This window comes from Lipophrys pholis (assembly GCF_963383615.2).
Source record: "Lipophrys pholis genome assembly, chromosome: 5".
Lineage (NCBI taxonomy): Eukaryota > Metazoa > Chordata > Actinopteri > Blenniiformes > Blenniidae > Lipophrys > Lipophrys pholis.
Window position 1 is genome coordinate 16,709,787 of NC_137628.1, and position 271,942 is coordinate 16,981,728.

The 271,942-nt window shown below is 40.7% G+C and overlaps 7 protein-coding genes across 14 annotated transcripts; 6 read left to right on the plus strand and 1 right to left on the minus strand.

Annotated features, from left to right (window-relative positions):
* Positions 1–27,374: 27,374 nt before the first annotated feature.
* Positions 27,375–30,546, minus strand: mchr1a (melanin-concentrating hormone receptor 1a; the record flags this gene model as incomplete). The annotated part of the gene is made up of 2 exons (XM_080464235.1): positions 27,375–28,396; positions 30,492–30,546. 2 exons carry the CDS (start codon positions 30,544–30,546, stop codon positions 27,375–27,377), a joined length of 1,077 nt encoding a protein of 358 aa, XP_080320361.1.
* An 18,831-nt stretch (positions 30,547–49,377) lies between these two features.
* On the plus strand, positions 49,378–63,688 carry gga3a (golgi associated, gamma adaptin ear containing, ARF binding protein 3a; the record flags this gene model as incomplete). 2 transcript variants are annotated; one of them, XM_080463469.1, is made up of 17 exons in its annotated part: positions 49,378–49,414; positions 51,775–51,859; positions 52,010–52,085; positions 52,187–52,285; positions 52,370–52,493; positions 53,063–53,166; positions 54,667–54,747; positions 55,004–55,141; positions 56,162–56,243; positions 56,350–56,475; positions 58,505–58,717; positions 58,823–58,896; positions 58,977–59,368; positions 60,278–60,477; positions 61,897–62,066; positions 62,259–62,369; positions 62,578–63,688. In XM_080463469.1, 17 exons carry the CDS (start codon positions 49,378–49,380, stop codon positions 62,686–62,688), a joined length of 2,223 nt encoding a protein of 740 aa, XP_080319595.1. In that variant the 3' UTR covers positions 62,689–63,688. The 2 variants fall into 2 exon arrangements, with proteins under 2 accessions (XP_080319595.1, XP_080319596.1); XM_080463470.1 differs by having other exon boundaries at positions 53,084–53,166.
* A 2,372-nt stretch (positions 63,689–66,060) lies between these two features.
* sumo2a (small ubiquitin like modifier 2a) lies at positions 66,061–69,502 on the plus strand. The gene is made up of 4 exons (XM_080462667.1): positions 66,061–66,282; positions 67,235–67,366; positions 68,117–68,188; positions 68,952–69,502. The coding sequence occupies exons 1-4, from the start codon at positions 66,262–66,264 to the stop codon at positions 69,015–69,017; spliced, it is 291 nt and encodes a 96-aa protein (XP_080318793.1). The 5' UTR covers positions 66,061–66,261; the 3' UTR covers positions 69,018–69,502.
* A 1,251-nt stretch (positions 69,503–70,753) lies between these two features.
* jpt1a (Jupiter microtubule associated homolog 1a) lies at positions 70,754–81,078 on the plus strand. The gene is made up of 5 exons (XM_080464638.1): positions 70,754–70,938; positions 74,461–74,603; positions 77,773–77,870; positions 78,809–78,836; positions 79,310–81,078. Exons 1-5 carry the CDS (start codon positions 70,883–70,885, stop codon positions 79,441–79,443), a joined length of 459 nt encoding a protein of 152 aa, XP_080320764.1. The 5' UTR covers positions 70,754–70,882; the 3' UTR covers positions 79,444–81,078.
* Positions 81,079–83,681: 2,603 nt separating this feature from the next.
* LOC308109624 (CD276 antigen homolog) lies at positions 83,682–98,362 on the plus strand. The gene is made up of 8 exons (XM_080463319.1): positions 83,682–83,847; positions 91,522–91,617; positions 91,711–92,046; positions 93,137–93,442; positions 94,506–94,625; positions 95,850–95,895; positions 96,318–96,364; positions 96,494–98,362. Exons 2-6 carry the CDS (start codon positions 91,548–91,550, stop codon positions 95,888–95,890), a joined length of 873 nt encoding a protein of 290 aa, XP_080319445.1. The 5' UTR covers positions 83,682–83,847; positions 91,522–91,547; the 3' UTR covers positions 95,891–95,895; positions 96,318–96,364; positions 96,494–98,362.
* Positions 98,363–99,799: 1,437 nt separating this feature from the next.
* On the plus strand, positions 99,800–102,925 carry LOC308109919 (uncharacterized protein). 2 transcript variants are annotated; one of them, XM_080463777.1, is made up of 4 exons: positions 99,800–100,390; positions 100,518–100,844; positions 101,538–101,668; positions 102,056–102,925. In XM_080463777.1, the coding sequence occupies exons 1-4, from the start codon at positions 100,240–100,242 to the stop codon at positions 102,155–102,157; spliced, it is 711 nt and encodes a 236-aa protein (XP_080319903.1). In that variant the 5' UTR covers positions 99,800–100,239; the 3' UTR covers positions 102,158–102,925. The 2 variants fall into 2 exon arrangements, with proteins under 2 accessions (XP_080319903.1, XP_080319904.1); XM_080463778.1 differs by having other exon boundaries at positions 100,295–100,390; positions 100,518–100,805.
* A 14,508-nt stretch (positions 102,926–117,433) lies between these two features.
* Positions 117,434–174,898, plus strand: septin9b (septin 9b). Of its 6 annotated transcripts, none has more exons than XM_080463780.1 (11): positions 117,434–117,542; positions 131,879–132,556; positions 155,957–156,142; positions 159,946–160,074; positions 160,217–160,298; positions 160,517–160,654; positions 164,511–164,628; positions 168,278–168,373; positions 168,677–168,773; positions 172,017–172,068; positions 172,513–174,898. In XM_080463780.1, the coding sequence occupies exons 1-11, from the start codon at positions 117,521–117,523 to the stop codon at positions 172,727–172,729; spliced, it is 1,815 nt and encodes a 604-aa protein (XP_080319906.1). In that variant the 5' UTR covers positions 117,434–117,520; the 3' UTR covers positions 172,730–174,898. The 6 variants fall into 6 exon arrangements, with proteins under 6 accessions (XP_080319906.1, XP_080319907.1, XP_080319905.1 ...); XM_080463781.1 differs by lacking the exon at positions 117,434–117,542 and adding an exon at positions 117,841–117,879; XM_080463779.1 differs by lacking the exon at positions 117,434–117,542 and adding an exon at positions 123,127–123,386.
* The last annotated feature ends 97,044 nt before the right edge of the window (positions 174,899–271,942 follow it).

Here is a 271,942-nt window from a genome sequence, read left to right on the forward strand (position 1 = left end):
AGGTGATGTAATATATATATATATATATATATTAAATAATAGAAGGAGTCCACCTCTGTTTTTTATGATGTAAAACAAGTGCCTGAGCAACTAATATGCAGTTTAGACCAATGACTTTATGGTAGCACTGGAAGTACGCAAATACATACGCACAAATCCAAACACACTACATTGTGTCTTAATGATGTAGTGTGAAGGTTTAATTCATAACACTGTATTGAGTTCAACAAACACACTGATTGTGCTCATTTATAAGAATGTATTGGGCCCAAGTTGATAACTGGAGGTACTTTAAGACTGCAGCTTCTACGAAACTTAATATTAGACTACTTATGTTTTGATCATTCAAGAGAAAAATGACTTCACAGAAAGGACATGGTGTCCCTATGTAGGTCAATAAGCAGTCGTTTCACTTTATAGCGGATCCTAACCGACTTTAAGAAAATTCAAACTGTGTTATCTGTGTCATGGAACAGTTCTGAAACGTACACCATTGAATTGTAATGTTTTATTTTCTTCCTCTCAGCTACTATTTTTTCTTGATTAGGACTTTCTTGTTTAGTGTTTTTTTCCCCCCAACTTTATCAGCGGTTTTATTGGGGCTGTGGGCTACGTGAAGGCTGTGACCACAATTAGCAAAGCAAACTCGTGCTGTTTTATTGAAGCTGCTGTTTACAGTTAGATTCACTCGATTGTAGCTACAGTTGGGTGAGTCTGTCCCCAAATTGCTTGTCGCTCTGTGACTGTCTGTGATTTTTTCCAAATCAATATATCCAGCTGTTTTTAAATTTCTTGTAATCAAGCCTCATTGTAGCACCAACGACAATAACCAATACTGATTACATTGGTTATTTGTGCCTCAAAACGGCCCAAATACATGTATTATTCATTTAGGATATTCTGAAGGTTATCAGGGAAGGTTATTCCAAGACATATCATGACATTTTTTTATGCTGGTATTTTCTTTTCTTTTTTCGCGATACCACACTACTTTTCATTCACTAATTATTGTGTGAATGTGCAGGAAAAGCCGACTCTAATCAAAAATAGATGTGAAGAGATTTGCTGTTAAAACTATTCTTGTCCACTGGCCCACAGGAAACGTTTTCTACATTAATTGGCAGTAATGGTGACCTCCTCGTTTGTTATTTTGGCATTGATGGCCTCAATTTCTCAACTAAATCTCCAGGAGTTTGCCGCTGTCTGCTGGACAACAATGAAACGGAATCCTCCTTGCATGCTAATTACAAAATTAATCAAGCATTTTTACATTAATGCTTCTGTTATTTAGTGTCAGATTGATGCATACATAAGAAGAAACAGAATGTTTTTAGACGGTTTGGCTGTTTGAGAATCCGGCATAATGAAGGTTTTTAATTGCATTTTTCACAGCTTAGTAAATTATGCATACATTGTTATATTTTTCATGCTCGTTCTGCTGTATTTTGCAATGGTATTTCCAACATGTATGGCCATACATTAGACTTTGCACTGTGTGAAAGTTTAATCCCCACTATATTCAAGGGGAAATTATCCGAAATGACTAACACTACTGCTAATATAGAATATATTTTTCAGTATATCTTTGCTGTTTATTTGCACTTGTACAAAGTTAGATCAATAATCAATAAGTAACAAAGTTAAGCAGCCAGAAATTCGATGATTGAGAATTTGATCTCACATGACTCATTTTCAGTGTTGCTTCTCTATTTTGTTTTTGCTTTCATCTGCTGTCTGATCAATCAAAATACTTTCTTTTTTTTTTTTTTTACTTTGAAGTCTTAATTTCAGCTTTAGAGCTCCTATACTGTTATTTTTTCTAAATGTGGAACCTGAATTTAACATGCTTCTTTTTTTTTCTCTCTGAATCCAAAGGTTTGCAACCCTCTTCTACATGTTTGATAGTAAATGCTCTTGTACATCATGTTTTGTTTTTTAATGTTTGCTGTTTTCTTACTTTGGAGAATTATTTGCTGCCATCATCATTTACAAAAATGCCAATGAATAACTCAATCGTTTCCTGTTTGTGGCTGTAAGGAAGGTCAGAGGAACAGGCTGACGCGCATACTGAACTCTCTTTGAAAGCTTACAGTCATTATTCACCTCATAGTGAGCGCGCCACCCATTGGCATGGCATTATATGCACATCGTACCGCCTCCATTTGTTGTTTCGTTTGAAGCCTACCACGATGCCTCTGTTCGAATAATGTCTTATTTAGTACCAAGCAATATCAATAGATCCATTTTCTTGAGCATTTGTGATTAGGAAAAAATAATAATATTACTTAAAAAAAAAAAGTGGACTGCGGTCAAAACATTTAGGGAAACTTTTCCAGAAGCCAAGGTTTTTATTCATATCACTAATACGCAGCTCGTTGCTTTTACTTGTGTGTCACAGAAACAATGTTGTACCAAGGATTGAAGCTGCTGTTACTTCACAATATCACAAGAGAGCTCCATATTGTCAAACACTAGTACAGAGTTGAACATTTGGTTGTATTATGAAGTGTAATGCAGACCTGCAAGGTACAGCTAACTAAATAGATTTTTTCCTATAATGTAATGAAAGAAAATCTATTATATATCATATTTTACAATTTTCTATGATTTTTTTTTTCTCATAATCCATGATGAATAGAAATACAGTGTCTGAAAACATTAGAATATTTATTGGATGAGATGGAGGTAGCAAAGTGCTGCAGTGGTTCGCACTCTGGTCTCACAGCGACAAGTTTGCATCGTTTCCCAACATGTTTGAGACTGACTGGTGTGAATGTGAGTGTGTGTGACTGTCTCTCTGTCTTTGTCCTGTTATGAAGCAGCGATCTGTCCCGGATAAACCCTCCATCACACACACTCGGCTCGGTTCGGCTCCAGCAACACGCAATCACATCAGTAGTTTTTTTCTATTTTCCCTGAGAGAGGCCATAACTATCACAATTACAATTTCATAACTGTTTGAGACTTTTCGGTTAATTTCCTTTTTTGTGTAGAAATAATATGATGAAACATAACAATCCCAATAATTTCGCTTCAGATGAATGTATTTGTCTCTAATTTCAGAGTTTGGATGTAACACACAAAGAGTGATACCAATCAGATGTGAGTTTTGTTAAATGTTGTTTGAATTGCTCCTCATAACAACCGACTTTCCTCACACTGTGATGAGTTTCCCGAAAAATAAGAAAATCTTTAGTGATTAAACCTTTTTAGGCTCTTTGCAGGTGCTACCAATTATATCTCATGTGATCGTCACCTTTATGTATACGAAGTTGGCTCTACAGACTTGTCTTCACATAGTCACATAATAATAAACAGTTGTCACGTATTTGACAATTAACGCTTTGTTATTGTTAGGTGATGTGACTTTCTGTTTCTGTGACAAAAGAGAAAAAAACAATTTCCACTTCATAAACAGCTCAAGCGTAATTTAAGGAAAAACAGAGCACAAGGCTCTTGAGCGAGCTCTCCTCAAAATGCCAAGGGTTTGCTGGTTCTTTGACAGCAGCTACTATTTGTCGGTGCTTGAAGTTGACTTGCAAAGTGGCTTAAAAGGCCACAGTCACAATAATGACAAAGCTGATGAAATAACAAGGGAGCAGCAGACCTAACAACCCCGCAGTGAAGCCAGAGTTTTTAATGACTTGTCAGAAAAAATGGTTACTCCATAGTGTTACAAATGAATGAATGACTCCACAACGTGTGAGAGAAAGGATGGACTTTTCCAACAGGTTCTGAAATTCATCTTGAGAAATCAGTGTCTGTTTTGAACTTTCCAATGTTTTTACCCCCAGTAGAAATCAAGCTTTTTAATCTGAGAGCCACGAGTTCAAACTCCGACGTCGATACTACATTTAACCAGCAGGCAATATTTACTCGCACAAATTAAATAAGTTGACTTTGCTAAGAGCAGAGCAGTACATAACAATTGATCTGAGGGGATCAGTGTTGGCGTCATTTATGGAAAAACTGTTCGGTCTGTTTTCCTCTGTTTATCTTTCCACGGCTTCGATCCACATTCAGCGTTTACGCTGCCACACTGAGCACTTCCTGTGTTAACGCCGTCTGGGTGCCATTGAAGATGTTTTTATATGCAAATGTTTTTTTTTTTTTACATTTTCTAATAAGAAAATCTGTGTATATAATTGTGAGTGCTCGCGGACAGAGATGTGTGGGTGTGTGATCAACCTTTCAGGTGAAATGACCCTGAATTAACATATTGGACGTGGCGAGACAAATTGACATGCAATGTACTCCACTGTCTTGCGTAAGGATGTAATGAGTACGGTTTTGAAGCTGCAGTTTCTGTCTGTCTTCTGTACATGATGGTATATCATTTATATTTGATATATTATATTTTCTGACACAAATAAAAAACTTTTTTTTAATTTATGATTGTGACTTTTACTCAAATGTTTGACAGGAGTGATTTAAGAAGTAAACAAATAAGGTCAGTGAATTTTTAAGTTGTCAACTGTAAGAACAGTGGATTGGTGTGATCACAAAAGCCCACATTGAGTACAATTCTTATTGCTCACTTTTGTTTAAAAAAAAAAAGAGTCTTTGTAATGAATTTGCATAAGTGTGTACCCAGACCTCCATACCATAAATTAAAAAAGGTAGCACCAGTGAATTGTAAAATAATATGGTAATTTCTTATCTAACAGATTCTTAGCTTTGGCCGGGACTCAGATGCTTCATGATTTCTTTTGGACATGCTTTATGTGAGGTTTTCAGCAAATGTTGTTGATTATTACTCCAGGGAATTTGTTTTGATTCATCCTTTCTATATCGACCCAATCTGTACCTTAACCTGATTATTTATTTTATATTTTCCAAAAATGTTTTCCACAGATTTAATAATCGCTTATTTTTTTTATCAAATCGTAATTCTATTTTCTTTAACTCTGAGGTTATTCAATCCAAAGGTTCCTGCAAATCTTCACCAGACTACCCGCGATGCACTGCTCTTAAAGGGCCAGGCACGGCCTGTAACGCTCACAAAAGGAACCATCTTTTAAACCAAACAAATCTCAAATAAGTAACTACTTACAATACAGCAATGAGTTGCTACTTAAATGACTTAACCAGGGAATTCTGAGGAATGACCGGGAATCATAAGATTTAAAATTCTTATTTTTACTTGAGAGTGCTTTTAATTTGTTATATGATTTAAATTTGTTTAATTTTGCTTGTCTGTTCCAAGGACATTGTGTGCCAATTTATTTAATCCAAATGCTCCTCTGGGCTTTGAACCTATCATAGTAAATCTTGACATGAGTGCTCCATCTGCAATGGGGTCCGATGTCCCTCAGGCAGCTTAAGGGTGAAGACCTTTCTTCTGTATTTGGACGTCAGTGCAAGTAAGTCATGACATTATATTCTTATTTGAGTAATTTTAGATTTATGGGGTCAGATACGCTTGCTTTTTTCCCAGCTCTAGGCTATCTTATTATCTTTTTTTTATTTATCTCTAAAGCTCATCATTGTGCTGACCACATGAGCTGAAGAGGTGCAGGTTATCCTATGCCTGCTGGCACACTTTAAATGGCAGTTGCATATATACAAGCAGGTGTGCTGTTCTTCCTGACAATGCTGAAAAATCTTCTTTCTGATATATTCAGAGCATTGGTGGTGTTTAACAAACGTATACTCCCTGTACAGTGTTGTCAGACAGCAGTTCTCTGTACGTCGCAGTACCGGAGTGTAAGAAAATGTCAAAACAGTGTCGTATTAAACAAAAAGAAAACGAGCATGGTTTAGCTAAACGAGGCAGCAAGGAGGTTAGGAGTAATTGAAAAGTTAACTCACACACTTGACCACACAACCACATCAACTCAAGCATTTGCATATTAACCACCACGGAACAGTGTCTGATGCAAGATGAAAAGTGACCCAAGAGAACAGAAATCAGTGTTTTGACTCACAGGCAGTTTTTAATTTTGTTTTTGAAGGCCTTGAAGTGCTTTTAATTTGATAATTCAATGACATTGGACATTTGGGACATGATATTCATCACTGATTATTTTACTCTGGTGCAGCGTGAATCAGGAGCCAATCAGATGCATTCTTGATGGTGCTGCATAGCTGAATAGACCAGTAATATTTGTTGGTCAGTTTGTACATCTTTTGAGTCGATGGCTGTGTGGGTCACTAGTCCAATTCTTAGCACCACATACTCCCTCCCCAAACCTAACAAGGATTTTATCCGTGAACTCTCCACCCTTTCCCACGCATATATGCTCACTTACCCCAATGTAATCCCGCTTGTGGATTTGAACATTCATGTGGGCAGACATCTCCCACTCACTATGGATTTCACACAGTGGCGTATTTTGCTATGGGTGAAGTGGGCAGGTGTCCAGGTCGCAACCTCAACTGGGGCGCACCGTGCACTGGCTAAGATACGGTCTTTTGACGCCACCCCCTGTCTGCACAGACAGCTGTCAGCTCCTGCAGTTAAAACCAGACCAACATTGTGGCTTCGACACAAACTTTCCTCTCTATCCACAGCCAAAACACTATTCAGAAAAGAAATCTGTGCTGAGAATGAGAATACTCAGGCCTTGTCCTCATTAGTCACTAGCACCCTGTGACCAGCAGACTCAGATTTTTTACTAAAAAAAACAAATAACAAATCCACCAGCAATTGACCCCTCTCGCCTCCTGGAGTCCTCTTTTCACTGTGGTTCTCCCCCCCTCAATAACCTTCATCCCATTTCCAATGTGCCATTTCGTTCAAAGACTCTGGAACCAAAAAACGAGTATCCTCTACTCACTCTCACCTCTCCAACAATGATCTCTAGGAATGTTTCAGTCTGGTGTCCGTCCTCCCGACCGCAGCTTATTCATCTCCCACTTAATTCTTCTCGAAAGATTTGCATCTATTGGACTGTTCAACACATTGTAACGCTCTGGTTGCACTCGCTCCCAGGGGCGACTGGTCATTAGGGGCAGGTGGGGCTGAGATCCACCTGGCGGCATCAGAAAGGACTGCATGCAAAGTATGTATTAATTCTTTAAGATTATCTACAATATTTTCTTGTCTGTGAATAAAACTTCCTCTTATATAGCACATAATTACTGTGTGAGGGCAGTACTCCCTGGTTATTAGTCTCCTCTTTCTGTTTCAGGTTGTTTTCTCCTGATCCATTAGTGGGGCTCGGCCCTCTCTCCCCATGCAGTGTGTATCAGTGTTGCCAACTCCTCAGTAAGGAAAGTAGCTATTGGCTGTCCTCAAAGTCGCAAGAAGTCGCTAAATGACGTCCTCACCCAATTTGCATAATTGGACATTAGTGTGCAATTGAAAGGCAAGCTGTCGGAAAGAAGAATAATGTCGTGGAAGAGACAAAGTAAGTTTAAAAAATAAAAAGAAAACACCCAATGTCAGACCATTAGAGTGAACGGCAAACTAGAGTATAATCCATATGAACTCATCTATACAAGCAGGAAGAACAGAAGTGGAGGATGTATGTGTGTACAGTATATGTGGGGAAGTCATATTGACAAGGCACAAGAAGCATTTTAAGTACATTCCTATCACTGTATGACAACAACTGTCCCAATTAAACAGTTTAGTAGAAATCACAAATACACTGATCGACCATGGACATCAAAGGGGCATAAAAATGCCTCCAAAAGGAAACTGCAATCTATAGAGAATCCACAACACTAAAGAAGCACAAATTAAATATAAAAATACAAAAACAAGATAATCTAAGTTATAAAAGTCGTCGTGAAGGAATCCTAAACTGACATATTAAATAATAAATGCATAAAATCATGAGTTAAAAAAAACAAACTATTGTCATTTAAACCTCACCAGACCAAATATGGCAGAAGAAATAATTGTCAATAATCGATCATACAACAGTCATAGAATAGCCTTTATTATCCTTATGCAATGTACAACAGATTTGGAATCTCAGGATTGGAATGATAATATAAAGCTCATTGTTTCACAGCTATGGAAGACAAAAAAACTGATTTTTTTCTTTCTTTTTTTATACTCTTTATTTATTCTTTTTGCTTAAGTGTTACAATAACATATAAAGCAGAACACCACACCAAAAAACAAACAAAGAAACAAAAAACACAGACAAACAAACAAACAACAGAAAGCACTCCAAACAAAGAAATGGGGGGGTAAATAATTATTTCTCAGTCTATTTGGACAGATCCCTTCTCTGCTGTAATTCAGTCCATCCTTTGACATGTATGTAGCCCATTTAGACCAGAGTTTTTGATGGATCCCAGCTTTAGTCCGTAGAGAATGAGTCGATTTTTCCATGGAGTGGATCTCTTGTACAATGGCCTGCCATTGATCTGGATTCAGGGGAGCACTTTAAACAGTTCCTGGGAATTGCCTGTTTGCACGCAAGTGTCATAATTTTGAATAGATATTTTGTCTTTTGTTTGAATACTGTTACCAGGTACCAAGCCCAGAAGCACAATCTTGGGGTCCTTGGGGATCGTATATCCGAATACTTCCTCGCAGAGGAATGATTATGAGAGTGATTGGCATTAACGATTCCACATTGTCTCCGACACTGCTGATGTGTTCCTGATTGTTTGTTCTTTATGTGAGGTGTGATAAGAAAAATCGAATTAAGTTCTTCCTGCCAATTTCCCTCCATTTTTTAGAGCAAGTGGAAGACTGTGTGTTTTTACAAATGGAATAATGATTCTCCAAATAAAATTTTCTCTGAAGCTGGTCAAATGTTTTGAAGGTTTTCCTCTCTATGAGGGTACAAATAGCCGTCATTCCTTTATCTCTCCATCTTGCCAATGTACCATCTGACTGTCTGGGTTTAAACCTGGGTGTTTGAGTGGGCCACATCCAAAGTTGACTGTCTCTTTCCAACCTATATTTTTTTTAACAATCTCATTCCAGATTTTTAGGATGTCCTCAATTATGCTATTTGTCCCTCCCTGAACTGTAAAGTCTCTCCCACTAAGCCTAGTCTGGGGAGGGGAACGGTCCATACTCATTTCAGTGTCTGTCCATCTGGCCTGATATTCAGGACAACACCAACATACAATGCATCTCATTTGGGAGGAATAGTAATATTCTCTGAGATTTGGCAGTGCCAGACCACCGTGGTTCATGTCAATTTGGAGTGTCTTAAATTTTATCCTTGGCTGTGCTCCTACCCAGATAAACCTGGATATCATCTTGTCCCATGCTGTAAACTGAGTATCCGGGATCTTGCCCGGTAATGATAAAAAAAAAAGATACAGCCATGGCGATATATTCATCTTAATTATTTCAATTCTAGAGCTGAAATCTATTATTAATACTGACCACTTTGTTCTATCCTTCTGGATCCTACTATTTATTTCATTAGAATTAATTTCATATAATTTTTTCATATCTTTGGTAATAATTATTCTCAGATATTTTATTGATTTAGTTGCCCAGTTGCCCAGACTGAAATCCTTGCTTCTCTCCATGATGGTGGTATCGCAGCTTTGCGGAGTGTCCAGTTAAAGGACTCAAGCAGTGCTGGAACAAGATCATTCTTAAAGATTTTGTACCACTCATTCGGAAAGGCGTCACTCCCAGGGCACTGATTAGATTCCAATTTACTGATTGCTGCATCTCGCGCTCTCTTTGTGATGGGGGCAGTCAAGTCATTATTTTGTATTGTTCCTATGGAGGGAAGATCCGGTGATGACAAGAATGGTTTTATGACTTCATCATCGAAAGCCATCGGCTGTGAATATAGAGTTTCATAATAATCTGTGAAGATTTTATGAATTTCCTCTGTCTCATATGCCAATGTGTTAGTTGAAGGATCTCTAGTCTTGTTTATTGAGTTTTTTTTATTTATTGGGACTTAAAATTGTTGTTGCTTTTGGGCCTGCTTCATAAAAGGTTTATTTTGTGAATCTCAGTTTCTTTTCTAATTCTACATTCAGAATATTCTCTATGTGTCTGAGTTGTGATTGTCTTCACCTGGTGGCTGCACTAGAAATGAGGCTTCAGAGTCACGTGACGCGGTTGGCAAGATGGCTGCCTAGGTAAAACGCTCCGTCAAGCAGTGTTTAATTTATCCTGAAAATGTTGTCCACGACCACGAACCAACGGATGTAGCGTGCCAGAAGACTGCATAACTGCACGAGGATGTCGAAATCAAAGAAGAGCGCGACCAGTGGCGATATTAAAAAGCATTTGCAGGCTCAAACAACATCCCAAGATGGCGACGATGTCGGGGCCACGTGTCCCGAACCGCAGCAATTTGCTCAAGACATCGCAAATATTTTCACTGCGCTGCAGAAGATTTCAACTGACCTGGCCAGCCTGGATGATATCCGGCGCACCACGATGTCGGTGGAAGGGAAGTTGTCTTCACTTATTACACGAGTGAACGAACGTGGAGAAGAGGGTGGAGTGGCTGGAGGACGTGGACAAGATGATGAAAGCATCCTTGGAAGCTAACCCAGTGGCTACCAGGGCTGAGTTGGACGATCTTCGCGACAAACTCGAGGATTCAGAAAACCACAGCAGGCGTAATAATCTCCGGTTTGTGGGAATACCAGAAGGCAGCGAATCTGGAGACCTGACGGAGTTTGTTGGCAGGCTTTTACAATCGGTTCTCGGCTGGGAAAACACCGTGAAGCTACCGGAGATTGAACGGGCCCATCGAGCCCCTGCACCGCGGCCAAGCCCCGGGGAGAGACCGCGCACAATCCTGGGCAGAGTCTGGCTCCATGCTGGCAGCCTGAGTGATGCGGTTGGAGTGAGAAGGTCAACAAACAGCTTTTCAACCCACATTTACTTTAGCAAGTTTTCTTGTGGTAATAAACCAACACATGGGACAAAGATAGAAAGAGCAACATAAACATTCGAGCTGATCTTACGTGCATTGCTCCTAACAAAACTATAAAACTATTCCTACTCTCATTAATACTGATATAACTACAGCTACCATTTCATTCTTATTAGTGCAGGCTGATATGTTCTACATAGACAAGAAAGCAATTGTTTACCTTGACAGAAGACAATCCTTTACTCCGTTGAGCTTCGAGTACACGTGTGAAGAATCCAAAGACGAAAAAACAAATGTGCGCCAATTTAATTTACGTCGAGTGGGTCCCGCCACGTCACTTCCGGCATTTGCCTGTCGTGTACGTAACTTCCTGCATGTTTGGTCCGCACGTCACTTCCTGTGGGTCGGCTTTCGTGTACGTATCTTCCTTCACGTTCGGTCCATTTCGTCACATCCTGTGGGTCGGCTTCTACATACGTCACTTCCGGCGCGTCATTTTGCGTCATTTACGTCCATGCTTCCGCATAGCACCATTTCAAGATGGCGGCGACCGAGAAATAAATATGGCGGCGCCCGCAACACCGCCATCTTGGTTTTCCCCACTGGCATCTCTTGGAAACGGGAGCAATTTAGGGAGTGCAAGAAGATCCTTCATACTCGAAATGTAAAGTTTGCGTTGCTGTTCACTGCCACCCTGCGGATCGAGTGCAGCGGGGGCCACAAGAGCTTTAAAGACCCGAAACGAGCGATGGGCTTCATTGAAAAAATGGAAGCTCAGTGACATTTGAACTTCACGTGAGTCTAACTGTGCAGAAATTACTTGGTTAATAGCGCTGGCCGTTACAGCCAGAGTTTCACATGATAATAATTGCTAAATTTGGTTGGTTGTGGACTGTTCCAAAGTATATGCTGGTGGAGGTGATGGGTGAGTCACTCAATCGACGGATCACGGTCCGACAGGTGTGCTGTGTTGTTCGTATTAGGCGCAGAGTTCAGGTTAATGCGCCTTGTTTTTTTAGTTGGGGGGAGGGGGTTAGAGGGGGAGACCAATGTTACAGTTTTGAAATAGGATAGGAAATATGGCTTTGTGTATGTGTACCTGGTTCTTTTCTTTTGGAATCTGTCTATATGTCATCTAGAATAAATAACGTGCATTTCACCTCCTGGAATGTGAAGGGACTCGGGCATTTAAATAAGCGGAAGAAAATTATGTCGGTACTGAAGTCCAAACAGTATGATATAGTATTTATGCAGGAAACACATTTATCCGGGACAGAGTCAGATAAATTATGCAGAGATTGGGTTGGTCATGTGTATAGTAGTGGGGGCTCGGGTCAGAGTAGGGGAGTTATAGTTCTAATTAATAAAAAACTGCAGTTTAAATGTATTAAGGTATTTAAGGATACAGAAGGTAGGGTAATTATAATTTTGGCGGAAATACAGTCTCAACTGGTTACATTAGTTAATATTTATGCTCCAAATGGGGAGGAGCCAGATTTCTTTGGAGAGTTGGAGGCTAAAATTCAACAAATGGGAAATTATCATCAAATTGTAATTGGAGGAGATTTTAACTTAGTGATGGATCCAATTCTGGACCGAAGTAGCTTAGTGAGGTGTAGGAGCAAGAAAGCTGCACAGACAGTCAAAAGTATGTGTGAGAATTTGGGATTAATTGATGTGTGGAGAACTTTAAACCCAACCAACAGAGATTACACATTCTTCCCTGCTCCTCATAAGACCTTCTCTCGTATAGATTTCTATCTGATTTCCAAATCTCTTTTGAAGTCGGTCATTACATGCTCAGTTGGGAGTATCTTGATATCAGATCATGCCCCAGTGGTGCTCGAGTTGCTTCCTGTTATTGAGAAGATTCGAATGCCAAGATGGAGGTTCAATTCTTCTTTACTGCAAGAAGTTGAATTCAAGGAGGCGTTGAGGAGTCATATTATCTATTACATTGCCGAAAATGTTACCACTGCGCCCTCCGCTGGAGTAGCTTGGGAGGCTCTCAAGGCAGTGGTAAGAGGGTTTGTCATACAATATGCGTCACATAAGAAAAAGAAAAATATTATAAAGCAGACGGAACTTGAGAGCAAAATTAAGAAATTGGAAACTGATTTGAAAAGGTGCTTCAATACTAATGGTCTCAGAGAATTAACTAAACTAAAATATGAATATAACTGTATCCTGTCTCAGAAAGTAGAGTTTTCTCTTTTTAGGATGAGACAAAAATACTTTGAATCTGGGGACAAAATGGGGAAATTGTTAGCTCACGGCTTAAAACAGAGGGAACTATCTTCACTGATCCCTGCAATCCAAGACCCAGGAGGAAACCTCCTCACTTAATCTATTGATATCAATAATACGTTTAAAGATTTCTATAGGGAGCTGTATACGTCGGACTGTACTAATGAGTATGAGAATATGAAAGAATTTTTTGAGAAATTAGACCTACCAAAATTATCCGAAGAACAAAAGAATGATCTTGATTCAGCAATAACTCAGGAGGAAATTGTGAGGGTTATTAAAGGCTTACCAAATGATAAAGCTCCAGGCTCTGATGGGTATACGGCAGAATTTTTTAAATGTTATGTGACCGAGTTGACTCCTCTATTATATGATATGTACATGGAATCATTTGAGAGAGGGGAACTACCTCAAACGCTATCTCAAGCTCTGATTACACTTAGTGTGAAAAAAGACAAAGACCCAAATGAGTGCAAAAATTATCGGCCTATTTCTCTGATATCTCTGGACGCCAAGATATTGTCAAAAATTTTAGCCAATCGATGAGACAAAGTTATCACCTCTCTAATACATAGAGACCAAGTGGGGTTCATTAATAAACAAAGGTTTATTGATGTTATGTGGGCAGTTTCAGACTTGGACTCTCCAATGGCTGCTATTTCGCTTGATGCTGAAAAAGCTTTTGATCGGGTCGAGTGGGGGTATGTGTTTAAATTACTGGAAATTTGGGGATTTGACAGGATATTTATCAGGTGGATACAATTATTATACTATCAACCAGAGGCCGCAGTTCAAACAAATGGATATATTTCTCCTTACTTTAGACTAAGCAGGGGAACCCGCCAAGGCTCACCACTCAGTCCGGGTTTGTTTTGCTTAGTATTAGAACCACTAGCAGCAGCGATCCGACAACTTTTGCGGAATTGACATCGAGGGATCTATTCATAAATTGATGTTATACGCGGACGATATTTTGCTGTTTGTATCGGATCCTCGGGTATCTATTCCTTCAGTGCTTAATATAATTAACTCATTCTCCAAATTTTCAGGGAATAAAGTTAACTGGGCAAAGTCAGAGGCCCTGCCACTGACAAAGTTTTGTCCCACAGCATTGTTTCAGGAGGGTAATTTCTCCCGGCCTAGGCGGGGTTTACAATATCTTGGCATTCTGTTTCCTCCTCATCTGGATGATCTTTTTAAAGTGAACTTTGACCCACTGATGCAAAAAATCTCTGTCGATGTGAAACGTTGGTCATCATTGTCCTTGTCTCTCTGGGGTAAGGTTAATGCACTTAAAATTAATTCAATTCCAAACCTCAACTATCTGCTACATTCTCTCCCCCTACAGATCCCTCTAAGTTATTTCAAAAAATTTGATATTATTTGTAAAGATTTTCTCTGGAATGGTAAGCGCCCACGAATGCATCTTGGGAAACTTCAACAGCCTGTAGAAAGAGGGGGCCTGGGACTTCCAAGACTACTCTTTTATTACTATGCATACATCTTGAGACACCTTGCACATTGGGCATTGCCTCCAGAAAGGGCCCCACCATGGCACTCCATAGAGCAATCTGCAGCAGCACCTTTACCACTAATAAACTGTCTGTCAAGCAAAATTAGGAAGGGTGACAAATTCCACCCTATTATATCACATCTTCAGGAGATGTGGAAAAAACTTCTAAAGATTGTAGATGTTGACCCTTATTTAAATTGCACATCGAGTATTTGGCTGAATCCAAAAGTTTGTATTAATAAAGTTTCCTTCTTATGGACCGAATGGTTGGATAAAGGGATTGGCACTATGGGGGACCTGTACAGTGGGAATATAATTAAATCATTCGAGGATCTATCACAACAATATGGGCTGGGCAGGAACCACATGTCGAAGTACTTTCAGATTCGTCATGCTTTGAAAGGAGTGTTTCGTTCACACTATCAGGCCCCACAGACTGCAGATCCAGTAAAGGCAATTTTTAAGATATTTGGTGGGGGGCGGGAGGCTTCAAAATATTACAAGTTGTTGTTCAGCCTCGGTGAGAATAAAAACATGGCCTCTCTGAAATGGGTATGGGAAAAAGATTTAGGGATTTCTTTTGATGACCAGGAGTGGGCAAAACTATGTGCCAATGGTCGTACTTTATCCAGAGACCCAAGAGTGAGACTAATGCAGTTTAAAAAAATTACACCGCTTTTATTGGACACCAAGTAGATTATTTAGAATGGGGTTGCTAGATTCAACATTATGTTGGAAATTTAAACACTGTGATGGTACTTTAATACATGTGCCGTGGTCTTGTCCACAAATTCAACTGTTCTGGATGAGAATACAAAATTTTATACAAAATGTATCAGGTGTACACTTGGATTTCTGTTCATCATTGTATGTTCTTGGACACTCAAAGGTTTTGCTGAACTTGCCTAATGCACTGAAGGACTGGACACAGACTGTGATCATGATTGGAAAACAAATTCTGCTCAGACACTGGAAATCCCCAGGAACTCCCCCATTTGATGAATGGACTGCTGAACTGTCAAAGGTTGCTGCATATGAAAACATGTCTTACAGGATCACAAATAAGGTGCACAAATATAAACAGAAATGGGGCAGATACATTGCAATGATGACTGCATGAGGAAGGGACGAAGGTATGTCCACAACTATAAAACATAACCTCAGTTTCTTCTTTTTTTTTTTTTTTTTCTCCAGTTTTGTTTTGTTTTTTGTTTAGTTTTTCTTTTAGTACCAAAGCCATACAGAATGAGTCAATGGTCTCCCTCTGTTTGTTCTGTTGGGTGGGGTGGGGTTGTGTTTGAAGAGTTTTATACAAGCATTGATATGTATATATAATTGTGTTTTGTTTGTGGAAAAATAATTAAAAAAAAGAAATGGGGGCTTCAGTTCTTTGTTTTTAAAGCACTCAATGGCCTTGCCCCTCCTTATTTAGTGGAACTCTTGACTGTCCGACGAACTGAAAGTGTGCTGTGGTCCACAAATCAGCTTCTATTGGAAGTCCCTAGAGCCAGGTAGAAACACTGGGGAGACCGGGCTTTCTCAGTTGCTGCCCCAAGACTCTGGAATAAACTGCCCCCTGAAATCTGCACCTTTGGCCACTTCAAATCCAGGCTCAAAACTTATTTCTTCAGACTGGCTTTTAATACACAGTAATATGGTGGCATTTTATCTTATTTTATTTTGATTTGATTAGATTTTGATCTTGTTAATATAGTGTATGTTTTTACGCTTGTTCTTTTTTAATTCTTTTCTTTTTCATTTTTACTGTTTTTACTTCGAAGCACTTTGGCGTGTTTGTAAAGGGCTGTATATACATTGATTGATTGATTTGTCATGAGGCTGGTTCATCTGTGACCGGCTCCCCCCTTCCTTACCATCCTGTTTCTTGGATTTCCTTTGGTCTCTGTGTTCCCTGTGTTTCATTGTTCTTTAATCAATTTGTCTCTACACCTGCACTGTCCAGCTTTTTTCAGTTCTTCCTCCACTAGTGAGAAGATGTCCCTTTATAAATTAGAGGCTTGTTTCTTTATGACCACAATTCTAAAAAAAGAGAAAAGAAAATCTACTAGGAACTTTCAGTAGCAGATTAGGTAGATTCGTAGATAGGCATATTTTCATTATGGATTTAAATCAAACATCACCGGAATTTAATGGAATCAACTGAGGAAATTATAAATATAGATCTGAAGCTGTATATCAATGGGACATTTAAGGTTAAAAAATAAATATAAATTACAATCAATTACCAAGCGTGAAAGATATGGAATCAGAGAAACAGTTTTGCACTGAATGAACGTTATTAAGAGGCAGTTTGTGAAGTTGGAAAACTTTACTGCCTCATGATTGCACGTTGCTTGTGATTTCCTCCAGAGGTCAGTATTGGGACCAAACCTCTTTTTCGGTTTGTAACATTTTAAAACTTGTTTTATTTGCAAACAACACAAGTATTTATCCTTCTCTGTCACTGACTGCAGGAAAAAAAGTGGTTTGACGGAAAGAAATCATCACTGAATCGAAACGATGTAATTGTAAAAGGAATATTGGCTCAGGTGGAGGAGTGGGTTGTCCTTCAATCCCATGGTTTGTGGTCAAATGTGTCTGAATGGAGCTGCAAAGCACTGAACCTCAGAACAGCTCTCATGGCAGCTGTCATCACTGGCGTGTGAATGTGAGTAAGACTTCTGAAATTTAGCTTACAACGTGATACTTAGGAAACTGTGCAACTCACAAGTAATTGTTTAGTCTTGCATGACAAATATTTTTCTACCTTAACTGATGTGTTAAATATCACCAACCCACTCCTAATGCAATTTAATCTTCCCGAGTGTATTGCAATTAAATGCATCCAAATCAACATATACTTCCACATCAAATGCTCCAACACTGACAGAAAGTCTTTATTTCCTCATGCTTGAAATGAATCAGAAATAGTGTTGCGCTATTACAGACAACTTGTGTGGAGCAATTAAATCTTGCTAATATTGTGAAGAAACTGTGCCAATGCCCGACAACCAATTAACCAATCTTCTCCTTTGCTCTCATTGACTCAAACCTCTTCCTTCTACAAAGAGCCGCAACTTAAAAGATAGGAAGAAAAGTTTGTAGTTGTATTTTATGTAATCTTATCAGAATAAGTTATTTGTGAAAAAAGAAATTGGCAGTTTAACATGCATTTTATAATTAGATTGTCAAATTTATTGTAATAATACAATAAATAGTGCAGCATTTCATGGTAATAAAGTATCTTTTTGCAGTCTGCTTATCAGAAACAGGCAACGTTGGGAGCATAGTCGTCATTTTAATTAATTGTGGAAACGTAGTCTTTTTCTGATGAGAAGAAGAAGACCCATCCTTAATTAATCCCCTTGGGGAAATTTCTTCACCAAATTGACCCCGAGGCAGCCACATAGCATAGCGCTCGGGGGAAGCGGTGGGGGCCGGTGGGGGTCGAAGGTCTTGCTCGGGGTGAATGTTTATTGGACTGTGGTGGAAACCGGTGTACCTGGAGGAAACCCACGCACACACTATGTAGTACTGTATTTGACCCCACGGCCTTCTCGCCACAAGGTGAGAGCGCTATCCCCTGACCCATCGTGCGGCTATTTCACTATTAACAAGTAAAGTTATTGGCTTCATCACAACCAAAACGGCAAAAAATCCTTATGTTGTTTGCAGTTATTGTACTGTTGGACATTATTAGATCACTGTCTGCCAGGAGGCATAGAATAATATTGATATTTAAAACAATATGGGTCAAGTCACAGAATTATGAAAACAAGTGAACTGAGCATAGCAGTTGGTTCCACTGTGTCACCTGCATATCGAGTACAAGAATGGGCATCAGATGTTGCTTTGTTGCTCTGAAAGTTAAACCTTTCCTGCTCTGTTTCAGTGGCCGTGCACTCGGATTGGCAGACTTCTGATCATAAATACCAAGAGATTGAAACTAGGATCACTAATTGAATTGTTTACATTTTGAAAAGTCTGCTGTTTCAAGAAAAGTCTTTGTAAAATGTTTGCACTTTTCTTCACTGGATGCTTTATTTCTGTGTTAAATGCATTATTATTTTTTGACGCTTGACTAAGTTATTTTGATTGATCTCCACTTGAATGTATGTTGTTATTTAATCGTTCATTTCAAAAATAAGTATTTTTATAATTGTCTCACTCTGCTATATGAAATGTCACAATGTTTAGAAAGACCAGATATTTTCCCATATTATTCTTCTAAGTTTGCGGCACATTTACAGAGGAAAATTGGGATTATGTATTTCCTGACAAAATCCTAAAGTTACAGTTTATATTTAGCCCCATATTTTCAAGGCAGTAATGCTTCTGCAAAGCAAAGCAGACAAAATTGCAACCCTAAACCAGGTACCCAGTGATGAGGATGATGGCTGACAGGATGAACATTGGTGTTATCACTCTGTTTACATATGAAAACAGCATCTGCATAATTTAGGCAGATAAAACATGATTGACGGCGTGAAACATTAAATCTGGATAAGTGTATTATTATTGTATAAGCAGGTCCTTATAGCAGGTTAATGAAGACAGCGAACTCACTGCGGATCTCCATGGGGAAGGGGATACGCATGCTTCTAGTGGATTTGCAGGCAGAACCCCCCTTGAACTTGACAGGAATGAATGCAGACAAAAAACGTACGTTCACTTCATTTATTTTCAGCTCTCCTCTCAACTCAAGAATGCCCATCTTGCATGTGATATAATATTCACTTCACTACATCTCACTTCAGGCTCAGGGTCATGAGATCAAAACTGGGGCTGCGACATTAAAATTGCAAACGAATGACAGTGTGACTGCAATGGCAGACACATATTAGTAACATTTTGAATGTTTCACCTTTGTAAAATTGCTATTTTTTTACATTTATGTTGTAAATGTGAAAAAAATAATATCCATCCAAACCCTCCCAGACAATATCATTTAACATGGATGACCAGATTGTTGCCATGGTGACAGATGTGGCAAATAACTAAGACTGCATAGCTCGAGGCTGACGTCTGTCCAACAGATGAAACTGTGAACGTGACACTCGATAAGGAAGAAACAAATCCAATCTAGGTTTAGTACCCATCCATTATAATATGCACACAATAACACGGCAGAATCGGTGAGAAACAACGTCAGAAGTTTAGAGCCATGAGACTAAAAAATTGGATAATAGTAATAAGTAGGTGGCTACGGTAGATGCATTTTGAAATCATTCAATACTTATACACTTTGCTTAAATATTAGATTTTTGTCAGAGGTTGTACATAATAGATATTATGTTTTTAATAGTTTTTGTGGTTGTTTAATGCTGCTTATTCTTTCCAGTTTATCGCTTTGTATCTATCAAATTCGATGAAATTCGCAATGGAGATGTAACGTTCTCCGCATTATATACCCATTGCATCATTTTGTATCCTCACAGAGAAATAGGTGACTGACACTGATGTTGACGATTTCAAAGAGTTTACATTTTCCAACTCATCTATCGTGACTGCTGAGGCATAAGATTACACGTTTTACTGGGCAAAGCTGATTTGTCTCAAATCATACGTGTGGTTTTCTTATTTGGAGAAACTCTTGATAATGTGTTTGTTGTGGAGGAAGCTTTCACAATGCGAATATCAGGTTTCATCGGTCTATGGAGCTCAGGAAGCATCAATTTGCTTCAGTTTCAGAAGTCAATCTCTTGGTGTTAAAAGAGGAAAAGTGGCAGGTGTCTTTCTTAACTTTTGCAGAGGGCGATAATGTAGGTAATCTACCTACATGTCAAAGGCCTCCCTGTCTTGATCGATCTGCAATACAAAACCCCTTTGTTGAAAATCTGGATTTATGAGTCACAGCGCCTGATTGAATTACTTAGTTTTTCATTGCTGCAAATACCGGTAATTAAAAAAAATAAAATAAAAAATGTCACCGCATATAACAGTAGCAATATTGATTTCTTTCTTGTTCAGGGATTATTTTAGTGAAACAAGAAAAGTTAGATTTTATAACTGTGTGGTTACTTGACTCTGTAATCCAGAATAGTTTTGTGTCTCTATGTTATAGTTTCAGTTCAGTTCAGTAACTTCATTCCTCAGCTGTACGTAACAGCTTGTACTAAAGTACTGAACAGCATCAAACGGATACAATTTGCAGATTAAATTGTCAACTGTAGCGCGTACATTGTATATCAAGTAAAACCAGGAGGAGATGTACACGTCTTTAATTTCTCTTTGACTTCCAGAACCTCGGACAGCCTTTCTCCCAATTTTCTGTTGATTTCCAGTCTCTCCAAAAAACACAAACAAGAGACTGAACATTCAGGCAGTGTGCTGGAAACAATTAAAAAAAATTTAAAAAAGTGCTCCACAGACTTCATTTTAGCAAACATAAACTCTCCAGAATGTTTCCGGATACAGTTGATGAAACTTGTGGTAGATGCTCCCTTGCAACCTGACTCACATGTTTTGGTCCAGACAATCTGTCTTTATTTTTGTCAGGCAATTATTTAGTATTCCTGCAGCCACATTGATTCATTGCATCTGCAATACAATGCTGTCAAATACAACAGTTTATAGGTTTGGCATAATTATATATATTTCCAATAGTCTTTCTCTCTAAAGTCTTTTATAGTCCGTCATTCTGACTTTAATAACCCTCCTCCCCCATCATCACCCCGCCATCCAGCTCAGCCAGAGACCGTCTCCTTCAGTCATCATCTGCTTTGTTCCACCATCACCACCAGCATCCAGTCTGCAGGGTCCTGTCTGCCCCGACTTCATATCCAATATTCAATCTTTTTTGTTATGTTCAGGCGCTTTTCACTTTTTTTGGGAGGGGTGGGAGATCTTTTCCCGTTAAAATACAAGTATTCAGGCATTACAAAGACATCTTGTACACATCCTGCTTGGCTTTTTCCTTCTGCTGTGGAACTGCAGAGACTTGCAGCAGATCCTCATTAACATGTGCATTTTTCTCTCTTATTAGTAATTAGTATGGAAATTATAAGGAAATGAAAATCCTTTGAACATATTAACAAGTTAAATCAGCCAGAGATTTATTTGAGTTTATGTTTAACCTGTTCTATGTCTGCCTCTTTGGAAAATACACAAAATTCAAATGTCATACAGGCAAAATCACAGTGAAGCCAAGGGTCTGCAACCCGTGGCTGTGGAGCCACATGTGGCCCCTCTGTAATGACTCCACAAAGCTTTCACAACATTAAATAATCATTTGACTTATTTTTATTATATTTACGCACCAGAGACATTTTGGCTAAAAAATGTATTTATAAAAAGGTACATGAAAAATGGGCAAAAACCACAAGAAATGTGAAGACAAATTATAAAATAGCTTTTGAAAAAAGCTTAAATGACTATAATCTAGAACATCTCCCTTCTTAACTTTACCCAAACAACAAAAACATTTAAATATAGCTAAAATGTCCAGAATTGTCAACAACAAAATGCAGAAAAAGAGTGAAATCGCTAAAATCAGGTACAAAAATAGCTCAAATGTAATGAATTGTTCACCATCCCGAATTGTAATTGAAACTTCATAAATGCAACATTGAACAGGTTTTTTTTTTTTACGTAAACTAAAAACTACATATGAAACTTTATAAGCTGACTTTTAAAGGTTAAATATGATTTTCTCAGTTAAACTTGATTTGGTGGAAAGTCACAAACAATCACTCTTTTGGTTCTAAAGGCTGCAGACCCCTGATTTAAGCCAAATTATCGGTATTCTCCATATACAAGAAGTCTTAATGCTATTTCCACAAGCAAATATTAAGATGGGGCTGGCACTAGTAGGCGTGTGAACATGCTTTACAGTCACAGGCTGAAGCTGAAGCAGCTGAAAGTGGACAGACTGTCCTGCAATCACAGGGTGAACAAAGAGACACTCATTTTCACTTTATGTTCATTCAGTGTGGCCCGCTGTTTGTGGTCGTTTCAGACAAACTACCTGTTGCAGCCCACAGGCTGTAATGGCCTCGCATCCCCCTCTGTGCGTGTGCTGTTTGACAGGAGGTACCCTCACCGACTTCTTCCTCCTCCTGTCCTGATGTGGAGCATGTGGATTGGAGGATGACGGCTGATTGGCTCAGCTCCGCCCATCAGCTGAGGCTATTTAACAGCTCCAGCGGGCTGCTGAGGTGGGAGGGGTCTGCTTCGAGGAACTTTGGTGTGTGGTTAAACTAGTTTGTGATCTTTTGAACTCGGCTCCGCTCCAATCGTTGAATATTTGAATCGTAGTTAAACATTGTCCAGCAGTTTGGTGAAGGTACCAGCTGTTTTGTTTTGAGTTAGGCATTTTGGTTTCGATTTGTGTTAGTTGAAACTTCAGTTAATGGCTTTCTGGAGGAGAAGCTGCCTTTTTGTTGTATTGAATCATCACCGTATAGTTAGCCATCAGGTTTGGTCTTCATCGACTTCGAGTTTGCATGATCTCCAATGATCGAAAGAAATGCTGAACTAATTATGTGGTCAACCTTTCTTAGTTGTATTAAAGAAGGGAAAGAAGAACACTCTGGAAAGATGTTCAATGCAATTTTATTTATATAGCACCAAATACAATACAGTCATTTCAAGGTACTTTTAACAGAGAGAAACCCAACAAATCCACATGAACAAGCGTAAGCAACGGTGGAAAGGAGAAGCTCCCTCTGACAGGAATAAACCTTCACAGAACCAGCCTCAGTGGTGGCGTCTTTCTGCTATTCCTGCTGGGGTGAGAGGATAGAGGAGAGGACAGGACAGATTGGGGGGGAAGGATACAGACCCTGGTCCGGTAGGGGGTAAGGTACGTTTGGTTTGTTTTTTTGGTTCTTTTTTGGTTCTTTTTTGTTTTTTTTTGAAAAGTAATCTAAAATTCTTTCTGTCTGAAATAATTTTTCTATGTATAGTATGACTGTCTTAAAAATGACACACCGGTCTCCGTGAAATAACCCGAGTTAACGAAGGTCAAATGAAAATACAACGGTTGCACAGCATTCAGTCACAATCACCAAACGTTCGAATCGTATTCAGCGAATGTTATGCAATGATATATTTGAACTCCAGCAAAATGCGACCCCCCTTTTCACCAGCAATTTCAAATTGTTGCTGAATCACATTTTCTGATTCCACAGCTAATTTGTCTCATGACCAGTGAAATAGGACGTTTAGATTATTTAGAAATGACGATAAAACACAATTTCATATTCCTGAGTAAACTACTTGTTTGTGGAAAACATTGTGTCTTCTTGAGTAACAATTAGCAACAATAAGCTCTAAATACAAATAAAGTTTATAAACATCAAACTGAATTTTTGAGTGAAATCATTGGGAATTAAAAAACAACCACCATACAGTGGTTTACTTTGGTTCATACAAATGGAATGATTTTCTTTTTCAATATGCATATTCAGTATGATGCCAGTGTTTACATCAATAGAGCAGCACACAGCTTGATACTGAGCAGAATTTAAAATGTTGTTTTTTTATATATATATACTGTATCTATATGTGGGGTTTTTCTTTGCATAATGTCCCTGGTCTTTGGACCCAACATGAGGTATCACTCATTCTGTTTCTACCTCTTATCCACTCATGTGTGAAGTCTCTCTGAAATCTTTACCTGCTGGTCTGCTTTTCGGGCAGGTTCCGAATCACCGGGACCAGGGAGGTGCACAAAATCGAGCTTCCCTTTCGGCAAATCACCATGCAGACCTCGCATTCAACTGCTCTGCTAGTCATTCTTCAGCCACCCGGAACCTTTTTATGTCTAATAGAACCTTTCAGCTTGATGCTGTTCTCAGCCTGACTCATGCCTCTATCCCTCGAGACGTATTTTGACTCCACTTAGGTCCATCGAATCACTTAATACCTCTGACAGATTTCTCCTGACTGCTTTAACAGCTTGTTCAAAAATACAAGTGTCTGTTTCTCCCTCATCTGCCAGCTCAACGTCCTCTGAATATTCCTAATCCCTCTTTTGGTCCCCCCAAAAATACTTAGCCGTTTGTATTTATGGAAAAATGTACCGGTAATTACTTATTTCTTATGATCCAAATCTTTGTATGGTGGGCTTGTGAGAGGAGGAGTTAACATACGTGAGAAATTGATTTATGCCAGATCACATAGTTCTTTACTACTCCTCACCGTTTTGAGTGCATGAGGGCATTGCAGTGCACAGCAAGTTTACACTGATGGTTTATTCATATCGGTCAGAAAATGGAGTGAGCTCAAACTCAGCAGGAAGCGAGGGAGCTGCATGACTCGAAAATAGAGGAAAGATCCTCCAAACTGCAATGTGACATTTAAACACGAAGACCAACAACCTATAGGAAACAGTGGGCGATGAAGCCACCTGGATATAAAACGCCTTCCAACACATTGAATCCACGTCAACCACTTGACCTGATTCACTTGCTTTGAGATTCTTCCTGACTGGACAAATGGGAGTTTGCATATAGACATGTAACAAGAATCAAACTTGAGCAAGAAAGGAAACAGATGAGGGTTACGTTGAAATAATGCCATCGGTAATTTGATTTCTGTTAATGAAATATGCAAATGAAACAAGAGCTTTTGATAAGTGGATCAAAGACCAGAACTGTTTGCCTTTCACACTGAGTGATTGTGTGTGTGAGAGATGGTTTTTCATCTGTATACAAGGCTTCACTTTCCAGGTCAATATTGTCAATGCAGCTACGTGCTCTGACATAACATTATTCCCATTTGCCTCCTCAGGAAGCAACTTTTTGACCACTGCATCCACTCATGTTTTCTCTTTCATGGACTTTTATGCACTTGGAAACTGGACTGTCTTTCCAACCACACACTTTTGGTGACCATTTAAATTATAATGAATGCAGAAATAGAATTCTATAGATTACATTATATCAATAAATGTCAAGAAATCCCATCAAAAGCAACAGTTTTCCCTTGACCGAAGAGCCTGCACTGCTGGATTTCAACCAACGTATAAACAAAATTTAAGTACATAAATTTACTACTGAATCGTCAGTGATATCACCCTTTCCTAAAAGCACAATTAAAAGTTCTTGCAGAAAAGTCCAAAACCAAGTCCTAGGAGCATAATACAAAACAAATCAATGTAATCAGAGCAGCCTGCTTGACACTTTACTGACTTTATTTTTTCAATCAGAAGATAATTTTGTACAGTGTAAGAAATATTTGCCTCACCTACAAGGTACCACTCTTATTAGATTTATTAGTTTATTCTCAGTCAACACATTCGTTCAAGTCCTTCTCGAAACATAACAGCCCAACAGTCTCATACACTTTTTATCTCCGTTGCACAACCGAAATCTCAAATATAGATATAAAAAGCAGCTTCTGGGCACTGTGCATGTATCTATACAGTTATTTTTGACAGTTTGTGAGTTGCACAGTGTTCAGAAAGATCAATATTTGTTTTTCTTTGATTACATTTAGATTTCTTTAGGACCGAACATATAAATAATTGAAGAACAGTGGGTACATCTGCTGTGACCTGTTGATATATACATCTAGTTATGGTTTGAAACCTTTCCACTTGATGATGAGCCACTCTGAAAGAACATGCTCCATGTTCAAAAGGTTAAATGGGTTTGGGGCACTGCTCGTAACCACAGGCTCATTATTTACCCTAATGGATATATGAAACGTATATAAAGCCATTTTCAGTGAGACACTGCAAATACAGCAGTCGCCATAAAAGATAAAGGTTTGGTTCGGGTTGAATATTTTATAGTGGCAACGCAACCATCCGTGTTAAAAGGTTGTCCTTTGGTCATAAATGTGTTACTGCCTAGGATTTATGACTTGTCTTTATAAATGTGTTCTGTCCCCATGAGAGAGGTGGTGGAGGACCATAAATTCAGTGTGGTAGGTTCCAGCATTCGCTATTTTCACCCAGCCGTTAGGTAATATTTGTAGCAGGTACAACATCTCTTGTAAAAGCAACATGAGTTTTGTTTATGTTTTGTTTTTGGCATATTTTAGTTTTTTTTGCATTTGTTTTTCCCGTATGCATAATGAAAGAAATCAACACTGCTCAGTCTGCTTCTGCTTCTAAGAGGACATAAACACTCTACAGGTGTGCAGACTGCACGTCTCTTAACACTTTCCACCTGAACGGTCACAGCGAATGGGCGACAATGAGCATACGCTTCTCATTGTAAATACACAATTAAAGAATGACTAGCTGTGTGTCAGCCCATCAAGAAGCTACATTACATTTGACATAAATAAATAAATAACCAAATAAATAAATAAAGCAACATATACATACAAGGAAACAAACACTTTCATCTTTATAAACAGATCGACTGGAATCTATTCGGATGCTACTGTTGACAAAATGTGACAAATATTTCAGTCCATGACAAATATACATTCTCAATGCTTAAACCCAACAGTGGTTGGATGTGATGCTTTGTTGTTCTGGGTCATTTCACTTGCTCAACTGGGGTCCACTTGTCCACCAAGATGGAATTGTCAACGTGGACCAATAGTAATGTTTTCGTAATGATCATCCTCGTCCAATGATGATATCCTTTTGTGAGTCATTTCAAAGTTAACAGTGTGTGCACCAGTTGGACAGGAGGGTTCGATAAACATTTATGACTTTCAAGGTAGGATGTTGAATTGGATGAAGATATAGAAATGTTGTTTTTTTTGGCCAATCTTTTTTTTTTAATTCAATTCTAAGGAGTATTGAAACTGTTCTGTTGGAACTTGATAGTGTGTTTTGTGTTTCATTATAGTATATTAACCAGTTGCAGCTATTCAAAGTCATGAAATAGTGATGGTCTTTTTTTTTTTTTTTTATCTGTCACTTGTGAGTCAATGATTCATTGCAGGACACCATTGGATGGTATCATCTCCTCAGGTGCTGGCTCCTGATGTGCCCCTTCAGGTATCATCCGGACGCTCACACTGCCGCCATCCGTAGTGCTGGGGTTCACACGGAACTTCCTGTTGATTGGACGTACAGCCCTCAGAAACTGCCTCTTAAAGGTCTCACTGAGGATAATGTAGAGAAATGGATTGATGCAGCTGTTGGCATACCCCATGCTGATGGCAATGTTGTAGGCATAAGAGAAGGCTCGGCTCGGCTTCTGTACTCCGAGATGGATGAGCTGCAGGATGTAGTAAGGTGCCCAGCACATGAAGAAAGCCAGGCAGATGGCCACCGCCATCCGAGTCACCTTCTTAGTGCGTACTCTCAGACTCCGCGGAGGAAGTGGCGCCACACTGGCGGACATGTGCTGGAGGATCTTGAAGAACACCAGGCAGATAATGGCTAATGGTATGGCAAAGGCCAAGAAAAACTGATAAAGCGTAAACCAGTATGTACTGGTAACTGGGTCAGGCAGAAGGAGCGCACAGGCCACCAGCCCGTCTGGAAGCGGCATCAAGCCTGCATACATCCACACAGGAATGATGGTGAGCAACGACAGGAGCCACACCAGTCCGATGACCAGCGTAGCCACGCAGGGTGTGCGAACATAGTTGAAACGAATAGGGTGGACCGTAGCCAAGTAACGGTCAAGAGTCATTGCAGTCAGGATGTATGTACTTACAATCTGGCTATTGGAGTCGAGTGCAGTGATAACAGTACACATGACCGCACCAAAACGCCAGGTGCCGTTACCCACCAACTGATGGATGAGGAATGGCATCCCAAGGAGAAAAAGGAGATCAACGATGGAGAGATTTAGGATGAAAATGTCTGGGACAGTTTGCTTGGCACGGCACTTTGTTTTCTCTATGATGGTGTACATGACAATACAGTTCCCTATGATACCCAGGAAACAGATGATGCCGTAGATGACAGGGAGGATGGCACTGCAATGAAGGGCCCCAGCTCCAGCTATAGAAAGAAAAAAAAAAATAGATATACACAGTGAATTATAAATATTTAATAAATGCCATGATTTGGTTTTAAAAAGTTTATTTATTTATTTATTTATGCATCACTGAAATCATCATCATTAAGTCACAATGTGTCATCAAAAGCTGCATTTTAATAATATCGATGAACCTCTTCTACCTGCTGGTTTTGGCGTAGTGCTCTCCAGTCGGAAATGCGATTGATTTGTGTGCGTGCATGCGCGCGGCGCACGTGTGTGTTCTATTTAGTGCTTTAAATGGGGGGGAAAAATAACTGCCGGTACTCCTCTTGGTGACATACTGTCAGTCTCTCATACAAATATGGGACAAAAACATCATATTCAGTGACGTGCGCAGACATTTTGTACGGCAGGTGGTCAGTGTAAAATAAAGGCACCTTGTGCAGCGTGTGGATCCACGGGCTGCTTTATTATAATAGTGTGAGACTCAAAACGCATTCATTATACAAGCCTACTTGTCTTCCCCACTGAGCCAAAACTGGTGTCCAATTGTGCCACAATTGGACACAAAAAAGCCACAATTACATTGCAGGGATGTCTTGTCTGGAAGTCATATAAACATCAATGAAAAAAGAAAAAAAAGCGACTCCACCAGGAATCAAATCCACATTAACATGCATTAAAAAAAAACTCTGGAATACGTTAACACGCATCAACAAACCAATTATTGACACCAAACACGCATGACCATCAGAATTAGAATAAAAAGGTCCAGACTACCAGAGATCCAGTCCGCAGCATCAACATATACAACAAAGTGCTGAATATTAATAATACCGTTTAACACCTTCAGACAGAAGCCTCCACAGACCTGGATCAGCTTCTTGATGCTGCTCGTCAGAGTCCCTCAGTTTATTTTTCTTAATAGGAAACCCGAAATGTACGAGGTTTCCCTGTTTGAAATTGAGCGGCTGTCTGATTTAAAGTGACGTTTAAGACTCGCGCCCCCACACTTCAATGGTGAAGACAAGAACTGCATGCAGGCCGGCAACTTTATTAAAGTGAAAGAGTGACGATTCATCCTCATGCGCAAATAAAGATAAAAAAAGAATAGCCTAATTTTACTTATAACCATGACAAAACTGAAAACAAACAAAAAAACAAAAAGGATATGCATAGGAAAAAACAGTATTTTACCAATATTTTAGAGATCCCCGCAAACAATTTCACAAATTACGTTTTAAGGGGGACTCCTGTCTCATTGCGTTTTTTTTGGGTTTTTTTAAATAAAAAAACGACTTTCAAACACTGCTTCTGTGGTGGGGCGACGGACTGGACTAGAGAGAGAGAGAGAGAGAGAGAGAGAGGGCAAGACATTGAGGGTAGAGGTACGTGATGCACCTAAACGCATCACCCATTTATTGTCGGCATGAAGCTCGTTTACCAGTAAAAAGGTCCGTGTGTAGGTCCGTGTACCTTCCGGCCATTCGATTTTCGTTTTGGCCGGAAGGTACACGGACCTAAAAATCCACAAATTAGTGTCATTATTTAAGTCGCTGGGTTCAGATTGTGTGGAAAAAAAGTAGTGCATGACAGTCCGGACATTGCGAAAAGTCCCGGTATGCTTGAGGGGTAAAATTTAAAAGTGCCACCGGTCCATACAGGCCCACTTAAAGCACTGGTTCTATTGATGCACCAACACCTCGGAAAGATGCAGAATTCGAACAGTTTATTGAAATGGGAATCCATACTATGACATGTAAGTTTTATACACATAAACCAAGACACCAGTCCCAGAGTCACAGACCAAGTTTTTCCACTTATTAAAAAAAAAAAAAACTCCTAAGGTTTTTCAATCCATGCCAATCATTTAATAATGTTTTAATGTAGTTGTCTGTAATAATGGGAAAGTAATGTGAAGCTGATGTGGGAACTCACTATCTTGAGCTTTGGTATGTATAGAAGCCTGAATCTGTTAAAAATTGAAATACAATCACTTTAAATAAATCTAATTAAAATGAGCGTACATGTATTTTCTCTGCTGAATTGATGTCGAGATTAACTGTAACGCTGATGTGTTAAACAGTTCTCAGCAGTTATTAGGGTCCAGCCTACCTGTTGTCTTATTTGAGTGTCCGAGGGAAAAATTAGAGTAGTTGTAGAAATCCATAACATCCACAATATATCCAAACGAGATGTAGTTGGATTAGTGTGCGTATTCCAAGTGCATGTGAAGCTTCTTTAAACCAAATGGTGTGTTTCTCAGTAAAAGTGAATCCAGTTATCGTTCGAAATAGTCAGGTTCGTGAAAACACGGGGTTTCGGAGCAGAGCCGTGCGCTGTGGTAACAACGCTGCTTTTATGTGAGCGGCTGAGGTGCTTCACTGGTGTAAAGCCAGCCGAGGTTTAAACTCGAATGCATGTTTACGTTGCGTATTACGGTAAAGCTGTCAGAAGCCGACTGGGGCTTCATGGTGCTTTCAAGTACACCCCGATTGCAAACAAAAATCACAACAGTACTGTACAGGCGTATTGTACCAAACATTCATCGAAAATCAAATTGTTTTAAGCAAACTGCACCACATTCTTGTTCTACACGCCCACAGGTACCTCTGTTTCTCATTGTCATCCTTTCCTTTTGCAGAATTTGGTTCCTCTTAACCATTTTTGCTTGTCCTCCATTCATAGGAGTCCTACTAAGCTGGTCATCTCCATCCTCTCTGCATCTCATTAGTCAATCATCTGTTTACCAGTCAGTGTGACGATCTGTGAGTCTGTACCTGTTTCTCATGCTTGTCTGCTCTTGGTTGTTGTCGTCATCATCTTTAAATCAGATTCTTTATTTTAACCTTTGGCTGGTTTTGGGGCAACCAAGTCTTCATCTGAACTGTCTACTGTATTTTGATGTTTGGGCTATTACATACTTCTTGAGTTCTTGTCATGCCTCTGTTAACAACAGAATTTATGGATGTACAGTAACGCATATTGTTGTGAATTCATTGTGTAATTGTGAGAAAATTCAAAAGTAATTTTAGCGGAAAATTGGTACAGAGGTACCTGGGGCTCTGTAGAATAAGAATGTGGTGACGGTTGCTGAAAACAATTCGATTCTTTTTATAGAATTTTTTTGACAATAAAACTTTACAGTACTTTATCTATAGGGTGCATTTTATTTCTGTAATCGTGATAATATGCTACAGTAATTGTAGTTGTAGTAATTTCTATGACAATAAACATATACAGTATTGTATCTGCCAAGTGTGTTTTATTTTTGTAATTGTGAGAAAATGCTACAGTGAGTCCAGTTGAAAATTGGCACAGAGGTACCGGGGGCCCTTTAGAACATGAATCTGGTGGAGTTTGCTGAAAACAATTAGATTTTCTATCAATCTTTTGACAATAAACATGTACTGTATTGTTTTACTGGGTGTGTTTTGTGTAATTGTGAGAGAATGCTACAGTGAATCAATTTGGAAATTGGCACAGAGGTACCTGGGAGCCTGTAGAATTAGAATCTGGTGAAGTTTACTGAAAACAATTAGATTTTCGATGAATTTTGTTAGAATACGCCTGTACAGTACTGTTGTTGTGATTTATGCTTGCAACTGGGGTGTTCTTGAACGCACCATGAAGCTCCTGTCGGTTTCCGACTGCTTTACCGTAATACGCAATGTAAACAGGCATTCGAGTTTAAACCGTGTATGGCATTACTCCAATGTGAGCTTCTGAGCGCATCTTCACCCGGAGTCCGCGGGTCTTCTATGGAGTCGCGACTATGCTTGCCATACCGCGACTGCACTGCAGGCTTTTCGTCTAGCTGTTAGAAATTCACATTAAGCGTTTGATAGGCTGAAGTCGACTCAGCTCCCCGTGATACCCACGATATCACGGGGGAAACTGAGGGCGCACGCACGAAGGTTGGCGCGCACTTATTATTTTTATTTATTTATTCATTTCTTTCTCATCAGCGTGACCGCTGCGCGTAAAAGTGTATCAGTGGAGATGTTTGGTCGTTGATTGTAATAGTGGTAAAGCAGGGCTGGACGTCGGTGCTCGTTATATGACGGAGTCAGCCTATGCGTTAATCAGACCAGCCCCCAGAGACACCGGCCCACCGGGACAGTGCACGGTGTGCCAGATGGCCATTCCACCCCTGTTGTCGAAGCAATGATTAATGGAAATGTGTCCTAAGACGGAATCCTTTCATCAAATAGATAAATAAGAAAAAAATATACAGTGCAATTCCTTTAACTATCATCCAGGACAGAATAACAAACAAAGTAGGATAACCCTGTCAGGGCCCTCATAATCGTCTTTCTGTAAGAGTCCGGCAACTACAGTAGATGGCAAACGGTCGTTCTCCACTATTGCAAAACTTGCACGTTTTAACCATGTGCACCACTGGATGGCGTAGTTGCGCCTCATTTAAAGTCCTCGCACGTATTCCTCCAGAGAATTGGTGACGATGAAACCGTTTTTTGGTTTTGGGAGGAGGCCTGAGGCATTTATGCATTCAGTGGTTTGGTTCGGACACTCAGTGCAACTGATGGAGTAACAAATAGTCTGTGTGTGTGTGTGTGTGTGTGTGTGTGTGTGTGTGTGTGTGTGTGTGTGTGTGTGTGTGTGTGTGTGTGTGTGTGTGTGTGTGTGTGTGTGTGTGTGTGTGTGTGTGTGTGTGTGTGTGTGTGTTCTGTATATACGTAGTATGTATGTCTGTTTTTTGTGCGAACATGTGTGAGTGTGTGGGGGGGTCGGTGTGCCCTAACAGCTGGCTTCCAGCTGGGCTCGTACCGGGCCCTGCGGGTCTTAAACTCTGCTGTCCGGCCGTTGGGTGGGGTGGGGACTTCCTGCCCCAGGTCCTCTTGCGGTGCCTTGTCGGGGTGGGTGTGGGTCCCTGTGTTTTAGGCACGGGGGGTGGGGTGGGGCAGCGCAGGGGGTACATTTGGGCCATGCCTGTGGCTGGTCCTGGGGACGGGGGGGACCTCCTTTCCTCTCAAAGCCAGCTGCATGAATTCATATCCAGCTCTGCGACTCAAACTTCGGCGTCACACACAAAAAAGCACCGACGTGCTTGATCACCTGATGAATGTTAACACGATAAAGCTTGTGACGTATTAAATCTTTCCTTGGAGAAATTCTCTGACCTTTGGGGTGCGGTGCCTGCAGATGTGATGGGGGCTGGAGGCTCAGACCACAGACTTTCAGTTCAACTGTCAGAGATTCTGCAGGAAGAGAGAGAGAGAGACAGAGGGCGGTGGTGGGGGTCGTTAGCGACATGTAATCGTCAAACGTCACTTCCGGTAAGCCAGGTAATATAGTACCAACAGCTCTTTGAGATATGATGGAGCCTGACTGCTCAGAGCTGTACAGGTTAAAAGAAGGGATTTTTACTTCTATTCAAGATTTGACATGAAGCCAATGAAGAGAAGTAAATACTGGAGTGATGTGATCTCTCCTACTAGTTCTTGTCGGTGCTCTGGCTGCAGCATTTCAACTCAACTGGAGACTTTTTAAATAGTTCTTCATACACCTTAATAATAGAGATGATTTACAGAAATAAGCATCCCATTATTTTCTAAGAAAGTCTGAGGAGTAATGTGCACACATGCTGTGTCCAATAGAAACATTTGAAGCTCTCCGGATAGGATGTGATTACAACAATAATGAGCCAGTTGCGTGTAATTGCACAGCAGAACAGCCTTCTGTTTCACTGGAAACCTGTATGATTAAGCCCCTGGAGCTACATGAGTGAGCTCTGAGAAACACGGAGGACGGAGAAAATCCTTCCAGAATATTCTGACACTGCTCTGTTAACAGATTCTTTTTTTTTATTTTAACCCTTTCACCTATGAATGAATAAATGTGCTCGACAGCCCATTGTCTGACATTTTAGACACTGGTGGAACAGCACAGTTGGAGACGTTCAGGTTTTATCAGTCAAGTGAATGACTTTTTTCGCCATCACAGCTGGAAAGTGGTCATTCATTCTATGTAGGAGAACTTATTTCTGCACAATTTAAATTACGGCTGCTTTTGTTAAACAAGAAATACTGTATATTTTAACTTTCCCTGCGATCTTGGACTCACAAGAGTACTTCAGCGAGTATTGTTACTTTCCATGAAGTTGCCAACTGTGGCCATCATATGTAATTTTCTCAGCATAAAGTGGCTGGTTCTGATTTTGACTGCATTTTTGGGTGTTTTCTCCAGTCGATCACGCAAGATGATATACAGGAGTCGAGGAAAGCAACCCAGGGCTGACAAAGTCAAGGTTACACTAATAAACACCAAGTACAAGACCACATACACATGCAAATGTAACAGGTGCAAAGGCTACAAATTCAGACTTAAAAGAGGTTTCACTTCCAATTAGTTCAAAAAAATCTCATTAGGGTCATTCAACAAATGTCATGTATTGTCTATGGAACCATTCTCAATTTCAGCATTTTCTTTTTTCCTTGCACAAGCAGTAGAATGTCGACTTTCAAATATATAATGTATGTATCCAATGCATTAGTCATATTTGGGCTCCTTTCTGGCAAATGTCACATTGTAGGATACTTGGACTTGTGTGTTAACAAATGTAGAGTAATTCCATAAGAAATCGTATGTAGAAAGAGTATGTATACACATCAGATCTGATGATTACAATGATCTGATTTCTCTGGGTTATCACATCTTTCTGGCCAAGAAAAGATTTGAGATGTTGGGAAGTGAAGTCTTTAGAAAGTATTGATGTTACAAACAGTTTTATCTGTGTTGGTGTGTTTGAGTGATCACGTTAATGTCTGTCATTCATCTGCAGACTTCTGTCGTTTGGCTGGAGAATGATTTCACCTATAATCACCGGAGTTGTGTTACGCCACACAGTACTGTAGATGAAGCACTTTTTGGGATGTTGTGTGTAAAATATTGAAAAATATGAAATCATATCTCTCTTTATGTTCCGTTTACAGAACCAAATCTCAGTCTGCCTTCGGGTGATATGCTACTGTCGTTTACATTTGCAATAGAACATCTTGGAGTTTGTTCAGTGTCCAGACTAAAACCACAGACACTCAGATAAGGAGGCATCAGCTGGCTAAAGGTTTGTGTGATGGCATCACTTTGTCTTAGAAACACACTCAAGTCCCGGTAGCGGTTCACACATCAGGAGGCAGCTGCTGGAAAACAGTTTTTTGACAAAAGCGCTGTTGAGTTTTTACAGTTTGGTCCGTTCATGATTCATTCGAGGACAGAGATAAACCACCTGCTGTCTTTAGTAACTTTATTTTTCCTCTGAAAAAGCAGGCGTCTCACAGTAATACTTATTTTGTTTTCTTGTTCTCCTGTTTTCCACTTTTCTTAAGAAATGTTTTTTTTTTTTTCTCTATTGTTTTTTTTTTACACTTCTCTCTGGAATTACATCAAGAATGGGAAGTTTAGTTTCTGTGTATGTAAAGCACGGAAGTGAAAGAGTGCTTAAAACTACTGTAACAAGTAACATTACTGCCGTTACAAATACTCAAAAACTTTGGCCGGCCTGTGTAAAACATCTCATTTAAACACAATTCTAATGAAGTATAGAATTACAATATGGGAATTTGTAGATACAAAGCTAGAATTTTCTCACTTTTAGAATAAAATAAATGTGGGCATACAGGGTTTTTCCTGAAAATTATTTCTAAAATACAATTTAATTCCAGTAATATGAGTCCTTGTAATTCAGTTGTTCCATCCCAGCTAAATTACATTAATATCTGAGACCAACCATGATTGATAAAAACCTTTACAGTTCCAGCAATGAATTATGACAGGGTTTATTTCAGTCAGCCGCTCACTGACAGCAACTCTGGAAAGAAAAAAAGGGTTTGGATGATATTCTGACATCCATGACAGTGGTGTTGATGAGATATTATATCACAATCTTGTGTAAGTCCAAGTTGGTGTTGAAGGTGAGTTGCTTTTTCTTCTCTACAGTCCGATGAGTTTAATTATTTACACGTTTTATTCTTTTTGTGATATTTTTGACAGCTGCACCAAAAAAACCCAGTTTGAAACAGTATGAAACCGACAAACTAAACCCTTAATTCCTGAAAAAAAAAAATGAAAAGGGATAAATGTAAGGAAAATCTATTTAGGCAGATCTTTTCAGTGTGATTCAGCCCTGACATTTAGTTTTTATCTGCAAAGCTTGATATTGCAGCTCAGTGATTCAAGATAGCTCAAGATTGTCAAAATGTCAAATCAAACCAGAATAAGACAATTAATCTGGAGCAGACCTAGAAAATTCCTGGTTTTTCATACATGTAATGGTTAGAATGTGTGTGTCTGCCAGCTTCACTGTAATGTTGTAGGAAATCAGAGATTGAATCCATCGCCTCTCTCAGAGATCTACTGGATTTCCAAACACACGATTGGACCTCAAGAGCACTTAAGCTGAATGTAGACTTCAAATGTGTGGTTGGTGGAAAAATAACAGTGTTTTCTCTTCTATAATCAAGTACAGTGAAAGTACAGTAGAGCAGTGGTACAGCGACAGTATGAAGGTTGAACACAGTTATTAGCTGAACTGCATGGATGAAGAAACCTATGTTTTCTTTTTAATTGCGTATGAAACGTGTGAAGCAAGTAAGGACACAAGAAAGGTTTGATTTTATTGATCCACTATAATGTCCATGACTTTCCCAATCACCGGGTGATCTTATGAGACAATGTCAAGAAAATATACAGCACTGTAAAATAGTTTTACAATAAATGTCTGCAATCAATGTGATTCAGTGATTCAGTGATACAAAGTTTCCCAATATTTGGCACATCAGAATACATTTTTATTTGTTCATGAGATTTAATGGGCAAAAGTGCAGCACACAGACACCGTATTTGTACTATTTGTGTGTGTGTGTGTGTGGGTGCGTGTGCGTGTGTCTGTGTCTGTGTCTGTGTCTGTGTCTGTGTCTGTGTCTGTGTCTGTGCGTGTGTGTGTCTGTGTGTGTGTGTGTGTGTGCGTGTCTGTGTGTGTGCGTGTTTGCATTCTTCTTTTTTCACTTTGCACATTTCTTGTCTGTCTTCTCTGTTTGCTGTCCTCCACTTTAGTCCAAACACTCTGTTCCCGTACTCTATGTGAAGCCAGCATCTGTTATCTAACTCCCTACTTATTGAAGTGATGTGCTCTGTGTCTGCTGTCATATCATCAGGTGTTTTCATCCTTCTTTCACCTCAGTTTTTGTTTTGTTTTTTGTTTGCCTGAACTTGCCCCTCGCCTGTCAGACCACATTAATCATTGATGTGTATTCATAAACTGCGCCTTGCATCCTGGCCAGTTTAGATTCGTCAGCGACAGTCCTGTCGAAAGCAGCTGAGTGTAACCTGACTGCATAATTATAACCCTGCCAGTCATCGCTGAACGCATGGCATACATTACCTTCTGGTCATCAGATTAAAAGTCTGTCAAGCCATGTTATGATGTTATCGTCACTTCGCATGACTAAAAATAAAGAGGCTGCAGGTTCAGAAAGTCACTTGTGCTCCCGAGAATAGTACATTTATTGGACAAATAATGGTGGAAATATTGCTGCCAGACAGGCGGAGAAGATGAAGACTCGTGGATGTAGTGAAAGAGAAAGCAGCAGATGAAGGATGAGATGGAGGCAGATGATCTGTTTGTTTGGTTGACCCCTGAAGAAGAGCCTGAAGACGAAGACAATATCAGACACTGTTTAGAGCTCGTTTCAGATCCAACATATTTGGTTGCTTTCTGTTGTGCAAGTAAATAAACAACAACAAACAAACACAGGTACACCTGAAAAGATGAAAAATTAAGAAAAAAATAAGAAAATCAACATAAAACAGAATGTTGCAATCAAACATTAATACATTAATACACACATAAATATACAAATATAATTGAAAATAAATATTTCATATATATATATATATATATATATATATATATATATATATATATATATATATATATATATATATATATATATATATACTGTATATTTTTGTTTGTTTGTTTGTTCTGTGTTTTTTTATGCTGCTGATTCTGACAGGAGGTCTTTGGAAACATTCTAGTCCAAACAGAAACATGGACTTGATGGAGTATTCAATATCACTGAGAACGCGCTGAAGAATTACTCCACTGGGAAGCATCAACAACAGCACAGCATGCCCTCTTAAATGTTTATTTGGATTATTTCTTAATATGGCAAAATTCTAATCTTATTTGTGTTCATTTCAATTTGAATTTCCGTGTAAGACACAATCATTTCCTTTTGAGTGTTGCAAGAGTTCATTATAGTGAATTCTGTCACTATGTATGCAGTGTGAGTCAGTTGTCTTGATTGAAAATAAAGAAACATTTGACTAAACTTACAAACACAATTAGTAAAGCAAACGCAATCAGAGATTTTTTAGGTCCACAAAGGTCAATCTGGACTCTGAAAAAAAGAAAAAGAAAAAGTTTGCTCACTTTGACACGAATCAAGAAATGGCAGGCATATATAATTTGCAATGTTATCTAAACTTAATAACGTCAATGGACTCTTCCATGGTCGGCTGTGCTTCATCGTTGCCTATCTATTGTCTACTTTTAAATATGCCGTAACATCCATCTGCGTTCGATACAGCTTCATGCAGCTCGAGGTCTCTGAACCAGCTTGTTATAGGCAAAAGCAGAAAACACCCTGGAGAGGTTGATTATACCATCTCGGAGCAAAATGAAAGATTTGCATTTTCACACGCAACAACAATTTGGCGTCGCTGATCAGTTTAGTTTGGACTCAAACTGTTGAGGCGACATCACAATGATTGACCCACCGTGGGGCCGACACCGGAGCATTCAACATGCAAGTCAACATTTTCAACATCTTACCAGCTTAACCTAACAGCTGGAAGTCCAGTGAGTGTTGTATATTGTTTGTGGAAAATTGTGGGACTCGAAAGAAATAGGCCACATGGGATAAATGATATTGTCAGAATTGCTGCAATCCGGTTTATTTCGTCTCACTCAGAAAGCGGTTCTGAGGTAATGATGTCCTTTATAAAGTTCAACGTGACTATTTTGAGTGATCCCGGAAAGAAGCTGACTTTTTTTCAGTGAAGCGTGAAAGTTGTGAATTAGATGCAAATGCACTTATTTGAAACTGTGGAAAGAAGAAAGCAAAATTACACTTGACTGATCACAAATTGTGTGAAGAAAAACAAGAGGTTTCCTTGCACTGAATGACTGTAATCTTATGGTGATGATGGACACATATTGATTTGGATCGTTTGTTTGTTTGTTTTGGGTGTTCAATACTATTTGCTGATACATTGTAGGACCATTTCTGTGTACTATTAATAAGCTGAATTCATTTCACACACATCTGAGTTATTTGATTCAGCTGTCAAGTCTAAAAGCTAACCGTTCCTCCTGGCTGGCTGGCTGCCAAGTGCACAGAAACAAGACCTTCCTGCCTAAGTGGCATCACTGGAAGTCAGGAATAAATGTTTGGCAGTGAAGAAATATATGCAGTCAAACAGAAATGTCAAGTTTCATTTCACTCCAGCGGAGGCGACACACTTGACAGTTTGACACAAACGTGGTGAGGTGGTTTGCACCGTTGCTTTGTAATAAGTGACTTTTTTTTTTCTTCTTTTTTTAACCAAGGGTTGGTTTTTTTGTTCCTACACTTTCTACTACAGTCAAAGGAATGTATGCCAAATTGTGCGATAGAAGTCAGTCCATGTGACTCTTCATCTGCATCACCTTTTACTAAGTTGGTGCAGATGATGAATGGATGGACAGATATAGATTTTCTGGTATCTCCCAAAACACCAGTTTCACGGCACAGTTGAAAAAGCCACACGTCACCCGTGACAAAGAATATAAACACGACCGAGGAGTCTGCACTTTGAGAGAAAAATTGACAAGACAGAATGTGTTACCCGCAGTGTTACCCGTTTACTGAAGTTGTCGCGCGCTTTGTGGCGTCAAGCCAGTGAGTTTATTCTGTCACCGCAGACCTTCCCTGTCTCAGGCGAAGACTCATCCACATTTCATGCAAACACATTTTAATCTGGCAGCTAAATATTGTTGAGCCGTCTCTCTTCAGTGTGTGCAATGAGACTGTTGAAATGATATCTTCATCTTTGCCTTTGCTGGGATTTCCTTTGACATGATGCCGATGCTCTGAATTAGAACTACCAATAAGAATAAAGGTTGACATTGAGAGCTATAGTTGGAGTGAACATTTATAAATTACACATTTAACATATTATTACATACATACCCAACATCCAAGAAATGATTGTCAAAATGTGTATTTTAGATTTTGACTTTGATTTTGCAGTCAACAATTAAGTTATTTCTCAATCATGAATCAACAAAGGATTTTGTTTTCCTATCACAGCTGCAATCACTGTGTCATTCTATTTTCTTGATTCCGTTATTTTCAGTTATTGTTGTGAGAATCCTTTGACTTCCCATGTGCTGCTTTGAATTCTCCAAGAAACCACCAAGCAATTTGTTTTTCAGATATTTTTTTTAAATATTTGTTTTACTTTTTCACATTCATTATTGACGTACCTGCTCTTTTTTCCCCCCAATAAAAATTCAGTGGTTTCAGAGAAATTATGTTCTTATACAGGTCACATGTGGCACAATAATGTGTCACCATTTTTAAGTTGCTCTCTAAGAGGGAAATAGATTAACAAAAGAGCTTTACCACAACAGCCACGTCTCTGCTGCGCTGGATCATTCAGTTATCACAGACAGTTTTCAGCAATAAAATCATCTCAGCTATGAGAAAAAAACAAAAGTTTCAATATATAAAAGTATAGTTTCATGGGTAACTACATAGTCACAGTAATGTTAAGCTAAAATGAATTAAATTCTCTGCAAAACCAAGAGATGGAGCTTATAATGATGTTGCTTTTGCAACTTTTGCAACCAGGGTCAAGAAGAAAACAACTGCCACTGGTAAAGGTTCTGACTTTAAACTCATCCAAGTGCCTACAAATGTGAATTATCTTCACAGAAGTTGTTCCTTAAAAAGATCTTATGAAAAATGTTTACATATTTCTCTTTAGAAAGAAAATGTTTCCTGCTGTACGTGACTGCAGAGAATTTACTTTGATATGAGTATCACACCAGCACAATGTGAAAACAAATGAGAGAAACAACTCCAGTGGCTCCTTTTCATCTTTATATATTTATTTTTTACAAACAGTCAGATGGAGGCTCTGTTTCATTTTGAGGACCGGTGGTATGCTTTGCTTTAAAGGAGGTCAGTCTGATCTATGACACATAACAGTTGTGCTTGTGGACTAAAAAGGATGTGCCAACAAATGGGCTCTTTTTTGACATTTGGCAATAAAAACCAAGTGTGGAAAGTTATGAACAACAAAAAGCAAACTATATGGTGTATGAAACATATCTGTATCTTTTGGCTTGATGGATGTTACGTTTCATAAAACGCAGGCAGGAAGTTTGGATAAAGACAAGGCTGTGTGGAAAATATGTCACAAAATATCTTTGTACCACAGAATTTACATTTCGTCTAAATATGTAGCCACGGGCAAAGACACCCGAGCAAACAATTAGGCTTTAGTTCAAACAAGACACGGCTATTGACATTAGAACATGAACTGAAAAAAGTAATAATAAATACACATGATTTGGATATATAAACATATGGAAGTCCATATCTGTTATTCAACCTAAATCAATTTAAAAGTAATAAAAGAATATTATATCTTGAGATGCCATCAAAATGCAAAAATCTAAAATGATCAATGAATAGATTTCGTTTCAATGGAGTTCCACCACTTACTTCAATCAATAAATCCTTAGATAAAACCCAATGTGCAGCAGGCTGCCTTCCTGCACACAGACAGCTCCACACATTAGTTTGTTTCACCCCACAACAACTTATGGGCTGACATGGCCTCGAGCAGGGGTGGCCTAGAGCAGGGGTGGCCAACCCCGCGGCTCACGAGCCCTTTTCCCAAGAGCTGCACACTCTTTGCCCATCAGTGTGCAGCTCTTTGATCCATTAACTGATATGATCGGAGTGGAGTTCTTCCAAGAATATATATAGTTCTCATGAGAAACTCGGAGTTCGGATTATATTAGGTCAAATTCAAATGCATCACTCAGAGCACAGCACCATGGCAACAACATCCCTCTCACTCACGTTGTCACACAGTTTAACACAAAGCCTGCCTGAACCAGATAATAATGATGGGGGAACAATAAAGGTATAACTCCGCCAAACATAGAAATAAAGTCTGGGAAGAAATGTCCATAATCATCTGTGCTGTCCCCCTCTGACCATGTTGACAAACTCCATGGCCGGTGCTATGCTATATATGGCAGGTCGGGCTCGTTAGAGCGTAATAGCAAGTAAACAAAGGCTCGGGTGCAGGGACACGTCAGATACTCCAGCACGGCCCGGAATGTGAAGAAGTTTGAGTTCATCGGTGGATTAGACGCAGATAAACACACCTGTTGAAAGCAGTTCAGAAAAGTTTCGGCATCAATAACTCAACAAAATGTCGTCCAAACACAAATGATGTCTCTTTTCCATCGGTCTGAGGGAGACAATATGCTACAAGCCCTTTTTTGTCAAAAGTCGTTCTCTTTGGAGCAGCAGAAAAACCATCGTTCTCCATGAGCAGCCAGCTGTGTGACCAGAGTGCAGGGACCGTCTGCGAATTACAAATGAAAAAGCAAAGACAGACTTGTATTCAGTGCAGTGTCACCAAAATCACTGCGTCCTTCACATGATCCTACAATAACACTTGGTCTGAAACTGCAATTTGCAGACAGTCCCTGTGCATTTGTGTGGGCTGAGGGAGTAAAATTATTTCTGTTGATGTTATAAGTCTATGCCTTGCTGGCTGTTGTCCAACTTTTGTAATTCCATATGGAGATGTATCATACATTATGTATGTATCTTCACTTTGTCATTTTGTGTCTGTGTGTGACCTGGAGAGACGACAGAAGTGGAGGATTGCAAGTTTGCATTGATCTGCAAACAGGTTACCACTGGGGGTCCCAGAGGCAGACCCCTAACCTTCAACAGCTTCTAGTATGTGTAGTTAAGGGTATAACTATGAATTGGAATGGGTAAAAATGCAGAGAAGTAATTTCCCAAAGGGGTTTTTATAAAGTATGCTTTCTTTAAAAAAAAACAAATAACTGGCTGAGCTGAGTGCGGCAACAGTCACGCTGTCATCTCAACAGTAGCGGTCAAGCATTTCAGACCCCGGCCTTCAGTAGTGCTCTGTCTGAATCAATCCACCCCTCAATAACGTTTTATGGCCATAAAAACCACGTCATGATGCAGAAATGCAGTAGAAAGAGTCATTGCATCACGGATAGATACTTTGAAATGAATCTGAAGTGTACAACTCTCCTACTGAAGCTCAGCTGCATTAAAAAAAAAAAATCAATAATAACCTCAAAAAATTGTAATATTAAGAAAATTACATCATTTTACTCAGAAATCCTGATTTCTTTGAACACAAAATCCATCCTTTCTTTTCTCAATCAGTGTTCAATTGCTCTGTTGTACAGATTTGATGTGTGTTTCAATTGTGAGGTCCAGTTTTGTGCAGGGAGCGCTATTTAGTCATGAACAAAATATAATTAACATTCGTCCGTGATTCTGATATTTTTCTTTAGCCTGCAGAGAAGGCCCTGCAGTCACTGACGTCCCACTACTGCATCTCAAACACACTAAATGGACGTGCCAAACATGTTTCAGATTATCAAACTTGATGTCCAAGCTTGCACAGCATCCTTCCAAATCTGGATCACTGCACCTGCTGCCAATCAGAAAAAAAACCCAGAAACTCTGAAAGACGCCAAATGTATAAAATGGGAAAACTCAAATTTGACATAGTGCTCCTTTAAGGAGAGGACAGATCACATTATGAAAATAAAACTAACACAATTAGGGCATATTTCCAGAAGATTTTCATAAAGTCCCCATTGTTTTCTTCACCACCACTAAAAGGTTGGCTGGCAGTGTCTGCAACTGAAAATAGATGAGCGTTCATGAGCAAGTCTGCTGAATGGAGTTGCTGAAGTAAACAGTATGTGAAAATTTGGATATCTTCTGCTGATAAAATCAGGCCCGTCTTCCACTGAAGTATGACTGCTTTGGGCCAAATTCCTCATATCAGCATGGACACCTGAGCGACATACACCCATCTCGGAAAAACAGAGTATCAGCCCAGAAACAACTCTACAGTTTTGTCTAAGTTTAAATGAAAAACTCTATGAGTACATCTTGAAAGAGTTAATCATAAAGAACCTATGAAGTGTAATTTGGTATTTTACCTGTCACAAGGTTTCACTTGAGGTCTAACAAAAGCAAAAAGCCTGTCAAGGTGTTTTAGTGTTGCATCAGTGTTTGCTCAGCCGCGAGCATTGATGCCATCTGCTATTCGGTTCTGAGTGCCCATTTCATTACCATAGAAAATCTGATAACTGGGAGTAATCACATAGATGGGCTATTCGGATCTGACATGTTTATATACACTTCAGAAATGCCCGAATGAAGAGCCCTGGTTTCCATTGAATTTCTGTTGAAGCACTTTGAATGCAGTCAGAGAAGGCTCAAACGTCCCATAATTTTCAACTTCTGACTTGTCTCGTTGGATAAAGGTTGCATGTTTGACACTCCCGGTAAAAGATTAAAGAATTCCTTTCGCTCTTTACTTTCTCCCCTGACTCAACTTGGTGTGTGTGCACATTTCGTGAGCAACAGCTTTCGGCATCAAAACCGCTTGTGCACTGGTAACACATAGTTAGACGCAATGTGATCAGGTACACTTCTGTTCCAAGTTGAGAAAGCTTTGATGTTGTGCATATAATCGTACTGATAACTGCTTTAGTCGTCTTAAGCCAGCATGTTCTGCACCAAAATCCAATTTTGTAAGGAATGCAAAGATTGCATAATTGAGTGCTCTTGTTTGTTTTACACTTTCCTCTTATCTTGTCTCATAACAAGTGACACTTTATATTTGTTTTATTTAATTACATTCTGTGTTTGTGTACATCATGGATAAAGATATGATTCCTTCTTTATTCGTATAGTCATTTTTACAGTAAAAAAAAAAAAGCTGCATGGGTAAGAGTTCACTTTGTGTTTTTTTGTATCTTAGATTCATTTCCAATAAAAGTGTATCTTTCTTATTTCCCCATAATAACTTGTAGCATTTGCCGGTGAAACAGACCACAGAGAAGAGATCTGTGAAACAAGGAAAGGAGCAGTGGATGGAAAAAACAGAGTAAATTCTACATTTAAAAACATTTTGACTGAAAACTGCATGCGATGAGATGCTAAAGTCTCGTCACAACAACAATATTTCTTTGCGAATGAACAATTAATGCTTTTATTGATGGCCCTGAGCTTCTAACAGCTATGTGGACTGACTACCAACAAACATCTGAACTCACAACTGAAAAAAGAGAAAAATTTGATGTACTGATTTATCAACAACAACAATAAATATCGTACAGAGAAAGAAGAAGCACAAGATTAACTACTTAAACTAATAAGCTACTGAACGAAACTGTGTTTATAGTTTATTTATTTGACTTTTATTTTCACATCAAATGTGGTCTGTCCGTCTGTCCCCATTCCTCAAATGATATTTGAAATAGAGTTTGTTATCCCTCCGTCCATCTTCTGTGTTGCTTTATCTAACTCATAATCATGAACACTGGAGCTAATCCTATGTGACTATGGGTGAAGGCGGGGTACACCCCAAGGAAGATGACCATTTCAGCTCAAGAGAAGCAATTTTAATCTGCTTTGCTACAGTTTTCATTTTGTGAGTGCTGTATGAATTTGCCAGTGTGAAGATATGAAAAGATCCCTCACAATTAAACGCTGCTCAGAGTCTGGGTTAGGGCAGTGGTGGCTCCCTGAGATCCCCAGGGGGCTTAATAAGGGACACTTTCTATTTCTAATGTGTAAACAAATGTTAAATCTGTTGATCTATGAGATGTTGGCTCCACCACATAGGCAAGCTGTGATGTAGAAATTTGAAATGAGAACAACACCTGTCAACATCAACAAGAGGATTTGCAGGGAGGAGTGAGATAGGGGTGGCAGCAGGCTTCACTAATCAGGCCAAACGTTTTTTTCCCCCTGTCATGTTTCCTTTTATCTTGGAGGATTCAAAGGTTTTTGCCGGCAATGCGGTGAATGCATTTGCTGCAGCCGGTTCTGTTTCATCAAAGGTCTCCTACCAACTGGAGGTTTATCAAATCTGTTTCAACTGATGAGAAGACTGGCCTTCATTCAACTTGGAAATGGCAGCTCAGCAACGACAGTCATGATCCTCAGCACTGTTTGTCCCAAACACTGGGCATCCCCTCAGCCATAAATATATATAACTCAAGAGACAAATTCATGATAAGTTCTAAAACATGTAGAAGGGCACACTCTAAATGTAGTTCGATAAACAGTATTTCACTTCTAGCAAGGACTCAAGGAAAATGTGACGATAAGTGATTTCTTTTGTAATAGTCATCAAATCCTGCAGAATTCTTCACTTCACAGACCCAGAGGCTTTTAAAACTATTATAGATATTGGTAAAAAATGTGGCACCCTACCCTAATACTGATGCAACCCCAAAGATGAGATTTCACCTAATTCACAAAAGCAGGCTCTTTTATCAAACCCCTGCAGTACCTGTCAGTACCTTTCGCAGAAACTCACAGAATTGACACAACAGCAGCTGTATCGATGTTGGAAACCTTGACTTGGGTTGTGTACCCTGTCATATGTGTACCAGGAGTATATGTAACTGTGCAACCTGTCTGTAACAGAATGTCTCTAAATTTTAAATTTTTTGTTGTGCCATCCAGACATCAGAACAACCCTGTTCATCCTGTCATTCTGTTTCTTTTATACCAGTGCTAGACGAGAGCTGTGAAATAACAAGAGTGTATTGTGATGACGTGGGGGCAGAATCTATTGGAAACCTCCAAGTGATCATACTTATTGCCTTAAAGGTACACAAGGTGAGATGACGTTCTAACAGGTTCCTCAGACTATTCCTTCAAGTGAAGCACTGTGAATCAGCTATGATCTCGCTTATTTGACATGTGCAGGCACTTGCTACGGTGTAGCATTGTCATATACAGGTACATCTGTACGCTCAGATGTCTTTTTTTTTAAACATATGATTATAAACAAAACAAAAAAACAGCTGTACAGAACAATATAGTCAACCGATCTAAAGTTTAAAAGGCTTCATTAAAAGCCAAATCAAGCCTATCACAAAAGCCTCCAGCAGGAATTCTCTATTCTTTTTCACTTTATGATAGCCATTAACAGCCATAGCATATTAGTGAGGAAGCAGGAAGTCCGGCATTCTGCAAATAATTAACTCAACTTGAGGCAAAGTATGCCGCTTGTGACCATGTCATATCTTTCATGTATTTTCATGTTCACAAAACTGAAATAAACCAAAGTATCAAACCAATTTGCAACAATTTGGTGATAAATCAACCTGTTATGGTGGATTTTTATGATGGCTGGACCTCCTTCTGCTATATGTTTACGTCTATTGTTTTCTTATTCATCACTGTTGACATTGGTATGTTCTTTTCCGTTCAATGCTACCTGGTACATGCCTGATCCTAAATAGAAAAAAAAAATGTGAAGGAGGGCAGGCAACAAAACCTGTGGCTAAAACAGCAACCAGCACTGCTCCCACTAGTCTCACACACACGCGGCAAGGCAAGTTTATTTGTATTGCGCCATTAAGACACAATTCAAACTATAATGCTTTACAGAGAAAGAACTGAAATACATTAAAAGAAAGCAAATAGGACATGCTTAAAAGGAGAATAAATCAATTTAAGTCTTTATTTGAATATAGGTAATAAAATAAGAATAATCTATTGTTTATGGAAAGCCTCAGCATGTTGTAATGGTTTAAGGCCCCAAAGGACTGCTTCACACATAGACACACTGAACTAAGGAAACAAACAAACACTGTAGAACTCTGCGTATTCATGATCTTATTCTTGGCTTATTTTGTGTTTATATTGTCTTGTATCTGTTGTATATATGATCATAGCTTTGGTACAGTATATGTATATCCATTACTGTGAATATATTATTGAACTTTATGTTGTTCATATATTGTCTCATTCTGTGTTTATACCTTATGGTTTGCTATTGTATATGTTTTAATAGCACATGTTATCTGATACTGTGTACTGTTTTTTATTCGTTATGTCTAATATAGAATAATGGGGCTGCATAATAGGGCAGCAAAAATGTCATTGGTTTCAAATACTGGCTGGGTTTTTCTGTTTCAAGTTTTCATGTTCTCACCGTGTGTGCGGGTTTCCTCCGGGTATTCTGACAGTCTGGAAACATGCATGTGAAAATAATTGGTGACCCTAAAGCAGGCTTAGGTGTGCATGTGAGAGTGTGCTGTTGTCTGTCTCTCTGTATTTGCCCTGATAGACTGTCAACCTGTCCAGAGTGTATCCTGTATCCTTGTGACCCTGCACAGGATAGAGCAGTATCGAGGATGGATGGATGGATGAATGAATGGGGGTTGTTCATATTACATCTCATACTGTATTTATACCTTGTGTATACATCATGTTTTTTATTTGCACATTTATTGTTTTTATATTTTAGACATATTATCTTATCATGTGTACTGTTTTGTATTTATAGCATCTAATATAGAATAATACATCTAGTAAAGACTATTGTATATTGTGTACCTTATATTACTTGACATTGTGGATGGTTTGTCTTATATTATGCGCACTTTTTATTTATTTCTACAAAGGTAATTTCGCCATATCTGTAATTTTCTCACTATAATCTACTGTCGTTTTCAGTTACTTTATTATACATAATAAAGAAAATGTAAAGTTTCGCGCAAACACACAGAGGACGACAGCAGGTCTCTGAATTCCCATTTGTCCGGAGGCACGTGAATGCAGCAGGAGTCACGCGCTGTTTGCCTTAGAATACAAACATGGCGGATGATGGAGAGTCGCTGGAGTCTTGGCTCAGTAAGTACTCGAATAAACTCTGTTCACGCACAGTTTTCTCATCTCGAGGCCGTGTGAGCATGTGCTGCGCTACCGTCAATGTCCAAAACAATGTCGAGACACGTGTGACAAAACTGTCCGTGCAAAATGACAGTTCTTTAGTCTGTGTGATGACAGGAAGAGGCTAACGAGAGTCAAGCTGCTGCAAGTCGGTCAAATAACTCTCCCCACAGGGTTTATGGCTTCAAGTCTGTAAATCCAAAAAGGAGGAAGAGATTATTTTAATCTAGTGTAGAACCTACATGATCGGCGTTTTCAAGTTGAAAAACACCATCAGGCGTTTTCAAAGTTCAAACAGCTCCTGAAACGACAACAACAAAGTGGACGAGCGAGCAGCTTGCAGGATTTTAAACAGGGAATGTATTGAACGAGACTGAAATGTTGGATAAAAGAGCAGTGGATTGTTTGTTCGTAGATGACCTCGGGTAGATGCAGGCACTTATTCATCAACAATCTTAAGTCCTCTTTAAGTATTATCAGAAAATTGCCATAACGTAGAAAGAAAAAGTCCTGATTGACATATTGCTTTTGCTTCAAAAAACGATGTTTCTCTCAACTTTAGTCGTATTTCTGTATCTCCCATTACAACAGTGTTGATATAAGGCTATTAACATTATAACTTCATTGCAAAACAATCAAAGAAATCCTCCAAAAACATGCATAAGTGACAATGGAGTGATTCTGAAACAAGTTGCAGACACCCTCTCCCTGTAGAGATTGCCAAAGCATTACAGTGAAGCCTAACACTTACCTACTCCGACCAAAATGGACATTGACAGCTTCTCTGAACTGCTCCAGGTGCTTGTTTCCTTGTGCAACTCTAGTTTTGAATACAGGGTTGTCAAACTGCAGTCCTCGATGACCAGTGTCCTGTTTCAGATGTCTCTACATCAGCACGTCTAAATCCACTGATCATATCGATCATCACGCTTGTAAAAATTCCCAATAAGGAGACCCTCATTGCAATCAAGTGTGTTGCAACTGGAAGAGTTCTAAAACCTGCAGGACACCGGTCCTCCAGGCCTTTTGGAACCCTCAAGAGGTTTCCTGACCCCAGGTTGGATATCATTAGGTTAAGAGTTTGAGACAGCACAGCTCAGAACAACTAAAAGCAAATCCAAGAATTAATAAATAGCATAGTGATGTGAGACCATGTGACCATAGATCACAGAGCCGAAACGTTAAGATTCACATACAACAGAAATACATGGGAGAGTGAAAAGGGGTAAATATCTCAGTGCAATGAATTAGCGCCCCTGAGTGTCATCTGCCTTCTTAAAACTGAGCGCTTTTCTAAAGGTACTGGGGGATTTTAAATGCTTCTTGTTACAAACTTCCTTTTAAATGTGTTCTTACTGAGCACTTTTTTTTTTTTTTTTTTTTTAAATGTGCCCTGCAAGGTTTCTGGGGTACTCTGTTAACTCCCCTGGGTCTAAGCCAAGATGGCTGATTTTAGTTTTGCGATGAATAAGAATTGCAGCTGCTATTTTAATGTAAATTACTGATAAGCTTTAAATTGACCTTATTGATTTAAAATGCATGCCTTTGTTCGCTTCCAGCTTAAAAAAAAAACTTTTACAATAAGCAACAATTGAAACTGTATAATTGGTTACATGTGATTCATTTTATTCCCTACATTACAATTTTTGGAAATTATCTTGCTTACCACAAAGAAGGCAGGTGGGGCAGCGTGTGGCTCGGAGTCCAACAGTTTCCCCATCTGTGGTCTAAATGTTTTAGAAGCATAACTCAGAAAATGGCTCACATTGACCCAAGCTTGCCCACACTCCAAGTATTGTCAAATAAGAAGCTTTAAAAATAGAGACAGTTTGAGACTACTGTAATAAAATTGGTTGTTACTATTTATTTTTTAGGTTTAGTCTTGAAACAAAACTCACCTTGTTTTTGAGAGAACAAGGTACCTCACTACTTTGAGATTTCAAAATGCACGATAGAATGCTGAGTGTCGTTTGCTAGTCTCTGTTCACATCCAGTAAGTACGGAGGCGGAGGAGAAAAAACACAATCCAGGAGTCCAGAGATGGGTAGAACGAACAGAAACCTGGTGGTACCAGATAAGTTGTCTACAGTGTTGGCAATTTCCTGGCGTATTACTTTGATTTTGCTTAGCAAATTGGTGTTAATGTCCATTTATCCACTTTCAAGCATTGATTATTGGTATCTTCCTGTCCTTTCTCACACATAGAAGGTCAAGCACTGGGTGCAAAGGCATAAAGTACCAAGGAGACACGGAAAGGCAGTTATTTTGTCAGCAAATGCGGAGGTGATTGCGACACTTGGTATTCCACTCTTCTTTTTCAGACAAAGCCACCAACCCCTCCAACAGGCATGAGGACTGGGAGTACATCATGGGATTCTGTGATCAAGTCAACAAGGAGCTAGAAGGGTATGGCCACATTCATTCGGTGAAGATTGTGTTTCCCATACCGTCGAATCACACACATCTAATTACGTCATTCATGCCCTCGTGGTAAACACACAGAGATGGGAATTGCTTGTGTCATAGCGTTGTTTAATCCTGTGTTATGTTCTATAGCCCACAAATATCCGTCAGATTATTGGCATACAAGATTCAGTCTCCTCAGGAGTGGGAGGCGATGCAAGCATTAACGGTTTGTAGTGTAATCATTGTTTATCAATCTTTGTGTACTTCAGCATAACCTCGCACAGCTCAAAGTTGTATATTTCCTGTGGTTTTGCTTTTTTTTTTTAGGTCCTGGAGGCGTGCATGAAAAACTGTGGGCAAAGGTTTCACAATGAAGTTGGAAAGTTTAAATTTTTAAACGAGTTAATTAAAGTGGTTTCACCCAAAGTAAGTTAGTTCCGAAAACCCTGTTTCGTTGCTCGCGGAGATGTTTAGTGTGATTTTAAGTTGTGTGTGTGTTTTATCTTTTAGTACTTAGGAGACAAAATATCAGAAAAGGTAAAGAGAAAAGTGATCGAGATGCTCTTCTGCTGGACAGTGTCGCTACCTGATGAAACAAAAATCTGCGACGCTTATCAGATGCTGAAGACACAAGGTGAGACACACGAGATTTAATAACGTTCTTCACTGGGAGGACGAGTTGCTCTGCAGAGCTCACCCCCAACTCTCACACTCTTGTGCTTTTACATTCAGCTCATTTTATCATTTCCATTTGTCTTTATGACTTTACAATGAATTCAGATATGAACATGTGAATTTAAACAAGACAAATTATCATTTTTATCCTTGACTGTTTTATACAGCAAAAAGTGACTCGTTAACCAACATCCCCAAGTCAATTTTAACCACATTTGAACCTCACTTCATGTTAAAAACACTGTAATTCCCCAACTAAATTGCTGATTAAATTTGAGCTTTCAAAATGTTTAATGGGCCTAATCAAGATGTATCAGTGTCTGCGCTGCTCAATCACTATTCGGATGTTCAGTCTGTGAGGAGCAAAACATTTCTGTGGCTCTCACAATGTTCAAAGTCGCCCCCTTCTGTCATGCAGCTTACAGACAATGTGATGTTGTTCTTTTTTAAAGAAACGTTGTCACTTTGAATTCTCAAAGCTGTCATTACCAAAGCACTCCGGCAACCTGCTGTCGTTTGTGTTTTAAGGTGTTGTTTCCGTTGACCCAGAAATATCTCTGGATGTCACGTTTCTACCATCTCCTTCTGTAAGACCAAAGAATCCTGTGTTTGATGACGAGAGTAAAAGCAAGGTAAGAGAAGCTATTTTGGGGATGTGAATTTGTGAACAGTGCAGCTTACCCACTGCACTTAATGCCTTTCCCCCTTGTCTTTGTTAGAGAGACGTGGTTTCAAGTTTTGTTTTGAGTCGTCGTGTGTGTCAGTGTAGAACTCGGTTGGGTGAGAGGAGATCTACCTGAATGTCTCTGTGAGGCGACACTTTACTCAGAGGACCTCCAAATAGACGGGCGCGTTTCAGATTTGATTGACAAGTTTGCATAAATCAAGCCGTCAGTGTCGAGGAGACACACGTCAAAGAGGCTTGTACATTTCTGTCAATCCATCTCCTGTTGCACTTTATCCAATTCAGGGGTCACAGGTGTGGGCTAAGGCTGAGTACACCCAGGACTGGTCACTAATCCACCACAGGGCATTCACACATATTCACATTCACAATTTAGTCGTGTATTAGCATGTTTTATTGACTGTTGACCCACGAGCTCTTAGTGGGTATGGTGTCTTAACTTTTTCCTCACCAGAAATTGCATTCTTTCTTTTTTTTATGACATTTTACAGAACGTTTTAAAAAGTTTTCTTTCATTTCAATTGTTTATGTATATTGCTAGAATTGTTCGACATTAACATTTATATCAAATGTTCCTAAAGGTAAATATGTAAAAAAAAATAAAATACAAAGGCTTTTGTAGGGTATCCTAATTTTTTGGCATGACTGTAACAGATGTAACAAAAAAAAAAAAAAAAAGTGTCCCTCGACGGAAAAGACGAGGAAGAGGGTGAATGAATCACAAAAAATAAAAATCTGCATTCACAGTTTTTCACGGGAAGAAGCAGAAGCCACATGAGTGAACCAGATCCCGCCAATCGATGTGTTGCTGCAAATTCAGAGCAGTAGAGCAGTGTTAACTTTGAATTCCATGAAGAAGCTGTGTAATGACTTACTTGTGTCTGTCATTCTGGCAGCATCATAACCGATAGTACATCACACAGTATAGATTGGCTGATAGCAATGTTGAGGAGAGTTTTGTTGATTCGTAATTCTCGTTCTAATAACTGTTTATTCCCTCTTGCTTTAAACATAGAATGAATGTGGTCATTATAAATGTCTTCATCAATGGGTGAACTCTGTCATAGTCTTTAATAGCAGTGTGGTTTGATCGTTTCTTTCCTGAATGGGGAAGTTTGATAACAAGATTTTCTCTCAATACACTGAAAGCTTAAGAGTTTTTAAAAGATTAAAAGATGAGGATCTGTCCTCTTCGTCTTTTTCCCACCACCTTTTCTCACCAGACTTTGCTTTATAGAATCCCACATTTTAAGGCCTAATTTCTGACACGGGGTTTACATGCTTTATTAACTACTCCACTCAAGAACAAGCCATTACTGTTTACTTTGTGTTTGCTGCAGATGATTGATAGATGTTTATTCAAAGGTCTAGGAGCTGGAGTGGCGGCTGCTCTCTAATGTGCTCTGTGGGAAACATTCTCTCTAATGCTTCTCTCATATTACTGCAGAAATTAGCAGAGCTGCTCAAAAGCAAAAAGCCGGAAGATCTGCAGGAGGCTAATCGACTCATCAAGAGCATGGTCAAGGAGGTGGGTTACTTTGAAATTATTGGCTAGATGGATCCATAATTAACTTATTGAGACCTCGGGTAACATTTAAATGTTTTGGAAATGTTTTTGTTTGTTTTTTTTTACAAAATGGCTTCACCTCATAGAGCTGGATGTGACACGATTTCCCCTTCATCTGCAGGTTTTCTTGCAGATCAGCCATTTTCAGCAATGCAAAGAAACAGCATATTCCTCTGTCGGTTTAAATTCATTTATTGACTGATTTGTTTTGTGCCAGGATGAGGCCAGAGCACAGAAAGCAACCAAACAAAGGTCCACACTGGAGGCAGCCAACAACAGTGTCAAACTCCTTAATGAGATGCTCACTCACTTCAGCCTCGATGATTCCACCGACGGAGACAAGGAGCTCATTAGGGTTTGTTCTCTGACCTTTTACCCAAAAAAATTCTTCATTTTCCAATATTAGCCCTTACTGGAAGGCTCTTTCACAAGGCTACCAATACGACCCCAGAGTTGTAACCGAATTGTGTTTCTTCCCACCTTGCAGGATGCAATTAAAAGAAACTCGATGCAAGACAACCCTGACCTTTATTAATTATCAGTTGCCTATCAAAAGAACGTATTTCCAGGATGAGATGATAATTATGTGTAAACGGCCTAAAGTCATTTATGAGACAAAAGGAAATGGCTTGAATCAAATTCAGTTGTTCATTTTACGAAAGTTCCATTCATAAGCTTGTTATTTTTAGAATTTAAAACGATAAATCAACAAGCGTACTGTGGAGAAGAAGAAAAACTAAACCAATAACAGATTCAGGTATGGCGTCTTGTACTGCATTTGTTGAAATTAATGGTTAGAAAGAGAGAAAATGACAACAAACAGAGAGCAACAAGCAAACTTGAAGCTCTTCAGTCAAAGGCCTTGTAGGAAGATATAGAGAGAAAGACGGACAAAGTTGATAGTTGAATGTACAGTTTTATATCTGCATTAAGTCTTGATTTGTTTATCCTTGCGGCAGCTTCCTCTTTTAACTGCGTGAGGTTCGACTACAGATTCAGTCATTACGTTTATTAAGAAGTCAGGAGTATAAAAGCCTTGGCCGTATGCAGAACATCGCTACTGGGCCATTAGGTTACACTAGTGAGCTTGGTTGGGTGTCCAGCTTTGTGTCCCTGTTCTTAATGCATCCGATGGGAGTGTTTTGTTATTTGCAATTTATTTTTGTAGTTTTAATTGATTAAAAAAAAAAAACCCTGGTCATTAATTTTATAGTTTGTCTTTTATTTTTTTAATTGATGTTTTCCATATGTAAATCATCCCTTATAAACCTCGTGTGTCTCTAAGGAATATGTAACCATAACTCCGTCCGATTTGTCATACGGGAAATCCAAGTCATGACTTTTCAATGATCTTTGAATACATTTCTCTTTCCAGGAGTTGTATGGTGACTGTGACAAACTTAGACAAACCATTTATCAGCTCGCCACAGAAACCGAGGATGACGACAGCAGCTTAGGTGAAACACCACAACACCAGCAGCATACTGGATCCATGTGAACGTTAACATTTGACTCAGGGTTCCTCACTTTTCCTCATCTAAATTTCTAATATGGCCCTTTCAGGGGACATCTTGCAGGCTAGTGATGACCTCTCGCATGTCATTAATTCCTATAAGAAGATTGTCGAAGGCGTCAAAATCAATTGCGAGACTGAGGAAGCACAACAACGACCATCAGCAGTCAAACAAGGTATATGCTTGGATAGTAGTGCCTCTCGGTTGTTTAATTGCAGAATTCACTCAACTATGATTGTGTCATTTAGCAGAGAAGTTTCTAAAGGTTTCCTACTGTGACACAAAATATACATTGTTACACCGCAGGCTGTTGGAACGCAATAAACGCTGAAAGGTTGATAAACCTGTCAACTGTGTTTTGATATATTTAAAGGGGACATATCATGCTAAATCCACTTTTTTAGCCCTTAAATGCATTTTGTTGTATATTTAGAGTGTTTAGAAGTACAGAAAAGTTCAAAGTAGTCTCTTCAGGTGCTCCGTTGATATCTTTATATTCTGTTTTGGTCATATTTTGCGATCGGTTTCGATTTTTCTATTCTCTATTACGTTTTTTGAACAATGACGTCACAGTATTCTCAGCGGAACTGCCAAATTAGGACATCGACACTTCGAGCAATCCGCCATTTTTGTTTCTCGCTGCGATTTTGTAGTCCAACCGAAGTTACGAGAGGATAAGTCAAAATGTTCGGTTGTTGGATGTAGTAACCCACAAGCTTCGTTACACCGTCTCCCAGCATCAGAACCTTTTCCAAGTGCCTGGTTGAGTTTTATTTTTCACAGAAATGTACCCACATCTGTGGGTAAGGTCATTTTTGTGTGCGCGAAGCACTTTAAGGACGACTGCTTCAGCAACCTCCGCCAGTATAAAGAAGGATTTGCCGAAAGACTTGGTCTGATTGAGCGGTCAGTTCCTTCTATCTATGGAGACGACGAACAGAGCACTTCGGTAAGCTGTATATAACGCTAAAAAGTGTGATGATAAGACGTCCCTGTCATTGTTTTGTTAGCATTAGCAGTTGCACCGTCTTCATATGTTAGCGCTGTGTGCTCGTTTTAGATTAGAATGTAACTTCTGTGTTAAATAGTCGTTGTAATACAGGCAGTATTGTAGTAGTGGGCATGGATGGAGAAGTTAGTGTAAATATAGTAACACACCATTGCGTTACATCCATATGAAGACGTTGTTCTTCAGGTGCATCATCGTCATTTTCATCTCGCTCCGCCGGGTCCGACTCTGGCTCCAACATGTATGGCTGGATGGACAAATCTTCCGTTGTTGACATTTTGTAAATAATGTGTGAATATAAAGTTTCTGCGCCGCTAGATAATTGTATCTGTTCTATCAAACTACAAAGATGGCCGAACAGGGTGAAGTTGAACCGAGTGTCACCTCTGCAACCTGGAGAGGAGGCGGGGTGTGAAGTGTGTCATTTGCATTTGAAGAGACCGCCCCAAAACGAGTTGCTCTCAGAAGCACATCAGAAAAGGGGTAGAAAAGGGGCCTGTGGAGCTCTAATAATGAGGAATTCAGACCCAAGCATTGCAGTTTCGCGTTGTATAGACCACAACTGTATGATTTATATGTAAAAAGGAAGGATTTAAAAGCATGATATGTCTCCTTTAAGAATGTAAATTATCGTCTCAATCAAATCAAGTGAATATTTGCAGCCATACTTTTGTACAATAGTACAATGAAGTTTGTTTCTCATCCACACTGGCGCTAAAAGAAAACGGTCGAAGATGAGCGTGTACACATAAGTCAAATAAGCAAATGTCAAAAATAAATGTGATGTACGATTATAAATTTGATCTTTCTATCTAGTAGGCTGTGCTGGTACTAGCCAGATGTAAAGCTCTGCTTGGTAGATGTATAAAAACCAATAGTAGTATTGTCTATGCATGTACATGTCAATACATACAAGCACATCTGACTCTAAATGTGAATATCAGTGAAAGAATTTGTGGTTTGGGTTATTTTCAAACTCATAATATTCAAAGTATTTTTTGTCCTGACATATATAGCTTCCTGTTCAAAGAAGAAACAGGAAGTTAATTTGATCCTGCATTTTCTGACTTTTGAGCTGAAATTATAAAGAACAAACAGGCTTGACATATTTCAGTGAATGTGTACTAAATATGCTTCTGGAAGTTAGAAGTCTGTATCTCTAATGCGGATATTTGCTCCATCTAAAACTTGACAGGCTCTGGGCACTCAAACGATTCGGAGATTCTGATTGACCTGGTGGGTCTGGACATGCAGAGCCCCTCTCCACCTGAGCGGCCACTCCCAGCGCCCGCCCTGTCTTTCTCCGACGAGCTGCTGGGCGGCCCCGCCGTCACTGACGCTCGGTCGCAGGGTGTCGGCACACCCTCTGCTGCACTCTCGCTGCTGGATGAAGAGCTGCTCTGTTTCGGTAACATTCACTCCCCGTCTATTCATAAGCTCTCGTTTCAGGTTCATTCTTCCAATTACCATTTAGATTTGACGCGTTTTGACAAGTTGTGTGCGTTTTTTACAGGCCTCAGTGACCCTGCCCCTGTTCTGAGTGACTCGACACTTAAAAATCAGAGTAATCATTTGTCCTCTCTACAGGTATTTAATCTAATATCTTCAGATTAGATTTTTTCCAACTGTTATTTTTAATAACTGTGTGTTCTTCCAATGCCTCACAGGATTCCACTCGTGATTTGGATGTGTTTGGCCCCACGTTGCCTGCAGTCCCTGTCCTTTCTTCATCCTTCCTCGACTCCCTCTCTACAATGGGAGCCTCAGTTAACCCTGCCAAAACTTCTACAACTGCCTCCGCCTTAAACCTCTCTGGCCTTGTCTTCCCAACGCCCTCAACTTCAGTCATATTGCCTCAAGGCGTCAGTTCAGTTATGACCACCGCCGTGGCCCCAGCTGCTCTTCCTCAGTCTTCGAAGATGACTCTGCCTCCTCCCTCCGTCACCTCTGCTGCGACACAGCAGGTTCCTTCCTCATCTGGACTTTTCCACCCATCATCAGCTTCTCTCACTCACAACCTGCAAGACCTCACCTTGCTGGATCTGGACAGTATGAATACGTGAGTAACGTGCAGTGAGGCGTAATTCATTGTTGCATTTAGTCTTACAACTTTTTTTGACGCAAGTTCATTAAAATGTCATTGTTCATCTCAGAATTTTAAACCCATTAAGGTCAGACGCAATATTTGGAATATCCATTCCCATTTGCACCATTCCTTTTGTTCCCTTGTGGAGGTGGAGGTGCTGCGATTTCACTTTTCTCTTTCAATCATAAAGGATGTCAAAGGTCACAGATCATGACGATAATGGCATCAGCTAAACATTGTCTTAAGAAAAGCTGACATTGAAAGGAGAAATACATACTAGAGTGTATGCTTGAATGTTTTCTTTTTTTATTATGCACCACATATTACCTTAAAGTTAAAGTATGAGACGTTCGCTTTTCTGCAAACACTGCTGGAGCATATTGACGTAGTGGTCAAGTGTTTAGCTTCAACCTTTAAAGTCTGATGGTGGTTGTAGTTTTTTTTTATAATGTTAGGACAAGTGCTTTCACATCATACATTGAATTAATGCAATATTTGTTTGAAATTCCAAGGAGGAGTAGCTTTTCTTTCCAGCCATTTTTATCCACCCACCCATCTGTCTTGTACACTGGGTTGCAGAGTTCCTGAGTCCTACCAGTTGACAGTTACACACTCCCACAGCAATTTAGCTTCAAATGCATGTTTTGGGACTGTGGGAGAAGTACCCAAAAAAGTCACAGAGGAAGAAGAAGCAATTTCCATAAGCCTGGACATTCTGAATAGGAGGCAAGAGTCCTAGGCACTACACCACCATGCTGGCTATAGTTTAGGCAGTATTCACTTTCCACTCCTCACTCAGACACTTTATCCATAATGTTGTTTCATTAAGTTAAGAAGCTTGCTACTTGAGAATTCATATCTTTTCTGCTATTCTGCCCTCAGTCCAGAGGCTGGAGTCACTTCACTGGCTGCAGGGGGAACACAGGGATGGTCCACTGCTCCGCTGACCACAAGCCAGGCAGATGACTGCCCCATATTGTGCTCCCTGTCCCCCGTCCTCCCACTGAACCAGGCCGATGCAGCCAAGGAGCAGGAGTTCTCATTAGCGAATGTGTTTGTCCCACTGGAGGCCATCAATCCAAGTGAGTTCCATGTAGTGCGCATAACGATTTTCATTTTTCTTATAAGTCATATTCTGCATGTTTTATTGTGTTATGATATAAAGAAGGCAATCGCACTGCTGTTCAGCGTCACATGAACAGAGGCATCATCTTGAATTTGCTTCCATTGTGTTTGGAGTTTTTGTTTATATAAAGATGTCTTGAAAATGTTGTGGTAAAATACTACAGATTTATAAATAGTCCATCTCTTTAATGCTTAAAATATGGGATTTCTCCATTAGATTTCTTTGACCTCGGGTACAAGTTCTGCTTTACTTGTTGACATACTTAAATGCCTCTTCTACAGCTTGGCTCTTATCTATGTGCTTAATAGCTTCAATAACTTAGAGATACAGTTACACGAGTGACATTTAGTAAGTCTGGTGGCCCCTTTGAGTCTGAGACGTGGCCTATTGGAGAGGATGTTTGTTAGGTAAGGTCATTGAGGTCCAGCTTGCATCAGTGAAAAAGCCGTTTAAACTTTCACCATATCTGAGGAAAGACGTGGGAACATTGAAAGACTTTTGAAAAGCAATAATGTCACCAGTAAAAGTTTTCCTAAGTTTTAAAACTTGGTTCTACTATTTCAGAAAATCCGAATGCCATGAATTGGTGTGGTTCGTGATATTAGCTTTGTATTTTGTTCAGTGGTGGCCTTGAAATGTGGGAAGCAAGCTTGTAATGAGATGTTTACCCATTTTGAATCCCACTGCCACTTTATTTTAAGTGCTGAAATGGCATTCTAAATCGCATCAACTAAAGAAATAACACCAAATGTGACATGCAGCTCACGTCATCTGCTGAGGCAGCCCCAGAACAGAGCAGACAACACAAAATCTCTCAGTAATCAGTGTACTTAGTTCAAGTAACCATGTGGTTTTTAATGCGCACTATGTTATGCATGGGCAATATGCATTAGAATAGATTCCTTTCAAATCAAAAATGTTGTATACTAATTGTTGTTTCTATTTATACAATCAAGATATAATCTGAAGTAAATCCAATATGTTTGGTTATAACATTTTAAAGGAGCTTTTATTAAATGCTTTCAGTGACTTCAGTGAAGTCCCTAGTTATTTCATGTGAACGTAAGACATTGCTGCCACTTTGTGGCGTCGGTGGCAAAGTTAATGTAAGTGCGTAAGGAACTTGTCACTGTTACACCAGCTACGATAGACAGCCTGCTATTTTATCGATCTCGGTATGAACAACAGTAGATGTGCAGAAGGATTGCTTCATGCCAAAATAATTAATATTGTAAACAATATGCCTTTTATTTGGGAAGACTTTGGTTTACAAGTCTGTGTGGCTGTGTGTGGTGAAAGTCTGCCTCTGTAGTGATAAACCTTGACTATTATTTTTTGTTGTTGTTTCTTTTTTTCTGAATGCGCTGCGTTTTAGGTAAAGTGTGTCCTGTGACGGCCTATGACAAAAGTGGTGTTCGTGTTCTGCTGCATTTTGCGACCGACTGCCCCCCAGGCAGACCAGATGTTCTGGTGATGGTGGTATCTATGCTGAACACTTCTCCGCAGCCTGTCAAGAACGTTGTTCTCCAGGCCGCTGTGCCAAAGGTAAAAAAAAACCGATGTGCATTACGCAAATCACTGTTGTTCCCCGAGAAGCTACACAGTTTTACATATTTAGATGATAATTTAGAGGGATGCTCGGTTCATAAAAATAAACCGTGGTGTATGAAATGCATTTTTAGCCAGTTTGCAGCTGCTGTTGAATTTACACGGATGTCTCCTCTACTCCATCTCCAGATGATGAAAGTGAGACTTCAGCCTCCCTCGGGAACCGAGCTGGCTCCTTTTAACCCGATACTTCCCCCCGCTGCCATCACTCAGGTCATGCTGCTTGCCAATCCTCTCAAGGTAGTGTTCGGCTTGGAGCTTCTTTTTTTGACATATGCGAATTTGTATGTGCACATATAGACACTGAACTGCATTACCACTTCTTACAGTCTCACATGCTTTGAAGATGTGATGATGAACCATGTCCTCAGTGCAAAAGATCTCTTATATTTCTTGGAGCTGATAAATGCTCCGAAGCTGAAAGTGTTTGTGTGTTTATGCTTTGCAGGAAAAGGTTCGGATGAGATACAAACTGACATTCACACTTGGAGAGCTGCCACTCACAGAGGTGGGGGAGGTGAACGAGTTTCCGCCTCCTGATAAATGGGGCTCTCTATAGCCCCGCCGTCCTATTTGCAATGGCCGCAAGTCTTATGAAACTACTTAGACTGTCAGAGGCTCACAAAGGTCAGAAGAAGAGGCAGAAAGGATGGCTTTTATAGGAATGTGGAATTAATTATAAACTGTAATTGGCCTTGAGGAGTTTGCAATGCCCGACTGAGGTAGCCAAAGTCCAGTAGCACACGTGTAACGTCATTACAGCCAGTGCTAGAAGTACTCAGAGGGATGTAAGACCTGATCTGAACTGGTTTATTATGGGTTTTTCTGGTGAAGTTTGATACTGCTGGGTTATTAAGTTTATGATATTGTACCATTTCGCTGTCATTTTAGCAGTCACAGTTGCTCCTGTCACCTCTAAAGCATATCTGAATGGGTTGGAGTTTATGTTACTGTCTGCCTGACGCTCTTAAATAGAGCAAAACGTAAGTTGAAAGGTGTCACGAAAACCTACAAATGTGTGACTCAGATTTCCTGCTGCTTGTGTTTAATAGCAGTGTTGAAGCAGATGAGATCCACTCTGTGACTAAGCTGAAGAATCTCTTTTTGTTTACACTTAAGTCATAGCTCAGACTCTTACACTTAGCACTGTATTATTTTATCTTTCAGTGTTTATTGTTGTGATTGTATTATTTATTCTGGTTTTGGGATGAAGGTGTCTAATCCGATAACTTATTCTCTTGCAATTGAAGACTGTCTTCTTTTTGCAGGGTATTTTTTTTGTTTATAAAGAACACATTCAGTATTGCAACGAAAGACAGACGGAGCATTAATGCTATGAATGTTCGCCAATATTCAAACGTGTCACCGTAAGTTACGTATTTCTTTTAACGATAGATGGATTTAAATGAGTTTCATGTCTTGTTACAACAGCCGTGTGTCATAGACAAAGACAAGCTTTTTTATTTTTTCCTCAGCACTTCCAGTATGAGCAAATAAGGGCAAAGGTCGTCTGTATGCATTTAGTGGATATGCTCGACAAAGAGTAGACCCCTCGGGGGGGAAAAAATTACAATATGTGAGGTTAGTCAAATACCACAGATACATTCTACCTGTAACAATGTAGAAAGCACACTGAAGGGTAGATCATTCTCTATGAGTACATGTTTTCCTTGTGTGTGAGTTTTCTGTGGTAAACTAAAAAAACATTTGCTTTGTTTCAGCCTTGATGATAACATAATGTTAAAAACCTAGTGGTTGTTTCAAAGTGATTATCATGTTTTTATCCCAAAATGTAACTTCTTGGGTTTTTTATTTTTTTTGTCTTTCTGGGGATTGTTAGTGCTGTAAAGATTATATACATATTTCTAATAAAATAATTTATTTGTCTTAGATTGTTGAGTTTTCTTTGCATATTTTCAAAGATAAATACAGCAGTGCATCAGACAAAATATATCTATTTGTGTTACATCTTCTGCCATTTTTTTTTTTGTTTGTTTGTTTTTTGTTGACCACCCGTCCATCATAGATACCGTTTTAATCCAATTCAGGGTTGTAGGGCACCGGAGCTGATCCAAGCTAACAATGAGTGAAGGCAGGATACACCGTCGACGGGTCACCAGTCCATCATAGGACAATCAGAGACCGTAACAACTCACCATGCACTCACATTGGCAATGTTGGATCAGGATTTTAATGTTTCGGGACTGTGGGAAGAAACATACACACTCCACAGAAAAAGGCACCAAATCTCAAACCAGAGACATTTTGCCATGAGACGAGAAACGAAAGTGATGACAATCAGATGTGTGATTGGCTCCTCTCAGTGCAGAGACGTATCAAGATGAAACTCTGCATCCGGCCGCAGGCAATCCCAAATCTCTGCTGTCTGGGATCAAACTGTCCTCCCAAGATTACAACGCTGGCCTCCACAGAGCGGGGTTTACCAGAGGCCACCTCCAGAATTTGAGATCAGAGTGGATGGAATAGCCAGCAATCCCGACTTCAGCTCCATTGAACGCCAGTTGGATCAGCTCGGCAGAGCTGCTCATGTCCGAGTCACCAACACAAGCACTTACTGGTTGAGGAAATGAAATGCCATGGCACAGCAGTGTGGGAGCACGGTGAAGTTAGAGCTGGTTCTTCTACACACCACAGGTGCTCCTGTTTGCTAAAAGAGAATACATTTTTTAATTGCTAATATGTCTTGTTTCTTCATATTTGAATTTCACGATCCATCTAATGAGCGTCAATAGCAATCAATGAAGATCGAGCCACTTTTTCATGGGTGTAACCTACAAATACAGCTCTGCTGCTTCGCCCGCAGATGCAGGTTAACTACAAATGTGGCACAGTCAGTTAGCTGCGCTTACATTTCTGAAGTTATCTGCATTGAAGCTGCATATCATTGCTGCTGCAGTATTCTGCAGGCACTGGAATAATCAAAGGTGTTCCAATGAAAATAAATGGGCCTTGTTTTAAATTACGGTAGGTTTCTACTACCATATCTCAAAATCCTTCAACTCTTGTTAACAGTGAGGTTAATATTACTTCAAGCACACATTGACATTCGTGACAGAACTGCAGCCACTGTATCAATTATTCATCTTTAACTGTAAATTACCCACGGCTTGAAAGACAGGTTTGGCCACGTCTTCCAATTCACGACAGCCTCCTGAGAACCAAGTGAAACAGATTTAACATTGCACTGTAACTCATGGCATATAGAAGAGCAAGGAAAAGTATGTGAAATGTTTTCTGCATTAAATTGCAATAAAATGTCACCCAATCTAGATCTAAGTGACAGGTATAGTCCAATACACTGTGCTTAAACTAATAACGCAGACTAGCTCATATGTATCAGGAACAACCTGGAGCACAATCAAAGAAATGTTCCTGGTTCAAACCCTTTGATCATTAGAGGGTTCAGTGTGGAGTCTGCATGTTCTCCCCAAAGCAAATGTGGGGTTTCTCCCACAATCCAGGCATGATTTTATTTATTTTTTTAATAGATCATTCCAGTATAACACATGTGTCCACTAGCAAAAAAATAAGTGTGTGAAGATTCAGAAACTTCTGCATTTTCTGCATCAGTTGGAAATGAAATGTGATCCGATCTACATTTTAGTCACAAGTACAAACAAACACTAAGTACTTCACCAAATTCACCATAGTGCACAAACAAACACTAAGTACTTCACCAAATTCACCATAGTGCAGCGTTATGTAACTCATGTGAACATAAAAGATAGATTTTCAGACAATGAACAGGAAGAACATGCAAACTCCAAACAGAGAGAACCCACATGCAAAGGCTGGCAAGTTTAAGTCACAGATGAGTCTCTAATGCCTGTTTTATGACAACTTAGTCATCTTTAAATTGATTCAGGGGCTTCTTTACATTAACACATCGACAATTCACAATTCGTCCAGCGAGTTTTTTGATGAGGGCTAACATCGAGGAAAAGCATGCACGTTAAAAGAGGAACTTGTGTGAGACAGCGGGGGTCGTCTATGTGCGCGCGCACTGCAGTGCAGCGGGCGCAAAGTGGCGCACCGCACCGCACCGCACGCGCACAGCGCAGCCGCAGCAGAAAAGGCGCAGACACACAGCGGCACCGCAGCAGCAGCAGCCATGGCCGACGAAAAGCCCAAGGTGAGGAGCGACGTTTCTGCTCTTGTTTTCTACACGGTGTGGATTTACAGCCAGCCTGCTGATAGTCGATGCAACGACGCGTAAAGCGGTTTAATTAGTGGCCGTGTTGCTTTCTCCATTAACGTCAACCAGCGTTGCCGCGTTAGCTCGTGAGCTAACATGCTGGCGGTGGAAGTAGCATAATAAGCTATTGCGGCCGGAGTGACAAAAACATAACTCTTCTTTCTGGTCTTTTTGTATAAGTGTAACCGACACCATCGGAGTGTTCTCATATGTATCGCTGCCTGGGGAGTTATGTGACAGCATAATGGGTTAACGGAATTAATGGCTGAAGTGAAAGGAAGCGTTAACTGCTAACTGTGTGCAACAGGACCGGCCCGGACGCAATGTACCGATCAAGATAAAATCGGAAGATTAACGCAATCACACTTTGGCTGTTTGGATTGTATCCGTCACTACACCAAACTAAGCGTTTCTGACTAGGATGTATTGTTGATGTTGTAGTCGTAGCAGCATTTTCTCTGTGGCTAGGCCTCTGGCCATCCGTGCAGGCCATTGTCCATTGGCATGCTTTATGCTAAAGCTAACATCTGAAGTTATTTCGTCTGTTTGGTCCACAAAACCTCTTATATCCAGTGAGGCATGTCCATCAGGAGTATCAGACTTATTTTAACTCCTCATATGAATCAGATTTTTAAAATAGGTTATTTATAGATACACTGCACTCTTTCTGTGTGTGTGTGTGTGTGTGTGTGTGTGTGTGTGTGTGTGTGTGTGTGTGTGTGTGTGTGTGTGTGTGTGTGTGTGTGTGTGTGTGTGTGTGTGTGTGACCCTTGATGGATGATAATATTTACTTGGAGGCAGAGTTTCCCGTGATTACTCTTTAGGAAATTTCCAGATTTTTTTTTTTTTCATTTTTATTTTTATTAAGAGAACTTGTTTGTCTTTTCAGGAGGGAGTCAAGACTGAGAACAATGAGCACATCAACCTGAAGGTGGCAGGACAGGATGGCTCAGTGGTCCAGTTCAAGATCAAAAGGCACACTCCTCTCAGCAAACTGATGAAAGCGTATTGTGAACGGCAGGTAAGAGTGAAACAATTTGGCCGTCCGTACATCTTCTACACCACTTCATCCACCATCACGATCCCGGCTGGTATGGGCGAGGGTCAACCTTGGACTACTTACCAGTCCATCACTGGGAAAACACAGAGACTATATAGGCTATTTAAAATGTCCAAATCAGCTTCTAATTCATTCAAACGCATGTTTTTGGACTGTGGTAGGAAACCGCAGTACCTGGAGAAAATACATTCCAGTATTTTGTGTGGACCTAGGGCATTCTTCTTAACATCAGGAGCAGATAAGGGGTTATTACACTGTGACACAATCCTATTCACACGTTGTGGCATATAGTTGTGTTTATTTTAGTTGAATCCAGGGAAATATTAAAATCTGTACATGAGCTCCCCCTAGTGGTATATCACAGTTATGCTTCTCCCCGAGTGTTGGGTCCTTGGTTGAAATCCCAGCTGCGGTGGAGAGAACACCTGTCCACAGAGTTGTAGTGACTTAGAGCCAGATAGACACTCTATTATGTAGTAAACAATGTTGAAAGAGTCTACAGAATCACATGAAATATTGTATGATTACATCTTGATGATCTTGATCTTGATTTAGGCAGCCAAAGAGCAAAAGGCAGGTTGTCAGATACAAATGTTTATTTTGGAAAAGCTGATTTTCTAATGAAAATTCTCATGAGCAGATCATGTTGTCGGTCACCTGCAAACGTTTGATTTCTACTTGTATTAAACTTCATACGTTTTGTTTGTTTAGGGGTTGTCGATGAGACAAATACGGTTTCGCTTTGACGGTCAGCCCATCAATGAAACAGACACACCCTCACAGGTAATCCAACACCTTCTGGATATATTTTCACCACAATAAAAGCATGTTCAACTTCACTGTTCAGGTTTTGTTTAGGATTAATGCTCCTAATGCATTTAGTTAGACAGTTGTAGGTTGTTCTGAAACATTGACAATATGTTCATAAAATGTATTTAATCAGTAAGACATTTCTCATTACCCTTACATGAATATTGATGTTATTGCAGGTTGTAATTGGCAATAAAAAAGGCAATAATTTGCCCATAATTTCTACTTTGGCACAAGCAGTTAAATGCTGACTTGTTTTTTTGCCCTTTATATTTATTTGCAAAAGACTCACAGTATGGGAGGTTTGTGTTAATAATCCTGGTTTGATGCTTTGTCTGAATTTATGAATTATTATTGTAAATGTGTGGTCTTTGCCACTATCATAGTTATGGAAAGCCAAATAGTGACTGTACTTAAACTTGGCACTTCACACCAGCTATTTAAATGTGTGTAATTCAAATTTACACTGTTTGCTTTGTACATGGCAAAACTATTGAACAATTATAAACCTATTCAAACTTATGGTTAATCTTGTGTTTACAGAAGAAGTCGGTGCATTAAGATTCCTTATTAAAGTTCATTTTGACAGACAAATCTCACCCTGAGCAATATGAGGGAGGATGTGCTAATAAGGTCGTGTTGACAGTGGAGGATCAGGTGTTCATCGGTTGGAAGAAACTGAAATAAAGTCTTTTCAAATGCTGTACTGTAACAAACTTTCATCTTTTTCTTACAGCTAGAAATGGAGGATGAAGACACAATCGATGTGTTCCAACAGCAAACCGGAGGCTCTCCTCTTTAAAGACTGTTTCCTAAGAATGCCCCTACCTCCCCTATGATCCCCTCCCTACCCCCACACCATCTTTGTTATACCCAGTCTTCAAATGATCATGAGACCAGTGTTGATACCATTCAGTGCAAAACTTTTACAAAATGCCCAAATGCAACAGCACAGTCGTATAGTTTTATCACACTCTAGTTCATATTTTCACACAATTCAACAACGCTGTATAGACGACTTCTAAGCTGCAGTGAGTCTAGTGTGCTGTTGGAATGAAAAGCTTGACTTTTATTTAGATTTTTGTTTTTTGGGGGGTCTCCCCTGCACATGATTTGGTAAAAATAAATTTGTGGTCCTTTTTTTTTTTTTTTTCATTTTTTCCATACCTCTGTCATTGGGGTTTGATTCCAATCGAATTATGTCATTGTTGAGTAAGCCTATGTTTTAAATTCACTGACATCTGTTGTTATTAAAATGTATTATTGGAATAAATTGATTTTTTTTTTAATTTGTCTCCAATTGTTTTGTTTCACCCTTAACTCAATTTTAGTCTGCAGGGTACAGAGGCTGTTACTAGACTAGTGTTTTGTTAATCCTTTGCAGTAACATATTTTTAAATGCATTTAAACACCAGATCAACTGCTCTTAGCTTTTGTTATATGAAGGATCAATAGATACACATTTGCACCTCTGCAGACTATTTAAAGCTTTTGGACTGTGGGAAGGATATAGCCATAGCTTCATAACATGTTGGATTGAACTGTCTTTCAAATTCAGACATGTCTTCCAATTAATATGGTTAGACATCAATCGTTAATCTAGGAAACACTTTTGTACTTATGCAATACTGACACTATTTGCAGTACACATGAAACCAGGATGAGTACTGACAACAAAAAATTTGAGGCTCAAAATTTCAGAATTGGATCTCAGTCGATATGAGATTTTGGTAAAGACACTCGTCATGTACATTTTTGATATTCTCATGTGTCTTGTGTACTGCCTCATCCTACTTTGAGCAGATCCCAGTTGAATACAGGTGAAGGAACACCAATAAACCTTTCATTTTTTTAGAGGGTGGATTAGGAAGACAAATCCACCTTCGTTTTGATGCAATTATCAGCCATGATATCAGTGTGCAGCAAAATCTTGAATGAACACGATCATACAGTGTTGAAAGTCACGTGTGGTTGCAGTTGACTATATAATATACCTATCACAGTCAAATAATTTGTGCAGAGGAAATGTCATTGGAGCCGTCCATAGAATAATTAGCTGAAAACAATATTCTATAAAGGATCCATTAATTATAAAAAGAAAAAAGTTTGCTGATCACTGCTGAAATATAGACCTATGTACCTGTCGTCTGAACGATCTGACCAATCATGGACGTCCGTAATGTATCAGGATCCAATCAGAGGATGAGCTGTCTACTTGTGGGCGCAGCTTAGACTGCAGCCGCATCCTTCGCTTCTGCGTCAAGTTACAAATATAAATGTAAGAAGAAAGCTGTTTGATACGTAGACTTGGCCTTCACATTAAAAATAAAGCGTGGAACCCCCGTTGATATACGGCAAATAATGAATTATAAACTTAAACTTAGCCGGTGGACTCGTATACAATAACGATATACGGTTACATTTGACAATTTTTTTTACCTAAACAACGGCCTAACTCGGGTTTGTGAGATGCATTTGATTTATTTTGAAACCCCCCCCGGATGTGAAGCCCTTTAGTGAAAGCGGCTTGACTCTGGCCCTCTCAGACTGGAGCCAGGCTGGACAGACAATGATGAGGTGCTGAAGTGCTGCTTATTTAAGAAAAGTGTAATACCAGTGCATTCTTGACAGATTAACACAAAACATACGACATCTTGTGCATAGAAAATGACGACTACCACGACGTTTCAAGGAATGGAGCCGGGTGCTAAAAACAGTTCCAGGTAAAAGGCGTCGCTCAGAGCGTTTTGTTTCAAACCCGTTAGCCTCTGTAAAACACAACAAGTCCGGGCATCCTTCCTGACTTCCACTCCGACGCTGGGCACGTTGGGCTCTAATATAAGGACAGCTTTAATGTGACCCCCCGCAGCATGTAGCCGCGACTGCTGCTTGGCTCGGAAATGGCGTTGAGGCCACCATGAGGCGGCGGCGGTGGTGGGATGGAGCCGGGGTCGGTACCACACCTTCGTGCCATGTCCGTCAGGACGGACCGTTAGCTGTAGCACGCTACATAGCGCGCAGGCTCCCTCCCCCTTTGTGGAGGAGCTGCTCGGCTAGCAGGTGCAGACCAGGCGGCGGCAGGCCTCCTGCATCTCTGCTTCTGCTGCTCTCACCCTCATCAGAGTAAAGGGGAAGAAAAAAAAAAGAAAAACCCAACCATTTCTTGTCTGTTAGCCATGAGATGTTGGATCTGTGGTTTTTGGGTGGGATGCTGAGATTTGAGATGATTTACCCGGAGGATCAGTGAGACATCCCTCAGTCTGGCATGCATATGGCCTGATGGAGACGAGGGCCATGCTACAGTTGGCCACACCTGACATCAACCCATGCTTCGAGGGGAACAGTACTGCAACGCTTTGGATTATTTTTCTCTCGAGCATTTGCAGCTTGATGTGCATGCGTGCTTTATTTCATCGCTCAACTTATACCAGAATAGCACATCTGTCTTTTATTAAATGCATGTTCAAAACTATTCAATGATTAAAACATCTACCAACGAAAATGATCCCAACGATCCATTATCGCCACAAAAAACCCAGTAGGTGCTATGAATGTGTGATTATAGGATAAATGAAATCTTAGCCTTGTCCCCAATAAAGAGGTATATAACTGTTTATATTCATTCTAGTTCAGGATCTGCTTACAGCACAGTTAGTTATTGAGTCTGCTGAGTCAGTAATGTGTGCTTAGTAACACTGAAATGTACATTTATGAATAATTCCAGATTTTCCTGTTTTATGGTATAATATATTTTTACACGACTGAGTCGGTGCTATGTCAATGTATAGTTCTTTTTTTAATTTAATTTTCTTTATTTAGAGTCACTTAACAAATAGAAAACTTTCATCTTAAAGTCGACATTAGTAGTGATCCTGCTTTTCTTTTTTAAATAAAGTAGAATGAATAACAAATGCAGAACATGCACAATAGAACATGGGGTGTTTTACACTGTATGAAAAAAGGAAAATAGGGGTTGTAAAATGCGTACTTTACAAATAAAGCAATTACAAAAATGAGCAATCGAAGTGGAATATATTACAAAAAAACCAGACAAATAAATAAATCAAACGAAAGACGGTCGTTTTGGGGAAATGGACTTTTTCCACTCTTTCCAGATTCTGTCAAATTTAGCTTTCTGTAACCTTATTGAGAAAGTGAATCTCTCCGTTACAAAGATCACATAGGTGATATCATGCCATTCACTAACAGATGGGCCATCTGGTTTAAGTCATTTTCTTGTTATTTCCTTTCTGGCTGCTAGAGTCAGTATTCCAAATAAGCATTTGCATTTGTGGATGTGGATTGTAGCAAGCCGAAAAAGAGTTCTTTCCAGTTAAATTCAATTTGTTTTTCAATTATAGCAACTATTTCTTTGTGGATCATGTGCCAGAAAGTAACTTGCTTTTGGGCAGGCCCAAAATAAGTGAAGGTGGTTGGCTTCCTGGGCTCCACAGTTCCTCCAACAACTAGAAGAGGCGGTGTGGTGAGAACTTTGGGCAGGAGTGATAAAGAATCTGCTCAAACTTTTCCAGCCAAATGCCCTCCGTGATTTTGAGCATGATATCCGCCACTGAATTTCACAGCACTTTTCCCAATCTTCCGCTGTAATACAGCTATTGGGTTTCCCTTTCCCATTTTTGTTTTATGTAAATGGTGCTTGTTGTTTTAACCTCCTGAAGTGCCTTATAAAATCTTGAAATTATTTTGAGCCCTGAATCTTCCCTGTAAGCACTTACAAGAACTTTCAGTATTTGATTTTCAAACACTTTTTGTCCGTTAGAAATAAAGGTCTTTAGGTGATGTCGGACTTGGAGGACTCTATAGAGTTCACTGTTGTCTAATCCATACTCTTTCCTCAGTTTATCAAAGTACCTTTGTGAAAGAAGTTGCAGTATGACGAGAGGCCCCCTTTTTAGCCCATTTCTTCTATCGTCATTTTTAATATAGCTAACTGAGGCAAAATACAATGACTTGTTCTCAAACCTTTCCCACTAATGACGGCATGTTGTGTCCTTCAACATGCATGTTGTACAAATGACTCCTCACAGTATAGTGTTAGGGTTAGTTCAGGGGTTTCAAACATAAGGCTCATCAGCCAAAACCATGGCCCGAATCCGGTCCGCAACATCACAACGCAAATTATAAAGATTTCAAAGAAAATGTCATTTTTCTTAAAGGCACATTTCTTAAAAGTAGTCAAACTGAGATACTGGTGATTTTTGCCATGAAAACTAGCAACCTTGTTGCTCAGAGCCATGCAGCCATGAGTTTGTAAAATCATGCATAATGCAACAGCTATAGGAGAAGTTCTTTGAAGGTTTCACTCTATTTTGCGTCACAAGGTATCAATAACATTGGCTTTATGTTGAGGTTGTAGTCATTTTCAGTTGCAATTGTTTGTTTTTGTGATCTTGTATACTCTGCACCACAACGAAGAAAAGTTTACATTTAAAGGTCATTATGGCGCTGTTTTACCGGTCTGACCCACTCAAGATGATATTGGACTGTATGTGGCTCCGGAGCTACAATGTGTTTGACACCCCTGGCTTAGATGCCACAGCTACTTCACAGCAGCCACAGATCACTCTACTCGGGTCTTAGTGTTGTGCTTTATCTGCTACTCTCACAAAAAGAGCATTCTACAGTGAGTCGATCAGAAATAACAGTTACTTAGATTAAAGCTGATAGTTAATGTTTTCCTTGCAGTTTTTTAACTTTACAAAGTCATGATTGGCCCATTTTGGCCTACGGGTTGTTTGTTTGACACCCTAGTATTGAGCAACATCTACACAATAGTATTTTGATCTGCAAACTCTTCAGTTGTTGGCAACTGCATTACAAGAAGATTAGGTAAACATCCTGTGACTCCAGATGGTTTTAATTGGTTCAGACTTCCTGCCTACAAGGACTTTGATAAATATGATTCATCTGCATTCCTCCATTAGAGGGAGCCATCAAACTCTAATCTGGTTACATGAATGTGCTTTTCTATATTCATTTATGGTAATTTGATTAAATAGGCTGCCTCAAAATAAAAAAAAGGGCTGCCTCAGGTTTCTCTCATCATAGTTGTATCTGAATGTTGATTATAAATTTTATATTTTTCTTACTTTTGATGTAGCATGTTTTTAGTAACAGTAATATAATGATCCATTTCCAATATTGTACTCCGTTTAATATTTATTATAATTGATTCGTCAAGCTCTCTCATCATACTCCTGTTAACCGATTTGTGCCTTTTCCAGGGTTTTGCGTCCTCCTGGTGGCGGGTCCAACATCTCATTTGGTGCCGATGAGGAGAAGCCTCCTGTCCGGAAAGACAAGATGGCCTCTAGTGTTTTTGCTGAGCCGGAGGACCCCTACGCTAACCGAAGGAACAACCCACCAGGTACAGTCTGCCCCTTCTCTAAACGTGTGCTCTTTTATGGTTAAAGGTAATGAAGCAGCTTGTCACATAATCCACGTGTGTTTTGGCAGTTTATCCTGAAAAACTGATCTTGAGCAGAAAGCATGTGAGCGAAGGACAAGGCTGACCTTCATCTTGTTTTGGGAAGATTTTCACCGCACGCCGTGGTCTACTTCTAAAACAAAGCTTCACATGCTACCGAGAATAGTTTTAAGTCAGCATAGCAAGTTGAACCTTAGTACTTATGTGGTGGGGGGAAAAAATCTCCAAATTTGTCCTCAAGCTTGTGGACATTGAACAGGTCAGGTCATCAGTCCAACGCAGGTGTGAACGCAAAGACGCCTTTCACATTCACATAGTTCGGGACTTGGTTCACTCTGGAGGAGGTGACGCCTCAGGCGGCTTCACACCTTCATTTGGTTCGGTGGCGTTCACATTCACTTTTGAGATCGGATCAAACCGCCTGGAAAATGGCACGCAATTGTTGCCCGAAACAAACAGTGACCAGAGGAACTAAAGAAGTAACACGGCTCATTGTTTGGTCTGGACTGAAAGCGGAAAGTACCGCTTCTTTCGCCTGTGGTGGCTAGGCTAACTAGCTCATCGATAATGGGTCGCCACAAAGGCAAGGCACATTTATTTATAGAGCACCATTCAAACACAATTGACAGTGCTTTACAAAGAAAGAAAATAAATATGTTAATAAGATAAATGCATCAAATCGTTAAAAGAAATGAGCGAAAAACATTAAAACATGTAATGAAGACTCTTAATCTCCAGATCTTTAAGTATTTTTTACTGTTTCCCACAACCACCCACCATACGGTCCACAAAGATCCTTCAAGTTCATGTTTTCAGACCAGATATCAATGAGCGCCTTTCTCTCTACTTAAGTTAGCTTTGTTTGTTTACTGCCCAGAATGCATTGCGCACTACGTCACGCCATCCCTCCCATCAGGTCACCCCGCCCGCTAGAAAGATCGTTGGCGGACTAACGGAGAGCGAGCATTTCAAGGGAACCAGAAGTCGCTTGTTAGACCCAGTCGGTTCAGAGTTCGTGGGAGATGTCAAATCGCCCAAACAAAATGGGTTTTCCCCCAAAGAGAACTCTGCAGGAGGCACAGGCATAGTCAGCGGGTAACTTTCTCTGGATTTTGTGTCAAATCTCTCAGTGCAAGAGATGCAACAGGAGCCAGAAATAAACATCACAACATAACAGATTGAATCATTCTCGGTGAGCATTTCAGACAAAGCATTTATCTCATCTCAAACATTTCTTGACAAAGTTTAGCGTGTAATGGTTTCAGTACATTTGTTTGGAAAAAAAAAAAAAAAGAAGCTGTGAGAATTTTCTTTAAAGTCCCCTTTTTTTGTTGTGGAACACAGTAATCGGATAAATTTCATATTGATGCGTTTACATAGTTCCATCTGACATTGTCAATCTTTTTTCACTCGTTGATCGAAGTGAAGCTTTGGCCTCGGCAATCATTTTCGTGATTTCATACAGACCGGCTACAAGTTCCTCCTTCGGCCTCTCTTGTTTGTTGAGATGAATGCTCACCTCATCCTGACAGATTTGGATCCCTGAATAAATGGGGAGCAAATCTGTGTAGTAGGATTCGAAGGATTATATTCTTCAGGGGTCACTGTGTAGTTATCGGTCTTGACTTTGCTGCCATGGCCTCCAACAGCTGTTACAGTGAGACGCCGCTCTGTCGCACTCTGTCATGTAGAAACAGATATAGTTTACTCTGAACATAGAAAGTATTTATCTCTACTTTTAAAGTTTCAGCACCATTCCCCCCATGCAAATAGCTGACTTTTCTCAGGAGGCTGCTCTGGTCGGTGGTAAAGAACATATGATTAAACTGAACATGACTTTTATCATTAGGGTTCCTTCTTTTCTCCCAGTTGTGACTGAACCACCTGTCCCATTGTTAAATGTTTGGAAGCTGACTGAGAATGACATCAGAGGTCAGTCATGCCTGGACTGTAATGAAATGAAACTGTAATGACGTTCCATCCGTGACAAATCTTTTGACAATGTCACTGTTAAAAGAAGCAAGTCGTTCCAGCATAATCCATCTCCCTAGAATAAATGTACAAGATGATCAATATAGTATTATTTTTTCCGAAGGACCTCAGCTCCCCTTCAGAGTGCGCTCTGCTCAAAAAAACATTAACATTATTTTCATGTTAAATTAAAAATACTTAAAAAAAATATGTTTATTAACTTTCTGTTGGAGAAGTTTTTGAGCATCAAGCAATCTTTATTTAAAAAAAAAGATATATAAAAAAATCCAGAATCTTCAACATCTAAACTTCTTAAAAATGTAATCAATATACATATCCTAGTCAGATGCTGAAATATTTTGAAATGATTGATAGTACCACTCACATTCTGACTGAAAGTACTTCTGAGAAACAATTTATTCTCAAATGAAGTCACGTCCTGCTGTGTGTGGCGTGCCCATACACAGCAGGACGTGACTGCAACTTTTCCTGAATAGTTTGCATCTGTGGGATTAAAGTTATTGTCCGAAATAGTTTCAGTATGAACGTCTCAAAATTCCCAACAGCACATTGGAACACTGTTCAACTTGGGATAAAGAAACTTGCTTACAGAGAAAAGTCAGAAAGGCCATAACGTCAAGTCAGTCCAACTATAGACTCCGCTTGAGAGGGGGTTGTCCCTTTTGTAAAGCAAATTAGCTCGCAAAAGAAAAGGAAACACAAGAGCCTTAGTTTTTGTCTCAAAAAGTCCGAGGACAACTCGCCCACACACACTGAACTTTGTGGTTTCAATTAAAACAGGACATTGTGCTCCTTGAATGAGCGAGATATTCTATGATGATCGTACATAACCATGTGGAAAAATATACAACTGGTTGCTTCTCTGCTGAAATGGGGACCAGTTCAGGGTGTAGCGAGCGGGCCTTCTGTGCCTGACGTGGAGAAAGCAGGACAGGAGGTGGATGGATGTTGAGTCTTCGCGTTTGCTTCAGGCACGCCTTGAAACCAACTAATCTCTTTGCATCAAACAACACAACTCTGCCCGACACGTTGGTCCACTCTGAAACGGCTCTGCACATCACGTTTATTTACTCGAGCTTGTCTTGTTTTCGATGTGACTTTGTGCTTAATCTTCCAGGTGGGAAGCCCACAGGTGTGCTGTGTGGCGAGTCTTCAGCCCCTCTGAGGAGAGGAGCCAATCCCTCCGCCAATCACTCTGGAGAAAACCTCGCCACAGTAAGAGCCTGCCTCCAATCATGAGCTGTGGACAGAAATGAAGTGAAACCCAGGGCCACATGAAGTGCTTGTGTGTGTGCTTCATGTTTTGATGTCGGGCTATATGTAGGGTCAGGTTAAAGTGACAGTGACCAAATAGTAGTTAAGGTAAGACAATAGGGAATGGGTGGAGTGGAGTCAACTTCACGTCTCAGAAGGGATGAAAACACAATTTGTGTGTTGATCTGTGTGTGAATAGATTGTTGGATGAGCAGACGGACCACTGTTCTTGAAATACCTCAGAAAACTCCCTTCTGCATCACTGACAATACAAATGACATCAATTGATACCGGGCAAGCATCAATAACACATTTTTACAACGTAAAAGGACTTGAATATGAGTACTTGGCCAACAAGTTTCCACGACTGTTACTTTTAGGCACATTCACTGCATTTCTATGTTTTTGTGTCTTTGACCTGTCGCCCCCATTGTATGACGTAGTATTTAAAGAATGATTTACTTTGTTTTTGGAGCCACAAGGGAAGTATCCCATCGAGTTCAATCTCCTCTAAACAATTTGGCGGGGAAGCCATCAAAAACAGATGCTTCCTGCAGTGTGAGCATACAGAGGCATCCAGCTGCTTTTAGTGGAAATACTAACATTTTCACAGGGTGATTGCACCCAGTGACGGTTTAAAATTAAGTGCCATTTCACTTTCATTATCAACCTGTTGACATTACTCGTCCCTCAATCAGTCGCTCAAGAGTCAGCTAGAGTCCAGTTTGGTTATCACGTGTGATTATCTCAGTATTTTTATAAGAAGGCTTTACGTAGTTGGCAGTCATGATTCATCGCATACATTTTCTTTATCAGGACTGACGGTGTAGCATTTGTTTTTCCTGTATCAGTTAAAATGCTGACTATTGGCTTAACTATTTGTTTTGATTTGTTTTCAGGATGGAGAAAATTCTGTACGTGACAATGGTAAGCAGCTGTTTTTGTCAATACGTGATGCAGTTTTACTGTCCATAAACACTGTTCTCCACCAGTTGGCAGATATTTGCACATGATTTCCATACTATTTTCATACCTACCGGACAAAAAAAAAAAAACACAAGAGTGGAAGACGTCAACACTTCAATATCCTTAACAGTGTAATACATTTTTAGACGTGTCCATGACTGTAGGTTGCTGAAGTGGAACCTAATTATTGTTGAGAAACAGGAAAGTAAATCTTAAATAGCTTCTGGTAGGAGGAATACTGGAATGATTAGCATCAGTGATACTGGCAAGGTGGTGGGAAAAACCAAAGTAACAAACATGCCTGTGTCGCATGTTTTATTGTTCACGTGGTGTTTGTCTTGTGGTTTGGTTTGGTTGAACTTGTCAGACTTGACCAGCCTAGATTTCACAATGCGAAATGGCAGCCTGCAAGTGGTTTGTTTGTCTTCTTCCAGGAAACAATGCTCCTGAGCCGGAACCAGTGGTAGAGCACCAGGAGGAGGCGCCTCAGGCTGAAGAACCCGCTGCAGGAGTACCATCCGGCCGCCGAAATCCTCCAGGGGGCAAGTCCAGCCTCATCCTCGGCTGAATGCTCCTCAGCCCCCTACCCCCCCCCCCACCCCCTTATCTCCACTCGTCTTTGAACTCATCCATTGTTTTTATTTCCAAACAAGAAGCCCCAGCTCATTTGTCTGTACCACAGGAACCCTCTGAAGTCCAGCAGGCACCGGTCTCCTCCACATCCCCAAGTGCATTGTTTTGATACCTCTCTTTTGAAAACTGTTTTGTACTGTTTTTATTGTTTGTTTATTTTGACAGAAGCACTTTATGTATTTCTATGTATATGGTTCAAGGTCTGCCTTTGCCCCCGAAATGCGTTCGACCTGCCAGGAAGGGTACAAGGCTCATAGTTCTCATATCAACCAGTGGTACTTGTCCCCTGACTTCATTGCAACAGCAACAAGCTGCAGGTGATTAAACAAGCAGTTATAAGAACACAAGCGAAAACAAAAACCAGCCTTTTGCACTGTGTTCATTTTCAGCCCATCCTGCATGCATGTCCAGTCTGTAACGTATGAATGTGAGAAGAAACATAGCTGTGAAGATTGTTTTTTTTTTTTTTTTGTTTTGTTTTTGTTTTTTTTTTACTTCTTTTTTTCTTTTTCTTTCTTTTTTTTTTTTTTTTTTTTACTTTTTGGTTCTTTTGTGGACTAATTGTTGTACTGTTGTTGCATGAAGTTGGAATCTTTCTACTGATTATAGTATTACTATCCACACAGTAGCCAAAATAAATTTACTGTAATTTTGATCTGGAAGATGCAGACATCAGTCTTCAGATGAGAACCGTGGGTCCCTTGTCAGGTATCAAAATCCGAACAAGCCTTTTTTTATATTGTAGTCACTAACTTTAGATTGATGTAAGGCCAGTGCAGATTTTGAGTGCCCCGTGTTTTTATAGGTAAAAACATTTTACACGAAAGTGCGCCTGTTTATGTTAGGCTACAACATCAAACGAGGTTGGGTTTTCCTTATTGCATCCTACCAGTGTCATTAAGGCCAATTTAGTTTTACTCGTCTAATGGATTGTTGTTGGTCCTGACTCTCCAGTGTTTCTGGTGAAACCCATCCTAGATTTGACAAGTGACCTTATGACAGCCCAGCCTTCTTTTCAATGGTTTATCCATTTATCCATTTGATCCTGCTCACTGAAAGTCTTTATTTGTACATTGTGTGTCACATTAGTCAAACCAAAACTGCTTCTGATCTTTTGAGTTGCACATGGCCGCAGCGTCCACCTGCCGTCATGGAAGAAAGTCTACATTTTACACACATGGTCTTTCCTGTGGTGTTTTTTCTTTCTTTCTTTCTTTCTTCCTCGTACCCGTGCTAAGATGCGAGACGTGTGTTGGCATCTTATACCGATTCCTGTCGCTGGATATGAGTCACTGCAGAAATTTGAATTCCAGAAATGGCACAAGTCGAAATTAACATTAAAATCAATTTTGACCATGGGGTGTATTTGCTGTTGTTGTGATCTACATATAGGGCGTTATCAGTCAGGATCCATGTCAAAGGATGTTTTGTTTCAAAAGCTCACTCCTGCTTCACACTTTGTTCCATTTCAGATCAATCATTATAAAACGATATCTGAAAGATCATCGTATCAGCTGGTGTGTGAACTTTTAGATGGATTTTTCTTCATATTAAACTAGTTTGTGAATGTATTTGCTGAATTGGAGTTTAAAAATATATATCAGTATAGAAGGGTGGCGTCTGATTGGCTTGAAATTGATCTACAACGGAATAACCCCACTGGAAATGCACTATATTGCCAAAAGTATTTGCTCAGCTATCTAAATGATTGAATTCAGGCGTTCCCATCACTTCCACGGCCACAGGTGTATATAATCCAGCACCTTGGCATGCAGGCTATTTCTACAAACATTTGTGAAGAAAACGGGTCACTCTCAGGAGCTCAGTGAATTCCGGTACAGTGATCGGATGCCACCAATGAAAGAAGAAATTTCTATTAGTCACTGTTAGTGGAACTACAACAAAGTGGAAGTGATTCGGAACAACAGCAAGTCAGCCACAAAAATTACAGAGGGATCAGCATTGGTGAGGTGCAAAATGCACAGAGGTCAGCAACTTTCTGCAGAGTCAACTGCAACAGACTTTCACACCTCGTGATGAGATTAGGGCCAGAACAATGCGTAGAACGCTTCATGGAGGGTTTGCATTGCACTGATCACCAAGTGCCATGCAAGGTGTTGGATGCAATGGGGTAAATCACACCACCACTGGACTTTAGAACAGCGGAGACATGCTCTCTGGAGTGCAAATCAATCTTCTCCATCCAGCAATCTGATGGACAAAGGTCAACTTGACTGTTATATGTAGATTTGTTCTGCAGCAGCAGGAGAGAGGGTCTGACTCTTCAGACATTTAAAACAGGACAGTAAAAACAGCACAAAGCGCCGATATTGACGAGGTACTGGCAAAATAATTATAAGAACCACTAACAGGATAACGTAAAAACCTGTCACAAAGGGACATTAAGTTAAACCAGGTCGGGCTTCCTTTAAATAGAAATAAATAATGAGAGAGACCTAAAAGTGAAGTATATAAAAAGAGAAACAGCAGCAGGAACAAAGCTGTTCCAATAGTGTGTGGTCCTCGGTCCTAGGACTAGTCAGGGTTTGGCAGTTGGCAGGAGAATGAGCCTTGCCTGACTGTATTGTACCAGGTGTAAAGTTTGGAGATGGTCCCTTCCTGTTCCAACACCAGGGCACAAAGCAAAGGTCCACGAAGACATGAATGCTGAAGGACTTGACTGGCCTGCAGAGTCCTGACCTCAACCTGATCGAACACCTTTGGGATGAATCAGAACAGAGACTGAGAGCCAGGCTTTCTCTTCTCACATCATTGTCTGAATTCACGAATGCCCTTATGGAAAAATGGTCAGAAATTCCCATAAACACACTTTTAATCCTTGTGGAAAGCCTTCCTAGAAGAGTTGAACCTGTTATAACTGCAGAGGGTGATTGATCTCATATTAAATCCTATGGTTTAAGAATGTGAAGGCATGTGAGTGAATACTTTCGGCAATATAGTATGTTTGTTTTTGTTCTTACGCATGTGTTGAGATGTCTGATATGAAACACGATCAGTACCTAATGTGCCAGTCGATCACTGGCAAATGTAACCTTTTCTAATGGGACCTCTGAAGTATAGTCAATTCCTCACGTTGCATGAGCCTCTCTGCATGGCACTGGCCTGAGCTCACATTCTATTTGACAGTGAAAAATGAAGAAGTGACATGCATCCTCTTTACAAGAGGAAATGAAGTCGTCCAACGAAAACAAGATGAAGCAATACCCAGACTGAATTGTACAAAAGTTCAGTTTTTGTCTAAATATTAGAGAGAGGCTGCAGTAGACGCCTTTACTTAGAACAAACCTGGTTCAAATCTGGGGGGAAAAAACTCTGTAAAGCTTTGATGCTGCATTTTCTTTTTTTTTATTAATTCTAGTTTTATGTGCCTCTTTTCTTATAGCAATAGTCTTGACTCTTTGTGGGGTTGTTGCTAAAATATTTAAAAATCGAAAGTAAAAAATCTGCTTTCTTTTTCTGTGTCCATGTGAGCTCTGAGCGTTCTGACATCTTTAGACATTGATGCAACTAAGTATGGGCCAATTTTGTTTATTGTGAACTCAGACTTCCATTTGTGCTTACAGTACATTTTGAGGTTTTCTTTAGTTCAGGGCAGAGTAGAAATAGATGTCCAATATTATTAGAATATCTACTACTATTTGTGAGTGTAGCAGCTTCATGAGAAATATATCCCATACAACAGAATCACTTAGTTGCAAAGCAGATTTAGATGATTTATCGTATCTCAAAACACTGAAAAAAACTGGGTAACCACAACATATAAATGGCATGTCTGGAGAAAAGAGGATGTATGAATGTGTGGCTGAACTAATAAAGCCACAAGTTGTCCAGCTTTGTCACATCACGTGCAATAAAAAGAAAAACTTTTACATACGGATCCACAACGTATCCACTCAATAGTAGCCTATCTCAATAATTAAAAAAAAAAAAAAAGTGTATTCACGCTGCCACCTTCTCATTATACATGTTGGATCCGCACCTGTATTCATGCATTTCCCTGATTGATAAAAAAAAAAAAAAAGAGAATAATAATAACAATGAACTACATTGTATTTGTGCAGGTTTTTGAAGGTTATTGTGCTCAGATAATGAAACCTTCCCAGTTCATTGTGTTTGCGCAGTGTGTTGCTATCAGCCATTACCTGCTCCACTGCGCCTTTAAGGCTGGCGTTGTTTGCGTTAACAGAGGCGCCAGTCATACCGAAAGTGAAAGTAACGCAATATTAAATACTCCGGTAAGGGTCCGCCCTGATGTCCAGCCACTCACTCTCCCTGAGAGAAGACACTCCGAGGTATCATTGAAGAGGAGCGTGTTTTGGTGAGTTTCCATTGAACCTCATGATGATTTTGTGTTTCGCGTCCGTGTTGCTGGACATGTCGCGACACACCGACTGAGTTAAACCTGTTCTATTGTCGTGGAGGTGATCTTGATTCAATGGTAAAAGGGAAAAAAGATCTGAAATACCGATGTGTTTTAATAGATCTAAATAGAGAGAACTGAAGTCGTTTTAATTGACAAAGTTATCTGCTTGAGTATAACCTCACTTTTGTTACGTGGCTGATGTTTCATTTAACACGTCCTTACATTATAAAGTCACTATGTCGCTATAACGAGCCTCTTTCCGCGTCACCCGCTCTCGGCACGAGGTGTGGATCACTAGGTGATCAAAATAAAGGTCAAAGTACTTGTAGTGAAGTACTTGTTTATCCCTCGTCTGATAATACACTTATCCACTACGAGGTTATATCAATAGCATTCGGATTTCATGGAAACAGTGCAGTGGCTGCAGAAAAATAAAAGCGAAAGTTCGTGTGCAGATTCTGGAACTAATTACAAATACTCACATCACTGGATTTGGTATTTTTTTTGTAAAATATCATGTTGCTGATTCATTATTGATCTACAACTTGAATTATTATATTCAGACAATGGACTTAATGCACTTCACTTATATAGCGATATGGATTTATTGCTTTATTTTATTAAATTATTTTTATCTTCCCAGGTCACTCGTCTAGCACAACACGCACACACACAGGAAACCTTTCTACTTCACGTTTACATTTGATTACATTGCAGATTAGTATAATTTGTATATATCTTATTCTCTGAGAAGACGTTGTTTTCCTCCAAGTCCTGCTGCAAGTTGCTGTGCTGACCCTTTTGAGGTGAAGCACCCAATATGTTTTTTGTGTCTTAGGAATTTGCTTCCAATGTAGATATCTTATAAAAACTGTCACTACGTTTCTGCTGTTGACACTGCAACAAGTAACAAAATAGTTTCTGTGAACAATACTTCTTCTTTTTTTTTTTTTTATTACAAATAGATGTTTTTACTCCTGAATGAGTGTGATTCAAACAATGTGACTGTGGTTGAACTTCAGCTAAATCCTTCTGTACTTTTCCATGTGGTCAAATGTGATGAAAATGAAAGGCTTTACTTATTTGTTTGGTTAAAAAAAACAAAAAACAAAAAAAACCTGTTTCAGTCAGATAATTGTCCTTGCATGTGCCTATGAACTGCGATGTGGTTACTGATTTGCAGTTAAGGGAGTTTCAAAACAGAAACACTTTTCTTCCCTTCGAAAAAAAAAATAAATCAGCCAATAAGAAGGGATGTACTTTGTTGTCAGGGAAAGTCCACTCACATAGGTCTTGATAAAATAGTCACTGCACTCCCTTTTTCATGACCAGCCAGTCAGTCCTGGCTTCAGGAGGTTGAATAAAAAAAACATCAGCTGTTTAGACTGGTAGCGGCTTGTCTACAAAATGAAGATGCCAGTCTTATCTCAGGCGAATCTATATTTGTGTGTGGACATACAAGATTTAAATAAGGGACATGAGATGAATATAGAGAGAGCTGTCGATGTTGCGATGCTCACGTTGTATTACTGCTGTCTGCTGATTCAGTTTGTGCAGTTTTGGTTGTTTTTTTTGCAGTTAATCTGCTCGGTGGACTAACTCCTTTGTTTGTTTGTTGTCTCTTGAATTTAAGATAGTTTTGTAATGTCCATGCCACTTCCAAATGTAACTTGTAGGAGATAGATTTTAACCCCGAGCTCCCATCATTACTGAATCCGCCTCATTTCATTGACAGGTTTTCACTTTTACTTTGACCAACGAAGACCAGCCGTACTGTAAACAACCCCTTGTGCCGTTGAAATCACCTGCTCTCAGTCACGTGCAAAATATCAACAAATACACATTATAACCCTTTATCATTTATAATTTCTTCTCGTTCCAGCTGGTAGTTGTACGATATTCTGATTGGATCTTCAGCACTGCGCATCCATCTGAAGACAGCGGGTCAATTTTTAATCATGCAGTTTGTCCAAAAAGTGAGACTCACTGTACTGTAACGTGGCTTATATATATAGTAACAGGATCATAGAAGCATTTGCAGGAATCCAGAAAACATTTTTTAGCTTCAGTCTGTGTCCTTTTTAAGACTTAAAAACAATTTCACCATCAACCAATTAAATGACATGAAGTGCCATGCCTTACTTTATTTTGCCTTCTTGTTGTTTTGATGCGCTCTTCTGGAGTCGCCTCAGCATATTATGGACTTTGCCTGTTTAATCTGCTACATGTTTTTACACCATTCTTCTATGGTTCTTATACGACATGTGAATTGCAGTGTTTTTCTTCGAGTGACTCACTCTTAGTTTCATGGGCATTTCCAGTGTGTGGTTGTGATTCACTGTGGTTCTATGATTACTCACTCTTAATTGAGCCTGGTGTGTGCGTGTTTTTATTTCTTTCTATTTTGCAATGAAACTTAATTAACCTGTACCCTGTTGCAAGTGTTCATTAGGGAACCAACCTGAAAACATTTTGGCCCTCATCACAATATATGTGGCCACGTACAAACTGAAGCGATGTAGCACGTGTGGCCACCCACAGAGAGCCGACATTTAAAGCTGCAGCCTCTCTAAACACCTGACTTCCCCCAGACATTTTCATGTGATCCGCTGCATCCAATTAAATATCAGTACAAGGACTTTCACTGCGGTTTAAGATGTGAAGATACAAAGCAATGACAAGGAGTAGAGGAGGGGTATCTTCTTATTGATGGGGAATGACGATGAACTCCACAGCGTCACATGACACAGAAGACCACACATGCAAGATTGTGCCTTCTCCGTAAACACACATCTTTGTCAACAGAAAAGCTAGTGTTGACTCTTTGTCTAAGTTTCTCCAAGATTGACCAGTGTGATGAAAGTCGGTTTTGATTAAGCCAAAATATAATCAAAAGCTTTGATGCTTTCTGCTCGCACATTCAGATGTTGTTTTGTATGCTTACTCAGTGAAATTTAAATTTAAAAAGGGTTGCCATGTGTCATTAATTCATCCACGTCTCAGTGGTTTGGATTTCCACATTCTGTACTGAAGTAGAAATGTTGATATTTTAGAAAAATAATGGATTCACTGTTTGAACTCGCATATAAGCCCTGAATCTGAATTAAATCAAGTCATTCTTGAAAGATTTTGGCTAAAAACTACAAGTTTACATCTTTTTCCATTTGTCTCAAACACTCTGTGATTCAATATTTTGTCTGTCTTGAACAAAGCATAATCCTGGATATATGTCTGAAAACGCGAATTTGTTTTTATATCTGGGGTCTAATATTCATTTGGGGTTAAATACATTATATTCAGCAGTAAAAATGTACTCTTTCTCATTTACTTTTTCTCAGTTCAGATGAAATTCTTGTCGCCTCTTCTGTTCTCAAAGTGAAAGACTTGGAAGGATTTCTTTTAAACAAGATGAAGAATGAGTTGCTCTGTCATTGTCAGGGCCATTATCGTAGTCCGCGTCACTACTTGTTCCACCTGTCGGATGATGAAAAGGCATTCAACCAAAAGAGGTCATTTTGTCTGAGTCTTTTTTTCTTGTCGGTTCATGTCTTGTAACTTTCCTACTTGTACACATCTCCGTGTGTATTTGTGTTATATTTTAATTGCATATACAGAAGAGGCTTTATTTATACAATTGTTCCACGTTTTAAGTTTCTTCTGGTACCAAATGTTAAAGAGATAATATTTTGGAGACTTTAACAGCATGTTGACTAATCGAAATCTGAATAATCTGAACGTGTCGAGAAATATCATTTTGCTTTATTTTGATGTAGGCAAGGCTTATTGAATATTCTATAAGCTATTCTATTCATAAGTATGTTGAAGCCAGGAAAAGTGCCCTCTTTTTTGGAAATCAATACATAGCCACCCTAATATACTCGTATATGCGTATTCTCATGTGAGACATTGAATCAAGGCAACTTGGTTGGTTGCTCGGAGGGAAGTGGCTTCATCTGTTCATGCTGTTCTCAAACTAGAGACTTCAGACTCGAGACTAGAGACTAAAAACTAGAGGCGAGGTACTAGCCTGCCTAATGGACAAAACGGTATGAACTGACGGAGCCACTAGGATACAGGGCATAAACGTCCTCTAAGACACATGATCAAATCCGGTTGAACTGATTCTAATATACTGAAGTATAGTGGATATAACCTCTTAGACAATGATGTAGTCATGGCATTTTAGGTACTTCCAACATATTGCATTCGAATTTACTATTTGAACGATTGTGGACGTATTGGAGGACGTTTGTCCTGAAATGCAGTTTGTTGGTTTGTTTGTTGTTTTGTTCCATGGAACCGCACGTCATTAAAGACAAGTTGCAGCATGCAAGCCTGGAGACACGATAAGACTCGATGGAGCGTGCTGTCCAGCCACCAACACCTGCAGGACGCTTTATCTCTCTGTCTGTTAGTGTCTGTTAATGTCTGTTGTTATGGGAGATGCCGCCAGGACAACTTCATTGTGGGGCTTTATGTCAGTTATGTGTGATGTGGAGTGTGAGGACTCATAGAATAATCCTCACAAACAATAATGACAATGTCGGACATTGACTGTGAAATATCAAACGACAAAAGTTGCAAATAAGTGAACGTGGGAAATGCCCTACTCCCTGATGACATTCAGTCTTTGCCTCGGAGGAGGTTTAAGCGTTAACAATGGGGACAGTATAAAACATTTCCTTTCCTTTTGAAGCTAAACTTCCTGAAAAAATCCCCAAACTCTTTCTCCACTTTCATTTTCAAATTCACAGGTCCAGAAAATGAGAAAGTCCCTCATATTGACCGATACTGCTACATCAGCAGAGCATACCAAACACGTGAATTGAAAGTGTGTTTTGAAATGCTTCAAATGGAGAACAGTCTGAACCAGTGAAGCCGCGATATATTTCACTCTCTGAACCTGAGCTCATAGATGACTTTACAACTATTTGAAGATGAAATATTAACTTCAGGCTTATCATATTATCCATAACATGACAACAGGGAAAGCATGAATTCAATGAAAGTTGTAGGACATTTTTATATTTTAGCCATACTGGACTGCAATATGACTTGTACACATGATTTTGTAACTGCAGTAACTCAGCAGCTCAGTTACACTTTCACAGGGAGCAGGAAGTTTCCAAACAAGACAAGCCCCCCCCAGGGGAGATTGTGGTTATTTTCTGGGGGGTGGAATTTCCGCCAGTGAAAATCAATGACATGGTCAGAGGTTCCACAGTATCTACTGTAGATCCTGACATGAGTATAAATTGTGGCTTGTGCTTTGCAGTTTGCATCTTTCGTTGTCTCGGTTGATCACCAGACGACGCTGCAGCAACTTGTTAAATGGTTACAAACTGGTGTGGGCGAATTGCAGATGTTTCCCCGTTTTCATTTTCCCTCTGAAATTTAGATTCTGGCATCCAGCAGCTCACAGCTGCAGCGATCAAGACTTCAGTGGTGTTGAACAGACACTTGTGCTAGGTTCGACCTCTTTCACTTGAATGCCCAGACTCTGCAGCTTGCATTTGAACAGATTTGACATTGTGAGGAATTTGAACTTTCGCCCACCGTTTCAAGCCCATGTTCGGCTCACTTGTTGCCCATACATGGCAATGCTAAGCTTCTCTCTGCTTCCAGGGACATCGAACAATCTGTGGCGAGGCAAAACATGTTCGATCTTTAAATAAGCTACGTTTCTCACTGGATGCCTTCAGAAAGCTTTCACCTTCTTGTTGTCTCATTCGGATCACCGCATGGTTATAGTGTCCTGCAAAAATAAAAAGGGGGTCATATTAGAAAAGGTGTGTGCTGTAACTGCACATGCATGAATAATTAAAATAAAAATCGATATATCATATCAAAATCTCCTCCTGACTGACAATTCACAGGAAGGAAACGTATTGAGCGTTTCAAACATATTGAGCGTCATCTCTAGATGATTACAAAGAAATCCGTGGTGGACTTTCTCTTTCAGTATAACTACTCATTCAAGTATTATAGGCGAGGGTTTAGTAGACAAACAGGTTCTACAGAACATTTACATCTACATTTACATTCGATTTGCTTATGTTCATCTTAAATGGGTTGCTTAGCACGACTTACTGATATTTCATTTTTTTTTAACTACACACTGTACTTCAATTCAGTTTTACGCACACCCAAAACCGTACGATACAAAGTAAATAAATAAACAGATTTATTCATGAGAAAATATACGATTTAGCAATTGCTACATGAGCACCAGCAAAGTGTTTATTTTTTTATTTTTTTCTGAAGAAAATGACACATGTGGCTTTGACACCTGCAACTTTTCACTTCGAAATGATTTTTCATGCAGTAAAGTGACAAATAAACCAATCAAAACAGAATACCTGGAGGACGTGTGCGACAGGTTGAGGAGCCTCATCACTGACATGTCCGAGCATGCTCGGAAGAGAAAAGGACCGACTGCACAAGAAGACTTTCGCTGCTCCGTGAGAAACTGTTTCTGTCAGTTTGGAGCACAGCATGGAATGTTTGCACTGGATGATCTCCAACAATCTGTTTGTCCTGTTGTTAATGATTGGAATTGTACCAATCATTTTCAACATGGATGAAACTAAAACAAGTGGAATCGGATTGTGTGCTGGTGATAACAGGCTTCGTGCATTCCTGCTTTTCAGAAGTCTCAGAAGACAAAACACAGACACCAAAAAATGTTTCAGAAACAAGTCGGTTTCAGTTTGATGTTAGTTATAGTGGTGTTTGTTTCGTTTTTTTTTTTTTTTTTTTTCCATCTATCAAGGCCCATGTAATTCATGCAGAACCCTAATACACTCTGCTGTGATGCCATGTGAACACACAAATACCAAAACGTTTGCGAGAACTAGTTTTATTTATTCTGTCTGTTTGTCTATTACGGAAGAGTTTTAGGGCCACTGAAGAAAAAAAAAATTCGGAGGCTAAAAAAAAAAAAAAAAAAGTCTTAGTGGCCCCAGAAAAAGTCGAAAATCAAAGTCGAGATTTTTTTTTCCACGGTGGAAAAAAAAGTCCGTCCATCCACATGCCAGCGCGTGTGACTGCTTCCTCAAAATGCATATCAGGCGGTTTAATGAAGTGATGAAAAGACGCTTCAGGACAGAATCTAGCTCATAAACACGGTGCAGTTATCGTCAGTATCAGGATTATAAGAGACAGAGCAGCCTGCTGCCTTGTTCCGTCGCGGAAGTTCGTCGAGTACGAAGGACAAAGGCATGGATCCCGGGCTGCTTATTTAAATGTGTTCTTATTAATCAAGGAAATCCTGTGTAAAATCACATGTCCAGCAAGCAGTAAGCAACCCGATATAGTCAGAATTAAGTGATTTAATGTGAATTCACGTCTACGGGCAAATGATGAGGGACGGATAGACGTCTCTCCATGAAAAAAAAAATCTTGACTTTGATTTTCGACTTTTTCTGGGGCCGCGAACATTTTTTTTTTTTTTAGCCTCCAAATTTTTTTTTTTCTTCAGTGGCCCTAAAACTCTTCCGTAGTCTATTCATTCATTCAGTCTTTTTTTTTTTTTTTTGCTGAACACAGTGAGAGATCGATGTTATTCAAAATGGGTGTCTAATAATCTTATTTCCAAACAGACTCATAAAATCTAATTTTTCGTTTCAGGTGATAAAAAAAAAAAAGAAAAAGACATGGCCTCCATTGGTACCTTCATTTTTCTTTACTCTTCCATCTGTTTTGCTGCAGGAAGCTCCGGACAACGTAAGTTCTTTTATAATCCAAACATTATAGATCTCAACCAGTACTTTCCCTGCATGTATCTTTTTTGTATTCTATCTTTTTCTTTGTTTTTAGATTTTGTAAATGCGAAATGCAAAGATGAAAACGTGGGACTGTTGGGTCAGCAGTCCATGCTGGAGTGCAGACTGGAGTTGTCAGCTGAAGTGTCAGAAGTAAACATCCGGGTGATCGATTGGAAGAGAAAAGGAGAAAAGCCTCCTGTGTTGCTGTACAATAAAGGAGAAACGAATGTGAAGCTGGGCTACGACTTTGCTGACGCATCCTGGAAAAAGACTTTGAACGTGTCGCTGCTCATCGCCAACACTACCATGGAGGACGAGGGAGAATTCTCCTTGTTTGTGTCTACCGACAGTGGTGATTGCAAGGACAGCACAAGCCTCAAAGTGAAAGGTAAACCTGGAACTTGCAGTTATTACTGCAAACTCTCAATATTGTCGGTGGACTTTAAATTTTGAATCATTTTGTGCAAGCAGGGTCCGTTTTGTGAAGAAGGAAAAAAAATGAGTGGAGGGATGATTGTGACCATGTTTCCTTGTGGGCCGTATTTATTGCCATTTTTATTTACTTGAGATCATGATGAAGTTGTAACAACGTGCCTTCAAAACTAATACGGATTCGACTCAAACACATAATTTTCTTACTTGATATAATGTGTTACACTGAAAAATACAAATGGTTAAATAGATCCAAACAGCCATTAACAAAATCCTTTACTGTAAAATCTATCATTAAGTCTGACATCAACAGAAAATGTGATATTTAGCGTGAGGCAGCTTGTAATCGTAGTTACTTGCGTGTGTTTTTTTTTTTCTTTTCCAAAATATTCTTCTTTAAACTTGTGCACAGCTCCAGATTATATGATATAAATCACAGTATAACTTAAAAATGAAACAAACACAAATACACGACAAACTTGCTCCTTGTTTTAATGAATGGCAATCCAGATTGAATTAAAGTGATTGATAATCAGGATACATTCAGTAGTGAACAATGCTCAGAACTGCAGAGTGTTCCACTCCTCCAAAACAAAGAAATAACAATCAATCAATAGCTAAATAGATAAATAACTGAGATGCAGTACAATGTAGGTAAAGAAAAATCAATCATTTCCTTCATCAGTTAGATTTAAATCCATAGATTTCAAGTTTCTAATGGTGAGTGTTTTCCTTATCCATTGTTCAGGCTGAGGTCTTTAAGTGTCATTAATTATTTCTGCAAATTGCATCTGTCAGACAAGGAAGAAAGTTTGTTTGAGTGGATTGAATAATGAAGGGACTTTCCTAATCAATAAAACAGTTTAGTTAGTTTCCTTTTAATGAAATGTTTATGTAACCAAAGAAGTCTGGAAATACCCGTAGTTGTTTTATCATGTTTAACGTTAAATCTTATCGAATCTCATCAGTCATTTATGAGTTTTATTGGATGTATAACAATAGCGTACAAAGCTCAGCTCAGTCATTCAGTTTTTTTGTCTTCGCAGCTAAATACAGTCCACCGAAAGTACACTCCATCCCTGAGGAAATCCATGAGGATAAAGACAGTATGCTGATTTGTGAGTCTGGTGGTGGATACCCAGAAGGTCGACTTCGCTGGTTCGACGCAAACGGCCAGGAGTGGACAGCAAGCGCCACGATGGAGGCCAAACAGACCGAAAATGGTCTGTTTCAGCTGTCGAGCAAGCTCTCTCTGCTGCGAGGATCCACTTTCGACAAGTACACTTGTGCCATGTTCAATGCCAGCGGATCCAAAGAGGCTGAGTTCACCTTTGAACTGCCGAGGTTTGAACGTACGTTGCTGAGCTCCACACTTCATACTTTTTCAGCACATTCCCGATTAACATAAATATATGGATGTAATTTCAGCCACAGGTAAATCTGAAAAGTACCTGAAATTTGAAACGACACCAACGTCACCACTATTACGCAATAACATCTTCTAATACGATTACGCAGCGAAGAACCACAGACCAACTGCAGAACATGCCTTCAGTGGCACAGAGATGACAGGGGGTTACATTGCCAAACATAAACTACAGGCTTGAAAGTGACAAGATAGTATATGAGACGGTGGTTAGGAAATAGACAACTGCTGCAGTGATGTTATGGCGTCAACATACAGTTATCCTGAGTTTATGTTATCGTCTAACTCGTCTGGCCCACTTGAGATCAATGTGGTTGTGTGTGGCCCTTTAATTGATGAGCCTGATACTCTTCAACACGCTGAAACTGAACAACAGAAAATATGACATCCATAAAAGTTGCACAATATGAAAGCAACTCATGAAAACAAAACTGCATGATTGAATAGTCCAGATAAAGTTGATAGTTCTCAGGTTACTTGGACTTTGCTGTTGTGTTATTAATTGACTATTCAGTCATTCATTCGTTCAGCATGTACTCGGCACATAAAAAGATATCAAAGTGCACACAGCTATTATATAGATCAGCCACACTGCTGCAGCAATAGTTCATATGTTTACTGAGGGTCAGTTCGTCTCCTGTTTACTTATTTTGTAACATTTTACTAAAAATGAGCTGGAGCCAGTCCTGGCTGACAGTGGTCAAATCACTGGGTACACTGTGTTTATATAGCCAGCCAACACACACACACACACACACACACACACACACACACACACACACACACACACACACACACACACACACACACACACACACACACACACACACACACACACACACACACACACACACACACACACACACACACACACACACACACACACGGGAGAAAACCCATGCACAAGGAAAACAGCTCGGCACAGAAATATCCCGAACAAAATGCAACACACATTAATATTGAATCTCTTTTCCATGTGAATTTTTTAGCGCTAAAAGACCAAAATGGGAACAGTGCCACCAAAATAGTTGCTCCTGTGGTGGTCATCGGATCACTGATTGTCGGACTGTTGGTGGCACTGCTGCTGCTTTACAGAAGGCGAGCTCGATGTGAGTACTCATCCGTTACCTTCTTTTTTGTTGTATGTATGACCCATCACATATAAGCAAATACAATTAATACATGCTACGCTGCTAAAGCGCAGTGATTTCCAGTAACCTACTGCCAGCACTTCACTACAATGACATTGTGAGAATCGGATTACTTTCTTTGGCAACTGCCTCTGGGGAAGAGGTTGTTTTACTTGAATGTTTGGCAGTAAAAGGTCCAATAGTGGACGAACCTGTAGAGCAGCGTATTAAACTCTACACTTCTGTGTAGTTTCAAAGTGGAGCAGCTTCTGCAAATCTAACCAGGAAGATCCTACTCCATTTACCAGAGAATCTGCAGGAAAATGTCCTCCACAGATGTTTGCACTCACTGTCCTGTTGTCATTTATCTGTCCAGCAGCTCAGAGTCCGTCTATATCACCCCTTATGAGTACGTTCATCTTTGAACATTTGACTCTCTTTATTAATTTCTAAATCTGATTGGCATTTCACGCTTTGGAGGTTTGAATTCAAGTTATCCCTGTTAAGGTTTTCATCTTTGCTCTCATAAATGATTGCATAGTTTGATGATTTATATAGTTTATTAAATCATAAGCAAAAATGATCGTTGCCTTGGGGTGATTTGAATCTTGTCATTCTTTCTGCTGAATCTATTTGAACATGTCACGTTTTGAGATGATGTTAAAAAAAAAAAAAAAAAAAAAAAAAAACAGATTTCCTTCCCACGGACAGGTGTCTAGTCTCATTTCCATGCCTGTTGTGTCATGTCTTACTATGCAATGTTTTGCTCACACCCTCAGCGGAAACACATGCTGCTCACAGGGTGTGAGACTCCACTGGGTATTATTCTGAATGTTTTCTTTGTTGAAATATCAGGGATCCATTCTGCAGTTTTAAACTCGAACCTCTCTTTTATATTTCCTTGGCTGTTGGTTAAAATGGTGTTCAGTCCTTAACCACTGGTGTCTGCATTGTATCATACACTCGCTGTTGAGGTTGATCATTCATTGTGTGTTGTGAACTTGCACCAAGATGTGTATGCACATTTTAAAGTTATCTCGTTTGCATTGGATGGAACATCTTTTTTTTTTTAAGTGTGCGAAGAACAACACTTACAATCACATAAAATGTATTTCATCAACACAAATTATTCTGTTTCTGACTAGTTAAAAATGTTTTATATCCTGTCACGTATAATAAAAAGTGATATAATTTTAATTCCAGATAGCCACCAGGAAGTTTCCAGAGAGGAATGCGATGTTTGAGGAAGGTATGTACGTCTAAATACAACAGCTTGACTGTAACTTCACGCAGCTGACAATTGGGAAGTTATCAGTCGAGAAAGTTCAGCTTCTGAGTGTGCAATGCTGTTGACACGAGCAGAAAACCTGCCAACAAATGATAAACATTACCATCAGTCACGGACGTCAAGAAATGAACTGACTTAAAATGCCTGTAGGGGCGATATTATTTATACACTTTACTTCCACTTGTTTGGAATTAGTGCTGGATTGTATAGTCAGCGAACCACTGAGGCAACCTACCGTATCAAGTTATTCAGTGTTCTGATGTTTTTCCCGTTTGTAATTATTTCACTGCTCATGAACGCACCACACTACTACTTTGATTCATGGCTATTTTCCCTTGCAAGTTAAATATTTATTCAGATTTTCATGTGAAATGTGTTTCCAGGTGATCATCAGTGAATGGAAAATAACAGAAACACAACGTGGCCCCAGGTAATTATGATGCACCTAATGACAGTATTCTTGTGATATTTGGGGCGAATCATCACAAATGACACTGAGCATGTAAAACTAATGAAATCTTCCTTTTCTTTTTCTTTTTACACGCTCTTGTCTCTGCAGGAGAAGCCCTGCTTGTACGACCAGCTTATGGGAAACTTCCAAAGAATCAACTCTTCCCTGTTTGAGGAACATCATGCTGCCATTGTACTTTTGCTCTTGCATGCAATTTATTATCACATATAACTGTTTTATCACTGTGTCTCATCAGAGCGGGTCATTCACCTGAGCTTCCTCAGTAAACATTTTCCCGCGTGATGACTAATTGAAGAGAGAGAAGAGAGGGAACAAGAAGAGATCTCAGTCCATTTTATGTCGGCGCCAAGCAGATAACACAGGGTCCAATCCAGACCTCAAAAACATTCAAATAAGGTGCCATATAAATATCATCCAGATCCAAAACTGTTGACTTTTTTTTAAGGTGATAATGATTAGGTGCTGGTAGTTGGAGAGAACATTGTTATGTATCGACAGTGCGTCTTTTATTGGTCCCAAGCAGTGATTGTAGCCTTTTGCCAGAAGAGGAGTGGTCTATTATCTCCTCACTTCCTCAACTCATCTGTCGGTGTGTTGTCGTTCCAGGAAGAATTTTGATATTTTTGGAGTGTGTGTGTGTGTGCGCGCGCATGTGTGTAAGCATCTATACTGACGAGGTAATTCCTCTAATTTTACAGATTGTATTTGCAAAAGTTGTGAAGGTGTCCAGAGAGATTTGTTTTTCCGTGTGACAAAACTCCCAAAAGATAACAAGAATCCATCTTCTTGTATAACGTTTAGTACAATTAAACGTGTCTAAACTGTCTGTGACACTTTGATCCTGATGAATTTGTTTCTACTGAAAACTGTAATAGTTAAAAAGTAACTTAAAGCAAATAAATTAATAGGTGGAAACATTTGTTTAGTATTGTACATCCAAAGGGATGGTTTCAGAGTTTTCTTATTGTTGAAGAAATATACATATATCCCCAATTATTAATTGGAATTGTGATGGCTGCTGTAGAAAAGACGATAACATGAAAAAAAAGCACATATGCCATTTCACATATACATATAAAAATGAGCACCAAAAGCATTGCCTCGTCACTAGATGTACTGCAAAAGTTGCAAAATGTGTGTTTGCCACTGGGTGATTGTGAGATGGTGATTGTGTGAGATGCCAACTTTATTTGTAGTCTTTCGTCAAATATTTCACTTTACCTGGATTGCAGTGCTTTTGTATAATGCTCAGGCAATAATCATGTCTGTTGGATTTGTTGACACATATACTTTTTTACTTGTCCTTTTCTGACAGATTATAATGTCAATATATCTTTGAGCCTCACTTCCTGGGAACACGAAGCCTTTGCGAGACTGATGTCCCTTTTTCTAACCTTGAGATCACTTGATCAGCACTCTCAGCACTACACTTAGCAGCGATTTCAAAATGTTTTGTCAACCAAACAAAAAGGGTTTGTGTTTTTTAATGAAGTTACTGACTCATTAAGTAACTTTTGCCAGCAGAAGACTTTTTGTTTGGTTGTTGTCTTTGTTTCTTGCCAGATTCATAGGAACTTGATTTTTGAGATCCACTGGGTTACAGAATGAAACTTGGTCTTGTTAAACAATGGTGGTCTGAAAGTTTAGAAGTAAGTTTGCGACCATTAGTTCATGGTTCTGAAAGATACTGTCACTGTAATACGATGTGAATTGAGTTAAACTTTGACCTGGACAGAATAAGCGCCAGTGTAAATGTGAATAATGATTTTGTATTTTTCACTGTTTCTGTTGTGAAATTAAGAAGATTAACGTTGTTAAAGTTTGGTTTTTTTTGTAAATATCCAGCTTATGTGCACACCTTCAAATTTGATTTGCTATTTGGGTGTAGTGGTTTTTATATCGTAATTATGCATATTACTGATTTGTGCTTTGATTAAAATAAAAGAAAGTATTGTATGGGATTGGATTTTCTTTACATGAAAAAAAAAAAAAAATCATATACTTGAGTACTTGTCCGAACACACTGACACTTTCTGAGTGTAATATCGTTTGAAGATGACCACATGTCCCCAAGCAATCTCTGAGGAAGTAAAGCAACATCATCAAAATGCACTTCAGCAAGAAAAAAGCCAGTTGTAGTCTCCTTTTGACTTTTTATTTGGTTAGATTTTAAATTTGGGCTTGTGCCTGTGGTAAAACTGTTAAAACATCCTGGTTGGTATCTGTTTTGTCCTGTGTCCCCTTTGATTTGTTTGTCTGAAGGATCCGCATGATTTTTCATTGTTCATTTCCTCTTTAATGAAAACCGAATTAAAAGCCTCAGCACTTTTTTCCCCCTTTGTCATCTGCTCATAAAACTTAATGTCACAGTTCAGTTACACTGACATTATTGAGCAAATATTAACTTTGAGTCACATAAACATTAACTTTTGACTTTAAAAGAGGGTAAACACTGAGTCAGATCAATGTTTGTTTTTATTAGCATTATGCTGTACAATAAATAACACAATTATCTCGAACATCAATAAATCGTATGAACCTTAAAGTCTTGAATATTTTGTTTATAGCTCAGTAGTTCCATCTACTGGACGACCAGTGCAGCTGCAGGCTACAAGCCAAACAATGAGACATTAAAAAAAATATAAAGGACTAGAGAATTTATTTAAGTGGGCTTTTTCCCATTAAAATTTTTTTTAAGCAGAGATCTATCGCACATGCAAACACGCACGCACACACACTTGTATATATATACAAACACACACACACACACACTGATACACACTCAAAGTCTGATTATTGCATGGAGATATGAATGTGTTGTGAAATGTTGTGCTCTCTGATAAAATCTCCCTTGTTCTAATAAAATCTGCTGCTCTCATAGTCGCCTTGCAGATATACTTTGTTAAATGTGTGATTCTAGCCACACAAATATTCCACTGATTGGTTGTAAGTGACAGTGGACCATAAAAGCTTTATCTCGATTTTGTTTTCTCTATTTTTTCAGCTTTGTTTCCAGAACAGAGTTTCCATAAGACTTCTGTGCAGCAGGATGATAAACACGGTTGTGGATGTTTTCTAAAATTAGACACAAGCCAAGAAAACTGTTCTGGTTGTTGCAACAAAAAGCAAACAGTGCATGCAGTGAAGTGTCAACATCAGAACGTAATTCACATTTTTAAAGTTTGTCTCGTGCAGACTTGTTGACTTGTTGCTGGTATGTTTGAATGTTACTGCCTGTCTCTACATGTCCATCAAGCCTGGTTAAAGATCAAAAGCTGCTGTGTTTGTCAGATGAAACCCAAAAGTTTTAATTTTGGGTGATGTTACTGGAATGTTGTGATTGTTTGTGTTGCTTCAGAGTTCCTCCGCTCCATTGAGGGGGAGATTGAGATCACCTGTGAGCTGATCACAGACTGCGGAGGACAAAACACAACCAGCAACTGTTTGGAAATGACTTTTCTTTTGTCTGTGCAGAAGCTTTGAGAAGAGGCCAGTTGTCGATTTGCAGCCTGTGGGTTCTCATGGGAGTGTGAGTGCTGCTGTTGAGTGAAAGATTTTTTTTTTGATATATTTTTGTCACTCCTACTGAGGAATCCAGGATCTGGTCGTTTCAGTCTAATCCACTTTCACTGTAGTCTATCTCAAGTGTAGCAAACGTTTACAAATATTCAGTAAAGGTTTGATGTTGATGGACAGGATGTGAGCTGAGTGACACCTATAGGAGAATTAGATGCTACCAAATAAAATAGATATATTTTTTTATGTTTGTATCCAATCTAACTGAATTAAATAACAGTGACTTACCATGATTGGATCAAAGACAAATACACAGAATGCACAACATCCTTCCACACCAAGCTGTACAGGAAGCAGAGTTTTGCTCGTCGTCACTGTCTGTGTTCAGAGAGAAACAGAGAGAAACAGAGAGCGAGATGACGCTGGCTTATTGGTTCATAATGTTGCTCTGGCTCTCTGCCATTTCAGGTAAGTGATTTTACACTATGATTCAAGCAATTCTGATGCTCATCCAAAATAATTGAACTACACTACACAAATATATATATATATATATATATATATGATTGTGATGAGTTTCTTTCCTTGACAACAGGGAATGTAATCTACAAAGACTCTGGTGAGAATGTCACCCTGAAGTGCTCCTCTGAAGGATGTTTCCAAATCAGCACTGAATACGATGCGATGTATCTGTACCATGACTTCATCGTAAAAAAGGAGGTGGTGTACTTGTATGGTCCGTCGAATGAAATCTGGCCAAGGAAGAGATACAATGGCAGGGTTCAATCCGAAGGACCTTTTATGAATAACAGCATGACCATCAGCGGCCTGACTGTGGATGACTCTGGGGTCTACACCTGCGTCTACAAAAAAGGGTTCAAAAGTGAGAACAAGTGCAATGTGTACACGCTTGTTGTAAGAGGTATGTCTCTCCGTTTCTCCTCTCCTTTCAAAAATGACATCGTTTGCGATGAGAAGACAACATGCAGCACAAAATGGCTCATGGCTGCCACAAACTACAGGGCATTACAGACATGTATGCATCTATGATCAATACATGTAGAAATATCAGAGAAGCAGCATGCATGTTTAAAAACAATTAAAAAAGAGTCATCAGAATTTGGGGTGATTTTTATTTATTTATTTTTAGCAATATGAGGGCTTTGAAAACACATATATATATATATATATATATATATATATATATATATATATATATATATATATATATATATATATATATATATAACTGTTTAACATAATACTTCATTCTTATCTTTGCAGCAGAAATGAAAAAAACTAAAACAACCACTTGGTAGTTCTCGCTGGCATAACATCAGATTTTCAGATGTTGAAAGTAAAATATTTTACCAGTCCTTAAGAGACGTTTGCATATTTTGGATTTGATGAAAACAAATGCAAAGTTAAAGATGAGTGAATCAAAATTGTACTGTATTGGAACAGACTATTGTATGTGTGCTTCTGTAAAATAACAATAATTCAATATCAAATTTAAATTATAAGGGGAAGAAAAGTTGAAGCCGTGCAATTAGTGACTGTTAAACCTTGCTGGAATATTAGACTGATTTACATGTTTGCCCTTTATTTCACTCAGGGTATTCGCCGTGTGTAGAAACCCCTGCCGAGGAAAAAGGTCCTCAACCTGTGGTGTTCATCATTGCTGCACTGTCCTGTGTCATAATCCTGCTTCTAATGATCATTTTCTTCATCCTGATCATCTCCAAGGTGAGTTCACTTCTCATATTGGCTCGGAGCATGAACAGATACGATAACGTTGTAACGCTGTGGTTGCATTGCGTGTCAGCAGATGTTGTTTTTTGTACATGTGCACACACTTGCCAAGCGTGCCTTCAAAACCACACAAAAGCACAACACCCCCCTGCCTAACATAACCATTTATGTCTAAAACCACAGAGCACTGTCTTCATCACAGAGCTGATATGGACCGAAACTTTCCAACATACTCATTCTTGTCCCCCTGCTGCTGCCAGCTTTGTTCTACTCTTGACACTTTTCACCAGTTTTTTCTGAATTTCATTAACTGAATGTAACGTTGAGTCTGCGCAAAACTCACACTGTACGACGACTAAAGGGATATTTCACTATCGACAGGCGAAGAAGACTTGTATCCGCAGAAGACAGGCCCCTCCAGAGTTCACTGTGTATGAAGATATGACCAGGAAAAGCTTTCAACCTGCAGCAGCTGCAGAGTAATCCACACTGAGTCACTGTGGTTCAACCTAATGGGACCTTCTTGTTTTCTACTGATGGAACCTTTCAACTGACTTCAATTAACGCAAAAGAAACTGAATTCATGTGTGACATCCAATAGCCCACATCTGCATTATCAGATCTCATGAAAATAACAAAGATTTAAGTACCAGCCAGGAATGAAGGAAAAGTAGGACTGATTTCACCATGGAGCACAGAATTTGAAATTGGCTCAACGTAAAGCTTTTAGAGTTTTAAAAAAAAGGTCTGCTGAAAAGGAAACATACAAGTGACCCAGTTTTTTGTGTTTCAATGACCAAACTGGGGCAGGTATGTCTGACGGCTGTGTAGGTGGGTTGTGAAACTACTAGAGGGCAAACAAAACATGCACTGAATGAAACCTGGCAGGGAGGGGTTGCTAAATGGTGGGAAGTTCACTTGTCAGAGCGCGCAGTCCGTACATAATATGTCTGAAAGAAGATGTACAAACGGACATTTTAAATAGATATAAACACGAATGTATAATACAGATAATTATATATGAAATGTCATTAAAATGCTCAATTTACATTTGCTCTTAAGAACTGTATTTATGTTTAAATATATGATGATGATCAGATAAGCAGAGATAAATATTCATATATAGATTTTTGATATGTTTTCTTCTCAGCACGCCATGTGTTTCCAATATTGAATATTTCTCATCACTTGTCATAAAGAAAACTGTTTGAAATGATGCCAGAATCAAGAATAAAAATGTTTTTATCTCGGTTTGGAGCGTTTATCTGTGTTTCTAAACAAATATAAGTGTTTACCAAAGGATGGATTATCAAATTGAACTGACATTTTTTTAACAAATGTGCTTGATCGGAAAATGTCCATGCTGCACTAAACCACTTACAAACCTACAAGTGTGTGTGTTGAAGGAGCGTATGCCCTGTGTGACCACACACTATGTCTTAAGCCCTGACGCTCATGTCACACAGGCAATGTACTAAAGGTTACTTCTACCTGATTCCTCATTGACATCAAACATGAACAAAATACCCTTACACCATTTCTTTTAATCGTCAATGCATTTTGTGACCGTTTTCTGTTTTGTGGTACATCTCACGTGAACATATCAGTAATACATAGCAGCAGGGTCTGGTGGAAGAACACCTAAATTTGTAGTCATGAGCCATGGCATTTGATTGCTCTAAAAACGCACGTGTTATGAATACAATAAAGTTGATGGAAAAAGATATAGTGACATGATGACACTAGACTTTAGATGTATAAATAGTTACTGAAATATTCTTTTGGTAAAAGCAATGTACTCACACTAACAGTCCTGTTCAAGAGGGAACTGCTCGGTGCAGATATTAGTTGCAACAGGCACGCGACTGATTGTTAACGTCTGCCGCTGGAAATAACAGGCAACAGCATGGGTTTCTAAATGTGGGAGGATGAGCCTCATGTTCCCGTTATAAATCATCAACTATCATTATGATTCATAGGCAATAAAGAGCCGAAAACACTTCTCTTTCTAGTTAAGATGTTTTTCAGTCGAATTAACTGGTGAATATATAATTAGTCTATTTGCAATGAAAAAGTGTCTTACTCGAAAATAAAAAACACAATTCCACCCTTAATTTACGTTTTATCTGGATTTCTCTTGAACATTTAAAGAATAAACCTGTGGCAACCCCTCCAAAATCCCACCGCCTTCAAACTCTCTAATGCCCACCTGGGGGAGGCCTGCAGTCCTGCACCACACTCTAAAACACCAGCTCAGTCACTCCAATTCAGTTACAGATCAAGTGCACCAGATGGACAAACTACAAGATGTTCACATCATATCCACCCCTTGGTAAAGCTCCAGTTTTGGTTCCCGCTCTGTTAACCTTTACATGCGGTTAGCAGGAGAACCCGTGGTAACCGACAGACCTTACGTGTCCTCTCAAAAACAACAGATCGCATTTAGCTGGTGCATCTCAACAGTGTGATTCACGTGCAGGGTACACAAAAGAGAGCAGCTCTCGTGGAGGAAATGAGGCCCTCCATCAGGTGCATGACCCGCTTTTATCCTTCTCCCCTCCTGTCATTCTGCAGCAGTGTTCAAGTTACTGAAAATGTATATTTTATTACAGTTAATATTCATATATTTGGAAGTAGTGGAGCTGCATTGGGCTTTGAGTAAAAAAAAAAAAGAGAGAAAAAGAGACGTAACTTGTGCTATCTTTAAAAACGTTTGACGGATAATTGACTGATTAAGTTCAGCTGAAGTTAGTGTGAAGTCACGTGGTGCAGGACACAAACGGTTAATCTGTTTGAGCTCATCAGTAATTATTAAAGTCAAAATGGGGATTTGGGGGCAAAACTGCAGAACCTGTTTGGCTCTAGGAAGTAATATAAAGGAGAGAAAAATAAATAAATGAAATTCACACGTAAACAATATCAGGCGGGTCGTGATGAGGTTTGGTTGACTGACAGAGGAAGTAGGGCCACAAATAAGGTAAAGAGCTCATGAGCAGTTCGAACTGAAGTATTCATTTCATAACAGTAAATGACTTATAGCACGTTAATGTACTGGCATTAATTTGTTTTACTTTATTACCAACACTGTTCTTGTGTAGCCAAGCGGACCGTGTAAAAATTACGATTGAACAGATGAATTAACCAAAATGTTTAATTGTGTATATTTAACAGCCTTACCTGAGTGTGTGACACCCTGGATGAGGTGTTATGAGGTGTGATTCCAGCGTCTCTGGTGGGAGGGAGGTTATAAAAACAGAAGCTGTGATTATATAGAAAGCATTCTCCATTATAAGAAACACAATTATACTTTTAGTTTGACGTTGCTTTATGGAGGTTTCTGAATTGTCGGCTCTCAGGTCGTTAAAATGCCCTAACTGCTGGCAGCCTCGCGTTTAACCAGGAGAGAGCAGCATTTGACAGACATTTCATTACGACACACGTGCATGTTTATTTCCGTTTTTTTTTTAAAATATCAGTTTAGTTTCCTCCAAACATGAAGCTGTGGGTTTTACAACTAGGGCCTTTTAAACAGATGTGTCACTGAAGAATTGTTGCTTCTGCAATATTTTTGTATTCTTGTGTCAGCCTGGGATAGATTGGAATATTGAAGGAGAAACAAGGTTATTATATTCATATACAATAGCTTTCTTTACGTATCAACAAATCGAGTTGTTGTGTCTCAGGAGAGTAAGATATCTGTCAAATGACTACGTGACAGCCTTAAGCTCTACTGGAAATGTGGATTGTTGCTATTGTGTGATATAAGTTGTTAGTGTCTGCTCGGGAAGGAAATCTACGCAGGAGTGCAAAGTTCTTGTCTTATCATGCAGGGAAATAATAATTTCTGTCTAGCTGCGCCACAAATTTCGAAATTTTTTCGGTTCCTCTTATGTATTAATAATAATCTCTATACATAGAGATTCTCTAAAAGTACCTTAACATTAAGTGAAATCACTTTCCATCTTTTTTTTCACATTTTTATCGAATAGGCTTTTGGATAATCAGTTATTATCTATTTCAAACAGGACTTAAAGATGCCTTTCACAGAAAGTACTGCAGTTACAATGCGCCTAAAGACTGCGATGTTCCTTCGAGTCTGTCGCCTCGGTTTTATTCCAGTACAGCACTTAGTTATCGTTGCGACTGGATAAACAATTTGTCCCTGAAGAGAAAGGTCCAGCAGCCCCGGACAGCCTCGTCTTCTTCTCCCAAGTCTCCAAATGGGACCCGTGCGTAAAGATAAAGAGCGCGTCAGCGGACCCCCCACCCCCACCCCCCACGTGCTCACGCATTTATTTCGCCACAGTCGTGCGCTCCCGGGATTCTTTCTCTCACTCAACTCAGCATCCCACTAAAAAGTGCACACATCGCCGAGCTCAGCGGATCTCACGGCATATCTGCATCTGCGCTGCCTGCCTGCAGCCACCCTGTGTCATCACGCACAGGAACAAGTGCACAGAAACTGAGACAAGTAACTCCACTCCAGTTCAAATTTTATTTATTTTTTTAGGTGGAAAGGACGCACAGTTCTTGGTATTGTCTGAGGACCAAACAGCTGCATTTGAACTGACGACTGAGTGAAGTGGACCAGCGGTAAACCCAGAACATGAAGAAAACTCCAAATCCAGGTAGTATTCACCTCCATTTTTATTTTGCATTATTGTAGCGATGGTGTATTTATTTCTTTTACCTTATATAGCCCTGCAGAAAGTCATTACAAGTATGAATTATTCATGTCATATATGACCTAGTTTTGGTGCAAGATTAAATATGACTCCTAAGTTACTTTGGATGGATTTGCATGCTTAAGTATATATGAAATGCACTGCCCATGAACAGATTTCTCTGCCTTGTATCGTTTCACCAAAGGCCTGAGCTGTTTTTTCAGGAATCTTAAAATACTGCATTAATGTTTGATATTTTAAAAGAAAAATGTCTTTTGATTTATATTAAATAGAATGTCATAAGTCACACTCTTATTATAGCCTGATTTACAACATTATCTGTTTATCTAATTATGCCAACTATTATACCAAACCACGTGATTAAGAGCATATCAGGCCATTAAAAGTGTGTTGATACAGTCAATATATTATGATTTAGAACAAAAAGTATTTGTATGACACACAAAACCGCTCTTGGCTCTCTTTCTTTTCTGTTTCTGTCCAGTTTTGTTTTGCTTCTTTGTTTTAGTTTTTTTTTTTGTTGCTCACGAACTTGTCAAAGTCTCTCATTTGGCTTAACTTTGTCATATTGGGCCAGCTTGTTTTGTGGCTGAGTGTACAGCTCTCCGGGGAGCACCTCAGGGTCTCCTGGCTATTACAGTCTGATGCGCATCATCATCATCATCATCATCTGTCCTTCTCATCCTGACCTTCTGTGTGGATGCACAGGCTCCTCCGGGCTGCGCTCTCTCTCATGGACCCAATGTGTTTCTGTGACTGTGTGTTTTTTGGCGTTAACAGTCATTTTAGACGTTTGCTTGCCCGCGATGTCAGAGTGCGTTGTGTATATGCCGGCTCCTTGCATTGTGTTCATGTGTATTACACAACACATCTCTGGCTTTGCTCAGGCCCCATCTGTGTGTTCATTTTAGGTCCCAGTGTTGGGGGATCTGTGTGTGGGCTCTGGGGAGGGGTAAAAAAAAAAAAAAGGCACTTTAGATTAAAGGGATTTAGAAATGTGTCACAAGCTGCTGCTGATTGTCCTGAGAACTGGCAATTTAGACTGGAAGTATTAGATAGTTTGTGTTTTGCTTGTTAGGAAAAAAGAGAATCAACATTAAGTGCTAAAGATTGGTAAATATTTCTCCAATCTTCTTAAAAATGCACATTAATTGCCAATAAATGCACACTTGCAGTGCAACTGTCAGCCATTTAGGGAGCAGAAATGCAGAAGGTACTGCCTCTTTTAAGGAATCTTATCACAAACTGTCATTTCTTGTCTCTGGAGATCGTCATGGCTACACCTGCACTGACACGGCGTCACTATATAAACACTCTCGCTGTGTCTGTACTGTGGTTTGGCACCTTGGTAGGTGGTCAGACCGCAGAGGAATCAGTGAGCCCCATTTACTCTCATTTGGCGTGCGATAAGAGTTTTCTATAGTACTCCACAAACCTTTTTCACGAAACAGAAAAAAACACATTTACACATTTCTTTTTCTGCGTAAGTTTTTTTTTAAATCTTCTAATCGTCTTTCTCCTTCTATCTGTCATCATTTCAGATCTGACTGAGCGCTCTCTGGTTGTGATAATGCTCGTGTTAGGAGATGTGTGAAAAGCTGAACAGATGTGTAATTGCCAGCAGCACATACCAAGATAGGAGCAGTGGCGTGAAAAAACCTTTCATGCTGAATCTCGACCAGCTTATCTTCAAGAGTGAACTCAAAAAAAACCCCAACCAAACACTATACCTGCAAAAAAGAGCTGCTTCAAAGTTGTTTCCAGGAACTCTTTTTCATCCGAGCTGCGATTTCTCCAGTCGGTTGTGCTTAATTTTACTCTCCATGTGGGAGCGTTGTGTTGTCCCCTTTCAGATCGCTGCCAACTAAAATATGTTTGCTCCCATTTAGTGAGGTCCGGTGAGACTAAAAGCTTGTTGGGCTTACCTAATGAACTGGATGAGCCTATGTTGTCCTGTAGCCGTGTGCACCCTGACCCTGAATGAACAGGGAGACCCAGCGGAGTTAAATCACTGTGTTTTACCCCCTCCTTTTTTTTTTTTTTTTCTTTTCCCTTCCTACGCATGAGGTATCCCAGTCAGCTGTGCCATATACTCTCATTGGTTGGACTTAAAAAAAACAACCCAACAACAACAAAAAAACTGGCTTGTCCTCAGCTTCAATAGACTCTTTTGTGGTGAACATTTGCTGCGGGCTGGTTGTGTGTGTTTAAGACTTTTCATCTTTGAGATCGCTTTTGCTGTGTGTATTTAATTACGACATTGCATTTTATTGTTGTATTCACTAACAAGAGAATTTCTCGGCTGACATTGACATTGTTGACGACACACAAAAATGAAACACAATGCCTTGGGACCCTTCGGGAGTTTTTGTGACCGCTAAAATGTCAACACACTGGGTCTGTTCCGTAAATGCTTGAAATACGTGTTTGCACGACAAGTTTCCTTCAGAAAGATATTGACAACATATTAGAGAGGTACGTCAACAACTAAAACTGGCGCCGGCATATAGAATTTTTCCCGTGTGGATTCTGGTAGAGTACCTTTAAGCTTGTTCAATAAGACCAAGTTTGGTTGAAAAGTTGCTGCACAGAGAGGATGAGTGCACAATCTGTCTCTCCCACCGTCATGCAAAACCTTATCAAAGTCTTTCATGGACGTCTTTGCAAGCAAACAGGAATGTATCTCATCACCCTAATGATGAATAATGTTCTAAGCGATGTTACCTGCACAGTGAATGAAAGAAAATATCTAAAAACTACAAGCAATTGTAAATATTGCCAGTTTCTTTTTTTTTTATTATTTGCAATTTTCTTGAGCATTTAAAGAAGTGTGAATTATGCCATTATTAGAATTTGCATGAGTAGCTGAATTTCTTCGATATGGTTTTACGTTATGTGTTAACATCAGAATAGATCAATAGTGTGAAATAGTGTTCAGGAGCAGGAGAACCCTGTCAAACACTGATTTTGTTTGGGGGGAGTTTTTGCTGCCGATCAGTGGCCACAGTTCAATTGAATCCATCATGTTTCATGAAAGTGTTGCAACACTTAAAACTGCAGCATCCACCACGTCCCCAGTCTCCCACTAAAAACACAGCAGTAGGTCCCACAGAGAACGAGCAGATGAGGGGAGTCAATCCAGTCTTTATTTCTGCCGAACAATGACTCTTCAGTGACAGCTCAGCTAGATTCCCCTCTGTCTGAGTCATATGTTGGACTGACTCTGCAGGCACTACGACTGTCTTCAGAGACTTTGGAGAATCTCTATTTAATTCTCCACCTCAGAGTCAATCTCCCAAGGTCTTTGGCTCATATAATCCTTATCACATTAAAACCCCTTGCTAAGTATTAAAGTACCTTCACCAGCCTTCCCTCATAAGTGCCAAGCACAAAAGCTCTCTGTCTCGGCCCTCGAGGGAAGCTTTACAAACTGGCGTTTCAACCAGAGTTTCGCTCACTGAAAGGTCTGAACTTTTTCCCTATAGATAAACCTTCTCAGTGTTATTAGCTTAATGCTTTACCTCCCACTGGAGGAAGTGTTGTGTGTGTTTTCATTGCCACATCTCACAGGGTTTCATTCCTCACTTCATCTCCGTTTACAGCTTTAATTCCTATCTGGTTAATCTGAGCTTTGTTCTCTGAATGTCTGACCTGCACACCGACAATACATGCATCCATAGAAACCTTTTGATTTCCCGTTGAATAGATGGATTCCAGTTTACATGCACGCACACGCACGCACACGCACTCAGGCACACACACGTACACGCACACACACACGCAAAGATGACATCATCTGCCACTGTGTCAGAGTTTGGCTATAAATAGACGGTGGAGGATGACGTTTTAGCCCCATGTGAATAACATAAGGATGAAAACAGGCCATGTCACTGCTGCTTATCCTGATGAGCAGCCAGCCATTTGTGAATAATCCTGCTGCATGTTCATTAACCAAACACCTGATGTTACAAGCAAATGCCATTAGTAAAGCAAGGGCTGATTGTAATGAGAGGATCGCTGTCACTTCACATGCTGATTGCTGGATTTGTAGAGACCAGAACATCCATAATTTACACCCCCAGAGGTTAGAGATTGATAGAGAAATACATGAATATAGTTTTATGGGTGGTATGGAATGACACTTTACAAATATGCATTTAGGATGAACCCCTCCAATTTGTTTTAAAGTTTTGCTGCACATCACGTGACAATCCAACAAATAAATACACCTTTTAGCAGTTTCATTATTATGCAAGGCCATAAATGATATTAATAAACAAAATGTTAAAAAGCAGAATTTCAGCAACATCTTTTTGTACTTTTTCCCTTTAATTTTCAACTGTAAAATTCCCCGCTCCTTTTCGGGGTCACATTAACGTAACTCTTTAAGTCATCCTTGTCAAGTAGCCACATTAACAGAAGCTTAGCATCTGCTTTAAAACTTAAATGTCATTTTATCATGGTAACTGGGATGTTAATGATTTCTATAAGTCCTCAACATAATAGCTCTTTGCAGGACCGTGTAGATACATAATGTATTTTAATCTCCATTGTTTGTTTTGGGACGTGCTTCTTTGCCAAACGCCACATGATCGCCACAGAGCTCATGTGTCAGGAGCTCGCTCTGTGTGCGTCTGCGTGCACGTGCCTATCTGTATTCCTGTGTATGTACGCGCATAACTGTGTACGCTGTCTGGGTTGGAGTTGTGGATTTAGACATCAGGAGCTTGGCATGCTGATTATAGAGGTCTGAAGCCACACCGAACCACAGGAACTCTCCTCTCTTTCTCCCTTCATTCTCTTTCCAGCCTCATCCCTCCATCAGTTCAGGCTAATTTGCAGAGATGGAGGTGAAGGCAACGGGCCCCGGGCTTATGTGGTGGGACTCTGCTTTATGATAATCAGCTAAATCGCATAACTATGCTCCTCTCATCCATGCTCCGTCTAAGCTTACTTTTACACAATTACTTGATGCAGTTAAGCAGTGTGGACTGTAGCAGCACAATGCACAATGAGGTATATTACACACTTTAGCAGACACTAAGTGCTGCTGACAGCCCGTTATTGTTTCAGCTTAACAAATTTCACATGGATTGTGAGGCCAGCATCACAGTCTGTTTTTATCCTTGCTTCATTGCTACCCGAAACCCCAAAATGAGGTCCTGCAAAAGTCCTGCAGGGTGCATTAAAGACGTCAAGACTTCCACAGTGGCTTTTACTCTATCTGCAATATCCACCCAGTGTTCACATATTTATCAATTGCTACAACAGACCTCTGATTTCCTGCAAAGGATATAAAACTTTTAGGATATCCCATTTTATGTAGACTACTACCAGCCCCCTCTCACATCTAATGATTACCTTATGTTGAAAAGGAAATAGCCAGCAGTGTTACCACAGCCATGCTGGGATGGACAGACACACAGACTGCACTATTTGCACTTTTACTGCGTCCAACAGTCGCAATGACCCGAGAATGGGATTTAGATTGTCAGAGAGCTGGAAGAGAGGAGATTATGTGAGTTATTGCCTAAAGAAATTGGGTTCCTGTGTGTGTGTGTGTGTGTGTGTGTGTGTGTGTGTGTGTGTGTGTGTGTGTGTGTGTGTGTGTGTGTGTGTGTGTGTGTGTGTGTGTGTGTGTGTGTGTGTGTGTGTGTGTGTGTGTGTCTTGAGTAATAGGGTCATATATTGGCAATTGTGAGTTGTTGTTTTTTTCTGCCTCTCACACAGGATTGGTGGAGTGAATCGCGACACCAACATGCCGCCCGTGACTCAACATCTGTAATGACTTTGGCTGCGAGATTCACACTTTGTTTTGACTGATGATTTTATGAGCTGTGATCATCTGTGGCTGAGAAATTGTGATCAACTGTTAGTTGTTGTAAAGGTCAGGATTTCTGTGCGGGGGTTTCTTGTGCAGGGACGAGGTCAGCGCTCTCGCATCATTGCGAGGCCGTCGGCAGTTTGAGTTCAGGGCTTGGAGGCCTTTCTGTGTTTACATGTGAACATCTCTCATGCATTTCATACACTTGTCCACGGTCTCTGGATGGATGGGCATGGTGTCATTAATACAGATTGAATTTCCAGATTGAATTTGATGATTTGAGTTTTGTGTTTGGTGCAATTAGTGGCTGCTAACTGGATACTACCAGACAATGGCAGATGATCTAAGCGAACAGATGATCACAATGCAACTGTCAGTGCAAGTTGGCACATAAAGTTGAGTTACAATGTTGTTTGATCAATTGTAGATTTTGTTTGAAGAAAAACAACAAAAAAGGCGCTCAAACGACATCATCTGGACAGAACTGCTGCATGGTCAATTCTTTAGTTTTTCTTTTTTGCGAAGGGGAAGAAATGCTTAATTAGGGATTTGAGATATTTGAAAAAGATTTTCTCATGTGGGTCTCTTTGTTCTTTTCTTCTTTTATGACTCGCTGAGTAATGGCTGAAAAAGCTGAGTCCTCCTTCTCGCTGCGTCTCATCCGGCCAATTCTGCACAGCTGCCCTCATGTTTGCATTGAAAACAAGGCGGTGGTAGCAGTTCAGTCAGAAAGCACCATTAGTCTGTCATCATCCTGTTATTTTTCATTTATCACACACCTGATTCTTCTTTTTTCTGCTTTTGAGAAATGGGTTTTGTTTTTTATAGCACATTTTACCACTTTCACCACTTTAAAGCACTTTACAGTGTTACCGCTTTACACACATTTGTACACAGACACACACACACACACACACACACACACACACACACACACACACACACACACACACACACACACACACACACACACACACACACACGAGACCTGCATTAGAATCCAGGGTGTGAATCTAAATGTGGCCTGTAGATGATTGATGTGAAGTGTTGTGTCGTCGCTGTACATGCCCCAGGTTGTATGTGTAGGCTACAAATGAGGAAGACTCTCTCTCTCTCTCTCTCTCTCTCTCTCTCTCTCTCTCTCTCTCTCTCTCTCTCTCTGTATAGTATAAGTGTATGATGGAGTTGAAGCAAGGGGAAGATAGCTCTCTGGTGAGGTCATCAGACTGTGGCAAGCAGGACGACGTCATCTTATTTTCTCTTTTTTCGCTCTCCTGTGTTCAGATGGGATTCTTGAATCTCGGCTCTGTTTGGAGATTTTCCGGATGTCTTGAAGTCCCAGAGTGGACTGTCCACCCCTTTTCAAACATGCAAAATGAGATGTCATTGTGTTAACATAATGAGAATATGAGGGTTTTTTTAATCTAAGTTTTGATATTTTGACATATGACATAATGTAGGGGCCATAAACACTATTACTGGTCAGTCTGAGCAGATGTGTGATAATGCTAGTTATCAGACATAGTTACTCTTTCTTTTTGAGCCTTTAAATAGAAGCAATCTTTTTCATTTGTCAAAACACATTTGTTAAAAGTAACAACTATGGCTCTGCACATCTGTCGTAATAAATCATAGCATCACGAATGTTTGCGGTCCCTTTTTTTTGTTTGAATTATAAAGATTTCTCCCCGAGGAAAGACAGATGGAATCACAGTATTTTGTTTACAACATATCTTTTAAGTGTTATAATGGTGATATCGCTAAGCAGAATGTATAGATATTCTACATGTATAATGATGAGGTCAAAATATTGGAGGACATGGGAAATAGGTCTGTCAAAATGACCCCTGTCCATGTACAATGGGGCAAAAATACTGAAGTCCGAACATTATCATGGGGACATTTTTCTATTTCTAAGTGAGTGTGTAGGTCCCTTTTAAGAGTGTTTTTCACCCTCGAAGACACAAGAAGCTTTCAACCCTCACCTTTTCTCCTTTCCTCTTCCCCTCCATTTACCTCCTTTTCTACATCCCCTGCACACACTCCTTCCCCCTTTTTATCTTTTATCTTCTTCTCACTGTTCTTTCTCCTTCATTGTGCATCGCTGCCCTGCAGGCATCCCTTTAGTGTTGGCTGGCATGCTGGTGAGCTTTTTGCCCGACTGTTATATAACTAAATTTAGCATGTTTGAGTCACGCGTTGACCATAGGTCGTGCTCGGAAGTGACGGCTTACATTAATGTGCACCCCAAGGCTCACCACTGTGAGTCAATGTGTGATACACTGCTTTTATTTGGGCGGGGTGCGGGGCTCGAGTTTGTCTCGCATGAGTGAACGGGCACACGTGTCCGTCTGCGCCTCATGACCATCTGCCTCACTGGGTGCAAATATAGGCTACATGTTCAGTGTATGTGCAAGTAAGTCAACGGAAAAAAAAACCCAAGGCTGTTTCAGTGTGTTTGTTGCACATGTGAACATACGTAGAAGGTACACCCCTCGTGGTCTGCACATGTCTGTGTGTGTTTGGTTTGTAATGAATGCACTTGTGTTTGTCTAAGTTCAAATGTGTTTACATGTCTGTGTGTTAGGAGTGTCTGGCTGTATCTCCCCAGCAGGTTTGGATGATGGACTGGAGACGTGATGAAAGGTATGAGTGAGGGAGGCTGTTTCAGTCTCTGAATCAAATCTATTTGCAAAAAACACATTTTAGTACATACAGTCGAAAAAAATGTAATGCATTGTAGTTGGGTGGCTCCATTTTTAGAAATGATATTGATGTATGTAAAATGGTTTCTGTGCACAAGCTTTACTTGTACTTACGTAGCATTTCTATGTGATTATTACGTGCTTTATATCTGTCTTATGTACATGCTGTCACCTGAGAACATTGCAGTTTCACCTTTGTACTTGTACAATGTTAATAAATGGCTTTTATTCTCTTTCCTTATACACTATAATTGTCTTTCTATGCACCTGTTTTTTTCTTTACACAATCATTTAGCATTTTGAGGATAATTGCATATTCTCTTTAAAGAGATTAAGTATATTGCATTGACGTGCATATTCTGGAGCTGACTGATTTATTATTTTTTTTGTCAGCCTTCATTAAAAAAAACAAACAACTTATTTACACACATCTCTGGTTAAAGCAGTAGTAATGGCTCTGGTGCACACAATCACTTTTCATATCGCAGCACCTTTGAATATGCTTGTCCTGTTTGTAGGTTGGGCATATGAGAGTGAGTCAACAAATGCATGAGCACATGTTGTGTGTTTCATGTGTTTTTCTTTTTTTTTCTGACCCTGTGATTAAGTGCAGCTTTTTAAGTCTGGAAAATGATCACGGGGCAGAAAGAGCCAGTGGCTAAACAAAGAGACGTGTCTCTATTTTTAAAAGCACACGTTTGTCAAAGCCACAACATCCGGCTTGCCATATGGATTCAACACCAGCGGGCTCACTTTTGATTCATGTGGTTTAACTCTGATTTTTGGTTAAACGTTTGAGATTTATTTGAATTTTCAATACCACCAGTTATCAGATTATCATTGGATGTGATTGTTGTTCTGAGTTTTCCAAAACGAGGCGATTGTAGAATGATTTTAACAAATATAGTCCTCGGTTTAGAAATATTTCAAGATGTATTGTATGTGAATTAATCATTCATGTAATGTTAAACGATTACTGTTTGTGCTCACATCTGCAGTTCCATATTTCATTTGAAGAACTGCAGATGTGATTACTGTTTGTGCTCACATCTGCAGTTCTTCAAATGAAATATGGAAAAAAAAGGTATATAGTTAAATAACACAGAACATTTGATCGCAAAGGTTAGATGTTTAGTCAGACCAGGATAAATCTTCTAATATCAAACCTAGACTTGAGTATTAATAATCTGCTTCACCTCTCAAAGTGTGTTTAGGGGATCAGCGATTCTGTAAAATAAATTATGGAAACTACCATATCAAATATACACCGAGATACAAACAGTAGTTACATAGAAATTTAGTGTAAGCCACTTTTTTTTACTGGGAGGGTGCATCAATATTTGTTAATTTCATATAAATTTTATTTAAAATATTGAGAAGTGTTTCAGCTCCAAACCGACGCAAAGTGAGAAAAACAGTTGTCCCTGGAGTTTTGTGTTGTAGGGCAGGTCAGACAGAGATAGGCTTGTCAGCATTGGTTGTTTGGAGGAATACCACATCGCATTACTGCCCTATCTGAGCAGAGGCCTCAAGGAAGATAAATCCAGCTATTCGTGTTTGTTTTTGTCCTCTTTCTGTGTCTGCACGTCCGATTATTTAAGGTGGAAATACTTGTAGGTGGTGGTGAGACCGTTTGTTTTGGGCCATATAGTTGTGATTCTTGTCTAAACTGGTTCTGCCGCTGAAACGTCTGGAAGAACCTGGATTTGAGGAAGGATATTACTTGTAAGAAAGAGGAAGAGGAAGTGAGCTGTTGTGTACTGGACATACTCCTCCTTCTCTGCGTGTACAAAGACAAAGATGGGTGTGTGTTTGTTTGTGTGTGTGTGTGTTTTCTTGGGACATTTTCTCACCAAGGCAGCAGGTCACTAAGTGGCCCTTGACCTTGCTGAGATGTGAGTGGAGGTTCAGACAGGATGAGTGTGCGGCTCTGGTAACAGAAGTCTGATTTGGAGGTGGTCCGAGGTGGAAAAAGCTTGTTAATTGAGATTCTCCATTGCTGACTTATGGCAGGTATTTTAGGCACTTCATGAAGTGTTTTCAGGATTGTTGAAACTGTTCTTCAGGCTACTTGGAGGTTTTGATCCCTTTAAGTTTTAGTGTTAGTTTACTGCTGGTGGATTTGTGTTTACTTAGATGATATTGTATGAGTTTCCTTCTTGTAATATATAGACTGAGTTTATTATCAGATGAAGACCTTTGACCGAACAGGCTGCAACTCATTTTCAAAGACTCTGTTTTAGTGTCAAATGGTCAAGAGAGATAAAAAGACAGACAAGAGTCACTTTAGTATCAAGGAAATAACAACATATATGTTTGAAGGAGATGAAGGTATGAGAAAGAAAGCAGGAGTGACGGACTCTATATGACTCACATATGGCTGTGGACGTCTGTTCTGTTCACTTGTTATTCTGACAGACTGAAAACATTAAAACTTGGAGGAAGCAAGAGCTGCAGAGACAGAGGGAGGAAAAGGAGGGAGGAGAGAGGGAGGGTTGAAAGAGGGGGACAGGGTGACTAAGTCAGGAGAAAAGGGGAAGTCTCCACACAGAAAAAAGGGAGGGAAGGAGAGGAGAGGAGAGGAGAGAAAAGCGAGAGGTTACATGTGGCTATTTGAGGTGGCCATTGAGTCATGGAGCGAGACAGAATAGCCGGTAAGTTGTGGCTTTTTATTTCAACTTATCTGATGTGTTAACTCAAGAAGTTTTTTTTTTCCTTTCTCTCTTTTATGTGAAGAGTGTGTGTTTGTGTCTTTGTTAGATTACAGAGGAAGGAGCTTCTTAGAAGTGTGGCAGCAGTCAGCGAGAAGCCACCCAGCCTGTGTTTGCTTTGCTTGGTCAGTTGTGGTGGGAGCAACTCCTTGGAGACCACTGTGTGTGTGTTTCTATGATTGCAATCCAGGGTCATCGCTCTGATCTGTTTCTCGTAGAAGATGTCTCGACTGCAAACCTCGGTGAAACACTTTCTCATTCATAAAGTGGACCGCCACAGGTACAGTGAGGTCACTGGGAAGCTCTCTGTTCCTCAGTGGCCTTCTATACATGCAGCTCAAGAATGAGTAAATCCCATGTGATATGTTGTGAAAGATGACTTTCCAGAATAAGAAAAAATAATGTAACCTTGCCATGCGAAATGGCTGCTTTGCTTTGATTGGCAACCTTGAATCCTGATTTACAGCCGACCCACATCCACAGCTACAATCCGTCAATAGAGTCAAATTTTCCTGCAGTTGTCACATGATTGGACTTTATGGCCGAGAGCTCCGGCAGTCAGATTAATTCTTACTGACACAGATGGTTTATTTTAAGTAAAAAGGTCTGGAAAGCAGACCTCATATGTCCACTAATATGATTTTGTTTTTGACAGGCAGCAGACTCTTGAGAAATATTTAGCATGCATCAGACTTCACATGCTGCTTGCATCTGCTGAGCTGGAGCTCGGTTTCTCTCCTAAGCTTTAGCCATGAGAACGTCTTGACGTCGATTGCGCTTGATCACCTTAATTAGTCCTTTTTTGGGGGGTTTTAATGGTGATTATTTAGTGTTAATTGAGATGAAGTACCGCTTCTGTTGAGGCCAGTGTGCGCCACGTCTGCTCTGGGAGGATAAAACTAATCCACCCATCTTAAAGGTATTAAACCTTGGCATCATGCTGAGCAACACTTTGCAAATTGCTCTTTAATTCAACTGTTAATAAAGTGGCTGAGCTCAGAGAGTCATATAACGCACACAGGCAGACTAACACGTCTCGTTTTATATCCACTTGGTGGCACTGTTGCAGTGTCATCATTTTGCTACCATTTCCCTACAGCTCTTTAAAAAGTTCCCCGTGGATAATTCACGTTTTGCAGATGAATGGATTTTCTTCTTTGATACTTTAATGGGAGCTGGAGGGGTTTAGTCAGGACTGACACCAAATTATGGGGTGTGATAGAGGACAGTGAAGTCCAGGGGTAAAGTGGCCAAGTTTTCTTTTTCCATCGTGAAAAAGGCATGACTTCAACTCTTGCTCCTCTTATTTGAGGAAGTCTTGGCACACAGCTACTTCCTGGTTTTCAACCTGAGCTGTTTGTTTGGAGCCGTTGTCTTGACAACGGCCACAGTCCCGACACCACATACCTCTCAGTATTTTCAGACTGCTGTTTTGATTGAGATAAGAACTGAGACTGTGGTGAATAATTGAGGAATTTTGCACTCTTTTTATTATGTAGACACATCTGGAACGCAACTGTCTGGATTCAGTCTCTCCTGTGTTCCTTTCTCTGTGTGGGATTATTCTAACATGTTCAACGCGACATGTGAACCAAGGCTGTCCTCTCCCGTATGGTCGTTGGGTTGCTAATTGGTAATGCACTGCCTTTTAAGATACAACAAAGGGAAAGGAAAACAAAAGAGTTTTGCTTGTAAAAAAGAGGAACAGTTGTGTCATGCTGCTTTATTTTCCTGCCAATTAAACAAGGGAGAAAAAAAAAAGTCTTGTCCGTTAGGATGACAGTAATTGTAGTATTTGTTTTGCCTGTTTAGTATCGGTCTGACAGCAGTTAATGCAGCAATTCGGGAGCTGAAGCGAGGGGATGACAAGCAGGAGGGTTGCACCCCTTCTTTGATTGTTTTTCCACGAACAAATGGATGCACTCCCATGGAGAAACAAGACAGTTAAAGTAATGTGTTAGTCAACATGGAGATTATATTTTTTGGGGTAATTTACATCACTCCCTCTTCCCTAAAGCCAGAAATGGCTCTAAAACTCAAATATCTTGTGTGACACAATGCTGTTGAATGCCAGCAAATTTAAATGTCCTGAAAGGTTCAAAGGCCTTTGGAGGTTAAATCAATCAGTTGCATTTTTCATATGTGTTACACAATAAGTCCCAATGAATCTGCGGGCTTTAGTGTTGATGTGCCGCGTATCCCTCAGCCAAGAACTCACGTGCACCTTGCCCCTCCTATATTTGGGAATCCAAACTCCGGGCTAAAGGAAATCAAGGAAATCACTCAGCTCGCCGTGTTCCATAAAAGGAGTGTACGGGATATCCTCTATGAGTGAACGCCTCACCGTTCTCCTCCCACCGGGCTGCCAATATCTCACCTTGTATTGTTTCTCAGATTATTACTTAGTTATGATAAATGAGGGAGCCATGAAACGGGCCAGTACAGGGAGTTAAGGAAGCTGACAGGGAAGCCCCACCTTCAGTCCTCCTGAGGGAGGACTTCTGACAGGTGATATTACTCAGCAGGATGGAAACGTGGGTCAATCCGAGGGTGACATAACAAAGACGGACAAATCCAGGGGATCACTTTCAAACAGCTGGACTACGTACGCTCATGGTCAACCATAAGTGCAAAGAGAACATAAGCAAGTGTCATGATATCACACAGGAAAGTGAAGGTGGCGTGTATTTTAGTCCGAGATTATTCAAAGTGTTTGTGATGCTGCACGCCCCACCTTAACACATGTGCATATAATGCCAAATGTTCAAACTGGATCAATATCAAAAACGTCAATCTTTTCTTTTTTATTGGATAAATGAACAATTGATAAACTTTTATTTAATGCTTAGAATTCTAAGACATAGACTCAATAGACTTAAAACCACTGCAGCATCATTGCTTGCAGCATGAAGTACCTACGCAGCTTATAAATCCATATAAACAGTTTAACCAAAGAGCTGTCATTTGAATAAAAAAAATGCACATGATGTGAGTAGTGACGTTGATTGAACACTATCAAGACAAACTATGAATGAACTCAGTTTGCTACAACTCTCTGCAACTCTTCATACCAGATATCCCTGACCCTGTTTTTGCATAATATATTGAAGAAGTTTATTCCCCAAACTGTCAAAAGTGCAATTGTGTCAAGCTGGCTGCATTTGAAGAGTGTAATTTACAGAACCACACGCATTATATCATTTAGAACCTCTGAAATCCGCTTTTAATAGGACAGTTGGATAGTTGTGAATTGATAGCATTCTTAAAAGGACCAAACAAACAGTTGAGCTAAATACTGAGATACAGATTGCTTCCATATTTTTTTTCCTGAATTTTTCAATGTATGGCTTTACATGTCATCCTTATGACGCCACACTTATCATAATAACATAAACAGTAATAATTTTCGCCCTTTTGATTTGGCCTCTCTTACTACCAGTACATTTCCAAATGGCATTTCATGAGATGGTACTGCTCAATAGTGTGTTGGCAATCTTGCACAGAAATCCATTGATCATTCAATTTTTCAATGAGTACCCTCCAAAGCAGGGGTGTCAAACTCAGATCCTCGTGGGCCGCAGCCCTGCACGTTTTGCATGTCTCCCAGCTCCAACACAGCTGATTGCAATGAGCAGCTCGTTATCTGGCTTTGTGCTGAATGTGGTGATGAACCATCAGGACATTCAGGGGAGGGAGACATTGAAAACGTGCAGGGCTGCGGCCCACGAGGATCTGAGTTTGACACCCCTGCTCCAAAGGATTGAATACAGGAAAATATGACATTTCATTTAAGGTGGACATGGACGTGTGCCTTTTCATTTATTGATTATTGATTTCTATATATTTTCTGCTTGTTTATGATGCACTTATTTCCTAAATGGTTAAACAAACCCCCCCCCCCCCCCCCCCCCCAAAAAAAAAACCCCTCAATAAACGAATTAGTGCATCATGTGGAATGTGTAACGTAGTAGAAATGATTGAATGACCATAAGCTACAAAAAGCCTTGCAAAGTTCCACAAAGACAAGTCTGCCATATGTTATCAAGTCTGATTCTCTCACTCATGGAATCAATACATTCCTTGAGAAACACCACATTTCTAAATGCATCGCACACAAGTGACAGTACAACAAGCTGACTTATGGCGTCATTCAGCAGAGGTTACTGATCTCGGTTAATCTTTAAAGTTCTGGACTGAAGGATTAAATAAACATACACACCACTGTCTTTTTTTCTGTCTCTGTTCTCCGTCCAGAAACACCTTGGTTTGTATTTAGTAATGAGACTGCACAGACTACAAATGCACAGTGTTATTCAGTATTGCCATCGACCCTTCAGGTGTTAGGGTTAGGGGCCACCAGGTGGGCTCGGCTTCTTATTAGTGCACCTTAGAATGACGCTTTTCATTCCGTTTTCCTAATCTACTTGAGGCCAGGCAATGTTTTGTGCATTGTCGCCTTCAATGAGGGCTAAACACTGGGTGTGATTTGTGATATCTGATGCCTGATAATGTCTCTTGATTATGTGGAAGTGGAAATAGCAGATTAGGATCTCATTGGAAGTCATTTCTGGCTCCAAAATGGAAGTAGTTACAAGCTGCTCACTCATGACCAGTCGGCAATTACTGTGATAACATCACTGTTGCATTGTTGGTGCAGTGGATTAATGGATAAGGAACTTTCTTGTGCATCCCAAAGGAACACAGAAGTGGTTAAACAAACACACAGGGAAGTTTACTATTTCAGCAGTTTGGGTTATTTTATCAACACCTTTTCAACAGTGTTTCTTTGTCACTGTGCAGATCAGTAAATATATTGGTCACAGCAGCTTCAGGGACAAGTTTCCTTGAAATCACTCAACTGCTTTGATTGGCTGGTTCGAACTGTCCACCGAGCTCAAATTCACACGTTCCCCCTGATAACACACACACACAGAGGAAATAAATCACTGGCTGATTGCCCTCGGGCTCCATAGTGTATGCCTGAAGTCAATTTTTCCAGTGAAGTCTTTTGGATTTCCATGTCACAGGCAAGCAGCTACTCCGGCGGTGACTGCACTTTAATTATCATGCCAGCTGGTTTGTAGAGGTTGTTTACTCAAAAGTCAAGCCTCTATATCCCCGCTCTAACTCTCCTCTTGCAACAGCTAAAACAGAGTGAGCCCTATTTGCGAAGCAGCCCCGCAATGTAGCGTAGCATCTTATCTGATCGCACGTTAACTCGGTTAAAGTGACTGTGTGATGTTACATTGCCCACTTTAGTTGCCGGCTGCCTAAAAGCCGAATGAGGAAATCAGACTTGAGAGCCTCTTTGGTTTAAAAAAGCATCTCAGGGGTTTGACAGCATTCGTTTGTCTACATGCATGCTTGTACGTGCATGTACGTATGAGTGTGTGGGGGGCAGGGGTAACACACTTAGACAGGGCATTAGGAAGGGGTGTGTGTGTGTGTGTGTGTGTGTGTGTGTGTGTGTGTGTGTTTCTAACTACAGGGAGGAGGCTCGGAGGGAGGAGGCTTTCCCTTCTCACTCACTGTGAAGTCTGAGTTCAGCAATATAGAAAAGTTAGTGGAAAGTCAGAGCCTGACTTGCTTCTGTAGGAGAAAATTGAGGCCTCAAACTCATTTCTCATCGGATCTATTTTTGATTTTGTTCAGGATTCAGCCACTTAAAAGCTGAAAGAAAGAGAGAGGCATTGTTTGAAGCTGCTTGCCTAGAAAAAAAAGAAAAAGAAAAGATGTCTGAATCTGGAGTAAACCCACATTTGGAGGGGATTATTTCTGATTTTGAAGGTTTGTATTCTATTTTTTGCATTTCTTGCACTTACTGCCTTCAAGCTGACAGTTTATTGTAGCAGTAACTACTGTCCAAAATATTTTGCCTGGAGACGGTTTTAATAACAACCAATACTTTTGTGTGAAGGTGCTTTTCGTGCAAATGCATATTGAGGCTTACATGTATTTTTATGAGCAGGCAAGCTGGTGTGTGTGTGTGTGTGTGTGTGTGTGTGTGTGTGTGTGTGTGTGTGTGTGTGTGTGTGTGTGTGTGTGTGTGTGTGTGTGTGTGTGTGTGTGTGTGTGTGTGTGTGTGTGTGTGTGTTTCTGCTTGCTACTCTGTTGAAAACAAGGTGGTGGGCATGTGTTATCCACGCCCCTGTAGCATTGTGTCTGTTATTGATTATACCCAGGTTACCTCGATAGTAGAAACAAACACACCACTGACACCACGCTATTGCAGCATCGGAAAGCCCTTGGCTGAAAACATTAAAATGCAGACAGTGGGAAACCTCCGCATAAGAACTAACATCTGTCTTCGCCCCTCATACAAAATTCACAACTGTGTCTCTTCTTTGTTTGTCAACGCTGTGTGCAACTGGCAGTAATTCCCTTTGTCCTCTTTTTACTCTGCCATTCTTGTCTCTTTTCCTTCCTCACGTTTTGTCCTTCCTGTTCCCCTCCAGCTGCTCTCTGGTGTTTACTGTCACGCAGTGTGTTAAGGAATATTCCTGCTCGTGTTCAAATGGTTCAGTTAATGATGTCATGGCTGTTCAGTTCCCCAGTTCACAATAATGGACATCACAATCAAACCACATCACCTTCATTTCGGCGTCTTCAAATCGATAGTGCTGTCCAATATGGACAGCTGGGGCCCTCGTAGGCTTAAATGTTTCATCGGTGTTCATCTGACATAATACAGTTTGGAGAACATTAAATGTTCTTTGTGATGTAGTTTTATCACTTTAAAATTTTAAATCTGTTTATTAGTGGTTGCATTCCACTCGTTCAATCACCATACTGTACATCAACATGAACAGAAAAAACATATTTTTTTGCTATTTGCTGCTAGAAATCAAATTTGAACAGATTAAATGTGAATATATTTGCACAACCGAACAGCCAACCCTAATTTCTTGTGAAAAACAAGGCATTACTGTAGTTAGGCAAAAAGCCTGCATTGGTTTGATTGTCTTAATAGTCCACGTTTGGCAACAAAAAAGATGGTTCATAAGCACATTTTCCTCTTTGAGCGTACAAGTTTTAGCAACAAAAAGCTAATTGACTCAGCCTCGTATTTAGTATGTTGTAGTTGTACAATCCAACATGAACTGGGTGCGATTTGTAACAAAATCAGTCAACAACAATTTGAGAATCAAATGAGTAATTCTGTATATTGGAACGAGCCTTTCTAGAACTGAATGCTTATTTAAAGATAAGGTCGAACACGGACTGTTTGACAGGTGTGACTGTTACAGGTTTCTTCTATGCCTGATCTATTTGATGATGACTATCACACATGGGCTAAAGCTCATTATTATCCATACATGCATGTATAATGTATAATGTGATGCTAAATATGCACAGTGCATGAGTTATGTTAATTGGAGTTATTTCACTCTCTAAATGTGGCAGGTGGCAACTCTGATTGGTTTCCATTTTAAAATACATCTGCTTTATGTGTTGTGTCCAGTCTACTGTTGGGTTGGGAATGAACAGCAAAACGTTTTTTTTACAGCAATAACAATGAAGGATTTCTAGGTTTTTGTACTTTTAAGGGAGACTGGAGTGATTGGATCGGGGATAGGCGACGCCACAGTGTGCCGATAGGTTGATCTGATTAATGGTCCAACTCTAACCTACTGATGATGTAGTAATAAGCATTATAGGAGAAGGAAGCAGATTTTGTCACACACTGCAGCAAGATTCATGTGTCCATTTTGAAACATGTGCTCAGTACATCCAAAAAGTCATATTCATGCTCCTTTCTTGCAAATACGACATTATATTGTCTGTCACATTAGGAAATGAAAGCTTTTTGACACCACTTCAGAGAGATTTTCTTCTCCATCCAGATACATTTTGAAGATATAAGACATGAAGCAGATGTGTTGGTCACATTTTTATCATATTTTATTCATATGCTTATATGAATTTTTTAAGTATGTCTATGAGTGCTCCATAGAGGTTTTAAAGTACTCAGCATACAGAAAACACGCGTTTATTTGAGGATTAAACTGAAATGTATGTTTTACTGGCATGTTTATTGAGGCAGATAATCAAAGATACATGAATACCTCATCTTTTTCAGAGGAAACAACCGTTCTGAGAGATACTCTGACACTCCACTGAGTAAAACCTCATCTTGTCCCAGATCATTATGATTTCCACTACACTGCAGCATTTCTGTAGTTGCCAACCTGAACTGAGCCAAGTTATTTGGACTGATTATATGCTTAAATGTCCCATTTAGCTGCTCCAGCATACCATGCAGCCATAGAAAAAGGTTAAAAGGAGGAGACGTTTGATAAAGCTTGCAGAGAAGCCAGTATATTAGCTGGTTTATATGTACTGTGTGTAAATAAATACAATGCATTCTTAATAGTTCTCCTAGGTCCTGTTTGTACTCTAGTATATGTATTGGAGCACTATTGGTATGTTAGTCACTGCCAAATATGTGTTAAGCCACTTCAAAGGAAAGATTTCTCATTGTATTTTCTAACCAGCACACCGCTTCACTGAACTTCTTGTTTTGTCCCTGACAAACCATCTGACAGACTCATGGAAATGGAGGTACGTGCATGCACAGTGGCTGCAGACAGAGCGTACAACTCGCCATCACTGCGCCTCTGTCAACAGTCTTCCTGAGAAAAGATGTTCCTTTTTTTTTAAAATGCTGAGACATGGATTCTAGTGTGTGTGATTCATACATTAAAAAGTGCTTGGTCTGAATAATGTCCTTTCTGCGTCGAGGCCACCAAGCTGAAATTAATCACATATTTATTCTTTGTGCATCCATCCACGTTGACAGCCGCCTCAGCTCGACACTCCTGTCTTCAGAAGGTGTCCAAACAATGTGAGTTTGAAGTGAAGCCGAATTGTTTGTGTGAAAAAAGAAGTAACCAGTGGATGGTCAAACTTTTAAGACTTTACTTTCAGTGGTTGATCAGACCAGCCGTTCAACTAAACTATCTTCCCAAAAAACTTCATATAAGGGTGAATTTGTGGCTTGGTTCTGATTGACGCTCAAAAGAATCATCATTTCCCAACATTTTATCCCACTACACCAAACACCTACAAGTACTCCTGGAAATCCATTTTGCTGGACATAGACTGTTTCCACAAGCAGTAGGGAGCCACTCAGTAAATCTGACGCAGTGAGCCATGCTGCTGCTGGTCAGCGTTAGAAAACCCGACACCGTCGGTGGGCAGCCGGAGGAAGTGTGTGTTTGACAGCGGAGCATTAAGGTTTTGTCTCACCAAGCAAAATCCCACCGTGTGAAATCCTATCGTCGGTTGTTTGGCCTTGTCTTGTCAGTTGGGAGGTTTGCTCTTGTTTTTCCTCGTCCGACCACATCTACTGGTATTCTACGGCTGCTGACATCAGACAAGAGTCCTCTGTGTATGAGATGGTTTTTAAATAACCAGTGTTTGACAGAGACTAACGGTCTTGATCACTTGACTTATTGCTTGAGGCTTGAATTACAAAACCCAATTTTGAGTTCAAGGTCATGTACAGTGGAATACATCCTTCATTAATTAGAATACTGGCAAAGTATCTTAACAATATCCAGCGTTTTCATATGCTATGTTAACCTCCAGCTCGACCTATGATTTATAAACTGGTCAACTTAATTATATAATTGAACATTTACGAGAGTCAGATTAAAGCTGACCCATCCTTAAACATGTTGGATCCTTTATTTACCCTGGTGTAAAAGACAAGAGACTTTTATTCAACATAGGTCTTTTTTGTCTTTTTTCAGTGAAAACGACAAGTGTTTTTTGATCTGACTGTGTTTTCAGTGTAAATTTGCCACCAACACACTTTTTTGTTGATGCAACCAGCAACATGATTCATCTCTAACACTGGAAGGCCTTTAGCAGTTCAGAGACGTGACCCAGTCGCTTTCCAAAAGCAGATCTACAGTATGCCACACATTTGTAAGAAGTGTTAAAGATCAATTATAGAAGCTTTAATGCAGACTTCAAATACATTATTGATTGTATTTATATGATTCCAGATCAGTTCTGTTTATTAGAAAAGCAGATAAGTGGGCATTACATTATGATGCCCCAACTATAGTCTACAACTTTATTATTTCAAACGTTGATTTAAGAAGTTACATTAGCTGTGCCAGAAAATCATAATTTATATAATATTTTTTTTTATTCTTTTACATGAGTGCTACATCATATACATAATGAGAACTAAAATGACTTTCTTGTTGACTTATTCCTTCTACACCAAGCAGACATTGCTGTGAATACTGAACCCTGCTGACTGTGTGTTCAAATAGGAAAACAAGAGTAAGGTGGACTTTAAGACTTGTTGGTAGATTTTTTTTTTTACACAAGGTTTCTTGACATCACACTCAATTCTTCATCATTTCATCTCAATTAAGTCAGTGGCTTTGTTTTTTGTCATTCTCCCCATTTCTTTCGGTTTAAAACGTTTTTGTGCTATAATGAAACTAACATCCAAACAAGGAATCCAGTTCTGATTTTAAAGTATTTGTCAGTCACTCCTAAAAACAGTATGATAATGTAATTAGAAGGTTTTTAGTTGAACAAAATACTACAACAGTCCCTTTTTGGAATTTTTTACTTATTGTATTGATTGGTTGACTTTGGATTGCCGTCCGTCTCACGTCGCAAGTGACATCTCTGTCTTGGCTTGTGTTGCCCTCTCCCTTTCCGCTTCTCTATCTCTTGGCTCTTCTTCTTTTCTCCCAGTCGATTCTGTTTATTTGCCCTCAAATCCCAGATTGTCCCGATATTAGTGCATCCCGGCTGGGATGATCCTGCATGCTTGTGTTCGCTGGTTTGGACTCGCCAGGAGATGTTAGTGATGACACATATGATAAAGAAGCAGCGTGGCCTAACACCTGGGCTGCATTAGGACAAATTTCTGCTCCATCAGCTGAAAACATCTTTGTGTATTAATGCCAGTAAACGTCAGCTATATTGTCAGCGCGGCGTTGTCTTCCCTCAGGACACACCGTGAGATCCTGCATGCTGGGCAGGGATAGGTAGTGGAGGGACGTGGGGAGGCTTCTGGCGGCTGTTAATGAAGTTCCTCTGAGCTCTGCTGGACCTTTCATTTCTATCTCATAGTCTGGGAATGCTGTTTCATTGGGAATGATACTCCTTCATCCATCTGTCAGTTCCACACAAATACCGGCCTCAGTGCCCCACCATACCGAACTTAAAATAATCATGCAAATAGTATCGCTTCTGCCCTGTTTTTTTTTTTTTTCTTCTATAGTGAAAGAAAGAGTTCCTACTGAACACACGAATAAGCTTAACACTTAAAGAAAAAAACATTGCCTCATCATTCAAATGAGAAAAAAAGTTTCCCTTTCTCTGTATTTCCAGACAAAATTAAAGCACAGAAAGATTCAGCCTCACTTCTGCTCTCAAATCATGTACCCTTGGCTGCGCTCTCTCTAAATACAGACAACCTGAGAGCAAAAGCTCTCAAATCCTTCGCTTTAGTCCCGTGCCTCCAGGCGTATAATCACAAAGCAGCCAAGTACTGAAATACTAATCTATGATCACTTAACAGGTCACTGGCAAAATATCTTGGTTCATCTCTCTTATTCTGCGAGTGTGGACCAGGATACGCTTCCAGCTTTTGTTCTCACATTCAGAGCCTCCAAATCTTAACTTGAAGACTACAGAAAGTGTCAGAAGCTGTTAGAGCACACGAGGTTTCCAAAGGTTTTGGCTCTTGCATTTCTCACTATGATAAAGGTTTTATCACATCCTCTCCGTTTCCTATTAAATCTGCCTGCCGATTTTGGCTGACTTTATTTTTTGGCCAGAGTTGAAAGCAACCGCAGCCTTGGCCTCATAAAACACGAGAGAGCAAAGCAGGGGTACGAAGGACACAGTTCATGTAAGTGCTGGTTTGCACATCACATACAAATTGCAGGTTTAACTGTTTTCTATGTATGTTTATTTCACGGAAATATATCTGTCAAACAAAATTATTTTTAAAGATGTGTGGTGCCTGACTGGGTAATAAACTGTTTTCTCATCAGAGCTTGAGAACAGAAAATAATTGTGAGAAAAAGAAAACTCTTAAATTGTTTCAAAGTGGTTGTTCACTTGGTTTTTAACAATTTGTTGTTGTTGTTTTTTTTCCCTACATTTTAACCTTTTGTGAGGTTTTCAGAGGATCTGCTACGCTTCTCACACATAATACAGAATGTTTAAAACTAACTAACATGTGCGCATGGAGAACATGCAAACCTCACACAGAAAGGTTTCCAACCCACCCAATGATCGAACTATGTAACAAGAAATTATTTATAACAGGCAACTGCATGGTATGAAGTTACGTGTTAGACTCTTTTTGTTCATGAGACACTAACACAAATGTGACTCTACAAAGCACCTCTTACATTTCTGTTAAATCAAGAGCTGCAAACAAGATGCCATCTATCAATAATGGTACTTGTGATTTTAACTGCTTTAATGAGCAACAACTGATGCTATCAGAAACAAGTCAGAGACTGCTGCTGTGTGCTATAAGCTCATCGACATTCCTTGCAGCATTTATGAAGTTCTTTCAAGCTGTGACGATACGAAATATTACATGTAAGCATGCCGGAAGATCTGACTAACACAATTCAACAGGGGCTCAAAAATGCTACATCAGATGAATTTCTTCAAAAGGTGAAGGGAAATGTCCTTGGTGTGTCTGACTAACACAAAAAGGCAACAAGAAGAGGGCAAATTTGATCAAATATACTGGAAACAGGCATCTTCTCAGAGTAAATTCGATTAGCCAAGCAGGCTTTCGCGTGTGTTTGTGGGAGGAGACGGCTTTGATCTGATTGTGTTGAGCTCCACATCCCCTAACGGGCTTTTGGCTTGACTCTGGGACTCCGGGGGGCTCGGGGCATGGTCTTGCTGCTTGCAAACACGGGCACATGTGGGGGACACCACAAGCCATAAAGAGATCAAATAATCAGCACTGTGTCCTCCGCTGAGGGAAACTAGAGATGGTCTTCAGGGTATGCGTGAGCAGACTAGTCTAACTAGGGTGTCATTATGATGCCAGCTCCTGGCCACTGGCTTGGCATAGCAACTCTGCGATGAGAGTCAAATTCATCTTGACTTTCAGCCAGTGCACTCATCCCAGAGGGGGGGGTCCCAACCCTCAACATCTCCATGTTGGACACTGCAGCTATTACGCCACGTAACAACTAACCTTAAGGAACGATGAGCCTCCGTCTATGTGCTGACGCTGAGTGTTTCCACCCCGGTGCTTGGCGCTGTGTCATTTGTTTTGGGGGGGGGGGGGGGGGGGGGGTCGCGTGCTTTGTTACATGTCGTGAAAAGCTTCGACCTTAAAAGTTTGTTGCAGCGCACCACACACATAGTATTTAGACTGTGATAAAAAACAATGCATTAATAAACCTAAATATGTCGTGCTAAAGAAATGGGATGGGTAAGGCTTAACTGCTGAGTTCTTTCCTCTCTTTCTCTACTTTGAAACCATTGATAGTTTTATTTACAAAAACAATTAACTTTTTTATACTGCTCAATTGATTGGTGTGACCTTTTAATAAATTCTTTATGGTATTGTTCCCACCTCCTATAAAACGCGATGTTGACCCATTAACTATGAACTTTTTTTGGTGAACAAATTATAAAAGCAAGTCAATGTGCTTTCAATATATTGTGCTATTTTCTGCTTTGGTGGAAAGTGTCTCAGCACATTTAAAGAGGATGAGTAATGCTACAGCATTGCTGCACATTTGTGGCCCAGATTGACGTGTTTCCTTTCCTACTCTATCAATTAGAGCCAAACTCCTCACTTTTACTGTGAATCGGGGTTAACGTGCCAATTGAAATGCTGACATCTCTTTTACTTCAATCTTTTGCATTGAAGCACTTTTTCATTGTAATTTAGTTGATTGATTATCAATACTAATGCAGAATACTGACGGTCACATGATCTGTTGTGATGTCAAACTGTTCAAATTGAATCGACTCTTATTGAAAAGGTGTGAGCTCATGTTTCGATATTTGATACTTTTCAAATACAGTAGCTATATTTAGAAGTATATTATTATAATTATATTTAAATGAGGATTACTATGTCCTACCTGGTTGTGTGTTTTGCATGTATTTGTGCTCATAAACATGTGTCAACATCATTTTTTATATATAACTGGAATCTACATTGTACTAAAATATAACTATTTATTGGTTGCTAATCTGTAATTAGATGTTTGAAGTATCACTGATATGTCCTCTCTGCTCTCCTCCTGCAGCCCTGAAGAGGTCCTTTGAGGTGGAGGATGTCGACACTTCATCGCACTCTTCACCCGGCTCCCGTCGGCAAACCAACTCCCCTCATCGCAATGCCATGTCCCCCACCAGCATCTACTACCGCGACCTGGGCACCGCGGCCCAGGCCACCAACAACAACAACCTCAACTACACCCAGCCCCGCTCCATCATGGGCGGCGGAGGCTCCAAGACTCCTGAGCCGGTGTCGCGGCGCTCTGAACTGTCCATCGACATCTCTTCTTCCAGCAAGCAGGTGGACAACATCACCAGCCCCGCCTCCATGCGCTTCGTGAGCAACAGCGCCCTGAAACGCCCCGAAGTCCTGGGGCACTCCAGAACCCCCGAGATGAGCCACAAGAGGGAGGTCACTTTCGCCAAGACTCCGACTGACTCCCCCGTGATTCGCCGCAACGAGGGAAACGTCAACAACAACGGGACCAGCCGAGCCCCGGAGCAAAACCACGCCCGCAAGTTTGAGCCCCCGAGTCCTGGGGATATCCGTAAACCCGAAATCACCATATCCAGAGCTCCTCCGGAAAATAACGGCCACCACCCAGCAGTGCACCACCCACACCACCCCAACCCTCACCACAACACCATCGTCACCACCTTCCGCTGCGCTTCGCCCAGCCATGGACGCAAATCTCCCAACCCTGACAGTAAGGCTGCTTTAAAACACACATTTATGTTCCCTTCAGTCATGTCTTGAAACTGACCAACATCTTCTCATTGAAAACAATCGAAAACACATTGTCGTGGGGTTCATTTGGTTATTACAGTAAAAGTAATTTATTTTTTTGCATCACAATTATAGAAGATGCCAAAAATGAGCAAAAACAAATTGTACATTTCACATTAGTTCTTCCACAATTTTCAAAACTCTGCACTCAGATTTTTGACAAACCGGGTATCAAACAATAAATCGAATATACTCTAGTACTACAATGAGTACACTCTCACTTGTCCCACTAAACACAGGAGTCTAATTCAGCACCAGACTATAAAGCTGGTCTGGAGGTTCAATAATTAAGCGCACTCATGCTCTCGTGAGCAATCTTACACAATAAAAATGGACAAATCTGCCACACAGTCACCAGGTACCAAACAGAGGCAATAAAGTAATCTTTACTCTTGTCGGCAACGAAAATAATTGATGAAAAACAACATTTTAAGTGCAGTACAAATGCACTGTTAACGAGTCTTACTTAGATTGTTGTGTTTGGCATTAACGTGACGGACTTTCCTGCTGAATGAGAATTTTCTCATTTGATTAAGTGTGTTATTTATTTGATGAATGGGGAGCACATTCATCACGAAATGGTGAAAATAGTTTTCCACTTTGCCTGGGTAGCTCTCTTTTCTTCGTACCGTTTAACTCCTTCCTGCAGCTTGATTCTGTGGAGCTGTTTTTTTTTTTCTCCGTGCTGGTTGCATGCTGTTTCACAAAGTAATTGAATTGAACAATTTTCCCATTTATTTTTGTTGCTTATTACATGCTTTTTTCAGCCAACAGCTGCCTTGGTTCAGTCATTTAATACACCACCTTATGTAAGTACTTTTGCTGTTGTTCACCAAGTTGTCTTGGAAATGTCATAAAATGAGGGCGAGAAACTTTCTGAAGCCCAAATAAAAGTAAATTACTTTTTCTATATGACGAAGCGGTAACTTTTCATTCTCTGATGTGCCTTCATAATACAATCTTAAAGGACAAAAACAATTCTACAGTTAAAATTTGCACTGTGAATGTCCCGATGCGTCATCTCCACATACGTTCTCCAAAGCAGCCTGAATATCACATCTCTCCTAAGAAAAATAGGGGAAAAAAAGAGAAACAGAAGCAGCTTGTTGCTTTAATCGGATGTCTGTATATCTGTCAGTAATACAAGTCAGCGTGTCCTTGGAGTGTGTAGGAACAGACGGTCGGCCAGTATTTGTGGTAATCCATGTCTCTTCCTAATGCTGGATTGGAGTCTCGTGGTTTGATGTGATGAGTAGTGAACTTCTTCAGCACCAAAAAGAGGAGCATGGAAGTCAAACTGTAAGTAGTGTTGCGTTTGTTTTAAATCTACAACAATGAGTGGTATGATTCGATCTCATGTTCGACAGCTTGATAGGTGTTTTTAGGTGTTTTTATGTTTTATGCTAAGTGTAAAAGAAACAGTGCTCCACTGATTAATAATGTGATTACTTAAGTTTTCCTTTCATGGGGTATAGGCATAGTTGTGGTCTTCTTTTACAGCTACACTGCCAGATTCTTCTCTGTTTGGTAGAATTGAAGTATAATGAATTTGTTCAGCTTCACTGAATAGCAATCTCACATTTTGACAGCGTATATTTTACATTTTTCCTATTATCAGATGGTATGTATTGATTCTGGATTCAAATAGGTCTGAAAATAACAACAGGGTTTCAGTGACCTTTGGAGCAAGTTATTAATTCAAGGAACAAGATCAACTTATAATTGTATATGGCAGACTCATTTATGAATGAATATCTTATGAAGCAGTTTTCACAGTTATCAGGAAAACACAGGAAACCTTGACAAGATGAGTCTAACAGATAATTCGGGTTCAACCCTATCATCACATGTTTTCACCATGATGGATAAATTGTTATACAAAAGCATGTACAGTATTATGGCCAAAAAACTAAAATGCTAAATGAATTGAGTATTTATTCAATTCAATCCAATCCAATGGTCCTACACTGATTTCTAATGACATTTAAAATCTGACTGTACCAAGCTAAAGTGACACCAGATAGTTAAAATGCAAAATAGATTAATCATATTTCCTAGACAGATGGCCGTTGAATAAAAACAGTCTCTGACCCTGGATGTGTTTGTTTTCATTGATCAACACATCAAACAGGTGATGGCCTGAGGAGACTCCTATGATGCTACTGGCTCTTTGGAGATAGCGTGTTTGTTGCAGTATCCTCCAGTGCTGGCAGCAGGCAGCCAATTATTTTCTCTGCTACTTTCACTCCTCTCTGCAGCAACTTTATTTGTGTGCTAGCGAACAGCCTATACACCACGCTGAGGGGGAGTCGGTGAGGACGGAGTCAATATCTGCAGCCTCCTCTCTACGCTCAACTCTCGGAAAGTGGAGTTTCTGCTTTCTTCGCTGTGACCCAGAGGGTTGCTGACCAGGAGAAACTCTCACTCAGAAGAATTTGACGGACTGAGATTGAGGCTTGTTCTGACTCACACTTCTTCCTGTAGTCCAGTCTGGGTTCTTTTGTTTTGGCGGTGTTTAAAACCAAATTAAGACTTGATTCATGTATGTAATTATGCAGCGACGAACTCAAAAAAGGTATTGAAAACCTGTTGTGTTAGCTGTATTATTTTCTGTAGATTTTGGCGATTTGATGTCACATGGCCCCGGTTTAGTACAAGCTTTTAGAAGAAATCCTGCCCTTTATCATTTGCTCGATTTGTTGTCAGATTTTGAACAAAGTCCCAGTGTCTGCGCCTGTGTGCCTGTGCTGCAGTATGTTATGTCATACCTATGGTGTTTTTACTACGTATGATCATAAATCTCCTCACTGTGTCTGCCCTGGGAGTTTTACACGGTTTTCCTCAACATTATGGGGGTTGAAGCCACTTATTTGTCCACCGGGACAGAGGCCCTAATAGGGGTTTAAATGAAGGGTGACCTGCCTGGAGGGCCCAGCGGCAGAGAGTGGGCCCACCCTGCTCTGCTCTAACTCATTGCTCGGAGGAATTGTAGCAAAAAGACATCACAGCAGCAGCAGAAAGACTTCAACCCTTGCTGTCATATTTTATAACATTACAGTAATGTACCTGCTCTTTAAGCTCAAGGTATAATCAAACCATGGCATGTTTGGCTGGCTTCGTCCATTTATTGATGCATTTAGACCATTTTCTATAAGAACGTAAGCCCAAAGCACTCCCAGCTAGGATCTTTATTGCAATATTATGTTTCCATATGGCCACTTATTGTGTTTTAAAGCCCAAAACAATAGCTGCCTCTAAACCTGATGTTTCAATATTTGTGTGCTTGTGTCTCCTTTGTATCTGCTTGGCTGCAGCTCCCTCACGTTGCTTCTTGTGTACGTGGGAGGGAGAGTTGTGTACGTGTTGGTCTGGGTCCTAGTGGGTTAAATAAGAGCACTTTCCTGCCGATTGAGTTTTTCCAAAAGGAAATGGCATCACACATCATCTGTGTGCGCACAAACACACGCCGAGCTCGCCGGGCTTCCTTCCTTGTTCTGTCAGTGTGATTGTTTCCCTTTCGGCGTGACCTCACAGTGCAGCGCCTCCTCTCTCAGGGGTCATGTGATGTGAGCTCGTCAGCTTCCTCACCAATAACCCCCTGTTACTTTGATCTGAGCATCACAGAGAGCGAGATACGCCAGGATGTTTGTGGAAAAGGTCAGCGAGAAAAGAACTGTGGCCACACATCAATGTAGGCTGAACTACAATGGTTAGCACATCACTACTGAGCAAATACGTCCAATAAAGGAAAATGTAGTTATTGAAGATCACATAATTACTCACGCTTTATTTATGCAGCACCAAGTCATGCGTTTATCATCAGGAAACTATATCGTAAACTGATGCAAGCATCATAGAGAGTACGCCAAGTAGTTTCCCAACAATCGGCCACAACATTATGACCCAGACAAGCTACTGTCGCTCAAACAGATGCAAAAGTTAACACTCGTTCTAATTAAAAAGGATCCAACTGTGGAATACATCACAGTTTCTTGTATACTCAGGCAGGTGGTCATAATGTACAGCTTTTTTGATGTATTGGATCCTGTGAAAATCCTTCATTTTAAACTGATGTCAGTGTTCATTGTGAGGATAGATGTGTGAAGCTGAGGAACATATAAATTATTGTAATTGTTATAAGTCATTTTAATTTCATATAAATCTCAATATGTCTGGAAATATCATTTGGGTCATGTAGTTAAACTGTGATATACAGTACAGGAGTTTCAAGGGGCATATTAAGGTATCAGTGTTATGGCTTCAAACTGCTGCTGCACTGAAGGCTGTAGCACCTTTGAGAAAAATGACATGAAAAGCTCACCATCACTTTAGCGTAGAGACAGTAGCATCATTCGGATTGGTATCTGGTCCTTCCCTGCGTGTGCAGCCAGGACGGGTACATTATCTTGACAGACAGGCCTGCTGCTCATCAACCCATCAAAGACTACAGAATAAGACTCGATCAAACATCTCCACACAGGAAAGCTCAGACCACCTGTAGTGAGGAAAAGCACATTTCTTATCATTTTTCAGACATTTTCATGTTGAAACATTGCAGCAGAAGGATAATGATTTTAAAAAAAATGTCTTAATACTGAATAGAGGGCGAAGTGATTAGGTTTGCGTTCTTTTGATTGTGATAGCTTGAAGATTGGAATGAAAAGGTTCCCTTGAAGCGGTTGAATGGAATGTGCGCTTTACAGAAACCTGACATTGAAGAGGTCAAGAGACAGTTTGTTTGGGTACAAATAGTGTTGTTATCACTGGGATGAAGAGAATGGGGGGGTTATCATTGGAGTCATACCCTTTAACCTCTTTTATTAACTCCTTTAGGGCATTTTTGTGAGAGAAAAATTACACTGCGAACATCAGAAAGGGAATTGTATTTTCTTTATCGGTTTGATTACTGTTACCTCAATCAAAACATGAATTAGAGAGGGAAATTATAGCCAAGTTATAGCTGCTTGTTTCTGAGTGGTTCTTCCATATTGTGCCTTATCTTCCCATTGTGTTGGCAAAGAAAACAGAAGGATTTATCCTCAATGCGCAGCTTTATACTGGATTGCAATATGCTCTATTATTGCCTAAGTAAACACATTAAATTGCACCACATTTGTTTTCATAATTGAGGTGTAGTCATGATGTAGAAAAGATCAAATAAAGCCATTTGTCTTTATCTGGGCTGACCTTATGAACGTCGAGGAGAGAGGCTCGCAGAGGGCGGAGGGGGAGTTCTCTCCGCCTGTCCATAGGTCAAAATAGGGCAGTCTCACACACACACACACACACACACACACACACGCACACACACACGCACACTTTCTTCATTTCAGTCTTCAGTCTTGTTTTTCGCTCATCAGCACACCTACACATGCTCGCGGCGTATAAACCCTCAGGCAGCAAGGAATATCCGAGGTCAATCCTTTCCCAGTGTAATTACTCTGGACTGATCCCAGACCATTACTCAGTGTGACCTGTCGGCTAATTACCTCGAGTAACGAGGGGGGGGCGAGAGCAAGAGAGACAGATTTTGCTTAAGTGTGTATAAAAACCAGTGAATAAAAACCATTACTTAGCTGAGAACAAAAATAAAGTGCTGGGTTTCAAACGGGTGTTAATAGAGTCTGAACAATTGCGGATGCTTTTTATTACATTCATTAGCAATTTCACTCAATGCCCTGTGTGACATGCCTCATGTTTCTGATATATTAGAACCCCTTTCAAGCTACCAACACAGGTGTGTTTCCCTCGTCCTAAGACTGAATGTAAGAGGAATTTAAACTGTGACATTTGCCTTTGGGAAATGTCTCCTAACACTCGGGCCTGTATGTCATCACTCTTGAATGTCATCATTTGTGAATGCCATCACTTGTAAATGATAAAGCCCCAAGTGCTCCAACTGAAAGACTTAAGTTGGAATGAAACGAATTGGCTCATATATGCAATATTTCTTTCTCCAGATTTAACCAAACTTTTGATAAAGACACAACTAATCAGGCAATGTTGTTGGATTAAGGTTGGACATGTTTCTTTCTGGCTTGAAGTAAATTTGCTCAAATAATTATTCAGTAAAGTTTGCAAGTGAAATTAGGCCTTTCAATAATACTCATGCACTGAACCGCAAATTGTCCCCATCTGCGTCTTTGACTGAGCTGACAAATAATGTCCTGTTTGCTCACTTTAAGTCAGTAAGCCTCTTGTCTATTACGTCTGTCTTTCAAAGTTCAGAAATGTCCTGCAGTGATAACAGCGACAAGTGTCACTTCACATTATCTTGACTATGACTTTCACTCTGGCTGTACTTCCCTCAGCAGCCACCAGGAGGCAGTGTGTGATAGGTGAATACAGTCATAGTTATTCACTGACTCTTGCACGCAGGTAAACTGACTTCATCCCCTCGCTTTTTTTTTTCTTCTTTTTCTTTTTAATATTTTAGCTATTTACATAAGTGAACGAAGTTGATGCATGTTATTCTTAGTATCCACGTGCTTCCTCCGAAGGCTGGTCCTTGATAAAGGGCTCTGAGGTTGGAAAGTTGGACCACACATGAGTAACTCCTGCACAAATGCATTAGCACAGGCATGTCAGGCCTTTCTGTTTCTACCAGACGAAAGTTTTTCAACATTAAAATTGATCACTTGTACAGCCACTTATTAAACGCTCGGCTCTTTGAACTGTACAGATACTAGCAAGACTTGGCATAAACTGCTTTATGGTTTGTAATGAACATCTCATTCAAGGAGGAAGAGGGAGAGGCTGACGAATGGGAAAGGGACAGGCCTTTCTGCCCCGACCCCAGAAAAATACACACACACACACACACACACACACACACACACACACACACACACACACACACACACACACACACACACACACACACACACACACACACACACACACACACACACACACACACACACACACACACACACAAACAGTTCCCCTCTCCCCCAGATAAGGGTTTCGGAAGTTGAAGTTTACACTGAGCATCTGGGGGAAGTCAAGGGTTAAAGAAGTTTCCCACCACTGCAGAAAGACCTTTGTCCATTTCAGTCATTACGCCAAATCCCACCACAGTTGTAAACACCCCTTCTTCATTCAGTTTCTGCCGCATGCTGGGAACCCCAAATACCAACACATTTCACTTTTATAGTAAGTGAAACAACAAGCACACATTATTCACTATTTCATCTGTCGAGGAATAAGTCTGAATATAATTGCACTTGTGTATAGACACACACACTTTGCTTTGGAGAAATGGGTTTCGTTTTTCTAGTACATTTTACCACTTTCGCCACTTTAAAGCACTTTACTGTGTTAGCGCTTTACACACATTTGCACACAAAAACAGACACACACACACACACACACACAAATAGATGGCATTTTCTCTCATTTATGTTAATTGTTTTTCATCCAGTCCATCTTTGTCTTAATCCTCCTGCTTGTTTGACACGACACAAGATATTTCTGTAATTCCTTTGTTCAAGAGACTGATGAGAAGCACATGTCTCTTATCTTTGCCACAAAAATGTGGAATGGAGTGTCATGTCTGGTCTTGATGAGAGATAAACACCATGCCATCAGGAAACTGAAAGTCGATCTGCAGCCAGCAGCTCCATGGCAAGATACCTGTCAGATATTACTAAAGTTGAAAAAAAAAACATAAATTGCAGTGGTTTCTGTTGTATATTGTATTGGTAAAGCTGGCCAGATCATCGTATTTAGTAACCACAACATGTTATTAACTCTTTATTCATGTGAGTAAATCTCAATAGTTTATCTAGCTCAGTGTACAATGATTAAAGCTTATATATTCACGCACGGTGCTTCAATAAATGAAGATGAATCGGCTCATACTAAATCCTTTTATCCAACATTCCCTGCTAACGATGCTCTTGTTGGTGAACAGAAAACATTAGAAAGAAAAACATTTATTGTTGTTTGTGTGTGAGCTCAGACAGATGGCCTTTTGTGCCACAGTCCTGCCATCTGCTGGAACCAGTACACGAACGAGCAAAAGGATTCACAAGGTATTTTGTTTATATTAACTGGTGACACATATTATAAACATGTTACTATGGCTTTACGTAATGGACCCTGGTTAACCAAAAAATATTGTGAATAATGTGCAGTATTAGTGCATTGCAACGTTTAGCAGCACACACTTGTCAACTTCCAAACCAAGAATTCACCATACGTTTTTAATTTTAGGGTTTTTTTTATTGGTCAATTGGAAGTAAATACAATACAGATACTCACTAACAATGGAACCTCATATGCAGAACAATTATATGGATGTAATTTTCTGCAAGCCTATGATTGAAAATCTTTTCTGCTGTATAAGCATACAAGAGTATTCAAAGTCATCAGAAAGAAAATAAAATGAATCATATAAAATCTCACAGTTCTGACTGAGCTGGAGAAGTGCTACTAAGACGTGTCAACGAGATGCTGAAATGTAGCCGGAATGTAATTTATTCATTTTGCATCTTATTTGAGATGCAAACAGGAAAGGTAACTGTGAATTCTCTTATATGTCTCTGCTGGTTTTATTTAAACACATTGAGAACATTGAGATTATATGTCAGGCTCTGCTATCACTCCATATTACATTTAATTGCTTATAGTACCTCTTTTTTTCCTGCAGATTAATGTTTTCGATTCTCAATGCAGGCCTGCATGTAGATACAGTTCAGCTCACTGCTTCCTCAGTTTGTCACAAACATGCAGGGAAGAAGACTCCAGTCTTAACGTTGCAATCATTGGCACAGACTTTAAAAGCACTGGCTTTGCCTGGATTTTCTGCCATAACTGAGATTTGCGAGGAAAATGCTGGATTTAGATGGTATGATTGCTGCCCATTGCTTTTTAGCCAATTATCTTCTTCAAAGGATGCCGTCATCTGTGGAGAAATAACTTGAGAATAGGCGAGCTTGGAGAAACTCTGGGTGAACTCTCGCCTCTCGCCTCGAATGCGTGAAGTTCTTGGTGATGCTACACAGCAGACTGCAGACATCAACATCACTCAGGAAAAGAGGGAGCAGATGGAGGGGAATAACCAGGCGGAAAGGGCAAGCTGCCTCGGATGAGTTATTTATTTTTATTTTTTTATGCACTGGCAAATTCAAACTCTGTATTGGGTGGACAACTGAATTGGCTTTTGTTGTCCTGATAAACAACTTCTCCCTGTAGCAAAAAAAAAAAAGACAAAACAAGAGCGCTTCTAATTGCAGTTGCAGAAATGTGTCTTTGTATCTCGATCTGCTTCTGTGTCTCTGTGCATGAAAGGTTTCTATTACAGATAATAAGCATCTTAACTTTGTTAGATGTTTCCGGAAGGCTTGCGTCGACTGCACAAGCAGTTTTTCTTCCTTCTGCTTCGTTGTTGCAGTTGAGTCATTTCTACCCCTTCGCCCCCACAGATGTAGCGGGGGGCCAGGGATTCCCCAAAAGGCCGATCCCCTGGAGTCGCTCTGTTTATTGTTCATCAGGGGAGGCTTCGAGCACACAACATCATGCGATAACACATGTTGCCGAGTTGCACGCCAGAAAGGATAGTTCCTTCGATTAGCTCTTGTTGATCTCTAAAGCTGTACAAAATTTAACAGCCGCTGCAACATAGAGGAAAAACAAAAAAACTAAACAAGGAAGGCTGGAGTTTTACTTTTAAATCCTACTGCCAGTGAGCGAGAGGAAACAGAATCAGGAGCTCAGGAGAGATGACTTCTGCTTGTGAGATAGACAACAGCCACATGGCAGAAAGCCTTTGTAAGTATCATTTTGGTTGTTTTCCTGTGTGCATGTGGGAGAGCTCGCCTGCTTTAGACTTTCTTCAGAGGAACTCGATGGTTTCAATTAAGACCAATCAAGGAAAGGCTTGATAACAAATCCTGAACAGATGCGGGTGTGGGAAGTGGGCGCAGAGAATGATGCTGGTTGAACCTTTGCTCCAGTTTTTGTAGTATAAGGATCATTGTTTAGTTCAAACTCGGCTATGAGACACTATACTGTACTTTATCTGACTATCTTTGTTTCATTCTCTTGAGCTGTACAAACACGGTCTTGCCCGAGAGTTGCTGTGGTTTGATTTGAAAGAAAACTTAATTTGAGCATATGGTTGCTGAAAGGCTTCTTTTTCTCCGTTTCTCTTACTCCTCGGTACTTGCGCTTATACGTTAAAAGTCCCAACTGAGGAAGTGTTCGGTGGTTTAAAACACACAGAAAGACACTTCAGGAAAACGCTTCCACATAAACAAATGCTGAGACCACAAAATCTGCCCGGTGTGCAGTCATTTTATTAAAAACATGGCAGGATTTTCACTCTGTTTACACTGCGGAAAAGCTGATGAAAAAGTCAACATGAGCCGGAGTTATTGTAACCTTGAGATAAAATGACCAGGGTTTTGTTTGAGGACGAATAAATCTGGAGGAGTGAAATATTCCACTGTCAACATGTGAAGTAGCTCAAGATATATACACGCACAGATTAGTCTGTGCTGTTAATGTATGCTCAATGCTTTCAACCATTGGGGGGGGGGGGGGGTGTTCTGAGACTGAGAGGGCACTTTGGGGTGTCGTCACTCATCACATATGCTGTCTCCATTTGCACCACAGGGGAGCAGAGCAACCACAGCAAAAAATCACAACAGGAAGTCTCCAACAGACACAGCTATCTTCCCTGTAGATATCCAGGCCAGGCCAGATGTTCCTCTTTCCCTGTCCCCCTCTTGTTCCTTACATATCCACCCCCACCCTTCTCTTCTCCTCATCCCCCTCCAACTATTTCCTTTTTTCCCCCCGTCCATGTTCTTGCTCTCTGCTCGTCCCTCAGCGCTCTCCCTCCCCAGGCGAGGCTGTGTCACTGACTCACTCGATCTGCTGAGTCACGGAGGGCTCTGTTTAATCAGCTCCATATGTGCCCCCCCCCACCACCACCCCCACACCCCCCCGATCGAATGGCCTTTAGCAATCAAGTCGTGACCTTTGGGCCAATCACAGACTCCTCAATAGGCTCACAGCAGGCTAGTCATCACTGCATATCAGTCTTCAGTTACCTCCACAGCCCTCAAGGATTTGATGAGTTACAGTCGGAATGACCGCTTTATATTTTAATGAGAACAACAGTTAAAAACGCTCTAATTTGAATCAGTTGTGAAAAAGCATAAAAAGTAAACGAACCGCACATTTTTCGCGAGTTTGCATGGAAGCTCCATTCATTACATGCATGCACAAGCACTCGTCTTGCATTCTCCCTGTTTTTTTGCTCAAAGCTGCATTTTGGGCTCTTTGTCGGACTAATAAGCTTTCCTTTGATCTTTGGTTCCCACAAAAATAAAAGGAAATCCTCTCGTGTTTCATGAGGTTCACGCTGGCAACATTGTTCACATGACAAACGTATGGAAAATATTTTCTTTGATAAAAAGAGATTTACGGCAGGAATTCATCAAAATGTGTCACCGTAAAAAGGATGCTCTTCAGGCTGGTGGGACGGTGGAGACATTTCGGTTTGTTCTGTTCACACACTGGAGGTTCATCATCTTTATGATCCCGCGTAAAAAGACCAAATATACTGAGAGAAACTATTACCAGAGTCTTTGTCCTTGGATGTCGTCTGTCTGCATGGGGGAGGGCAATTGTAAATAAATGCCAGATTTTAGTTCTATATATTCAGATTTTAAATCCTCAAAAAAAATGGTAGTTGACAGTATTTTTTGGTGTGAAATTCATATGCACCATGAAAATACAGAGACATGTCACGACTTGCAAAAGGGAATTAATTAAAGATTAACCAGTTGATCAAAATGGGGTGTTTTTCAGATTACCTGCCACATGCACACGCTGAGTTTATACACTTTTTTTGGATTCACATTTCCAACAAAGCCACAGCCAACTGTGAGATTTGGTTTCAGCTTTGACAGGAAGGAAGCATTTCTGCTGACTGTTACGAACACCTCTCGCAGACCTTCAGCCTGCTGACGAAAAACGAAAAAAAAGTTGACCCATATCAACAAAGGAACCAATTAATCTCTCCTCTTGTTCCAGTTAGCTCAGCTAAAATCCTTTTGCATGCGGACCCTTTATTTCTCTACTATCATAAAATCTATTCTTAGAGAGCATCTCTGGGCATGTTGACTGCATTATTACTTTGCAGTCGGGGGGCTGGATGTGATGAATGTGATTCTCTCTGTTGTGGGAGAGCCGGGACTCAGGAAGCAGGAACAATACAGATTTCCAGGCAACAATCGGGATTTGGAACTGCACTCATCTGTTCTGCAGCCAATTCTGACCTCAGCGCTTTGAATTTGAGTACAGTCAATGTTTCACGTGGGGGAGTTTTCATATATTTGTGTACGACGAATGGTTGTTGGTCAACCACAACGAAATGAAAGCAGCGTGCACTGCAGCGCAACACGTGAAGACCACCAACGACCACTGACCGTCTTTTCACTTCGTATGGAAATATTCCGACATCTTTATAAATGCTTGTCGTCACTTTTTTTTTTTTGTCATTGAGATTTTAAGAAGACATCGCTGTCTCCTCAAGGTAAAGTTTCTCACAGCAAGAAAGAGAAATATCTTGTGTGTTCGTGTCATCTTACTGAACCCCTACGCAGTCCTAAAATGATACCCAGACATGAAAGCATATGTAATAGTGACTTTGTGAGCTTTGCTTCTAAAAGCTCTGCCGCTCCGTTCCTGTGGAGGAGCCCAATGTCTTTGAAGTCTCTTCTGATGCGACTCGCCAGACTCAAACCAATGGCCTGTTATCAAGCTTCTGCAGAACGCTGATCAAGCAACACCCAGTTCAATAGATATTAAATGTTTTAATGTTGATAGCATGCCAATAAGATGTTATTTTCCTTTCAATCAACAAAGATGCTTTGGAAGAGTGGAATAAAGCAACAAAAGGATTTCACATTTCTTAACTGCATTGAACAGCCTCAATAATCCAGCCAGTGCATCATACATCATATATTTAAGAGAAACCATTATATTATGAAGCTAAAAGCTCATGCTTTGGTATTTTTACATTCATGATATTGGGAAAAGCTGTATTTTATAAAATACCATTCTAACAGGGCGTTTCTTACATTTAACTTATTTATTCATACATATAACTGCTTATCAGCCTCTTGTTGATAAGTAGTTTTTTTATGCTGCAACAACAACAAAAAACAAATACACAAGCCGAGGTTTGTGTATTTAAATCGAAGGTGCAGATGCTGGAGGTGTGAGAAGAAATACAAAGATTTTTCATTTACATATTCATGGTCTGTGCATACTGAATGAAAGCAAGGGTGAGGGTTGCGTCTTAAGCTACTCCGAGGCATTAAATATATTTTTTCTTATTTAAAAAACAAAAACTAACATTTGTTTTTTTGTGACCGAAAATGAGTATGTGGGGTTTAAATCATTGCCATGAGTGGAATTTTTAAGAACCTCTTATTTTTCTAAACTTAGAACTACTGTGGGTTAGTCATGGCTTTAGTCATGAGTCACCACAGGTTGAGGGATGAAGACGTGTGTTTTAATTCTCTGGTGGGAGAGAGAAAGAGAGAGCTATGGATGATTGAAGGTTGTGCGTATCATCGAATACCCTCTGTGAAACAAAGCAGTGGGAGGGAGAGAGAGCAGATGGAACACACACAAGGATGAGGAAGTAGGATATTGGCTCTTATCTTTTGAAAACACACAAGCAATGCAGTCACACACTTTTGCCCGTCCTCCTCCATCTATGCTGTAGTTTGTTTATAGTTCCTTTTTTTTTCTTCTCCTCCATGCAAATCTCCTTTCTTTAATTGTGGTGGGCACGTGCACTGTTTTGCTCTTGGGTCACATGTGATTTGGAAAAGCTTGTTCTCTTCTCAATGTTCTCCATGGACTTTCTCTGAATGAGGGGTGTGGCAGCCAAACGCCTTCCTGGCCACTGGGGTGGCGGTCACATGACCGCTTGTGGGCGTGGCCAAGCAGCAGCAGCAGCAGCCTCACCAGCTGGATCTGTGATTGAGAGAGGAAAGAGAGTGTGTGAGAGGAAGAAAGAGAAGAGAAGGAAAGGGTTGGGTGAGTTGTCAAATTTTCTGTCCTGCAGCAGAAGTTAATAGTTAAAGCCAAAGAAGAGTTTTCAGACCTGAAACTTGGGAAGGAATTGTTGTTGTGAAGCTTTCTGGTGACTTTTTCTGCTGTGTTGTGATATGCTGTGCAGAACACGAAGTTTTGAGGTTGAGATCGAGGGTGTTTTGGGAGGAGATGTGTGGAAAAAAACAGCTTCAGCATGAAAGCTTTTGCTCATTTTCTCCTTTCTTTCTGCTTTCCTATTGTTCAGCCAGTGTGGAGAGTTTTTTGGGGGGGTTCAGCACTCCCACTCCTACTACCTCCTCACTCTCCTCCCCCCTTCTTCTTCTTTCTTCTTTTCCCTCCCATTGTGTCTTCTGTGGAGCATGCATGGATAGGCAATCTTCCATAATGAGGCAGAGCGTTGACCAATCGGGAAAGCCCTCACTTCTCTTTAAGTTAGATGTATCCAGAGTTCCCTGTAGTCCTGTTTGCTTCTTTAGCTCTCGTCACATCGGAGTTTCAAGGCTCAGTTTGATCCAGTGCGGTGGATTAGCCAAGCACTGATGGAGCCAAGCTGGTTTGATGTGATTTCATTCTGCTCTCTAATAAGTTTAAATCAAACTTAGTGAGAGTTGCTCCTTTACAATGGAAGAACTTCCCGTCAGTTTCTTTCAGTCTGCAGAAACCGAGGTTGTGTTGAGACACCTCCCTTTAACTTTATGTTATGAATGATGCCATAACTTTTGGGGGACGCATTGCATCACATGGTCTAACATCCCCCAGTTCGCAGTGTGGTGGCTGAATAGTTCTTTGTTGATTGTTGCTCACAGATCTCACATGGAGGCTTAACTAAATTAGCACATGCACAGACGACAAATGAGTCAGTTCATTGTGTATTGCAGACTTCTCAGATGTCCTTCTTTCAACAGCCATATTGCACATACATATCGCATGTCCACATTGGAAATCCGCGCGGGCAAAATGATTTTTGCGTGATGCCACCCTCCAGTCATGCAAACAGAATCTCAGTCCCAACAAAGCCTTATTGAATTAAGAAATTCATTTACATGTTTTCCCACAGTCGTCAACCTGCTGTATCAGTGGCACAGCTTAATACACAGTGCATTTCATATCACTAATTCCCCACTCTGTCTTGTATCTGATTTACATAGAGCATTATTACAAAACGCTTCACACTAGGCGCATTAATTTCATTTAGTCTTTGTTTGCATGCTGCTAATCAGATTAGCTTGCTGATGATGAGTCAAGCAATCACTGCGTATAAACACTTAATTATAATTGTTCAGGGCCAGCAGCATGATATAAAAACACCCTTTCATGCTGGAATGAAAAATCTGCTATTGCGCCATTAGTCCGAGCAGATACTGTCTGGAGAATATGCGTTGTGCTGCAAAATAGGCACACGGATTTGTAGTATGACTTTTCTGCCTGTAAATCTTCTGTACAGGTGTAACCTGTTGCTGCAGTCATGTTAAATATTTAGCGCGCATAGAAACTTTGTTTTAACCAAAGAATCTCCCCCGAGGCAGCAGAGCCAGGAGGAGCAGAGGTGTGAATGTTTCCCTGGAAACAACCTGTCTGTCTAAAAGTATTATGTCCTCAATTACTGTATCTCTGCAAAGTCCAGAGGGATTCTACTTTCAGCTTTATTATGTGATATCTTATGTCTACTTTTTTTTTTTTTTTTGCAAATAGACGGATTTAGATTGAATATTCCAATATGACAAACTTTTCCATGTGATTTACAGTTGTTCTCTCCAACTGGCTGCAGTCAATGTTTTCTGTTTACGTTCTATAGCCGGGAGGAAGTCAGACATGTCAGGGGGGAAAAAAAAAAGCATGTCATGTCCTGTCAGAGGTGACGGCTTGTGGGCCTGCCAACACTGGCTGGGTCGAGGAAGGAGGGCAGAATGGGCACATTTATGCCACTCCGGTGGCATTATGAGGCCTCAAGGCGTTGGAGGTCATCTGTATTTAGCTTCCAATTTAATCGTCGTTCAAATTCCAGAAAGTAGTATTTTGCTCATAAATCGTTACTTGTTGCTTGTCAGTTGAAAACCAATATAAAGATTCCTCCTGAATTTAAACAACTAAATTCCCTTATTGCCTAAATATAAACACTTGAAGCATCTCTCCATGCACTGACCCTCCTGTTTGGCTTATAATGAAGTGAAAGCCTTGACATTTGCATGTAGGTTTCTGTTCTCACCAGAAAAGACTTTTTTCTGAGAATTCTCAACAAAACTTTGATTTACACAATGTCCTTGTGTACAAGTACTTTTGCATCCCCAATAACAGCAATGTGTCACAGCTTTATATTTCAAAGTGAAAATAAACTTTTCGAGAGTAGAGATAATCTGTGAGACGTCTCATTTCCTCCCGTTAGGAGCCACACGTCGTTTGGTATTGAAGTAGTTGAATCAGTCGTCCACATTCCCACTTCAAGCTCGGTGGTTGCTTGTTTTACAGGCCTCTGGGCTCCTATGTTCTCTGCCCTATACCAGTTTCCCTGTTGCAGCTGTGGGTGGGTCTGCGGTGGGACCCTTCCATGTTTCTCAGAAATGTTTTAGCTTTAAGTTTCGGGCTGTGGTCAGTGAGTCTGCAGCACTGGGATCTACCCAGAACAGCGGTATTTCACAATAGTACTCGGCACCACAGCATCTTTCCTGCAGCGTGGGGCTACGCTTTCTAATTTTCTCAGTCTCTGCTTACAGCTATTGATCCAAACCAGGCTCGGTCTTGCTGAGTTTTTCCAGTTCATCGCTGTTATTCTAACATCTATTTCATCTCATTGTTATTTCTCGGTGTATCCTACTTCACTGACCCTCGGTATATGGCTCACTCTCTCCGACTCTTTGCACTCTGTCACTGTTCTGAAGGTGTTTTGGGACAGGTTGTTGTTATCCACCCTACCAGAAGTTCCCAAGTGGAGAGCTGTATTTCAACACCGAGCAACACCATCTGCTTTGCTCCACTTTGGAGCAGGGGGCTGCATTCTCAGTGGGGCGTCACGAGTGACAGGACTGAAAGATAAAGTGAGCTTGCAGCATTCTTTGGGTCTGTTTTTGAAGTGCTTGTGTCAGCTGTACCTGCCACTGACCTGAGCCAGCGTCACCGCCTTACATGAAAGGGAGTTTTTATGAAGGACGAAAAAAAACGTGGTGGGATTTTTAATCTTAGTGTTCCTTTGCTCTTGTAGAATGGATGGAGAACTGAGGAAGAGGTTTTTCCCTCTTGGATGCACATGACAATTCTGCAAGAACCTCGTCTATCCTTCCAGTTTTTATCTATCAACCAAACTCTACCACTACTCTACCAAAGTTATTTATAAAACACCATTCAGACCCAAGGCAATTCACAGGGCTTTACAGAGAAATAAAAGAAATACGATAAAGCAAGCAATTAAGAATCTTCTCAAGCGAATAATAGTATGAAATACTTTAAAACCTCTTACATTGTCTCTCACACACTCTCATCCTGGATAGAAAATATTTAGAGCTGTGCACCAGTCATGTTAAAAAAAAAAAAGAAGTGTAAAACTGGAAAGAATAGACTTGTTACTTTAAAATATTTCTCATGTCGTTGGTTAACTGTCTACAAAACTAAGATGTGGGTTGATCAACATGCAAACCAGCATAAATCAAACTGGAGAAGAGCTATTTTTGCAGTTATTTCTCAGATGTGTTGCAAGTTTTTCTTTATCCTAAATGACCCAATTTTCAGTATTATTGTAGGTCAATCACTGCCTGATGAATGGAAATATTGCTTAAATGTCGTATATTACTTTATGCTATTAATGCTCACTCCTAGGTGACAACATGGCTGCTATATCATGTGTCAAAGAAGTTGAAATAACATCATCTTTTGTTTGTTTTTCATGTGTTGTCAAATTTGGTAACCCACTGCGGCCGAGATTGTGTTTTCCATTTACAGAACACAGAATTGTGCGCATGCTAATTCATGCAACACTCTTTAAAACTGTCCGTCAACTCCTTTGTTGCCTTTTTTCCCGCTCGGCGTTTCATGCATCTGCAGACAGCAGCAGGCATCAAACTTAATGACCCCTTCCTCTTCAGAGGGAGCCACCGAAGGGCCAGTGGAAATGTCATCTCCGGTTTGAAAAGAGTGGGAGAGGAAAACTAGAGGACAGTAGCAGAAAAACACATTTACATAGCCACACACAAACTCAGGAAAGGAAAACTGCAACGGGGCAGAGGTTTGAGGGTTTCACCTCATGGGAACTATGCAGCAGATGATGTTTAAGAGCTGTCAGTGACGGTCGGCAAGTAAAAGAGCAGACACGGTGCCGTCTTTTCCCACTGACTGTCAAGCGACACGGCGGCTTTGAACACAAAAGGACAAAGAAAACAAGCTCCTTGTTTGTCTGTGAACATTTTTCCAGTACACAGTTTTTCAACTAAACTGATCATTTCATCATGAGGAAAATATTCATGAAAACACATCAATGCATTTCTAGCATCAAGAGAAGGATGTCTTAAGGATGTTTTTTTTTTAATTGTATTTGTTTAACCTCCTCTAGACTACTACGCCGTTACTCAAATACTCCACTGTGTGACCCCCGTGTCATTAAGTTGAGGAAGGTTTTGTTTACGGTAAACCATCTGAGTGAGATACCATCTGTGCAAGTCTGATCCTCACAGGCCAAAATATCTGAACAAAATGTGTATTTCAATAGACTTATTCAAAAACTTTTAATGTGTCAGAATGAAAAGGTTTTTTGTTGTTGCTTGCATCAAAAATAGAAGTAATAGTTTCTTTTTGACATGAAGCCGTCTTCTCTTAAGAAGAACACATCAGGACTGTGATGAAAAACACCATCAACACATAGGACGTCATTGAGGTGAAATATTTCTGTCAATAAACACACTGACTGTTAATTCTCCCACATTGATGAGTTCCTTATGCACGGTGTCGATCATCAACCACACTATTTGGACAATTTAGTCAGTGCCCTCGTTTATTTTTTAACTCCTTGTTTCTTTAATTCCTCTGTGCTTCTCCAGCTTATTCATAATAATAATAATAATACATCAAACTTATATAGCACTTTTTGATTCATGGACATTGTTGGGTTTTTCTCTGGAGTTGAAACATGTCACAGGAAAACAAAACTTTATTTAAAGCAGGGCTGAAAAATGATGAGGTGGCATTGGTGGATCGATGGAAACTGAATTTCTTTGGGGCTTTTCAAGAAGACAATCCAGGCTTTGTTCCTGTCGATGGAAGTCACTCTGTGAATAATAAATGTAGGGTTAGATGTGATAATGGAAGCAGTGTTGAGTTTTGTGTCAATGTGGTGTGGGGAGAAAGTATATCTGATCAAAGGTGGACACTGTGTGTTCGTTTTCCAGGAGGATTGGATTACAGACCCGTGTGGAAAGAGAACGAAGTGGGTCTGATGCTTTATGGTAGTGGTTATTGACATCAAGCTTTATTTACATGTCTCATACTTTCTGAGATCTTACCGTGATATTTTAATGCCTGGTGAAGGCTGAGGCATCACAAGAAGGCTGCTGGAAAGCTGCTGTGTTTTCCGGTCTCCATAGAAAGAGGATTAATGAAAGCGTCTTCAGTCTTTAGCCTGTACAAGACTGTGAAGTATCACGTCGATTAAAATGATGCAATGTTTACAAGATTCATATAGTTATTACAGAGCTTAGTCGTATTCAGGGATTGCCATGCATTCACTGTAAACATCAATTATTACCTTGTAAAGCTGCTATGCTATAATTAATGCATCAGAAGGCTTAAGAATATGTGGATATAACAGATCCCCTTTGGTTTAAAGATGCATCAAAGACTGAAGCCTCTTATAACGAAATACAATTTGGATGCTTAATTAACTGGTTGTATGTTTTTCACAGCATGCTCTTTAGTGCATTTTGTATTATAGTATTGAATGTCCTATCTTCATCCTGGAGAAGCCTGCAATGTAAGTGCTCACCTGAAAATCTAAAGTGCAAGCCCCAACTGGAGTAAACCTGACTGTGAATCCACACACCATGAACACTGACAGTTCTCCCCTCAGAGCTGAGAAAACCCCCACCTCTTATCACAAGCTCAAGCCGTGGTGTTGGTGGAGTACAAACTAATATTAGGGTGTATATTCACAGAACAAAACCAACCGTTTTGCTGCGGATGTAAATGTTGTGGTTTCGCTGCTGTGAATCCTCAAGCGACAAACAGGAAACATACCCTCGCAAGGCACAGCAGAAACTAACCTTTATGCCGGTCTTGAAAAAATAGACATTACCAAAAAGACAATGCCAATCTTGAGAGGAACCTGTGCCGTACACTACAGATCACAGACACACAGCAACAATGAGACCCTCAGAAATGGAGAGATAAACGTATAAAACCGAGAGATAGAACTTGAAACGGCCTCATAAATGCCCTCATTTGAGAATAAATGACTGAAGACTAGAGTAATCTCTTTGATGGGATATATCCATTCATGCAAAGAGAAAGCCTGACCTCATCTCCATTCATTGAGCAAAGCTCTCAAATCAGCTAATCCTAAAATTCAGCGTTTAGATGTGATGAGGCAAAAAAAAAAGAAAACCCTCTGCCTTGTGTATTTATAGAAAGCAATTTTCATCCATAACATCTGCTGGCAATTTAATATAGTTGTTTACATTTGGAGTGTTTGTGTTAATTAGGAAAGATTAGTGGCAGGTCAAATATTCCTGTGTTTTGTCCTCATTAATAGAGGTTAGTGGAGTTCCAGTGATGCACCTGCTTTTCTGCAGTTTCCCACACTTTTTTTCCCCCTAGTCTCTGTCTGTGTAACATGTATTTTGTATTTTTGATGCATCTGTTGAGTCTGTGAGCACAATATGTACTGAACTGCTGAGGCCACGTCGCTGTGATCCCAATCAGTGAGCTTTTTGTTCATCCATACCGAGGTTTGCATTGGCAGATGTTATCAACACGTATAGTGGAGCATCAAAACACGTCTGCACTGGTGTGACGATCAAACACACTGTGGTAGACTTTTAAAAGCTGATAATTGCTAATCGCTTCCTAATCCATAGTTGCGAGATTATAGGAGGCGTCTTCAGGAAACAGTACTGATTAAAAAAAAAAAATGAAAGCGGTGGTTAAACCGACAGGATGGCTGACAAGCAGACACTTTGGGCTCTCCTTGTGTCTCCCCTCCCCTCTGCATGTCTGTCTGTCACGTTTACCTGTATTTGCTACTCGGCCTGTGTGCATGCATCAGCGCGAGTGGGACTGTTTGTCTATTCTTAGAGAGCAGCCTCGTAAACCAAGAGAAAGCCTCAGGCTGGCGTGGTCACGGTGCCCAGAAGGCAGTTTGGCTGCGGACCTGGAATATGTCATTAGAGCTAATCTGCATGCTGTCATTGACGCAGTCAGACTCGTGATGGAGTTCAGTGCAGGGTTAGTCAAGTGACAATCTGCAACAGTATGCAAACAAACCCTAATGATAAATCGATCTGATCACCTCGGTATTATTGTACCACGTCCAGGACAGAGTAGTGCTGTCAGGTTTCTTGAGGATGGCAACGCTACAGTGAAACAGCCTCTAGATCACCATGATGCGGTGGTAACAGAAGGTTCACATTACAGTGCGATTTGGGCTTTTCTCTAGAATTTTCAAGGTGGCTTTTTTTTTTTCTAGGGATAGGATTAATGCCGCTGGAGCAAAAGAAACTGTCTTAACTTGAAGAAATAATTGTACAAAAATACAACCCTGCGTAGTGATGCTGACCGATGATAATGGGTTCATTGGATTTGATCCAAACCGCTGGCAGCACAGTCCAATGGTTAACCATTAAACTGTCAGAGGACTGAAACTTAGAAGGACTGATGATTACTAAAGAGATTGTTGAAGTTGCGGTAAGTCTTTCTTGCTTTCTTTATGTTTTGCTTGCAGGAAAAGAATGGGGTGTTGATTTAAATAATATACACCTTTTGGTTTTTACCGTGTCCAAGTGTGGAGGAGGTCGACATTGTCAAGGTAGCACACATTCAAATGTTTGAGGGCAGATGGGGCCCTGAAGGGATCATGAAAGCGCCATTGCTGAGACGAGCGCTGGGGCAACTCGTGCGTCTGTATGACCGGCAGTTAAAGAAAGCTTTTTTTTTTTTTTTGGGTGGAAGGTCTGTTTTTCAAGGTTACTTGGAAAGTGTTACTGTTAGTAAGATCGCATCTTTTACAACCTCCCACTATGTCTTTCACTGCCATCTCACACGTTGTCTTGTCTAACGGCCCAGGAAGACACAACATGGCAGAACACCCAATATCACAAAATCCTCTTTGGTAATTGTATTCATAGAAAGAAATGTTAGGCTCATGTTTCTGCTCTCTGGTGGCATGAAGAAAAAAAAAAAAGCAATCGGCCAGAAAACTTTGTGAACGCTGGTATTTGCAGCTGTTGGCATCTGTTTTAGTTTGCGGAAAATCGACCCGAGACAGAACTGGAACTCTGAATGCACGTTGCTCACCCAGAAAGAGATAGTCAGGATGTCTGTCTCCTTCTGCATTCAGGTGTATGCGCCTGTGGTTTGTAGTGTCTGTGCTCGCAAACCTCACAGAGACTCTGCCACAGGTTTGTGTCACAGCACAGGAAATATAGTCTCCTCCTACATGAAGACGAGTGAATGTGCCCCTGCAAGCACGTACTAGAATATCTGGCAGCCGGAGTCGGGTTGAGCTTTAGTTTGTTGTTGCAGCACTGCCTTGGCCCACCAGCTTTTTCTTGGAGCAGCTGAGCCTCTCTAAGGTGAGCTAAGCTGTGATCTGAAGGTCTGTTCATTTTAATTTGTGGCGGAGGAAAAAAACAGTGCTCCTATTTCACTCTCGATTGAACTTCCATAACTTTCATTTCTGTGAGATTTGAGTCTTTACTGAAATAGCGCCTGTTCAAAGTTTCTGCATCACTGATGGAGCAGAAGCAGCTGTATTCTTGTTCCTTCATGATTCAAGCAGTTTAGCCGATCATCACGTTCTTACATGCTCACTTGTACAAGGTTGGGTGCTCACAAATTAGATTTTTTTTTTTTAATGCTTTGTATCCTGTTTCACACAGGAAATGAACCACTTAGATGAGTATCTTTTTTTCCCTTCGCATTTAATCTTATGTTCATAAGTGCTCAGCTCACTACTTCTTCTTATTTTTTTGCATTTATTACACCTGATTCCATGTTACATTTTGTAGATGTTAAATGTTTCTTTGATCTGTGTATTACTCAGGGTCAGAGGTCAATCTGAGCCATAACAACATGTCTGAGTCCGCCAAGCCCCACCACCCCAGCCCTCAGGGTAAAGGGGAGAAGACCAACATCGGAGACTTCAGCTATGTGGGCATCGACGCCATCCTGGAGCAGATGAGGAGGAAGGCCATGAAGCAAGGCTTTGAGCTCAACATCATGGTAGTGGGTAAGTACACGCACGCAAACCCTCAATTAATGAAACCGTGTGTCATCTCTAACCTTGTCAAATTACATGGTGAGGTGGCTGCAGCTGGAATGTTGCATATAAGACGATATTTATAGTGCGAAATGGTGGTCATATTGTAGGAAACTGTTAAAAATGCTTCATGATGTAATAACTGGAGCCTTAACTGTCCACATTGAGCTGGATTATGCCTTTATGTGAGATTTAGATTAAACTATTCTCCAATCTAAATTGACACAGATGTTCCCGAGAGGACTTGAAGCTGTAATTGATCCCAAATGTGTTATGTTTACAGCGGTTATTGACTCACTGCAAAGAAATCTAGCAAAAAAAAAAAAAAAAAAAAAGATCAGATGGGAACAATTTAAAAGTTTTTCATGTTCTGCAGCAACGACACAAATGCAGAACAGAGCAATAAGCGGTGAGATGCTATGCTGCAAGTCACCATTAAACTCACACAGAAGCTTCCCTTCTGAATTCTCACGGTTACGTAAAACATGTCATACACACCATGCTCAGTTTGCACGTTTGACCTGAAAACATCTCAACTTTTTTCATGAAACTTCCAAATATGAGCTTTGAAGCCACAAACAGAAACAAAAAAAAGTGTCTATTTACATGTTTGGCCCCGCTTCACTTGTTCTGGTTGGAGTGAGCTAGCGTGCATGGGTGTGTGTCGGCCTACGGTTTGACAAACACACTCTTGAGTGGATTAAAGGAGGCTGTCACACTAAGAAAGTGGCATAATGATGGCAATTACTCTGACAAGCTGAAGCACACACTCCTGTGGCTACGCACCACCAATTTGATCACCACCATCACGTCTATGTGCAGTCATATGCACTTATATACACTTATCTATAATTGCACTTGTGAACATGCATGCATGCAGGCAGGCAGGCACATATGCAACAGAAACAAACATATGCACATGCAAAGAAAGGAATGTCCAAATTTGTTTTCACTACACGCTGAGAAAAGAAACCTTGCTCACCTACCAATTAGATATTGAATGGTTTTTTGTTTTTTTTGGGGTAGACTGCAGTTATTTAGATTTAATTTCCTGCAGGGCAATGTTTTCGCTCACAGCTTCAGCAGCATGTCAGTGCAGCCCCAAGGAGACGTCTCTTAACGTGGCAAACACCGACTTGTTGCATGGATACGGTTGATCAGAAGAGGTTTGTTGATTTTACAGAGTTAAGAGAGGTTAACTGAAAGCGTAGAATGGCTTTTAAGATAAATAAATAAAAGAAGATGACACATATGCATCACTGTTTTCATTTGTTTGCTTGCAGTCTGCACAGTTCTGCTTATCGCTGACTCATATCTGCTTGCAGTGCTCAGACACCTGAAGGAGAAATGAAATGTGCATATTGATACGATATCTTGTGCAAAACTGAAGAAGAAAGAAAATCACATCGTATTGACTCCAGTAAAATATGTTAAATGATCACAATGTTCAAGCTGTAAAGAGTTTTCATGTGCTATTACTTGAGTAATTTTCAGGACTTTCCAAAGAAATGTGTCTTAAATATTTGCCTAACTCATCAGTGAAGTACGCCTGTATTGACCTGCCATTTAGGCATGCATCATTACATTGCGAGAGATGTTTCTCAGTCCTGTTGGCTCATTTGATAGTTCACATTATGTTGTAACCACTCTGACAGAGGGGCGTGTGGCATTTTGGAAATAGTTGATATAGGATGATATCACATGTTGCCACAGTTGTTAAATGGGCACACGCTCACACTTGTGGTACGGCTGCCTGGTAAAGACCAAAGTTTAAAAAAAAGGAGACGAGCGTGCGTACTGCTTTAGCTTCCTCCGCGCTCACTCTGGCATTTTAAACATTATACTAATGCATGTAAACAAAACACATGCTGCACAGCTTTTGTCGTGTACATTGTGTGTCATGGCTTCCGCAGCAATGTTGGTTTCGTTTCTAATGATTATTTTAACCAGCTAAGACCAGCTTTAAAAATGTTTAAAACAACTGCAGAAATCTCACTTGTGTGCACAATAATCACAGTCTGTTGATTCTATTGCACATCTTAAACCCATCATGGCTTCTCCTTGAGAGGTCTTTCATCTGTCCCGCCTTCAAACTGGGACTGAAATCAAACTGCACTAGAGTTCATTTGGTGTCACATCGGCGTTTGGATTGACAACATTCACTCTTTCACAAACGAGCTGCGTTATTACACAAGGAATTTAATTGAAGATTGATTTGATGATGTGAATTATCCCTGAATGTTTTTGATCCGTTTAAAAAGCTCAGCATGCAGTGACTTGGATGGCTAGTGAGGATGTGAAAGATTAAAGCAGCTGTGGTTGGAATGCTGTCCCTTGTGGTCTTGCGGTATTAAGACACATTTGCCTAATAATTGCCCTCAGCAAGCTGACCGCAGCCAAGGTGTCCGTGGAAATGTGTGTGTCACTGAGCAAGAGTGTGAAAATGTGAGTGTACGCTTGTGGGTGTATGTGACCGGACACACTGCATGTGAGTGTGCAATCATCTCTGTGTTTGTGAGAGAAGAGGTGGAAAAGGGCGCCTTGGGTGTCACGGGGGGGGGCTGGCAGCTTGGCAACGCTCCACACGCCACAGTAGATGCCCATAGGGGCAGCAAGCAGCGAGCATTATGTGAAGGAGGGCACAGTTGGTGTGTGATTCTTTCATGTAAGAATAATTCAATTGCAAATGTACCATTTTTGTAAAGTTTAAATTTTATTTTATTTTTTTTTTTTTGTGAAGCCAAGCACTACTTTAAGTGGGTCACATCTGTTACACTATCCAGAACAAGTGAAAGCATTACATGTGTTATCATGAAAACTAGATCTTATTAGCATTGTGAAATCAGTTTTTCCATTTTCTTTATCCGTGTCTGAAGACTAAATGTTTACATTTAATTTTCATTTATTTTGTTGTTGTTTTTAAATCAAAGCAACTTGGCAGTCATATGTATTGCACAAACGTTATGAGTTACACAAATATTTTACCTGACTAAGTGGTTTTATTTGTACGTGTCTCTCCTTGATTGAATAAGAAATTCCAGATGTAAATATTTATATGGTTCCTGTTATGAGGGAAAATTACATTACTGTATTCTCAGTTTAATTTAATCAAGGACTGAATGGAAAATATGAGTATAGTTATTATGTTAAAGGGTAATACAAAGAACCAACTAAAGTCATTAGTTTTGATATATTTAATCAGACAGAAAAACGGCCACGAAATGGTACCAGAGTTTTGTTTTGATTCCTCCACTGATCAGTTTTGTCGAGTCCTCCTGAGAATAAATAGCTACTCAGATAGTCTTGAGGTGGCTGAACACCGTGCTCCGTCGTGAAACATTCCTGTTTATTTAACAATAAATCTCAAAGACAACCATGCTCGATGGAAAATCCGTTACTGCAGACACAACTCGTGGGAGATTGCCCCCGATGGCTGATCCATCTTGCGTGTGTGTGGCGCAAAACAGTGCATCTGTCCCGTTGGCCTCCTACCAGTTGCTCATCTGACCCCGCAGCTGTCCTCCTACATTTGTAGTCTGTTAAAACATGCTCACGATGCAGCCCATTCATTAGGGTTGATGTCATGTATGTATGACAGAGTGAAGGCACTGTTTGGTGGGAAAACACTTCAACAGATTCTTGTCCTGAGCGAGTTTAACCTTGCGATTGTCTCCAGGGTTTAAACATTAGCCAGTCCCTTCTCACTTTCTCTCAATAATGTTTTTGTCCCTGTGTATCTTCTTTTTTTTTTTTTTTATTATTATTATGATCAGGGCAAAGTGGCCTCGGGAAGTCCACTCTGATGAACACGCTGTTTAAATCCAAGGTGAGCCGCAAGTCGGTGCTGCCCAACCCGGAGGAAAGGATCCCCAAGACGATCGAGATCAAGTCCATCAGTCACGGTGGGCCGGTTTTCAAATTTTATAGTCTCCAGCCTCTTGTTTGTTCATAAAACACCAATAATTTGCAACGTGTGTGTTTGCCTGCTGTTTTTCCCATAATATCATCAAGACAGTCCTCATCAACTAGTTTTCGTTTTGATAGATATTGAAGAAAAAGGAGTGAGGATGAAGCTGACAGTCATCGATACTCCTGGATTTGGGGATCAAATCAACAATGAAAACTGGTGAGTTAAGGGTTCAAAATGTGCAGCAGCTGTACACAAATAACTTAAATGCCTGACGTCTTCATTTCACATGGAATTCATTAAAATCACCAACCAGCGGTTGACATGTGTTTTCTAGCATTTAATAGCATTTATTTAGACGCACTAATGTGACCAAGTCAAAGCACACGTTTTGATTTGGATTGTGGGCTCACAAGGAATCTGTTTCTTTTTATCAGCTGGCAGCCCATTATGAAGTTCATCAATGACCAGTATGAAGCTTACCTGCAGGAAGAAATCAACATCAACAGGAAGAAAAGGATCCCCGACTCCCGGGTGCACTGCTGCATATACTTCATACCCCCCACAGGCCACTGGTAAGACCTCATCTTAAAGAGACGCTCATGCTTATGACTAAGTGCCCCACTTTTTTTCTCCCGCAACCCCAGGGATGAATCAGCCCCTCTCCTGACCTGCTGTCGCTCCAAAAGCTCCTTTAACAAGTCCCTCTCCAGCTTTTCCTTCTCATTTCCCTCCCTAACGACCACATGTGAATCTTATTCTCTCCTCAGAGACACTTCAGAGTCGGTTGAAGAGTCAGATTTCACAACGAAAACTGGACCCTTCATTTCCCACTGTTGAGAGAAGAAGAGAGACAGGGACATGCATGACTGTCTGAAGTGCTGAAGTGTGTTTCATACAAAAAAAAAAGAAAAAAAGAATTGTAGCTTGAGGGTTGTCGTGCTACATGCTTGTCAGGTCAGGACACGTGACAGCTTTGACTCAATTTTGTGAAGAAAAAAAAAATTTGACTTTTGAAAATAGTTCAGAGTGTTCATTATCAATCAGTGTCTCTTTTCCTTATTTCTCTGTTTAATTAGGGTGAACAGTGGTATAATCCAATATGGCTGTAGAGAGGAGCACACTTCCTGTGTGTGTAGGCAAAAGACAACACTTATTGTTTGATTTTTCGAAGAAACTCAAATTTGTACTTTCTCAAGGGAATTTGTCTTGTTTGAAGGATTATCTGAGGTTGTTTGCTTCACTAACAAGGTGATGTGAACCACCAAGGTGACGCTGTAGGTTCTTTGATAAAGCCGTGAAAGGTCAGCGTTTCTTCATAAGACATACTGGCAAACAAAAAGAGCCAACTCAAAGATTACAGTACAATGGGAAAGTTTATTTCAACACAATTCAATTTAAACATGAAGGCCCATACATTTTAGGTTTATTACACATAAACTGAAGTATTTCAACCCTTTTAAATCTTACGTTAAAAATCATGATAACCAAACATGTGTCATCTCAAATTATTAGATTAGTTCAAATAGATCAGTTTTTTTTTTTAATTCCATCCATCCTCTTCTCAACTTTATAAACCCAGGAGTCATTCTCAGCTGACTGGTTGAATGCAGCATACAACCTGAACGGGTCACGAGTTCATCACAGGGCAAACACAGTCACATTCACACCGACTGGTTAGTTAGAGTCACCAATTACCTCAAATCTATACTTTTGGACCGTGTGAGGAAACCAGAGTACCTGGAGAAAACACAGCCACAACATGCAGACTCCAAACAAAAAAGCCCAACTCAAACTGGAACAAGAACTATCCCACAATGCAGACGCTTGAAAGATTTTAGTTTACATTCTGTGAGTGTAACAATAACTGTCAGACCAATTTTATTTATTTATTTATTTTCTGATACGTCTGAATAGAAATACTCCAGACTTTCAATGCCCTCCAATGGTAAACATGAACTCCTTTACTAATATTTGACCCACACTTCCAAATAATGGACCCCCTCAGCTGCTGCTTTGTAGTTCGGCGCCCCAGTAACTCAACAGTCGACCAATTAAACATTCCCTCTCCGGGTGCAGCATGACGGCCTGTTTGACAGACCCCCTCATCATCTGCTCATGTCACCACAGCTGCTGCTCCAGAGAGTACTTGTTTGTGTGTGTGTACCCTTTCTCGTGGAAAAGCAGCATGCGGGGACCGGACTCAAGTGGGCAGTCCAACAAGCTCACACTTGTGTTGTGGATGCCCTGGGTGTGTTGGTGTGTCAACTCACCTACAGCTGCAGAGTTTAGCCGATTCCACACCTAAAATACGCTCCTCGCGTGTGTTTTCCCCTATGTTAATCCTCAGATCTTTTTTTCTTATCACGCTATATAGTCACTGTTGCACATATAAAGTACATAAGCAAACGTGCACACTGCTCTGAAACAATGTTCATGAATGTATTAAAACATACACATCTGTGTGGCGGAAGCGTCTCACACGAAGCCAAACACATCGCTGTAGAAAAAAGAAAAATAGAGACATCTGTTGGGGCTACCGTTGCATATTGTGGAAATTAATTCATGCTAAGCTGTATGTACATTTAAATGTGTCGTGTGAAATTATGTTACGTCTGGCCTTACATCAACTCAGTTTCTGTGCATGTGTGATCTGCAGAATGCTGTATGATCCTTCTGCAGCTTTTATCTGTGGTCCTGTGAACTTAGTGGGGTTTTTTTTTGTTTGTTTTTTATGCACACTAAAAGCTGCTTAGTTTTTCAGTTGTATTCTCTTAATTTAATTACGCAGACATGGTACCGAAAACTTCTGGGTGGCTCTTCAATTTGACCGAGAATAACAGGCAAGAGAACGATGCCAGACTGAGACACTCCGTTGCCGAATAAATTCTCTTTTAATGCTGTATTTTGTTTGGGGGTAGTTGTATCGGCGACTCAGAGGTAATTTGCAAGTAATTTGCTTTTGAGTTGTTTCTGTGGTTTCAGATAGAAGAGCCTTTTCGAGTGAAGCAGAGTGCAGTCTTGGCATCAGTAGCCATTTTTGATAATGGCAGAGTCAGCCACACTATTTTCCCTCTGGGTAGTCTTGTTGTTACCTCATTTAACATGTCTTCCTGGGAAAAGGAAGGCTGTACTTTGACTCTCATCATCTCAGGACTGGTTTCTGATCCATTGCTGGAAAAAGGGAGGAGAGTGCATTTTGCGCTGCGATTGCCTGTTTCCTATACATTTCAATCTACCACAGAGGCCACCCATTTATTTAAATGTGATTGCTTTTTTTAGTGTCACAAATAGCTGAATGTCCACATGCATGCAAACATGTATATGATATATTTATTCTTTGTATGCCATACATTTGTGTGAGGGAGATATACTATATGTGTACATGCGGAAGTGTGCATGTAGGGTCAGTCATGCGTATGATGCAGCACACATGTCTGTTTGTTTGTTTATTCCTGCCTCTGGCCTTAATCTCTTTTTCCTTGATATTCTCTCGTCCTTTCTTTCTGCTCTTATATTTCACTTGACATTTGTCCCGTGAGCATTCAATGCATCACTTACTCTGCATCACTCGTGTCTGCTTACCTTTGTGCAGCATGTCGCTCCCCTTCCTCTTTCCATGCTTCGTGCATCTTACACTCACAAGCGTCTCGATCCTATTTTGATGGTGACTCGTCTGTCAGTTGCTGTTGAGAACAAGCCAGGCTTCTCCTCCAGCTGCCCCTGGGTCTTTTCAACCAGACTGGCCTGGCCTGGCTTGGCAGGGGCTAATTGGAGGGCAGAGCAGACAGCATGAAGGGAGCCTGTCTGGAGGAGCAACTGGAGGCAACAGTGTAACAGAAAAACACACATGGACAGAACTGCAGTGTATAACATTGCATGGGCAGCTCTAATCTATGCAGTAGTAGTGCATGGTACTGATATAAAAAGGGAAGTGAAGAAGATCCAGTGAGAGGGACATACTTTCATCTGAATTCAGCACAAGTGTAATCTTAAAGGAGAAATTGTGAGTAAAAGAGCTGAAATGTATTGACTGACTTACGTTCAATGGGTTAGCCCTGCTTCAATTCCCTGAAATCACATCTTGGAAAGAGAGAAAAACCACATAGAAACTGTTCCTCTGGATGCTGGGAACATTAGTGACTGAGGTTGAATGCATGTAAACTGAATAGACCATTATTGCCCTCTAATGGCTGCAGTGGTTCATTACATGCTTTCTCAATCATTTTCTGGCAGAAAACTGCAGAAAAAAGTATTGTGGCAGTCATGGGGAAAGCACATTCATGGACACTTACAATCTTACTGTTATTTCAAGGAAAAAATAAGAGTCGCGTGTAGTTCTTATCTATTTCTTACACGTTTGCTTCTGATAGAGCCTGAAAATCTTGAACATACCCAATCAAAAGCAGTGTTGTTGTTTTATTTCCTCAGTCTTCGACCTCTGGATGTGGAGTTCATGAGGCGTCTCAGCAAGGTGGTCAACATTGTTCCCGTCATCGCCAAAGCCGACACACTCACCCTGGAGGAGAGGGACTACTTCAAACAGACGGTGAGAGGAGGGCGTCTGGGCGGATTCGTGGACGCACCAATATGTTAGAGTTCCAGGGCTGTTTGAACAATAGGTATTCTGGGTGGGCACTCGCTTGTGATATTATTAAATGTGCTTGCAGTTTTCTGCTATCACACCTGCAATAACCCACACACGCTCTTTAGTGACATTAAAATACACACATGAAGTGCATTAGTAGGTCAGCTGGCAGGTATGTCTGCATACTAACAACTGGTTGGTTCCATGTGGACTGCTGCCAGCCACCGCCGCCAACATCCAGCCAGCCAAACCCGATGTTGTTACCAACCTGAGAAGTACAGTATGATCTGCGCAACTGTAACACTTTGAACGTCCAGCTCAACCCAGACGGAAGCATTTAAGAACTGTGTATCTGAAGTATTTATTTCTCTGAGCGGTGATCCACAACTCTGGAGTCTGGCTCTTTTTTTAGACGTGAAACCTCTGCCCACTTGCCAGCTGAGCAGGCAGGCCCTTCATTACCCCACAATTACAGCCTCGCAGTGCAACGCAGCCAAGTTCAAAGAGGTCTCCACTGTACACTTGAGGCATGATTGGAATTAAAAATTTAAGAGTCGCATTTCTGTAAAACCCCAATTATGGATCCATTTCTACCCCGAAAAATTGCCGTTATTTTATGAGTTGTACACCGATAGATATGAAGTTTTAGAACCCATCAACTGATTTTTAGGTCACAGGAGTTACTTTTTTTTATTTTTTAACTAAATTGTATGCACAGTCTGAAGATGTGAAAATGTTTTTTGTTTGTAGGATATTTATCAAATAGCAATTGTGAACTCCATTGCCTTTTCTTCAGTGCCTAAACATTTACTATTTGGAAAAATTCACTCGACCAGAAGAATCGGAATGGCAATCAATGCATTTTGCAAGTTGTACTACAAGCAAGAAAATATTTCACCTGCATCAGCACTTTATGATCATAACACTTGTCAATGCCTCATCAGTAGTTTCATGAGGTTTTGCCTGGAAGTCCCAGTATGGAAACAATATATACATTTATTATTAGAATACAAAGTGATTTGACTTGGCACGTCCTCTCTAGTTGTTCCTCTTTGGCAGTGGCTTGCATTTTGTGATTATTGCTGTCAAAATGCAATGTTTTCATAGTACTTCACTCAAATTGCAATTTAATGGTGGAAAACATTAAAACCTTTAAAACTGTGGCATCTTCAAAATGGTCATGAATTCATGGAATCATTTTTCCTATTATGTGCGCATAACATTGCAATAATAGCTGCAAATATCCCCCTCTTTTGTTTTGTTTTTTTATTAAATGAGCTTCAAAACATGTGCTTCAATACGAAAAAGACAAAAACAAAAAAGGTTATTATTGTCGCTCTCAAACCAGACTTGTACTCCCAGGAGGCACGAAAGCTACAACTTCTTCAAGCGGCACAACACTGAGTCACTTCTATATATGTGTTGTTGTCCGAGCTGAGGCAATGAGCCCATTTTCTGGTTCTTGGTGGTGGGAAAAAAACCCAAAAGTGGCTGTCCAGAGACGACGTCTGCTTGTTTTCACTGAGTGTAAAAAGTTTCCCCTAATTCTTGTGCGAAACATTTTGGAAGTGTAATTTTCAGCCTGGTGCAGTTTTTTGGGTTTTTTTTTTTCCCCTCCCCCATTTACAGATGAAAGCGATCCTCCATACTTTGATACCATCTGGCACAATGTTGAGAGCATTGCCTGTGCCAGGATTTTCAGTCGACCGTGTCGGTGTGTTTGAGGAGAAAAATTACACAAATGTATTTTAAAATCCCACAAAAATCAGGGCGCTTTGTTCTTTTTGCTTCACTTATGGCTGTTTAAAAAAATATATATATATATTTATATGAATATATCTAGTAAATGCTTCATGTTTGGCTTGACTGAAGTTTCCTCAGCAGAACACGGATTGTCTCATTCTTACCTATCACACGAGGGACTCTTAAGTCTGATAATCGTTCACTGCGACCATACAGCTCTCACCTTCTTATCTTGGCTTTTTGCTGCTACAAAGGCTTCTTGCCTCACCTGGCTGGAGTTCTAAATGGTCTCTACTGAATCTCTTCCTCTGTGCATTTCTGTTGGATGCTTCTCAGTCTGCAGGCAGCCGACAGCCACCTGCTTTTCTTTATCTCTGCATCCTTTCTTTACAGATGACACACATCCCTAACAGCTTCATTCATTTCTGAGAGGTTTGAAGCACATTGGGGTGTCCTGGCTAACCCCCCCCCCCCCCCCCCCCCATGATACCCGAAACACTTTCTAACAAAGCCAGGGCAGGCCCAAAGAATAGAAGCCGACGGGGCTTGTGGTGGAATTGTTTTGGATGGCTGCACATGTTCTGCGTGACCCTGAAGATTATTCTCTAAAAGCTTCTGGTGCCAAATGTTTTTTCTTCCTATTTTCCCCACAGCATCTTAACATGCAAACAGAATTAGAATGTGTGTTTGTTTTTTTCTTCATTATAATTATTAAAATGTTGAGCCTCGGCTCTGTGCATCCAGCTGTGAATGCCTGTTCACATTCTTCTAAATCACAGTTGATGGAGCTTCTTTTTTCTCTCTCTCTCTCTCTCTCTCTCTCTCTCTCTCTCTCTCTCTCTCTCTCTCTCTCTCTCTCTCTCTCTCTCTCTCTCTCTCTCTCTCTCTCTCTCTCTCTAAAATTTCCCATCTTATAATACAACCCTGAGAAAGTCTGCAGAGATTACCAAGAAAATGTTTGATCAAGGACCAAGTAGAAATTGATGGAAGAATAATTCCGGGAGTGCACAGTAATTTATTAAATAGAAATGCACACAAACTTTGAGAGAAATTTCCAAGTCCATGTGTGAATGTGAGTCGTCACAAAAAAAAATTAGGAGTAGTCGTTCATAGGCCAGGAAAGGGCAAATGATTTTCTTCAGGGATCGCATTAAAATAAATTATAACCTCTGTGAATGGTTGAACCTTGAGACTCACTCAATTCTCATAAAATAGCTCTTAATCAAAACACACGAAGTTGCATAATTTTGTGAAGGTTCTGCTTTTGAACGGTCAAGTTCTGATATTTCTTTGTTTGTTTTGTATGATAATGATACCTCAAATTGTAATCTATTAACACGAAGCTGTGATCTGAATTGATCACCGAGTCAGGGACAACCAGTGAGACACTTGTTTTCTTTATAGTGTGTACCTGTATTTGTTTTCTTTTTCTAAAGGTCGGTTCACCTCCATAATTGCTCGTATCTGTAAAGGGAATTAGAGAGAATTTCATGTCAACTCCAGTCAATATAACGTGATAAAATGTTTACATAACTGCTTCATACTGTGTGATTGATCTTTCTGCATATCGAGCTTCGCTCTTTTCAGTCGGTCTATAATCCCTATTATTCTAAACTTGGATGGACTTGAAAATCCATCGCACTGCTTTACTTTAGTCCTTTTCAAATAGCAATACTGGCAACGCAGTCACCCCATCGGAACTTTGTATTCAAATTGAGGAGAAGCTCAACAATTCCGCACGAGCCTGAGGAATCCACTGTGGAAATGGAAAAACTGCCTTCTACCAAGAAGTGCAGACTGTATTTCAATTTGAGTTCCAATGCATCGAGTGGAATTTTTCTACAACCTGGTTTGTGTGTGTTTGCAGATCAGGGAAGAGCTGCAAGCCAACGGGATCGATGTGTACCCGCAGAAAGAGTTTGACGAGGATGGAGAGGACCAGATGATCAATGATAAAATCAGGGTAAATTTTCAGGTTCTACGATTTCAGACTTTTAGAACCAGAGTGGCGGGGAGCTTCCCATCAATTCAGCCCGAAATGTGTACTTTACAGATATAAATGTTTCTCATAGTTGGTACGTGTTATTTATGAATATTCTTCTGCATTTCTTTGGAAATTCTTTAAAACCACTCTCGCCACACATAAGTCAATGATACCACATTGTTCTGGCAGAAGTAAACCGCCAAAACATGACCTACAAAACATGTCACTGGAAAATATTTGCGCACTTCTCTAATAATGTGTTTGCGTGCGTGCACTCAACAGGAGATGATCCCGTTTGCTGTAGTGGGCAGTGACCAGGAGTACCAGGTGAACGGGAAGAGGATTCTGGGGAGGAAAACAAAATGGGGCGTCATAGAAGGTAACGACCATGGAAAGGACTCGTTGGTCAATCTTCCCTCTAAATAAATCATCAAGTCAAATAACAAATAATTGCCTACTGCTCGAAAAACAGATGAATTTACATTTAGCCGCCAATTAAAGTGATAATCCAGTTTTATATCATTTGAGGACTACAGTTCTGCCTAATAACAAATTATTATGTCCATCTGCCAAGTTTTTTCAAACACTGAATTGGTCGATTTGCTGTACTCACGACTGGGTCATGCCTGTTCCAAAAAATTATACACCATGCATACTACCAGGTCAGTTACCACAACCACCGCACCTGATTCTTATTTTAGTGCATTTTCACCATGTTGAAAGTTACAATCTTCAGCTTTAGAATGTGGCTTCATCCCTGAGCTGTCTGTTGTTGACGACCGACTGGCTGTTTACGCAAGTTTCTCTGAGACCGTAACCACAGAGATGTATAAGACAGGAGGGAAAGATTTAAAGAGACTTTCTGTGTCCTTTGCGATGACGAGCAGAAACACAAAACACACACGCTTGTAAGCAATAACTTTGATGCAGTTTACATTTGGTGCCTTACGCTGTTCACCCGGTCTGCCAAAGAGTCTTAGCAAGTAATTGTCCTTATATTACCTGGCTCAGTGTGTGTGTGTGTGAGTCAGTCAGTCAGTGAAAGAGAGGAGAAGAGTCTGTGTGTGTGTGTGTGTGTGTGTGTGTGTGTGTGTGTGTGTGTGTGTGTGTGTGTGTGTGTGTGTGTGTGTGTGTGTGTGTGTGTGTGTGTGTGTGTGTGTGTGTGTGTGTGTGTGTGTGTGTGTGTGTGTGTGTGTGTGTGTGTGTGTGTGTGTGTGTGTGTGTGTGTGTGTGGGCTTTGAAAAAAAAAAAAAAACAGCTGAAGGAGGCCTGGACATTCAGGCTGTCACTGTTCAGAACAAACATTGTCTCGTCCTCAGGACGTCCTTCAGCACAATCCTGCCAAGCACGCAGCACTCCAGTTTATTGACTGTCCTTTAAATATTGTGAAATGTATAAATCAGCCACCAAAAAAACCCCACTTATCACGTGAATTATTCAGACTGCAGAATAAAGCTTCATTTGATTAATGAGTCAGTGGAGTTGGGAGACATCCAACCACTCCGAGGTTCACTTGGAGTCTGACCTGTGAAGATGTGTGAAATATGTGAAACTTACACAAATGCATATGTAATTTAAATATTATATTGGCCTTCAAGACTATGTGGGTCTCTGAGCTGGAATGTTAATTTTGTGCCCTATAACCCTATCCTGTTGCCTTTGACAGTATTAGTCGTCATAACCATAACTCTTAGACCGTTTAGCTCTATTGGGGGAAATTTAAAAACTATCTGCAGGCAGAGACGTGGAGGGTCGTGGCAGTTGAATAAGAGACAAGCCTCAATGTGTCACAATTCTAACATGGAGAGTGAAAAACACAACGGTGTCTTTGAATTTGAAGTTATCTTGATGAAAGAGGAACAATCAGTCACCTATTGCACATTTTTGACAAATCTACAGCCATCAAATCAAAACAAATCTATTTTAACTGTAGTCATTAAAGGGTTAATACTTTTAGATAATTGCTAGAGCAATTGTTTTTTTTACTGATGAAGACTTATGAGGTCAGACTTCTGGTGCAGACATGCTCACCAGCTGAATCCAGACAGTTTTTACTTCTCACACTCAGCCTTTTGGAGGCAGTGCCAGAAACCCTTTTAGTATGAGATTGTAAAGGTGACTCTGAGTCTCGGTAATCCTTAAAAAAAAATCTCCGCGGACCCGCAAGGTGAGAGAGGCGAAGTACACCTACTGCGGGACAAATGCGGTCTTGTTTGGCCGAAAGAACAATAGCTCCATTCAAGTGTTTGCCCAGTGGGAAGAGCAAAGAAAAAGAGGAAAGAGGAAGCTGCCGAGCTTCTGGATATGTCAGCACCGACGTCGTAAATGAGGCCCCAGAGGAGAAGTCGGGAGTGAAGTCTCCGTATACCACAAGTGGAGAAGAACAATGTTTATTTCCGGGGGTTTAAGAGGAAACGACTCAAGGAGTCGTGCATTTAAATTTATATAGGGGGGGGGGGCGCTCACCGATGACACCCCAGGAGTAAAGAGTGTAGATACCAGCGGTGCAGCTTTCTACAAATTACTAGTGTGTCCCCCTTGATGCCACTAATCAGCACTCACACACCCAGCAGTTATTCCGCTCTCCTCCTTTCAAAGAGAATTTAATTTCCTGCTTTGGATTTCAAAAGCTTTACATAAATAGTGCCCTCCTTTATTTCATTTTCACCCTTGACATAATCTATAATTCAAACACGTGTTAGCCCTGCTGCCGCAGCAGCTTGTCACGGGGAGTTTGTTAAAGCGTCTCACTTTAAGTCCACCAATATAGAGCAGAGCCGAGATGTATTGAATTACTGGAGAGTGAACGGGAGTGTGTTATCTTGGCTTTCAAAAAATTGCTGGGAGATGTCATGTGAGTGGGTGCCCTTCAGTTGACTTGTGGGCCACACTGCCATCTCGTGGCGTTTTAAGGAAAGGCGGGCAAGAGCAACTGCATACCTGGCTGGGAGGAAATTATTAGTTTGAGTTGAAGGCGCTCATGGAAATATGTGTTTTTATTAAAAACATTTTATTCAGTTTTAGAACAGACTGGGGGGGAAAAAACAGCAATGCCACCTACAAATACCCCACCGCAAAATTCACAGAACACTGCAGTACACAAACCTATACAAGAAGTAACGAATTAAATGAACTGAAATCGAAATGAATGTGACAGACGACAGAAGTATCTAACATAAAGGAAAGGAAAAACAGTCAGTAATTGATGGTGAGTTATAGTTTCTGAAGGAAGGCGAGCAATGGTTTCAAAATCCCTCAAAATGTATCTGATGTATGATTCAGGCCCTGAGTGAGTTTTCACTGAAATATTTTTAATCTGAGAGTGCTGTTTAGACATAATTACTATTCTTTGCTAAAATAATAGATGCATTACTTGCTGAGTTTCTGCAGAAGACTATCACCATACAAGTGAGCCTTTCTGTCGAATATATGATTTGAACATTTTCAACAGAGAAACAAATATGACTTACTAAATGAAACATTTGTTTGAAAATCAACATACTGCTGCTTTCATTTGTCAAGGACAAAATGCCAACGTTACCAATTATGGTCACTTGCCTCATAAGTAGTTAATCTCTCCGAAGTTGTGTGATTAAGTGCTTTTCTTTATTTTCCTTTGCAGTTGAGAACATTGCACACTGTGAGTTTGCTTACCTGCGAGATCTCCTCATCAGGTGAGGCCTCGGCTCAACCCTTCGTTCATTTTCTGCTGATTGAAATAGAAGTGCCGCACGGTGGTAGTCCATTCTGCTCGATCAGAATTGAGTCATTTCATCCTGTAGAGGTGTTGAAATGAATCTGTGACAGTTCGTACTCAATGAAGCTCCACTTTCCAAATAAAATCAATACAAAGTGCATTTCTTCAGATGTTTGGAGTGTGTGTGATGACAGTGTTCTCACAGATATTTCATCTGAGGATGTGTCCACTTGTAGACTTGTATTTATCTTCTGCTAGTTGCTTTGGCATCTTCCCATTGGCGGTTGCTACAGTGGAGCTTTTTCTTCAAATTTCCTTTTGTCTCCTGCTTCTTCATTCTTGACAATCACCTGCACGCATCAATTTCCCGAAAAAGCCTTTTGCAGTTACAGTGTTATGAACCCGTGTTCTTCTACTGCAGGACACACATGCAAAACATCAAGGACATCACAGGCAGCATTCACTACGAGACGTACCGTGTCCGTCGGTTAAATGAGTCCAACATCCTCTTCACCTCCCACCCACCTGACCACCCCGTCGTTCAGCCCAAAACCAACGGTCAGCTGGAGGAGCAGCCCGTCATCCCGCAGGCCAACGGAGTGCCTGCTCAGCATGAAGTGTTGTCCCATGAGATGTAGACGGTCTAACGCGGAGCCAAGTCGCCGGCTTATGACATCAGGACACAGTCAGACACACACACACACACACACACACACACACACACACACACACATACACACACACACACACACACACATACACACACACACACACACTCACACCATTTCATTCAGAAGGACTACCCAACTACAGCTTTTGATGTATCTATAGGTGAGAAGCCATTTTTCCTCCATAGGTTCTTTTCTTTTCTTTTTTTTCCCATCATGGTTGAGCGGTCAGAGTGCACAACAGAATGCAGGTTTTTAGAACTCCGTTGCAGTCACAACCGTTTTTTTTAAACAAAGGACCTTAAGCAAAGCCACATCTTCTCTGCAGAACCTCATTGCACACACAATCCTGGTTTCTTTTTCTGTCAGCAGAACTTCCCAGTTCACTTCATCAAATCATGTACAGCCAAAAATCACACGGTAGACGTCTCGACGCAGAGATTTGGATGTTGGCTTCGTTGTAGTGCAGGGGTCGGCAACCTGCGGCTCCGGAGCCGCATGCTGCTCTTTCGTCCCTCTTCGGCCACATCACCGCGCTCGTCTGAAGCCGTGAGCTTCCTGTATCTGGGACACAGCGGAAATCTTTCTCAATCTGAACTGCAGCGTCCAACTCTCGCTGGACCTCCTCCTCTCCTGTTACTGAGAGGAGCGTCTGAACCTCCCAGGAAACGGATCCAAATGGCTCTTTGAGTGTCGAAGGTTGCCGACCCCTGTTATAGTGCACGCAAGGGACTGTCCGGTTTACAGCATGCAGCGCAGAAAAAAGATGTCGATGTCAATAACTCAACAGTGAAACAAGGTTATGATCAGACTTTTATTATAAGAATTTAAAAACAAAAAACAAAACCTCAACATGTTGACAAAATATTATTGCAAAATCTTGCAGATGGTTGAGCTCTGGAGGACCGTTGACATGACGGGAGACAGTTTTATTCCAAATGAAGTACAGCAAAGGAGACTATACTAGATTAGCTCTAAACTAGAAATATCTTAGTGCCACTGGCCTGGTCTGCTTTGTGTTGTGGTGTATAGTATTGTATAGATATTAAGCTTGAGTAGGGATATGTAGATTAGGTTTATAGTGTTACGGGGAAAGTAAAAGATATTGTTGACACCTCCGCACTGTAAATCTAAATAGAAAGCAATAACAGTGTGCAACAGCATTCGGGAAAATTAGTCCTCCTGTAATTTTTTCCGTTGTGTTCTGATGTTTTTAAAAACCCTTTTTGCCAAACCATACTGCCTCTTTCTATATACTGCCATTGTTGTGTAATACGGTCATATGTTGCATTTTTGCATTGCTCATTTACTGTTGTATTTTATTGCCGATGTTGATGTTCTAATATTATTGTATCCAAAGGGGTGCAACTGTTGTCCCATGCAGCTGTTTTGTCCATTTTTCTGACTGTAAACCAAATACAAGTCCATTTTTTCTGTTATAAAGAGAAGCACATACAGTATATAGAGTTGATTTATGAATAGGTATTTATGTGTATGTTTATTGTAATCAGTTAATTTGAACTTTCATTCCAGCTGTTGATTTCCTGAAGTTGCCGGTCTTAAACAGTGATGATGTTGTTTCATACAGTATGATGTAACCTCTTTTTGCAAGACTGCACTATATCTAGCAATGACGACTTTTACCCGATTACAGTGTGGAAGTGCTCCATTTTGTACTTTGAATAATAATAATCAAAACCAGCCATGTCGGCAGATAATGGAAGAACAGTGACATTTACAAGTCCAATATAAGTCGAAGCGTTTTGTCGGAGGCAGGAAGGATTTGTGCCTAAGAATCACAATGACGTCTATAAAATTTACGTAACGTCACCATATTTTCAGCAATAGAGGATTTTCAGCCATATTTTTAAGAACATGTTTGGATTCATAAAAGTTTAATGGATATTTTTGGACGACCTTTAAATCTATTCTATCCTAACTTCTGAAAGGAAGTCAAAGCAAAACTATTTTCCTTTACTAAGAGACACAAAAGTTCTTGTTTCATATCCAGTGAAAATTGTTGGGTTTCACCTTGTTTACTGTTGTATAGTTTTTGTGTCATTTGTCCTGGTATTATAGATCAAGGTTGTATCTTTGATATGCTATCTCAAAGAATAAAGATTGATATTTTTATTGTTTAAAGTTGTCTGTCTTGATTGTCAAAATGAAGATGGATCAGTACGGGGTTCTTTGTCTTATATTTTAGGGTAATTAGAACTTCACCTCTCAACATGTCTTTTGAAGAATAATGTTAAATCATATTTTTGTGGATTAAGAAGCCACGTTAACAGAAAAGCGTGCAGATCTTTGTTTTTCTTTTACATGAGGCGCTGTTAACAAATTATGATGTTCAAAGTAAAACATTTGTGCTTCTATTTTAATAAATATCAACTGAGCACAATTATATTTACGTTATTGGTACCTCAGTTAATAGGTAGCATGTGAATTTTATTTTTTTCAGTCATTCATCATAAATGCAAGTGCTAATAATTGAAAAGTACATAAAAACAAACTTGGTGAGATGTATCTGTGTAGTTCAAGTAAAAATTATTTGGGTTGCAAGTCTATGGCTCATTCCTGAAAGAAAGGAATGACAAACAAATACTTTAGTTTTGTAGTACTTTTGAATATTGAATATAAGTGTTTTTTTTTACCTCCAAAAGTTAAAAAAATTCAATCACACCATGTAATCTACGTTGCCTTTGAAATCACAAGCTGAACATATTTGAAATTAGTATTCAAACTTTTTGACACACATCTTTGTACCAGATGACTTTATTTTGAAAAGTTCAAAAGGCAAATTCCTACTTTTTAGCTACATTTGTTGACCATCATGCATCTTGCAATCCCAGCAGATTGTAGCTGCAGGCAGGATGCATCCAGGACAGGTTGCCAGGCCATCGCAGGACAAACACAGAGACACTTTTGGTTCTGGTCACTAATTAACCTCGTATGGATATTTTTTTGGGGGCCTGTGAGAGAAAACCCATGCATGCACAGGGAGAACATGCAAACATCACACAGAACGAGGCCACAGGAGGCGAAGGGGGCCAATCACTAAACCATTGTTGTACAGATCAATTTAACTCAATGCTTGGCATCGATCATACAAATAAATGTGATTAAAAAAGTAAGACTTAATTTGAGTAATGCTAGAGAGAAGCACGCTATACTTTGGCTTGAGGAGTTTTTCACAACAGTACTTTCACCTGTAATTGAAAAAAAATTTAAACAATGTAAAAGATTTAAAATTTTCCAAATTAAGAAATGATTAAAATATTGCTGCATAAGCTAATAAGCAAAAATGTGTTGCAATACTTTGGCCAACTTCGTCACTAATACACTGACGTTACAGGAGGAAGTCGGCGTGTGATTCAACAACAGCTGCACATTAACTATAAATGACAGCGGCCCATTTTTCTCGAGTGCAGCACATAATGGTCGACACTGATATTAACGAAATGCAACTTCACAGTCACAGTACAAACACAGCTGAGAGGAAATGTGACTTTGCAGTGGCATCACACCATGCACACATCGCGCCGCTTTAATAGGGTTTTTCATTTACACCCCCTGTCACAGTCTTTCTCAACTACCCTGCTGATTTTAATGTGTTGACAGTGTTGCTTGTCGGGGGTCATTGTCATCCTTTCACACGCAGGAGCTCCTGCTGTGGCGTTTGCTGCCGTCTCTCAGTGAGATTCATTGGTTTGAAGCTCCTGCGTTCAGAGGACGCCACCGCCATGGTGACAAATGACAAATGTGAAGGTGAGAGACAATGAAAGTTGCAGGAGGATCAGTATCTATTGAAAACTCACCCGACGTTGACACCTCTATATAAACAGTTTCCTAAGCAGCCACACTAAAGCATGAAGGTGAGTGATAATGACATCTCTGACACTGCTGTGACAGTGCCAGATCTAATGGCTGGCAGGGGTACCAGACCAATTTAGTGGTGCATATGAACTGACATCTGTAGTTTCTCACTGGTGCAGCATATTTCCATCTCATCCAGACAGTTCTTCCATTGGAAATCAATCCAACACACAAATAAATTGGATGCTAAAATGCCCTTCAAAGATTTAAAGCCCCCAAAATTCAGCAAGTTATTATCGACTTGCAGTTACTGTGACTGTAACCGATTCTTCACTGCATTTTTACATCATGTGCCACCCGAGCAGATCTGTTGTGAAACCAGTTGGATTACCTTATGGCACAGACAAAGACTATCAACGCCAAGGATATAAATGTGAAAGATAACTTGCTTTGCCAAGTGCTTTACTCGAAGCATCTGCACTTTAATGAGCCAATATATTTCAGCACATGGCCTTCATCAAGGTTATTAGGAAACAGGATGAAAAGAGGGAAATATGCAGTGGCCTCCAAAATTGTGTTAACAATAGATAAATTTAACAATGCTGTTAACAGACTTTACAATCAGAATGAAACCCGTCGATTTGGCACTTGAAGCGTACGACATAGTGGCCATGAAACAAGAGACGACTCTCCGCGAGTAATCAGTCATATAAAACTAGACACTGTAAAAAAAAGCTCCCTCAAAATCATTCAGTGATACGATCAATCTGACTGAAACAGCAGAAGTCTGAAACTAAAATTGCAGCCAGGAGACAAATAGTAAACGTAGCAGTTCATTGAGCAGAGAGCAGCTCAGCTCATCCCACCCACCAAATAAATGCCCACAAGGCAGCGTTGTGATGGAGCTCCTTCTGTGGAGCACAGTGCAGGAGGACGTCACCAACACAATGGTCAACTGTGACATGAAAAGTTAGAGATGACTGCTGTCCCCCATTGTCCCTCATCATAACCAGATATTCCCACATAACTTCAGTACAGCTGTGCAAAATACATATCTATCCAATTTCTATCTATCTATCTATCTATCTATCTATCTATCTATCTATCTATCTATCTATCTATCTATCACACATACATACATACTTATATACATACACATATAAGACATATCTAACATAAGGCAATAAAAAATAAATGAAAGCAATAATTGTTTCATGGTGGTGTTTTGATCTCATATCAATATGTTTAGAGTAAGTCTCAGTTTCAGGTTAACATATTTTTAGAGCCCTCCGCCCCAAAAACAAAAAACAAAAAACAAAAACATCTTTCCAGTATAAAATCACTCATACAAAGAACTGTCGTAGAAATCTTTTAAATCTGGCTAATATCCAAAAACAAATAGTGTGAAAACTAAAATAAATCTTTGTTTCATGTTTATGCATTCATTTTGCATTCATCCCATTGACAGAAAACATTCGATTTTTGAAGGAAAGAAAAAAAAATCTTTATTTTGAAGTTTCTTTTTGTGCGTGTGGAAGTTTGTTTCTGTTTAGTATTTCAAACTTTTTTCCTCACACAGGAACATAAAACTAAGCTTTGAAGAAACAACAGTGTTCCCGGTTACTTAGGCCTAGTACTTCAACTGCAGTATTTGATTGTGTGTGTTTACTGTAGCAATTTAAAAAAAGAAATCGCTTTTGAAGCCCTGGAAGCCTGACTGACATGATGGTAAATGTTTTCTACCCTTGTATCTTTGGTATCAAGCTTAATTTGGAGTCAGAAAGAGAGGAGGCAATTTAAGTTCACACTAATGGGATTTAATTAATCTAATTTAAACGTGTGCTGCTTTTATTTGCTCACCATACGAGACACGTGCTTCTTCAGTCCTCAGCATTGGAATCACATTTAATAATTAAGTTTATTTTATACACCCATCATATTATCTGTTAATTTTAAGGGAAATAAAGCACACTATAAATTAGGTTACAGCTGTTAGTTAGTATAATAAAAATGGATGTTTTCTTAATTAAAGAGATGCACCTATACGAATTTGATCCAGTTCTTTATTTGGTTTTCAGTAAAATTAAAATCCCAAGTTGTTTTTGTAAAGCAATAAGAGTGTGAAGCATAATGGTTTAATAGTAGTCTGAGCTTTTAGAAGCAGATTTGACTTCACTTCACGTGGTTGTGTGACTTTAGGGTATAATCATATTTTCTTAAAGATGCGCTCTCCATAGAGCTGTGAAAATTTCAGTCATACACTGCACTGTCTCATTAGTGGCCCTGTCAGTTACATATTTTTCTTGTTCACCCCTGGTGTACACTTTCAGTTATGTCCAACGATGATTAAACAGTAAAGATGTAAGACGCTCCACTGGATAAAACACCAACTATCAATGTGGTATTCGTGGCTTCAGTGTCCACTCAGAAAAAGGACTTGTATCTGTGTATCTGTTTCATGAAAGCAAATTGATCAATCAACCCAGGAAATGGAGTTAAAACACTCTTAATGACATGAAAACAAACGCAGGGAAACAAAAAGGAAACACAAAAAGTAATGATTTCCACTCTTGAATTTGAGATTATGACTTTCTGGATTGTTAAGGGTCTGTGTGGTGGATCCAAGTTGAGAGAAGACAATTTTGCCGATTTATACTCTTTTGTACAATTTATTAGAATCACACAATCATGCCACCTGGACCTGTGTGATGAAATCCAGAAAAGCTCTCAAGATACTGTGAAAGGTATTTCGCTTGAACTACTTTGTGCTTTGTGAGGTAAGATGATTTTATCTTATTTTGCATTTTACCACCTAATTGTATTATTTTTATTATTGATTATTCTTGAAACAGAATGAAAAACACTGATATTGCTCAATTGTAGCGTATTGGGATATGAAAAGAAATCCCATTACTTTTCTAATCTGATCAATATTTATTTGATTCAATATTGATAGTCAATTTCCACGACTTTCATGGTACGAGCTTGCTGCTGATTCGTTAGCTCGGCTTCTGTATGGAATATCAAAGCGAGGACGCACGAGCCAGATGAACGCTGTTTACTGCTCCAGAGTTCTCTTGTAATGAGGCCTCTGAGTGAGTAAACAAAAGTTATATTTTCATGGTTGTCTGATAGGAGTATTATTAAACATGTTTGTTGAATTGCAAGATACCTCTCTAGGGCCCAATTAAAGATTCTGCACTCTGCTCAGTTTTTCTTTCATTCAGCCCATGATGTCTGGAATTCATCACAGCATGCACTGAATGATAGTTGAGAATTATTTCTATTGTAATCATCTGACAGACCAAAGCTAATAGGGTGTCTGGCTCTGAGGGCTTAAAAACTGCCTGCTCAGCACTTGAGAGTTTCGATTTATCATCATCAGCTCATCAGAGAGTTTTCGTTTTCTAACAAATATGTAGACAGAAGTCAAGAGAACTGAGGAAAGTCCCCCCACGGGGTGTTTTTGAGTGTTTTCCAGAGTTAACAGATGCACCGCGCCTTGTTCTTCCAGACAGCCATGGCTTCGCTCAGGCAGCGAGCCAACATGTAGCAACAAACTGTGAAACTGTGGGAGGTCTGAATTAATTAGAGACTCGACAATACTTGCTCCACGGTGCAAATTTAAGTTGAATCAGCTCAGCCACGTTGGATCTGACAAGCTTTCAGGTTTGACTGCCAGGTGAAATGTCGTGAATCACTCTTCTTCAGATGGTGAGCCGTCCATGTGCAGGTGGCTGTCGGGGTTTGGGACGCACTCAGGAATTGTGTTGGATGAAGTGAAGGCACTGATGGGAGAGTTGGAGACTGACAAGGTATGAATTTGTGTTTTTCTGCCAAAGGGGGTTGATGTGAGTGCACAAGGCTCTTTCAGTGGGATGTAAAAAAAAACAAAAACATGGACGTGGCTCAACGGTTCCCCTGCACTGACTGAATTCAAGGAACCAAACGGCCTCTAGACACTCCCTCCACCATTGTGCTGCTGTGGAAATAGAAACTCATGCCAACTCTAACAGCAGGTACATTATGTGTCTCAGCTGGATCATATCGCCTAATATATCACTGCACTTCGCCCGCCATCATATTGCTCCACGGTGGCACGTTACTACTGTCTGCTGGCGGGAAGATAGTAATTCATGTTGCACTCCTGTGGAAATATAGCCAACACGCGGTATTCTCCATCATTGTAGAATGAAGGTGTCTTCGTCCTGAAAGCTGGAAAGATGCATGCTGCACTGCTGTATGGTGAAGCTAAAAAAGAAAAAAAGAAAAAAGTCAGAGACAGTGTTTAAGAAAGCAAAAAGGAAATCAAGGCTTTCCTCGTGTCTTCACTGGCTTCTTTGTTACCAGGCAGCGTTCCTCCTGCCAGACAGCCAATGAGCCAGCAGTCTCGCCAGACAACCAGCAAAACCAACCAGATAGGCTTCCAGTCAGCCAGTTCACCATCTGGCTCGTAAGCCTATTGCTGAGCCAGCCAACGCCTGTCTGCATTGGTGTGGCATCAGTGGCTACTTGTCTAGCATCTCTCAGTCCTAAACACACACACACACACACACACACACACACACACACACACACACACACACACACACACACACACACACACACACACACACGAACACGAACACGTCGTTCATCAGCCTCCGTCTCCTTCAGAGCTACTTAGACACACACAGAACTGGCGAGAACTCTCTCATAATCTCAGCCGGAGAAAAACAAAAAGCTATCCTAAAACAAAAGACTGCTGCCGGTTTCCCCGCGCACACACCCCCTGCCTCGCCGCACAGCTCCTTCAAAGCAAGGTAATTTGACGGTAATTAATTGCCATTCGTTAATAGTTTCGCATTTATTAAAACCGTGCATGCTGGCAATTTTGACTCGCGGCATCCTGTTCACTCTCGCATCATCGGTATCTTTAAATTCATCAACTATTTGTCAACCAAACCCAATAAATGCACATACAGACATGCACAGACCTAAAATACTCTGATTCTTTGTCCGATTTGCCCTTCAGCTTTGCTGGACATGAAGCATGGCACCCATGTTTGTTGCAGACGTATGGTAATGTGCCAGGTTCATCTGTTTGTTTGTTTAATTTGGATTTTGCTTGTTACCGGTCATGTTCCCGCCCCTCCTACTCCACCATTCCACCCCCCCGTCCCCCCGTCTACACCGCCTGCATCGCCTTGTGCCTCCTCTTCCTCCGCCTCCTTGCTGTCTCCTTTCTGCCGCGCCGACATCGGGGTGCTCATCCGCCTACATTGCTGCCACCTCTCAGTCAGTTTAGGGCGCTGTGGGAGGGGTCTGCCACCCTGTTCCGTCCCTATGCAAATAGTCTTTGTTTTGATTAAAAGACAGCCGCATATTTCATTAAACCTCGGCGAGGTGGGACAGGAAAAGGCACACATCTCTGGGGAGGCGAGGGTTGTTTAGGTGGAGTGAATGTTGTGGGAGCTGCTGTTTAGTGGTGCTGAGGGGAACAAATAGAGGGCTACCCAGGGACTGCTTTGGGGTTTAATGGAGCTGACTGACTGGCACATCAGTTAAAACTCACACCGATGCAGTGTGCGAGTGAATGTGCGCGGCATGATAACCGGAGCAATTGACAATGAAATATGGACCCCCATCAGCCTTCAAGGTGCTTTAGCATGCCAAGGCAGTTGTATCGTTACCCACCGGTGCCAGGCTGCGGAGAGAAAACAGTAACCTCTGTTTCTCTGTAATGAAATGAGAAATGGCTTCTTCTGTGGCCATTCTTCTATTTCATGGCCGATAGGCTTTCCCCCTTGTGGGTTAGGCAAGAGAAGAAACATTGCTTCCTGAATACACTTTCAGATATTCAAAGACATAAGTTGCTGCTATGAAAGTTTGGAGATCTGGCCAGTTGAGGCTTTTCAGAAATTGCAAACTGCCTGAACAATTGCAAAATAAATCGACACTTCAACGACAACAGTAGGAATTTGTGATTTTTGTTTGAAATTGTTTAGCTTTTTTTTTTGCTTTTTCTGGATGAGCATGGTGGTTGTCCAACCAGTGCTGAGTAAGGGTGATGTATTGGTGGGTGGGCAAGCAATAAGGTCATAGGGTGGGAGAAAGAACCATGGGGGAGGATCTGCTGGCACAGAGCCAACTCCTGAGGAATTCAAAGATATGAGTTGGGATGGGAGGATGAAGTGATGGTTGCGCTGCATAATCAATCAGAAACAATGGGGGGAAGAGAACGTGTGGTTCTGGCTTTCTTGACAGCCCTGATTGTATTTATGCAGGAATGGGAGTGTGTGTGTGTGTGTGGGAAGGGGGTGGGGGGGTGGGTTGGGGGGTAAAGGCATTAAAAGGGATTGGGTTGTAAGACGCTGGCAGGTGCAGGGAACGCTGTAATGGGTGGCCCCCAGTGCAAAGCCAAGGACATATACCCACGAGGAACTGATTGAATGCCATGCCAATAAAAGAAGGCAGTTTCATGCACCATTGACCGAGTTGGCATCCTCACAGGCGCACTGTGATGAAACCCCTCCGAGGTCATGATAATGTGAATCACATTTCATCCCTCTGTGGCTTGTAGTCCTCTAAAAAAGAATGAAACTGTGCTCTTAAACCAGATTTCTCCCCTTGTTCCTCCTAGTGCCTGTAACATACATCTGATGTTTTCATTGTCTGTCAAAACAAGGGGAAAATTAGATTGACTGTTTGTTCGGACCGAAATGAAAAGATCAAATTCTGAGTCACAATAGGTGGAGAAAATAATCAGATTTCAGCTTGCAGTGCACATACAGCTGAAGCGATTGTGCTTTCATTTTCTCTGTAGGTAGAGCAGCTTGCCGCCGACCGGGCTAATGGAAAGCTTGTCTAGTTTCTTCTCATCCATGAACTTTTTGTCTGTCACAATTTCAGTCAGACCTGACAGCCAAGTGCAGTATTTTATTGGGGGGGGGGGGGGGGGGGGGGGGGGGGGGGGGATAATCAAAGTAATTTATTTGTCATTTCTAGAGTCTATGTCATTGTCAATGTAAGAAAGATATCTGTCAGCTTAAAAGATAAATACATTATGCTAATTGAAAAAGAACAATCAAGACGAAATCCAAACACAGGCAAGAGCAACTTTTAGACAATAGCTGGTGCAGCAGAGCCTCAGAAGCTACCGTCCTTCTGTTGTACTGCGTCATCCAACTTTGGGTCACAGGAGGAAGCAGCCCCAGTCCAGCTGGCTATGGACAAAGAGAGGGTGAGGGCATACATGCACAGAAAACCCACGCTCACACAACTAAATCACATCACTCTGAAGTGACAATGATAACTAATGCAGGCAATACTTAAAAGGCAAAGAACATCCATGCACACAAAATTACCATCACATTTGAGTTGTGGTGGAGGCACAGACACATATTCCCGAAAGTCACAAATCACAACCACACTCTGTCTTGGTACATAGAGTTAACCGGTATAATCCCACAAAATCCACTTTTTGTTGAGTGATTGTACTTCTGCCAGCAGATCAGACGATACAGCTGGACAATGAGAGCCAGCCCTTACCTTTTTGATCCAGTCTCTCTCTTCCAGCACCTCTGGCATCTTTCATGTATTGATATAAACGCTCTTGTGTGGGCAAAGCTGAGTTGTTGGGGTCCGGTCAGGGTAAACACTACTGGGATGCTTGTGCTTACATGGATGGATGATCCTCTAATGTGCATATGAACCACAGACCACACAAACATCCTCTGGGTATTTGGGTACATTTAACAGACTCAAATTGAAACAAATACATTCAAATATTTACAAACAGATGGAAACTTGACGGAAACTCAAAGGCTTCCTTCATTCTCAACTGGGCCATTTATTTGCATTTCTTGTCTTCGCTTTTGAGAATAATTACACAACTTTCATACACAATACAAAAGTGCAAATGTGTTTGACTGATCCACTGGTGAACAAAACAGATTACAATGGTGTCCTGACGATCTGCCATAACATTTCAACCACATTTGTTTAATTGGTGTCAGAAATCTGTTGAGACGTGATAACAGATTCGTCATTAAATTCAATTAGCGACATGCCGTTTCACAGGCTGTTGGATGTACTTCACAAACAAGGCCAGTCAGAGACGTGGACACAAAAAACAAGCAGGAGGAAGACAAAGACAACACAGTACCTCAGTTGATGTCACAACGGTGACATTCACAGCAAAGCAGTAGATATTTGAAGTGTTGATCAAAGACCTTAAATCTGTGTGCATTTCAGATATGTACACAGATTTATTGATCTTGCATATTTCACATGTTTTCTGTATAATAATATTTAATTTGTTTCCACATCCTGACAACAAACAGGCATTCATTTTGATCCCTGACCCGGGAACATATGACCAGAATGATTAGACCAGTTTTAGATATTTTAGGTGTTAGACAGTTTTTAAGACATATTAACATTATGGCTTAATCCAATGGTGTAATGTTTCTGGAAGTAAAGCGTTTTAATAATTTACATTTAACAGATCAGTTTATGGCATTGACAAAATACTACTTTTCTCTGTGCAGTATAGTCTGACTTGGTAGTTTCTTAATGCTTGTAGTAATTAAGACAGTGTAGTGATAGCTCAATGATTGTGTTAAATAATGGATTATATTCTAGAGGTGGCTACTCATGGTGCAAAGAAGCACGTGTTTGTATTAATGGTAATGTTGCACCACTGCCTCCTGCTGTTTGTTCACTGCTGTAGCACTTTAAGCTTGTATCAGCAGGTGCAAAGAAAAAAAAAAAAGCTAATTTCCCACTGACTGTCCCTAACATTAATGCATATACTGATCCACAGGCACCTTGAAGCCCTCTCCACTCCATCCACCTCTCCCACTCTGCCCGCTGCTCACTCATGGTATCAATTCACTGTTTTCTCAAGGAAAATATAAGTTAAGCTCACCTTATTTACATTTATATGATCAGATTTTCTTCCGTATGGAAGGTATGCAAATTTGCCCTTTTCTCGAGACGTGGAGCCAACGAGTGCGTAGATTTGTTGCGAGGGATGGAAAAAATAATAACATTGCCCTCCAGGAGGAAAGAGACCCGAGTTAGGATTTCTGGACCTCATGAATTTTGTAATGATCAATTTTGTTTACCGTAACACCCCCCCCCCCCCCCCAAAAAAAAAGACTTATCGGGACATTTGAGCTCAGGATATATAACATGAGATTGATTTACACCCAAAATGTCTATCTTCCTTTTCATTTTCAGAGTCTCTACCCTGGGTTACTGCCCCTGCCATGTTCAGGATATAATTTTTCATTTTCTCCATCTGATGGCCTCTAAATTCCACCATCAGTTTGTGTGTGTTTGTGAAATGTGGGTAGGTGGGCAGGTTGCACTCACGCACTGGTCACGTCTTAAGTCCTGTGTGACTTGAAGCAGAGGGGGATTGAAAGGCAAATCTCAGGGCTGGATGGACGAATGCAGCCAGCTTGAGCTTGGAAAAAAAAAAGGAAGTGTGTGTGTGTGTGTGTGTGTGTGTGTGTGTGTGTGTGTGTGTGTGTGTGTGTGTGTGTGTGTGTGTGTGTGTGTGTGTGTGTGTGTGTGTGTGTGTGTGTGTGTGTGTGTGTGTGTGTGTGTGTGTGTGTGTGTGTGTGTGTGTGTGTGTGTGTGTGTGTGTGTGTGTGTGTCAGAGTGAGAGACAGAAAATATGTTTGGAGGTGAGTGCTTTACCCAAGTGAAACTCTTGAATCCATTGTTAAATGAATGGCCGGGCATTCCTCAGCTTTTGGTGTGTGCGTGTGCGTGTGTGTGTGTCCGGTGGATTCCAGAGAGCGAATAGCACTCGAGCAAATTGCTTTCTGCCAGCATATTGCCCACGCCAGTCTTTATTCCTCGGGATGGAGAGGCACGTCTCAGACGATTACAGCCCCCCGTTCAGGTTCACTCTGGCTGGACAGCTCAGCCTATAGCCCTGCTTTACATTATACCCCTCAATGCCATGCTATATCCAACTTGATGAAATGCTGATGTTGAATATTTAACTGACACCCCATGCGAAACCCAATAATATAATCAGGTAATAAGAAATTAATTTTCTCCCTGGCTGCACTTTGACTGGGGTGTTGATACAGGGAAGGAGAAGAGAAATCATGAGGCTAATGTTGGCGAGGGAATGCTGGAGATGGCTTGGCCTCTCCTTCCCACCCTTTACTTCCCTTTCTCTCTTTCCATCTATCTACATCTCTCTCACTCTCTCACTCTCTCTCTGTATGCGCATCAACATTTCTCATGACACACTCCAGTGATTTGATAGCCACCCCCACGCGTCCATTCACACACCCCATGCTCCTGTGCACATACAAATTTGCAGAGGCCCACATAATAACAAGGATCCCTCCCTCTCTACACCAGTGAACTGTAAATGACCAAAGCAAGTAGCCACTCATGACACCCACACACCACTACAACTGTACACAAACACACACAAGGGGCTGTCAGTGAGGGAACTTGATGTCCCTTCCCTCGGTTTACATTTGACGGGCAGTGGCAGCTCCGACCTGCACCGCAGACCGACGTTGATGGTTTATATTAGAGAGAGGGAAGTGTCTTGCTGTGCTCCTGACCCATTAAATGCCATAATCTTTGTGATAAGACTTTCCCTATCTACTGTACTTCTGTGCATGCATCTCTTCCCCTTTGCTCTTTCTCTCTTTTTCCCCCTTCCATCTCTTTGCTGTCCTTTTATGCAGTTAATTAGGAGGCAGGAGTCCATTGGTGTCGGTGCTCTGGTGTTTTATTGCACCCCCCCCCACCCCCCACCCCACCCCACCCCCTCGGCCCCCAACGAGGGGGGACATCAATAACCTTCCCCCACAACGTGCACACACACTCCATGCCAGAGTTTCCACGGCCCTGCCTGCTCTCGCCTGGCATAGCCATCCATCTCTCTCTGAGCTCTCTCTCTCCTCACCCACCACCCACCCGACCACTGCTCTTCCCCTCCCCTTCCCTCCCCTCCCCTCCCCTCCGCTTCCCCACCCCACCCTGCTTCTCCATCCCCTGCCATCGCCTCTCTACCTGAGAGCATTTGTCATCCCGTCTTCCTGCGAGCTGTGGCCGACTCGATGAAAAAAGAGACAGGGGGAAAAAAAATAAAAAAAAACCTCAGTGGCAATATGCAAAAATGCGAAAAGGTAGATGCGAGTTGCCCTGGCAACGGCTCTGAGGTTATTTCCAAGCGCTGATGGAAATCAATGTCATGTGCCAGGCAGGCAGGCACCTCCGTCCTCAGGAAAATTAGAAAACGGGGGGGTGGGTTGAGGGAGGGGAGGAGGAGAAGGGAGGGCTAGAAGGACAAAGAAAAATGCGGAGGAACAGAAATCAGGTTTTTCTCCTTTCTGAACCTGAAGGGCTCCTGACTTCTCTTCAAAGGAACTGAAGGCATGCCACTATGTTATTTGGGTTCTGTCTTGGGTCACTTTCTTTTGCTTTTATTTCTGCCTTTGCATTCATTATGAGCTCTGCCCTTTTCTCCGTAGTCTTAATACCGTCACATGCAAAAAAGGAGGAAAAAAAAACAAAACAACAAATGTTCTGGTGGTAAAGGGTGCCGAATTAAAAAAGATGAATAAGGCCTCTGAACGAGGAAGAGGAGGGCTGGGTTTTGAGCATGTGTGTTTGTTTGTGTTTGACTAATCTGTTATGTGTTGTGTGAACCAGCAGCATCACACAACAACAGTAGAGTCATCGGGGAGCTTGGCATCATGATATACCAAAATGTAGCGTGTGCCAAGATTGGCCTTCTTGGGCAGATCAAGGTGAAGAATGCAGCAAACCTTGTAATCACTGCGTTCAGTCTTGACTTTGAAGGTGAGTGTGCTGATCAGGATGTGTATGTTGTGCATCTTCCCGAGAAAGCAAAGATGAGTTCTTGGGTGGAAACATGCAAATTACAGATCTTAGAAACAAAAAAGTACCTGAGCAGATTCTCTGAACATTGAATATGAATCTACGTTAAATGATTCTGAGCCACTGCTGCTCTTAACCTCTTAGTTGTTTTTAAGTGTGTAAGTTTATTTCTGCCTTTGCTGCCTTTGTGTGTGTGTGTGCCCAGGAGTCTGTGAAATTTGTTTTAAAAAAAGCTATAAGCCAATTAATTGTATGTTAATATAAAATAAATGTAAGTGTCACATAAGAAAATCTGCATTTCCTGAATCAATGCTGGAGCTGGAAAACAGCTCAACTGTAACGCTGAAGAAGTGAAAGTACAAGTAATAATTATAAAGTATCAATAACATAGTGAAAAGATATCAATAAAGTAGCAGTATAAATTGTTGCTCTCAATATGAGAGAAAATATAGTCTATAGAAATGGTTATAGCCCCTATATTACTACCTGCTGAGCATGCTTCCCATTGAATATACCAGCAACCATATTTCAGTCTATAGATGAAATGTGTAGCCAGTTTATTTGGGCTGGAGAAACGAGCCAGGATGAATATAACAAGACTACGGGGTAAAAAAGAAAACGGGGGGGGGGCTGAGACTTCCTAACATGCAGCTCTATCAGGAAGCCTTTACTGGGGCTCAGACAGTCTCCCTTCCCTCAAGAAGGCAGGACGGACCTGTGCGGGTAGATATAGAGGAGGAACTGAATGCCCCATTCAGAGCAGCAGACTATTTGAGCCACTGTCGAAAGCTGATGTCCAGAACCAATAATATCTCATACTGAGATTATGGCATCATATCTTTAAGAAAGTGGGATCGTCTCACTTCCTGGCAGAAGCAGATTCAAAATAGAATATTGCAAATTTGAAAGTACGTGGAAAAGTGTTCTTCTGGAGAGATTGGCATATTAAGGTGGATCCAGTATATTGGATGTCTATACCATAACGACACCCTGTGAGTTGAGAGAGCTCTACAGTTTACAAAGAAGGGACTTCTGGAGACTCCTGCTGTTAGGGACTGCTTATGTAGGATGACCTCACCAGGCAACCGGCTTACTAGTCAATGCTTCTTATGCCCTAAATTGATATGAACTGTGTTGTCGGTCGCACCTGCAGGTCAAATTTATAATCATCTAAATGATAAATTTAGTGGCGCTACTATAGGACTTAAAACTGTTTGGGAAAGGGACTTAAAGATAACCTATGATGATGGAGAGTGGATTAATTTAGTGGAAGAGATGCCAATTCCAATGAGAGATGCTGATGATGGTCAAAACTGAATTAATTTTAAACATTCACCAGATTGTAAAGGACCCCGGTGAGAATTGTCCACAAGTTCTATAGCTGTCCTAGTCTAGCCACATATTGGCAGAGGGTCAGATGGAAAGGATCAATAGAAAATGCTCAGTGAAAGGGGGACTGCAACTGTACCTATTCTGAATGGTTTAATACCGGAAATTGCCTCTTATGAGAGACCTGTATACACACTACATGGGAAGTTGGACATCTGGGATACATTCCTAACAGACCACAGAGTAAAACTTAACGTATATACACTGTGTCTGACATAAATGAACCAAAAATAAGTTTACAGTGCACCATGTCTGCCCGGCAGAAGGAGGTTGGGATTATGGGTGAGGGGGAAGAAAATAAAAATGTTTCCCTACATGATAATTATTATTTTAGTGTAATACTATTTTGCTATACTGTATTTTTGTTTAAAAAATTATTATTTGATCTTATTAGCATTATGACTAACTTGCCCTCATTATCTCACCATTTACCGTATTTTCCAAATAAGAAGTTATGCTTTTTTCAATAATTTGACTGGTCATGCCACTTACTATATTAGGAAGTTGCATACAAATTTCTCAGACTGTAGCAGCAATCTGTTATCATACAGTCCCATCTCATGGTCGCAGATCATATTTACTAGTATATTTTCATTTATAAATTATGAATTAACAAGTTGTATGACCAACCAAACAACTTAACAATTGTATGACTGATAGTCCAGAAAATATGGTAGTTTTTCACCACACTGGCAGCATGTGTTTGACAAACAGGATGACTTGGTGGTGAAAGTTGATGTCACGCAGTCCAACTTGTTGACGTACCAAGGTTCATGAAATCCATGTCTCACTGTGTACCATGTAATGGACTGTGGCGATCTATGAAATCTGTTGGTGGTATACAAGAGAAAATGGACTCTGAGGGATTGGTTATTGAGTGAAAAGGTTCATGAAATGGTTTGGATACTACGTGTGGGAGAACCTGGTGTTTATTACATTCTGTTAATGCTGTTAATGCTTTTGTGAAAAAAGCAACAGTAACCATTTATTAAAAAGAAAGAATCCTTTTTTATATATATCACCTAACTTTTCAGCCAGCGATGTATTGAAATGATTTCCCGAGGTTGAAATTCAATAACATAAAATAGTTTCTGGTGAAGAACTGCTGCAGCCACCACAGGCCTTCTCCAGCACATCTTGTATCACCATGGCAGGCTGCTGTGGAATAGATGGGCCATGCATGCCAAGCCAATAGGTTCTCCCCCTCATTTGCATACATAACATGGCGTTCACACTCCAGTTGATACATTTGCAACCCGCCACTTATCCCATTACCGGCTGTCCCTGGTCACAGCATTGTTTGCTGCGTCGGCACTCTTTCTCGCTGCCCAGCCAGCTCGTTCCCTACCGAGCTGTGTGCTGAAGCACTCACAGGTTGCTTGGTTGGATGCTGCTGAACTTGACACTGCTGCTGTGGCTGGAGGCTACACACACACACACACACACACACACACACACACACACACACACACACACACACACACACACACACACACACACACACACACACACACACACACACACACACACACACACACAGTTTTACCCAGTTTTCATATTTTTATCCTTTGGCTCCTAATATTTCTGATATGTGTTATTCATTTGAGAATCAAAACAAAAGCCTGTAACTAAATATCACACAAACACACACACTCTCTCTCTCTCTCTCTCTCTCTCTCTCTCTCTCTCTCTCTCTCTCTCTCTCTCTCTCTCTCTCTCTCTCTCTGTATATTGTGAGAAGCTAATATAGGGGTAATAATTTGTCATTAAGGTTTAATTTTTGTTGCCGCTTTTGCTCTGGATGTTTAATTTGAGTCTTAAATAAATTCCCCAGACCCTGCAGCCATGTTGTCTTCCTTCCTCTCCCAATCCCTCCCTTGCCTCCACTCTGCCCGCTCTCCCTCCCTGCCCTGTTCTCATTCCCCCTCTGTTAGGAGGGCAGCATTACAGCATAAGTACAAGTGATTCCCACTGGCAACAAAAAGAAACACTTATTAGTCTTCAAGGATGAGCTCCCTTGTTCACCTTCAATATTGCTGCAGGATATAGTCCCTTCCTGTCTCACCGTGTCTCACAGTTGCTGTTTTTTCCCCCACTGAATGGGAGATTTAAACTGTGGAGGACTGCTGTAAGTCTTTTCTAAGTTTGATGTTTTTACGGCAGGGGGTCTCGGTATCTCTCACGCGAGAATTGCATGACATTTCTGTTGAGCTTTGTTATCAAATGGCCGCGTAAACCGGCTTACACAAACACTCTGAACTCGGTGAACTTAGAATCACTGAGCGCATCCTCCATGGTGAAGGACTGCGGCTGAATGCTGTAAGTCACCCGTGGATTTTCTGATAAGATCATTTTCCCATCTCGCACTATCTATTTTTGATGCGCCGCGTTGGTGGCACACCGAATAAATGAATATTCATGAACGCGCAGGAAGCCTATATGTACCACAGTGATTTCCACCCATGTCATCAAGCTATGCAAATTACATCCTCACATCTCCATACGACCGTACAGCCCCCTCTTTCTCCTTAATTAATGGTGCTGAGAAAATGTTTTTTCTTCCAAGGAAAATTAGCTCCTTCAGACAGAATTGGTGCCGATATTAATGAGAAGTGATAATTCAGGACTTGTTTTGACTTGATGACTTAAGGAACTACACACTCCTCCATCAAATGGACACATTTCTTTATGTGACTGTCCTTTAACTGAACTTATTGAAGGCTGCGGAGGATGAATATTCAGTGGTGGAATCTGATTGGATTAACTTTGTACTTCTCAAATCACCTTCACAGCATTCATATCATCCCGTATTTCACTAAAACCCAATTATTCATCATCTTATATTCATTAACTGACAAATCCGGTCAGCAAAACTCAGCCATCCCTCTCTGATAGATACGTGTATTAGTATTCATTTTTAATAGTAAATGTGTTTCTATTGTACAACAATGCGATTATTTTGAGTACAAGTATGTGCAAGTTGCCAAATGTTCATGTAACACACAAGAAGTTTGGTAAAGGAAGAGTTTTTTTTGTGTTATTTGGGGGAAAACATATCATAGAAGACTTTTCAGGTGCTCCCTCTGATCCGCTTTGGTTTTGAGCCTGTTTAAGGCCCAGGGGCAGAAAAGATTCCACCAGTTTGTACAACATGAAGTACACAGGCCTGCCACTTTAAACCGCTGGGAACCTCACACACTTCCTTCTGTTAGGTGGGTGAAATCTGTCATATTAGAGATTTACTTGTCCAATGCCTTGACCAGATCAGTATGAAGCCCTCACTAATAGGAAATGAAATTGATTTCAATTTGCTGTATGTTTTGATTGTGTAGGTTTTGGATCATGGTCGCTTTGTTGGGTTGCAAGTTATTTTGTTTTAAAGACCATGTCAAAATGATCTGCCTTTCACTGATGGAACTACATGAATTTTATCCCTCCAAAATTGTCTTCTATATCATATCCTTGATAAACTTCCAAAAATATTACTATAAAGTCATTGTTATTTGCTAAGCCACAGAGAGTGTTACGTGTCTTTTATATCTTATACATTTGTACAATAGAGGAGAAAAAAGACTAACGTAAGCAAACAAACAAAGACAATCATCATCTAAAAATACCACTGAACAAAATATAGGACACTGTCTGTTTTTTTTCTTTTTTCAATTATCATTATAAATGAGTTTTCATTGCTTCTGAGAGACAGAGGGGAATATATACAAACTTGTTCAATATTTTCATGATATGTTTAAATATTGTATTGTGCACCGTCCGCTGCTCGCTGGCACACTTTCTTTTAATTAATCTGTTTTTTGTTTTTGCCTTTGTAATATGATTACAATGTGAATTGTGTATATTTCTATACATTTCTGATACCCATCAAATCCCATTATAATCACTGTGGCACATCCAATTTTCTTTCAGCGTGACGATCTATTGCTTTGATGCACTTTCTTGTGGTTTCCCCTCCAGGAATATGAGTGTAGACACAATAGATAAAATATCGACACACATCATTTCTTGTGTGTTATATGTCTAAGAGATGTTTTGCAGTATGCGACATGACAAACCTTAAAAGACCCCTCCGACTGGTACAATTATAAGATGAAACACACCTGACGATAGGCAGATTTGCTGAATTACAAGCTGTATATTTTCAGCTCATCATGTAGAGCCAATGTGTGTGACAAATCTCATCTTCATCTAGAGAGATGAAAGCGAAGACGCGGGGTTGGGGACTTGTGAAGAAGAGGAGGGCGGAAGTGAGGATAAACAGTGAAGCTGACACGAGGGTCAAGTGCTGATCTGGCATCACATTTCCTTTTCAAATCCGTATGCATATGTTCACATATACATATTAGAGTCTTTAGTTACACGTGTGTCGGCTGCACACACACCTATACACACACACGCACATGCACACACACACACACACACACAAAGCTGGGAAAACCGCCAGAGAGACATTCAGTCCCAGACAGACAAAAAGCAGACGGATGAAATTAAATGGGTAAAAGCAAATATTGCATATTATTTAAGGGCGTGCTTATGCATGTGTGTGCACGTGCCACACAGAGAGAATATATGTAGGAGAGAGAGGAAGAATCTATTCAGAGTGGAGGCAGTAGCTCACTGACAGACTGCACTGCCATGCTCAGCCAGTTCATTGCTGTCATTCCTTACTTCTTTTGACATTTTCAATTATGTCTTTCACACATGGCTGGGTACTTTTTTTTTTTTTTTTTTCTCTCTCTCTTTTTTGTTCTAAGCTCTCCTTATCATCCTCCTCTGCTTTTCTCTCTCCCACCCTCGTATTCTCTTCCTCCACCTTATTCATTCCATTTCCTTTTAGTGGCCGCTCCCTGCTAGCTTTGTGTGTCAACTCTTTTCATATATGGGGGTCATGCAGTCTGGGCATCCCATTACTTCCCCACTCTGTGGTGGATGGAGCGAGGGGGGACGGGCGGTGGCGGGGTTAGCGAAGGATAGGGCAACTGAAGAGTGAAAGGAATGCTGTCAGATATGTCAGGGAGACCTGTTAAATTTATCTTGTTTCCCTGAAGGGAACCTCACAGGGCAAAGCACAGGTGGACTCGTGTTTTTGCAAGGCTACATGCTTCTAAACTGTCATTCACCGCATTTTGAAAAGAATATTCATATTGTTTTCAGTTATTAATAATAGTCACCGCAGCAGTCATGTTTTCTCTTGAGCACACAACTGTATTCTTATATTGATCCACAATTGGGTGTAATACAACATCTTTATCCACACACACACACACACACACACACACACACACACACACACACACACACACACACACACACACACACACACACACACACACACACACACACACACACACAAACCGCAGTACAGAAACATTGTACTTAATGTTAATCTAGAAAATGTTCATGTTGTCATTAAGAGGATTTGAATGAGTTAATTCAAGATTAATGATAGTGCTCCTCCCCCAGGGGATGCTGGTTTACTGAAACCTTACCTGTCCTGCAGATAACGTGAATGGTCGCTAGTTGACTGTAAGTGTGCAGCAAAGTGATAATTGCAACATGTGACACAGCGGATCAGGTAAATGTGGCGTATAGCTGGTGTACAAACAGCATGGAAAGTAAATAGTGTGCATCCAGGTGAGAAAAACAAAACTCCAGCAATATTTTGAACTACGAAAAATTGCAATTTTCTTTTTTCATATCTGTCAGATATGTATCAACCGTAGTCTGTAGTCTGTTGACTTAACTTATTTCAGGTCTTCCACTAATTGGTTTCTAAATGCATTATACATGTTTTTCTCATTGATAACTACTTTTTTCTGACTTTTGTAAAATGTTTGTCCACCTAAATGTTTTAGATTAGTGTGGACTGAGTGGGCCTCTTCTGGGGTGAGGTGGTTGGCTTTCCTAGCGAGGTATTTTTTTAGGGATGCACTGATACCAGGATCGAGTATCGGTTTGATACCAGGCATGAGTACACGTACTTGTACTCATAAAATTACCACCGATACCACTTTACGGCAGGACACGGTTTACAGCACTTCACTGTAAGGCGTGGGGTGGCAGTGAGGAGCGCACAGCTTGCTCAAAGCCGTTTACATTTTTAAACGGCTTTGAGCAAGCTGTGCGCTATTTTTTCGGCCGTCTTTTTCGAAAATTGACCGTCCAAATGATGGTTGGAGGCTCGCTGCCTAAAACGGTGCACTGAAATGGAGCTGCCATTACTTTGGCAGCCAAAATACTGCCTGTCTGTTCCACCTAAATCAGATATTTCAGATTGAAAGCATGTAACTATGAATATGCTTTTTATTGTTTATGGAAGTTAATGTTTGAAGTGTTGGGCTAATCATTTCAATTAAGCTATTTGTAGTGCAACAAATCTCCAAATATTTAATCTCAGGAAAGTAAGTAGTAACGGTATCACTATAAAATGTTTCTCTCTGTTACAGACAATTCAACAATTCCTAACAGTGAGGGTGAAAAAAATATAATTTTTCTTAAACGAAACCTCCAAAAAAAAAGCAGACTCGGAGGTGGGTGGCCATCTGCTTCGACCGGTTAGGGTGAGAGGAGAGCCAAAAGGAACAACAATCGATACGCACTGAACAGGCTTTTGCAGCCAATGACCACACATTGGAGTTATTACAGCAGAGATATAAATAGTTGTTCCACCACTAGAATTTTAATGCTTGGTGAAACATCGCACTGCGAGATACTGGTGTGAAAATTACAAAGCAAACAAACAAAACAGGATATAAATGATTTAGAACATCACCATATCAGCTCCTGTAAACACAGCCTGCATAATGGACTTTCAAATACTGACTGATGGATTATCTTTTCTGATTTATCGATCAAGCTGGCTAATTGATGGAGTCATAACGAGGACATAATATTTCCCTCCGCTAAGAGGACACACAGCATCCATAATGCATGCTCCTTATTACACTGTAGCAGAGAGATCATTTTCCTCCCAGACCTAACTGATGGATTTGCTGATTGATTGACTGGCAGAGAGACTAATTGATTGGTTTTGTAAGAGGGAAAACACATTTTTCTCCATTAAGGTGAACTAAGGGGGATTCCCCTGCGCTGGCAGCTGTGATGTAATGTGTAGGTTCTAATGACCTCAGCATAATCACCACCATTATGAAACGGGCGCTCGGCTCTCAAAACCACTTCATCATCAAAGCGTGTCCTACTCATGCCTACAGCCATCGCTCATTCACTCCTCGATCCTCTTCAACAAAGTCAGCCAAACAGATTACCAGTGCCGCTGCCAGATCGGCAGCCAAATCGCAGCAGAAATGCAACAGACTGCCAACAAAGCTTTGTTTCTATGATGAGAGTTTGGATGAAAAAGAGAGAAAGCTTGTGTGTGTGTCTGTGTCAGCGCACAGAAGTGGACTTTTGGCATAGCCCAAGTGGTGGCCCTGGTTGTACTCACTTTCACCAGGCGTCAGTTTAGGAGGCGGGAGGCCAAATGGCCCCTTTTCCAGTCTAATCATGGGAAAAGGTTGCCAGGTCTTCTCTTCTCTTATCCCCCCCCCCCCCCTCCCCTCTCCTGCTGACTCTTAACCCTGACCCTTCTGCAGGAGATCCCCTTTCTTGGCAGGAGGGTGGTAAAATAGCAAAAAAGAAAAAGAAAAAACAAATGGGGGAAGTCAGTGGTGCGGGTTGAACAAGAGGAATGGGGGAGTCATGGTCAAGGGCTGATTAATGAGCCTTTAATTTAATCAGCAATTCCCATCTTGCCAGGGCCTCTCCACGTGGCTCTGTAGCAGCTTATTATTTTTAACAAGGCTGTGATCTTCCCCTTTTCCCTCTTTTTTTTTTTTCCTCCCTTTTTCTGTCTTTTTCAGTTCCTCCTTTAAACGAAGCCCTTATCTGTGTCAGTGTCGGGGATATGAATCGAGAGGAAATGATTAATAGAGATTTCACAGCTATGAAGGATGCCCAGCTGACTTGTCATTCTACACAGAGAAACATTTGTTTCACACTTTGCCCTGAAATTTCCACACCCAGACTATTAACACTGCCTTGATTAGTGATGTTTTTTTTTCCTCTTCTTATCTTGCGCGTGAGCCTATTATCTCATTTCCAGATATTTCATGTTGCTATAATGATCCAATGAGTACTTACAGGTATTGTTTTTATGGTTATTTACACCTTAGTTTGATGTAAGTTTCACACAGGGGCAGCTGTGGCTCCTCTAACAGAGCGAGTTGAGTTCCTTCTCTCCCTGTCAACGGGCCCTTGGGCAAGAAACTGACCACCAAAGGAGGTTGAGGACATCCATTGCCATTGATGGAGGAGAGTGTGTGTAATTGAGTGAAATGATTGGCAGTGTAAAGCACTTTGAGAATGCCGATACAATGGATTGCACTATGCATGTGAAGTCAGTTAATTTACTTTGTAAGAACGTTTGTTGAATTATTGGATGATTTCCTCCCCTCTGACTCAGCTAAAGATACCCAAACCTTCAGAACCAATCCCCTCCTTGTTGTCAAACTTAAATATAAATGTTGCTGTCAGCTGTCAGATCATTGCCACTCACTTCAACCCAAGTCACCTCCAGCTTCATGGAGACAGTTTATTGCTCTTCACTGAACTCACCAGACAAGTGAACTTTTGTGGGATTTTGATTTGTTTGTACTTCAATTGAGTATTTCATTCTGACATTTCTTGCATTGAAAACATGGATTCTTTGAACCACGAGTTACAAAAAGGTTTTTAATGCTATTTCAAGAAACTATTAATCCAACACTTCATGTTTAAACATTAATATATGGAATAACACTAAACAGAGGCTGCATGGTAGTGCTGGGCTCTTTTGCTTTACAGAAAGAATATCTCGGATTCCAGGTTGTGGGTCTCTTCGTTTAGTTTGCATGACGTGGAAACCTTGTAGCAATATGCTTGAAAGTGAAACATAATATTGACAAAGGTGCAAATTCAGGGCAGCAACATATTTTCCCTCTATGGTCTTGCATCAAAAGAAATATTCCAACTGATTTTACCTTTATACTTCAGCATTTACCTTTGGCTTTTAATTGAGTAAAGGAGATTCAGTTTCCATCTACTATCACCTGGTTTGGTTTTCATTCAACGATTTCTCATTATGTCCAATTAATATGTGTACTTCTGCCACTTCTTTGTCACTACTAGTGTTTACACCTCTACTGCAGATTGCAATACTAAATCATGTATCACCTTGATTTTTTCTTTCCTTCCACTTTTCCATATTGCTTCAAAGAAATTAAAAGCAGCTTCAGTTAATTACTCTCTCAGAATGAACATATGATTACACTCTAGGCACATTTCAAAAAGTGGCTCATTTGAAGGCTAAATAGATGGACCAACACAGACAACATTTAATCAATCTCCTTACAGTTAATTCATATTGTTTGTCACATTTTGAAACACCAGTGGAAATCGTTAGTGCAATCCTCCTAAGAACGACCTAATGAGGCTCTCTCTCCTCACACAAATAGCCATTCTGCACACTGTACATGCACAATGCTCACATTTCGACTGGATGAAACAGCACACGCAGCACCTTTTTTTCGAATGCGGAGGCAATTCATTTATTTCAAGATAATTAAAAATGATGGCAGGTAAAAAGAAAAAAAAAAAAAGACGGCCCAAGATGTGATGGCAGGAGAAAAGCTTTGTAGTGAGTCAGAATGGAGGTGAGAGCAGCTCTTTAATTCTGCCTCTGATTACTAAGTGGCTTCGTCCATTATCTTTCCACAGTGAATAGCAGAACACCATAAAAGTAAAATGTGACTCATCCATCCCCAGCGGTTATCACACTCACTGGCTTATGGGAGTCGACCCCCACCCCCATCCATCCCCACGCAGATTGACACGGTGCCTGCTTAGCATAGCCCTTCAGAAAGTGCTTTTAGTCTGTGTGTCCTTGAGTGTATACAGGAGGTGTTTGTGCACACAGACAAATCCGTTTACACGCTGATGTCCAGGTATGTTTGTGTGTCTGTCGTGAGCATTCGCGCGGCCATAAAATGTGCATATGTGTCTTTGTAAGAGTGCGTTTGTGTGTCAGGTTATTTCTTCTCACATTCGGAGACAAGGGGAGGAGTATGTAAGTCCCCTCTTCCCTCTGCCGTGGCTCTCCGAGAGGTATTGCCTCTCTTATTGCTGTTGAAAACTCCCATCAGTGCCAGGCGCTCTGATTTATGTCCCCAATCCCCTCCACCTCCAGCTCCTTTCCATTAAGCTTTACAATATTCCCCCCATTGTTCAGCTCCCTGCGTTATCGGCCTTGCCCAGGCCTGTCAGCAGGACCTGCCCCGCACACAATCACACCGAGAGCAGCGGAGGGAGGGACGGGAGGGAGGTGGGACTGATAGGATGGAGCGAGAGATCGAAGAGGTGGGGTAGAAGCAGAAACAGAGAGGAGGTGGAGGGGAGGGAACCGCACAAGTGTTGGGATGAAGAGGGAGATAGAAAAGTGGCAGGCAGGGATGTGTTGGGGGGGGACAAGAGTAGATGGTGGGGGTGGAATGAAAAGAGGAAGATGAGGTGGAGGGCAGCGTGCAGAGGGAAGAGTAGAAATGGGAGATGTCCATCTAAGCCTGGGTTTTATTGTTTCTGAAAAGTGGAGGGGGTGGTGATTTGAGAGGGAGCGGTGATGGTGGTGGTGGGGGGGCATATGTTAGGCAAAATGTGAGAGGTTGACTGTAATGATGGGGGGGGGCAGATGCCATTTGGATACATTACTGAGGGGCATTCTCTTAGTCTGTGTCCATTAAGATATAGATTTTATTGCTTCCGAATGGGCTGGGGACGCCGCGTGTTCAGTTTTGGCAACAGTGCAAGTCGGGGAAGCTTTTGATATGGACTCCTCTGTCAATTTCAGTCAGTTTTACTGCCTTGGAAAGAGGGTGGATGAAGATGGAGCTCCGTGATGCACTCGGTTAAATGTAGGTGCCTTTTAGACTGAGGGTTACAATGTAGTGCAGGCAGATGCAACAGAGTTGTTAAGTGCAGTACAATGAATGCTCCAAAGGCAGCCTTGAGAAAGGTCGAGAGGGCCACATGAGCAGAATGCGAATGAGGGCGGACTATTTAAAGAGATTCAGGATCAATGCCTGTCTCGATGATGTGTGTGCAAAGACAGAGCACATAAAGGTGGTTCTTGAGGGTGAAACTTGACCAAAAAAATAAATAAATACACTTGGTTATTTTGTGCTGAGAAGGAGCAAAGATAACTTTTCATTCCCTCTGTGGTTAAAGCCACATTTTTTTCAACTGTTAATAATTCAAAGGCATTTCAGTGCAGCCGCTCCATAAATCTGAAATGTACGCCCGCCCCACCACCTTCCATAAATGGATGCCACCTTGTCGTAATTGCAACCAAAGTCAATTGTTCACAAATGGCAAAATTTTCCCATTTGTTTCTGTTCTGCATATGCCTGCCTAGACAATGACATGGTAAATTTAAAATGAATTGCAAATCACCCTTATATATGCGGTGTGGGGGGGGGGGGGGGGGGGGGGGACGCTTCTCGTCCTTTCAAGAGCCAGATCATTCTCTCTGCAAGATCTTTCTCACATATACCTTTAAGGAAAGGAAGATGAGAAAACGCAGATGAAAAGGAGAAGGAGGGGGTAAGAAAGGTGGCCGATAAGCTTGCTTGCTTTCAACTCTGTGGAGGATAAGGGAGAAGAAGTTTTAATATCTCTAAATCAGCTGCTCGATATTGAAAGTGTCATCTAATTGAAAATGATTTAGGACACCGGGCCCGCCTGGCAATCATATATAAATTCACTCCTGACACCAGCTCCAAAGTCTCTCTATTTCTACTTTATGAGTCATTTGCATGGTGGGGGCCTTGGAGAGTATAAACCATGCAAATGATATGGAGCGCTGCACAAGGTGATGTATGCCCTCCCCTCTCCCTCCCTCCACCCCCCTCCCCCTCCTTCATCTCTCCATCTCTCTCTCATTCCCCCTCTTAGCCTCAGGAGAAATGCTTTCTGCTTTGCTGCTGCCTTTGTCCAGAAAGTCATTTATTTCTCTTGTTGTTTGCTCGCTTGCTATTTTACAGCTTGCCGCATAGGTTAGAGGGAAAGAGGCGCCTGGCACCCCATTCAGCTGAATGACTGTCATCTTCCATTTGCAAGCCCATGTTGTACATGGAAGTTATTTTCCTTATTTTGTGAAAAGACAGAGACACACACAATAGAAGCAAGGGTGTGTATCTGTACAGTACATAACAATAAATATACCTGTTCTTTAATGTGGCACTGAAAGCTCTGGGATACATGTTTGCTATTCAGACTATGATATGTAGAGCTCCTTATATTGCTTGTGGCTGAATAAAAAGTCATGTTAGTTTTTTGTTGTTTTTTTTAAATATATCAATGGATGAGCTTTCATCACCTTCACATTTGCTGCCATTAACTTGAGCGTGAGAAGGCTTTCAAGTTCCTAAACACTCACATAGGGGACAGTCAACGTGACGCTCGTCACAAAGTCAGAAGCCTTGAAATGGTGCGAGCCGAAACTGCACAAATAGAAATTCAAAAGATGAAACTCAGACAGCAATACGAGAAAAAAAAAAAAAAAAGAAGAAATCTGTGAGCTGCAAAAAAGGAAGGAGCTATGCTGTGAGATTATTTCCAGAGCAATTCTTTACCTGACTGAACACCTCTCCTCTCAGATGGATATAAAGAGCAGCAGTGAGAGTTCAGAAGGGCCGGCTGTCCATGTTCACCCTTTACGACTCCTATAAAACTTTTATGACTTAAATCCTCTATTTCTCCCTCTCGAGACAAAACCTGAGATTAAGGGATGAGAGGATGAAGGCGGAATGGAGACAGATGGAAAGCAAGCAGAGGTGGAAGGCGTCATTCTTGCCTCAGCTTTCCCGTAAAATCACTCAAATTTGTTGTTAAAAGGCTTTCCGGTTTCCTTCACCAACTACTTCATTATTAAGGTGTAAGTAAACTGGCATATTGGGAATATCCATGTGCACATTATCGCTCTAACACTGTGTGGCCTTTTCTTGTAGAAACGGGGCTAAATGATTCCACAGGGTGTAATTTGTGTGTAAACATGTGTGCCCTCGTTTTTCCCCCTGGATCTGTGGTTTTGGTCCATTTACCAAGAAGCACTGTGGTATAATCCTTTTTTTGTGTTTGTGTGTGCCTCCTGAATGTGTGTGAGCATTTTTTTTTTTCCCCAGTTGTTTTCTGTTTTGAAGTTCCCCAACATGCATGAGGCCTAATTTGGTTATTTATATTGGTTATATTTGTGCCTATATGCATTGATAAGCATATGCAAATGTAAGAGTTAGGACTCTGTATGTATATACGCTTGGTGTGTGTGTGTGTGTGTGTGTGTGTGTGTGTGTGTGTGTGTGTGTGTGTGTGTGTGTGTGTGTGTGTGTGTGTGTGTGTGTGTGTGTGTGTGTGTGTGTGTGTGTGTGTGTGTGTGTGTGTGTGTGTGTGTGTGTGTGTGTGTGTTGAGGAGCCGGTGAGTGAATGACTGCAGCAGTCTCAAGTGTTGCCCAGGGAGCTCCTGTGTGCGGTGGCGGTCTTGTTTGTCTTCCACAGCTGCTCAAACAATGGCTCCCCATGGGCCCGCTCGCCGCCTAATTGAGAGACTACAGAGGGAACGAAGTGATAGGGCCGCACTTACACCAGCTCAATTACACACACATTCACAAACACACCAACCACTTTCAAGCATGCACAAGTAAACATCCGCACACGCGTGTAGTCACATAAACCATTACATGCTGCTTATAGTGTCATTGTACTGTCCCTGTTTTCTGTAACACACACACACACACACACACAAACGGACGGACCAATTGCACCTGATGAAGAGACGGCTTCACTTCATCTAGCAGAAGGCTAAACCATATAGTCGATATAGTGCTTTTCGTCTGCATCTCTGGCACTCTGCTTCAGTAAAACAAGATTCTTCACTATACACACTTGTAACACATGACAGGGCCTCTTTTAGGCCCCATTCACATGAGTCAAATCTTTCTTTTTTCTCCCTGTCATTCTCAAAAAAACTTCCATCCACACGTCACTATGAACTCGGCTGAACACGAGGCTTCAGGTCATGTAGTAATTATGCCAGGCCTTTAGAGGCGCTGTGTCTCACCAAATACAACAAATCATTGAATAAGACACACAGCACATACCAAACCCGTGTTAAAAAAAAATAAAATGTTTTTGGGCTTCTAAAATGCTGCCTCATGTGGACGATCAGCCAAAAACTGCATTTACGTGAACCGGTGTTCTCTTGTGGATGATCCCTTAAGGTTTGGTCATTCGCTGCATCATCTGAGATACTGTAGGTGATCTGTCATAACTGCTGAATATATGAAAATATTCTCTAAGCTAATAGATGTAATATGTGTTATGTGAGCATAATTATATTAATGCAATTTTCTAACTGAATTATGAAATAATTCAGTTAGAAAAATAGGCCCTAAATAATAATAATTTAAAAATATCAAAACAATTAATTACAACGATAAATTCATAATGTCAAAGAGAGACATGGAAACATACACAAAATTAATGCATAAAATAGATATCAGTATAGAGTATTGAACCCCAAAAAATTATGCAATTAAGAAAGTCCTGTGTAAAATTAGATTAGAATTTAATACTGTTAAATAAACAATGATTAAACGTTGACATGCTCTTACAGGTATTTTGGTGTCGTTTGCGATACAGCCAACCTACTTTTGTAAATTTCTCTTAGGGGAGGTAGTGGATGATTGATGGTGTGCTCTGCCATCCTCACCACATGCTGCAGGTCCTTCTCGTTGTCTGTACAGCAGGAGAAACGCACAGTGCAGCAGTAGGTCAAGAATGGCTCTCCGTGGCTGACCGGAGGTAATTAATCAACAGTGTGTTCAAAGAGCTCCAATCTGAAGTCTCGTATCAATAAATATACAGTTAAATACTTCCAAATTTCTTTCTGAAGTATTGAACCGAAGAAAAAACTCAAATTTACCCGATGGTGCATGTAAAGAAAATTAGACTGTATTTCAAAAGAAGAACTAATGTACATAGAAAATACTCTTCCTATCTGTAAGTGCATATTCAGCCATTTACTCAAGAGTTTAAATACAGTGGTCCAAATCTTCTCCTGTCTCTCTCGCAGCACTCCAAACCTATTATAGGAACAGAGAATGAGGGAAGGTGTGTGCCTGCGTGCGTGCAATGCGAGCTCTTGCCCATTACAGTGGCAGCGCAGGGCGACTACCAGGAGAATAGACTACAGAAACAAGTGGATTAGGACTTTCTAATAAGGACAGGCAATACTTCTTGATGGATGACAGCCTTCATACTGCACTGCTGTGCTTTATAGGATGGGTGTGCTGAGAGGGCTTTAGTGTATGTGCACATGTTAGTGTGTGTGATTAATTCACTGTGTGTGTATGCCTGTGTGTCCTGGTTTGAATGTGTATGTCTGCGTACCATTGCTGTCTATGTCAATGTTTGCGTAGCCGCTCTCAGAAGGAAACTGAGAAAATTATGTCTTTTGATTTTCACATCCCTGTAATAAGGTTTCTCTGTTCTTTTTCTTTTCTATATTTTTTCAAAGCAGCCTCATTTCATCTCCAACTGTCATAAAGGACCAGCTCACAGATGTCAATATATATATTCGTTATGCTCAAACACGCCAAGTTTATTGAAAATATAAAAAAAAGAAAAAAAAGTCCCTCAGGATATTGTTGTGCAGGGAGCCAGTATCATTGACACATTCCCTCGCTGGTTCAATAAAGCCAAAGCGAGGAGGCAAGGAAGTGTCTGCTGCTTGTGTAGTCAATGGGACCCTTTTACAAGCTATTTAAGGGGATAAAAAGCGTGTCCTTTTCAGCACGACACCAGTGTCAGTGTGTTTCAAAGGTGCTCCAGGGCCATTTAGGAGCACTGACAGCGCCGCCCGCTTTGATTAAAGCGCTCTAGTGCAGAAAGGAGAAAGGCAACACTCTGTTAAGTGAATATGGAAATGACCTCCGCCATCCTCTTGTGCTCCCACGCCAGCCTCTCTAAACGCGTAGAGTGGCATGATAGAGACGAGTGTGTCCCGCCTGTGTTTATGCGTCCACGTCAAAGCATTAAAAAGCGAGTCTATATGTTATAAGTTAAGATATGGCTCACAGGGGAGAGTTTCAGAGGAGGTGGATTCAGGGGAGGGGGGAGGACGTAGGGACATGATGTGTTTGCTGAGTGGTTTAGACTGCCCTGGGTGTCCTGGAATTTGTTTATTATGTTTGTAATGACTGCAGGGGGGCACACTTCACCTCACAGAGAGAAGGTCCCTGGTTTTTCTGTGTGAAGTTTGCATTTTCTCTCTACGCTTGCATGGTTTCCTCCGAGTTTCTTACCTCAATCTAGCAAAGAAAATAAAGTTTTCAGATTTTTTTTCTAATTTCTTTTTAATGTCTAAATTGACCACGTGTGTCAAAGTGTGGGACGGTCCATCTCTTGCTTCTCTTTGTCAGCTGCTGTCAGCTTCAGTCCCTCACTGACTCAAAGTTGTTAAACTGGACAAAGAGGATGGTGGTTGGAATCACTGTGGTCTCTTTTGCTATCTTTTCATCTCGCATGTCAGTTTATTTAACACCATGTCTGAGATATGTGACAGGACAGAATAAAAAGCATCTACTAAATTACTTTTATGTTGGGACACTTAAATATAAGCATGCAGCCAATTAAATGGATACAAATTGTGAGGTCAATTTTACAAATTCTAAATAGTGTCAAACCCTGAATAAGTTGTTTTAATTAGCTTTTTGTTTGCTATTTAGGGGATTACAATTGTAATACAGACAATCACGCACCACACTTGACTCCACACATACAGGTACTTTAGGTTTTGGGCATGTATTGGAGTTTTCTAGACATGAGGACAACATGCAAACTCCAATCAAAAAGACCTGACCCAGATTTCGACATTCTCGCTGGGAGCACTAACCACTGTACCGTCATGTACCCCAAACAGAGACTAATAATAAGTAAAGTTGAAAATATAAACATTATGACTTTGTTTTGCTCTTTTGAAATACTCAGATCAGGACCATCCCATTTACACGTAGACAGTATGAGCCAGATATACATATTCAGGCGATTCGCCCGCCTGAACACCTTTGAAATAGTTCATAAATAACGGCAAACAAAATCTCTTCATCCATTTCTGCAAATGTGCACAAGCACAATCATATACACCCACACACTGATCCTCGGTCATAACACGGATTGCATGCTTGGCAATGGTTGTGTCCTATAGGTGAGCTCATTTGCATGTGCACTCTGTTACATGCCATTGGCCCTCAAATGGATGTGTCTCACCAGAGAAGATTTCAGTAATTAACCCAGTACAACATAGTTGTCAGCCAGTAATTGACCTAATTGTTTGGCTTGTCAGCTCCCGTTCTACGTATTAAGCATTAAATATGCTGGGTGTCATTAATCAAAGGATTATCATGTATTCAGGGGAGGGAGAATGTGCTGTGTCTTGTTCTTGTTTAGCCGTGTGAGATGTTATAGTGTCCACAAGGTGTTGTATAACCCCACTTTCCTTTGTGTATTTTAATCACCATAACATTTTTTTTACAGGCTTTAAGCCTTTAATAGCTTGTGAAATTCCCTATTTTACAACCCAGCAACACTCTATCAAATTATAGAGGCTTTACTATGAATTGCTTTTTTCAGGCAAAGTGGGGTTCTTTAAAAAAGTGTGTAAAATTGAATTTTGTTTAGTCTGGGTAAATCGCAAATAAAAATCTGTTATTCCCAACACCATCATCCCATTACTGTAAAGCTCTCCACTCTGGCTTTAATGTACTATCTGTGAGTGCCGACATCAGCTTACTAGCGCTGATACTTTCCTATAGGCCCTCATGGAGATACTTGTGTGCATGTTTGTGCATGTTTGTGTGTGTTTGTGTGTGTTTGTGAGAGCGGGCAGATGGCTCAGGTCCAATTCACAGCTGATTCACGGCAGCGCCTTATGTATTTAGAGGCAGATTGCCTCCAGGTTGCTATAAAAGGTGTTGAGCTGCCACTTTTATTGGATTTTTAAAGTGAGGAGATTACATCCTGTATATGTCTAATGGTTCCCCACATACTGCTTATTCACTTTTGGCTTGCTCCTATGGTCGGGTTTTTGTATTGTCTGGAGCAAACGAGAAGGGGTGCACTCTCTTTTACCCAATGCACACACCCAGCGCATTAATAACAATAACAGTAAAAAGGTAATCAAATCTGTAAAAACAATATGTACTTAATGTTGGCCTAGGATCTGCTGCTAAAAGCCCACCTCATCAAACTGCAAATTAGTCTCAGCCGTAACTTTATTACGGCCTGGCCTGGAGATGGGCAGCCATAAATAATTCAACTGCACCGTCTATGGAAGCGCTGAGATTTAATTCTACAGAATGGAAAGTGTGAGTGTGTGTTTGTGTATGTGTGCATGTGAGTGTGTGTGTGTGAATGAGTGCGCACTCACTTAAATACATGCACGCCTGCAAGGGTTTGTTTGAGCTGGGTATGTGTTTGTGAAATTAGACAACACCTCCCTCCACACTGAAATATTTAAACACACACACACACACACACACACACACACACACACACACACACACACACACACACACACACACACCCCTCTCTGTCCCTCCGTGCTCCCACAAGCTGCTCACTGTAGCCTCCTGTTGCAGAGCGTACCCCACCAGGTAGCACCATGGCAACGCACTCAGCCTCATTCATCAGTCAGCGAGCGCCCTGGCCCTCCTAGCTATAGCCACTGAGTCAGAGACACACACACACACACACACACACACACACACACACACACACACACACACACACACACACACACACACACACACACACACACACGGAGGGGCAATGGAAAGGATAAATGAAGGGGTGCGACATGGAAGACACAGGATAAAAGACAGTAAGGATAACTAATGATAAAAGGCATTTAAAATCCAGTGGTGACAGGGCAGAATTCAAAACGACTTAAAATATGAAACATAAACATATTTCATCATCAATCAATAGGATGGTCTTGACTGCTGACTTTGAGCTTTATGTTCCTGTTTAAATAATGTTATCGACACAATACTGGTAAATCTATCTCAAAAACCTGGTGTCTGGAGGCTGAACATGGCCCGACCGTCTCCCTAGTTTAAGTGCAGATAGGGAATTTGAAAATCTAATACATCTTCTCCATCAATTTATCCATCCTGGGATCGCAGGGTCTTGAAGCAGATTGCAGCAGATTATGGACCTGATTTGCTAAAATCCCACATTACACATGCAAAACTCCATATTCATAGTGATAAAAAAAAAAAAAAGACTGCGCTTTCAATCCACAAGTGACATGATCAGCAATCTGAAGGATTAAAGTGAGGGTTTTTCCTTGCAATAGCAAGATTATCGATTTGTACATAAGTATTGCTATTTTTGCACAGTCCTCGGACCAACATATGAAATATCTTATATTGAAGACTGCTAATAAAAGTTGTGTCAAGCCTGAAATGTTTTACACAGCAATAACAGCAGTTTCTCTCTTAAAGACTGATTTAATTTCACCAGTTTTTCTAAGGCATTGAAGACAGATGTGACAATAAGCAAGACATTTTCAGACTCAGTAAACTACAATGTGTATTGTACACTCATCTATGAGCAGCACCTTTACTCAGTATTTTGCACAATTAAAACAGCCAAGCCTGATTTTCTATATGCGTAAAGAAAACACACTCAAACAATAATAATATTTTCAGAATTGTCAGATGTGATTATTAGAAAATCAGCTAAACTAAACAGCCCGCACACAGTATATAACATTTCACACAGGACAGACAATAACATAGACCAAATGAAATCATTATAGATAAAATATGAAGTGCATTGATAGTAAACTGCGTGAAAACCATCGCACCAAAAGTGTAAACTGCTCCTTTTGATTGTAACAAATAGATCAATTTTGAAACAAGTTCAAAATAAATACCATGCATTTTAATTTTGTCATGATTCTGCTAACCGCAGAAGTTTGTTTTTGCTGTAGTTCAACTTTTAACTATCTAAAACATGCCCCCTAAATATTACCAGAATTAACTTTAAATTGCTTAACTTTCAGAAACCAGAGAGGAGTTATGCTGATGCCCAGATTCAGGACATTTTACTTTTTTTCGCAAAACAATTTTGCTTGTTTACCCCTGCCTCCAATTTCAGTGTGTTTCCTTGCTTCGTTTCAATTGTCAGTGATTACCAAAGTGAGGACAGTGTTTGTACTCCAGTCAGCAGTAGAAACAATAAAGAAAATACAGTGCTGAAGCGAAATGTTTTACAAACTTATTGAATGGGCTTTTACATGAGTGCCATGCAGTCATCCATCAGCCTCATATCAGTGCCAACAAACAATAACTTAAATCACGTCGGTCTCAAATTGCAGAGTTCTCCAACTGACAGCACAGGGTGCTCCTGTACCAAAACTCTTCACTACCTGTGTCGCGTCGTCTGAAACTGTGGACTTTCCGAATCGCGGCGCAGACAACCATGGTATGAAGTGATGCCCCAGGACAGATGGAAGCTGTCTGCTGCCCATGAAAATGTCATCACTGTACCTGCACCATATATCTTCATTAACACAAGCGCAGATAGGCATCAGGGGAAATGCCCTCAGTTTGATAGGAATGCTAAAGAATAACGCATTAAGCCTGGTGTATTGCACAACAGCCAATTTGAATTCATTGTGTGTGCAGAATCAACCTATTAGTGGCTTTTAGCTTTCAGTACCGAAGACTTTCCCCAGTGTTGTGTTCTCAGCTTGGTGTGTATGTGCTCGCAATGGTAAGTGACAATGACAGACTGATGTAGGGGGGGTGGCATGGCAGTGGAACATATTACTGGATTGCCGTATGCCTTGACATGTGCGCATCGGTTAGTGAGCGAGGCGAGCGTTACCGTCTGGGTGAGGGCGAGACGGGTGTGGAATGAGAAAAGGAGGCAGCAACAAGGGGAGCCCCGGGGTCTTGTAATTTAGGAGTGAAATGAAGGAAAATGTGGACGCAAAAGTGAAAATAGTCTTCGAGGGAGGGGTGTGTGAAATGTAAAATGGGTTTTCTTCACTTTGAGTGCTTGTGTGTGAAAAAAACATGCTTAGTGACAGGAGCAGAACATGTGGTGGGATGATGGGTGATAGCAGACCTGGAGTGTGTGCGTTGTGCAGGTGTGTGTGTGTGTACTTTATTGAATGATGTAACATGAAGGCAATATCAGTTGCAATATTGGTGGTCCAAGTAGAGGCTCAAGTGAGCAGGACCTGAGGGATTTAGTTTTTCTTTCACTGCTTACTTTTGTGCGTGTGTGTGCAGTTGTATTACTTGTATTGTCAGGACATAAATCTGTGTATATGCTTTTGTGGCTCGGCTTTTCCCTAGGCACACAATACAAGTTCCTTTAATGTAAATCATACAGGCTGAGGTGAATGATTGGGTCAAGGTTGCAGTAAGGCTAAACCTATAGGTTAAGGTTAAGGGAAAGACTTGGCGAGCTGGCTTTATGGCTGCTGTTAGGTTGGACTCCCCATGAAACAAATGTAAGTCATTGCTGTCCTCTGAAGTGACGGAAACACGACTGTGTGTGTTGTGTGTAATGGAGCAACAGCTATGTGGCCGCAAAGCACAATCAGTTCCACCAGGCTGACATTCCTCCAGCACCTGCCTCGCCTCGCCTTGCCTCGCTTCACATCCTCCACCCCATCCCCCCCCGCTCTCCCGCCCGCCCGTTGGCTCGCCGAGCCCCAGCATGGATGCGGTGGCGCGGGGCGATAAGGCCAATATTACTTGGGGATAAAAGCAGAATTAGCTACCTGCTGTGAAAAACGGGCACTGCGAGCCGTGATGGAGAGCCAGGGGGCTTCGAGGGGGGGTACAGAGCTTTACACCATGTGTGTTTATGTGTGAGTCTGTGTTCATGTGAGTGTGGAAGGGGGTGGTTTCTCTAATAGAATTGGATGGCTGTGAGAAAAATAGCCTTACATCAACCCTTCAGCTCCAGCTCCTATAGGCACTGCTGCACTCTGATCCAAATGTGGCCTTTATTATTCTGGTTAGACTATTTAGGTGGCACCTCACAGCCTTTTCTAAGCTGTTCATTAAATGATCATCTCTTTAGAAATGCCAACACATTAGCCAGCAAAGAGGTAAAGTATTGGATAATATGACATTAGTTAATACTTAAGCGCAGGGGTGTCAAACTCATTTTAGTTCAACGGCCAAATAGAGCCCCCTTTGATGTAAATTGGGCGTGACCAATAAAAAGGCAGATTTCTTTTTCTGTAAAAATACAGAAAATCCACATTTTTCCTCAAAATTGTGCTAAAAATGAAGTGAATTAGTTTTAATGGTAAATGATGTTTACATGAGGCACCTCTTTTTTTGTTTTTTACTAAAACATGTTGAAGCTCACATTATTTTTCAGTAGTCTTCACCTAAAGTTTTTAGACTTAACAGAGTCATCACTTCATCACAAACGGTCATGTTTCCCAAAAGTTAAGTAATTGTTGTGTGTGGACCTAAATAAAAACCTGTATGAACTGTTTGTAGTTAAATGTTTAGATTTCCTGTAGGGAGTCATAAAAAAACATGTCATTTTGTGGTTGCGCTTGTTACAGCCTGGGTCCTCAGTTTCCTCACAGTATTCTTGATTTCGTTGTGTTGGGAATTTAATTTACAATATTCTAAATTTGATTGGCATGTGAACATATTGCTCTGCTTTCAGAAACGTACACTCTTATGCTGGATTACCTCACCTGAATGTGTCAGTGAGAGTAATCTATGGTGGCCTTAGATTTCTAGATAGTTTCTGCTATTTCTTAGAATAGTACTCTCAAGAGAAAAAAACACAATTGTAAAGAGATATTCAAAATTCTAATACCTGAAATATGATGTATGAAGGTATAATTACCTATTTTTCTTAGCAGGAATTATTTTGCAATGGGACTACATAAAACCTGAGTTTGCATGTTCTCCTCATGCCTGTCTGGGTTTTTTTTTCTTGGGGTTTCTGAATTTCTTCTACAATTCAAGGATATAGTTTTTACGTAATGAGCCTGAATTGGCTACAGAGCTACACGTGTAATGTGTCTGTTGGCCCTGTGATAGACGGGTGGCTTGTGCAAGATGTACACAATTGTATACATCGTGCTTCGTTTACCACGAGTTTGCTGGGAGCTGCTCATCCCCCCCCGATTCTAGTACGAAAAGAGTTGGTTCAGACGATGGATGAATGCATGTGCGATGTAGACCTCATAACCTGAATATCAAGCATTTGATCAATAGCAGAATAAACCTTAAGGCTGGCAGGCAGGCTGACCGTTGGAGTCACCGAACTTAACTGCTCAGGAAATGGAGACACTACATCAAAGTGCAATGAAACGCGGGGAAGTCAGATGATGTCAATATTATTACTAACAAGAACGGCAGTGTCAGCCACAAAATTGGCCCCGAGTTGTAATAAATTGGAATTCTATAACTTGGAAGAAGTATAAAGAGAAAAAGAATAAAAGGGTGTGAGTTGTAAAACAGCTGTGGCTGATGAAATCCAAAGACAACAGCCTGAGGGCTTTTTTTGTGACTCACCAACGAATTCCCCAGAGATGGACTCTGTCTTCTCACTTATTGGACGTGGCGAAACCCGTCGCTAAATTCAGGTTCGGTTTGGAATGTTTGTGGCTGTGCTTGGCTGTAACTTCGCTCTAGTCTAAACACATAAAACACACACGTCAGTGAAACCCCATCTGTGCTGTTTTGTTCTTACTCTCGTTCAGCTGTTACAACTCGTTTCCCAACATAACCCCCCCGCCTCCGGGAGAGAAAGTTGGAGGTGTGATGTGCGCCATCATTGTCCAGATGAGGGACACTACAGTATAAAGGGAGGGAGCTGAAATATTGATGAGCGCTCGACATGGGGCCTGCAGCTCTGCAGCTTGGTTACTATGAAGCACTTTATCATTCTCAGCTGTAATTGAGCAGTAGGAGCGAGGCCCTCAGGGAAGCTTGCAAGACCCAGCAGCTATGACGCTGCTCCAACCAGAGACCTCCCATGATGCCTCACAGACTGAAAAAGAGAATTGTGGGGAATCTACTTTCCCATCTTACATTAATTGGGCATCATTTATCCTCCAAGTGCTGCACAGGCCATCTCTGCTGGGACTGACTTCAGCACGTCTGGCCCCCTGTCTACACAAAGACTGTGTTTTCAAAGAATATGAGGGAACGGTTTAATCAAATTCAGCTGGAGAGTGCTGCGTAACAAAGTTTTGATTTCTATTTCATTCCCTTTAAACTCAGAGCATCCAAAAGAGATTTCATTCAGAACAATAAAGAAATTGTCTGCTGGAGGCAGGACTGTCTCAGAAACAAAAATGGTCTCTCAGATGGAATTTGTCACATTTCATTTTATGGAAATGCGATTTTGGGTTTTGCACTTGAACAATATCCTGTGGCTATTGGCTCAGTTTGATTTGGAGATGTACCCGGCACTCAAATTGTGATTTTGCACTTTTAGAAAAGAATAAAATACACCGAGACGCTGCCAGTGGATCTCCCCACAAACACTCCTGTTTCTTCCTTTGTTTACAACACTTTCTAGGTTATTGCCATTTACACATTTCGACTGACTCCTCCCTGTGGAGCTGCTCATGGTAATGACCATGTTGTGAAATGAGCAGCGTTGCCCTTTTCAGCATGCCATGCAGGCACAGGGGCACAGTGGCTTGCCAATTGGCAGAATCACGGAGTTGGCTGGATTGATAACTGCAATCAAAAGTGAACGTGTTAGAGGATGGACAACCAAAAAAAAAGTCTAGAGAAAAAGTGAGGAAGCAATGAAAAAATTATGGGGAAAAAAAAGGGTGGTGACAGGGAGAAATACGTTCAGTGGGGGCGCCGGTGGAGGGATTTCACTAACGACAGGCAGTTCAGGGACTACAACCTGCGCTGCATGTCACTTTGTAACACTCCCATTTAAATCGGTTAATTAGTACGAGGCTACATAGAGGGAGATTGACGAGTGTGTTGCCATGAGACGACTTGGTTACTAATTAAGACGAGCTCTGGGAGGGCGGGGGTGTGTGTCTTTAAATGTGTGAGGGAGTGAACGCACACTTGCATGAATAACCTTTTGCATAAATCTGTGTGCATGTTTGTGCTTGCCTGTATATTTGTGTGTTGTGCGAATGTACATGTGAGCAGGGTGTGTGTTTAGGGAGTGCAGGGGGTTAACAGTTGCACATGGGAGGAGGGGTTGATGGGGGTTGTTGTAATCTGTGGGGGTGCCCGTGTGAAACAAGCGTGGAAGGTGGAGAGGGAAATCTGTTATTTTGCGTAATTACCTCATAATTGTGTCTCTGACTGTCAGTGATTGCTTTGTTTATTAGAGAGAGAGGGGTAAATGAACTCCTGGTGCTTTGACTCACACTGTCTCTGGTGATCCTACCGTCTATATTTACCATTATGCATGCGTGCCTCATGCTCCTGTTTGTTAATATACAACTGGTAGACAATTGACATATTAGTAAAATGGATACAAAATGGGATCTCTGTCAGTTTGACGGGAATGAGCAAATTAGATGACTTCTTGTACTTAGTCATTACCTTCCCTGCTCACTCCTCTGTCAACTGCTTTAAATCAAAAATATACAGTGGCCTTAAAAGTAAGTATGGACATTCTTAAGTCAGATTAGTTTTGAGATTTTATTCTTTCTCTGCAATCTGTTGTATTAGTACATGTGCGATACTAAAGATGCTCCAGTGGATTACGTGTGCAGCTGCTCCTTATGAAAAGATATTCTCATTCCCATCAGTGCTTGAGGAAAAAATATTACATTTGAATGTTGTTGCTGCCACAGGTATAATGAATTGCAAAGCATAAACACATGCTTTTATCATCTCACAAATTCCAATATTTCATTTCTCATCTGTTACAGTTTGCATCAGATCTTATACAGGTTTCATTTCCACTATAGGACATCAGGGCTTTTCGGTCTCAATAATGCAGGAATGAGAGGTGATACAATCTCTTCCAACAGCAATAAGGTGTTTCAAATCATAAGTACATGGTAGAAAAATGCAATGATGATATTAAAAGAAAAAATAGGTCTTGAGATTGACTTTGTTAATTTTTAAATCATAAAAGTAATCTGGTGATGTTTGTTTTCACTTTAGTGCTCCTCTGTAATACTTGTATTAGATATTTCAAGGATAACTTTTCAGATCACCTGGCTTGAATGTGTTAGAAACATGGTTTCTTTTCATTGCATTTCAAATAAAATCGGACTTTTTTTTTTCCTAACAGCAACAGGAAGTATCAGCTTTTGTTGATGTGGATTAATCTAATAGAACCCACATAATTTTCACCTCAAATTTGCATCAAGACTTAAAAAAACTAGACTTTATTAAGTAATGGCTGCAGTAAAGTCGTATTATAATGGTAATATTCAATTATTCTATGCTTTATGTGCATGTCTGAGCATGATGGCTGATCAGTTGCTTACCAACACACCACCGTCATCATAACAATGGAGTTTTATTGAGCTGGCAGTTTAACAAAGCGTAGCACATGATGATGCTTCATTAATATGGATGGTTTACCTGGGAATGAGTCATGGTGTCAGTGCTACATTGTCTGTGCAGCTATCGTAGGCTCGTAGAGTTCTCAAAAGGCTTGGCTCACTAGAGAGTCCAGACTAAGATGACACCGCAGAGATACACAGAGCTCAGTCCAGTTATTTAAAAAACCTTTCCGTCTACCTCCTCTAAAAAAATTATAATACAACAGCTTCAGTGAAGCTTTTTCTTAAATTATGTAAACCACATGCAAAGAATTTACTTCACTCATCATCTCCATTTCTGTTTTTATCCCCCATCGTTCTCACATCCTTGTGATAGAGATATGCTCAAAGCAAAAGTACCAAATGACCTTCAGCTGTCTCTCCACTGAGCTTTGTTTCTCCTCCTTCGGTTGTCTTCTAAAAATAGCGCCTCCCAATCATCAGCGGAGTTCTTCGACTGGCCCTGTGGGCACAGGCTTTGGCAAGAGGGTGCCAGAGATGAGCCTAATTAACTCATCGAGAAGGCGAGAGCAGGGGAGGGAGAGGTTGGAGGGGGACGAGGTAGAGAGCGAGAGGGGGACAGAGGTGGGGAGAGGAGGGGGGGGGGGGGGGGGGGGTGAAATATGACAGAGATGGAGAAGGCGAAAGATGGAGTGGTGCAAGGATGAAGATGAGGAGGAAGAGTAGAGAGAGAGGAGTAGATAATGAGAAGGAGGGGTCAGAGACGGAGAAGAGAGGCGAAGCAAGGTCTCTGGGGCAAGGATATAGTCATGAACAAGGCAGGGGGAGAGTGATGGAGAGGAGCACTAATTAGACACAGGACCAAAGCTCCTTCTCACTTTACATGGTGGCGGAGGAGGAACGGGAGAGAGGAGGAATGGAGATAGATGGGTCGGCCAGCTGCGGCGCCAAGATATGAAAAGGAAATATGTAATCTGCAATATGGAGGGAGCAAACCAAGTGACGGCAATCTAGCCAACTCAATTAGCCCACGTCTATAAAACAAACTGCTCTTAATCGGCTCCGTCAGACACTCACAGAGGCAAATGAACTGGCTGCTTCTGGCAGGAGGGGGAACGAGAAGGCTGGAGATAAGGGCTCAGATGAAGACACCCCAGCACCGGTTCACCTCACCTCTCTCAGCACTTATCTGACGTCCACTCGCACTGCTTAAAAACACACTTCTTTTTCTCAGGTTGTTCACTTCATTTACTTTCTCCTCCACACTGCTCATATTTGACCATATATAATATCTTTTTTTCTCCCCCTTTGTCACCTCATTCTCTGCACTGTCTACCTACTTCCCTATAAACAGTCACATTGAATAACAGTCATTTTATGTTCTTTTCTCTTTGGTCATTTTGTGTAATCATCATCTATATTCTCCTGGCACTATAATAGAAAAAAAAAGAATACTTGGTTCTTGCATATTAAATCTCCCAGCATTATAATCTCTACTGGCAGGTGTTTATGCGCTTCTTTTTTTGATGATAGTCGGCCAGGACCACCACAGCAAGTCAGAGCAACTTTTATTTGGGCAGTTTTTATCTTTCTTGTTGCTGAATTTATCAAATCAGGCACTATTAGATTGGAAAAGCAAATTGACTGTAAACACAAAAAACATTTATATCTAAGCATAGTTGCCTTTTGACGACAGCAAAAGCATCTTTCATTCTAAATTTTAACCTATGGGAATTGTTTTTAAATAATTTGATTGGAACTTTATTGCCATCGAAGCTTGCACCTTCAGCAGTTTTTACGTTTAAGTTGAGATGTTTGGTTCAAAGCAACAACTATAAATTAGATTGATTGTTTGCAATCCTTTGGAGCTTTCCCTGTGAGTGCGAGGTTATAGGTGATGTGCCGATTGGTGGGAAGGTGCAATGCTTTAAATGGCTACAGCCGAACCTAACAGGTGTGTTCATTAACAGTTGATCTCCTGGTGATGGAGAAAATTACCGACATGACACATTTAGTAAATTTGCACTTCTGCTTCACTGTTTTTAAGGTCTAATGAGTGGTGAAGCAGATTCAGGGTAGAGCTGCTTCTATTTCTGGCTCACTGTGGGATAGCTTTATGATTCCGACAAAAAGAGTGTCCACGCATATTTTGTCTTGTGCTTGCTCAGAGTTGCAGTCACGAATCCACACTAAGTTTTAGAACTCTGACCCCAGGTGCCTGCCAGTTTCCATTCTCTTTTTGCATAAAATATAAAGTTATTATGGAGACAAGCAAATCTGCATAACTGTCTTTTCCTTGTGATGCAGTGCAGGTTTTTAAAATGAATTCATGTTAAAACAGCATTACCCCTTTATCTCATTGTAATACTGAAATGGATTTATGCAGGTTTGGTGCTCATGGTAATGGAGGCCAATGGATTTTCTGGAACTGCAGCAAAAATATATTGAAGTGCGTAATACATTTGACAGCAAGGTCGCAGTTCACTCCCTAAAGCAGCAGGTTCAATGAGGTTGGGAAAGTAAAAGACCAGTATTAGCTCCTCTCTCATGACAACGACTGGGCTGCCCTTGAGCAAGGCTCTTAACCCCCAAATGCCTCAGCACTCAGCATATGTGTGGTTCTGACCATAAAAGATGCAAACCTCCATGATGTGTAATCATGAATAGGAAAGTGGTACTGTGCGCTTAGTGGTCAAGTGGACAAGTAAGGTTAGAGACTCAAACCTTGCTTTGGGGATTCGATTCGTTGGACTTTGTCCTTGTAAAAACACTTTACAATGTTTACTCCATAGGAGGCAGATGTTGTTGTGTTGCTTTGTTGTAAGGACCAGGCTATTCTGGAATAGAAAGCACCCATCTTTGTCACACGTTCGCCTGGTAATTTGGTTTTGTTAGTAGAAACTGATTAAACTGAATTTGTAAGCAGACATTTATACACATGCAATGCTGTCGTTTGAAGTTAAATCAACTTCTGCATCAGCGAGGTGTTTGGGTCATTATGCCTTGTGACATGGCACTCTTTTGCGTGTCCGTGCGCCTCGTACCACTCCGGCCATATGTCTGCACACTCACCCCGTCTGCCCTGCTGTCTTGCATTCGGTGGCCCCTGATGAGTGGCCTGGCTCGGGCTGACTGTAATTACCGAACAGGAGGAGCAAGTCGTCTAATTAACACGGTAACAAGCAGCAGCCAGCCGACAAGAGCCTACAGCACCACTGAGCAAGGGTCTGACAACTTCATCACCCATCTGTCACCGGGCACGCACACACAACCATGCACCGCAAGCACGTCTGTGTGTAAGCGCTTCATGGCATACGAGACGGTCGTAAACAGAGATGTTGATGGAGAGTAGTGAAATTCAGCTATTTCATCATGACTGCTGCTGGTACCCTTCTGATGCTTCTGTGCCACTGAGCTGGGAGTCCCTGCCAAGGCTGCACAATACATCACCGCTGGCATCGGGCAGGTGGTCTGTCTTCTCGTGTCAAACCCAGTCATGCTGTGCTATGCCACACTGAGCAGAGGCCCTCTACTTACATGCAATGGCTACATTCTTTTCTGAAGACAGACTTGCCTTGGAGGGGTTTAGAATTGAGTTAAAAACTTTGTACGTTTTGTATTTGTTTTTGTGGAATTTCATCTTACATGGTGTCGCAACTGTATTGAATTTCAGCGCACAGTGAAAATAAATGTATCAATACATCCACGAAAGTCAAGTGATGAAAACTGTCCACCTCAAGATTTGTGGTTGTGATATTTAAATGAATACTTCGGAAAACTCCACAATCATGTTTACTCCATTTTACAATGTTCCTATGATTTATATAAGTGTATTTTCATGATCCAAAGGGAGTCGTAACTCAGGCAGTGTCATTTCAAGGCCTTCACACCTCCTAAGACCGAGTTACTGTTCTCCTCTCCTCATAAAAATGCATGTAAATGACGAGATAACACATTTGTAATGTATTGCGTGGAACTATTTGCACTCCCTGCAACACTTCCGAGGTCCTCTACAGAGAACAGCTTTTGCACTGTGAAGCAACACACAATGCATGTCATTGCTCCAGCTTGGCTGGTGACAATAAGTGACAATAAAGCTGTGCTGTGTTATGTTTATAGAAATTGTAGCTGACATGTTCTTTTGCTGTCATATTGTTTGGTTTGTTTGTTGGGGGGGGTTTCAACAACCACTCAAGAATTTATTCAGCATATCTGTGTTTCCCATGTTTCAAAGCAAACCAAATAACCCTTACAAAGTCATGTGTTAAAAAGAGAGACAAATTGTTGCAATATTATCACATAAAACAGAACATTTTGACACCGTTTCTGAGAGAATTCATCACTAAATGAGGCTTTTTGATAACAATGACAGCTAATCTTGCACAAACTGACTCAAACACAAACGGCATAATAATGTTTTCTTCTCCGAAGACTTCCTCACTGATCAGACTCGATTAGTGACTACGCTTTATATGTCATCCAGATCTTATGGAAAGCAAAATCGGCTGTGCTCACTTGACTGTTGATGCCTGATTGCGTCAACAGATGCTCGGTGCAGAATAAGACTGGAACAGTAGTCTGGTAGCCAGGTGTTCATCCCTGTCTCTCCTCCAGGTTTGGCCAGCTGGATGCTGCCAGTCACCACAGAGCAGAAAAAAAAAAAAGAAGAAAAAAAGTGATTTAATTAAAGTACCAGTCATTTGGCTGGTAAACATGTTGTTGAAGCAGAACAAATGTTATGATCCAGAAATTCAAGCTGTCAAACATAAGTGAGAGATCAAAGCCTTTGACAACTGGAATAATTGCTATCAGTCAAAGCCAGAAACCAGTGGCGGCGTCTCTGATGTGGTATGCATGTAATATATACAGTCATATGCCAAGAGTTGTATATTCTCCTCACTTTGCTTCTATAAATGGAGCTCTGCCTGCCAGGCTGTGAAAGCTGTGTCATGCCACAGCCTACGAGGGTTAAAGAGCATCAAATAATTCAGTTGGCAGCAGATGTGAGAAGCTCACCATAAAGCCTTAGTGCTGCATCTATTACACATGACGTCAATGCATCTAGTACACACAGTGTATTCACACGATCAATGAGTTTGAAACGATGGGGAATGAATTTATCTGAAGGGGCCACATTAAATATGGACTACTATGGATCGTCAAGCTGTATGCTCTACTCGGTTTTTCTTTTCTTTTATTAAAAACAGTATTTTACATGAAAAGCCACAGATCGCATTCTGCAGAATCAAGTCCGAATCAGTTAAGTTTTGTGTCGGCATGTTTTACCTGATTGATCAATCAATTATCAATTCAGCAAATATTAGTAAGTATTAGTAATGGTAATCCCCCCACATGGTGAACAAGGTTTGTTATTAAATATGTTCACCCAAACAATATATAGTCAAAATACAACAAAACTTTCAGAGCGACTTTGACTTTTGTTTTGTTTTATTGTGTGTGTGTGTGTGTGTGTGTGTGTGTGTGTGTGTGTGTGTGTGTGTGTGTGTGTGTGTGTGTGTGTGTGTGTGTGTGTGTGTGTGTTGTACTGAACCGTCTCCAGAAGGGTTTATGAATTTCCCCACACACATTTCAAAATATATGAAGGGATGTCATACTAGGAAATGCCATGCATGTTCTCTTTTGTCCAGGAAGTAGACACCTCAAAACAATTTAATCAGGTCAACTGGACATCATGTGTCGCTTCATGTTGCTCCTTTGTCTCGGCAGGGTTGTGAGAACTGAAGAAGCCACTTGAATAAACCATCTTCCAAAGCAGATTAACAATCTTTTTTTTTACCTCATAAAATCAAATATACCAATCCTGTCGTAAATTTTAGTGAAGAGCACACAGTGGAGGATACAATCCTTATCACTGCATCCAGTTAAATGTATCATTTTTCAGCAGCAAAAAGACGATTTAAATGTCTTTTTTCTCAATACACATCCAGTGTTGGTATGAGTAGCTCTCATGCAAAGTATTTGTCGGGTATCGAGCATTTCTGTGTCATTTTTGTGTTGCAGCCATGCTGAATTAAGACCTTTACTCATGGAGAAACTAAAACTTAGCAGCTCAGATTCCTGTCAGGGTGCATGTTGGGAGTTGGTCGTGTCGGGTTATTACAGTAATCAAGGATAATGGGCAACATTTGAGTGCATGGCTGATAGCTCATTTAGCATCTTTGCAGTGGCGGTTTGGGTGAAATCAGTGTAGATAACATAATGGGCTGTATGAACAGTTTTGATTAAAATAGCCGGGCTGCGTAGCTTCGTGCTGCTCGCGGGTTCTCGCCTGCAGCACAGTAAATTAGAGGTGAATCTTCCACAAAGGTTGAGGTTGGTGCAGTGATATCTTTTTTTTCCAACACTTTAAGAGCTTAATACGATTTAGGAGTGTTTTTCTGTCCACCCCTTCCTGTGGCTCATACTCCATCTACGTCTGGAGTCCAGAGTGCTGCTCTTCTTCCTCTGTTGTCAAGACAACAGCACACTGTGGCGCTGCCTGTGTGTCCATTTGTCTGTCTGCCTGCGCCCGCCTGTCTATTTATATTTGTGTGATACTTTTCAGACATACAAGTACTTTCCGGCCGAGAGCGTGTTTGGAAGCGGTTTTTGGCGGCAGCATCAGTGTGACTGATCGCGGAGAGACTGTGTCTGACTGATAAACTAGTAAACTTAGAGGCTTATGCTGATGCCGGTATAAATAGAAATCATGAGCCTTTTTTTTTTTTTGCATGTTGCAAATGTGAACTCAAAGAGCATTTTTCCATGACCCCGTTGTTGTGTAATCAGCGTCTTATTGTGTCTCTGCCCGGAGTCTGCAGCATCAAACTGTCTCAACAAACAGCGTGCTTTCCCCAGCGGTGCAGCTATGCTTCATATCCGATTGGTTTGATTTTCTCTCTGAAGGAATAGAAGGCGCATCCCCCCCCCCCCCCCCCCTTCCCCCGTAGCCTTCTGAAGTGTGGCGGATAGTCTTTTCACGCAGTGTAGACCCGGCACTCTTCTCATTCATCAGTTCTTGTATTTGCATTTTCAATTAATTGCCAGCGTCACGCGCCGCGACTCCGAAAGCAGCCGCAGCTTTGTGTGTGACCCCTAATTGCAATCATTACGCAATGCAACTAACCCGCCTTTGAGTGTTCAATTGTACACTGGGTTTAATTATGGGAACAGAGTTAAAAGCATTACTCAACAGTCTAATAGACCAGATATTGGAGCTGTTTTCTCTGAAACTGAATGAAATGATGGTCGAATGCTGAACTAGTAATTACTCACAGTTGTTGTTGCAGATTTGCATAACTGCACCGTTTCAAAGAGGACGTGAGCATATTTGAAAACACAGATACCGCTGATGCAGTTTAAAGGAGTACTCTCCGAATTTGGCAAAGTATCTTATTATGCCTCATTGAGAGATGAGATTAATACTGGCCTGATTGCTGTCTACGGTAAGTACAAAGGTGATTCCGAGAGGGAGGCCAGCTGTTTTCCTATTGCTTCCAGTAGAGGAAGACTAAGTGTTTATACAAATTATAGGATCAGAATTCATCTCCAGATCTAATTCTTGACAGTAACTATAAACAAAAGTGTTGGAATATTCCTTGAAACACATGCACATCTTGGGTCTCATATCCATTCAGCACATACTCACTTGCAGACACACGCACACTCTTATTTATTCATATGCATGCGGACACATTCTCACTCACAAATAGATTTCACTTCATGCGTGTGAGCGATTAGGAACAAAGAGGCTATGCGATGCGGAGGGATGAAAAAAAGCAATTATTCTGTGCGGGGCTCTGTACCTGGGGTTAGAGCCTCGCCTCTGGAGTAAATAAGTCACTGTGAGCGTGTGTGCTCACGTCGCAGATCTAAAGAAGAAACACACACACACACACACACACACACACACACACACACACACACACACACACACACACACACACACACACACACACACACACACACGTGCACACGCACCCTATTCCCAGGAGGAACCACAGGCACACAAATTCAATCTTGCATCTCTGGTACAAATGTAGATCACACACACGTAACGCTCTCTCACAGACATGCACACTCCCCATCCTTCTTGCTGTCACACCGATAGCCCTTGCTCTCCAGTAATGAAGCTCTGCATGTTGCGTTCTTACTCGGCCACTCAGCCAATAACACAAAGACTGCAGGAGAGAGAGAGAGAGAGAGAGAGAGAGAGAGAGAGAGAGAGAGAGAGAGAGAGAGAGAGAGAGAGAGAGAGAGAGAGAGAGAGAGAGAGAGAGAGAGAGAGAGAGAGAGAGAGAGAGGAGAGAGAGAGAGAGAGAGAGAGAGAGAGAGAGAGAGAGAGAGAGAGAGAGAGAGAGAGAGAGAGAGAGAGAGAGAGAGAGAGAGAGAGAGAGAGACCTCCAGACATGCTCTCTCTTTCCCCAACTATCTTTTTCTTCTTTCCCTCCTCATCCTTCATGTGTTACTTGTCTTTTTTTTTTTCTCCCTCAGTCCCATTTTCCAGAGCCCTGATAAGAAATCGTCCTGCCTGTGCAATAGGAAGAGTGAGGACATTTGACTCGAGCAGAAGAGAAGCACAGTGTGTCAGAGAAAAGGAAAAACAGTGAGAAGAGGGAGCAATTGTGTAGTTGCCAGTGTATGACTGGAGCCTGTGATATAAATCTTAATATCCTACTTAAGGGGTTTCTTCATCATGAGGAATGATTTATTAGCAGGGCTTCCCCTCCAATTTATCAAAATAAACTATGAGTCCACGGTCACGGCCAGAAGGGCAAATTAAGGCAAACAGCAGCCTGAGAGGGAGAGACGTGAAAGTGGGCTGTTGTGAAGGGAAACATACAGGCACATTTAACGATATGTTGTATTTCTTCTTTTTTTGTTATCTCTCTTTTCTCTCCATCTTGCTCAATCGCTCAGTGAGGGCAGCCAGTGCAAGTGGCTGAGTTCAGAGAGGTAGTCATCGGAGAGGGAGAGAGCGGAGCAGGGATGGGTGGGGCCACAGATCTGAGACATCGGGGAGAGCTTTGTGCAAAAGCTGGATAAATTTGTTTAGGGATCTCCAGTGTATCAGTCCTGAGGAAGTAAAATCTGAAATCCACTCAATTAGTTTTGTGTGCTCTTTGCTGAGAAGTGTGCGTGCGTGCGTGCGTGCGTGCGTGCGTGCGTGCGTGCGTGCGTGCGTGCGTGCGTGCGTGCGTGCGTGCGTGATTTCAGGAAAGCGTTGTATTTTTTCTGAATACAGTTTTGAGTATTTTTTTTATTGTGGCAAGGTAGTAAACACACATTGCTGAGTAAACATTACTGCAGACATCACTGATCTAATGAGGCAAGTGGCACTCTCCACATCAATGAAGTTGGTGTCTCTGCACAAGGCTCATATTTCACACTGCTGTGTCACCAGCAGCAAAGAAAATATTCATATCATTTTGTAGAATAAAGGGAGTGAAAACACACCATTAAAACCCTTGGCTGGGGGTAAAATTCTGCAATTAAAGTTTACTTAAGCATTATAGAGTTCAAATGAATGTGCAGTAGGTGTAATATAATTATGTAGCAGGGGAACAGAGCAAAGTAGTAGTTAATATGCAGAAATTGGCTCTGTCATACAAAATCATATTGAATCATTGCTGAATTAAAGCATTCCATACTTTGATGCATTATTATCTAAATAGTATTGTAAAAGAAGATTACTTTATCGTTGAGTCTGGTAGTTTTCATTTTTATTTTCATTTTACTGGTTTGATGTGTAATGAAATGTCATATTTCAAGTGATCATTGGTTTTGCTTGATTCGTAAATTTGAACTATTAGAGGCATGTGGTGAAGTATAGTATTTGCTTCTTATTCATACTTACTCTTCAACTGCGAATGTTAAATCATCCATACCAACAACAATATGATGTATTGCATCCACCATTGTAGGACTGATATTGAATGGCAGTTTGTCAGCCTACGGGAAAAGACATTCAGCATTTGGAAAGTTGTTTTGACAATAACTTGCGAATCCTTGGACTTCAGAAGCTCAACACACACTGAACACTGCATACAAGGCCAGGTGAAGCCTTTACAACTTATTGTTGTCTAAATCTCATCTGACCTCAATGGCAAAACATCTCCAGTCAAGGCACCATAAAGACTGAGCTTCTTAAAGTGAGCGTGGCAGCTCACAACATATAGACTACCAATTCCCCAAAAGGCTTTTGAAGGAAATCTCCCACCCTACATATTACATGTTTTCATTGCTTCCCTCTAAATTGAGAAACGGACTCTGAAATATTTCAACAAACAAGCAAAAAGAAAAAAAGATTGATGGATATGTTTGAGATGACGTCATGGAAAGCAAATCTATATTTGTCACATTTTTCTGTTGGATTGACAAATGTATCTTCTGGGTAGATATTCTTCAAATAGAGAATGAATCACAGTTTATGAAGCACTTTGTTCTTTATCTGTAGAAATATCTATTAAAACAATTTGTTTGAATTCATGAAGTAATTTAGGAGTCATTTAAATATTCATTTATAACAACTGATGGAGCAACAGTTATTTCCTGTATTATAATGAGCCCTCAATTTGACCTTAACTGAGTGCTTTCTGTCTCTAAACACACTCGGAGAACATTCATTAATGCTGTTGTCACTGTGAACAGATATTGTATTATGAGATTGAGCACATTGGCCTCCGTTAGATATGTTAATTAAAAATATTTCCTCATTATATAAATAGAGAACATCAACTGGGGGAGTTACGTTTTTCTTTAATATGCAATTAATTTTCTATTGCAGATTAGCTGTATATAAGGAGACGAATCGCAGGAGACCGCATAGATGTGTCATTATCTAATTATTCTTCGAACAAAATTGGAATCTAATGAAGCTTATCAAATCATCTCACCTTTGTGTATGTGCCTCTGCTTTGGTATGATTTTATTTTGGGATTTCTCAGCCCAATTCAATTTTTACGGCATGTTTTTGATAACTCGAGCCCTGTGGGTCTAACTATGGAATACACAATAATTAAAAATGAAAAAGAAAATGGATTTGAGTTTGAGTCTGCATATGAATGCAGCAAAACATCAACATATCCTTATGCTGTGACAGCAAAAGATTTCAATGTCAACTCAATCTAGAAACAACATACTATATTGCCTTACACACGCGCTACTTGTTTTTTTTTTTTTAAACATGTCATTAAACATTATGAGGTAATTTTACTGGAGGTGATTAACAATGGCAGCTGTATTGGAATGTTTGCCACAGGAGCAGGGTGGTATTGTGCTGTAGTGGTTAGGATTGTTGTCTTACTGCCAAAATGCCTACAGTATGTTAAATCCCAGGTGGTTCTTGTGGATGGATTTGCATGTTTTCCCTGTCCATGGACTGGTTTTCTTGAAGTATTCCATTGAGCCAGAAAGCATGACTGTTACTGACTCTCAATAGCCCACAGTTGTGCACTATCATGGACTGGCATTAGTTCAACATTTACCTGCTTTTTAAAAAGTCTCTTATGGGATAAGCTCAAGTTTAATAGTAACAATAACAAAGATAGAGAAGATGTGCTAAAACGATATCACACCCCTGAAAATACTGGAATAGAGAATACATAGGGAGATGTTATTGGTGATTCTTTTGAAACTTTCAATGTTGTTAATTGCTGTCTCTGTTGACCCCAGTAGCATTCCTGTACAAAACCTTCTTTTGGTATACACTGGATGACAAACATGGTCCACATTAAAATGCAGTCCAACTGTTAACGTAGCATTCAGAGTTCACACGGAGATGTTGCGAGCTTGACACTTTGTATTCCTCTTAACAACATAAAGCATTGGATTTCCATACTGTACTTGCATATGAATATATTGTGTTGTTTTTTTCATTAATAGGAAATCAGAAACCTGATTTCAACATAGCTGGATGTTAAAGTTGGGCCCTGATTATATCGGTATAAAGTGTTATTGCCTCATAGTGGCCAAGTAATGCCTTAGTTTGTCTTTGATTTAATGATTTGTTTATGTAGCTTTTTTTATACTGTGAAATGTTTGAAAAGCCACTTTGAGGGAGGTGGGATGTTCTTTAAGAATGTAGAATTTTCCATTGTCGATGAAAACACATCGGTCACACTGTACAACCTGCATGTGTGTATCTGCACGTGCGTGTGCATGTGTTGTGAGAAAACAAAACACACACACAGAGAAACAGTTCTGATATGAGGATTAAAACTAAAGAGCAAAAAGAACACACAGGAGGTGTCTGAGTGATGAGGGATGACTGTATGGAAGTGTATTGCATGAGAGGAGGGCAAAAGATTAAAATGAGAAGAAAAACCTGAGAGCAGTGAGACGGGTGAGGCATGGAAGCAGGGAAATTAGAAATGGATGGAGGTATGATGGGAGTAAGGAGATCTACTGTGAAATCATGCTTCATCAGAAGACTCTTTGCCCGTCAGGTGAGGTGACTCTTCAGTGAGGTGGAGATAATCCCTTGCTCCGGGCTTTCATTTGAAAGTATTTGGAAAGTACTTTATCATGTTCCTAATAGTGATCTTGTAGGATCAATCATTTCTAATTTCCATGTGCTTGGGACAGTTGTGATTTTATCAACCATGATTTCCCTGCGGGCGAGACGCAGCATCGACTTAACCCGCCGGTCAATCAGCTGTAAGGTAACGGATCACCATCCAACAGTGAAAGGTTTAGATGAGGTCACCAACCTCGTCACCCTTCACCTTGCCCCCCGGTGACCTCTGGGTCTGGTCTGGCGGGAGTCTGGCATCGGGACGCCTGGTTAATCAATAGCAGAGGCAGCTTGTAATAAAACAAGGACTCCCCTGAGAGAGTACCAAAAAAAGCTATCAGTGTCCCGAATGGCCAGACTGCCTGTCAGTCAAATGGTAATGTATGACTCATGCTTTGTTTTTGTTGTTTTTTGCCTATTTATGGCCAGCAGAGGAGAAATACAAGAAAATTGGTGGTAAAAATGAAGTCGAAGACTGTCACAGAGAATTTTATAGCTTTCTTATATTGATTTGCCATCAATAAGTAACTTTCTATAGATGCCAAATAACTCAAGTCTGATAGATTGAGGTGAATAACATTTGGCTCAGCTTTTATTTAATCAAAGATCATTTTTTGCTGTTTGCACCAAACACTTTTGAATTGTTCAGAATTAACTTCATACATCCTTACTTACATTTCACAGCCTTTTGACTATGGTTTCGTTTTAGTTATTCGTGCATGAACTAAAAGTGTGTTAAAAATGAGTCTTTAAAGTAACCCCACTAAAAACCATCGCTTTCAATTGTTCAATATATATGCATCTATGTTGATATACAAACTTGTTCTTGATGCTAAAAACAATGCAAAAGCTTTTCAGATTGCCCAGATACAGCAAATTGAGTTTGGTGGTATTGTATGTTGTCTCAATTGCAAACCAAGGACATAATACTGCTGATCTTATTGCTTCAACTCATTGCTGTGAGCACATAGTGACAGTCAAGGCTAAGAGTGTCCACATTTGGATTGTAAAAAAAAAAAAAAAAAGCTTTGCGCTTATGGAATTTGACAGCTAGACAATAAGATGAGACGACTCGGGGAGATTCAGCTGTGCAATCCACACTCAATAAGTGGTGAGTAGTGGACAAAACATCATAATAATTAAGTGGAGTCTATGCCCTTGAGTACTGTTGATGCATGTAGGATTCTTATTCTTTTGAGGCATTGTGTCTGATTCACAGACCAATTTTATGTGCTTGGCTTGCAATGGCAAATCACAGAAGGCTTTTTCCCTCTGCACCCTACTCCTATCAAATAGCTGTTTCTAGGCAGATTTATTTCCACACAGCCTCTCTTTCACTTTCCCTCTCAGAAAAAAAAAAAGAATGAGCAGGAAAAAAATGGATGTGACTCTTTATCTTTCCTTGTCTTCACCCAATCAAACGAGGGGCCCAACCGTCCATCTCATCCTTCGCTTTCTCCCAAACTGTCTCTCCATTCATCTTTCTTTTATCTGTGTCTCATCAAGGTCTCCGATGGGAGCTGCGAGGTGACAGGCGTGTGTCTGCCTGGCCCTGCTGTCTGCCTTTCTAATGAGCCAGAAACATGGGGGGTCAGCCTATTATGGAGATGAGGAGATCCAGGCAGGCCAAAAGGTGATGAACCTTGCTAATAGGGGCCCTCTCCAACCCTCCGCCCCATTCCACCTTTCCTCTTCTTTCCTATTTCCCGTCCTCCTGTAATTCCTCCTTCCCTCTGTCCATGTCTTAGTATTCCCGTCTGTTCTGCGAGGTCTAATGAAGAGACTTGTATGCTAAGCACTGTGGCCTCCTGCTTGTGCTTCTCTTCCTCCCCATCCTCCGTTTCCTTTTCCTTTATCTTCTCATCCTGGAGGTTGTTTGAAGTTTCTCTCCCTTGCCAGTTGCTCAGTTCAATCATCTTTCTTGGCCCAGGGCCACCTCTGTTTGTCTGCTCGGCCTCAGTGGGGTCTCTTTGTAGCCGGGCCCCGCACAGGAGCCCTCGACGGCTTCCTCCAGTCGAGAAGAACGTGCCTGTGTGTGCCTGTGTGTGCGTGGGTGTGGGTGTGGGTGTGTGTGTGTGTGTGTGTGTGTGTGTGTGTGTGTGTGTGTGTGTGTGTGTGTGTGTGTGTGTGTGTGTGTGTGTGTGTGTGTGTGTGTGTGTGTGCATTTCTTGAGCATTCCCTTCAAAAGCACGCAGCCCTCCCCACACCTTCTCTGTGGCCAGGTCTCAGTCAGCCAGGTTGGCTTTGAAATGCAGCCAGAGCTCAGCTACACAGGGATGACAAAAGACGAGGATGCCGTTTTCTCAGCTTTTTAAATTTAGTTTGAGGGAGGAGGTGGCAAACACACACACACACACACACACACACACACACACACACACTGCACATGCAGAGATGAACCCTCTCTTGCTATCACTTGTAAATTACCTGATACACAGTCAGCCTTCCTTACTGCTCGTCCTCTTAATGTTTTTTTTTTTTTATTATTTCACTGTGCAATCTAGTTTATTTCTCATGGGGGCAAGACAGTGAATTAACCCCTGGTAAATACGTACCCACGACTGTTTAATATTAAGTTAGCTTTGATGAATCTGTGAAGGTGTATTCAATAGTCGCGGTGCAGTGTGAAACAGCAGGGTCACCCTCATTGGGTATTGGCTCATTTAAAAAAAAAAAAAAAAAAAAAGGTTCAGAAACCTGCCTCGTTAGCGCTTTCTTCAACATTTGATCTTCTAAGGTCCTGGGGATGTATTCTATTTTACTGTTTGCCAGTCAAAAGCTCACCGGGTGCTTTCGGTTGCTGGGTCAAATGGAATGATTAAACGGGAAGCGATTCATTGGTCAAATCAGGTGATATGCAGATTAGAGCTGCTATGCTGTGCCAATGCCTTTGCAAAGACAAATACCACATGCCGGGAATATTCTGAGAAAGCTGTTGCTAGGGGAACTTTAGGGGGCTAAGATTGTTCAAGTGAATACAGGTGTATTTATGCATGTCTTTGTAATAGCCAGTGCTCAAAACCTTGTTTATTGCTTGGGATGTATTTCCTAAGACAGCATGCATCTACAGGCTTTGCATTTCCGAGCAGAAAACTATTGGTATTTGAGAAAAAAAAGAATGAATTGATATTGCTGACAAAAGGGCTGTTAGCACTTCTGAGGCCATTCAAGTGTCAAATCAAATCACACACACCTCGGCTAGTTCAAATATTTGAGACAATTTATTGAAATTTCATTAATAAAATGCTCAAGGCTCCTGTAATTATCTGATTGCCAGTGCCTGAGGTTCCTGTCTCTGAGGGATATTTAGTGTCATAGCTGAACTCGCAGTGAGAGGTGGTCCCGATGATTAGCTCCTGTTAGATTCAGGTCTCATCCACTTCTCCGCGTTATCCCTTAGCATTAGTCTAATGGCCCAGGAAACACAGATAATGACTCTCAGCACAGATTAGCATCTGCCACAGCCGCCGCCAGACAACACACACACACACACACACACACACACACACACACACACACACACACACACACACACACACACACACACACACACACACACACACACACACACACACACACACACACACACACACACACACACACAATACATGTGGACGCTTGCAGATAGAGAATATGCATTAGCACATAATCACAGTTACACACAAAGGGACACAAATGTTCAAATTGAGGCTATACAGCAAATTACATGCATGGTTTAGCAAAAGGATCCCAGAGATGAAAACAAACACTGTATCCGTTTCCCTTTATGTTGAACTGAACTCACTCTTTTGCCTTCCTAAACATGCACACATCAATCAACACTAAAACCACCCTTCATCTCGAGACAAATTCAATTTTCCAAAGATGTCAACTGTACCCAGGGCGCTAGATACAAAAAGATAAACAACAATGAATACTATAATCGTTTGAATTAGAACTGAAAGTCGTTCATTTTATCACTTAAAATCTTCTTATGAATCCCTAGTTTCATTTAAACTGACTTGCAGTGGCACTAACGCTAGGTTTTCCATTATGTTCCTGGTAGCCACGGCAGCCCCGTCTTGCCCAAAACGAAGTGCGCTGTGGGATTTTGACTAATATTTTCTTTGTATTCTAGTCTTGACAAGTTTCCTCACAGTCTGTCACGGCATCCATGATGGACCGTCCCGTGGTCGATCATTGATGCAAGCACGTTCCCTTAAGGCCTGTCACGTTCTGGTGGGACCCTTCACGTTTCTCTCGTTCTGAGGAAGGTCTGGCACGTTTTTCACGTTCTGTCAAGGCTTTCTATGGATGAAATGTGGATGCCGGGCCATTTTGAAGCACGTTGGAGAGAGGGAAGGCCAGACCGCAACAGGTAGGAAGAACGCGGGTGAGAAGGACACGATCCATGTGGTTATAAGACAGAAGGCAAAAGGTGGGGAACTACTCGACATTTCTTACCAGGGAGCTCCGCACCGAAGAGGTCAAATCCTTCACGAACTATCTGAGGAGGCCTCCAGAGCTCTTCCATGAGATCCTGGAAAAAGTAACAACAGCCGTAAAGGAAAATGCACAGGAACTGTCCCTGGTGCTGAAATCTGGGTTCAGCACCAATCTTTCTGTGACTGAAACACCACTTTGTTTTTCGCGTCGCCTGCTTGCCAACACAAATAATAATGAAGATCGATACATTCCAGTACAGCGTCGGATTCTGCTGGAGGAATTCAATGATGAGCTCTTTCTCATCCTCCGAAAAGGAGGCGACAACCCTGGGGGCTGCCCTCCTCCTAGCAGGTGCGCCTTCTTCACCTTCTTGATTTCTTTTTCGGTGGCATAGCTTGTAGAGGGTGTTCTGTCATTGATTGCTCAGACTCGAATGAAACTCCCCTACCGGGCCCGGCTTTATATACTTCCTCGCAGACTGTACGATGCGTGGCAGATCGGAGTGGAACGCAACACGTCGGGTCCACAAACCGTCACACGCCGGGACAAGCCGCGACTGAACATGATGAACCGCGAAGCAACCTTGAAACAACCGTGATAGAACCCGCACTAAACGTAACAGAACGTGACAAAACGTGAAAATTCCGTGGGATGCCGGGAAATACACAAGCTTTCCGTCCCACTACGGACCGCCTCCAGGTTCTATTATGGCCTATTACGTGCTGCCTCGTTTTGTTACGTTCATCCCGTTTTGCTACGGGCTACTAAGTATCTGAGCCGCACCGTGGCCGCCGTGGCAAATTTTTTGACAGTTTAAAAATCTGGCCCTGCACCCACGGCAATCACGACCTGTTAGGTTTGCCCATCCTGTCCCCCTGTGTTGTCTCACATCCCGTTTTGTCCACGGTGGCCTGAAACGTGGTTGCCGTGGCTGCCGGGAACATAGTGTAAACCGAGCTTAATGCTGCTGCTTTGAATGACACCAATGCACTGAGTTGATATGCAGCAGCAGACGGCAAAAAAGAAAAAAGTGTGTGTTTGTGCATGTGTGTACGCTTGTGCTTAGAGGAGGCTCAAGGCTTCGCCTGTGATGTGTTTGAAGAAGGAGGCGTGTGAGGGTTGCAGTGCAAATGAGCGTATGTGTGTGCCTCTAAACGCCTCTCTGCCACCGCATGGGCTCAAATGTTTACAACCGTATGGGCGAGTGTTGTGCGGATCCGCCTCGTGCATGTATGCATGAATGCAGTCCTCTGTGAGCAATCCCACCTGCAGGGCAGTGGAGTGGGCTGGAAGGAGGAGGCTTTTCTGTACGGTCTGAAGTGTGGCCGTCTATAAAGAGGCCTCTTCATGTGCGGCGTGCTGGTGATAGATTGTCACTTATGCCGCAGCTGACATCCAATCTGGCATCAGCGATTATAAAGCCCTCACCTCTTGATGTGTCCCTCTGTAGCCATCGGACCCCCTCTGCTCAAACACAGAAATCCCATTTTGTGTCACAGGGCAGTGAAATGAGGTTGTGTCTGGTTATGCCGGTTTGTGTGTGTTTATGGTGTGTCTCTGATCGGAATGTGTATCCTTGTTCACAGAGTTCACAGGCTGAATGCATTTGTGCCATTGTTTATTCTATCACAGTATCTTCTCTGAAGCTGTGTATTTTACTGAGCCAAAAATCACAATTCTGAGGAATGTAAGTCATCACACCAGATGACCTCCGCTTTTCACAGAAGCACATATTTTGCTTTAACAGGTAGTTTCTCTCCATTTCTGAACAGAATCCTTTGATTTCGATTCCTCTTTTTTTTTTACACACTCTGTATCTCCTGTTCATTTTCCGCTGATCTCTATTTTTACTCTCCCTACAGTTATTTCTCTTCCAACCTATCTTGTCCTGTCCTGTACCTTCTTGATACTTGGCACCATTTGATCGAGCTTCCTGACAGCACCTGCTGCTGTGATCAAGACATGATCAAGACACAGGCACACATTGGGTTGGCATTCACCAGGGAACTGTACGCCCAGCGTGAAAGCTCCTTTGAGACGGCTACACAGAGATACATACTGGCTGTGTGATTAGACGGTGCCACAGGGTCTTGTGTGTCAGCCTGTATGAGTGTGTGTATGTGTGCATGTTTGATATGGAGGCTTTGTATGTGAGAATCAAAAGCTTGGATCCTCTTGTGTTTTGTGTTGGTCCTTTGCAACTCCAGTCTCACTTGATCTTGCGGGAGCCTGGCACACCTTTAATAAGCTTCTACTCACACAGAAATAACCGCTCCAGTGTGACCCATTACACAAGAACACTTCTACTAATCTGTATTCATAAAAAAAAAAAAAATTTGAAACCTGAACTTTAAAGCTGCACTGAGCAATGGTTTTATTCTGTTAACAAAAGATTAAATTAGTTTTGGATACAATGAATTAACATAAAATTACTACTGAAGTCGGCAGTCCTTGTAATGTTCTTGTTTGGGTTTTTCAGACCAACAACGCAGCTCTCATCAGCTTCATTTCTAGCAATAGTAAGTGGCTCTTTTTAATGAAAAAGATCACAAAAGAACAGTATTTGCCTCAGAGCATGAAACGACTCTCTAAGTTTAAGAAAAAAACTAAATAAAAACTAAACTGTGTTGTTTGACTGTGGAAAAAAAAAGAAAAACTAGAATGAAATGCAGTGGATTTATCAGATTAATATATAGCTGGCAAAGATACAATCAATTCTGTGCAGATTCACACCCACAGCTAATTTGGCACCAATTAACATAACAGTCATGTTTTGGATTGAAATCCAAAAAACAATAAAACAATAAAAAGTAAAAAAACAGTCATGTTTTGGGATTTTGGGAGGAAACAGCAATACTTGAACAAACCCACTCAGGCACGGGGAGAACCTATAAAGTCCACACAAAAATCCAAGCTGGGTTTAATCACTGAGGCAAGAATGTTATCCACTACACTGGGCTCTCGCTTGAAAAATCAAAGTTTAATAACTCCACGCAGTTATTTTTTGAGAGGTTTGTTCCAGATGATGCCTTGCAATCCTTTAATTGCCATAATCAAAGAAACTCGTGATAATAGTTTGTTTTGGGTTTTTTTTAAAGGCTAAAATTGACTGGAACTTGATTGGTGCCCCCAAAAAATTCTTGAAACTTCATTGTGTTGATGCTTGAAACAGAATTGATCTATAATTAATGGAGTCAGTTTGATCAAAAATGTGTACCAAGTGACTGTAGTAAAACAGATTTAGCCCTTTACTTATTATGGTCCAAGGCTGGATTTTTAAAAAGTAGAAGAAAGAAAAAGAAATTAGAGGGCATTAACAGTGAAACTGGTGAACTAGAACATCAAGGTGAACCCACTTGCTATTCTATTAGATACACTCGTATACTCTGGTGTGAGTCATTACAACAGCTGTGTTAAAATTAAAATTTATGAAAGTAGTAATGTCAAGTTTTTCCTTTGCTGTTGCACTGCATTACATTTAGTTGTAGCTTATATTTTGGCCTCCCAGTCAACAGACACGCGAAGGAAAGAGTATGAGAAATACCTCCCGATACAATACAGTACAGCTCGGCTCCACGTGAAAACTGAGAATGTTATGTTTGTGAAGGCGGAACTTGGAGCAGGGCTGTTGAGATCTCTTTGTTTCACATCTGAAATGACATCCCATTTTGTTGTGAACATAAAAAAGGGAAAACAGGCCACTGATTTTCTGGAATAATTATACATTTGTAATCATAGATATATGGGTCAACAAAATAAGCAAGCAGATAAAAATGGGCAGGAAAATCAAGCTCGGAAAGTGAACAAAAGTCTGTCAGAAAGAGGTGGATCTTCAGGCTCGTTCACACCAGCACTGTTTGAGCCGGACCAGAGTTTGTTTCAGGGAAAGTCCATTTCCATTGGGCATGTGTGAAAGCTCCCCTGGACTCTGACCAAACAAGTGAAGTCTGGTCCACTTGAAAACGTGGGTCTCGGTTCACTTGCAAGTGAAATGAGGTCCGGTTCACAAACAGTGTGAATGCATCAGGGACTATCAGTGGACTTTTCCAGCGCACAGAGTGAGAGGACGTGATAGTAGTGCATCCTGGGTAGTAAACAAACAAAGCTAACAGCACGAATCCAAAGAAACAGACGCAGAAACAAAAAGTTGGAAAATATCTCGTGGGCAGACATGGAGTAGTGAGGAAGAAGCAGTGAGGAAGGTTCTCATTTATATCTGGTCTGTAATCTATATATATATCGCAGTTGTTTGTGGCTACCCATTAGCCACTAGCTAATTAGCCTCTTTAGCCACCACCGGCTAAAGGAGCGGGATTTACGCTTGCGGTGTGGACCAATCAATGAGCCGCGTTTCTATTTCGTCAGGCTGTTCTTACTCTCTAGTCAGTGTTCGTTTCGGGCGATAGCGCCCGCAAACCAGCACCTGTAATGGCATGATGTTGTCCAGATGGTTTGCCCGCTCTGGAATGTGCAGTGTGAAAGCAAAACCAACCAATCGAACCAAGTCCCCAAGACTATCTTGGTGAAAGCGTCCTTATAGGCAGTGGCCAGCCGTCTCCTGCTCCCTCTTGATTCCTGCTCTCTCTCCACCCAGGAACCTTCAACACACAACCACAGGCCTCCTGCACCAGACCCCTGAGTCGTCACACAAGTTTGGCGTAATAGACTTCTGGAACTCTCAAAACACAATTGCTGGATTACAATGTATAAGACTTGCTTTCTTTAACATATTGTGTTCAGGCAGCCAAGAAAGTGGCTTTTAAAGAAAGCATTGATTTAGTCCTCTATCATTTAGAAGAGTCAGTTTTAACCGTTTATCCAACTTGTTGCACCCACCGACTGCAAATTCAAGACATTGATTCCTTAATGTAGCTGTTTTTTTGTTGTTGTTTTTTTTCATAATGGACCCTGCATGTCCAAAATGGAGCTGCGAGGCATTACGACAAATGAGACAAGGTTGACTTTGTATTAGCTTGCTAAAGTAGTTTTCTATTAAATAGTTGTATTTTTTTTTTCCACATTCAGTTAACAAGTCTAACAGTGTCAGTAGGAGAGAAAAGAGGAGGTGTGTCGGCGACAGAAGAAGCTGTTGTGAAACTTGATCAGGATGGTAGTTGTCTGATGTGTGTCTGTGCTTGCGCCCCTATTATTGTGTATCTGCACAGATTTGTCTTCTCGTGTTTCTCACTAAATGTCTGATCTAGAGAAACCTCATGTTCAAGCTCCCCGTACCCCTTCATTTCAGACTTCTGAAATCTGATTTTCTTGTGAGGAGCACTGATTACTGCACACTAGAAACAGACGTATTTGAGCTGCATAATACTCCTGCAAGCTCCAAAATATGTCCTGCCACAAAGCCAACATGATAACTAATGGAAGGACTTCATGTCATTTCAGCACAGGCATAAAAATGGCTTTTAATACGCCTCTGCTTTTCCCATTAAAGAACTCTCTCTCTCTCTCTCTCTCTCTCTCCTTCCCCACTTTTCCTGATTCATGTGGTATTTTGAAACTCACATCAGAGGAAAATGCCAAGAAGACAAAAAAAAAGTCAAAGCCAGGATATTGTGTGCTTAAGCAGCTGGTGATAATGATGGTACATTGAGTCACTAATGGATTTTCGAAATAGCTTTTGTCTGCCAAGAAACAGCTTGACCCCTCTTTTGTGGTGGCTTTTATCAGCCTGAGTGTTCGGTGCATTCTTTCACTGTTCCTCAGTAGGACGACACTGACTGTCATTAGGGTGATTTCGCCAAGAATTCAGAGAAATATTACAGATAGGATTCAAAATTCTAGCCGAGAATATTACAAACATAATTTAGAGAGTAATTTAGCTAATATAGGAGTACAGTATTTGCTATGTTTACAGAATCAGCATGTACATTTCAGAAATATAGAATTAGGAATTCCCTCTCAAAAATCTTATTTATTGATTATTTTCAGTTGCAATTTAGGTGTACATGGCAATGGAATTTACTTATGATAATAAGGACGTACCTTAGCATTCCTCCCATAATCTTCCCTTTGAAAGAATCTTTTTCCCATTTTTCCTTCAGAATACGATCGGGGTGGGTGAGTTGAACCATATTTTGAACTCAATTATATGAAAAAAAAAATATATAGCATTTCCCCAAATAAAAGGTGGTATATTCCATGGTTTTGAAAACCTACTCTTCTCCGTCCTCCATTAGTTAGTTAAGATTTTGTGTGTGTTTTCTCTGCTAATGCGTTTTCACACTGTGATACTTAAACACTGCAATTTGTTCTCCACAGACTAACCACATGATTATTTTTTCTTTTAAATCATCATTATGTGCCGAGATGTACATTAACATCAATATTCTGTAGCCCATTTACATGCGCACACAAGAAATGCAAACAGCATAATGTGGTGTGTTTTATCAGACAGCAGCACTTATTGTTATTTTTCACGTCTGCACATTAAAAAGAAGTGACAAAGTCACAACATGAATGGGAGGATAAAGTGGAAAATTCAATAATGACAGAGAAAACGACAACATTTTCCTTGTTAAATGCAATGAAAGCCTTCAGCACAAAAAGCATTTCCGCGGTCAAACCTTTTTCCATGTTCAAAGAAAATGTTTGATAGTAACATGAAGTCTTAGTGGTTGTGTGAACATAATGAACTGGAACAATGCAATCTGTTTTCTTAATGATGGTATTTCTGAAGTTCATGGGAATTTGCCAGATCCATATATTGCAATTATGTCATTACTACCGGTTAAATAGGTCAGTGTGTTTTATTTCTACTGTGAGTTCTGCCTTTTAAGAGGAAACAAATGTTAGCTCTACTTGTCAACAAAATGAAACTGGTGGACGCACATTGAAGAAAATGAGGCGACTATTGCACAATAAAAAATTAAGCAGTTGTTCGATCTATTATGTAGACTAATTTTGTTTTGATTCTCAAAATGTCATTTACCTTTTACAGTCTGATCGGGGACAAAAGGGCCACGTGTGACCGCAACACGAGGGAGTCGTAAGGAACTGTATTCTATTCCAACCAACACCAAAACCAGCTAATGATCATGTGAGTCACCACTTAACCGAGTCTAACTAACATGTCTTTGGACCGTGGGAGAGAGCTGAAATACCCTGAAAAATCCACACGGACATAGGGAAAACATCAAACTCCTCAAAAACACCAAAAAAAACCCAGCCCAAAGTATACTAGAAACCTTTGTTCCACTCTCCTGTGTCAATAATTGGAAAATTGTGTTCTATTGTCCTGTGAAGGTTTTCAACACCACTATGCAGTGTGTTGTTGTTTTGTCTTACTTTTGTCACAAGATGTTTCCTTGACAGCCATACAACCAACCAATGGATCATTAGAAACCACTTCTAATTAGGCTGAATGTCCCCACATTTCTGTTTTTACTTTCTTTCAATTTGCCTTATTTTCTTTTACCTTTTTACCATCAAAGTGCGTGTTCTTCTGTCGTTTCTTTTTGACTAGATGCCTCAAAGATACAATATTATATTTACTGTTGGGTTTGTTTTGAATGCATTCAGTGCTGCCAACTTTTGATTTCTGGTTTGAAGTGAAATTGCATTTATTACTTGTTCTATTATCTCCCAAGGAGGCTGTTGTTCGGAACTCCTAATTTGGAAAGAAAAAGAAGAAAGAAGAAAATACACAACATATAAGAGCACTTTGACTGATGCAAGTTTGGGCAAAAAGAAAAATCCCCGTGCTTTTACATGCACTGATTCACTCGAGCCTTGTGCTGATGTTTACAACAGGATCAGGACAACAGCACTGATTATTAAAATTGGATGTGGACAGCGGAGACCTCACAGGAATCCCCATTTTTAGACGAATTGCTTTCTCTTCTTCTCTCACTTTTCACCCTGTCTGCCTCATCACTGTCTCAAGAGCTGTGTTTATCCATTCCTTTTGCATGCAGGATGGGTGACAAGAGGACTAGTGAGGGCAAATGGATAGTTGATAAGTAAGTGGTAATGTGTAAAGTGTGCATGCGTGCGTGCGTGCGTGCGTTTACATGAACTCTTGTCAGTCCATTTTTCTGAGCCGAGAAAATATTTCAGGATAAATCAAAACTGAAGTCAAGTTTTAAAAATGGAAGCAGATAAAAAGGCAAAGGTTGTTGTTGTTTTGTTTTTTTATGATGAATTAAAAAACAAACTACGATCACCTTTATCTTTTTTGGGATTAAATTGCATATCCATCCATCCAGAGGTTTTCTCACTGTGAGATGACAGAAGTAACAGTCTACATAACATAGACATAAAATACATTATTTTCGAAACCAACACACAGCATATTGTGCTGTTTTGTCAGTGTGCTGCCACATCATAATTGCTGAGATTTGAGGCGTATGTGTTTGTATTCAATGTCAGATGGGCTGTTGTTATTGTCCCCACTGGATGATTCCTGCCTTCTTTAATTGAAGACACTTCTAATTGGTGTCACAAGTTCAGCAAACACTGCTTTTATATGAGAGATCAGAAAGGAGTTTAACTCAATCACTGTAGGAATCAGTGAATAGTTTTGCATAGGGGAGTGATTTTTCTTATGATTTTTTTTTTCCACTTAGGAAGATCATACCCTTTTAAAAACAATCATTCGAAAAAACCTACATGTCACATGTGGATTTTCTTTTATGAATCAGTGATGGAAATCAAGTTAGTAGAGGTAAAATAGTTTCATAATTATTGATTTGCTATTATGTTTTACATTATATGGATGTGAAAGCCACAATAACAACAAGTGCATGTTTGTCTATTCTGGTGTAGCTCACCATATTAGAACTGATTCTTTACATCCAGATCCTGCCAGACCTGTGTGGGTGAGCATCACAAAAAACAACAACAACAAAGTATGTGTGTTTGTAGAGGCGGCGTGGGCTTATAGGTGCCAAAGCCCTCATAGGTCTATGGTGTATGAAATTGGGCTGCTCCATAAGGACTTCATGAACACACCACCTCAGCTGTGTAAACAATCTTACACACATACGAATAATACATGTGTACAGTGACACACACACACACACACACACACACACACACACACACACACACACACACACACACACACACACACACACACACACACACACACACACACACAACAACAGGGGCATACATGAGGAGAGGAATGCTTCACATTGTCACCCTCTCTCCTGTGATCACATACTAATTTTCAGGCCATCACTGCCGTGATAAAAAGACACCGTTGCACAGGAAGGGAGTCTCCCTAATGTGCTCTCACCACAGCAGGGTGCATCGTCTTCCAGCACGCCTCCTCGACTGTACCTGCTTCCCTTCCTTCCTCTTTCCCTCAGGCCCGGCTAGATACATCCGCACTAATTGGATTAGCCGTGACAGTAATGCACTACCAGGTCTCGCTAGCACAAACACACACTAATAAATTGTGCGAAACAGAATTAGAGCTTTCAGTATCATTTATGAGATTAAAAGAGATTCTGAGTGGCAGAATTAAGTAAGTATGAGTGCCCCTTGATGAGAGGAGGAGCAGGTTTGTGACCTTGGAGCTGTGGACCGGCACCATGCCTGGACAGTCAGACACAGTAATTAGCCGGCAGACTTAGCAGCACACCAGCAGACAGGCTAATAATAGTGTCATTGCTATTAATAATGAGAGTGATAACAGCGCTTGTAATTATGACAGTCATAATCATAATGATGTAAATCATGTTCCAAGTTAGCACTTTAATCGTGTGCGCGTGTGTCTGCGTGTGTGTGTTAGGAATAACACGAAGGCGGTAGATTAATTTGAGGGTGTGTTTATGATTTAATGTCATTAGGGCTCTGTGTGCATCCGTTGGTTTATCATTTATGTAACACATCTTTGGGGTGGGCGTTCCGGTTATCTGTCTTGGCATTGTTTTGATTGTCTATCTATAGCTCACTGTGACTCATGTTTATTTAAAGAAGGGCTCCTATTGTGCGCTTGCCCTTCTTGAGACTCTTTTTCACCGTGAGGCGCCAAGCTAAATCTAAAAAATATGAAGATAAGAATTGAACGCATATGAAAAAAGCACATTATTCGTAGCTCCTCATCAACACGCTTAATATTCGTTTCATCAGTTTCCAGTCCTTCCTCGGTTAGAGAACACGATGTCCCTGACTCCAGCACATTATTTTGTTCACATCCACCTAATTTTTACTGGTGCTGGCTGACCTTTTCCTCGTGCTTCTCCACCTTGCTTCCCCTTGACCTTTTGCTGCTTTGCCGTGTCTGCTTTGTCCTTTTGTCTCGCCCCGAGGTAATATCTCACATTTGTGCTGGGTGATTTATTTACTCCCTCCCTGAAAACTGGGTGAGAGCCTACAAACACAAGAGCGCAAACACTCTTTAACAGTCTTCAATCTGAGGAAACAACTTTTCTATAATAGGTAAAAACTTTTTTTGTGGGGAGAAATCTAAAAATATCTCACTTATTAGGGATGCTGCAAAATCGGCTTGCGGGATTTAGTTCCCTTACATCCTCACAGAATATCTGGAGTTGGTTCAAGCTCTCATTGGATGCTCTAATCCAACATGATGCATGTGAGGTGAAGACAATTTTTACAGCTGTTAGGTTTTTATGGGGAACGACCTCCAAAATAAGTGACTCTCCAAAATTCACCTCCTTTAGCTCCATTTGCCCTTTTAATCTGGTGGCTTATGCCTGTGTTTTGACTGACTGTCAGTCAGCCTAAGTAGCATATGATTGAGGTTTATTGCAGCAGATTTGGGAACCTCTGTTCGTGTTTGCCCGAGGCTTTTTCTCGTTGAGCTGAATTCATTACCAAGCACAGACTTGGTGAATTTCTGCTGTAGGTGGCAGCAGCTCTCACACAGAAGCCGCTGCTCTGCCGAAGTTGAAGTTTGCCCCAGGGGCACAGTTCAATGTGAGACTTTCTCCTCTTTGATATCTTCGAGCAGATTTGCTCTGCTGTTGACCTAGGCCCTCTGTGCTCACTATCATAGATATCTCACTTTAAACGGCAATCCTCCATCAAAGGACCTGCTGTCAAAACAATTTTTTTTAATCTTCTGAAGGTGTATAGGCGTGAAAGAGTTGGCGTGACCAAGTGTATTATCTAAGAATAACTCAAGTCTAATAATATTTTAATAATGATAAATTTGATTGTACTTTTAAAGATTTAAAAAAAAAAAAATGTCCATAGCTGGTAACTACTGCCCATTTCAATTTTATCTGAATAAATAAACTTTGCATTGGCTTGCTATTCCTTACAACAGGTTATACATTATTGTAGACAGAAGTCAAGAGCATTTCAATCAAAATGTGATTTTCCTGGGTGACCCTCTACAAGTTCCTCATTGTAGTGCATGCAATTGGATTTTGAGATGCATTACAGTGGGCTGACAGATTTTAATAAGGGGTTAGAAGACACCCGGGAGCCCGTCCTTTCACCACTGATAGACTGAAATCCGTAAAGTACCTTTTTATGAGCGAATGTCCTATAGAAGCATGGTTTAGCAGGACAAGTGTATAGAAAAATGGGGAAAATATATTGAATGTCTAACCTCAGGTAATAGAGACTGACCCCTGCTTGGACTGGTAACACAATAGGCATATATATTGCTTGGAATAGACCATGTAGACAACCTGGCACTCTCTTAAGTGACACCTTCTGACACCCCCACCTACTCGATATTCATTCATTCATTCATTCATTCATATTCATTCATTCTTGATAAAAAAAAAGAAAAGAAAGAAGTTAACTTTCTGGAAAAAGAGCAAATAGTGTCTATGTCCACCGTGGCTCATGAATCATTCACTCAGAAGCAATAAAAAAAAAAAAGCCACAGATAAATTAGTTCAAGCATTCAGATAATCGTCACAGTCGGACTGTGTGACCAAGCAGAATGTCTGCATTACAAGCACTACAATACCCATAAGCCCAAGGGTTTACACAGACAGCCAACCAATTAACTCCAAATGGTCCTGTCAGCCAATTATGCCAAAATAATGATAGTTTGCAGTTCCCCAACACACACAAATACACACATATACACCACCTTACTTCATCAACATGCAAGCTACTTTGGGGGGTGTGTGTGTGTGTGTGTGTGTGTGTGTGTGTGTGTGTGTGTGTGTGTGTGTGTGTGCGTGTGTGTGTGTGCGTGTGCGTGTGCGTGTGCGCGTGCGCGTGTGCGTGTGTGTGTGTGGTGATGATGAAATAGCCATCTGCCATGGGCAGGCATGTTTGAATCCCAAATGAAGATGAGTGGCTGGCTTCAAACAGCAGCAGCCTGGAAATTGTAAATGAACAGGGAGCGTTTTTGCCTGTGGGCAAACCAGCCTATACCCACCTACACTGCAGCAGTGTCTCACAGTCCTTTAGATAACGAAACGCCGGTCAATTACTCCCTTTCCCTCAGTTTAATCTCCCCTCATCCCTTTCTCTCCTCGCTTTCCATTTGATTTCCCCCCCTTTCTGTCTTTGAAGATGATACCATCGGAAATGGGTCAACAGAGAGCAATGTCAGCTGTTTGCTGATATTTGTACTGTGTGTGCGTGCGTGCGTGCATGCGTGTGTGTGTGTGTGTGTGTTAAAGACAGAGATTTACATTGTGTTTGAAGTGAGTAAGCCATGCGCTGTGTTCATTAAGGTGCTCTCAGGGTTTGCATGCTCATGATCAAATGATTTGATGATAACAGTCCAGTCCTAATAGTTAATGGCAATTTATGCTCTTCCTGACAATTTGTGTCTATTACAGGCACTCCATAAAACTGAAGAATTACAATGGCGAACAAATTGAACTTTTCTTTTTTCCCCTTTACAAATGAAACCTTTGATTTCAGGGATATTGTTCGCTTAAACACACTTTCATTTATTTCTTCTTCTCTCATCTTCTCTGGTGAAATGACAGCGTTGAAGCGCTATACTGACGATCCACTCTTCTATAGAAAATACTTGAATCTTACAATGAAAGACGGTTTTAATTCCTGCAGATTTTATTGCCACCTTTAACCTGCAATAATGTTACGAGTGACAATGAAGACTGAGCAGCAATCCTTTCTGGCAGAAATGTTGTTGAAACTAAAGCGTTAAAATTTGTCTTTGGATTCACCCGAAAAGTTGCCCGATCTCTCACGTCATGGATATCAACAGTCCATATGGATACATAACTTTCCTTCCACAGTGTGGCTTGCGTTTGTAAGACGAGTAAGAGATCAAAATATAAAAGATAACAAATGAACAGGGGTTTCATCACAGTCTGCTGAAAGCACGAGGGACTGTTTGTGTGAGATCGCGCGGCTCCGCTATGACAGCAAAGGTGGTATGTCTCCCTTCAGAGCTCATCAGTGTCAATCATAGTCAGCTCGCTGTCTGGGGCCCATTGTAACTGTCATAACTCTGTCCATTGCCATGTATGTATATAGTGCTTATAGATGTCATGATTGCTATAGGAGTGCTGCTGGCTTCAGTACATTTTTGTGTGGAGCCACATCAGATTTTATATGCATCATTTTTTGAATGTTTATGCGCGTGGGTGTGTACATGTGTGTACACTTACCTCTGCGGATGCACGGGTGTAGACAAGTCCCACGTGAGACCTCTCAGACACAAAGGGGGTAATATATGTATAGAAGGGCCTCTGTGTCCCAGTCTTATGGAAATACAGTCTAGCTCAGTGTCGCCATGCTTTCTGGTAATGCGTGCTGCTAAACCCCAAATGGACCATTATGTGTCTGCAGAGTGGGAGGTCAAGAGACCTCCGATGGAAATTGGAATGGGGGTAGGGACACATTAATTCAACTAAGGTGCAGCGATACACGTTCAAATGGGATGTGTTAATTCTGTGATGCACATATAAACACACGTGGACACACCCCTGAGATACATACATCAACCTCAAAGAGGCAAAAATATGCACCCATATAGATAGGGTGGACACGCGCTGTGCAGGGTACGCATGCATGATTACCTATATTGGATGGATTTCAATGTGCAACACACCACAGGCAGACACACACACAGAGATATATACACACACTTATCTTAGACTCCAAAGCCTATGATGGACCTAACTTGGTCCCATAATCTGCAGTGGCCACATGTTCAGGAGATCAATGCAGTGATTAGACCAGAATGGCTCTACCCCCCCCCCCCCCCCCCCCCCCCCCCCAAAACCCAATGACTCTGCTCCTCTCTCTCCTGTGCAACCTTATCTCCCAGGCTTAATCAAATTGCCAGTTAGATGTAGAGGCTGGTGCTGAAGGTTGGGGATGGAAGACAGCCTGAGAGAGAGAGAGAGAGAGATAGAACGAGAGTTAGAGAGGTAAAGGGAAGAATAATGAACACAGCTACGCAGCTCCTGTCGGAAAGGGAAAGGTGTTATAATAGATGTGGACAGACGTTCTCTGTCAGCAGCCAGCGCTCAATTCAGACTCTCATCTCCCGCATTAACACGCCATCTCGCCATCCTCCCCTCCTCTCCCACCTCTCCCCCCTCCTTCAGCAGTCCTCTGTAAACTTTTGCTATCTCTGCCAGTCACCCTCCCTCTCCTCTCCTTGCCTCTGTCTTGAACTACGTCTCTTTACCTCCGCTCTCTCACACCACTCTTTTTCTTTGCCTGGTATTCTCCTCACCTTTTCTCCACTACCACTTTGTCTTTATCCTACTTTTATCCCCTTTTCCCCCTCATTCCTGATCCATGTTTTTTTTTTTTTTTTTTTTTGCTGCAGTCTCTCACTCAGATCTACATATCTTCAGCAGTAATTGACATTTTCTATTTGCCAGACTCTTTTCCTGTCGGCTGCCAGCCAGCGTCACCAAGGCAACTGCGATAGGTCCCTGTGCCTGGTGAGAGAGACGGGGGGGGTGGGGGGCTTGGTCTGCTTCTGAACTGGCTTCTACTCTTGCCTGACACCCACACACACACACACACACACACACACACACACACACACACACACACACACACACACACACACACACACACACACACACACACACACACACACACACACACACTCCTTAGACCTGACAGGACCCTCAGAAGCCTACTTAGGGAATAGTTAATAAGCAAAAAAATAATCATGAAGGTGGTGTTCAATAAGGGCATTTAAGCTAATTTGAGGGAATTAATGAGCATTTTATGATCCCCCAGGGCAGAAAGGGTTTGCAAGAATGGTCATGTGCTCTATGTACACACATATAATCCTTCAATATGTTGTGTCTATATGGATTATGATACAGAGAGTTATTAAATATAATAGACATTCATGTCTTTGGGGGGGGGGGGGGTTAACAGAAGAGTAATGTAGCTGTCTGGTGTATTTGCAAATGGTGTATCTTCCCTTATTGGAGGGCTTGTTTTTGCATGTATTCACTTCTTCTGTCTTTTAATTTTTTATTTCATTTATTATGAGTGTGCATATGTGGGTGTCTTTCTTCCAAAAATACCTATAATAATACCAATACCATAATACCAAATACCTTATCATTAAGTGATGCCTTCATTGAGTTCATTTGTGACTTAAATTACCCCGGTACATGTGAAAGGCCACTTTGTCAACCAAATAACCAGGTAATACTTCAATCTGCTTCCCTCAAGCCACTTTCTAGCTTCAGTCATTTTTAAGCCAAGGACTTGATGCACAGGCATCATTTTAAAGTAATGTAGTAGAACAGCTTTCACTTACAAGGATTATTTATGTATGCTATTTTATTCATGAGATACTGATGTCGTATATGCATATAAGTTTTCATAGTTGCCCACTTCTGGTGTGTTTTGTTGAGTACAATGTCATCAGTCAATGTTCATGTTTCATTAAACCAGGTAACACCAGAAATACAAGTATGGTAGCAAAATTAAAAAAAAGGAAAAAGCAGTGTCAAAGATTTGCCTTCATTATCGACAAGGTGTTTTTACTCTCTTTTTGTTTCTTTCCCTAGTGATGGCACAGTCATTAATGTGGATATATCTTAAATTGCAGTCAAAAACGCCTGGAACAAGATTAATTTGATAACTGTGGTATCAAATGTCCCATTCAACATTTTGTGTTCACACACACACACACACACACACACACACACACACACACACACACACACACACACACACACACACACACACACACACACACACACACACACACACACATCTCAAGTTGTGTCCTGGGGCCAAGTAATGAGAGAGCAGAGAGGAGAGAGCTGTCACTGGTCTGTCAATCAAAAGGTCTTCCTCTTTCCTTACTCATTATTTCCTCTTCTTTCTTTGATTATTTTTCGACGGCTCCTATCCGTGATCCACTTTAGAGTTACTACCCAAAACTCATGAACATGGGTGAGTGCTGGCATGCAGAAAAACGACTAAATCAACATTTTTGATCTCTTTTCACTAGTCCAGTGTCCAGTCCTCCCATTTAATGTCTTGCTCCATTTTATCTTCGTCTCTGCATGAGATCTTTTGATACTTGAACTCTTTTTACTTAAAGAAGCAAGGCACTCTCAGCCGCTCAGGGAGCAATCACCCGCTTCCTGCCTCAGAAACATAATATCTGTTATCTTGGCTAGTTCACACTATGCTCACAGGTTTGATGAAGCCTACAGATCTATAGTACATTATCTACTAAGCATGTCTGGTGCCTACAGAGCAAATACTCTCTTCAGCTGGTGGTTGAAATCACACCCTTGAAGATCCATCATCTTCTGACGCATTTTGGCCAATAACGGTCATAGTGGCAAAAGTGGAATTAAAGAAAAATGGTGGCAAATCCCCGCCAAAATGTCTGAGCACAACGAAACATTTGTCTGAAATTTGCTTGTGAAACTGTCACCTCCTCTCCTCATGAGTACATTTTTTTGGCATTAAGGGGGCAGAGTAAGTCATAAATAGATATACTGACATACAGTATGATTGGTTAAAGTCACATCTCTTACGATTAGCTGTTGTCTTTGTGAAGTACCTCTCCTGAAGCTGACGATAGTAATGGAAATGTTTTCACTGAGCGAAAACTCATTTTGTAATCAGAATGTCTCTTTCCACTGCACTACTATCTTTTATGAACCCCATTTTGGACCAAATTTATCTTTTTAGTCCTTTTTACTCAATATTGAGAATATGATTATTTAATGTGACTACTCATAGGCTTGAAAAACATCTTGTATTCATTGAACTATTTTGATACTCTGCTTACTGTGGATTGTACTTCTTGAACCTTCAATCCAATTCAGTTGAAATGCCCTTAGTAAGGGTGTGTTTGGGCTTTAAAGCAGTGACACACAAAATTACATTTCTTATTGTCGTGATAGATGAAAACATTTACTGGAAACTAGGGTGAGGGTGAGCACTGAAATGTAAAGTTTTTATATTTCAGTCTGTGGTGTGAAACTCTGGAATACAATGAAAACGGATAAAGCAATGTTCAACATTGTAGAAAATGTGTAATGAGTGAAACAGTTCACTGTAACTAAGAAAGTTGCACAAATCAATCTTTTTCCCCTCTATCTTAAATGTCTTGCAAAGAACACACACAGTATTCAGAAATATCCTTTTTTTTTTTGTACAGCATGGAAACAAAGCACATTAATTTTTAAATTACTGTACTTCCTTTTGATGACATGAAGTTTATATTTGTCAAAACCAAAAGGAATACAACAGAAAAGCATTATTAATTCCAAGGGGAAATTCTTAAACGTTCCGACCTTGCAAATGGAAAATGAATGTTCTCCTAATTAGATAAGGCGAAGTGTTTTCACAGCCATTATTAAATAAACTTCAGCAGCCGTAATCAGCCAATCATGAGAGACAGAATTTTATCCAATCATATGTCAGGGTGCAATGGTGTCTGGCTCTGCCCACAAATCACCAAAAGTAAAAAAAAAATAAAAAAAATAAAAAACTTGTGAGCTGTGAAAAGTTTTGTGAGCAGGACGGCAGTCTGAGCTGCTTCACATTCTGTGCATGCTCAGAGCAGATTTTCTCCTCAAAGAACACAATATTGCGCGCACGTGCTGTGAAAGCTCTCACCAAAATAATATACAAGCACGGCTGCTCGAGTTGCATTTGCAGTTCCCTAATATTCATGCGAGTGGATTTCATTTGCCCTCGCACATTTTGGCTGGGATTTGCCACCAGAAAAAGTCTTGATGTCGCCGTTCTCTGCAACTTAATGGGGGAAATTGAGCCGTTTGTCGGCCAGGCCTGGCGAGAGGGAGCCATTGTCCTCAAATGCTCGAACCACCTTTCTATGTTGAGGAGAGTGACTCGACTGTGAGGGTTTCCCAAATGGTCAATATCCTCATTCTAATGCAACAAAAAAAAAATGACAGGAGATAAGAGATAAAACAATAAATGTTTGTCACATGGATGCCCAGTATTGTGGTCTTTGACTGCGACTTCACCTCTACTTCATTACAACTTCTCACAAGTCCTTTCTATAGCTGGACAATAACACCCTAAAGATATTTAAGCTCCTCGGATAGGTTTTCTCCACACACATGCATGCCATCCTTTCTCATTAGTGAACGATTGACTTAGATTGGACGTGCTGATCCACACACCAGGTGCTTCACACTTGGCTGCAGACTGTTTCTGTGCATGCTTGAGGCACTAGTTGGGTGAAACCAAATGGCAAAGAGCAGAAATGTCCCCTCTAACGTACACACACGATGCTCTCATCACCTTAGCCGTGCCTTCAATTCACATATATGAGTGTCTGCAATCTAATAATCTAAACAAGAAACGACAACCTCTCTCTCCTGTTGGCCACCAACAACGGCAAATATGTTGAACTGACAAATACAGAACTTTCAACATATATCTGGAGTTAAAAATGTCTACCTTCAGAAACAACAACAAAATAAGAAGCCCTGTGACACATGGAAGCCTCCACTGTGTTTTAAGCTGTACATCCTGGAGGCAGTCTGTATTTCCATAAATAATACAAAAGATACTGCCAGACAACCCGGCATTCAGAGAAAAACAATGTGTCACGATCTCCAACTTGCTGATAACAATACCAACCACTGTATGGTTTTGTTTCCAAAGTCTGAAATATTAGCATCACATATCTTCTATTTGTTTTCTTCCACTGCATACCTAAGACTCTTTGCTTCCAGCTCAAACACAAAAGTGAAACTCAGCTTTCATATTTTGACTGGTAAGCTCGAAGTATTGATTCTCCTTCTGTTTTTATATGTGTGACGATACATGATCGCGTTATACAATGCTTGGCATTGGGAGCTGGCAGCTGATTGTGCGGTGTGTGTGTTTTTGTGTGTTTGACAGGGGCTGCAGGATTGAAAATACAGATAATCAGCAGGACCGGAGCCATGCCTCATAAACCACAGTGATGTTTAAATTGAAGACCATTGTGATTTCCATCACCATTGGACTTTAGGCCGCAGCCAGGAGAGATTCCCGCCCTGATTAGGGATGGGGATGCAAGAGATATGAATGGACTCTTCAATAAAACAACATGCAAAAGCAATGACATACACGCACGGTCCAGCTTTGATCAAGCACATCTCATACATATCTACTCTGTCTTGTCATTAAAATTGCATCTATCTAGTTTCCAGGCAAAGCAATCTTATAAATAGGCCGTTGGCATGGCAAAGGCACAGCAGAGAGTGACTTCCTCCTCTTCCATTCTGTGTAATCAGAGGCAGCAGCTCCAGGACTGTCACTTTTTTACTAGCAACCACTGGGCAGCAAGAAAAAGACTCCTTCAAGGCAAATTGTTCCATTTCTGTCTTTGTCTGAATGTCTGTTCCTCCACACGACTGAACACACACTGTCATTTCTTTCTTGTCTTCTTCAAGGCTCCTTTCTCTTCTCCCTTGATGAGCAGCTAAATTATTTCAATTAAAGTGTCACCTGTCAGTCAGACAGCTCCAGGTGATGCCGTGTGATGTTGAGCCAACATCAGAGATTCCCAAACCAAACTGAGCTGCCGGTGGAATTCATTTCAATCATCTCTGCAGTACGTGGTTGAACAACCCCCCCCCCCCCCCCCACAGATACATGCACCTCCCGTACTGTCTTTACTACCACCTCCACCACCCCCCCTTCTCCTCATCTCTCTTCTCCCTCTTGCCACCCCTCCTGCCTGTCTGCTCACTTTAATTAGCTCCGGATTAAATTAAAAGCTATATGTTGGCGTTAATTGATTTATCTTGAGACGGGTCTATAATTACAGGTTCTCAATGGAGAGATCTACGCTGTGACGCTAGAGGCTTTCCTCACTTCATTGTCTGACTTTGTGTGTGCATGTGCGTGTGTGCGTGCGTGCGCATGCATTTGTTGCTTTTGTTTCTGTGTGTATGCGTGTATGCGTGTGATCACCGCCCTAAGTATAACAAGCATTGTTTGAACCAGTCAGAGGTTAGCAAGCAGGCCTTGCTCAATGAGCAAGGGAATAAAAGATGATGCAAATAGATGTCGTCTCGCCATAATGAAACACAATTACAGCTTTATTAGAAGATGTAATTGCTTTGTTAGAGCATCTCAATTTGTCCTTGTTGTGGGCCGTTTACTCCTGCCATTATACAATGCTCACGCTCATCCATACTTGACCCGCTATGTTATAGTTGACACCCCTCTTCAGTTATTATTGTGCAAGCATGGCGAGTTGTCTTTATTGTTTTTATGGAGGGAAGTGGGCTTCGGTTGGTAATGGGTGGCTTGCTATGAAATACACTGAATGAGCTTTAGCGCTTTGGATGTGTCTTTGGCGGCCGATATTCTGTGGCACGATGCACACGTGCAGGAAAAACCACACGCTCAGAAATACAGAGGCACTTCCCGTGGATTAAAATGTCCAAGGCAAGCTATTCAGTGTTTACATGCAGACTATCGTGCAAAAGCACTGAACTTCATACATACATGCTCACATTTGTTTTTTACATCTCACCAGTCGAACTCCTCTTACTGAGCTCATCTAAATGGGGGAGAAAATTAACCTGCCAAACTGCAATGGTCCCCCCCCCCCCCCCCCCCCCCCCCCCCCCAAAAAAATTCTCCCTTCAAGACCAGTGTGAGTGAATCCTAATCAGGGCCAGCAGAGTGCCAAGAGCTGTCTGTCCGTCAGTTGCAGCACCACAGGCTGGCCGACTGGCTGGCATTCGGCCCAGAGGTGTGAAATGAGCCCACAGGGGGCTATAGTCTGGCTTCAGCACTACTCAGGCTGCTCAGAACATCATGAAGAGAGGGAGAGGGATGTTTTAGAGGCGGCAGAGGGAGCGCAGTGAGGTGGAGACAAACTGAAGGAGTGGACGAGAGGAGAGGGAACAAAGAGGAGAGGGAAAAATACAGGGGCAAGTCATGTGGAGAGTATGGTGTGGAGGAAAAGAAGGGAGGAAGATGGATAGAGAGAGGGGCCATGAGAGATGGAGGGACATGGCTCATCTGCTTCTGCTTTCAGGCTGCTGCGAGATTGCAGGATTTCCTAGATCAGCCAACTGTGGAAGTGAATTTTTCCCTTACTTGTCTTCTCCCACTCTCTCTCCTCCTTCTCGCTTTCTCCCTCTCCCTCATCTCCTTTGTGCCGCTCTCACGTCCCCTTCGCTGAGCAAGGGATTAAATTCCTATTTCCTTTCCAATACTGTTGTGATATCAGATTATGCTCTTTTCCTCGGTCTGTGGTCCTCGTCAGTCTTCTTGTACCTACATGCTCTCGGACTGTCATTTTTATCTTCACAGTTCAAGCAATTCTGAAATCTGAAAGACCATTTAAAGATGACAAATGACAGTCAATAGACTGTCAAGTCTAATATTAGTTTTGGAAAATCTTTACTTGCTTTTGGAGACAGTTTTATTTGCCTCTTCAAGATTGGGTCGAGGATGATGATTGTTTGGGTTTTAGAGTTCATTTACAAAAAAGCAAGAAAAACACTTTTCAGATTGAAGTGAAGCATTGCTTCTGAGACATTCATGAGTATGTCTGACCTTTGAGGTCTACATCCCACCAGTGGATTTCTTTAACAGAAAAAGCCAAATATTGACTTTTATATATAATTTTTGCTGCTTTGATGGGTAGAGACATGAGAAATTCTTTGATATTTTGTGATAATTGGACAACAGAATACAGCTGATTGCAGGAATAAAAGTACTCACCACAAGTTATTTTATACATTTTTCCCAGAAATTGAGGTATTTGTTTTGGGTGTTGTTGTGATAGGAGTAGGAGGATGAGTAGAAATTATGTTAGAAATCGGAGTAGGGATTTTTAGATATACTAAATAAAAGCTGTTCCCTGTTGTCATCTTGACATGTGTTGTGAAAAGAAAGACAAACGTCATCATATTGAATGTGTAGCCTGAACTTAAAAATAAATAGCTGATTTAAAATAAAAAATTTTATCATGTATTTGAAGTTGAAAGGATGACCAACGAGGTAACTTTTGTCCCATTGAGTGTGCAGTTTTGCATTTATCTGTAGTTCAGCGCAACATGATTTAATCTTTTTATTTTATGGTTGGGTTTTTTTAGCATTAATTATGAAACATGTTTATGTTTTTTAAGTTTTAAGTTAAGCACATGTTGGCACCAAATTTCCTGATGTAGGAAAGAAATACTAATGTAATATTATGTTAGTTACATTATGCATGCCTGTAACCCTAACCCTAACGTTACTCTCCTGGGTGAAAGTCTTATCTCAGTACAATAAAGCCTTTACGCAATATGTAGTCACATTAATCTTTAAAGAGAGAAAAACCCATACTCTTGTTTCCCATATTGATTCTTTGATTTGAAATACTCAGACCGTTTAGTGATATCTAAAATGTAATAATCGCAACTTTATTGCGATCATTATCAGGTCATTATTGTATTAATGGAGATGATTGGCCACCTATTAAAATCTAACTCATAAACTATGTTTTTATAATTCCTGGAGTCTTTCACCTCACCAATAAAATGATTCTACTGCTGGTTATTATCATCTTGATCAGGCTTTTAAGATGGTTAAATGGGTAATAGATAAGTTTAATAGGTGTGTAGAGTATTTTTACATTGACATATTCATTTAATAAAATAATAGCAAAGGTTTGTAAATCGCCTACATCATTAAACATCAACTTACGACACTAAGAAATCAAACATAGGTCAAAACTTATCTGACCAAATAGTGCGACCATAAAAAATGATGACTGATATGTCCAGGCATTTTTGTTTGGCAAAACAAAGGCAAAGTTGAAACAGCCTTAGTTTATCACCTGTAGATTATTTGTATCAATTCTAATTTTGGCAATATCTCAGTCTACTTGTGGTCAATGAATGCCATTGGGATTATTGCACAGACTACAATCTTGTCTGTCAACACTGGTGAACTGAATAGTAAAGGTTAATATCTGTCATAAACATTAATTCTTCTCAGAAGTCATTAAAATGTCTGGTCATGTTCTACTTTATTGCTCTGCGCACTCCCACAGGGTATGTGAGGCAGTCACTTTGAGTGCATTCACAGTCAATAAAGCTAAGAAAACCTCAAACGAGGGTAAGAGAGTCCTCATGTGGGTTAGGAGATATTTATTATTCACTTTTAAATGAAAATACCCAGCTTAAGCTTTTAAAAAAATAAGGAACACTAAATTGTTACAATCTTTCCTGAAATATACATGAGTGAGCCTTAACATTATGATTACAGACTGCTGAAGAAAATAACACATATTATCATGATAGTCATCATTGTGGCTTGGCTATATTAGGAAGCAAGTGAGCTGTCGGTCCTCACACGTGATGTGTTGAGAACAGGTCAACTGGGGAATCGTAAGGATTTGAATGAGTTTACCCATTTTTCAGGCAAATCGCCATATTTGTTAACTTATACATTTCCTCCCATTTCTTTTGAACTAACAATTGCACATTGATGACAATCCCATCCATCCATCTTCTATACAGCATTATCCTCTGCAGAATTGCAGAGTGCTGGAGCCAATCCCAGCTGACAATGGATGAGGGTAGGATACACCCTGGACACATCGCCAGTCCATCACGGGGAAAACACACAGAGACAGACAACCACACGCACACACTCACATTCACAACTAGGGGCAATTTGGAGTCACCAATTAACCCCACATGCATGTTTTTGGACTGTTGGGGGGAAACCAGAGTACCGGGAGGACTCCCACTCACAGGGAAGACATGCAAATTCCACACAGGATTTGAACTCGCACCAAACACTGCACCGATATGTGGCTTTGAATAAAATTCCATCATACATAATTAAAACGTCATGCCAAACTTTGAGATAGGAGCTGATGCTGGTATGTTTTGCTTCCTTGTTCAGGCATTTCTTCCTTTCAGGTCACCTGATTGATGGATTTAACCTGATAATATACTGAACTTTGAAAAACCATGCCTCAGCAAAGCATTGTAAACATAAAATGTATGCAAATTTTGCAGATATATGCTATGCCCAATACGTTGTTTATGTTATATTTAGGTTTCTGCTGTTATCGTTGTTGTGTTTGTAGTTGTTGGTTTTTTTTGCAAATAATACATTTTATAGTACTACTGTGGCAATCAATAGCATGTAGCCAATCCTTTAAATGTATATCAAGAATGCTGTCTGATAAAGATGCTTTTTAAGGTAGAAATTTTCAACATGTTTTGCTATATTTCTGTAAATACCGTTTGAATTATTAACAAGAAACAAATCTGTGTGGCCCATATATGGTTCCTTTTTCGCGCGTAAATTGCTACTTGTGTTTCCAACGTTGTCATACGTCAGTGCCTCCATACTCTCGTGTGTCTTACGAGTGACTAAGCAAAGCATCCAGTGCATGTTGTTGGTTTCATGTGGGACAACGTTTCTAATACAAATATTAAAACAGATTCAAATCTATTAAAATAAGTACTTGTGTCTCGAGTAGTATTTACAATTAGTCTTGCAGGATAAGTTAGTCCCTTATGTTTTGAACTCTGCTAGTGAAGTCATTTATAAACTTTTCACACAAGTCATCTGATTCTTTTTTTATCCCGATGTTTAGACGAGTTAATGTTATAGAATTGCTTGTGTTCACATACACATATTTATACAGTCTTTCCTTGAAGAGATTGTTATTTCTGTTGTCTTCCAAGTTCTGTTTTCTCACTTCCTTTTGCTTCTTCTATGAGCTATACTGGCACTGCACATCACTGCCCCCAGAGGTCATCAGTGGTACTACTCATTATGCTGCACATCCATTGGCTCCCTGGATACGTAGTAAATTACGCACCAAATGAACACAGAAGACTCCGTTCGTATCTGTCTGTATATTTAGCATTTGGTCGGAGCGTCTCCAAAACAGCAGTTTTTGTGGGATTGTCCGGGTGCTAAGGGGTCAGGATCTATTAAAAAATGGAAGGAGTCATGGGTGCCTGAGGCTTACTAATGCATATGGTAAGTGAAGGCTGGCTAATGTGATTTGATTCAATAGATGAGGTACTCTGGCTTGAACTGCAAAAGTCAAGGCTCATTCTGATGGAAAGGTGTCAGAATACACAGCGCATCACAATCTTTCACATGGGGCAGGAAAAAGGGAAAAAGTACACAATATCAGATGAGAATGTTGATCAGTGTGTATCCGAGTCCAAATAATGCAAGCTGATAAAGTGACGACATTAGCTTGCAACACCATTAGTTCCACACGTGTATGCTTTTGAAATATGGATTTTCCGTGTGTCAGGGACAAGGGCTTCTCAGTGGTAGGTGGTATGTGTTTTGCATCATTATTGGACTCTGTACCATTCTGCATGAAATGCATCAGCTGAGCTTTATTCCAAGGCGCAGCCTGGACAATAAAAGTCTCTCCAAAACTATCTACCTTTTTCTGTGAGTGCTTCAGACAGGAATGAGTGGTTCTCTTAAAGCTGAAGCAGTCTCCATAAAGAATTATCCGTAAATGACCGTATCTTCCGAAGAAAAAAAAAGAAAAGAGCGTTTTCAACTATTGATACTATCAGGTGAAGTAGGTCACAATCAAAGTAGCACTCAGGGCTGCAGGGTCGCTGCCTTCAAAGCCAACCCTTAAGATAAAGACAGAAAATGGTGAACGTCCATGATTTTTTGGGAGGAAACCCAGTATATGAAGATGAAATAAATGATGAAGGAACATATAAACATTGCAATAAAATGTTTGATCCTGGGACTTCCTCACCATTTGGTAACAGTGCTAATCACCATTCAATCACCCCGTATGGATTTTGCCAGCTACTGAATAAAAAAAAGATTAATTAAGTTTAATGAAAAATACTCATCTGCAATCATAAAAAGGAAACTGCTGACTAAAACTATAACCTTGTGACGTGATGAGCTTTCGTCAAGCTGTCAAAGGCTAAAATCAGTTCCTCTTCCGGATTGCAGCTTGCCAGCCTTCTTCCATCAATCTCTCTCTTCTTCTGGACGGTTGGACAGCAGATTACGGCTGCTTCCACAGCAGTATGTTATACCCCATCCCGCTAAGTGACCTATGATTAATTGCACATTATTAACTTAACTGAGATTGTTCTCCAGATACATAGGCGTCGATAATGTCTGATTCCTCTTTAATAGGCCACTTTTGACAGTATTCATAATGTGCCATTTGCCCTGATCTCTCCCTAATGTATTCCTGCTTTGTGAAAATTCCTCTAATTTAGGGGTGGGGGAAATGGGCCAAAGGGAAAAGCATATCAGGAGGGTGGGGTGATTCTCCTATCGGTTAGTTGGCCCAAAGGCAGAGCCTGATGCCTTTGAGAATGTAGGGAGGAGGGAAGCAAAGTTTGTTCAGGTGTGAAATCCTCATTCTGGGATTTTTTTTCTCAATGCGACAGAGTTCAAAGAGCTTTTGGGTTTACTGGATAGAGTCTCGACAGATATTTTAGGTTCTACTGTGCATCAAAAGATCATTACTGCTTACTGCATTGCCCTGGAGTGCTCTGTTTATTTTCCCACATAAGGGCTGAGTATGATTCTAGTGCAGATCAAATCAGTTGAGCAGGCGCTATCTAATGGGTACTGGTTGTTGTTGGGGTTCGTTTGTTTGTTTGTTTTTATTGTACTTTGATTTGCTTGATAACTATTGCACTCATTGCACTCAAGGAGTGTTTTCTTTCTTTCTTCTGTGTAATAACTTTTACTCTTTTGAGCCTCTAATCTCACTGACTCCATGCCATATCACCGAATTGATGGGTTGTCTGCTGTCCAACACACTCCACCAAAAGAACACAGTCCTCCACCTTATTCTCCACTTTTGTTAATCTTCCTTTCTCTAATCTGCTGCGGTCATAAACCGATGCACTTGATATCTCTGAACGAGGTGTTCACACAGGTCTGAGCCTATATCTGTCTGCTCGAAGACACACACACACACACACACACACACACACACACACACACACACACACACACACACACACACACACACACACACACACACACACACACACACACACACACACACACACACGTCGTCCAGTGCTTCTCTTCTTTATTTTCTCTGTCAGGTGTGTTTGTGTGCTTGAGTGTATGTGATTGGGTACATTCAGTTTGCATGCATGTGTGTTGTGAACAATAGCAGGGTTTATCTTCTGCTTCTGTGTGATGTGATGCAAACAAAGGCGGCATCCACACGGCCCCAGCCTGCACTGCAGCAGGACCGTAAACACTGTGTTACTACAAAGGGAAAACCCATACCACGAGCCTGCCTGTTCAAATCCCACTGCTTTCACCAATTAACACCGGGGATGAAACTCACGGCATGTGTGCCGTCTGCTGGTGTTTACCAGCAGAAAAAGAAAAGTGTCAGAGAGAGAGAGAGAAACAGAGAGAGAGAGAGGGAAAGAGATTCAAACACAGAGACGGAGAGCAAACATATTGCTTAGCGTATAGGGACGGTGCAACAATCTGCGCAAGCTGATGTTTGTGACTGTTGAGATAGCCATAACCACAGCAGGCGGTGATGGTAATAATGGCGTGTTGACATTAGACCAGGTGGGGAGATGTCAGCATTGCATCGCCACCACCTAATTGCCACTTCTATTGTTGTGTAATTAATGCTTAATTAGAAAGCTTGCTTCAATCAGCGGTGGAGTCATTAAGAGAGGTGTCACACATGCTATAAACAAATGTTACCTCTGTGAATGCAAATTGAGCTGCCTTTTTTAGTGTGTGTTTTCTTCAAATTTTTGTTTGTGACCTTTTTCCATCCTTATGCCACCAAGCATAAGGTGTGAGCACACCGAGGTATTTGTCTCGCCGCCACGGGATCACGTTTGTGTCATGCTGCTCTGCTCTGTTGCTGAGTTGCTATTTTGTTTCTTTGTGTCTTTTTTTTTCTGAGGTGGCTTTGATGTGGTTTAATATGTTTTCTGGGTTGTTATTGTGAGATGGATCCCTCAAGCTACCGAGCTGTCACACTCAAACCTATGGATGGAGACAGGGAGGGGCAAGGGGAGAGGGAAGGGAGGGGTAGAGGGGCGATGGGGGATGCAATCACTGGGGAGAGTGTGTGTGTGTGTGTGTGTGTGTGTGTGTGTGTGTGTGTGTGTGTGTGTGTGTGTGTGTGTGTGTGTGTGTGTGTGCGTGTGCGTGTACGGAGGAGGAGGAGGCACCGTTGGGGGAGGAGAGGCAGAGAGAAGAGAGCATGCAGCTGGAAGAGGCAGAGAGAAGTGGAGGCGTGAAATTGGCATTGCACCGTCCACCTCCCACGGCCCCCCCTGTCTCAACCTACTGCCCGCATGCCCCCTCCATTCTGCTCCGCCAAAGAAAGCACCATGTCTGTACGTCTATAGTGGGTTTATACAGGTATACATTATACATGTGTATATTTAATGCACAAGTAAATCCACACCTATTGGATTACATTTGCACACTTTGGCTCACCCTTACTCCTCCAACACTGACGTGGTCATAACTCACCTAAAATGTATTTGGTAGGTGGTGCTCAGACATACAGTGCTAGGTGAAACGTGGCTGGGGCCATAGGGGAGCAGTAATGGGAGTGAGGGCAAGGTACTGGAATGAGGGAAACGATCGACCTATTGGCCCCTGAAAACGCATATTATACATTTAGGGTGGGCTCGCATACACTTACACATCCTCCCATTGCAGCAACCATGAAAACGCGGCAATGAATATACACTGAATCATATACTTGCACATTATCTGTGACACACACACAAAAACAGTTTTACAGTCGTCTGCATACATGTAACACCTATTAATTTCACATGCTTATACATATGTGATTTCCTGTTCATGAAAGCATGTGTTTATGAACGAGTTCCTCTCCTTAGTTCAACCTTTGCATATACCAAGGACCTTGGTCTGATACATGCAGCCCTATGTGCACAATAAAAACAAGAATAACCTTTTATATTTTTACTCTGAGCTTGCATTTATGAAACAAATAAGACATGAAATACACACATATTTGAAGTCTGTCTGCAAAATGCCACATTCACACTTTCACCTTGTTCTCCTGTAGCCTTGTTAATCAATGTCATAGTAAATCACAGGCCCGTTGTGTGAAAGTAGGGGGGCATTATAAGCTCATCTAGCCAGTGAGAAGGTTTTCTCTGCTGTTGTGTTGACTGTCATCTCAGGTAATTAAAGCAACAGCCGCAACTGTGATGTCCGCTCTCCTGTGAGTCTTCCATTGTCACTCTATTAGCAACTAACCTGGACAACCTGCATCTGCAGTTGACATGCTCCAAAGAAAGCCAGTATGACGCTAATAAACTGTGGTGGGAGTTTATTGGACGAACCATTATGTGGTATTTATCTGAACATGTCTGAAGGATGAGGATGAAAAGGGAAAGCAAACGACAAATCCCTTTTGAATAACTAAAGCAAAAGCAGATTAAAAGAGAAAACACAAAAGATGCACCTGTACCCTGTCTGTTATTGTTAGAGTAATGTGATGAGACACTATAAGCACACTGCTATTTAAGTTTTAAAAAAAGCTCTTTCTGAATATGTAAAGATACCCTTGAAGCAGCATCAGTCGCATGTTTTATATTCCTATTAAATTATTGCTCTAGGTCAACATTATCACATGCATTTTAGTCCAGGGGGCATCATACCACCCTATTTGATCTCCAGATGAATCAAATTAAAATTTTAACCTTTAGGCACCTTTTTTGTGACACCTCCAAATATTAACTTTTTTTTTTATTGCAAGGAGGAGAACATAAATTGTAAAAAGGTTTATATCAAATTTTGTAACATGTTTTCCAAAAAGATAAAGGTTTTCAAGAAAAATAAGCACAATGAAAACTTGCATGTTTCAATGATGCCTCCTAATGTAAAATACATGGAAAAGTTTTATTTTTTTTTTTAAAACAACGCATCATCCATGTGCAGCATTTTGTAGTCTTCGACATGTATATTTGTACACATGTATACTTTTCACACTTACAGTTTGACTTTGATGCTAATGCTACTTTAACAATCAGCATCCAGCATTGCTGATCTATCATTTTGGATCTTAGTGCATTTTTTTTCTAAAATGATTCAGTCACCTCTATGAAGAAATTCCATTCAATCTCTTCTTTGTAATTTTTACTTCTCCCAAGGTAATCCCTTGGGCCAGATTGGACCTTTGGTGGGCCGGCTGTGGCCCATGGATTCTATGTTTAATATTCTTTCACCAGGCAAACCACCGATCCTTAAAAGTATTAAACCCTCCACTGTTACTCAAGTTTGCTGTTTTTCAGCACTTTTATCTCTTTCTGGTCTTTGTTCTGACACAATAGTCCCCTTTTTCTTTTTTTTTCTGTCCTACCATCCTCATGAAGCTGGTTTGATGGTATTTCTCAGGAGACAAAACATGGTTAAACAGTTGAGTTGGAAAGAAACAAGATTCCTTGGTATGATGGTGTTGTTCTTTGAAATGAGGTAATTGCCTCTTTAATGACTGAGGTCAGCGGCTCATTTATATGCTCTCTCTCTCTCTCTCTCTCTCTCTCTCTCTCTCTCTCTCTCTCTCTCTCTCTCTCTCTCTCTCTCAACCACAACATGATTTCCTGAGCAGAGTTTGTTGTGAAAGGACATAATTTACTGTGAAACATGTCATTTCACAGCATGAAAGACAGCATAAACTCATCATGATTTGATTATTGTGGTTATAATGAGGATGAGATAAGTAGAGAGATGAGGCTGGTTTGACTTAAACCTTATTCTTTTAAAAGTGGTGAAGGAGAAAATTTGCATTTTTCCAACCAGTTAATGTACCTTAATGCAAATCCCATGATTGTTGTCTGCCAGTAGGGTTGTAGTCAAGGTCGGTTAACCTGAGACAGAGTAAAAACCAAGACCAAGACAGGACCAAGATTTTAAGGGGGTTAGACCGAGTCAAGACCAAGAAAGCTCTCGAGTACAACACTATTTGTAAAAAAAAAAAAAAAAGTTAATCAACTTAACATTTATATAACTTAACAGTAAACAAACAACAGCAGCAGTTGTTTGTTTTTATTTCATGGCTAATGCTTTTGTCAACAGCAACTACTTTCATTACATAATGAATTACATTCAACCAACACATAAACACGGAAACCCACTACAGGGAGTTTTTCTATCAAGATTTAGGCTTTGGTTTGTACCATTTATGTGCTGTCCTGTAGGATGTAGTTTTGTTTACCTCACCAATTAAAAAAAAATTAAATAAATGTCATTTTTGCTTTTTGACATTTGGTCTCACATTAAGCTGCAGTTTACTAAAAACTTCTGAAGTTTATTACAGTAACACCGGCTCTTTCATGGATTAATTTATGGTGGAGAATAGGATATGCTTTGAACATTTTTCTGTTATGTTTATTTATTTTGTGTGCTTTTATTTAATTTTGTTGTTATTGTTTTGAATAATCTTATTTGTGCCCACATGTCCGAAATGTTTCAATCAATCAATCAACCTTGTTTCAGCCTCTTTTTTTTGTTTGATTTGATTGACTGCAGCTAATATACATAGGCATCTATTCTTTTCTTTTTATGCAATATGTTTCCTGTGCCATTGACTGGCCGCTTGCTCTATCAGATCTTCTCATGGGTACAACAGTACCCCTTCACAGCCATTTCTTAATGACATTTTAAACACTGGAAATGTCAAGCGCTTTGGTATCTTTCATCATTTCCCTGTGCTTTGTAAGCATATGTTCATTTTTAGATCTCTCTCAATTGGTTGTTGAATGTTGGCACAAGGTCAAAGAGCCTGTGGATTTATCCAGCTCTGATTTTTCCTCTCCTGGTGATTAAAAATGAATATATTATTCTTAATCTGCCCTGTCCCGATGAATCAGTTATATTAAAACAAATTGATGACATTTCTCAGTGTTTACTTTCTCACATGCCATATGTATTGTTTTGGATTTCTTTGTGAGAATCCTTCACCTTAGTAGTTTTTTCTGCTGTTTATATTCTCTTTTCCAAAAGCTGTTTGTCTGTGTAATGATGTAATATATGAATGTGCTGAACTGTCTTTTCATGTTCGGCATTCTTCTGTCAGACAAGGACAAATAATGGAATGCTTTGACTCTCCGTAGCTGCTTACAGCAGCTAAAAAGAAAAAGAACAAATTTCTCCATTGTTATCTCTTCCTCCTCCTCTTTTATCCCTCCCTTAATGGTCAAAAAAGGAAGATTCCAGCCAGGTCCTACTTAACGCCTTCAATTTGTCTTTGCTGTTCCCCTCCCTGCCCTCCCTCCTCTTCTCCTCTCCTCACTCCACTACCCCCCTCCCCGCATGTCTCCCCCCTCTATCTATCTTTCTATCTCTCTGTGTCACTTGCCCTCTCTTTCCTTTCTCGCTCTCTCTCGCTCACTCCCTTTTTCCTCCTCTCCTGGTGATGGCTTTCCCTCTCTCTCAAGGTGATGGAGGCGGGTGTGTGTGGGTCTCAGAGAGCACGCCTCAGGGATTATACAGCCCGCTTGCATGAAAGATTCATGATGCTCAGGAGTGTGTGTGTGTGTGTGTGTGTGTGTGTGTGTGTGTGTGTGTGTGTGTGTGTGTGTGTGTGTGTGTGTGTGTGTGTGTGTGTGTGTGTGTGTGTGTGTGTGTGTGTGTGTGTGTGTGTGTGTGTGTGTGTGTGTGTGTGTGTGTGTGTGTGTGTATGTGTGTGTGTTGCTCACACTCAGCCACTGACTGGAAAAAGGGAACATGGAGAGACAGAGAAAAAAAAAAGGGGAAGAAGGTGGGGGGATGGAGGGTACAGAGTGTGAGACAAATTGACGGTGCACAGCAGGGCTAACTCTCTAGGCTGCGATTATACTACTGGCTTCTCTGGACATATTTCCAGACACCATATTGGTCAGGTCTGCCTGAGAAGAATGACAAAAGTTCTTTGACGAAAAGTGAATTGCACATAAAGCAAGAGACTACCAAATATGTCTTCAATATAGGTGACATTTGAAGTTCAGTGAAACTGAAGCTGTTTAAGAGCTCTACACAGTAAAAGGTTTTATGATGTGGACTTATCATGTACATCAGTCAGTTTACATTCAGTTACAATACTGTTGCCTACATGGTAGCATTAAGAGAAAACAACCAGACATTTTTTAGGAGTAAACAACAAACAATGACTCCACTACAGTGAGAACAATAACACATATAAGCTTCTTTGTATCGTGCTGAACAGTCAGGATACTGAGCGGGGCCAGAGAGTCCCAATAGCTGGTGGAAGAAGCCACTGCATAGTCCAGCAGCCACAGTCTCTCTGCACATCCTAAAGTTGTCGTCAGTAGTTCCTAATAAGTAATTTGGTGCATAAATTCAACATCTTAAACAGAATGACTTCTTTCAGACCAGCTGTGGATGCAGGTGATGTTAGGGTCTGTTGAGCTGTTTAGAAAACCCTTGAGATAAAATACTGATCCTCAAGATGCTTCTGGTTTGAGAGCGGCTTCCATGGCACCCCAGTCTCCACTGAGAGCGAGTATGTGTGTGAATATCCGAATGTGACCGTGTAAAAGTCTTGACTGCTTCAGTAGTAAAATCTGCTATATCAGGAACTCCAATACCAGGCCTTTGAGAAGGAGTTATAACTCTTGTATGTTTCTGCTTTTATAAATTTTTTTAAGAATTGAAATAAATGAAACCTTGTCTATGTCAAACTGAAAATAGATATTTACAATATCATGCAATTTTCTTAAAAATGTCTAGCATCACAAAATGTTGGTCAAAATATTCATCCTCTGTAATGTGACAGCCCTAATTCAACAGAAGTTCAACTAGTTGATGCCACTAGTGAAATGGAGATGACTCAAGTTAGTGTGTGTTCAGTTATTGTAGTTAAAAAAAAAACACAATGCGTGTGGGAAGTTCGGTCTCTGGTTCATCAGTAGTCCTGCTATAATTGCAACATTAGGATAAAAGAATAATCCAAACAACTAAGAGAAAAGATCATTCAAAGGTATGAAAATGGCTTCAAAAGGATTTTCAACTCACTGGATATCCAATGGATTTCGGTTAAATCCATCATACAGAAATGGATGTTGTACAGCACTTGTTAAAAACTGCCCAGAGCTGGCCACCCTCATAAACTGAGTAACTCGGCAAGAAGACTGGCAACAAGGCCAAACACCCTGATGGCATTAAAAACCTAAGCAGCTCAGATGGGAGAGAGTGTCAGTTCTGCACTGCTCAGCAGTCGAAGTTGTATCTGAGAATGGCAAAGAAATAATTACTGTTGACTTGTGCTTACTTGAAATTCAGGTGTAGGAGAGATTGCAATGTCAGTTGAAAGAAGTGTCTTTGGTTTGATTATACAAAAATCGAGCTTGAGCGCTCTCGTCGCACAGTGAGAAAGTCTGGACTTTCTGTGTTGGAGTTTGCGTGTTCTCAATTGGGGACGGCAAATTACCCCGAAGTGTGAGTGTGTGTGGTTGTCTTTCTCTTTGTTTGTCCTGTGATGGACTGGAGACCTGTCCAGGGTGTATCCTGCTATCGTCCAGCACCCTACTCCACTACACAGAATTTAAGATGGATGGATGGATGGATGGATGGATGGGTGGATGGATGGATGGATGGATAGATGGATGGAAAATTAAGCTTTTTGGACATCATACTGGATGCTCTGTTTGGCAAACACCAAGCACTGTACATTATTACACATGCAGACCATCTCCACTGGGAAGCATGGTGGTGGCAGCATCATGCTCTGGGGTTGCTTCTCACTAGCAGGTTCTGGAAGATTTGAAAATACAGCGTGACCCATGTATGCAGGAAATAATTCAAAAGGTTGGAGAGTACGTTTGAGTCTGTGAGAGAACTTGGATGGAGACTTGGATGTATTCTCCAGCTAGACAAAGCATCCAGCAAAAACAAGAAGGGGAATTATATTCCGGATTGGCAGGCTAAAACACAGATCCCAATCCAAATAAGAATTTTTGGCTTGCATTGAAAAGAGCTGAACCTAGCACATACGACCCAATTAAAAATCCCCTTAGTATATTAATGTATGATTGAAAGTCATCTTTTGCGTGTATGTATCACTAAAGAAGAAATTGAAAGTCTTGTTTTCACCTGCTTGTTCAAGAATTAAATATTCAGTGAGCCATTCGGGCAATGGATAGACAGAAGATAGTAATTTTCTAAGCAATTCCATATCTGCCAATCAGAGTGTTTTATTACATTTCTTCAAATATTTTGCATATACTAACATCAATTCGGGTCTTGCAAAATACTGAATTGGAAACCCATCACAATTAAACAGGAGCCTCCCAATGAGACGAAAGAGTAGACGCTGTCTGGCTACAGTCTGAGCCCAGGTCTCTGTTCTTAGGAATTGACTGGATTTCTTTTTCTTTTTTACAAACCTACATACCTATTCGCAATAATACTCAAGCTAAACACACACACAGAGTTTATGTTTCTTACCCTTACAATACATTCCCATATTCATACCTGCAATCTTACGCTAACCCGAGCTGCCTCTTCCATAACTTTAACTATAGCCGGACTGTGAAACTTGTCTGCACCTCAAAATTTATTGATTTCTCTTATGGTGACTTCCATTTCCATTCCCACGATGACACATGTAGAGTATATAAGAACAAGCCCTGCAGGCAAGCAAACAACAAACTATATCATCAGCCCAACATTAAAAACACAGGTGAACCCATACAGACACTAAACATGTTTACAGTAAATCTACAAAGTGGCATAAATGAAAAATACTACTGGGAATGGGCGGGACATCTGTTATATGGATTCGATGGAAATTTAAACCAGTTAACAGAATGATAAATCAAGGTTGTGTTATGTCATTTACCCTCACGTGCGACGTGTTTTAGACCCCTGCTCTAAATATTTCAATAATATTTAAAGATATCCAGTTTTAACATGAAGGCACTTTTTTTTCTGATTCACATTAGTTCTTTTTTTTTTTGTGAAGTAATGATCTTGTCAAGACAGTAACAACTCACTGTATGCCTGCAAATAAAAAGTATACAAACACACACACGCACACATCGCAAGAGCTGTTGTGGTATTGCTACAGGTGCTGGTGAAATATAACCCAGAGGTTTAGGCTGAGTCGTGCATCAACCTGAACACCCCACAATGTTTTAAAATCCTAACAGGTAGTGTTTTTAAGGAAAATCCACCTTCTACAGGACTGTGCTTCTGGACTCTGCCAATTCATTGTTCTCACTGTCATAAGTTAGGAGGCAGGATTTTTGATGTGGTATTGTTGGTGTGGACACAGCTTTACACGCACAGATACACATGTTATGTGTCATGTGCAGGCAATTACTGCTCACAGTTCTCTGTGTGCAGCAGATGGATACAACTTTCAATTGTTATCAAGGAACAACAACTGGAAAATATGTTTTCTAATGCCATGAAAGGGTGGCAATACATGAAAAGATAGTTACAGCTGTAGAACCACTGGACAGCTATTCTTCTGGCCTTATGTCTTCTCTCGTTCTATTTCTTTGTATGTATGTTACACCCCATGTGTCAGGTTCATGCCAGAGTAGCCTGGCTGGCACAGGGAGAAGCATTTGGTACAAGCCTCTCAGCCAGAGGAAGTGTGTCATTGCCAAGAGTCTATTAGTGTGGGACAACTCTATTCATGTGCCTTCACCTTGGCAGTCTGTCTGTGAACAGAGGGAGAGTGTGTGTGTGTGTGTGTGTGTGTGTGTGTGTGTGTGTGTGTGTGTGTGTGTGTGTGTGTGTGTGTGTGTGTGTGTGTGTGTGTGTGTGTGTGTGTGTGTGTGTGTGTGTGTGTGTGTGTGTGTGTGTGTGTGTGTGTGTGTGTGTGTGTGCTTGTGTGCTTGTGCGTGTGTGTTTTAATCTAAACTCATTCTGTGCCCTAATGGACCTTTGCATGCCTGTCCCCTCTTCCTCTCTCCAGCATCTTCAAACACATTGCATTTTTGCCACTTTTGATTGCATTTCAGATTAGAGAGCGCTGGTGGCGAGAGCAGGAGACTCATATAGGGAGAAAGAGAAATAGCAACAGAAAGAAAGAGATGGATGAGGATGAGAATGTCAGAATAGAGGAAGGACAGATCAAGGGGAGAGAGAGCGAGAGACAGCTGGGTTGGCTGAGAGAAGAGCGACACAGCTTCAATGAGAGACAGACAGCAAATAACAAAAAGGGGGGGGGGGGGGACGGAAAAACAGAGGGAACTCTGAAGAAGCGTATTATACGGCTGTTACCCCCCTCCGGTGTGGCTGCGAATGGGAGAGGCTGAATACCCACTATTCCAGTGACCTTGGAGGTCAGCTGGAGGAAAGCAGCATTAATCAAACTGACGCCCAGGCTCAGGCGGATGATAGCAGGCAGCGGTGCTCACAACAAACCCCCACCACCACTACCACCTCACTCTCCCTAACCACCATGCCCACATTCCCCCGTACCCCGCGCCTCGCATGCACATCCACCTCTCTCCACATTCATTTGCATTCTTTCTTTTCTCTCTCTTATTTTTTACAAATCGCCCCCTTTTTTTCTTTTTCTCCTCTCTCCATTCAAAATCACTATCTATCTCCCTCCTTCCGTTTCTTTGTATGCCCTTAAACTCCCCCTGGATCTCCAGCCACACAAAGTGAATTAACCCATCTCCACCCTGCGTTAATGGACTTCTAAATATCAACTCTCGCCTGTGGATACACCACCACCATTTACATTGGATGTTAGATTAAGGTAGTTGCCTTGTGGCCACTTGCAGACATGTAGATATCAATTTGCTTGTTTTGCTCACTGCGCCGCTGCATATTTTGCGTGAATGTCTGGCGGGGAATCAGATGCAGATATTTGTCTATGTCTATGTTTAATGTAGTGTATAAAGGTATGTGGAAAATGGTATTTGATGTAGAACCTGATATTGGCCTGCCAACATGACCTTTATTGTGTCTGTTGGTGCTGGCTTCTGTATTTACATTCATGTAAATACAGAAGCAACGGTTTGGTGGTTTTGAAATTTAAAGGCCGTCCACATGAGAATGCCGTTTCACACAAACACACTATTTTTGGCCGATCATCCACACGAGGCGGCGTTTTAGAAGCCCCAAAACACGGGTCCCAGAGTAGGGAAGTTCTAAAATCCCAGTTCGGCTTTGAGGTGTGGATGGCAAAGACGATCATCTGTGAAAACAAGATGATGTAATCAATCAATTTTTGGTATATTTG

Excerpts from the sequence above, each read along its gene's own strand:
- jpt1a (XM_080464638.1), top strand. The coding sequence starts at position 70,883 with ATGACGACTACCACGACGTTTCAAGGAATGGAGCCGGGTGCTAAAAAC. Across the intron at positions 74,604-77,772 it reads CCGAAGGAACAACCCACCAG|GTGGGAAGCCCACAGGTGTG; the intron begins GTACAGTCTGCC and ends TTAATCTTCCAG. Across the intron at positions 77,871-78,808 it reads CTGGAGAAAACCTCGCCACA|GATGGAGAAAATTCTGTACG; the intron begins GTAAGAGCCTGC and ends ATTTGTTTTCAG.
- LOC308109919 (XM_080463777.1), top strand. The coding sequence starts at position 100,240 with ATGCACAACATCCTTCCACACCAAGCTGTACAGGAAGCAGAGTTTTGC. Across the intron at positions 100,391-100,517 it reads CTGGCTCTCTGCCATTTCAG|GGAATGTAATCTACAAAGAC; the intron begins GTAAGTGATTTT and ends CCTTGACAACAG. Across the intron at positions 101,669-102,055 it reads TCATCCTGATCATCTCCAAG|GCGAAGAAGACTTGTATCCG; the intron begins GTGAGTTCACTT and ends CACTATCGACAG.
- LOC308109624 (XM_080463319.1), top strand. The coding sequence starts at position 91,548 with ATGGCCTCCATTGGTACCTTCATTTTTCTTTACTCTTCCATCTGTTTT. Across the intron at positions 92,047-93,136 it reads CACAAGCCTCAAAGTGAAAG|CTAAATACAGTCCACCGAAA; the intron begins GTAAACCTGGAA and ends TTGTCTTCGCAG. Across the intron at positions 93,443-94,505 it reads TGAACTGCCGAGGTTTGAAC|CGCTAAAAGACCAAAATGGG; the intron begins GTACGTTGCTGA and ends TGAATTTTTTAG.
- sumo2a (XM_080462667.1), top strand. The coding sequence starts at position 66,262 with ATGGCCGACGAAAAGCCCAAG. Across the intron at positions 66,283-67,234 it reads TGGCCGACGAAAAGCCCAAG|GAGGGAGTCAAGACTGAGAA; the intron begins GTGAGGAGCGAC and ends TTGTCTTTTCAG. Across the intron at positions 67,367-68,116 it reads AAGCGTATTGTGAACGGCAG|GGGTTGTCGATGAGACAAAT; the intron begins GTAAGAGTGAAA and ends TTGTTTGTTTAG.
- septin9b (XM_080463779.1), top strand. The coding sequence starts at position 123,332 with ATGTCTGAATCTGGAGTAAACCCACATTTGGAGGGGATTATTTCTGAT. Across the intron at positions 160,655-164,510 it reads ATACCCCCCACAGGCCACTG|TCTTCGACCTCTGGATGTGG; the intron begins GTAAGACCTCAT and ends TTATTTCCTCAG. Across the intron at positions 168,374-168,676 it reads TGATCAATGATAAAATCAGG|GAGATGATCCCGTTTGCTGT; the intron begins GTAAATTTTCAG and ends TGCACTCAACAG.